The sequence below is a fragment of the Pelmatolapia mariae genome, linkage group LG22, assembly GCF_036321145.2.
Source record: "Pelmatolapia mariae isolate MD_Pm_ZW linkage group LG22, Pm_UMD_F_2, whole genome shotgun sequence".
In the NCBI taxonomy this organism is placed as follows: Eukaryota; Metazoa; Chordata; class Actinopteri; order Cichliformes; family Cichlidae; genus Pelmatolapia; species Pelmatolapia mariae.
In genome coordinates, this window is record NC_086245.2 from 4,875,711 (window position 1) to 5,145,786 (window position 270,076).

The following is a 270,076-nucleotide window of genomic DNA, read 5'->3' on the forward strand; positions in this document are numbered from 1 at the left end:
TGGTAAGACTTCAGTTTTCAATTTATGACATAACACCTCCCTGAACACTAACTAACTTCTAACTTCTTTAGATTTGTGAAGGTTTCTACCACCACAGTTCATTTTGATGTTGTCTCTCATGAAGTAATGATCTTTTAATTTTCATTATAGACTCTTTTTTTCATAATTAGCAAAAGAATGGTTAGACAATTATTTACTCCTTTAAAATATCACAGCCAGAGCTTTTTTTATCTCGAAGTCACTTCCAAGTATGTGTGTGTGGTGCTTAAAATCATATCATGTTATATGTTATATTATATGGGGAGTAACACGAAGAATGTTATCATTTTCATATTGAGCCAAGGTGTGTACATCTTAAAATTAATAATAGTAATAAAACAAAAAAACTAATCTCAATACCTTGCCATGTATGGTTAATTACATTTTTATGTAAGTAAGTGTTTGAAAAATAATCCTGAATTGATTTCTACATCAACAGGAACAAATGGATTAGGATCAGACCTGTAACATTTCTGGTCAACAGCCTGACATTATTAGCACTTTTCAAGTGTTAGACATGTATAATGAATATCATCTGCATAGCAGCAATTTGATTACTCTGTTGAAATGTAGACTAGTACCATGCATCCGGGAAGTATTGATGGCACTTCATTTGTTCTACATGTTGTCATGTTTCAGCCTTATTCCAAAATAGATTGAATTAAAAAAAAAATGCACCTCAAAATTCTACACACAATACCGTCTAATGACTAAGTAAAAACTGTTTGCTCAAATTCTCGTGAACTTGTTAAAACTATAACATAACAAGGTGTAGTAGGTGTAAGTAGACTGCGGAGTCCTGGCCTGACAAATTAGCTCTTCTGTGTTCTGCCATCTGCTTCGCCACAGGTTGTTTGGTTTCCTCGATATATAAACGACCATCCTCCTGGCACTTAACAGCGTACACTATATTATTCTGTTTGTGTCGGGGGACCTGATCCTTGGGGTGGACCAATTTTTTCCAAAAATTGTGTCTGCGTGGCTTTTAAACCCCAAAACACGCTGTGCCAAAAAATGGTCCACCCCAAGGATTAATGATCAAGGAACTGACCTCACAGCCCATTGTTCATATAGTGGGCTGGTTATTGTGCAAATGTACTGTTTATAAGGTTAGGGAAACCTGCAGTCAGCTGAGACTGAAGAAGTCACTTGGATGAGTGACAAAACGTTTCTCCCACTGTAAACGCTACGTCCAGATGAACAGAATCAACCTTTTTGGACCTAAATTACTAAACAATAGATATTTTAGATATGAGAATTGATTCATAAAAAATCTGGCATTGGAGAAGTCGATATTTCACTATCAGTCCGCACACCACTAATGCTTAGCAGAGTAGTCATTTGGATCCACACTGCACTGGTGCAGAGAGAAGTCAGCTTCTAAAAGATTAGAAGGGATTTCTTAGTTGTAGCTTTCTGTGCTAGAACTTACCCCCACATAGATAATGAGCAAATGTGATGGCTTATTAGCATATATGTGCATATTTATATGATATTTTTGACATTTCCAGACAAGAAAATAAATATGTAAATATAAATAAGTCCGCACCCCTTTAATCACACTTGGGATCTTGTTCTAATGTATGGCATAGAAACTGAACAATTAACAATAAAATAAAAACCCTTCAATGACATATTCCACTATAACAGGGGTCGGCAACCCTAGGCACGCGTGCCACAGTTGGCATGCGAAGGGTTAACTGATGGCACGACCATAGCTGGACTGACCATCGGGCATACCGGGCATTTGCTCAGTGGGTCGATGGTGATTTTTCATTTTTATGGGCCGATTTTCTTTTCTTTTTTTTTTAAACAGTATAAACAATGAAAGGTGGTGGATTGGCCAGATGCTGCCGGTGTGTAAAAATAACTCAGTTGTTTGGTTGTGGCTATGGCGGAGCTTCCACAGATTCAGTAACATTAGCAAGTGGTGGAGGCTGGCAGGTGGATGAGGGAAAGGGGAGGCAGGAGGAGGAGAGACCCGAGGCGGGGCCGGTCCGAGTGTCAGGTGAACTGAACTTCAGGTAAGAAGTTATGACCTGCAGTCTATCTGGGTCAGATATAAACCAAGTTTAGGTGGAGTTTATTTTCAGTGTGCTGACTTTTTACAATCAGATACAATAACTCGTACTAGTGGTGTGCGGATCGATATTGAAATATCGATTCTTCCGATACCAGTAATTTATGTTCGAGAATCAATTCTCATATTAAAATATCGATATTTTAGTACTTTGGGGTAAATTTGTAGTTTTTCATTAACAGGAACACAGTGGAAAGAAACTATCATTCGGATCGTCTAAATTGGAAGGAACTACTTCCATAGTCATATGCGAAATACGGCTGTATAAATGTGTCGCAGCCCCTGGCGTGCGCACTCACAACAATGGCTGAGCGTAAATGGCGTCATGTGTGGACGTATTTTACCTTCACAAACAGCCAAGACGTGGTTTGTGATACATGTGGCAAGACAGTGAGGTGTTGTGGCAACACCACTGACCTCGTCAAACACCTCAGAGTAAATCATATCACAGAATATGATGAGCTTATGTTGAGGCAAACTGAAGAGGAGGAGAGGGACAGGTGCTGCTAGGGCGAGACAGGCGTCTCTTGCGGAGTCCTTTAATGCTGCAGCCAGGCAACATGCTCAAATAGCGCACAACTTCAGGTTTTTTATTTCTATATGATAATTGTGCATCATTAAGCAATAAGAACAAGTAGTCTGATGTCCTGTAATCATTATGAAGCTATATTATTATATTATTATTACAACTACATAATGCAAATATATATTGTATTATGAAATACAATGAAATGTTAAGTTTTTGTACAGAGTATAGGTATCGGATCAGTATCGTCGATACCACCCTGAATTTTACTTGGTATCGGATTGGAAAGGAAATCAGTGGTATCGCACATCACTAACTCGTACTGTGTACTAGCTAGCATGACGGAGTTTCTATACAGTTGGGTGGGTGCTATGATGTTACTGATAGTGAACTTTATTTTATTCATAAGGTTAGTTTGTAGAGTTGCCAATTGTCCCGTATTAAGAGAAAATAATACGTGTTTGATATTAAGGAACACAGTTTGCCCCAGACTTCAGCTAGAATGAAAAAGACACAAAGCTAGAGTTTTCCTGCGTCTTTATGCTGTCAGCTGCCTCTTCTTCTCTCATTCTCTCCCCCTCCCTCTCCTGATGCTACTTCAATCATGAAACTGATCAATGATCAGCTGATCGGCTTCTCTCTTGTTTATCGCCCACTTTGCGCCAGAAAGAGGAAACCAGCGGATGTCGCGCTAAACAACAGCAACACGTTTAAGCTTGATCAGCTGTTGTTAGAATTTATTTAATATTAATTTCTAGTATCAGCTGATGTTTGCTGGAGCCACAGCTGTAAAGCTGCCGGTCATGATATCGGTTTGGATATGTGGTGAGAGGAAAACATGAAGATGAAACCAGGAGATGTCCTTACTGAATCATCAGAGCTGAACAGGTGATGGAGAAACAGGTTTTACCTTTTAGGTGACATGAATGAGTTGAATGGAAGTTATGAACTGTTTCTGAGAGACAAATAACACCAGGATCCTTTTCTATGTAGCTGACAGCTGGTAACTGTGCAGGGGCGGGTCTAGCAAAGTTTTGCCAGGGGGCCAGGTAGGGCATTAACAGGGAAAGGGGGGCACAAAGATATACTTTTCTTTCTTATTCTCATTTAAAATGTCTCGCTTTTAATAAATAATTATCTGAATCTTACAACCAAAGTTTTTCTGACGTAAAACGTATAGAAATCATACATATATCAACAAGACTGTACATCACTGTCACAGCAGCGTTTGTTTTCATTCAAAGGCTTTATGGCTTTAATACCTGGTGGGCTGGTCTCTAGTCAAAATGCCCGGGCCGATTTTTTTGTCCCAGTCCAGCCCTGGGCACAACACACAGTGAATTAATCTGAGAGGGTGCAATAAAAAAAAAAAAAAAAAAAAAAAAAAAAAAAAAAAAAAATGGCCGCACCAGCGGTGCACATCGCAAATTAGCTCGCATAGACACATTAGTTGTGCCGCTTCTTAATGATGGTATCTTAGCTAACAACCCCAACTATCAGATTCAACTTGTAATTGGCTAAAAATAACTTAGCCTACTGGTGAGAGGGACGTTGTTAGCTTTCCACATTCCAACACTTCAAAAGCTTCAGGGGCTTTCTGCTCAGCACAGCATCAGCACCACGGAAATACACGGCTACATCTGTAGACTCAAGACAGAATTCACAATGCGTTTTTGGGACTTTCAGGTGTATGGACCAATGTTCTCTGACAAGAAAGCTTTAATGAGCAGCTAGATTTGTCTCGCATTAACTGGCTGAGTTAATGCAACATCGAAGCAGCTGGAATCCACAGCTGTGCGTGTTCATGGAGCTTGCATTTTCACCTGCTGGACATCACTACCTGACAAGTTTAACTGTCGTCAGAGCATTGCAGAGGCCTTATTGACAGTATTTGTGTCACGTGTTGCCGGGGCAAGCCGTGTAGAATTTAACAAAGGACCCAAGATGCGGATATGCAGTGAAGTGAGAGGGTTTTATTGACACAGAACCCGAGTGATAACAAACAAAAGGTGAGTGAGGCGAAAAACAGAACTAGAAATAAACTACACTGGGACAACAACAAACCTGAACACGAGAGAAAGCAACTTGCAGGGAGAATTCACAGGATGACGGCGGGAGAGTCACGGACAAGAAAACACCAAATAATACAGACGAACCAGCAACAGGCAGGAGAACACACAGGGCTTAAATACACACAGCAGTAATCAGGGGATGGGAGACAGGAGGGAAGCACACCTGGGTGAAATCACAACTGACGAGGCAGGGGAAACGTAAACTGAACACACTCACATAAGACAAGGACCTTCAGAATAAAACAGGAAACTAACAGACACAGAGAACCAGACAAGACACTGAACTAACAGAGACTCACAAGCAGACACAGTGACACCATGGACAGACAGAGGGAACACAGAGAAGTGGGAGCAGGCAGGCACAAAACAAAACCCTAACGAATGGCAAACCGAACCCAAAGACATAACAGAATAAACAAGAACACAGAATAATATAAAGAAACACAAAACACAATTTGGCTCTACATATCTGTGTGAGCAGATTTTCTCTCACATGAAGAGTGTCCTCGGGTAGCCGTCTGAATGCTGGACACTCGGGGACCTGTGTCTCTGAGTGGGAGACCAGAGATCACATTAACATGTGTATTAACAAATATGCCATATTGGCTCAGTTTATTTTTCTTATCATTGTTGTGAGGAGACCATAAATAGCATTTGCATTTTCTGTTGTACAGTTCATTTGCTGTTATGGAGTTCTTGTTATGGATAAAAAGTGTCTTTTTTTTGTTTCAAAATAGCTGACAACTATTCACTGATAGCTGCCAACAACTGCAAACAAATATAATTCTGTAAAGTGCTTCTATGTAGTGTGTAACTGTTAATATAGAGCGTTATTAAATTTATTGCTAATGCAATCATATGGCAGATTGACTTCTGAGGAAATTTTAGATGGCACTCGTCATCAGAAAGGTTGCCGACCCCTGTACTATAATATAGCACAGGTACCTAAGCTTACCCACAAAGACCACTTATTAATAATGTTGAATCATGACATCACTGGATAGTGTGTCTTCTCTAAAAAAGGACAGTCTCAGATAAACAGATAAGCTGGAAAGGAAATGATGTGTCACTAATTTAGAAGAACGTCATTTAACCTGGAACAAGACTATTTAAAAAAGCCCTCTCTAACAGGATGTATTACTCATCATCAATTAAAGAAAATAAGAACAACCTTAGGTTTCTTTTCAATGCTGTAGCCAGGCTGACACAGAGTCAGAGCTCTGCTGAGCCATCAGAGCTCAACTGTAACTACTAATAACTTCATGATTTCCATCACAAAAAACTCACTGGAGAAAAAAAATAGTTGTAAAAAAACTAATTGAGGGGTCTTTGATGATAATACTGGCTTTCTGCTGAAGTCTGCCAGTAAAAATGTCTCTGAGGTGGGTTGGTGAAATGCCAGTTGCCTGCTCTGCTGCCCTACCACCCACTACAGTTTCCTTTTGTCCTCCACAGTACAGCAGTTGAACCAGAGAGTGCACCAGTAGGCTAGAAGGCTCTCAATGGTGGAGCCGTAGAAGTTAATTAGCAGTTTCTGGGGTAATTGGGCTTGGCGCAGCTTCCTGAGGGAGTACATCCTTTATTGTGCTTTTCCTACCTTGTGAGAAATGTTTGTGGACCAGGTAAGGCTGGTCGAGATGTGGAGGCCGAGGAACTTAAAGCTTTCTACGCTTTCTACTTCCTCTCCATCAATGTAGAAGGTGGAGTGCTCCCATTGCTTTGTTCTCCTGAAGTCATTTATCATCTCCTTGGTCTTGGCGGTGTTCAGATGCAGGTTGTTGTCGTCACACCATTGCTTCAGATGCTGAACCTCCTCTCTGTAGGCTGAATCATTCATGTTGTCGATCAGTCCTATGATGGTGGTGTTGTAAGCAAACATTATAATAGTGTTACTAGTGCGGATTACACAACAGTCATGGGTGAAAAGTGAGTATAAAAAGGGCTGAGGACACACCCCTGTGGGACGTTCAGAAAGAGGGTGGAAGAAGTGTGCTCTCCCATCCTGACGTTCTGGGTCTGTTGCTCAGGAAGTCCAATATCCAGGTGCACAGTGAGCTGCTAAGTCCTAAGTTGTTTACTGCCAAATGACAACAACTGCCAACAAGGGAATTTATATGTAAGGTGATGAACCTACAATAATACAGAGAAAACCAAAAAATCTGATGGAACAGTGGAAAGAAAAAACTCCCTTTTAACAGGAAGAAACCTACAGCAGCACCAGGCTCATGGACGGGAGTCAGTCCTGACAAACTGGGATTGAGGGAAGGATTGTAGGACAAAAGAAATATTATGAGAGAGACAGAGATGGAAAATAACAAATAATTGAATGCAAAGTGGTGCATAAACACACTGACTGAACAAAAAATGGGTGAAGAAGAAACATTTCACATTTATCCATGTTTTATGGTGAACAGTGTGAGGAGGACCCAAATGCACAACATAAAGGCAGCTGATGTGAGGCAAAAATCCTTTATTCTGACTTACAACATAAATTCATAACAACTTCTGATTGTACAAATTGTATTTGGGATTCCCTAAAATTATCTCTGTAAAAAGAATCTTCTGCTTTGTTTACCTGCAGTTTTCCCCTTCTTTTAGGTTTTAGACAATTTCATTTTAAAATAGTGTTAGGGAGTATGATAACGTAGAGCAACATGTGATATAATCTTACATTTTCTTACTCACAGTCTGTTAGGTTAGGAGTTACACGATAGCGTAAAATTCTTCTGTTCTCTCTTTCCCAGACAAAAAATGTTTCCCAATGCCTCTCTGCTCACCCTGGGACTCAAGCCTTCTGAGGAGGCCCAGGCAACTGCGGTGGATATTGATGCCATGATGAAAAAATTCAGCATCATCCTCTACACACTGACCGTTGTACTCGGCATCACGGGGAACTCTGTGGTGATCTGGGTGGCTGGATTTAAACTTAAGGTAGATATGCTGCATAATCAGTTTCAAATACCTTCTGAGTCTGAAATGTTTCTGTACCATGTTTTATAACGCCCTAAAAGGCAGCTTCCTTGAACAGGAAATATACTTTCACAATATCTACCCAGGAAAGCCACAATCGGTTAAAAAAAAAAATCTAAAATCAATGGCTACATAACTTGTAAGGCTTGAATGTTTATCAAATGTCACTGAGCTTAAAATAAAAAAAATAATTTCTAAACTTTTCAGCAGACAAGGAAATCAAACTCTTGACAGACTTCTTGGATGGTATAGTAAGATTTGACAATAGCTTTGGGAAAGAGTAAATTAATTAGTTACAAGATTGATGAATGAAAACTGATAGAATGTTATCAGCCAATTGAAATCTGTGTTAAATATATGATATTATACTACCTCCAGACTTATTCATGTACTTCTGATTACCTCACAAGTATAGTTAGCAGATTAATTAGCAGATAACAAGACTGCCTATAGGGATAAAGTGCACAACTGACTTCATCTAACACTAAATATCAAGAAGACAAAAAAACTTATCATAGATTTCAGACATCATCAGAGGAAGCCCCAGCCACTAAAAGTAGCAGGAGAGGAAGTGATGGGAGTTTACAGCTTTAGGTTTCTAAATGTATCTGGGTCAGTGATCATCTTAAATAGACTGTTAACTGAGTGGCACTAGTAAAAAAAGATTCAACTGAGACTTTACTTTCTCGGATCACTAAGAAAAGTGTGCCTTTTTCCAAAACTAAGTCTTTTAAGCACTCTTCATTAGCAAACATTCGATTATACTGGACAAGAGCTTGATATGGAAACTATACAACAGCAGACAAAACAGCCTTCAAAGAGAAAAACAAAAAAACTGCAAAAAAAAAAAAGAAAGAAATCATTGGATTACTTTACAGCAGGGCCTGCAGCAAGATTACCTATCACATTCATCATCTGTTCTCCGTATTGCCACCTGGAAGTCATTATAGGACTTTAAAGACCTGCAAATCCTTATTTAAAAAAATTATTTTTTTATTCAACGGCCATAACTGAACTTAATTTTCTCTTTATAGTAGCATTTCAATATTGCTCAATCACAATTCGTATTTTGTATATATTTGACAATGTAACAGGTTTGCTAGCTTACAATGAAATTTGCCACCTAATTAATGTCTTTCACTTTCTTCCTCTTTTTTTCCATCTTGTTTTATTTTCGTCCTCCTTAGGTGACAGTCACCAGAGTGTGGCTGGTGAATCTGGCGATAGCAGACCTGATCTTCTGCTTCACACGGGTTTTCTCCCTCATTCAGATGCTCTTCTTTGACCACTGGCCTTTTGGCCTCTTCATCTGCAAGTTCTATGGCTTCTTCAAATATGCCAACAAGTTCTGCTCTGTCTTCCTGCTGGCTGTGATCAGTCTGGATCGAGTGCTCTGCATCTGGCAGCCCGTCCTCACAAAGCGGCGACGCACCCTGTGGGCGGCGAGGGTGGTGGCAGTCTGCATCTGGATCGTGGCGATCCTTTTCAGCATTCCCTATGTCACTAATTGTCAAATGTACATGGACAACAAAAACTTGAGTTGGTGTTCTGTGGACCCAATAGAGAATCCAGAGGGGTACAACAGCACCAAAGTAGCTCTCTACTCCATCCGCTTCCTGTGCGGCTTCATATTACCCTTCATAGTGATTCTCGTCTGTTACATCCTGGCTGGAGTAGGCATCCGACGCACCCGCCTGTCAGGGAAGTCCCGCCCCTTGCGTATCATAGCATGTTTGGTCATTGCCTTTTTCCTGTGCTGGGCGCCATACCACTGCCTCTTACTGGTGAAGCTGGTGGACAATGAAAATGCAGTGGTGAAAATCTGGTACCCTGTAGTAAAGGGTGTTGCCTACTTTAACAGCTGTATGAACCCACTGTTGTATTTTTGCATAGGACTAAAAATGAATGAGGGGTTTAAACAGAGTGTGACAAGAGTTTATAGAAGAGCTTTGGCAGATGAAATGGAAGTCCAGACTACTCAGTTCACTGATCGCTCTTAGGATTTAAGCTGTAAGTTGGAACACATTAATGTTGTGGGGGCAAAAAAGAGAGAGTGGGTGTTGGAGTTTCTGCCAGTGATCCTGATGCTCAGAAAATACATTATTTGATAGTATTTATTCAAGCTCAACAAAACAGGCATGTGAGGTTCCACCTAACCTTCCTTATCTGTGCTTTTAGTTAGCCAAGGGTGACATTAATAAATTCTGACATCCCTACAGTAAATCAAGATGTATTTCATCATGATATATATGGTACATAGTATGTGCAGTCTTCACTACTCAAACATTAAAGGAAAACTTTAATCATAGCTAGCATCGGGTCAGTTTAGGGATATTGATCTGTTCAGTTAAGTAGCAGAAGTGATTGTTAATCAGTTTCAGCTGCTTTGGTGAAAATAAAATTAACAGCAGGTGCACTACAGTGGCATTAATTAGACAACTTCCAAAACAGGAATGATTTTGCAGGTGGGGGCCACTGACACTTTTCACTTCTTAATCTTTTTCTCACAGTTTTTTACTAGTTTTGCACTTGGCTAGTGTCTGTGTCACTAATGGTAGCACCAGGGGTTGATACCAGAATTGATGGGTCCACCAACTGGCTCCCTGTCCTTTTCATGGATGAAAGCAGGTTTACCCTGAGCAGATACAACAGACATGAAAGGTTTGGAGAAGCTATGGAGAACATTCAGTATGATTGGTTTGGTGGTGGGTCAATGATGGTTTGGGGAGGCATATCCATAGAGGAATGCACAGCACTCTACAGGGTAGGCAGGAACACCCTGACTGTCATTAGGTATCGGGCTGAAATCCATGGACCCTTTGTCAGACCCTACACAGATGCAGTAGGTCCTGGATTCCTCCCAGTGAACAAGGCCCCTCATGTTGCGAGAGTATCCAGGGAGTTCCTGAAGAATATAGGAATTGATACCGTTGAGATGTTTTGAAACTGTTCCTTTAAATGTTTTGAAGAGCATATGTCATGATACTCTTGGCCAAACTACCCATGGACTGACATATCAAATTTAACTGGACAGGTTAATGTCAAAAAGTAACAAAATCATAAACATGGTTTAGAAATCCAGATAACTGAGAAAAATGACTCAGTGGTCACAGTTGGCTATGTCAGCTTCTGCCTGTCATTTGGCACGCCCCTAAATGTAAGTGTCAGTGTAGTTTAGATGAGTGAGTTATAGGGAAACCAATCCACTTTTTACAGTTATTATGATCATTAAAAATGTCTTAAGTAAACAAAATGTTTTTTATATACCAGGCTGTAAATATGTTTCATTAAAAGCAAACAAGCTAATGATCAGCAGCCTGACAGGAAATAGTAGGTTTTACTCTGTTAAGGAGGGTTTTTTTTTCTTTCTATAGCTTTATATTTATATCAGTAGGACGATAAGATCTGAGATCTAATTCTGCCAACCACTAGATGTTTTAAATTTAATTATAATCAAACGGAAGGCTGTCATAAAACTTGCTGTTGCAACCTTTCGATCCAATAAATAACAACATACTGTGAACATATATACATTATTTTCCATGGTGTCATCTAGACACAATTTTCATATAGAAATTAACTCTTTATAATAATTTTCATCAGGAAACTGCTGTAGTTGTTTGCATCAAATAATTATGAAAATGTCTTTGCCTACAACTTAATTACTGGATATTAAATATGTACTGAATGAATAAATAAACAAAGATGGTGAGTTTGTATATACTTTGTGGATATTTGCACCAGTTCCTCCTTTGGGTGGCGCTCTCACTTGGTGTTGGCTCTCTCTGCAGTATAGTATCCTGTTACAACCAATGACTGCAGAAAACATGGACCACCTGACAGCTCCCCAAAAATGAAGCCAAAACGTCTCTGACGCCCCCTGGTGTCTGGCTGCAGTATAGGTCATAAACCCTGTCTCCTCCATGTTAGCACATTTTTTTTCTTTTTAAATTAACTTTATTTGTCAACAATAATATAAAAATGTGAGACCATATTAGTTATCCATGCATATAAATATATACGGTTGAGCATTACAACAACAGAAAAAGAGAGATTTAAAAAAGCAAGAGGAATAACAAAAGAAAGAAAGGAAAAAAAAGTCTTAGGAATTCATTAGTTGGCTAAATCTTAACCTCCATGGCCTCAAATTCTTTTAGAGTATAATTTCTTTTAACTGGGTTGGGACAGATTTCGTTTATCAAAATATTTCTGATCGCCTTGTTTGTAAACCTGCTGTCACAAGTCAAAGTCTCCGGCTATGCAGAGCTGTCTCAATCTAGGAGAAATTTTTAGAGTGTACAATGTCTTCTTTAATCATTGATCTCAAAGTGACTGGGATGGCTTTTGTTAGTGTTTTATAACTCTTAGCAGTGCATCTTACGTCAAACTTCTCACAGAACATCTGTTTTAATAAGACCCCATTCTCATCCATAAAATCAGCTACAGCCCAAATCCCTTTGGATCTTCAGTCATCCATGTACACTGATTTTTTACGAATACACCTATTTTTCCATACAGGGGTATTCCGAGGCGTAAAGTTATGTTTATAAATTAACTTTCAACAGAGAAGGACCTGCTGTTGGAAAGCTGAGTTTTTAACAGGTAACGAACTGCAATCAAAGTCACAACTTAAAATTCTGTTCCAGCCATTTTACCAAACATCACATTGGGATTAACATTTCAAAAGGAATGTTTGTTCTTAAGGATCTTAACCATTTCAATTTTAACACACCATTCATAACAGCTCCGCGTGGCTTGGAAAAAATTATAAGTATTTAACTGAAGTTTATTTGTATTTGTGTTAGTTCTTTTTTTCTTTAACTTGTAGTTCTAAATTGGAAGATTATTGTGATCTTGAAATATAGAAATAAAATTATATTTTACTATCTTTTGTCGCTCAAAATAAACGTCACACTCGTGGAAGCCGGTATACCCACCAAAACGTGTGCATTTATTGAGACTTTTGGGGGGTGGTGCAAGACGGCAAGTTGAGCAGTCACACGAATTAGGAGCTCGATAAATTTGTTCCAGAATTTAGATTGTGTTCTTAATTGTTTCCACTCGAGAATAGTGAAATGAATGCCCCAAGTATAGTTAAACCTGCTAAACTCAAAGTCGACCTCAAAAAACAAGAAACCAACATCGCCATGTGGTGAAAGAAAGACTGCAAACAGGGAATGGAATATGACTACGCAGCAATGGACGTAGCAGTGGTGAGCAATAGGGAACATGGCAACGACTTGGTTCTCTCTACACCTAAAAGAAGCCTGCAAAAAATAAAGTTAAATCAGCAGAGATGAGTGAAGGTGATGAAGTCTCTAATGCCACTATAATGAAAGCGATTCTAAACCTTGAAAAAAGAGTGGACGAGCAGCTAGTTGACCTTAGTGTACAATGCACGCAAGCTAGTACAATGCTAGCCAGCCTAGCGAAAGCGGTTCAGTTCAATTCGGAGGAGGTGAAAGAATGTAAACAAAAGGTTAAAGAGTTGGAGAGACGAAATGAGCAGCTGACCAAAGATAACTACGATCTTAATGAGAGAGTGAGAGAGGAAGAAAGGTTTAAAATGAGGTGGTGCCTCCAGATTAAAGGATTAGAAGAGAAAAAAAAGACGAAGATGTCACATCGCTGGTTATTGGAATCCTTGGCAAGATCGCACCTGATATGATATCAAAGGTTGAGGAATCTGTAGATGTGGTGCATAGAGCTGGGAAGAAGATTGAGAACAAGGTTAGAAATGTCATCATTGCTTGCTCTGAGACGTAAAGGAAGAGCGTCGAAGCAAAGGTTTGGCGGTCTGTAAGGACGGCGGTTTCCACTTCGCTGAGGTACTGCCACGAGAGAAGTGGGAAGAGGAGGCGGCTGTAGCCCCAAATTGAACAAGCAAGACGGGCTTGAAAACGGGCCTTTTTCTGGGGTCCTCATGGATAGACGAAGGACGGAGGATTGGTGACGTTGAATGAAAGACTTCATGTAAGACTATGTACAGTGGAATATTATTAATGGGACAACAGAGCTCTACTGAAAGTTACAGGTTATTAGTCATTGAGTGGGTGACAAGTGTTATGATTTAAACTCATACTTTTTTTTTTTCTTATAGTATGCTCTCTTACTTGTTATGGTTCACCGAAAAATTTGTTAAGAGAAAGGCACTTTTTTTATTTTGCAAGAGGCAAAAATGTCACTGTCTGTTTCTACAAGAAACTCACACGGTGGATGCTGATGTTACCTTTTGGGCTAATCAGTGGGGAGACCAGATTCTTTTCAGCCATGGTTCTAACAGATCTGGAGGTGTGGCGATTTGTTTTAATAAATTCCCAGAGGAGATTATAACCTACAAAGCTGACAGAGGGGCCCATTGGTAAACTGTAGTTTTGAAGAGCGAAGGTATATTTCTAATTGTCACAAATCTTTATAGACATAATAATGCGAATCAAAATAAAGTCTATTGGAAAATTTAAGAAATGTTATTTTAGAGTTTAAAGTTATGTACCCCACAGATTACATCCTAGTAGGGGGAGATTGGAACATGACACTAGATGAATGGATGGACAGATGGCCTCCTCGCTTAGGAAGGAGGCAACAAAATAATATCATTGAGAACTTTGCTAGTGATAATAATTTTACTAATATTTGGAGAAGTATGAATCCTAGAGTTAAGAATTATTCGTGGTTTAAACCTAATATTTCTCTAAAATAACATTTCTTAAATTTTCCAATAGACTTTATCTATCAAAAGATCATGATTTATCGAATCAAATGCAGCACTAAAGTCCAAGAATACCACCCCGACCAAATTCCCATCATCTAGATGTTTATACCAGTTATCTGTCATATGAATGAGAGCTGAGCTGGTGGAGTGACCCGGTTTGTAAGCATGTTGAAACTGAGTGAGTAGATGATTTTCTGTTAAGTAATGTTGAATTTGTTCATCGACAATCCTTTCCATAATTCTACTTAGTCAGTACAAATACAGCTGCTCTGTGACGTCCTCAGAGGTTGTCTAAGGTGGTCTAAACTCACAGGCCGAACAAGGAGAGCGCTGATCAGAAATACAGCCAAGAGGCCCATGGTGACTCTGGACGAGCTGCAGAGATCTACAGCTCAGGTGGGGGAATCTGTCCATAGGACAACTATTAGTCGTGCACTGCACAAAGTTGGCCAGTATGGAAGAGTGGCAAGAAGAAAGCCATTGTTAACACAAAACCATAAGAAATCCCATTTGCAGTTTGCCACAAGCCATGTGGGGGACACAGCAAACATGTGGAAGAAGGTGCTCTGGTCAGATGAGACCAAAATGAAACTTTTTGGCCAAAATGCAAAACGCTATGTGTGGCGGAAAACTAACACTGCACATCACTCTGAACACACCATCCCCACTGTCAAATATGGTGGTGGCAGCATCATGCTCTGGGGGTGCTTGAAAGCCAGGGCAACAATGGAATGGTTTAAAACAAAACATATCCATGTGTTAGAATGGCCCAGTACAGCCATGATTAATTGGACAAATGTCTTAATGTTATCTTGCTGTTGGTGAATCAGATCTTTGTAAAACTCCCGTTGCTGTTCTAGCATAGCGTTCAGCATGCTAACACTGACATAGCTTGCATTTTGCTATTTATCGTACTGTTTATTTTAATCTTTGTGTACAGCGCTTTGTGACTACCTGTCTATGAAAAGCGCTTAATAAATAAACTTTACTTACTCACTATAGCTATCATCCTCTGCTGGTAGAGCCTTAACGGCCTTCGGGGGCATATTTACCAGATCGTTTTGTTTCGTTTTCGTTCCTACCCGTGAAGATCGCTGTTTTCAATTCCGCAATTTTCAAAATAGCACAAGTGATAGTGATTAGCTGCATTTGAGCTGAAGGTTTCTGAAGGTTTATGTGCCGATGCTTCCTTAGAGTCTGGAGTTTGGGTTGACACCTGAAGCTTGTGCTTCACGTGTGCTTGTTGTTGCTGGGACTGTTTTTAATCAGAATGGATAACAGCTCAGCAACCATGATAAACAGAAGTGGTGAGGTGCTGCTGCTGTGCCGTATTCCTCTATTAGCCTCGGTTAATATTGGTTGAAGCTGTCTTCAGCTTACCGCACCTTATATCAGTTGCACGGAAGTAGCTGTAAGTAATCTGGGCGCTACAGCTTTAAGCGTTCCCGCAGACGGCAATCACTTTATGGCACAACACCTGGAGCGAGAGAGAGAGAGAGAGAGAGAGCAGAAAAAGAGAGCGAGCGAGTTTTGAGATGTGAGAGATTTGTGACGTTTAGCGTGTTTGGAGTGTGTAGTTAATGTGTTGTCTTGTGTAGTTAGTGTGTAGTGTTGTGGATAGTATTGTTGTGTGCCAGAACAATGAGGTGACTGCTGAATGAAAACAGGAGGAGTGATACACCTGCTGCTGTCAGACGTGCAGGCATCAGGCTGTGATGTTCTCCTTTATAGTGGACAGAAATTATTTTTGGAGTGGCACAAATAATTTGTGTAGCATCCTATTGAATGCAGAACACCTGATTGCTATGTGAATAGTTTGAAAAGGGGTAAAAGGTAAATGGCTGCAAATACCTTTGTTGTTTGCAAAAGTTGTGCATATGATTTTAAAATTGACAATTTATATTTGCATTTAAAGTTATGAAATATGATTCAATAAGCATGTTTGTGGTTGTTACAGTGAAAAATATAACTTTCTACTTGGATTTTATGTTTTTTGTCTGATTTTAGATCAGTTGTGTTAAGACAGTATGTCAAAATGAAAACATAACTGTAAATTCAGACACATGAGGTTGTGCTGAAAAGAATGATACCAAACATTTACGGTAGTGTCCTGTTATATTTTAGATAGCAAGGAGCAGACGGCTGAGTTTATTAAACTCCACCGACACAGCGGTGACGCAAATCTGAAGGCTAGGCCGTCCCATTTCACAGCCTCGCACATCTGGCCTTCTCGGGGGATGTATGTACCCGGACCCGGCCCACGTAAACCGCGAAGGCCGGGTCCTCCAAAGGATGCAGCCTACGTTTTGGGACACAGTTCAAGTGACAGCTCCACTGGAAGGAAGGAGTCAAGCACTCAACACTTACCCACCAGTCTACCATTAGGTACAGCGCTGTCGGCCGCCGCTTTTTGTTTGTTTTTGTTTTTTTTTTTGGGGGGGGGGGGGGGGGGGGTTATTAACTGACTTTTTAAAATTTAACTGACTTCCGACAAGAAAGTCTCATTTCTGTTGTTCAATACTGAAGACATTTAAACTTTTTAAATTATCACAAATTACAATACGCTTAGTTGTCACTCTAATTAAACCTCTGTAACTTTGCTCTGCTTCACTTCAGCAGCATCAGGTAATGTTTATATGTTGATTCATGGTTTTCTTTAGGTTTTGTTCTACTGCAGAATATTTTAAGGTGGTTATCTGCTGTAAAAATTCCGGCCAGGAAATTCTCCATGTTTTTCTGTGTTTTATGCTCAGTTACTTTGACACAAAGGCATCTGCTGTGATGGTTACACCTCTGATGAAGTCTCACAAGTGTCAGCTTTCTTTTTATAGAAAATATGGATACATGTTGATAAATTATCAGAATTATAATATTTCTGACTGTCTGAGGCAAAATTTCCGCTATTCAAATCGAATCGAGCAGGACATTGTGAATTGGAATCGAATAGATTCTAGAAATCAGTGATGATACTCAGCCCTACTTGTTGATAGGGGGTCACCTGATTGTTGGGGGTTTTCACAGTCTACCTTACAATATACAGACCCTTGAGGCAACTGTTGTTGTGATTTGGTGGTGATTGAATTCAAATTGAATTGAATTGAAAGAAATTTACTTTTAAGAAAGTTACACTGATGATGAAAAAGTCTCAAAAACTCACCAAAAAAAACTATGCGTTTCAAATCAGAAACCCTATCAGGGGGATAAAACAACTAATTTGGGTTTCATGTGTTGTTCAGTAGAGGGAGCTAAAGAAACAGGTTAGAAATATGCCAGCATTGCTGTGGGTAACCCTGAACAGTTGCCTATCAAGGTCTGAGAAAAGCTTGCTGATTTTATTAAATGTTTTCATTTAGTTAGAGATTGTTTTCGCCCTCTTGTGGTCATACCTGAAAACATTTACTAAAACCCTTCTTCTCAGCAACGTAACTTTTAACCACCACTGAAGTACAGTTTTGTTACATTTGTGTTGTCCTCGGGATTCCCTTCTGCCGAGGACAACACAAGGGTTACAGAAGTGAAATCAAAACTCATTAGCCTTTACTGGGGACTTTCAGAAAAGCTGCTGGTGTTTTTTATTATTATTATTATTTCAGTATAAAATGGTTGGGGTAGGAATGTTAAAACAACTTTTAGTTTTAATAGACAACTGTCAGGTTAGATTCTTATCCTTTTTCCTGTTTGAGTAAACATGATGCCATTTTAACAGTATATGCCTATTATGAGCCACAGATGACCAGTTTATGGCAGAAAAAGACATTGCAGTGCACTCTACATCAGTTCTACTCAAAATTTGAGCTACTCAGTTTTTTTTGGTGGAAATCAGCAAAAGTCGAAAAGTGGTGAGACTGCTGGAACATGTACCACTTCACATGAGGCTTCTGCTTGGGACGTCATGCTACTTCATGATGAATCTGATTGGCAGACAAGCCTGAGGAGAAAGGCAACCAGTCTGAAGTATGATTAACATTTTCATCTTCTGTCTATAATTATTTATCTGTATGTTTGACAAACAGCGAGGCAACATTAGTGTGACTGTGCGAGAAAAAGAGCAACAACTATATGCAGAAAAAACAAAGCCAGACACATGGCATGAAGAAAGACAGGAAGTCTGTGCGTGTGTGTGTGTGTGTGTGTGTGTGTGTGATTGAGAGATAGACAGACATGACACAAACTAAATAATCAAGTGTAACAGTAACAAAGATAAACATCAGTAGATGCATTTTCACTTCTGCCTCTGACTACGAAGACTAAAGCAGTCCTCATCAGCTCTGCTGAAACTCTGCAAGTAAGAAATCTGAACTTTTTTTTAGTTTTGGTTCCTCAAATAAGATTGTTACTTAATATTTCCCACTTATGACTAAAAGAGTTACAGTTGTGTACATTTTACACAGTTTGTGTCTTTCAGGATTGCCCATCTGTTTAACAATAATTTTACATAATACTCCATGTAATATGGGTAGCATGATTCTCATTGACTTTTCCTCACAAGTTTTTCTGATTGATGTAAGTGTATAAGCTGGTTATAGAGTTTGGTAGTGTTCACTGAAGTCATATTACAGAGATAGTGTTGATAAAATGCATAACTAAGTTAGGCTAAAAAAACCTAACAAAAAAAGATCTGATCATTCATTAGATGCTACAAAAGGATTTTGATGTTTTTGAAAATTTCATTAATACATTTCATCGTAAATACTGTGACTTTAACAAGAGACATGTATTACTATGGTTTTTATAAATTTACTTTTTGGATATTATCGTTATCTTGTACAACATGCACATATTTGAGGGAAAGAGGATGACTGTGTGGCATCACTTGCACAATTGTGGTACAAAACGTCTAATGTACGTGAACTATGCCCAGTATAGAAAATATTAAGCAGAGATACAAATAGTAAGTATCAAAAGTGTTCAATTTCTTTCTTTATATAATTTGACTGTATAATGAAAGAAGAGCACATTTAATGCGGAGTCAATTCTTTGTGGTGACTGTGTCCAACACTTAACCACCAACTTAAATAAGGCCATTTTACACTACTTTTACCATAATAATGGAGGTTCAGAATGTGTCTTTTCTCAAAGGATCACACAGTTTAATTCTAACGTGTCTGTATAGTTTTATCTCTGTTTCAAATTCATTCTTTTATTGTCTGCACCTTTAAATGCAAATGAGCTTCAACCAGTTTCACAATGAAGGGTGCTTTCCTAAAGTCCCTCCTATCTCCTTTTCCTACCTCCTTTTCATGACCTCGATTATGTTTTCAGTAATAAATGGCAATGTAATGTAATGCACTGCATTAATCTTCTTAAAAGTACGCTTGTATGTTCCAGTATGTTACTTTATTACTCACCAGAGAAAATAATTAATTACATTATGTTCTCATTACTCAATAAAATGACCTGAAAAACACTGTCTCATAAGTTAACAATATAAACATGAGGCTACAGTCACGCACACCAACACAAATACTTATACTAATGAGGACACAAATAGGATCTTTCTTTTAGTGTTTACATATGAGCACAAAGCAAACAACACAAAGTAAAGATGACAGCTGGCCTAAAGACACTTAAAAGTGATTTTCACAGTGATTCTACTTTAAAAACAAGAACATACATGGAGGCTGCAGCCCGACTGCTCATCACTGCGTTATCATCACTCTTGGTTCTTGGCTAGCTTTGCGTTAGTATGCTGTCTGTAAAGATCCTGGCAAAGAGCTGAGGTTGTGTTAGCAGTATAATGTGGTTGTTTCTGTACTGGATGCTGTTTGCACTTTACCATTGCATTTTTATCCTTTAGTGCATTAAAAATGAAAGTACTATTCATATCTCCACTCCTGAAAAGCTGTATTACTATACCACTGCAACATTTTCCTTTTCTCAAACACATACTGAAATTTCCTGATTGTTCTCCTAGTGCACAGGAAGAAAAGAGTTTGATGGGGTTTTTTTTCTTTTTATGGCATACAGATAACTGAAGTACCTTTAATTCTGGCATCATGGCATATGTGTTTGCAAGAGTTTCCCTTTGACAAGGATAAAATCTGAATGTATCATGCATGGGTGATTTACTAATACTTGTGGCATGCAATTTAGTACAAATAAATGTAATGCTGAAAAAAGCACATTATATTTATCTGTAAACTTAATCCCAGAGGAAATTATGTGGTCATAATTTCTCCAAGAGGTAGAAAAAATCAGGAGAATGCTCACTAAATATTAATTCTCTTTCCCTTAGCCGTTGTCTGAGTAACTTCCCTTATGTGTTTCAGGTTGTGTACGCCTGTGCGCCTTTGCCTGATTTTGACATTTTGTACATCAGTGTTCACTCCATCTGGCTCCTGTGTATCTGTACTTAGGTCTTAATTGCATGCTTTGTGACACATTTTGTCTGTTTGCTGATTTTTGTTGTGCTAATGGAAATGTTGCATTAGAAAATGTCAGGTAGGCTCCCTTCTCTTCTGTAGTGCTAGCTAGATGTTGCTAGAACTGCACCCAAAATGCTTCACCAGATGGTTTTCAGGCATTTTACCCCTGAGTACCTGAGTGTAGTGCTATATATAAATTATAGATTTTTGCCTCTATTAAGTTGTCATGTTCAATAACAACTGATGACTGATACACCAAAGGGATTGTGCTTTTGTGTTAGTGTGCCCTCAATTTAGGTTCAAATTGGTTTGATGTCAGGAAGGCAATAAGTGAACCAAATCACCTCAAATGTGAAATGAGAATTATCATACTCTTTCACAGAAGTTAAAATGAGAAAATGATGGATTGTTATGGTCCTGGATCATCTTGATGCAGCGTTCTCAGTTTTCTTGTGATTCTGTATGGTTCCTAGGTTGTTCTGTTTAGTTTAGTTTATTAGATTCCCCCTTTCATCTTTGCCCTCTGTCTCCTCTGTGTGTCTGTTTATTTAATTGTGAGTTCTTATGCCTTCTTTCCCCTCCTTGTGTTTCCCCAGCCCGTCAGGTCTGTGCTCTCCCCGTGTTCTCTCTCCACCTCGTGTCTGCGTCTCTGTCATGCTGTTTTACTTTGATAGTCTCCCATCAGTCTACGTCACGTTGTGTTTGCTCCTGCTCTGTCTTGTTACCATTATCAGTGTCACCTGGGTTCCCTGTGTGCTCCCACGTCCCTCGTTTCCTTGAGTGTATTTATGACCGGGTCTCCCTCAGTTCTGTGTCGCGTCCTCCCTCTTGGCTGTGTTTCCTGGTGTGTCTCTTCGCATTATTAGATATTAATTTTCGAGTTTAGTTTTGTACCACCTTTTTTCCCATTCAGCGAATTTAGCTGCATTTTGGGTCGAACTCCAGTTTTCCGCCTGCACACAGCCAATTTATGAAAGGAATGGTAGCATTTTATAAACTTCAAGACAGATGTCAACTTCACTGTGGTGTCAAAATGTTCTGCAAAAACCCAAATTTCTTAAGAACAGAAAGAGCAGTTGTGTCCTTTTGTGACACAGATACTGAAATCCTTCAAAGTCTTCGGTTTAAATTATATTTGTTTTTGTCTGTGGACAGACATGGATGCAAGCTCTAATTTGACTGGTTGGTAGACAAACATCCATGAGTGGTTTTTTTTGTGTTTGTTTTTTTCTTCCTTTGTTTCTATATGTGGTTGAAGAACATTCTATGGTCACTGTCATGCCATGTTTATTTCCCCTTTCACTGCAGCAGCTTTGCTTCTCTAAACTGAAGAAACCACCTTTGTGCAGAACAGCTTTTTCCTTTGAGGAGTTGTTGTTGTCTTTTTTTCATTTGCACTATAGATTCTTTTTACATCATTAATGATAGGGCATGGTTGGAACATTATTTGCTTAACATGAGCAGTATAATTTTAATCTCTTGTAACGGGTTTTCATGGTTAAATCCTATAGTTTATGTCAAACAATAACAACAATAATGGGCGGTGCTACCAATCGCAGGAGCATCTTCATGTAGGTTTCTGTGGATTTCTAAAGTTCTGAATTGATTTTTAGATTTAATGGATCAGGCCAGTGACGTAACCTTTTTAACACTTTTTTAACCAAATATAATCTCCATAGCGGCGACTAGACTACTGTTTACCTAATTATAGATAAACTGGAATAATTACATTGTTAACCCTTGGTAAGTTGTTGCCAGAGCAGAAGTCAAATTTCTTCAAAGGTTTAGGTCTGAGGAATAAATCTCACCATAAACGCCACCTGGTACCATTTCTGGAGTTTTAGACTTTGCTGATGGTATTTGCCAAATGTCACTGAATTGTGGGTTGTTTTTTTTTGTTTGGTTTTTTTTTTCATAGTTATATTACATTGACCTTTGCCACTGTTTAAACTTAACTATTCCTCAGATGCCTTAAAATATAATTCAACAATGCAGAAAAGTAGTTAAATGTAAAAATAAAAATAGATAAACATGTAAGTTCCAGGTGGAGGCTGGTGGAAGACTGAGTGAGGCTGGCTATGAATTGGGACCTGTCCAGACCTGTCCTAGTTCCTGCTTCCAATGAGCTGTGCATTTAGCCCTGGGCCTTCCGGTGTGCTGTGTGGACGTGTTTCTAGGCTGAGAAGAGCTTGGCTGCATTGTATATATTGTAAATAGCTTAAATAGACCTTTTTTTGTTGATCTGGTAGCTGTAGGGGTGGGAAGTCATTTTCTTTTAGTACATTTGGGGATTCTCATTATAGGTAAGGCAATTCTGTTTCATTTCTAGAGTGTTTTGTTTGTTGTTTTTGCTATGCCCACCCTGATGCTTGCTACCGTTTAATAAAAACCTGGTTGTTGTAAACCGTAATCCTGTGGCAGCGTTCGTTTTTCCATGGGAGCAGGGAGTGTGGGCATTTTCACTTTCCTTTTTTGTGTGTGTATTGTGCTCCGGTATCCCACACAGCTCAGACCTGTAGATACAGGTCTGCGTCAAGGGCCAGTATAATCATGCACAGCTACTCTTACAGAGTTCAAAAATAAAAAGTATTTTATTATAACAGTATCACCAGGCTAATGTATCCCTTGAGATTGGGAGCATTAGCTTATAGATTTTGGCAAAATAAGTTCATGAAAACGTTTGCTTATATAAACTGATTTGGCCTTGCCTGAAATTATTTCTAAGATAATAATCTATTAAGATGACCCCCAGATTTACCTCTTCTGTTAGGCTTCAGTAAATTATCTGTTTGTTTGTTTGTTAGATAGGAAGTATGATACTATAGAATGACATATGAGGAAATCCTATGATTTTGTACTCAGTGTCAGATCAGGAGTTACATGGTTATTAATATTTTGAATTTTCTTTTCAGTTCTCTTTTTTCCAGCCACATAATGTCTTCCAATGCATCTCTGTCCACCAAGGACAATGATGACATCATCATTAGCAAGATCAACTTTGTCCTCTACACAGTGACCGTTGTGCTCGGCCTCACAGGAAACGCTGTGGTGATCTGGATGGCTGGAATCAAACTTAAGGTGAATATAGAGTGTTTTAAATATCTAATTTTGTTTGTCAGTAATATCTTCTGTGTCTCAGTGAAAAATATAATTTATTACATACCATAGCTTTTAACTGCTTAATTACACAGGAAAGGCAGAAGTAGTTAATGAATAAAACAAAATAAAATAAATTATTTAATTTTATTGTCATTTATAATCAATGCAGGAAATTATACACATAGCATACACAAAGATATAAACAGGATACAGATACAAGATTTATTTCATGTTGTGTTATATGTAGTGTTGTCAGCGTTAATCTTGTTAATACGACGGTAACGCCATAACCGCTTTAACGCGGCAAATCCCCGTTAGCGAGTTAACGTGGATCGGCCGTGGAAGGGCTGCATGGCGTCAATGCGTTAGCGCGGTTAGCTCGTTAATGCGTTAGCAACCTCGCATGGACTGATCCACGTTAACTTGCTAACGGGGATTTGCTGCATTAAAGCGGTTATGATGTTAACGTTGTATTAAGGAGATTAACGCTGACAGCACTAGTTACATGTAAATGCAGAAGCAAGAATATGTCAAACACTATACTCATGGAAACACACTCAGTGACAAGTTTATCAAACACTTAATAGAGTTGAAACCATCGTATTTTTATGCTTAAAAAATGCTGTACAAAAAGTTTTAAAACTCTGTTAAAAAAAAAGCAAGTAATAAGATTCCTGTAAGTCTTCACTGTGAATATCATGGCTAAGTACACTACATCACATCTAAGTTAAAACCCAGAATAAAGCCATATGTTCTTGAAAAAACAATATCATTAACACAAGTGGTTGCTAGTAACTAAGACTTATGAATAGTATTGTGCAAAAGTCTTGAGTCAAACTTCATTTCTTTATGTACAGTATACAATACATCTGGAAAGTTTTTACAGCCCTTCACTTGTTCCCTAATTCCCCATGTTTCAGCCTAATTACACAGTAGATTAAAGTAATTTTTCATGTCAAAATTCTAAACAAAAAACCCCATAATGACAAAAAGTGTGCTTGAAATTGCCAGGATCCTGGCACAAGCATTTATTTGGTTTAGCAGGCAAATTCCAGGCTTATAGATGTCAGTGACTTTGTTTCTCATCTGTTCTTGAGTTCCTTTAGATCAGGGGTGTCCAACTCCCGGCCTCAAGTGCCAGTGTCCTGCATCTTTTAGATATTACCCTGGGTCCACACACATGAATCAAATGATTAGTTCCTTACCAGGCCTCTGGAGAACTTCAAGACATGTTGAGGAGGTAATTTAGCCAATTAAATCAGCTGTGTTGGATCAAGGACACATCTAAAACCTGCAGCACACCTGCCCCTGAGGCCTGGAGTTGGACACCCCTGCTTTTGATAATGGCATGTCTGACATCTTTTAGGCTACTTAACTTTGTCAGGTAGGTTCTATTTAAGTGCATGTTTTGCATGTCATTACCCTGCATGGATGTCTAAAAATAACACATGAGTTAGAGTAAGTTTTTTATTGTGCTATGAAGTTCCTTTTATATCAGCAAGAGCAACCTAAGTTTATGTGCTCTAGGAACTGTGTTTGGGCTAAAACACACCGTTTTATAAAGTGACATAATTGCTAATTAACAATATTAGTTGACACCAGATTTTACATCCACTTATTCACATGATCACTAGATGTGTGCATAATGCATGCTGCTCTGTTTATTGACTGATAATGACTGTTTGGGGGGATAATAATATCAAAGTCTGGTTACTTGCTTCATGTAAATAATATATTATTTTACTTTGTCTCTTCTTCCTCTTCAGCCAGCAGTCAACAATGTGTGGCTGGTGAATCTGGCAATAGCAGATCTGATTTTCTGTTTCACACGAATCTTCTCCATCATCCAGATGAAGTTAGGACGGTGGCCTTTTGGTCTCTTTCTCTGCCAGTTTCATGGTTTCTTCAAACACACCAACATGTTCTGCTCTGTCTTCCTGCTGGCTGTGATCAGTCTGGATCGAGTGCTTTGTGTCCGTCAGCCCATCCTCACGAAGCGTCGACGCACCCTGTTCGCAGCGAGGGTGGTGGCAGTCTGTGTCTGGATTATAGCGCTCCTCTTCAGCATTCCCTACTTCACCTTCCGCAAAACCTACATGGACAACAAGAACCAAACTAAGTGTAAAATGGTGTGGGTGGAGAAGCCAAAGGAAAACAAAAACACCAAAGTTGCTCTCTACTCCATGCAATTCATATTCAGCTTCATATTTCCCTTTATGGTCATTCTCATCTGTTACATCCTGGTTGGCCTGGGCCTCCGACGCACTCGCCTGTCAGGGAAATCTCGGCCCCTTCGTATATTAGTATGTTTGGTCATTGCCTTCTTCCTGTGCTGGGCACCTTATCAGTGCCTTCTATTAGTAGACATTGTGTATAATGAAAACAAAGTGGTGAAAAAGTGGTACTCTATAACAAAGAGCATTGCTTACTTTAACAGCTGCGTGAACCCGTTGTTATATTTCTGTATGGGACTAAAAGTCAAGGAGGGGTTTAGACAGAAACTCATGAGAGTTTATAACAGGGCTCTGGGAGATGATATGGATGGCCAGATGGCTCAGTCAACTGATCCCTCTTTGGATTAAAGCTCTGGGTTAAAACAGAGAGTTGGCGGGAAAGGAGTGGATGTAAGTAAATTTTACCTTTCCCCAGAAAAATACATATCCTTATACATAACCATTAATATAATATTGAAATGCCGAAATAATTTTTTGCTTCCATTATATGATCAAAATCAGTATTTCACAGTGAAACATAAAAGGTGGGAAGACTATAGTAATGATAATCGATCAAATTTATCAACAAAGGCTCAACAAAACAGGTGTGTGAACTCCTACCTTCCGCTAAACCTGTTTCACCATCACTATATTTAAAGTCAAGTCTTAAGAACAGTGATAATTTGTTTGTTGTTTATTTATTTATAATTTCTAGAAAAGTTTATATTGACACCAGAAAATTCACCCTCAACCATTACATCATATTTTACATATTATATATTATATTTTTTCCTTTTTCTTTTGCTTGTTCATTGTTCTTTAATCTGTCTGTACTATATACTGTAACAACCACCACTTTTTCTTTTCTCTGTGAGCCATTTTTGTTCCAACAAAGTTTGCTGAAAAAAAAACTGTGAATGATCAATTTCACATCTTTTACCCGTGTGTTGATTCAATGATCCACCACAAGATGGTGATAACTGGTTTACAACTGTTTCAGTCCTCTCTTTAATGTCTTGATGCATGCTCAATCATCCAGGTAAGTAAATCCAAAAAGGTTGATTCTGTTCACCTGGACGTAGCGTTTTCAGTGGGAGAAATGTTTCGTCACTCATCCAAGTGACTTCTTAAGTCTCAGCTGACTGCAGGTTTCCCCAACCTCATAAAACGTACATTTGCACAATAACTGAAACAAGCCAACTGAATGAACAATAGGCTGTGAGGTCATTTTCTTGATCATGATCAAAGCCCATCAGTGGTTGTTGGTCAACAATCATGACAAATTGGACATTAATGGTCAAGGATAAATTTGGGACACTTGGTAAATGGTAAATGGATTGATTCTTATATAGCGCTTTTCTACTCTCCCGGAGTACTCAAAGCGCTCTATACAACGCTGTATACACTTAACTGTATTTTCATAAGTTTTACAGCTTTTCCTACAGATGAAAACCTCAATTTTGGTCAATAATACCACTCAAAGTTTCTACTTTAGAATTTTCAGGAGTCTTTTTAAGACTAATGTTAAAAAAAAAGAAATCAAAAAAAGAAATCTTGACAGTCTGGGCAATGAGGTACCAGATTTTTTTTTTTTTTAATTGTACAAGTTTATTTCTTAGAAAGGTCATGCTGACAGATTTATTTTTTTATCACCTAGAAAAACAGGTAAAAATGTAACACTGACAAAAAGAGGAGTTTCACTGGCCCAGCCCACTTAAGGTCAAAGTGCTGTGTGTGGCCCGTGATGTAAAAGTTTGACACCCCTGGCTTGCAAGGTCAAAACAGTGGGAAGGTAAAACTCTCACTAATTACTCCCTGTAAAGTAATTAGTGTACAACTTGTACAGGGGCGTACATTTTGTGTTCCCCTTAAAACAACTTAACATATAACCAATGTCTAAACTGCTGGTAACAAAAGTAAATATTTTGTCTGGCCACCATTATTTTCCAGCACTGCCTTAAATTTCTTTAGCATGGAGTTCACTAGAGCTTTACGGGTTGCCAGGGGAATCCTCTTCATCCTCTTCATCACGAAGCTTGTGGATGTTAGAGACCTTGCGGTTCTCCACCTTCCGTTTTATAATGCCCCACAGGTGCTCAATAGGGTCTTGATCTGGAGACATGTTTGGCCAGTCCAGCACCTTTACCCACAGTTTCTTTAGCAAGGCAGTGGTTGTCTTGGAGGTGTGTTTGGGGTCATATTCGTGTTGGAATACTGCTCTGTGGTCCAGAGGTAGGGGGGCATGCTCTGCTTCAGTATGTCACAGTACATGTTGACATTCATATTTCCCTCAATTAACTGTAGTTCCCCACATGCCGGCAGCACTCATGCAGCCCCAAAACATGACACTCCCACCACCATGCTTGACGGTAGGTAAGACACATCTGTCTTTGTACTCCTCACCTGGTTGCCGCCACACACACGCCTGACACCATCTGAACCAAATAAGTTTATTTTGGTCTCATCAGACCACAGGATGTGACGTAGTTCCAGTATTACATGTCCTTAGTCTTCTTGTCTCCAGCAAACTGTTTGCGGGCTTCCTTGTGCACTATCTTTAGAAGTGGCTTTCTTCTTGCCCTTAGAGGTTGTGGAAAATAATAGATTGCTCAAGATGCATTAAACTTAAAGAGGATATAGTTTGTTATCACCTGTCATATTACGGTACTGTTGTTTATAGGATGTAGCATACGAATAGAAAATATTCCTGGAATATAAACAAGGAACTGGGGTGCAGTGCAGGAAAACAATTAACCCCCACCCCCATGAGAGGAAGCAAGAGTCACTGAGGGTGAGGGGTAGACAAATAACTACAGTGGCTTGCAAAACTATTTGGCCCCCTTGAACTTTTCCACATTTTGTCACATTACAGCCACAAACATGAAGCAATTTTATTGGAATTCCACGTGAAAGACCAATACAAAGTGGTGTACACGTGAGAAGTGGAACGAAAATCATACATGATTCCAAACATTTTTTACAAATAAATGACTGAAAAGTGGGGTGTGCATAATTATTCAGCCCCCTGAGTCAATACTTTGTAGAACCACCTTTTGCTGCAATTACAGCTGCCAGTCTTTTAGGGTATGTCTCTACCAGCTTTGCACATCTAGAGACTGAAATCCTTGCCCATTCTTCTTTGCAAAACAGCTCCAGCTCAGTCAGATTAGATGGACAGCGTTTGTGAACAGCAGTTTTCAGATCTTGCCACAGATTCTCGATTGGATTTAGATCTGGACTTTGACTGGGCCATTCTAACACATGGATATGTTTTGATTTAAACCATTCCATTGTTGCCCTGGCTTTATGTTTAGGGTCGTTGTCCTGCTGGAAGGTGAACCTCCGCCCCAGTCTCAAGTCTTTTGCAGACTCCAAGAGGTTTTCTTCCAAGATTGCCCTGTATTTGGCTCCATCCATCTTCCCATCAACTCTGACCAGCTTCCCAGTCCCTGCTGAAGAGAAGCACCCCCAGAGCATGATGCTGCCACCACCATATTTGACAGTGGGGATGGTGTGTTCAGAGTGATGTGCAGTGTTAGTTTTCCGTCACACATAGCGTTTTGCATTTTGGCCAAAAAGTTCCATTTTGGTCTCATCTGACCAGAGCACCTTCTTCCACATGTTTGCTGTGTCCCCCACATGGCTTGTGGCAAACTGCAAACGGGACTTCTTATGGTTTTGTGTTAACAATGGCTTTCTTCTTGCCACTCTTCCATAAAGGCCAACTTTGTGCAGTGCACGACTAATAGTTGTCCTATGGACAGATTCCCCCACCTGAGCTGTAGATCTCTGCAGCTCGTCCAGAGTCACCATGGGCCTCTTGGCTGCATTTCTGATCAGCACGCTCCTTGTTGGGCCTGTGAGTTTAGGTGTCTTGGTAGGTTTACAGTTGTGCCATACTCCTTCCATTTCTGAATGATCGCTTGAACAGTGCTCCGTGGGATGTTCAAGGCTTGGGAAATCTTTTTGTAGCCTAAGCCTGCTTTAAATTTCTCAATAACTTTATCCCTGACCTGTCTGGTGTGTTCTTTGGACTTCATGGTGTTGTTGCTCCCGATATTCTCTTAGACGACCTCTGAGGCCGTCACAGAGCAGCTGTATTTGTACTGACATTAGATTACACACAGGTGCTCTCTATTTAGTCATTAGCACTCATCAGGCAATGTCTATGGGCAACTGACTGCACTCAGACCAAAGGGAGCTGAATAATTACGCACACCCCACTTTGCAGTTATTTATTTATAAAAAATGTTTGGAATCATGTCTGATTTTCGTTCCACTTCTCACATGTACGCCACTTTGTATTGGTCTTTCACGTGGAATTGCAATAAAATTGATTCATGTTTGTGGCTGTAATGTGACAAAATGTGGAAAAGTTCAAGGGGGCCGAATACTTTTGCAAGCCACTGTAACTGACATTATCATAAAAGGAGATGAGAGTCAGGCTGTCAGCAGCCCTGGTCACTTTACCTGTACATTTCCACTGTGGGGCAATGTCCACTCCCGGATGGGAGGAGACAATAGAATATGAATGTAACTGCTGTGCAAAAATACTTCATATCAGCCTTTAGAATAAGACTGCACAGGATGTAGTGTGCTGATCTCCAGATGCATTTGTAAGGGAAATTAGAAATAAAAGGATTGTGGCATCCTCTGGGTGCCCGGACAACCTCATCTGGCTTCTTTCGATGTGGAGGGGCAGCAACTCTACTCTAAGCCTCTCCCGGATGGCCGAACTTCTCACCCTATCTCTAAGTGAGGCCAGCCACACTTCGGAGGAAGCTCATTACCACCGCTCGTATCTGCAATTTTGTTCTTTCAGTCACTAACAAAAGCTTGTGACCATAGGGTGAGGGTAAGGACGTAGATCGACCAGTAAATTGAAAGCTTCACTTTTACACTCAGCTCTCTGTTCACCACGACGGACCGATACAGTGTCCGCATCACTGCAGCCACAGAACCAATCGATCTCCTGCTCCCTTCTCCCATCGCCAGTCTGTCTGTCGATTTCCGGCTCCCTTCTCCCATCATTCGTGAACAAGACCCAGATACTTAAACTCCTCCACTTGGGGCAGGAACAGCCCTACAACATCCAGAGCCTTCAGGAACTCAGGGTGGACCTCATCCACACCAGGTGCTCTGCCACCAAGGAGTTGTTTAACTGCCTCAGTGACCTCAACCCTTGCGATTGTCATCCCCCTCATCCCCAGACTTTGCTTCCTCTACGGAAGACATGCCAGTGGGATTAAAGAGGTCCTCGAAATATTTCAACAATTTTCTCAGTCGAAGTCAGCAGCGCTCGACCCGCACTATGCACAGTGTAGGTAGAGCACCCCCATATGGAAAAGAAATAGAAAAAAACTTATAAAAGACTTGTATAAGATGTGGCCTACTTCATATAGTGAATCATATAAGGCTTATATGATTTACTCATGAAAGTGGCCACTTTCTCATTATTTTCATATATTGTTTTAGTAAGTATCCAAAACAAACAAGTTTAATTTATATAATTTTTCAAGGGATCTTATATCTGTTTTCACTCTTGTATGCTTTTCATACAAGTTTCACACAAGACAGATAAAAACTTTATAAAATTTATATTAGAGATGGACCGATCAGATATTACTTGTCGGTATTGGTCCGATACTGACCTAAATTACAGGATCGGATATCGGAGAGAAATAAAAAATGTAATCAGATCCATTAAATATCAAAAAAAAAACACCTCACAAAACTTGGGACATGGCATAACTCGGCTCATAACCGTAGCACAACGGAGCAGTATGCATCACGTGATAGAGCGGCTGTGGCGTGCAAGACCTGTTGACGGTCTGGTTGAGCATTTGGAGCCTCGCTACCAAACCGGTATTTCATCTCCGAGAAAGTTATTCCAGAGAGAAGTAAAGCAAGTGTGTAAGTTCATCTCTGAACGTTTGTAAAGCATTCCCGCGTTAAGCTTAACAACCGATATATGGAGCGACTGCCTCTTCTTTCTCCCTCCCTCTCCTGCTGCTACTTCAATCGTGAAACTGATTAATGATCAGCTGATCGGCTTTTCTGTCGCGAGCCCGTCTCTCTTGTTTGTTTATCGCCCACAAAGATCTCAACTATCATTCTCTCACAAAAGGGAGTCTATGTATACATCTGACAAGATGATACTGCTAATCTGCTTGCAGAGATTTATCTCCAGTGGAGGACATATAAGGAAGTACATCCCTTCCTATCTCTGTCCAGGTGTTCCACGGGTTTCACAAAACTTTTGTCGAGTCAGGTCAAAGTAAAATTTTATAACATATAACATGTTAACATTTAACATGATGTATCTGTAATCTCTTTTTTTTCTAAGTTTTACATCAACTGTTGTATAGTTCCCAATACATACATTTTTTATGCACACAAAATAAAGACAATTTATAAAAATTCAAGATATTTAAATATTTTGTTAAACATTGATCAACACTGCAACATATATTTGCCATTATAGTAAAAAGGAAATTCCTTTCTGATTGTAATAATCCATTGTGATTGTAATAACTTGGAAAAACCCTGGAAACTGTGGCGAACCGAGCTCAGTCGATCCAAGTTGGTACTATATTTTTCGGACTATAAGGTGCACTTAAAATCCTTTAATTTTCTCAAATTGACAGTGCGCCTTATGTATGAATTCTGGTTGTGCTTACTGACCTCGAACCGATTTTGTGTGGTACACGGCGCTCAAAAAATCAAAAATCTGTCAAAAAACATTTTAGTATGAATCTGGTAAAGTGCAAAGCCGCACTGCTTGATGGATTGTTGGAGTATTACCACTGTCGTAGTCAGGAGTTAGCTCGCTAGTTTCCACCTAAACATGATATACAGTGGTCCCTCGCTATAACGCGGTTCAATTTTCTGCATGGAACCCAATATAAAAAGAAAATTATATTGTGATCAAGTCATATTTTGAAGAAATTGAATCAAAAAAATATCCAAGAATTCTTTGTAAAAAAAAAAATGAAAACAAAGAGTATGAAAACGCTCTGTAATGGAAGACTAGATCAGGTTATCATACATCAAAAGAATATGAGAAACTTGATTGAAATTTTCTCTGATTTACTATTACCAAACATCAGTCATTCAATCTGATATTAAGGTAAAAGCAGCAACCTCATTGTCATCAAGATTTATAGTATAAACAATACTTCAGATTCTTCAGATAAAATAATAAATGACTGACCTTATTCATTTCCAATTAATATGATTTCTATAGTGCCAATTTACAACAACCTCCAGGCGCTAAGGTACAAACCCTAACAATAAACTGACTCCCTATGAGCAAACACTTAAGACCAGTGAGTCCTCTTTTCCTTTTAGCAGGAGATCTCCAACAGAACCACAATCAGGGAAGGTCTGCCATCTGCTGTGACCAGCAGGGGGTGAGGGCAAAGAGGAGAGAGCAAATCGAGTAATATTTTAGCTAACAAACAATTTCTTTTTTTTTCTTTCTTTTTTGTTATTCTTTTTATTTGCTTATTTTGATATATTGACACTGGAACTGAGGTTTTTCTTATCTAAATAAATTATACTTGAATCAATGTAAATAAAAAATAAGTAGTAAATGCACTGCAGTTTGGTAAAAATCTCAGATATATTTTAAAGTCTTATACAGTCACAGCGGATGTTTATACTGCATCTTCTTCATGAGCCTTTCTGGTGACCTCTGACTCAACATCGCTGTCCTCAGTCTCAAAGTCCTTCATGGAGCTGTAGCTTGAGTCTGCATTAGAGCTGGAGCTATGCTGGAAGGCAATTGAACAAACATTAGCACAAAAAATTATTTCTGTACCGTTAAAAGAATACAAGAAATCTGTCTATGCACTATAGTTGCAAATACCCTTTTGCCTTGCAGGTATGACTTCTGTTTTTCAAGTTTCTTCATCGCTTTGGGTTCTGTGTCCACAATAGCTACATAATGGATGAGGGTGTGAATCCTGAACACAATGAACACAAAATAAGAATGTTAGATTCTCTTGGTGAGTATCAAAACACTGCGATTTGAAGTAAGAGGTCACCTGTGGTATAGCATCGCAAGGAACTGGATCACAACTGAAACTGCAAATCCCAAAATAAACATGAAGGCAATTGGATCAATTTGGATATCATCTCCTGTTTTCTGGAACTGAATGTTTAACTTTGGGATCTTGATAGATAATGTGTCACTGAAGAGCTGGAGGATGAAGGTTGCCACCAGCCAAAAGGCATTTAACATGAAGAAGACAAAGTTGACCTGTGTTTAATGAGAAAGATGAGACTAGTCTAAGATTAACTGCACATTTTTCCAGATGGAAAAGTACCAAAGCTCATGTTATACAAATATACAAAGTAACAGTGCTTTCAACCTGGAATCATAGGACATAAATGGTGCTCATTCTTGATAACACATCTTCCCACACTTACTTTGTTTCTCAGGTCTCGCAGCTCATTGGCCATCTTTTTCTGGTTTTCTTTGTCATCAGGCAGAGGTTCAAGATACTTCTTTTGAAGTTCTTCCCAGAATTTCTTTTCCTCCTGGAAAAGACAGAAATATTTTTAAGGTGTTTAAAACTAAATAAATAGCAACAAAAGCTTTAGAGGAAAATAATATGTTCATTAAAGGAACATATCTATAGCTTGTAAAGTGTCATGAAATAAAGACATTTTTTGGGCAAGGTAAGCATTTCTGCATGTTAATGAACAGTAATTATTACCCAAATACATAAATATCATACTACACATAAGACCACCATCATTTTTGGGAGTATGGGAGTAATGATAAATTCTAGACAGAGGTCATTTATGCACACCTGGTCGAGTGAGTCCTCTTCAAATGTCAGGTCACTGGACAAACTCTGGAGCTTTTCAATCCAGCCTGCTGAAAACAGCAAGGCAAAAATTATTTAATTGCATTATATTTGTCTGATTTTAAAAACAAGCAAAATAACTTTGCCAGGGTGTGGTTTGTGGCTCAGCTTCAATCTCATAGAGATTTTGAGACATGCCCAGGCATGAACTTGTGTTTAACGGCCCTACAGGTTCCCTAAACATAAAAGGCAAATTGTTCAAAGAAAATTGGCTGAAATTTTAAAGCTGGGAGTAATAGAAGAGTCACACATTAGCTATGTCCCAATTCCTAGGCCGCATCCTTTGAAGGACCAGGCTTTCGTGGTCTATGGGGGCCGGGTCCTCCGAAGACCAAGAAGGCTGGAAGTGCAAGGCTGTGAAATGGGACGATCTAGCCTTCAGATTTGCATCACCAGCTGTCTCAGTAGAGTTTAATAAACTCAGCTGTCTGCTCCTCGCTCACTAAAATATAAGAGGACATTGGAGTAAATTCTCTACCATCTCACACTTCTGTTTAATCAGCTTGACATTTATTCAGCTGTGTGAACTTTAATCTCTGCCAAACCGATTTACTCAGGAACAAATAAAACCCTGAAAAAAGACTAACAATAATATTTTTCAGCTATCTAAGTGACTTATATATCATGTTTAACCTGAGTAGCAAAGGATTGCGGGGAGTTTGAAAACGATGTGCCGGGAGTTTGCTGTTCTCACCGGCTCTAGTGAGCCTTGAACCCCCTGCTAGCTATGGAGCTGGTGGGTAACAGATGTTTCCGAAAACGTTGGAGCACTTTTGCAAAAATGTGATGTCTTGATAAATTGAGCAGATATATGAAGTTTACACAGCTACATTCTTGCCTGAAAATATCTTAAAAATTTATTTTGTGACTCAGAAAGAGTAATATTAAAACTAAGTAGCTACCACCATTGTTGGAAACTGGAATTGGCTGGGCCGCGCAATTAATTTTGGGATGGGATGGGGCACAAAGGATACACCTGAGCCATCCTTCAAATCCGGGGAAATGAAGGACGTATTTGTCGGCCCCATTTGGAGCAACCTTTGAATTGGGACAGCCTTCATGGCCTGGCTGTGACATTATTGGCCTTCAAATGTGGCCTCTGAAGGATGCGGCCTAGGAATTGAGATATAGCTAGTGTGTGGTGTAGCACCATAGTTCTTGTGGTGAAGAAAGATGGGTCTATACAGTTCTTTGTAGACTACAGCAAGAATGAGGTGTCACAATTTGATGCCTATCCCATGCCCCGTATTGAGAGCTCCTGAACCCGTCAAGCACAACTCATTTTTCAGAACACTGAATTTAACCAAGGGCTACTGGCAGATTGCCTTATCTGCAGATTCCAAGGTAAAAATGGCCTCCTCCACTCTACTTTGTAAGAGCTTGTCACACTCAGATTACGATTCAGATTGCGCCCCTCTGCAATGGCTCCATTGCATGAAGGATGCACACTCAGATCAACTGTGTATCTGGCTCTCCAGCCTCCAGCTGCACCAGTGGCTCTCCATCCACAGGTGCAACTTAAACATTGTAAATAAAAACATTTAAACTGCAATGATTTTGTTGTCAAGTCTTACATTGTTACATAAACAAAAACATAGTTAATTTAATGCACTTACATTGAATGTTGCGTTTTAATTGCCTGAAAGAAAATAAGAAAAAAATAACATTGCACTACATAGGATAGGGTAGTATACATAGTAGATATATTCTACATAGGACTGATATATTGAAATTTATTTTCCAGCTTCAGAACATACCCCTGTTCTGCTTCTGTGATGGTTATGTTTTCCACAATAGTGTTTTCAGCTTCAAGCTGCTCAGGCTCTTGGGCTGTGTTGTCCTGGCTCCCACTGAGCTGGTCAACTTGAATTCCCTGGCTGACTTTTTTGCAGCATTTGACCCATGAGAAGAGCTGTTGGAAAATGCCTTTGGCTGCAAACATAAATTATATAAATTTCATGAAACAGAATAAACAATAAGATGTGAGTGTAATGGCAAAAAGGCTGATATCTCTTACCTTTTTGTGTTTTCATTTGTGGTGTGAGAGCTGGAGGTGGGGCTGTGCCAGCAGCTGGTTTTGTCTCCCTGGTGCCCCAAGACACATTGTTCATATTGGCCATGGAATAGATGGTGAGCAGAAGGTAGGCGCTGGGGATGCAGATTATGTAGGGAAAGCTATAGAACAGCAGATGAAATTCCTGAGGATGGATTGCTGCAGTGATTATGTAAATGATGGACATGGAGATGATGAGAATGCTGCTGGGTGTCAGGATGGTTTTCGCTTTAACCATTGATCCTGAATTAAGGAGGAATAGATTTAGGGTTGAAGCAGGTTTCAGTATTTCTTGTCAAAGCATTAAACAAAAAAAATATTAAAATGACTGCATAATTACACTTTCAAGGTGTTTAAACATAACGTACCAATAATAGAAATTGTCACTAGCAACATAAGGAATGCATAACAGACACCCAAGATTGCGGCAATGGTAATTTGAGTGTCTGACTTGAGCTTGAAGCAAAGACCCAGGTAGATGGCTGGAGGTATCACAGATATGACAAGAGCAGCAGCAGAATTGATGTTCAAAACGAAGGATAAACTACCTGAAAGATATTTGTCATGTTTTAAAGTTGTATCTATTTAAGTGCTGTCAGCGTTAATCTTGTTAAAATGACATTAACGCCATAACCGCATTAACGCACCAAATCTCCATTAGCGAGTTAATGCGGATCGCCCCGTGCGTGTGGCTGGACGGCGCTAATGCGTTGACGCCATGCAGCCCCATGCACAGGGTGATCTGTGGGGCTGACGTTAATGTTATGGCATTAACGTCATTTTAACGAGGTTAACGCTGACAGCACTAATCTATTTTTACCTCAAATAACATTTCAGTGGACACAAATTCACATGTGAACAGGTGATTTTGTAAAACACAAAGGTGATACTAACCTGCAATCAAAAGACAGATGGTGGCAGGTGCAAGGATGGCTGAAATCATACCAAAAAACTGATAAAACATGAAGGGTTTTGATATGGATGGATTCCTCTTGGAAATAATTTTTGTGGAACCCAGCAGATCCACCATGTTGGCCATTGTTGAAGCCCCCCATCGCCGGCGCTATAGATGACAAATAAACACTAACATAACCAATGGCATGAGCAACATATGGATAGGTGACTATATGAAATTCTACTTGGAGTAAAAACAAAGACTGACGCTGATTACAATATTTATTACTTTTTGAATAATGACCGAACACTGATTGCAGTATTATTGAAAAGATTTTCACCTGATGGTAGAGTTCCTTGAAGTCCATTGGTGCATTGGTATGGGCATCAGAAGCTGCATTGTACTCGACTCTCCATCCCTGCTTTAGTAGCAGAGTACATAACCAGCGGTCCTCACCTGTGGGTAAAAAATATATATCAAATGAAAAATTTCCCTCTTGCAGCAGTGGGTGGTCTATCCTTTAATCCGGGGTGGCTGTGGCTCAGGTGGTAGAGCAGATCAGCTACTGATTGGAAGGTTGGTGGTTCGATTCTTGGCTCCCCCAGTCTGCATGCCAAATATCCTTGGGCAAGATATTAACCCCAAATTGCCCTCTGATGCATTCATCGGAGTGTGACTGTGTGTGAATGCTTATTAGTTGCACTTGGTTTTAGAAGTGCTTGTATAAGTGGGTGTGAATGTGGCATGTTGTATAGAGCGCTTTGAGTACTCCGGGAGAGTAGAAAAGCGCTATATAAGAATCAGTCCATTTACCATAATCTTGGGTCCTTGACCAGAGACCTGGGAGCTTGAGGGCCCTGCACAGTATCTTAGTTGTTCCTAGGACTGCACTGCTCTGGACAGAATTCTCTGATAGTATTCCTGGGATCTGCTGGAAGCCACTCACCTAGCTTGGTGTCACTGCACCGAGCGCTCCAATTATCACTGGGACCACTGTTACCTTCACCCTCCACATCTTCTCGAATCTTTCTCTGAGCCCTTGGCACTTGTCCAGCTTCTCCTGTTCCTTCTTCCTGATGTTGCTGTCATTTGGTATCACCACATCTATCACTATGGCTGTCTTCCTCTGCTTGTCCACCACTAGTATTTCCGGTTGATTAGTCATCACCATTTTGTCCATCTGTAAATCCCACAGGATCTTAGCTCGGTCATTCTCGGCCACCATAGGGTGCGTCTCCCATTATGACCTTTGGACTTCCAGGCCGTATTTGGCACAGATGTTTCTGTATACTATGCTGGCCACTTGGTTATTGTGTTCCATGTATGCCCTCCCTGCTAGCATCTTGCACACTGCTGTTATGTACTGGATTGTCTTGGGGGCATCTTTAAACAGCCTGCACCTGGGGTCTTGACTGGTTTGGTAGACCCAAGTCTCTATGGATCTTGTACTTAGAGGAATTGCCTGACATCCAGAAATCCTACCAGTGGCTGGACAAAGCTGGACTGAAGGACAGCACAGAGACACTAATCATGGGAGTATAGGAACAAGCTCTATCTGCCAGTGGTACATACCGTGCAGGTGCCTGTCCTTCCATGAGTTCTCCTCCTCTTGCTCCTCTTTCTTTGGTTTCTGCTGCCTGAGGTATTCACGAAGGACTCGTTTGGCTGTGGCCATCTTGTGGATGTTCGAAGTCTCATCCTGGACTGACACTTACTAGACTCTAACCTCCTTCCTTCCACTTAGCATGCAGTCTTGGGGTGTTGGGTTTGAAGTGAAATCCTCCATGCATGAGGAGGGAGCTTCTTTGTCTTGATTTTAGTTATTTTCTCAGCTCTTCAGAGGAGACTGTGTGAATCAGGCCTTTATGGTCAAATAGCTGCTAAGAAATCCCTACTAAGAAAAGGCAACAAGCAAAAGAGATTGTTTGTGCCAAGAATGTACATTAGACCACTGGAAATCTGTGCTTTGGTTTCATGAGTTTAAATTTGAGATCTTTGGTTCCACCTGCACTACCTTTGTGCGACACAGAAAAGGTGAACGGATGGTCTCTACATGCATGGTTCCGACCATGAAGCATGGAAGAGGAGGTGTGATGGTGTCGGGATGCTTTCAGATTACGGCATGGCTAGCACAGCATACATCTGGTTTGCGTTTAGTTGGACCATCATTTATTTTTTAACAGAACAATGACCTCAAACACCCTTCCAGGCTGTGTAAGGGCTATTTGACCAAGAAGCGGAGTGATGGAGTGCTGTACCAAATGGCCTGATCTCCACAGTCACCTGCCCTAAACCCAATCAAGATGGCTTGGGATGAGATGGACTGCAGAGTGAAAGCAAAAGGGCCAACAAGTGCTCAGCATCTCTGGGAACTACGTCAAAACGGCTGGAAAACCATTTCATGAAGCTCATAGAGAGTCAAAGAGTGTGCAAAGCAGTAATCAAAGCAACGGGCGGCTATTTTGAAGTATGTTACAAATTTGCATTTTATGTGTTTGTTTTGTACAGTCAATGCATCTGTTTATGTTAATTCAGCTGTGCCAGGGCCCTGCTGTGATTGGTGCATGGATATACAGCTCCGACATCACTGGTTCCAGCTTGAGGACCTGCCCATTAAAAGGAGGCTGGAGTGCCGCGGCGGGAGAGGTTCTCACGTTTTTCCTCACGACCCAGGAGTATACCTGTGACAGCCGATGGCTGCAGTGCTGTTTTGACAATTGTGGAAGTGGAGTGGGTAGGGATGAGCTGCCATTTCTTTTGATCACCAGTTTTCTCCTGTTTTGAATTAGTTAAGGAGGTCAGACTCTGTCGTTCTTTTTGGCTTTGTTTTAGGTCAGGGGTGTGGGAATCAGTTTAGATTTGTTTTGTTAATTATTCTGGCCTTGGCTCACCCTGAAGTGTTGACAATCCCGTTTTGTTGTCCCTCTTTTTAGCACATTGTAAATAAATCGCATCATAGCGAGTGCCTTACTCATATTGCCTGGCCCTAGACGGGTCATAACAAGTATAAAACACGTTTTGGGTTATTTCACACTTTTTTGTTTATTACATAATTCCATATGTGGTCATTCATCGTTTTGATCCCTTCAACAAGAATCTATAATGTAAATATTCATGAAAATAAAGAAAAATAAATGAGAGGGTGTGTATAAACTTTTGACTGGTAATGTATATCAGAGGAATGTAGAAAAAGTGAGCGTGGACTGGTAACGTTTTTACTTGTGTGATTTTATTTCCATTACCTTGGTCATACTGGATGTAGTGCCTTGCCTCTGTGGACTTGGTAGAATACGTCTTCATCACATTGTCATCCATTAGGGCCTCTGCTCTGAACAGACTGAAGCAGCCAGGGCTACACAGAACGCAGCCAATGACGTGCTCTGCTGTCTTCTGCAGCCAGTGACTGAGAGCATACTCAAACTTTTGGAACCAGACAGCAGGACCTGCAAAGAAAATACAAAGGTATGTACAGATACAGCTACTATAAAATGGCTGTCTTATTCCTGACATAACCATAACAGACACCTGGTGGATTTCCTAGCTGATTACCAACTGATCCGTGACTTTAATGATATCCCCTGCCTCTCACGTGTACAATGTGAACAGGAACGTTAACACCTGAGAGCAGCATTTATGAAAACCAGTTAGGGGCACCGCAGGGGGGCATTGCTAATGAAAGTTTATTCACTTTCTGCATATATATCCATTCATGTTTTTGCATTGATCAGTGGTTTTATAACTATAACGACAGAAGTTGTGCACAATGTACAAGCAAGATACAGCAGAAAACTATAAGTGATGCTTTCATACCGTACTATGATTATTGCTAAATAATGTTTCTGAAGCACAGCACTACAATGTTTTTATTTTAATTTAGAAATGAAAATCATTGTTTTGTCCTTTAAGAGAAGAGTTTATTTTAGATGTGATACAAAAGGGCAAGTCTGACAGAAAAAGGGAACCAAAGCTTTGATACTACCCTTGCATCTGCTGTACTTGCATGGGCAATCCATGCATGCCAATTACTGTATGCGTTGACTTTGCAAATAAACGAACAGTCATAGCGGCAATGATCACAGTCATACATGTTTACTTTCAGCATGTTGCCTTCCACTAATATATGTACATTAAATTTGTCTGACTCCTTTTATAATATTGTGCTATGAAACTCCAAATGCAACAACAAATACAGTGTTTCTCCTGCAAAAAATGTTACTAAATCAATGCAGTAGTTCATTTTAAATTTAAATCACTCTGATTGTACAACGTTTCTGATGATTAATAAGGTCAGTGAAACACTGCTGTAGTTAAAGTGGAAGCTATGGCACTGTGCTTAAAACTATTGGAAATTCACCCCATTTAGGCTTTCAAAAAATGTACAGTTGTAGCAGTAACAATTACAGTCACGCCTGCTTGCTCAAGTTTTCTGCCACTAATCTTAGTCTATCACCTTTGCAATTAATTTTATTACTCTTGCTCAAAAAAATTCCGCTGTGAAAGCGACTCTCTAAATCGAGGTACATGTCCCACAAAGTGTCCAAATTGCAGCATTTTTTTAAATTTAGTAATAGGTGGAAAAACTACTATACAAACAGCACTCCCCTGCCACCATAGAGTAGGATTTTTTTCAACTAATCGGGAGATTATTAACGGTTCATAGATAATTTATACATTTTGTATATCATTTCTTATGATTGTGCAATGAATGCTTCATCATCATTATAAGACCCCTCAGACTGAATGTAGGAAATAAACCACACAAGTTTTGGGAAACTGCAGGAACTGTCTGAATCCTGATGATGAATAAGTAAAAATACACTTTAATAAAGTAATTTGTTAAATATTTAATGCAGATGTCTTTACAGTTATGTTACTAATATTGTGTGGATCGTAGTATTTTAAAATGCAGTGAATTGCCTGCTGTGGACCACCTCTACTTTTTTAAACTCTCCTTCCTCGGAGAGGACGCAGAGTTGCAAGTAAGAATAAGATTTCTGAATCATCTCTGAATCAAGACTTCCAGAAGAAAGTAATTTTAAGCAAAAGGCGAGACGTTTATTTGAGGCTGGATCACATTACAAAATAAAAGGCAAAACGAGAACCAAGACTTGACTAAATTAACGAAATTGAGCCCACTAAACTTAAAACTAGCACACAGAACACAGGGAATACAGAAACATGAGACCTGACAAGCCTCAGTTCCACCCTGGCTGAAATCCTCCATCATAGTTCCCTTACCAAAAAATTACTCACATCCTGCCTGAATGACTAACGGCCAGTGGCATACATCCTGCTGCTGATGAAGTGCTTCAAGAGACTGTTTCAGAGTCATATCATGTCCTTCATTCACCCAACCTTTGTGTGGCGGGGGCGTGGTTTGCTGGCCTGCTGCAGAGGAGGGGTGACACAGTGAGCTCTCTGGGTGGCACGGAGGCGGGGAGGCAACAGGTGTACGGGACTGTTTTAAAGAGGGAGATGTGTTTTTGTGTGCCCACACTGAGATGGAGCAGATGATGCTGGCAGAGAGACGGAGTGGCTGCGTCCGTGGCGGGTGCTAAAAAAAAAACGCAGATTATTTCCCCAATAAAAGACACTAAGCATAACCCATGTGTGTGTGGGTCCTGTGTCACACTTTGATGCTCACCAATTTGTTTACAGAGCTAAAAGGTATTGATGTACAATGCCACTGATTTCCTTTCTGAAGCAAGAAAAGCTCAGGGTGATATCAACGATACTGATCCAATATCGATACTTTGGACAAAAACTTAATGTTTTATTGTATTTCAAATTATAACTTCATAATAATTACAGGACATCAGACTACTTGTTCTTATTTTTTTTTTTATAATGCAGAATTATCATATAGAAATAAAAAACCTGAGGTGATGCTTTTGCCACCAAACCAGTGGATCCTTATTTCTCGGAATCAGAGTGTTACTGGCGTATTTCAATGAGTACATCACTGGAAGCTGACCTGTGATTTTGGCCTGACAAAACCTGCAAAATCTGTCCATATCCCGCCTTTTGCTGCAGCTGAACCTCAGGGTGCAGGACTGTGGCTAGACCTTGAGGTAGAAGGCCCTGAGGCAGAGCTAACAGTAGGTGTTGAGCTTAGAGTTAGATTTGGAGCAGACTGTCCTGTTTGATAGACTTCTTGCATTTTAGTGTGGAGATGTTTTTTTAATATGTCAACACTGTCTTTGTCTCGAAAACCAAGGTGTTTAAACTTAACATCCAGAAATGTACTTGCAGCTAGACAGTGAATGCTCTCAATAACGCTAAATCTGTGTTGGCACTGCTGTGCTAGTTGTGTGGCAAGACAGCTGCCCTGACAATCACACCCTGCTACAGCCCTGACACAAGTGGAATCACTTTGGAGACTGAAACATGTTTTTCAGATGAAAGTTCCTGTGTTACTCCTTCAAACAGCCATAGTGCATCAACTGTTTGCTTGATCAGGGATAATTCTCCCACATTTAACCTAAAAAGAAAGAACTCAAGACATAGAACTATCTGAAGCCTAGACTAAATGACTATTTAAGCTAGAACATAATAGAAAAGTCACATTACTCAGAAACTGGGTCAAACAACCCATAACCATGACATACGGTATGATCTACAGTGTGAAATGGTTTTGACATATCTATAAAAATTGCCACACAGTAGTCCTTGGAAACCAAAACTTCCACAAAGTCATTTGAAACTTCAGTTGAAGCTGTAACATTGCTATGTTGTTTTCTGAAACGAGATCTATTGAGGGAGAGAATAATATTGGAGTCCAAGTATTTCTTCAATTGGCCATTCGCCAACTTCTCGAGCACTTTGGCTAGAATGCAAAGTTTAGAAATGGATCGGGAATTGTATAATATATAATAAAGTGGGATCAACACCTTTTAGTAAAGATAGTACTCTTTATCAAAAAGCAGGAACGGGGGGGGGGGCTCCCCCGTTGTCTGAGCCCTGGATCTCCTCCATGCCTGCTATGACTCCCCACATCTACCATTAGATAGTTACATGGAGAAACCTTTTGAACACAAGCACACTCATGCACACAGGTGTGAACACACGTGTTTACAGACAAACGCTGCCTCTAAGCTTACCATGCGTTGTCAATCTTGTGTGCTGCTCAGTAACATTGAAGTTTTCAGTCTGGCTTTTCTTTGAGAAAAGAAAAACAGATACGTTCCGAGCTCCTTTACATGTTGATATTATGCAAGCAATTTACTCACTTAGTTCACCCAGACGTCATGTGTTAAAAAGTTGAGCTTAACGGTATGATGCTCCATACCACCTTTTTACACTTTGCCATAGCTTTAAGAGAATGGAAAAATAAGGTTAATAGTAAATAAAAACAAAATTGTTAATTGAATCATTTGATTTTTTTATATAGTCGAAAATTATTTTCTGTCCTTCATTTTTGTGACTATACCCGCAGACACACAATCTCATGATTATCTAAGACCTGTCATCAAATAGCCATTGCTCCTTGTAATTCACAATAATTTGTGTCTGCTGCTCTCCTTAGGTGTGCTGGATGAGATCCAAAAGCAGTCTTCTGTAATGGGAGGTAAAAATGGTTCTTTGTCAGTTCCTCAAAAAATATCTCAAAGAGTGATGTTTCAAATTTAAAAAAAAAAACTTGAATGCAGTGGCCACGCAAGAGGACCAGCAACACTGATCTTTGGTGGTCCAAAGTGATGCTGTAAAACAGTTGCAAAGCAGCTGGTCAGGATTTGTGTTTTTCTAGAGTCTGCAAAGCTGCATTGGTTGACTTCAAAAAATCTGCACAAGGATGTAAAATTGGTTATAGTTCTCATTAGCCAAAGCTACAGCCTCCCTCTTGAAATTTGCTTTATTATAACGGCCTCTCGGGTGATCTCGCAGATGCCCTGTAGCTTGTAACGGTTGTCTGGCTGAGAAAGGAAAAGTTGGAGGATTTCATAGTCATCTTGACAAAAGTTCAAAAAACACCAAACACCTGTGTTTTTTACATGGCTCAGGTTAAAGCCGGCCTCCTTCGATCTCTGATAGATCTACATATGACCCTCATCATATTCATGTAAACACAACAGTGCCCTATTTTCATCTCTTGCCCAGTTATGCCGTACAAGATCAAAAAGACCCTAAAAGCCCTCATCCGGAACTCAACGGGAATGTGGCAAATAACACTAAAGGGCCAACTTCAAGCCCATAGCACAACTCAAGTGCGGGATCTACCAAGGAAATGTACTGTCCCACTGCTGTTCTGTATAGGCCTGAACCCCCTCAGTGAGATTTTATGGTAATGGCTAACCAACCAGACATAATAGTGGTGGGCAAGCAGCAGAAGACGGCCGTAGTGATAGACTTAGCAATTCTGACTGACGTCAACATCAGGAAGAAGGAAGACGAGAAGCTGGGCAAGTACCAAGGGCTCAAAGAAGGGCTTAAGAAGATGTGTAGGGTGAAGGTAACAGTGGTCCCAATTGTAGCGCTTGGTACAGTGCGCCCCCCAGCTAGGCGAATGGCTCCAGCTGATCCCAAGGACAACAATCGAGATCTCTGTCCAGAAGAAAATACTTTGCAGTAAAAATACTGCACAGCAAAGATACTGGCAGGACCTTCAAGCTCCCAGGCCCCTGGTAGAGGACCTGAGCTTGAAGGACAGACCTCCCACAGGGATGAGAGAGGATTTTCCTTTCGTATATACATATATCTATAGATATATAGATATCTATATATATCTATATAGATATATATAGATATCTATATATAGATATACATATAGAGAGAGAGAGATAGATAGTAGGGGTGCAACGATACACAAAATTCACGGTTCGGTTCGGTTCGATACTTTGGTGTCACGGTTCGATATTTTTTCGATACAAAAAAATGTTCATGCCTTTTTAATTTGTTATTTATTAAAATTATAAATATATATTTTACCTCAAAAGTACAGTTTTTAAATGTAATGTTGCTGACACAAAAAAAATAATAAAAAAAATAAATATATCTGATCAAGAAATCACTCATCTTTGGAAAAGAGAGTTTATTACAGAGAAATGGCTCTTTCCAAAATAAAAGCTATACTACACGCTTCTTCTGGGGTAGTATACTCTCAGCAGCATATTAAACATATCAGGTCCCCATAAGGAGAATCATGTGCTAACGGCTGTCTAAATGACTCGGGTAAAGTTTGTAGCATGCGTGCTTGTTGTTTTTGTCTGCTTCCACTTGTCTTTGCACTAGGATGATGTCGGCGTAAATTTGCAGTCATATTTGTTGTGTTCCCACTAGTGCTGTCAGCGTTAATCTCGTTAAAATGACATTAACGCCATAACGCGGCAAATCTCCGTTAACAAGTTACCGCGGATCGCCCCGAGCGTGGTGCTGGACGGCGTCAACACGTTAACAAGTTAACAAACTGTGCTAACGCACTAGTTCCCACCAGTTGAGCATTGCGTGGCACATCCGACATACTGTTTTACTTTTGTCCATTAGGGCCATACTTCACATAAAAACCAAAATAGCTCCAAACGCCAGATCTGAATGAGGGTGGGGGAGGTTCAATTTCGGGTAGCGTTGAGGCAGTTGCCATGTTGCAACGAGCTTAGCTTCTGACTCACTAGCTTGCGCTGCGCTCAGTGGATCTGCGCTCGACAGTGCAGCCTAGGCGGAGTAGTCGAACGCAGATCCACTGAGCTCTCAACACAGACAGCATCGTCAGAAGAAAAGATGATAAAATAAATTTAAAATTTTGTATTGTTCGATACATATGGGTTTTTTTTTGTTTGTTTGTTTAAGTAATTTCAACCATCATCAGTGATTGATCTCTTATTGATATTCTCCTGCAATGCTGAGTGTTACCATAAGTGTGGCACTTTGATCCTTCCTTTTGGTTGTGTTGAACAAGAGCTTGGGGCGTATACAGACATCAGTATACTGGTTCGAGAAGAATTTTCGTCAGTATAAAGTCTCTGTGACATCTTGCCCATATGTTTTTATTTTATTTTGTTACTATGTGCAAACCTGATCCAGTGGGATGTATCCTACCACATGCTGCCCCAACGCAAGGGTATATTCTGAGACGGTCAATAAGCAACATCAAGGAAGCAGGCTGGAAGTCAGTGTCCCCATCCAAAGCCAAGATGTAGGTGTTGTGCTTCTCTTTCTAAAGAAACAAATGCAATTTGCTTTGTTTTACAATAACACGTTGGTCATCTTTTGTGTACCATAAGAGTTGTTTGCAAGCATGTTTGAGCGAATCAGAAACTTTCTCTTGAATCTTACCTGAGCTTGTTTTTTTAGCCCCTGCTCATCCTCTCCCCGCTGCCAACGAATGTAATATTTGGTCATGAGTTTCCAGCCCAGGAGATAGTAAAGATACATTATCTGTAAAAAAAAATAAATAACAATTAATAAATAATGATTTTTAACTTTCAAGAGTTCAGATGATAAACATTGCAATAATAAACATAGTGCAGTTAATTATTTTACTACCTGAGACCATCTCTTTTTGTGACGGATGCGTTCTTTATCCTTGAAGTGAACCACAATGTTGTTTCCTTGAGGCATGTTGACAATAAGACGACCTCCATATGGCGTCTGTATAATTTTCTGATCAGGAACTTGCTGCTTCTTTCTGAAGAACTTTTGTTCAGCGTTCTTGAAGATGCTGATGACAGGCAGTTAGAAAAAATGCTGTCACTAAATTCATAAAGTCCAGGATAGTCAAATAAATCCTGGTCTTAAATGCATTAATAGTAGAGAGTATGTAAACATACCCATAAACCTCTTGAATAACTTGTACGAGATTCTTTGCGTATTCATTCAGATGGCAACTCTCCTCAACATGTTCAAACGCATCATCAAAGTAGATTTGCGCTTCAAAGGTGAAATCGTTGATCTTTGGGTCTTCTTTTGGTCTGTACTTGTCCAGTCTGTAAGGAAAAGCATGAACAGGAAGTGAGAGGAAATCCATGCATTCTTTTACACTTATCCTTTTAAGGGTCGTGGGTGGTGGGGGTGGGGGGTCTGGATCCTATCCCAGCTAATGTAAGGTGAGAGGCAGGGTACACCCTGGACTGGTCGTCAGTCTATCACAGGGCTAACACATAGAGATGTACAACCATTTAACCTAAGCCCACTACCTGCAGAGTACCCGGAGAAATCTCACGCAAACATGAAGAGAAGATACAAATTCCACACAGAAAGGCCCTGGCCAGGTTGTGGAATTGAACTCAGGACATTCTTGCTGTCTCACCTCAATGCACGGCTAGGGTATGGAAGCAGTCTCCTGGAGAGAGGCTGGACCCCTTTCTTAGTCTGGAGTTGCCGAACGATTGTTTAGAGTACTCAGCCTTTATGGAGTCAGGGCGTGGTGTTTGAGAGTGCTCTACCTGGGGTCGTCCTACTGGGAGGTCTCACTGTCGTCCTACTGGGAGCTTCCGGTCTCACTGCCGTTGCCCACTTATGTGGGCAATGAAAGTGGGGCATGATTGGGAGGAACGGCTTCCCACCCTACTGGTATTCAGTTATTGGACTTCTCTGCAAACCCCATGTTCAAGCAAAAGGGTGTCCATAATTGCACATGGCACCGGAAGAACTTTGGCACCAGGTCAATGATCGATCAAGTCGAACCTCAGATACAGGAGGAACAATGCATTTTTCATTCTGTTCATAAAGCACTGGACTACCTCTTTACCCTCTCAGGGATACTTGAAGGTGCATGGGAGTTTGCCCAACCAGTCTACATATTTTTTGTGAACTTGGGGAAGGCATTTGACTGTGTCCTTCAGAGTGTCCTGTGGGAGGTGCTTTGGGAGAATAGGGTGTCTGGCCCATTGCTACAGGCCATTTGATATTTATACAATCTTTGTAAGAGTTTAGTTCACATATGAATCACTTGGGTGGTCTCAGAATCTCATGTCTGAATCTCATCATTTTCACAGATGATGTGGTTCTGTTGGTTTCATCAGATGACAGCCTCAAATTCACACTGGAACATTTCACAGCGAGTGTGAAGTAGTGGGAATGAGAATCAAGAGTGATGGGAGAAGGGAGCAGGAGATCCATTGGTTCTGTGGCTGCAGTGATGCGGATGCATGTGGTAAACAGAGAGCTGAGTGTAAAAACTACGCTCTTAATTTACCGGTCGATCTACGTTCCTATCCTCACCTATGGTCACGAGCTTTTGGTAGTGACCGAAAGAACGAGATTGCAGATTCAAGGGGCAGAAGTGAGCTTCCTCCGAAGGGTGGCTGGCCTCTCCCTTAGAGATAGGGTGAGAAGTTTGGCCATCCGGGAGAGAGTAGAGCCGCAGATCCTACACATCATTGAGCAAATTGAGGTGGTTTGGGCATCTGACAAGAATTCCTCCTGTGTGAGGTGTTCCAAGCATGTCCCATCCTGGCACACCCATGGCACACTGGAGAGATTATATCTCTCAGCTGGCCTGGAAACGCCTTGTTTTTCCTGCGGACAAGCTGGAGAAGCTGGCCAGGAAGATGGAGGTCTGGGCTTCTCAGCTTATTCTGCTGCCCCTGCTACCCGGCCCCAAATAAGCTGAAGAAAATGGATGGATGCTTTAAGTAATAACTGAATTTATGTTTAAGTTTCACTGTGAAGAAGGGAAGTCGAGGAGATAGTAGTAACACATGAGAAATTGAAGTTAGAGGAATAGCAAGATAAAATATTTTTTTGACAGAATCACTGAGACTCACCTGAATATTGATATTATAATGTTCATCATCTCCTCGTAGGTCTCGTGCCACATGGTCGCACACAGATACACCATAACCGGTTCAAAATACCTAAGTCTTGACAGAAAAATATTTGAGATAGTATCATCAAAATTGCCTAAACCTAGTCACAACTTAGAGAAACCCCATTTAGAAAAACACGTTAATGAACCACAGGAGCACATTGAAAAAACAGTGGTACACACGCTTACTTTCTTATTGTTTCCTTAGTGTGGATGTCAAATCTGGTGTTAAGGAGAAGGGACTGTTCAATAAAGGCTCCCTCATACAACCTCCTGATGAACAAGTCTTGAGTCCGCTGTATTCGGTGCACATTGAGCTTCCAGAGATGTAGGGTTACCAACACAAGACCAATCCACCAGAACAGTGCCGTACCTGAACGAAGAGAAAAAAAAATCATGTTCATCTTGAGAACTCTACCTTTATTTCCACCATGTCGCATGCAAGTTTAACTTTGAATTAAACTTTACTAACTAGGAGTTGAGTCTGTATGCACACAAACTCGAAGTTCACTCGTCAGGTGACTTTAAATAACAAGTAAATATAATTGTTTGATCCTATGAACAGCTCTATTTTACTACCTGTGAGTATGCCAATGTCAGCTATCTTGGACATGTCAAGGAAACACAGAGTGTATGTAACATCCAGCACCATACATGGAAGCACACTGTCTTTCAGGTTTTGGTTTCTTCCATCAACAGCCACCTTACAGTAGTCTGTGAAGTTGATGTTTGCTGTTCCATTCAGGCTTGCTCTGTAGTCCTGATAGTAAACAATAACTGGAATGACCAGCAGAGCCAAAACAGCCAGAGAGGCCAGGTATAGAGGAAGGATGAAGCATCGCCGCAGAGCATGCATCTTGCAGGCTACCAAGGCAAACCAGTGGCAGACTGCTGAGGAGACCAGCTGGACCCCAATGATGATGGCTATAATGCTTGTCTCACGGCTTGGGATGGAGGTCAGAATGCTCCAGTCCATTTTGGCTAGAGGGACATAGGCCCCAATTACACAGGCAGTCACAACAATCCTGATGAAGCTGGAGAAGATTTGCAGTATGTTCTGGCACTTTGTTATGTCTTTGCAAAGGTTCCCGAGGAAAGTGGAGCTGCTGTTGTCTGAGATTATTTGAAAGTAGTTTTCCCACCAGTTGAAAGACACCAAAATGGACCCTCCAACAGCTAGCCCCACCCAGATGATCATCTTGTTATCAGAAGAATCCTTCATGATATATAGAAGAACAAACAGGACATAACCAATCAAAATAAAGATTAAACCAAAGATGCAAGGCATCAGGAAGTGTTTCGTTTGTTTGGCAGAACACTGAGCGACCAGCTGTAGGATTGCAGAGATGACAGCTACTCCGTTGAATATTGTCACATTGGTCACAATGTCCAAGTGTGGCATCGCCATGATGGTGAGAATTGATGCACCTGCAGAAACCAGAAACTCAAAGAAAAGAACCTAAAGAAGAAGCAGAAGATAATGACATTATAAAACACAATGACAAAAAAAGGCTAAAAAATCTGCAGACTTTCTGTTTTTAGCATCAGAGTTTTCTTACTAGGGCTGCAGTTGTTTTTCTGGGCAGCTTTGATGTTTTATAACATGATTTCCAGATGCTTTTGAGGAATAGAAATACACTGGAGGCGATGAGAGAGCAGCCGATACACAGCAGTGCAACAGGTTTCTGTTCAGGAGGGAGAGTCTTTGTGCCTTCATTGGACAACGTGATTAGGAGGAGGAAAGACGTCTATAAGAGAGGAAAAGAAATCTCTGAATATGTCAGTTATTAGTGCAGTGTTTTGGCAAGGTAAAATCAACAGTTGCGCTGTGTGATTAATTCCTTAGTGTCAGTAAAAATGATAATATGTGTATTTTTAGCTGCAGTCATACGTGCAGAATAAATATCCCATATGTTGTCAAATGTCCTAAAAAGAACAAACCTTGCTACATAACGCTGATCCAAACACAATAAAAGCTACAGCAAACAAAGAGATCATCTTCAGCAGTTTGATCATTTTCCACGGTGTCTGTTCATCTTCAATGATTGGGACTTCTTGACAGGTGTCCCATGGCCTCCTGAATGAAGAGAGAAAGCATGGAAAGAGCACAGTGCAAGTTAAAATTTTGCAAAAAATGATTTAACTTGTTATATGTGCTAAACAATGTGAAAATCTGAAAGTTAAAATATAAAAATTACATTTCTTTACAGATCACACTTACTTTGGTAAATCTCTTTGCTCCTCCATGATGAATACAGTAAATGAATATCTCTGTTTGGAATCACTATATAGCGGTTTAGGTATGAGTCATCATGTAGTCACTCCCACTGCGAGAAAGACCTGAATATCTGCACCAGGTTAAGAAAAATATGAGTAAACAGGATCTTCGAAGTCTGAAATGTACCTAAATTTAGATATAAAATATTTTACTGCATAGTTTGCTATTTACTGCATAATATTTAGTATGATATTGAGAGAGAAAGCTAGCAAAAGCGACATTAGTGAGAGACAAAAGTATGGCCTCCCGTTAGAGCAGTTCAATATAAATACCTATATGGCACCTCAATTTATGTGGAGTCTTTAGCTATCTATACATCTCTACATTATGTATGGGACATGGAGGAAACACCTATAGATTTTTTTGTGTCTTCTGTTCTGAGGGGTTCTGTTCAACAAAAAATAAGGTTCCATCCTCTAAGGAATATATATGTTCATTAAATTTTCTTCCAGTCTCCAAACACTTAATTCATGTATTCTTTCTTCTGCTCTTTATTTATGGTTCAGAGATATCTTAGCTTAGATCTTTGTAGCTTTAAGTGTTGCTGCGCCAAAAATGAGTGAACCCTTTGGAAAGCATGTTCTGCACATGCAGAGTTACATTTATATGGATTTATGTGTGATCTTGGTTTAAAACTGAATAATAATTAACAATAGGTACAAAGTCAAGTTGTTAATATTTTGTGCTAACAACAGCTCAAGAAGAAGCACATCATAATGTTTCTTCCCTTTTTGTTTCGTAAACAACTGTCAAAGTATTTTTGCTCCACAAAAAGCACAAAACAAGAGGCCACATTGGGATCCATATAGATGCTACGCATTACTACATTTATGCATAAATAGATTTTCATGATCTGTGTGGAACGCTTGGCACATGTAATGGTGCTGAAACTATGAGCGCTGAAATGCACTCATGCAGGGACAATCCTTTTTTAGAATGCAGGTGTGAGTGGTGACACAAGGAAAGATAAAGGTCAACATGCAAATTTGAAAGTACACTTAGAACAATGCAAGTTGTTGCGTAAGTATCATTCAAAGAAGGACATTTATGTCCTTTAAAGATTAGATTCAGTTTATACCAAGTTCAACACTAAGGTCATAAAAGTGTTGCTGACTGAAACAGATATTTAGTGAATTTTAACGGGGAATTTTAATCTCTTTGCAGAGTGATCGTATTTTTGTCTTTTTACCTGTCGTGTTGACATATGTCATCAATATTCTCTCATCTATGTAAGATTTAGTCATTAAATGTTAAAAGGGTTTTAGTTGACAACAAAATAAAGGGCAAGTGTGATATGTTCAAGTTGCTGTGTGGTTAGAATCAGATTAAATATCAATGATGATTATGGGTTTTTTTTTTAAATCAAGTTCCATTTAGCATTAAGTTAACATACAAAAATAAAGTAAACCGCATGACTGTGCCTAAGTAAAACACTACTTATCCTTAAATAGTGTTTTACTGATTTCTGGTTTAGGTTTTGGTGGTTTGGGAGCAGAACAGTCTCATGGGATGTGGTTTTGAGGGGAGGACAGAGGAAATAAACTGCAGAGAGGTGTGTAAGACTGCAACTCTGCATCATGGTCCAAACTCTTTTTTATCCATAGTCCCCCACTTTCAGAGGCTTAAAAGTAAATCGGCAACCTAATATAATTTTAAATATGGTTTGTTTGGTTTTTTTTAGATATTTGGGTGAAGATCCTTTTTAGAAAAAAAGAAGAGGTTTTGTACAGAAAACAGGTAGAATGACCTGATGCAGTTTCATTTCTATGAGACTGATTTCAGGCAGAGATATTTTGTTCATATTTTCCAATTGAATTCTTCCATCTTTATACTTCCTACATTTTCTGTTTTTGCCATGTTTACTTCTTCCATGCATTCATACTCCATCTCTTTCCCCCATTCCATCTCTTCAGTTCTTCCCTCAGTGTCTCTCCTCCAGAAGACTCCCTACTCTCCAGTCAGTTGCCACGCTACAGGTTTCTATCCTGACAGAGCCAAGATGTTCTGAAAAAATGATGGAAAAGAGCCTCATTAAGGCGTGGAACCTGAAGAAATCCTTCCCAACAATGATGAGACTTTTCAGATTATTGTTGATCTGAATGTTTCATCAGTCAAACCTGAAGACATATGACTTTGTGTGTCAGCTCTCTGATGGTAAGGACATAATCACTAGATTTAATAAACAGTGATAAGAACCAAATGGGGACAAAACAATACGAAAGGTGAGGTTAAATCATTTTATTTACTTTGTTTGCTTTAACTATGGATTCCTGATAATGTGGTGTTTGAAATGTCTTATCCTGTTTTTGTTTGGGTCTCAAGCAGAATCTGGAAAAAAAAGGACTTCAGTAGTGTCTGTAATTATTTGTTTTTCAGTCTGGGAACACACAAAGCTCCTGTATAGGGCTAAATGTCAGCAAGAAAATGTTAGTGTGTCTGCTCTGCTTAGCTTAAATATGTCATAGCATTTGAGACTGAGAAATTATGCTGTATTTACTTCCCCTCACCATTATGGGATTTATATTATAGCTAGGAGAATACTACAGGATGGATGGATGTTCTTCTATTCTGCTTCATATTCACATTTTATCTGGCTTGTTTTGACTGAGCAGAGAGGCCCTTGGGCATGATGATCATTGCTGCTGTGGTTACTGATGTTATTTCTTCCTCCTTTGATTTTGTGTTTGCAAAGAAGAAAGGTGAAATTTTCAGACGAGCTAAGCTAATAAGCTAATACTTGTTATTAGCTTATAAACTTAAATATTTCTTCTGTTTTTATTTCTAGAAAGAAAAACTGAACAAAGTAAGTAAACAATTTATCTTATTTCTTCTGTATTATTGACATTGCATTCAAAAGCAAGTTCAACAGCAGTCTGAATAAAAGTATGTTGTGGACTTAACAGCTTCTTGCAACATCTATGAAACCTCTGAGAGAGACTAGAACTAGAGACCCCATCAATAAATACAGCACCCTATGGACAAATATGCACACCTTGCAAACGCACTGTGGATCATTTCATTATTTTTTATTGATAATGGTTCTTTATTTTCTGATATTTCTCTCCAGCATGTGGGTATTTAGTTTAGTTTTTTCATTCAGTAACAGCAAACCTGAATCTGCTCTTACTGAATGATTTCTAAACATTTGCTGAACTGTAGTTTTTATAGAGCTCCTTAATGAAATTATTTCAGTTGAATGCATTTATTTTATGAATAATAACTAATAGAATATTTGACTAGACTTCAGTCTGGGCTTTAGAGTTTCAGCCTTCCTGAAGATTTTCAATAGTATCCATTAACACTATCTGATCTCCTGTATTATCTAGAAATCCTGGCTGGTATTACAGGATCTGCTCTACATGTTCGTACCTGTCAAACAGGAACCTCATGCACTGCCTTCAGCAAGGTCATTCAAAATACAGTGTATCTGACTAATGACACGTCAACTTTTGCTCTCGGCAGAGGCGGATGCCTCTTTCACCCTCTCATCCCTTATCTTTCCTGCTTGGCTTGTATGTCCTTGTTAAGTCTCTTCTAACTTTAACCCTCAGACAGTCTCTCAGCCTTGTTCTCTAAAACCTAAAGAATTATGGATTTGATCAACTGGTCCATCAACGAAATTGACACCCTACTGAGAAGCCTGGGCTTGGGAGAGTCCGACTATCCTGCAGAGAAGTTTGCTGCCGGATACTTGATGTTTGGTTGCATCGTGTGCCTGGCGACACTCTCGATGGAGGGCATTGAACAACATCTAGCTATTCGGAACCATGATAACAGAGTTTTGGCTGATCGGAGCTGGCTTGGACCAGGCTAATCAAAAACAAAGAAAGCGGGTACAGCTGTTCAAAACCCAAGAGGGCTGGCCGACATGATTGACTGTGGGCAAGCTATGGGTACTCAGACTGTGTTTCTTGAACACAATATGGATAAGATCTTGGAGAAGCTCACGGCTCTGCAACGGGAAATTGATTGACCTGGTGACCAGTTATGGACAGTAGACCAACTGCAAAATTGTTTACAGTGGTTCGCATTAACCCAAACAACCATCTGCCCCACTTATTAAACAATATGGTAGAAAGGTGACTGTCAAAAAAATGTTGCTTTCATGTTTCATTAAAAAACACATATTTCAAATTTCTGTCTGTTATGCTATAAATAACTTAATTTGGCTTCACCCATACACCTACAGACTCAGCTTCTTCCTAAATATTACAAAGTAGTGAGAAATTTAAACATCTTTCTCCAGTAGCTGTTGAACAACACTGGTTACAAGTTAACATTTGTACTGATTTTTAGCATGCCGCGGTCATTTCAAGGTCTTTTCTTGCTGGCCAGAAGAGATGGGCTATTTACCAAAAACACTCCCAAAATGATGAAACTAATTCAGATCAGACTGGCACTATGAATCATGTTTCATAAATCTCTTTATATTTTTTTTTTTTTAAAAATTAGTTTCTTGGAATGTATTTTTTTTTTGTTCTGTAAAATCTTCAGTTCATCCAAACTCGTCTCATTCATAGCCGTTCGTCTGGTGGACACCTGAGAGAGAGAGAGACCAGATATGCAGATCAACCATAGTTGTGGATGGTTAAACAAAAACATGTGAATCCAGCTGCAATTCCCTCCCTAAATATTTACTATAAAAATAATCCTCACGTTATAAAAATAAGGGGAAATTGCCCTTATTATTCTTCCATGTGTCTATGGACCATATCCATTATGCTGCCAGCTACTGTGTAAAAGTTATGCAACCTTGCATATGTTGGCATTATTTTCTTATACTTCAGGTATGTGCTTTTAAAGGAGGATGGTCCATCTGTTGACTAAATAAACAACTAAAGTAAAAGTGAAAGCGAGCTCATTCCTAACACCTTAAAGAGCATTCTTTCCCACTAGTTTGTGTCATTGTCTGGTTTTTTTTTTTAACCTTCAAAACGCAGTTGACCCTAAGGACAAAAAAATTCAATTCAATTCAATTTCATTTATATAGTGCCAAATCACAACAACCGTTGCCTCAAGGCGCTTTATATTGTACAGTAGATCGTACAATAATAGATACAGAGAAAAACCCAACAATCATATGACCCCCTATGAGCAAGCACTTTGGCGACAGTGGGAAGGAAAAACTCCCTTTTAACAGGAAGAAACCTCCGGCAGAACCAGGCTCAGGGAGGGGCGGGGCTATCTGCTGCGACCGGTTGGGGTGAGAGAAGGAAAACAGGATAAAGACATGCTGTGGAAGAGAGACAGAGATTAATAACAGATATGATTCTATGCAGAGAGGTCTATATTTCTAATTTTACAGATGTTGCGCAAATGGAAGAAAGCAGTCTTACATATTTGTTTAATAAGTGCATTGAAGGACATGTCCTGGTCAAAAATGATTCCAAGGTTCCTCACAGCATTACTGGAGGCCAAGGTAATGCCATCCAGAGTAAGAATCTGGTTAGATACCATATTTCTAAGATTTTCAGGGCCGAGTAAAATAACCTCAGTTTTTTTCTGAATTAAGACGCAGAAAGTTAGCGGCCATCCAGCTCTTTATGTCTTTAAGACATTCCTGCAGTTTAACTAGTTGGTGTGTGTTATCTGGCTTCATAGATAGATAGAGCTGGGTGTCATCTGCATAGCAGTGAAAATGTATGCTATGTTTTCTGATGATACTGCCTAAGGGAAGCATGTATAATGTAAACAGAATTGGTCCTAGCACTGAACCCTGTGGAACTCCATAATTGACCTTAGTGGGTGAAGAGGACTCTCCATTTACATGCACAAATTGGAGTCTATTAGATAGATATGATACAAACCACTGCAGTACAGTACCTGTAATACCTACAGCATGTTCTAATCGCTCTAATAGGATATTATGGTCAACAGTATCAAACGCTACACTAAAGTCTAGCAGGACAAGCACAGAGATGAGTCCACTGTCAGAGGCCATAAGAAGATCATTTGTAACCTTCACTAAAGCTGTTTCTGTGCTGTGATGAGCTCTGAAACCTGACTGAAACTCTTCAAATAAGCCATTCCTCTGCAGATGATCTGTTAGCTGTTTGACAACTACTCTTTCAAGGATTTTTGATATGAAAGGAAGGTTGGATATTGGCCTATAATTAGCTAAGACAGCTGGGTCTAGGGATGGCTTTTTAAGTAAAGGTTTAACTACTGCCAGCTTGAAGGCCTGTGGTACATAGCCAATTATTAGAGATAGGTTGATCATATTTAAGATTGAAGCATTAATTAATGGCAGGACTTCTTTGAGCAGTTTTGTAGGAATGGGGTCTAAAAGACACGTTGATGGTTTGGAGGAAGTAAATATTGAAGTTAACTCAGAAAGATCAATTGGAGAAAAAGAGTCTAACTTAACATTGATGGTTCTAAAAGTAGCTGTAGATAATATTACATCTGTGGGATGATTATTGGTAATTTTTTCTCTAATGATTAAAATTTTATTTGTGAAGAAGTTCATGAAGTCATTACTAGTTAACGTTAAAGGCTAAATGATGATCCTCTAAATTTGTGACACGCCATTTCCTCTCCAGCTTACGCGTTATCTGCTTTAGGCTACGTGTTTGAGAATTATACCACGGAGTCAAGTACTTTTGGTTTGAGGCCTTATTCTTCACAGGAGCTACAGTATCCAGAGTCGTACGCAGTGAGGAGGTATAATTATTAACAAGATAATCGACCTCTGTTGGAGTAGCGTTCAGGTAGCTGCTCTGCTCTATGTTGGTACAGGGCATTGAAGATGATAACAGTGGGTGGATTATATTCTTAAACTTAGTTACAGCACTTTCAGAAAGACATCTGCTTTGATAAAGTCTACTCTCCATTGCTGTGTAATCAATCATTGTAAATGTAAATGTTATCAGGAAATGATCAGACAGCAGAGGGTTTTCAGGAAACACTGTTAAATGTTCCGTTTCTATGCCATATGTTAAAACAAGATCTAGAGTGTGATTAAAGTGGTGGGTGGGTTCTTTTACATTTTGAGAGAAGCCAATTGAGTCTAATAACAGATTAAATGCCATGTTGAGGCTGTCATTTTTAGCATCTACATGAATGTTAAACTCACCCACAATAATTATTTTATCTGAGCTGAGCACTAAATCAGATAAAAAGTCTGAGAAATCACACAGAAACTCTGTGTAAGGCCCAGGTGGACGACAGATGATAACAAATAAGACTGGTTTCTGAGTTTCACAGCTGGGGTGGACGAGGCTAAGCATCAAGCTTTCAGTGAATTAAAAGTCTGTCTTGGTCTTTCATTGATTAATAGGCTGGTGTGAAAAATTGCTGCCACACCGCCCCCTCAGCCTGTGCTTCGAGATTTCTGGTAGTTAGAATGACTCGGGGGTGTTGATTAATTTAAACTAACATAATCATCCTGCTGCAACCAGGTTTCTGTAAGGCAGAGTAAATTGATTTGTTGATCAATTATTAAGTCATGTACTAACAGAGACTTGGAGGAGAGAGACCTAATATTTAATAACGCACATTTCATTGTTTTACTCAGTTCAGATGTGGATACTGTATTGTTCTTTCTTTGTGATTTCTTATGTTTAAGTTGTTTATTGCTGGTTTTTAGTTTGTTTTTTGTCTGTTTGGGAGCTGACACAGTCTCAATGGAGATGGGTTTTTGGGGGGGTAGCAGGAGGAGAGAAGCTGCAGAGAGGCGTGTAAGACTGCAACTCTGCTTCCTGGTCCCAACTCTGGATAGTCATGTTTTGGGGGTTTTAATAAATTTGTCCGTATTCCTAGAAATGAGAGCTGCTCCATCCAAAGTGGGATGGATGCCGTCTCTCCTAACAAGACCAGGTTTCCTCCAGAAGGTTTGCCAATAATCTATGAAGCCCACATCGTTTTTTGGACACCACTCAGACAGCCAGCAATTTAAGGAGAACATGCGGCTAAACATGTCACTCCTGGTCTGATTGGGGAGGGGACCAGAGAAAACTACAGAGTCCGACATTGTTTTGGCAAAGTTACACACTGATTCAATATTGATTTTAGTGACCTCCGATTGGCGTAACCGGGTGTCATTACTGCCGACGTGAATCATGATTTTACTGTATTTACGTTTACCCTTAGCCAGCAGTTTTAAATTTCCCTCAATGTCGCCTGCTCTGGCCCCTGGAAGACAATTGACTATGGTTGCCGGTGTCTCTAGCTTCACGTCTAAGAACAGAATCACCAATTACCAGAGTTTGACCCCCGGCGGGTGTGTCGCCAAGTGGGCGAAAACGGTTAGACACATGAACAGGTTGGTGGTGTACCTGGGGCTTCTGTTTAAGACTATGCTTCCTCCTGACCTTCACCCAGCCGCCCTCTTTCCCCAGCTGCTTGGGGTGTGCCGGGTAACAGCTAGCGGAGCCTATGCTATCTTCGGCTGCACCAGCTACAGGGGCCTGGCTAGCTACGGGTGAATGAAGGGTGCGAAGCCAAGTCTCCAATTCAGTAATCCTGGCCTCCAGAGCTGCAAATATGCTACATTTGTTACAAGTATCACTACTGCTAAAGGAGGCCGAGGAGTAACTAAACGTCTGACACAGTGAGCAGGAAAGTGCAGAAGGAACAGGTGAAGAGGCCATGCTGCTAGCGAGTTGGCTATGAGCAAAGCTAAGCTAGCAAAACAGTAGTTCGGCGGGTATACCGGCTTCCGTGAGTGTGACGCTTATTTTGAGCGATGAAAAAATAATAGAATGTAATTTTATTTTTATATTTCAATATCACAATAATCTTCCAATTTAGAACTACAAGTTAAAAAAGAACTAACATAAATAAAATACACTTCAGCTAAACACTTCTAATTTATTTTCCCAAACCACGCGGAGCCGCACTTTAAGGACTAAAGAGCCACATGCGGCTCTGGAGCCGCAGGTTGCCGACCCCTGCTATAGTGGTTTTTCTTCTTCTAGTGCATTGCTTAGGGCCCACTCACAAATGCACAATCCATAAATGACAAGGAGAACCATTTCATCCCTTTAGCCCTGTAAGGTCATTCAGCCTTCAACTACACCAGTCAGCGTAACTCCCTGGTTAAGCAATGCTGGACAACTCATCTGAAACATATACAAATACAAACTTTGGAAATACACAAATATTAAATTTCGTAATATTGCAGTGTGATTATTTCTGTTTTACTTTACTAGGTAAGCGTTAACAATTAGTGTAATCCTTATGAACTAAATTTTCATTTTCATTTTTTTGTTAAACAATGAAACAAAGGATCCAGGATTTGAATAAAATAATGGGATTATAGTGTATCTTTTTTTTTTTGATTGACCCTCCTTATCCTTCAAAGCTTGATAGTCCTTTGTTGTTCATATATACATATATATATATATATATATATATATATATATATATATATATATATATATATATATATATACACACACACACACATATATACACACACACACACATATATACACACACACACAAACACACACACACTGCTCAAAAAATTAAAGGGAGCACTTAAAAAACACAATGTAACTCCAAGTCAATCACACATCTGTGAAATCAAACTGTCTACTTAGGAAGCAACACTGATTGACAATCAATTTTACATGCTGTTGTGCAAATTGAATAGAAAACAGGTGGAAATTATAGGGAATTAGCAAGACATCCCCAATAAAGGAGTGGTTCTGCAGGTGGTGACCACAGGCAACTTCTCAGTACCTGTGCTTTCTGGCTAATGTTTTGGTCACTTTTGAGTGCTGGCGGTGATTTCACTTTAGTGGTAGCATGAGACGCAGTCTACAACCCACACAAGTGGCTCAAGTAGTGCAGCTCAACCAGGATGGCACATTAATGCGAGCCGTGGCAAGGTTTGCTGTGTCTGTCAGTGTAGTGTCCAGAGCATGGAGACACCAGGAGACAGGCCAGTACATCAGGAGACATGGAGGAGGCAGTAGAGGGCAACAACCCAGCAGCAGGACCGCTACCTCCGCCTTTGTGCAAGGAACAGGAGGAGCACCGCCAGAGCCCTGCTCAAACGGTCAGAAACCGACTCCATGAGGGTACCATGACGTTCAAAGGTGGGGGTTGTGCTTACAGCCCAAAACTGTGCAGGACGTTTGGCATTTACCAGAGAACACCAAGATTGGCAACTTTACCACTGGCACCCTGTGCTCTTCACAGATGAAAGCAGGTTCACACTGAGCACATGTGACAGACGTGGCAGAGTCTGGAGACGCTGTGGAGAACATTCTGCTGCCTGCAACATCCAATCGAGCACATCTGGGACATGATGTCTCGCTCCATCCACCAACGCCACATTGCACCACAGACTGTCCAGGAGTTGGCGGATGCTTTAGTCTAGGTCTGGGAGCAGATCCCTCAGGAGACCATCCACCACTTCATCAGGAGCATGTCCAGGCATTGTAGGGAGGTCATACAGGCACTTGGAGGCTACACATACTATTGAGCCTCATTTTGATTTGTTTTAAGGACATTACATCATAGCTGAATCAGCCTTTGCTAAATTTGATTTCCATTGATAATTTTTGTGTGATTTTGTTATCAGCACATTCAACTATGTAAAGAACAAAACACAAAGTATTTAAGTATAGTAAAGTATAGGCAATTTCAAGCATAGCCCACCAAACACACTGGAACTCAAACAACAACAAATCGCACATTTTCAGAGTCACTTACACAGTACGTATCAACAAGATGAAACAGTACCCTGGAGATGATCAAGCGTGTTCTAAGAAATCAAGAACCACTGAGAGATGCACTGGCACTACATCCAACCAATGTCACAATGCCAACAACAGCTGAACTGGAGAAACTGAAGAAGCTGCAGACTGTGCTGGAACACTGCAGGTAATTTATTAATATTTACACTCCTATGTCAGAAGTGGTGTGTGTGTGTGTGTGTGTGTGTGTGTGTGTGTGTGTGTGTGTGTGTGTGTGTGTGTGTGTGTGTGTGTGTGTGTGTGTGTGTGTTTCTATATTACTGCAGGGTATATAACTGTAATTTTTTGGAGGGGAGAAGTTTCTTTCCTGCTCAGTGATGCTGCAAGCTTTGTGTCACCTGTTGCAAGTGATGAAGGTCTCTGAGGATGACCCAGCTTACATAGTTAAATTCAAGGAGACATTTTCGAAGCAGAAATGGAGGAGCGCAAGGAAAAAACTAATATCATGTGGCTCAGGGTTGCGATACCACTGGGTCCTACGTTTAAGGATCTTAAGTGTCTGAGCAGACCTGACAGGGCTGAGGTGTGGCGCTTGATCAGTGCATTGCCGAAGGAGAGGAAGAGGCAGAGGTCTGCACAGCCTGAACAACCAGCAACATATGAGCCATCTAAGAAAAGATCAGCTCTCGTGCTTGCCTCAGAGTCTTCATCTGATGAAGAGGAGGACTGTATTGAGGAATGTGTGGAGCGATACAGGACAGAGCCAAATGACATAGAGTACTGTCCCCAGAAGTGGTGGTCCAAGCACGAAGGGGCACACAGTGAGATGGCCTACCTTGCACACAAGTATTTGGCAACATCTGCCACATCCATACCATGTGAGAGGTTATTTTCACTTTCTGAGCATGTTGTTCAGAATAAGCGAGCTGCCCTGTCATCGGAAAATGTCAAAATGCTTGTCTGTTTGAGCAACTGGTTCAGTGCAAAGAGACAAAAGTAATAGGGACAACCCATGTACTCTATGTTTTAGTTTTACGGTTTAGGTTTGGATTTTTTTTTGTTTGTTTGTTTGAGGTTTTTTTTTTTTTTTGGGGGGGGGGGAGAGAGAGAGATTCTCCTTTGTGTTGTTTCCATGTTCATGTTTTATTTGTTTTTTTTTTTGGAAAAAAGAAAAAGGAAGAAGCTTGGGTTGCTCAGCCTCTGCTAAATACAATTGGAGAGCAACAAGAAGTTTAGCCAAACTTTTTTATTCAAAGACACTGGAAGTATAAGCTATAGCCTAACTGCAATTTATAGGCTTATGTATTACACTCCCCACTGTTATATATGCATTTTATTTATTGTATTTTTATTTATAATGTGTCTAATGGTGAATTAAACAGTTACATTGTGTGGGAGTATATGCTTAAGTTCCCTTTCAGCATATTTGTGAGCATTCAGTACCTTTGAGGTTTTTCTGAAGAATATTCTGGACTTTCCATTGTATTTTTTATTGTTTTCAATTGTTACAATAAAAATAAACATATTTGCTTAAAGCAAGTGTATTTGTCCACTCCCATACTGTTAGAAACATGAAAAGTATCCTGTGAAAGTTCCTTTGGAACAGATTAAAAAAATCAGTGAACAATTTGGAATTGATCATGAGTTAACTATTGTGTTAACTTAACTATGAGATTAATCGCCAGTAAACATCTTAGTCAACTGACAGCCCTAATAACACATCTACAACACACACCCACTACTGAGAAGAGATTTACTGTAGTTTAAGATATAACTGCTTCTTGTGGATCACCCACTGTGTAGCGATTATATTGTGTCACATACACTACATTTTTTGTTTTTACAAAGTTTTTCATCTATCTCCCTCTCTTTCCCACCTTCTTTCTCTCCAGTTCCTCCATTGGTGTCTCTCCTCCAGAGGTTTCCCTCTTCAGTCAGCTGCCACGCTACAGGTTTCTATCCTGACAGATGTTCTGGAAGAAAGACGGATTCATGATGGTGTGGACCACAGAGAGATGCTCCCCAACAATGATGAGGCGTTTCAAATTAGTGTTGATCTGAATGTTTCATCAGTTACACCTGAAGACTGGAGAAGATACGCCTGTGTGTTTCAGCTCTCTGATGGTGATGACATCATCACCAAACAGAATAAAACAGTGATCAGAACCAACTGTGGAAAAAATACTGTGAAATGATGGAGATGAGACAAACATTTTGTTAGCTGATACTGTCTCTAATGTATTGCTTGAGTTTTATTTATTTATTTTGTCCTATATTGAATCACAAGAGGAAAAGCTGTCACTGTGAACAAAGAAGAGAAAAATGTGATGAAACGTTACAGTGATATATAAACGTGTGGCGAGTTGAGAGTGAAGAAGAAATGCTCAGAGCATCACAGTGTATCATGTCCTGGAACATTCTCAACCCTCAGCAGCATAACTAAAGCCTTAACCATAATCTCTCTCAAAAGAAGTTTTAAATTTAATCTTAAAGGTGGAGAGGGTGTCTGTCTCCCATTATACTTTTAAATAATCTAGGAACCACAAGTAACCCCATAGTCCAGTGGTTCCCAAACTTTTTTTGCTAGGCGCCCCTTTGTTTTACAAGAAAACTGTTCGTTGTTAGTCTTGAAAACGCAGGTGTTTCTATTCGTTTGGGCATTTCATCCACACGTAAACGGTGTTTCGAATCACCGAAAATGGAGATTTTTTAAAACTCCTTTTTTGCGTTTACGTGTGGACGTCAAAGGTATGTGCTTTTTTTTTTTTTTACGTCACGCTGTGCACCACATTATTGTTTGCATGAGATGAATTGCAGAATGGCAGATAGAGACAAAATAATGTTACTGTTAATCTTACTATCTTCAGGTTTTACACGCTTACATATACACAGGCAGTTACTGTCCCTCCATTTAGAAAGGCAGAGGCGTCACGGTGTAATTATTTTACGTGTAGTTGTTTGTTTTTTTTCCCTGTGTATTAATATTCAACATTGCTTTTCAAAAAGTGCCTCTCTGTGCAAAATGGGTTTAAAAACATAAACAGCTGTGGGATACTGTTTGTCCGTGATTTGAACCAGGGGAACAAATCGTGGCAGGATCAGCCTGATATTATTTGTGTCCCACTGTAACTTTACTGTATAAAGAGCTAACATCTCCAAAATGTCAGGAGTAGTTAGTTATTACAATAAGTGTTTGTTAACTAAAAATCAAGAATGTGGGATACTGTTTGCCCGTGATTTGGAGAGCCCAGCACGTGCTTCCAACGCAGGGAAAACCAATTCTGCCTTGGCACTTGTGCAAGTGAAGCCAAAGGGAAGATATTCTTCACCATATTTTCTTGTCTTTGGCTTGGAAGGAAGTTGGTTTGATAAGATAAGATAAGATAACCTTTATTAGTCCCACACGTGGGAAATTTGTTTTGTCACAGCAGGAAGTGGACAGTGCAAAAGTTATGAAGCAAAAATTAGAATAAAATAAAATAAGAATAAATACAGTACACAACTGTACAGAATAGAATAAAATAGAATACTATATACAGTAGAATAAAATAGAATACTATATACAATAAGATAAAAATAGAATACAAATGCTATATACAACTATATACAATGCTATATACAATGTTTGGAAACATATTTGGCGATGCTTCATCTCCTGCTTTGCGTTTTTGTGGGAGCCCCGTCAAAAACCTGCCCATTATGCTAGCAGTGACCAAGCATTCTTTTTTTTTTTTTTCTTTTCATACCACGCGCCCCCTGCAATGGCTCTGCGCACACTTTGGGAACCTTTGCCATAGTCTGAGGGTGAAGTTTTACGGTGTGGTCTGCTGGGGCGGCAGCGTCTCTGCTGGGGACAGGAAGAGACTGAACAGGCTGATCAGAAGGGCCAGCTCTGTTCTAGGATGCCCTCTGGACCCAGTGGAGGTGGTGAGTGACAGGAGAATGGTGGCTAAGCTGTCATCCCTGTTGGACATCATCTCCCACCCCATGCATGAGACTGTGACAGCACTGAGCAGCTCCTTCAGTGGCAGGCTGCGGCACCCAGGATGTGGGACGGAGAGATTTCGCAGGTCTTTCCTCCCCACTGCTGTCAGACTCCACAACAAAGACTTTAACTGATCAAACACACACATCCACACATGTGCAATAGTAATAACACTAAGTGCAATACTCTTTTCTGGCATCATTGTATTATATTCAATTGTATATAGTATTTATATTCTATTTTATTCAATTGTATATAGTATTTTATTTTATTCTATTCTATTGTGTACAGTTGTGTACAGTATCTATTGATATCTTATTCCAGTGTTTTTCTTTTTTCTAATTTTCCATGTAACTTTGCACTGTCCACTGCTGTAACAAAACAAATTTCCCACGTGTGGACTAATAAAGGTTATCTTATCTTAAGTGCTCTAATGAGGGGATATTTAAGATCATGATTCTTAAATATGATTCCAGATTTAACAAGCAGCCAATGAAGAGAAGTCAGTTTAGGAGAAATATTATCTCTCTTTCTCATCCCTGTTAGTATTCTCACTGTAGCAAAAAAACTGAAGCAGCATTCAAATCTCCAGTTAAATGAGAACATAGGTGTTTCCCTGTGAGTTTCACATTCCCGTGGCAGCATGCTAGGTATTTGCTCAGAAGTTTAGGGTGTTTTTTTTTTTCGCTGTAAAAAGAAGTTTTCTTCCCATGCAGAGTGTTCAGCTGTCGCTAATGTTTTTGTCACTTTTTAGGGAATCAAACTCAAAGTAAGGTCAGTACTTCCACACTTTAAATGCTGCACAGTCATACTCTCTCTTGCACTCTATGTATTATCCACTGTTGATCTGCACACGTCTGTTACCACGAACATTGCACACGCTTACGTCATTGCCATGAGACACACTCGCAAACAAAATAATGCAGCGTGCTTACGGGAAAGTAACAGTAATCTGATTACTTTTTTGCAATAGTAATCCCTTTACTCGTTACTTGAAAAAAGTAATCTGATGCCCATCTCTGATTGTGAGTGAAATAAAGTAAGATTTGGTTCTATTCAGGGGCGATTCTAGGATCAGAGCTTTGGGGATGCTGAGCACCCAGAGAGCTGCCCAGCCAGGCAAGATAAACTTTACTCGTCACGATGAGACGTCTTCCCTGTCTCTGTCAGTCCCTGCATCCTTAAATGTCTCCAGTTGTCCCGAGTTCTCTCTGACTGTCTCCTTGGTGCATTTAAGCCCCTGCTCCTCCCTGTCTTCGTCGTCTGTTGTCTTCATCTCCGTTATCAGTCATCATAATTTTACCATCATTGTGCAAGTCTGCAAATTTCTTTATTAAATCATAAGATTCTTAAATTCATCAAGTCTCTCTGTGCCTGGGTCCTCTTCACAAACATGACATCACTGTTTTGTACATTTTAACACAATTTAATCCCCACATTTGTGAAAGAAAAGCAAAACGCTTTTTTGAAAAGTCTGTAACAAAACCATCAAATCGGATAAAGGTTATTTAAATGCTGCAAAAGAAGAATGGACTGAAATAAAAAAAAATACATATCCTAACCTTAATTACTGGGGGAGAATAATGAATGATGCTCATAGTGAGTAAAAAGTAAACTGAGTGCATTTTTTGGACAGAGATTCACTTTTAATGTGTATGTATAATATAATACAGATACATAAAAAATACACTCCAAAGAAAGAAGATTCCTTGAAATGTACAAATTATTAATAAAAAAAATGATAAAAATGGCGGTAGGGCACTCTTTGGCACTTTCTGATAGTGCGCAAATGTGGTGCATGTACTGCAGCAGTCATACAGACAACTAGATGGTCCAAAAGTTGGCCTACCTATTATTAGCTGAGGTTTTAGTAGAGTTGTGGCTGAACCACATATAAATATATAATTAATTTTAATCTCCCCAATCAATGATAATGTTATGTTGGAATGTTGTTAAAGGAGACCAAAAAATGTTTCAACCCAGTTTGTTTTGCAGATTCCTTATAGCAGCTTTAATATAGGGAGGACACAACTTCCAGATTGTATGAGTAAAATTAGTTTTTTTTCTTTGTCAGTTTAACAGTTTCTGTTTTGCCTGTCACTATTCTGTCTGTTTTCTTACCTGCTTCTTCCTGACCTTGTACTTTCTCTTCCCTCTTTCCTCTCTCCCTCTTTGGACTAACAATCATACACAAATAGATTGTATTCAATTAGATGAAAAAATTACATTAATATGAAAAAAAATACTATTAAGATCACTAATAAAAAAGTCCTCTCTCAGTGTACTTTAAACCAAAAGGCAAATAACCAAACCACATATACATCTAATAAAAGATATAAATATTGAAACACTGATCCAACATTATCCTTTATTGACGGATCATTTGATTTTACACTTTTACCTGAATGTGGCTCCTTTAAAACAAAAAAACTTCCTTATATCCATTATGAACCTGACTGTCTCTCTATACACAAACACACACAAACACACACACACACACACACACACACACACACACACACACACACACACACACACACACACACACAAACAGGATTTATAAGGTAATTGGGCATCCAGCCAGTTAGCTAGTTTGTATCTTGGGTTTAATATTGGCACATACACATATGACAAAAATAAGCAGCTTCTCTCGTTCCATTTCAAACAGGACAGTGGTAACAACAGTAGGCTACGGAAAATTTTAAGTTTTAGATTTTAAATAAGCAATATAAATTTCAATGGGAGCAACAGGTCGGTCAAATGTCGCTGATTTTACTACAGAATAGGACAGATTGTAGGGTAGACAACACGTTTTCAACACTGCAGGTTACCTGGGGGTAATGTTTTTCAGCTAAAAAAAAACATGGTCTGACTCCTACCTAACTATATAAAGAGTAACTGAAGGTTAAATGCAGCTAACATGCCCTGTTTTAAGCCAGGCACTCACACCTCCGCTCAACTGCATCTCAGCCACCATCGCTCTGGCAGAAAGGGCGCTAGAGCCAGAGTAGGGGAGAGGCGAGCTGGAACAAACCATTTGGGGGGGGTGGGATATTTATACTTTTGTTGTTAAAATATTATGTCTCAACCAAGTACTGTATGGTTTTTATATTAGTAGTAGTGTGTCACACAGACAGCCCACTCCCCCAAAATGGGCTAAAAACACCCCTGGTTCTATTTATAATATTTAACTCTATTTAGAGTAACATTCAGTTCAAATTCAGTTCTACTAGAATAGAGTTGTGCTTATTTTATACTAAAGAGAGTAAATTATCATCATGCAGAATAATGCATTTACACTAAATGGAATAAATTCTCTTATCTCTTACAATTTACTCTATTTACATTGGGATGTTGTCTTTTTAGAGTTAAATTTGATTTAATTTAAGTAAAATGGAGGACCACAAGAGTCACATGCATCAAAATAAAGAATTCTGTGCTTAAATAATGAATTTATTTATTTATGTATTTATTTAAACTTTACTAAAGTAACTCATTATTTAATAATTTCAATTTAAAAGAAAAATACAAATTTTAAATCGACATTTCAAGCTTAATTATTAATCTATTGATAAATACTTAAATTTATTTAATGTATTTATTTAAATGCTGTTTGTGCTCGTGGCAAAGATGCTAAGCTGTGTGTGTGCTTCTACAAAGACCGCTCAGCCTCGGGATTTACACTCTGCCCAACACGGATATAAGAAGAATATGATAGGACTCTGCAGTGAAACTAAAGGGTGAACCTCCAAGTGTCCCCCTGTGGACTAAGCCTAACCACCAGTTGAAGGTAAGATGCTAATGTTAGCATTACAGCATGTAGCACCACTCTTTTATGATCATCTTAGCTTATGAAAATATTACTTCCCAGCACTAGAAGTTAGCTACATTTTTGTTAGCTAATGTGCTCTTCACAAATAAAGCTTGAAGCAGCTCAGGCTATTAGAACCAGCACTTAGCCCTGTTACATCTGTACTCTGTGATAGAGCAATGGCTGCAGCCTACAGCCTTTTAAACACATCTGTCCAGATGTTACCACATTACTCTCTGATGCTTTGAGTTAAAAGAACTAACTCAGGGTGATTAAAAGAACAGCTGTCAGTTCTCTGATTCTTTATATCAATGCCCTCTGCTAAGACTGGAGATGACAGTACTGATTTGAGTTCATGGGATGGGAAAAGTCAAGTACACCCAGTGAAGATTAACATATCGACAATATTTCAAATCACAACAAAGTAAAAACCTCATTCGGTTATAACATGATGGAAACTGAAGCTGCAATTGAGATTTTGCTTTTTTGATATTTATTTTTTAATTTTACCTGGGGGAGATTAGTGAACAATCACTGAATGTACCTCTACTGAGACCCAAAGATAATTAGAGCATAAATATAAGCTAATGATGAACAGACTAATTAAGTATATTTACAGACTCTAACTTTCAGACTATAACAGCTGTTCCATGATGTCCCAAACAAACATAGCTGACTTTTGCTCCACATTTAGTTTTTTCAGGACATACGCCAGGACATGCATGCTTTATTTGTACTAGCTGGCTTGAAAACACCTAATGTGATGGCTGAAAATTAGATCTTTAAAACGTTAAACTGAACACATTTAAACATTAAAAGACGACTATCCCATATTCGCTGGATTAATACATGTAAATTTCAGTGACAATGCATACACAATTTGTACTTCTGTAACTACAGCTAGGCTTCATTCCAGATGTTAGTAAGGTATGGTTTAACAAGTTGCTCATATTAAACACATACCCCCAGCAGAGAATCTAAACTTAGCACAAAAAGTAGGGAAATTTGTGTTTGGTCAAATATTTCTTTCTAAATAGGTTAGCATTACATGGAGACAAACAAAGTGCTTACTTTGTTATAACGAAGGCTGAACTATAGCCCAATAGACACACTGATTAACTCAGGATTATAGATTATGAACCAGTAGTTATACTTTCCACAGTATGCAGTGTTGCAGAGGTCAGAGTGATTTTACAAACTGAAATACCCAACTGTTGGTGCACCCATGAAAAACTTGCCAAATGCAAAAGAACTTTTTCTGCTATTGACGCTTGTTTGGTGCTGTTTGCTGGATCAGATGACTGAAGTCTGGATGTAATGTAATGTAAAATTTTAATAATTTAACAAAAAGGGGCCTAACTGGCATGTGCAATGGGAAGCCATCTGCGGCCAAGTATTTTATTTTATTTTATAGTCATTTTATTTATTTAATTTATTTATGTTAGAGTGGATTGTTAAATGTTTGTCATTTTTATGCTTGCCAACTTTGATGAAAGGGATTCCACTGTCCTTCCCCCCAGATTCTCGGGGTTCTGGGTAGGGGGCTGTAGGTTTGCTTACAGACACATCCTATCTGGAAGGTCTGTTTGATGTAAGCTTCCTGCCCAGCAGGAGGTCTCACACACACACATACACACACACACATATACACACACACACACACACACACACACACACACACAGTGCCTCGTCTTTGTAACCAAGGGGGGTTAAGAGGGGAGGTACGTGTTGTAAACTATTGTGTGAACTGTAACAGTTTGTCAATAAATAGCTGCGAGGGAAGCTGCTCTTTGAAGGACTTTGGGCTGGAGACAGGTTAGGAGCGTGAGCTCCAAGAGCTGGTTCTTGACCAAAGGCCTCCCTTGCGCAAGTAATCGATCGAACGCTGTTGCCTTGTCTTCTTTCATGATAAATAAGTCTCTAGAACTAGCGGGGTTTGTGGGAACAGACCCAACAATTTATTATTTATTTGTATATTCGCTGTACAAAGGATCAATCATGATGACATAAATATTAATCACAAATGAGCGATTTAACTTCTTTTCCCTGTGTGCTGATTCAATGACCCACCAAAAGATGGTGACAACTGGTTTAACACTGTTTCACTGCTGTCTTTACTGCTGTGTGTTACAGAATAGTAGAGCCAGTGAGTATTCACAGACACACATCCACTGACAGACATGCCCCAGACATTTAACTGAATTCTAAAAACTAGATGTGTGTATTTATTTCAAGTTTTGTTGTCATGGCTTTTCAAATGTATGCACACTTAATCAGCTTAATTAATTTGCAAATTTAAGCAGAGATGAAAACTGCATCTAAATAAACTGGACATCTAAATAGACTCCTGGTTATAGGAAAAAGGGGATTGTTTATGCCATCATCCCCTTGTCTGCCACAGACTGTCTCAGTTTTAGACTTAAAAAAACCCTCAGATTGTAAGAACTGAGATGATTTTGGAGGTCTTGTTGTTTTACTGACATAGAAAATGGAAGCAAAAACAGAAAATGTCTATAGTAGTACATAGTACGTAAACACAGCATTTGTTCAGCATGCTACCCAAAGAGCATAAAGCTGATATATGACCTAATAATCTGCTGATATTGGATTTTAGTACCTTTGGTATTAATTAACAGTATAAATTGCAGGTCTGTGGGTTAATATGTTTCTGATTTGCTCTTTGTAAGCAAACATTTGTGTAACTACTTCTCTACTAACATTAACTTTCTACAACACATAAGATTAACATTTTCTCTTTATGTACTACATCAAATATTAAGTTTTACATTAATTGTTGCACTTTTCCCAAAACAAAGACATTTTGTGCACAAAATAAAGACAAGTCATATAAAAATATTTAAAGATTTTGTTACACAAATCAACACTACAACATATATTTGCCATTACTGCAACAGGGAAAAAATAAAATAAAGGTCATATATGGTGATATTCAATAGATTTTTGTGCTTCCTCTGATACACACAATATCCCCAAAACTTCACCATATCAGTTAAAGGAAATCTGTTTTAACCTGTTTCTGCCGTATTTCTCCCTACTTCCTTTAAATACTCTTTAAATACTTTTAACTTTTTAGCTTAAACACAGAAGAAAGAAACTTTATAGTAGCTAAAAAAACTGCTAAAAAATAATTTAACACAAATAAATAACACATTTTCCATATGGAACCCAATGTAAGGGGAAATTATATTAGATTAATTTTATATTTTGAAGAACTGAATTGGAAAATATTTTCACGATTTCTTTAAAACAAAGTGTAAACAAATGGAAAAGTAGATCACATGTTTTTATACATTAAAACAATATGGGACACTTTATTGTTTTTTTCCTGATTTTTCCTTACAGATGTAGAGTTTCTTGACGTTTTCTAAACTTCTTCGATAATAGATGTTGTCTAATTCTTTTGTAGACAACTGTGCTATTACCACACTCATTCATTCAATTTGACATTAAAGTAGAAGCAGCAAACTCAATGTCACCAAAACTTATAGTGTAAAAAAATACTTTAGATTTTTCAGTTAAAATGATGAATGACTGATCTGATTTGATTCAAATCAATGTCATTCCTATAATGCCAATTTATAACAATGTCAAGGTGCTTTATATTTTAAGGTAAAAACCCTAACAATAAACTGACCCCTATGATCAGCTGGGGGCGAGGGGAAAGAGGAGAGACCAAATCCTCTAACATTTTCACCGACATACACTTTCTCTTCTTTCTTTTTTTATAGCCTTATTGGCTTATTTTGATGTCTTCCGACTGAAAGATAATTTTTCCTTATATAAATAAATTGCAATTGAATCAATTTAAGCAAAAAATAAGTAGTACATATATTGACATTTTTGGTAAAATCTCACACAGCAGATATTTTAAAGTGCTGAACAGTCACACCGGTTGTTTATACCAAATCCTCTTCATGAGGTCCTCTGGTGACCTCTGACTCAATATCATTGTCCTCAGTCTCAAGGTCCTCCATGGAGCTGTAGCTTGAGTCTGCATAAGAATTGGACTCCTTAAAGGCAATTGAAAAACCATTAGCACAAAAATGGATTTCTGTACTATTTAAAGAATACAATTAATCTATCTATGCCAGGGGTGGGCAATCTCAGTCCACGAGGCCCGTTGTCCCTGCAGGTTTTAGATCTCACCTTGGGTCAACACACCTGAATCACATGATTAGTTCGTTTCCAGCCTCTGGAGAACTTCAGGACATGTTGAGGAGCTAATTTAGCCATTTAAATCAGCTGTGTTGGTTCGAGGACACATCTAAAACCTGCAGGGACACCGGCCCTCGTGGACTGAGATTGCCCACCCCTGATCTATGCAGTATAGTTGCAAATACCCTTTTCCCTTGCAGGTATGACTTCTGGCTTCCAATTTTCTTCCTCTCTTTGGGTTCCGTGTCCACAAAAGCTACATAATGGATGAGGGTGTGGATTCTGGATGAATGCAAAATAAGAATGTTAGACTGTCTCATTGACTACTAAAAGACTGGGATTTGATCCAAGAGGTCACCTGTGGTATAGCATCGCAAGGAACTGGATAACAACCGTAACAGCAAATCCCATAATGAACATGAAGGGAACTGGATCAATTTGGATAATATCTCCTGTTTTCTGTAACTGAAGGTTTAACTTTGGGATGCAGATGGCAAAGGTGCTATTGAAGATCTGGAGGATGAAGGTTGCTACCAGCCAGAAGGCATTCAAGATGAAGAAGGAAAAGTTGATCTGTGTGTAATGAGAAAAAGAAAGAGTAATTTAAGATTAACTGCACTTGTTTTCCTGTAGGAGAAGTACCAAAGTTCATGTTGATAATAATGATACAAAGTAACAGTGCTTTCACCCTGGAATCCTAAAGATGTACAGTATGCCCCTTCTTGATAACACATCTTCCCACACTTACTTTATTTCTCAGCTCTCGCAGCTCATTGGCCATCTTTTTCTGTTTTTCTTTGTCATCAGGTAGAGGTTTAAGATACTCCTTTTGAAGCTCTTCCCAGAATTCCTTTTCCTCCTGGAAAAGACAGAAACATTTTCAATAGTTAAAGCCATTTGAAACTAAAGAAATGGCAAAAAATAGCTTTAAAGGAAAATAACCCACAAACATTTCTATTGCATGTGAAATTTAATTGGCAAGGTAAGCATTTGTGTTTGTTAAAGCACAGTAATTACAGTAAGTTCATCATCAGATGTGAGAAGTAACAAATACTATGTACAAGGTCTAACTGCTGTAAACAAAGACAGCTAACTTCACTCAGAGATGGAGAAAGATAAGAAAGACAGGACAGGAGAGGAAGAAGAGAGGTTAGATTTAAAGGTAAGGTCAGTGGCATTTGATAAAATAGAAGTTCAAAGCTTATATATAAGTCCTCATGTTTTTAAATTAGATATTGGGTGTGTACATGTTTTTTTGTATTGTGAAACATGAAACAACAAACTGAGGAAGACTAACTTTCATTTAAAGACTGGATGAAAATCTTCTACAGGTTAGTGCAGGATAAACAGGTAAGTTGTCTGTACTGTGATGGATTTAAAGTAAAGAACAGTGTGTGACTGGTGCACAGTGGCGGTGGTTTCATGGTCAGAGTTGGGTTAGATCATTTGTAGCAGAGATTCATATAGAGTTTTAGTTAATAAGGCTGAGATCCACTGACTGAATTTCACGTTCATAGCAACTTTATACCGTCTAGAAAACAGACAGCATAGACAGTGTACTGTCAGTGTAGAGGATGGAAATCAGCCAGGACAACTCATGAAACATCTGCTCACACCTGGTTGATTTCAGGTTTGTACAACCACAAAGAGCAGCAGGTCAGCTGATCAGAGACCTGTACACTAAAAAAATCTACCAGAGCTCTCAATTCTTTTCCCCACACTGAGTCATCACAATTAATTTTAGGGTTCCTCCACCTGCTGAATCCAGGTGGAGGAACCCTAAAACACCTGTTTAGAGGCAAAGTCACCCTCTACAATGTAGGGATCAGAAGATAAATATAACAATATAAATTTTGTTCTTTTTCTTCAGATTTAAGCTGAGTATAATTAGAATGAAAAAGTCAGATTAAAGTTTGCATTCCTACCTATTGATATTATTTTATCATTATGTTGATGTAGCACAAGGACCAGTTAGCCTTGCACAAAAATAGAAATGTCCTCTAAAGAGCTACTTTTTTCTTTCTTACTTTGAGTACATTTCAGACCTGGAACTATTTTTTACTGTAACTTGAGTAAAAAAGTTGAATCCGTACTTCAACTTTTACTAGAGCATTTTTTTTTAACAGTTTCAGTATTTGTACATACTGGTCATCGTCCTTTTTATAGATGGGAGTAAAGATAAATTCTGGACAGAGATCATGTAAACAAGGCAAATGAGATAATTGACAACACGTACACACCTGGTCCAGTGAGTCCTCTTGCAATTTCATGTCACTGGACAAACTCTGTAGCATCTCAATCCAGCCTGCTAATAAAAGGATGGCAAAAATTATTAAATCACAGCTGTATGTTTATTTGAATTAAAAAATAAACAAAAAAATCCCAGAATGAATTTCATGGACTTACTTTGAATGTTGCTGTCTAATTGCCTGAAAGAAAATTTTGGGAAAAAATAAAACTAAATAAATAATATCAGTACATAGGATTGATGTGCTGAAATTATTTTTCCAGCTTCAGAACATACCCCTGTTCTTCTTCTGTAATGGTTATATCCTCCACAATAGTATTTTGGGGTTCAGGTTCAAGCTGCTCAGGCTCTTGGGCTGTGTTGTCCTGACTCCTACTGAGCTGTTCACCTTGAAATCTCTGGCTGGATTTTTTGCAGCATTTGACCCATGAGATAAGCCATTGGCAGATACTTTTGGCTGCAAACAAAATCATACACGTTTCATAAAACAGAAAAACAATAACATCTGTGAGTGTCATAGAAAAAAGTCTAATATCTATTACCTTTCTGTGCTCTCGTTTGTGGCATGAGAGCTGGAGGTGGGGCTTCACCAGCAGCAGGTTTTGTCTCCCTGGTGCCCCAAGACACATTGTTCATGTTAACCATGGAGTAGATGGTGAGCAGAAGGTAGGCGCTGGGGATGCAGATGATGTAGAGAAAGCCATAGAACACCAGATTAAATTCCTGAGGATGCATTGCTGCAGTGATTAGGTAAATGATGGCCATGAAGATGATGAAAATGCTGCTGGGTGTCAGGATGGTTTTCTCTTTCAACATTGATCCTGAATAAACAGGACATGTGTTGAAGCAGGTTTAAGTATTTCTTGTCAAAACATTAAACAAAATCTGAATAACATAATGCAAAATTTAAATTTAAATCTGTTTAAACATAGCATACCAATAATAGATATTGTCACTGTCAACATAAGGAATGCATAACAGAGACTCAAGATTGCTGCAATGGTAATTTGAGTGTCTGACTTGAGCTTGAAACAAAGACCCAGGTAGATGGCTGGAGGTATCACAGATATGACAAGAGCAGCAGCAGAATTGATGTTCAAAACGAAGGTTAAACTACCTGAAAGATATTTGTCATGTTTTAAAGTTGTATCCATTTTTACCTCAAATAACATTTCAGTGGACACAAATTCACATGTGCACAGGTGATTTTGTAAAACACAAAGGTGATACTAACCTGCAACCAAAAGACAGATGGTGGCAGGTCCCAGAATGGATGAAATCATACCAAACAGCTGGTAAAACATGAATGGTTTGGAAATGGATTTATTCCTCTTGGTAATAATTTTGGTGGAACCCAGCAGATCCACCACATTGGCCATTGTTGAAGGCCCCCATCGCCGGCGCTGAACATAGTTATGTTAGTGCTTATTTGTTAATAGCACAAGCAATGTATGGATAGGTGAATAAATTCTATTAAACTTGGAGTAAAAAAGGAGACTGATGCGTTATAATTTTTTATAAAAACACAACACCGAATGCAGTATCATCAGAAAGGTTTTCACCTGGTTGTAGAGTTCCTTGAAGTCCATCGGTGCATTGGTGTAGGCATCAGACGCTGCATTGTACTCCACTCTCCATCCCTGCTTTAGTAGCAGAGTACATAACCAGCGGTCTTCACCTGTGGTTACAAAATATATATGAATATATATATATATGTGTGTGTGTGTGTGTGTGTGTGTGTGTGTGTGTGTGTGTGTGTGTGTGTAAATAAAGGGCCACTGGAACAAGAAGGCATCGGTGGGCAATAGACAAAAATAGGGCGCTGTCGGAATGCTACTATGCAAGTAACCCCGGCGGGAGGGCTAACATGAATGGGATGAGAGACCTATGGAATCTTTGAGCTACTAGATTGTTTGCCGTCAGTGTGGATGTTGGGTATCAGTGTTCCAACATTCTGAAGAAGGGACTGCTCTCACAGGTAGAGATTGACGAGGTACAACACACATACTACGGCAAGGGGGAGTCAGGATGACAGGTCAGGGGGGAGATATCATCACTCTCACCCGAGATGGGTACCAAGACCCAAGTGCGATAGAAGAAGGATCGCTGATTGCGAGAGGAACTGATCAGAAAGACAGAATCAGAAGTGTTCCTTCTTCCTGATGTTGCCAACATTTGATATCACTACGTATATCACTACAGCTGTCTTTTCTGCTAATCTACCACCACTATGTCCAGTTGGTTAGCCACCACCATTTTGTCGGTCTGTATCTGGAAGTCCTGCAGGATCTTAGCTCGGTCATAGGGCTCTCATCCTATTAATGTACCCTTTCCTCTTGGGTTACTTGCATAGTAGCATTCCAACAGTGCCCTGTTTTTGTCTCTTGCACACCAATGCAGTCTTATTCTAATAGCCCACTTCTCATCAAGGTGGCAAGCTTGAAGGACAGACTGTCCACAGTGGCGAGAGGGGAATAAAAAATATATACAAAAATATTAGAGTGGTCTTTAAACTGTTTGATTATTTACCTTGGTCATACTGGATGTAGTGACTGGCCTCTGTGGACCTGGTAGAATATGTCTTCATCACATTGTCATCCATTAGGGCCTCTGCTCTGAATAGACTGAAGCAGCCGGGGCTGCACAGCACGCAGCCAATCACGTGCTCCGCTGTCTTCTGCAGCCAGTGACTAACAGCATACTCAAACTTTTGGAACCAAACAACAGGACCTGCAAAGGAAATACAAAGTTGCGTTTAACTCTCTACAATATCTACTGCTTTCAGCTGGGTATTTTTGTTCTTCTAGTTCTGTGTGCCTGCTGATTGAGTCCATTGTTTTGGGATTTTTTTGGGCTCTAAAAAGCCAACTCTGAAAATATGTAACCTGTAAAGTGGAGTTGAAAGCATGCAATAAATTAAATTGATGGAGTTGGGCCATGGATGGGTTTTTCTTTTTGTTTGTTTTGTTTCTTCAACTAATTTCCACCTTTCAGTGACTAAAGTAAATGAATAAATGTGTCATTAGTGACTGCTGTGAGATTAGTATTCCTCTGTAATAATGAGTGCTACCATTAGGTGGTGTTGTGATCCATCCTTTTTGTTGCATTGAACATGAGCTGTGGTGTGTATACAGACATCACTAAACTGATGAGACAAGAATTTTTGTCATTGTCACTACTGAATGTAGTTCCATGGAAACATGGCGCTGTATGCTCAGTATTAAGCACTGCAGATTAAAGCATCAATGTGCATTTTGCATCCAAGAATTCTCTATGCTAAGAAACTATCTTGGGGCCCAGACGACAGAAGCCAGTTGTATGCATGATATTGTGCACAATTACATTTTATCTCCACCTTTTGCTTTTTTATAAAAACAAGATGTACCTCATCTAACTGCTGGCCCAAATGGGTGATTTTGCATTCATTTTCTCAATGAACATGTCACTTACGATATCGATAATTATTAGTTGTTGGAATGATGGCAGCGATTCAGAAATTATTAACATGTCTTCCAATCCAAATCTTTATAAAGTCTCAATGACATCTTACTCATATGTTTTTATTTTATTTTGTTACTATGTGCAAACCTGATCCAGTGGGGTGAATCCTGCCACATGCTGCCCCAACGCGAGGGTACATTCTGAGACGGTCGATGAGCAACACCACAGAAGCAGGCTGGAAGTCAGTGTCCCCATCCAAAGCCAGGATGTAGGTGTCATGCTTCTCTTTCTGGAGAAACAGATACAATTTGGTTTGTTTTACCCTGAAGCTTTGGTCATCTTTTATGTACCATGAGAGTTGTTAGCAAGCACGTTTGAGCAAATCGGAAACTTTCTCTTTCATCTTACCTGAGCTTGTTTTTTTAGCTTCTCCTCATCCTCTCCCCTCTGCCAACGAGTGTAATATTTGGTCATGAGTTTCCAGCCCAGGAGATAGTAAAGATACATGATCTACAAAAAACATAAATAACAATTAAAAACCCTATCTTTTTTACAACTCAAGACTTCAGATGATCTACATTACATGCTGCAGTTAATCATTTTCCCACCTGAGACCATCTCTTTTTGTGACGAATGTGTTCTTTATCCTTGAAGTGAACCACAATGTTGTTCCCTTGAGGCATGTTGATAAAAAGACGACCTCCATATGGCGTCTGTATGATTTTCTGATCAGGGTCTCGTTGCTGCTTTCTGAAGAACTTTTGCTCAATGTTCTTGAAGATGCTGATGATAGTCAGTAAGAAAAAGATGTCTCTGAATTCAAAAAAAGTCCAGGATGGTAAAATCAGTCCTGGACCTAAATGCATTAATAGCAGACTGCATGTAAACATACCCATAAACCTCTTTAATAACTTCTACAAGGTTCTTGGCATATTCATTCAGATGGCGACTCCCCTCAACATGTTCAAATGCATCATCAAAGTAGATATGAGCTTCAAAGGTGAAATCATTGAACTTTAGGTCCTCCTTTGGTCTGTACTTGTCCAGTCTGTAAGGAAAATCATGAACAGGAAGTGTGGGGAATTCCACAGCAAGAAAGTAAATTTGGAAGATGTTATGATTTTAATACTGTAAATTGGCTGGGCCAAAGATACATATTTTTCACATTGTTTCTGAGTGTAACATTGGTACTTTTCACTATTGCTGGTTTTTCTTTAACTAAATTAAACCCTAATTAAATTTCAGATGCTCTTAATGATAAACCTTTAGATTTTTTTACATTTTATTTGCAGTGCTTTAAGGAATAACTGAATTTACGTTTAAGTTTCCATGTGGAGAGGGGAAGTCCAGAACATAGTAGTAACTCATAAGAGATTGAAGTTACAGGAATAGCAAGATGATTTTTTTTTTTTCACAGAATCAGTTAGACTCACCTGAATATTGATATTATAATGTTCCTCATCTCCTCGTAGGTCTCGTGCCACATGGTCGCACACAGATACACCATCACTGGTTCAGAATACCTAAGTCTTCACATAAAATATTTCTATATGTATATTTAAAATGCATTACATATTTGTAGTTTGAATAATTGACAGTATCATAAAATATTGCCTAAACCTAGTCACAACTTATAGAAACACCATGTCCAAACACACCTAAATGAACCACAGAAGCACAATGAAAGAACAATGGTACACACACTTACTTTTTTGTCCTTTCTTTGGTCTGGATGTCAAATCGTGTGTTGAGGAGGAGGGACTGCTCGATAAAGGCTCCCTCATACAACCTCCTGATGAACAGGTCTTGAGTCCTCTGTATTCGGTGCACATTGAGCTTCCAGAGATGTAGGGTTACCAACACAAAGCCAATCCACCAGGACACTGCTGAACCTGAAGGAAGATAAGGAAAATATTATTCATTGAACACTTTTTTTTTAAAAAATCAATAAATATGCTAATAATTTATAACGGCTCTATTTTATTACCTGTGAGTATGCCAATGTCAGCTATCTTGGACATGTCAAGGAAGCACAGAGTGTGTGTAACATCCAGCACCAGATGTAGAAATACACTGTCATTCAGGCTTTGATTCCTTCCATCAACAGCCACCTTACAGTAGTCTGTGAAGTTGATGTTTGCTGTTCCATTCAGGCTTGTTCTGTAGTCCTGATAGTAAACAATAACTGGAATGACCAGCAGAGCCAAAACAGCCAGAGAAGCCAGGTATAGAGGAAGGATGAAGCATCGCCGCAAAGCATGCATCTTGCAGGCTGCCAAGGCAAACCAGTGGCAGAGTGCTGAGGAGATCAGCTGGACCCCAATGATGATGGCTATAATCTTTGTCTCGCGGCTTGGGATGGAGGTCAGAATGCTCCAGTCCATTTTGGCTAGAGGGACATAGGCCCCAATTACACAGGCAGTCACAACGATCCTGAGGAGGCTGGAGAGGATGTGCAGTATGTTCTGGCACTCTTTTATGTCATTGCAAAGGTTCCCGAGGAAGGTGGGGCTGCTCTTGTCTGAGATTATTTGAAAGTAGTTTTCCCACCAGTTGAAAGACACCAAAATGGACCCTCCAACAGCTAGCCCCACCCAGATGGTCATCTTGTGATCAGAAGGATCCTTCATGATATATAGAAGAACAAACAGGACATAACCAATCAAAATAAAAATGAAAGCAAAGATGCAAGGCAGCAGGAAGTGTTTCGTTTGTTTGGCAGAACACTGAGCGACCAGTTGTAGGATTGCAGAGATGACAGCTACTCCATTGAATATTGTCACATTGGTCACAATGTCCAAGTGTGGCATCGCCACGATGGTGAGAATTGATGCACCTGCAGAAACCAGAAACTCAAAGAAAAGAACCTAAAGAAGAAGCAGAAGATAATGACATTATAAAACACAATGACAAAAAAAGGTTATAAATCTGCAGACTTTCTGTTTTTAGCATCAGAGTTTTCTTACTAGGGCTGCAGTTGTTTTTCTGGGCAGCTTTGATGTTTTATAGCATGATTTCCAGATGCTTTTGAGGAATAGAAATACACTGGAGGCGATGAGAGAGCAGCCGATACACAGCAGTGCAACAGGTTTCTGTTCAGGAGGGAGAGTCTTTGTGCCTTCATTGGACAACGTGATTAGGAGGAGAAAAGACGTCTGTAAGAGAGGAAAAGAAATCTCTGAATATCATGAGTTTCCCTGGCCGCTGTGTCTGTGGTCTGCAGCCAGGGAAGCAGAAGAACATCACATCATGAAGACCCTGAATTAATGTGGTTATCCCAGCTGGACATTTGTCAAAGCTGGGAAGGTGCCAAAAGAAAGTCTGTAGCGATCCCATATGTGTCAGGAGTATTAGAACAGTTGAGACGCATTTTTTCTAAACACCGGGTCTCTGTGGCTTTTAAACCCCAAAACACGCTGCGCCAAAAACTGGTCCACCCCAAGGATCGGGTCCCCCGACACAAACAGAGTAACATAGTGTATGCTGTTAAGTGCCAGGTGGATTGCCAGGATTTATACATCGGGGAAACCAAACAACCTCTGGTGAAGCGGATGGCACAACACAGAAGAGCTACCTCGTCAGGCCAGGACTCCGCAGTCTATTTACACCTACAGGCCAGTGGACACTCTTTCAATGATGAGGATGTACACATCCTGGACAGGGAGGAACGCTGGTTTGAGTGCGGAGTCAAGGAGGCCATTTACGTGAAAAGGGAAAGACCAGCTCTGAATCGAGGAGGGGGCCTAAGGGTACATCTTTCGCCATCTTACAATGCTGTGATTGCAGCCATTCCCCAACTCTCTGTGAATTGTACTCATGGCCATTGATCAGTGGTCTTTGATCAGTGGGTTTTGGTCAGTGGTTGTTGATCAATGGTCATGAGAATTTGCATAATTATGATGAAGGAACTGGCCGCCCAGCCCATTGTTCCTTCAATGGTGCTAGTTTCCGTCATTATGCAAATGCACTGTTTATAAGATTGAGGAAACCTGCAGCTGAGACTGAAGAAGTCACTTGGATGAGTGACGAAACATTTCTCCCACTGAAAACGCTACGTCCAGATGAACAGAATCAACTTTTGGAGATTTACTTATCTGGATGATTGAGCATGCATCAAGACAGTACTTTAGAAGTTTTCCAATCTGGTTTTAAAGCTTTACATAGTACCGAATCTGCCCTTTTAAGAGTTTTTAATGATGCATCAAGACTCTGAATATGTCAGTTATAAGTGCAGTGATTTGGCAAGGTAAAATCAACAGCTGCTCTGTGTGATTGAGTCATTAGTATAAGTATAAATATTAATATCTATCTTTTTAGCTGCAGTAATATGTACAGAATAAATATCACATACGTTAACAAAGGTCTGAAAAACAACAAACCTTGCTACATAATGCTGATCCAAACACAATAACAGCAACAGCAGACAGACAAATGATCTTCAGCAATTTGATCATTTTCCATGGTGTCTGTTCATCTTCAATGATTGGGACTTCTTGACAGGTGTCCCATGGCCTCCTGAATGAAGAGACAAAATGTCAAAGTCTGACGTAGAAAGGCATGTAAAGAGCATAGTTAAGTGCAAATTATTGAGCCTGATAAAATGTATTAAACGTGTTAAATGTGCTGAATAACGTCAAATGAGAAAACTAAAATTTCCTAAATGGCACACATATTTCTTACTATTTCTGTCTTATGGCTAATGGGTTTTACTAGTTTTTCCAGTAAAACATGGAAATTAATATATAAAAATTACATTTCTTTACAGATCATACTTACTTTGGTAAATCTCTTTGCTCCCCCATGATTAATATAGCAAATGAATGTCTCTGTTTGGAAGCACTATATAGCGGTTTAGGTATGAGTCATCATGTAGCCACTCCCACATGTACGGGAAATACCTGATTATCTGCACCAGGTGAAGAGAAATATGAACAAACAGGATCCAGAAAAACTGAAACTAACTGCATATTTTCATGTTTAGTGCATAATATTTGGTAGGATATTAAGAGTCTTTAACTATCTGTACAATATGTATGGGACATGCAGGAAACATCTATAGGTTTTTTCTTCTGTTCTTAGGAGTTCTGTCCCACAAAAACAAAGGTTCCATCCTCTAAGAAATATATGTTGATTCAATTTTCTGCCAGTCTCCAAACATTTAATTTATGAATTCTTTTTTTAACTCTTTAATTCTTTAATTCTTTATTTTATTTATGGTTTAGAGCAGGGGTGGAGGAACTCCAGGTCTCAAGGGCCAGCATCCTGCAGGTTTTAGATATCACCCTGGCTCAACATACAAATGGGTCAAACATCAAATGATTAGTTCATTACCAGGCCTCTGGAGAACTTCAAGACATGTTGAGGGCTGAGGAGATAATTTAGCCATTTAAATCAGCTGTGTTGGATCAAGGACATATCTAAAACGTGCAAGACACCGGCCCTTGAGGCCTGGAGTTCCCCAGCTTAATCTTTGTAGCTTTAAGTGTTGCTGTGCATTTACTGTACATGCAGAGTTACATTTATGTGGATAGTAAATGTGGATAAGTACATATCTTAGTAAGCTTACCAAGCTGTTTGTCAAATAGCCATTTCACCTTGGATTAAACTGAATAATAAGTAACAACAGTAACAACATCCTGTTGTTGATACTTTGTGCTAAACAACACCTCAAGAAGGAGCACATCATAACGTTTTTTACTTTTTGTTTTGTGAACAATTGCCTCAGTATTTTTGCTCCACTCTATAGCACAAAAAGCACAAATGTCCATTATTATAATTAATTTTTTATTTTTTTTTTAAATTTATCTTCATAGTGTTATACATTTTTTCCCCTCATCTGTATTTATGAGTCATTGATGTCGGACCCAAACTCCAGAGAATTATGCGTCAATGCATTTATGTACAAATAGTTTTTCATCTGTGTGGAACTCTTGGCAAATGTAACTAACTATGGCACATGCTCAAACTATGAGTGCTGAAATGCACACCCAGTACAAAGAACAATATCTTTTCAGAATGCAGGTGTGAGTGGTTTTACCAGGAAAGATAAAGATCAACACGCAAATTTGAAAATACACTTGAAAGAACACTAGTTGTCCAGTAAGTTAGTAAGTTATTCAGATACTGTTAAACTTGCCATAAACTAAGCTCATAAAGTATTACTGACTGAAAGAGAAAATTAACTATATTATAAATAACTGAGATTATATTTTTAAAAAAAGCTTTATTGCTGACAGAGCAAACTGTGATTTGTGTGTACGTGTGTTTGCCTACCATAGTAGGAACCGTAAAAGGGATTTAAAGTGTTTTGCTGGGTGTAGCATAAGTCAGTGTCCCCCATCCAAAGCCAGGATGTAGGTGTTGTGCTTCTCTTTCTGAAGTATGCTTGTTTTTTTTTGTCTTTCATGTTGACAGATGTTATCAATATTCTGTCATCAATGTAAGATTTATTCATGAAATGTTTATAGGTTTATAGTTGGCAACAAAATGAAGGCCAAGTTTAAAATGGTCCTGTTGCTATGTGGTCATAATCAGAGAAAATATCTATATGAGTTTTCTTTTTTTTTCTCAAGTTCCATTTAGCATTAAGTGATCCAAAGTGATGCAAAAAAAGTGTTTTAATTAAAAGTGAGACATCAACATAACAACAATAATGTAAAACCTATGACTGTAACAGACATGTCCGTCCACATGCGTGCATTTCTTCCTGCTGCTGTAAGGTTTCAGGGAGCAGACACAGTCTCATGGGAGACTGGGGTTTGGGGGCGATGCCAAGAGGAAACTATAACTAGTAGTTCTAGTATTTTAACTAGTAGTAGTAAAACTAACTAGAGTCAGACATTTTTTGGCAAAATTACACACCAATATAATATTAACTGACCTGTGATTGACACAACCAGGTATCAGTATCATACCGAATCTATGCTTACTTTTAGCCATTCGTTTCAAATTTGCTTTCAGTATTACCAGCTTTGGACCTAGGAATACAATCAACTATGGTCACTGGGGTCTTTAGTTTCAGATTTCTTTTCTTTGGCAGGTGAGTTGTCAAGTGGGGAAAATTAATTTGATACATTAACAGGTTGGTAGTGTACTGGAAGTTTCTATTCGTTCACATAACCATAGATGAAAAGTTTGAGCAACAATAAGTAAAACCTGATAGACCTGCTAATTATGTATGCCTGCAACACTGTGCTTTGTCATTTAGACCAGTACTTGGATCCCAAAAGCAATTACTTTAAACAAACCACTGGGCGGTGTGTTTGTGTTGTGGACCCAAAGGCAGACCCGGAGAGAGAAAACTAAGGTGTAACAAAAAGAGAGCTGTTTATTTTATTAGGCTGATAGCAAAACAAAAAACAAGGCAAGGCGAACTGGGGGGAAAGCTAAACTAAAACCTAAACTGGGAAAAACTAAAACATTAAAACTATGATATGAACATGAACATGAGGAAACCCAGAGACCTGAAGAGAAGAGTTTCAAAGAACATGTGCCAAGACCAACAGATGACCCAACAATGAACAGAGGGAGACAGAGTAATTAAATACACCGAAGGGCAATGAGGGAAGTGGAAAAACTTGGGGAAACACAGCTGACACAAATGAATATGACGCCACAGGCAGTAGCGGTTTTTGATACGGGCGAATCTCTGACCGGCTGGAGCAGCATCTAATAACAGACTCGCAAAATAAAACAAAATAAAAACAAAACAACAAACACGAAACACCAGACATCATGATACAGACTTATTATTTGCACCGATGTTTTTTCAAAATTCTATACTCGAAAAGTGAGCGCGAGAGCCCTCGGTGCGCCTGCTCGCTGCTGAAGTCAAAGTAAACTTTATTGTCATCTCCGCTACATACAGTCCAGTATATAGAGAGACGAGACGACGAGGCTTCTGTTACAGCAGTGCAAGTAAACAAACAATAAATATAAGAAGAGTAAGAAAATAAATATACACTTTAGGACTCGGGATAAAGGGATCAATAACAATTTAAAATTTATAATTTACAGTTTGATGATTTAAAGTCTCACACACAACCCGTCGAATGGGGAGGGGCCAGCTGCTTCCAAATAGAGCACATTTCATTCAAAATGTTGTAAATCCAAGCCCATTATGTATTCATGATTTGAATCCTGCGTGTAATCCTAGAAATACACCCTAAACAAAGTAAATCTGTGAACTAAGGTATAGGTCTCTTAGGTTATGTTGTGGTGATCCTCGGGTTGGGGGATGGGTGTTTATACTGGAGTGCAAAATTCTAACCAAGATGGACAAGAAAGGTTCAAAGCCATCAGGTCCTCAGTTTAGAAAAAAGAGAAAAGAAGAGGAGGAGAAACGAGCGAAAGATACAGGTAAGCAGATGTGTCATTGGATAATGGCAGGTCATCCTGAAACAACCAGAATCAGAATCAGAATACTTTATTAATCCGTAAAGAAATAATGTGGGTTACAGTTGCTCCAAGAAGAAATGGTAAAGATAGTAACAGTAACAGACTAAACTCCAAACAATATATTATGTTACAGATTTTAATATTAATTATTCATTGTCAATTGTTGATTTGTCCTGTTCTCATTGTATGACGAATTATGATGGCTGTTTGGTAGCTGTTTGTATACAATGCATACTCTCTCGCTCTCTTCATATGTGTGTGTGTGTGTGTTTCTCTGGTCAAATTCAGTATGGTTCCGACAACAAATTTTTGGATTAATGTACAATCCTTAATATGTTTTGTGTGTGTGTGTGTGGGGGGGGGGGGCGCCAGAGGGAGTGTTCGCCCAGGGCGCCAAACAGGCTAGGACCGCCACTGGCCACAGGGGAAGCAAAATTATTATTATTATTATTTTTTTTTTTTTTTTTTGCCCGTCCCATTTGGTTCTTTAGCCGTCAGAATTGTTGTCTGAAGACCAACAAGGATACCCAATGGATTTACTTTGCCAAGTGGATCATCACGGCCTTGCCGTATTGGTCCATTTGTTCAACCTTTGTTGTTATTATTTATTTTATTTTATTTTCAGTTGTTACAGACGGGACAGACATGACTGAGGGATAGGAAAGGGAGAAAGAAAGATGAAGGAAAAGAAAAACAGAAGGGAAGAGGGACAGTGAGAAAGGGCACTTAAAAAGAGAAAGAAGAGAGAAAAAAAAATCTCCTGGATCACCTGTTGAGACAAAAAGAAGAGAAAACAAGCAAAAACAAAACAAAACAGAGCAACATACTAAACACAACACCATCACGTTAATCTAGCTAAGTGTAAACAGCAGTAAATACTAAATATTGAATGTTGTTGTGTAGCAAGCAGGACCGACAGCGCACAATGTGCTTGGAAATAGCAGCCAATAAAGGTGTAGTTTATGTCTATGAACAGTGAACACCCGTGTGCACACCTGTGTGGATCAGCGCGCTTGTATTCAAAAGGTTTCCCCTTGTAATGGTCTGCTAGAGGATGTAGAGAGCCATAGCCCCGTCCCCCAGGGCATGAACCAGGCTCCAGACATCCAGAGGCCCCAGAGTGCGAGAGCCCAGACCACCGGAGGGGCATCCGTCCCACCCTCCTGGAAAGAGCTGAGGAGAGCCCCAGATCAGGGGTCACCCAGTAGCCACGGAGCAGAAGCCAGAGGGGGCTGCAGTGGCGTGCCCGCCGGCTCTGCCGGTAGCCAGCTGTGCCAGAGTGAACCGAGCCGCAGGCCCAGAGGCCGGAGGGGAAGCAAAATTAAACACAATGAACATGGAGACATAAGATTTTCAAAATAAAACGGGAAACATGGAGCGACATGAACTGTGACACGCAAGTTTGACAAGAGAGACAGAGAGGAGGGAGACACAAGGGGAAGCTGCCTAGACAAAGAGATAACACATGACAAACAAAAAAAGACTCATAAACAAGGAGACATGGATGATACCATAAACTAGACTAAAATTCAACTAAGATGAAATAATAATAAGTAATCAAAAATACAAAATAACTCAAAATGCTGTGTCACAGACTCAGCCCCCTGATACTATTGCAGGTCTAATACAGAGATACATAGTGCCCAGAGCAAATCTAGACAGGAAAGTTCCACACTGCAATAGCCAGTATATATATATAAAAACACCCACCTCGCCCCTGCGGGCGGTTTATCCTTCAAGCTCGGGTCCTCTACCAGAGGCCTGGGAGCTTGAGGGTCCTGCGCAGTATCTTAGCTGTTCCCAGGACTGCGCTCTTCTGGACAGAGATCTCCGATGTTGTTCCCGGGATCTGCTGGAGCCACTCGCCTAGTTTGGGAGTCACCGCACCTAGTGCTCCGATTACCACGGGGACCACCGTTACCTTCACCCTCCACATCCTCTCGAGCTCTTCTCTGAGCCCTTGGTATTTCTCCAGCTTCTCGTGTTCCTTCTTTCTGATGTTGCTGTCATTCGGAACCGCTACATCGATCACTACAGCCGTCTTCTTCTGTTTGTCTACCACCACTATGTCCGGTTGGTTAGCCACCACCATTTTGTCCATCTGTATCTGGAAGTCCCACAGGATCTTAGCTCGGTCATTCTCCATCACCCTTGGGGGCATCTCCCATTTTGACCTCGGGACTTCCAGGTTATACTCGGCACAGATGTTCCTGTACACTATGCCGGCCACTTGGTTATGGCGTTCCATGTATGCCTTGCCTGCTAGCATCTTGCACCCTGCTGTTATGTGCTGGATTGTCTCTGGGGCATCTTTACACAGCCTGCACCTGGGGTCTTGCCTGGTGTGATAGACCCCAGCCTCTATGGATCTTGTACTCAGAGCTTGTTCTTGTGCTGCCATGATTAGTGCCTCTGTGCTGTCTTTCAGTCCAGCTTTGTCCAGCCACTGGTAGGATTTCTGGATATCAGCCACCTCCTCTATCTGCCGGTGGTACATACCGTGCAGGGGCCTGTCCTTCCATGATGGTTCCTCGCCTTCCTCCTCTTTCTTGCGTTTCTGCTGCCTGAGGTATTTACTGAGCACGCTGTCAGTTGGGGCCATCTTCGTGATGTATTCGTGGATGTTTCTTGTCTCATCCTGGACTGTGGTGCTGACACTCACCAGTCCCCGTCCCCCTTCCTTCCGCTTAGCGTACAGCCTCAGGGTGCTGGACTTGGGGTGAAACCCTCCATGCATGGTCAGGAGCTTTCTTGTCTTTATGTCAGTGGCTTCTATCTCCTCCTTTGGCCAGCCTATTACCCCAGCAGGGTACCTGATCACGGGCAGGGCGTAGGTGTTGATGGCCCGGATCTTGTTCTTACCGTTCAGCTGACTCCTCATGACTTGCCTGACCCTCTGCAGGTACTTGGTGGTTGCAGCTTTCCTAGCGGCCTCTTCATGGTTCCCATTTGCCTGCGGGATCCCCAGGTACTTGTAACTGTCCTCTATGTCTGCAATGTTGCCTTCTGGTAGTTCAATCCCCTCAGTTCTGACTGCCTTCCCTCTCTTTGTTACCATCCGACTACACTTCTCCAGTCCGAACGACATTCCAATGTCATTGCTGTATAGCCTGGTAGTGTGGATCAGTGAATCGATGTCTCGTTCACTCTTGGCATACAGCTTGATGTCATCCATGTACAGGAGGTGGCTGACAACCGCTCCGTTTCGTAGTCGGTATCCGTAGCCAGTCTTGTTAATGATCTCACTGAGGGGGTTCAGGCCTATGCAGAACAGCAGTGGGGACAGAGCATCTCCTTGGTAGATCCCACACTTGATGGTGACTTGTGCTATGGGCTTGGAGTTGGCCTCTAGTGTTGTACACCACATTCCCATTGAGTTCCTGATGAAGGCTCTTAGGGTCCTGTTGATCTTGTACAATTCTAGGCATTCCAGTATCCAGCTGTGGGGCATTGAGTCGTAGGCCTTCTTGTAATCAATCCAGGCTGTGCACAGGTTGGTCAGTCTGGTCTTGCAGTCTCGGCTGACTGTTCTGTCTACCAGTAGCTGGTGTTTTGCGCCTCTGGTATTCTTGCCAATCCCTTTCTGTGCCCCGCTCATGTATTGACCCATGTGCCTGTTCATCTTAGCCGACATGATGCCTGACAGGAGCTTCCATGTAGTACTGAGGCAGGTTATTGGTCGGTAGTTGGATGGGACCGGTCCCTTCTTGGGGTCCTTGGGGATCAGGACCATCCGACCTTCGGTTAGCCATTCCGGGTGTCTCTCGTTAACTAGCAGCTGGTTCATTTGTGCTGCCAGACGCTCGTGGAGTGCAGTCAGCTTCTTCAGCCAGTAGGCGTGAACCATGTCGGGCCCTGGTGCTGTCCAACTCTTCATACTGGAGACCCTTTCTTGGATGTCTGCCACTGTGATGGTTACTGGACCCTGTTCAGGGAGGTCGCTATGGTCCGCCCTCAGATCCACTAGCCACTGAGCATTGCCGTTATGGGTTGCATCCTTCTCCCATATGCTCTTCCAGTATTGCTCCGTCTCCAGCCTTGGTGGTGCTGTTCTCTCATTGTTCCCTTGCCACTGAGAGTACACCTTGGCTGGTTCTGTGGAGAACAGCTGGTTTATTCTCCTGCCTTCTATCTCTCTGGTGTACCTCCTCAAGCGGCTGGCCAAGGCTGTGAGTCTTTGCTTGGCAGTTTCCAAGGCCTCAGGTATGGACAGCTTGCTGTATTTCTTATGCACCTTCTTTGTCGCGCCTTTCTGCAACTTCGTTAGTTGGCTAACCTCCCTTCGTGCTACTTTGATCTTGCCCTCTAGCCTCCTTCTCCATGGAGGGTACTGCCCCTTGTGGCTGTTCAACTTGTAGCCAAGCATCTCACTGATCACTGCTGCCGTAGTGTAGATCAGCTTGTTAGTGTCGGTAATCGTGGTTGTAGGTATCATCCGTAGTGCTGCATTAACATCATCTAGCAGACCTTCTGAGGGTACTTCACGTAATCTTGGTAACCGGCTACGGGGGATCCAGGTTTCAAGCTTGGCCATGATCCTATTTTTCAGGTCAGTTCCTCTCGCACTCAACGATCCTTCTTCTATCGCACTTGGGGCTATGTACCCAATCTCGGGTGGGAAGCACAACATGGAAGCTCCTGTAAGGCACCATAGCAGCTAAAATGAACAGACATATGGCTCAGTACATTAGCGACCACAGAACGGAATTGGCAGGAACACCAGAGGGGCAAAACACTAGCTACTGGTAGACAGAGCAGTCTCTAGAGACTGCAAGACCGGACTGACCAACCTTCCTGAATTGACAACAAGAAAGCTATGACTCAGTGCCTCAAACATGGCTCCTGGAATAAAAGATTGACAGGACCTTAAGAGCCTTCATTAGGAATTCAGTGGGGATGTGGAACAACACTAGAGTCCAACTTCAAGCCAATAGCACAAGTTGCCATCAAGTGGAGGCTCTACCAAGGAGATGCTCTGTCCCCACAACAATGACAGTGGGTTGTGGAAAAAGACTGAGCATTGAGCAAAAAGTAACTTGATGTATGAAGGTCTGCGTGTGTGCATGTATGAGAGCGACCGTGGCTCAGGGGGGTTGGGAAGGGCACCTGTAACCGGAAGGTCGCCGGTTCGATCCCCGGCCTCTCTGTCCTGGTCGTTGTGTCCTTGGGCAAGACACTTTACCCTACCGCCTACTGGTGTTGGCCAGAGGGGCCGATGGCGCGATATGGCAGCCTCGCTTCTGTCAGTCTGCCCCAGGGCAGCTGTGGCTACAACCGTAGCTTGCCTCCACCAGTGTGTGAATGTGAGTGTGAATGAATAATGTCATTGTAAAGCGCGTGCCTTGAAAAGCGCTATATAATTCCAATGCATTATTATTATTATTATTATTATGCAGATAAGTGCTATACGCTAAGCACTTATCTGCGCTATATATACGCTAAGCAGAAGGCAGGTGGCTGAGGACTAGTGAGTATCAGAACCACTATCCATGATGACACAATGAACATCCTGGAGCACATCAGGAAGATGGCCACAACTGATAGTGGGCTCAGTAAGTGGCTCAGGCAGCAGAAACCCAATAAAGAAGGAACTATCATGCAAAGACTGGAGATGGAAGAAGTGGCTGATATCGAGAAATCCTACCAGTGGTTTGCCAAAGCTGGACTAAAAGACAGCACAGAGACACTAATCATGGCAGCACAGGAACACACTATCAGCACATGATCGATAGAGGCTGGGGTCTACTACACCAGGCAAGACCCCAGGTGCAATCTGTGGCTGCCCTAATGCCACTGAGGCAATCTACCACATAACAGCAGGGTACAAGATGCTAGCAGGCAAGGAATACATGGAACTCCATTACCAAGTGGCTGGGGTACCATACAGGAAGGTCAAAATGGGAGACACCCCCAGGGTGATTGAGAATGACCAAGTTAAGTTCTTGTGGAGCTTCCAGATGCAGACTGACAAACTGATGATGGCTAACCAACCAGACATAGTAGTGGTAGACAAGCAGAGGAAGACAGCGGTAGTGATAGATGTAGCCATACCAAGTGATAGCAACATCAGGAAGCAAGAACATGAGAAATTGTTCAAATTTATTCCTGAAGCATTCATTAATGTCAAGACTTCTTGGAACAGTCTTGTAGGGTTAGGATAAGTGCCAATATATCCATTGTTGATTTGGAGGAAGTAGTTATTAATGTTACCTCTGAAAGATAATAATGTGTAGTAATTTTAGATTCATTGTGCATTTGTTAATCATAAATCTTTTCCAGGAACTGGTAAGGCATTTTAAACAGTTTGAACTCACTAGAAAAACTGTGTTGAGTGAACTTGCACCCTGGTAACCAAGAAAACAGAAGAGATGGTTGTTGAATATAAGACGTAATTATTATTTTTTTTATAACTCTAAGCTCTCCGAGAGTACAGCATTTATACTGTATATACAGCTCAGTCTATTATGTGTTGGACAAAGGCACAGTTTTTGTGGTTTGGGATATGTACACCATCAAATTTTAAATCAAACAATATGTAATTACTTGCAGTTTCAGCTTTAATTGAAAGGCTTAACAACAATTACAAACATTTTTATACAGAGTCCCCTATTTTCAGAAGTTTAAAAGAAAGTGGACAACCTAATATAATTTTAAACATGATGATTATTTTTGGATTAAGATCCTTTCAGTCAGTGCCTGGTTGCCTCTTTTTTTGATCTTTCGTATCAGGCAAAAGATACAAACTAATATAATTTTATTGTTTTTCTTTTGGTTTTTTTTTGTGTATAAGAGAGATTGCACACTAAATTTTGTTGTACTTGTATAACAACAATAAAGAATATTCTGTTCTGTTTTATTCCCATGTTTGCTCCTTGGAGATTCCCTAATTGTGCTTGTGTGTGGGTCTTCCTGGATTGTTTAGGATTTAATAACTGAAAGGTATACTCAGTTGGGTTGAGATCAAGTGACTCACTTGACCATTGAAGCATATCCCATTTCTTTGTCTTAAGAAACTCGAGTTGTTTTTGCAGTATGCATTGGGTCGTTGTCCATTTGCATGCGAAGCACTGTCTAATCAGTTTGGCAGCATTTGGCTGATTCTGAACAGATAGTATAGTCCCATGCAATTCATCAACTTCTTTCAGTAGCCACATCATCAGTAAACTCGAGTAATCTGGTTCTACTGGATGCCACATTGACCTTCACAATGGTTGACAGATGACGTTTTGTGCTATGGAGTTGACCAAGGTAATCTTGGTGTCATCTGTCCAAAGAATTATTTCCAGATCTGTGCAGGCTTTTTTAGATGTTTTCTGGCAAAGTATATATATATATATATATATATATATATATATATATATATATATATATATATATATATATATATATGTATATAGATAGATAGATAGATAGATAGATAGATAGATAGATAGATAGATAGATAGATAGATAGATAGATAGATAGATGGATGTAGTATTTGCTCCGATCCTAGGAGCAACATCCGAGATCTCTGTGCAGAAAAGTGCAGTCCTAGGAACAGCAAAGGTACTGCACGGGACCCTCAGGCTCCCAGGCCTCTGATAGAGGACCCGATCTTGATGGACTGAGTCAGGGGCAAGAGGAGATTCCCGAACAAACAAAGGGGGATCTGAGTCCCTGGATGCAGTAGGCATTCTAGATACATTATCAGAAAGCAAGGTTGTGTGTGTTACTTGTCTTCATAATGTCTAGCTTAAACTGTGGTGGCTCACCAGAAAAAAAGAAAAAACACTTTATCAACACAGAAGTATGGTTGCCAGGAAGATGAGGGAAGTTTGTGACTCATGATTGATTGCCAAGAAGCATTTCGTAACATTTGGTAAACATTCTGGAAGGCTTGTAACCCTAAACCTTTTCTTTAAACTAACAAAACAGCCCTTTAAATAAATTGATAATTGAAATAAAAGTCAACAAAGTCTTAAAATAATATTTTGAAAACTTGAGATATAATTTGAGTCATCTGAGTGAAGGTCTTGTGTTGGACATGCTGACAATGAAAGTTGACTGCACAGAATTTGTATTCCTCATCACCCTGACCATGTCCCACATTTTGACTGGATCTAGTTTTTAAATGTCATCAATGTAAGACAAGACACTTTAATAACATCTGCTTTTCTGGTGGCTTTGAAGAAAAACGGGCAAGGCTGTTCTTATAAATTAAGTGCAGGTTAACATGTGACTGTCTTTTGCTGCTTATATTCGAGCAGATATATTTAAATTTATATCAAATTATGGTACAAGCACCAGATTTAGCAAATTTGTATACTACATAGATAGACAGATAGATATCTATATAGACTTTTCAGGGCTAAAGAGAGAGCTGGCCTATGTGACCGGCCTGAGTGAATATTTAACCCCACAGGTGTTTAAAGATGCAGCTCAACTACCAGTGTCTCACAATAGGGAGCAGCTGCCTGCCTCCAGAGATTTATTCATCTACCATGTTAACTTTCTCTCTGCACAGTGGAGGAAGTAGAAGGAGATACATCCCTTCCTATCCGCCTCCGGATGAACCGCAGATTTCACACAAGTTTAGTCAGGTTTTTCTATAACACATTTTTTTAATAACGTATAACAACTTTCAGTTACAAAATTGCTGCACGTGCTATTAAAAATATGCATAGCTATCAATTACTAAATAAACAATAAATATGCATAAAAATGCACAATAAAGCATAAAATCCAATTAAAATAGCGTATAATTAAGCGAAACAATAATAGATTAAAGATTATACAGTGCTTGCACAAGAAAAGCTAGGTGATCACGCTCATATAGAAGTGTAAGCAATGAAAAAAAATAGGTATCTCACTCATTAAGTGTTTGGGCAGCTGTAAAACGGCAGGGTGTTCTAAAGATTAGGGACAATCACCAAAAAGCTCTATCACTTTCATTTTTGAGCCTCAGGTTTGACCTCAGGGTTCTGGCAGGAGTGCAGGGCTGTAAAAGTTTATTTAACTAGGGAGGTGCCAGACCACTGAAACTCTTGAAAACAGGAATAGAAGTTTAACCTTGATTCTGAAATGCACTTTTAGCCAGTGTAGAGAGGTCAATACGGGTGTGATCACACCATTTCTTGTGAGCTGCTCCTCCCCACGTATCAGCTTAAAAACATTACAAAGGACCAAGGATAAAGGAGGACTAGATCTGCCTAACTTCAATCACTGCTTTTTAGTCAACAGGCTTCAGTTCATCTCTAGATGGTTAAAACACACCTTCTTAGATGAACCCTGGATATATGTAGAACAGGCACTATGTAATAATCTAGAAATTTCAGACCTACCATTTATCAGCTCAAACATCAAACGACATGAATGCTTTAAAAGCATCAACATCAGCTCTTCTCTAACAGCATGGTGGGAGTTTCTAAAAATAACAGAGTCTCCATTAATCCCATGCAAACGTACACCTATCTGGAACAATCCGGACATTTTACAAAACAATAATATGATCAACTTTCCAGACTGGAGTTATAAAGGAATGAAATACTTAGAACATATATTGGAAGGAACAGACTTTATTTCGTTTGACAGACTAGTTACACAATATGGGATCAACAAGAAAAGATTTTTGGAATATCAACAAATTAAATCCATAGTAAAAAAGAAATTTAATCCCAGTGAAGCTGAATTACAAACACCACCAAGTGTGGTACAATTTTTTAATCTAAAACCCCCAAATTATTGTCTAAAATATACAGAACACTTTCTAAAATAGATGAATCAATATCCCTTCCTATTGCAAAATGGGAAGTGGATTTATCAACCAGCTTAGACCAAAACCTTCGGTCTCAGATATGCTTAAAAACCTTTCAATGGATCAGAAATCCCAGTTTGCAATTAATTCAATACAAAATATTACATAGAGTGCACTATACTGGTCATAGGATGTTAAAGATGGGCTATACGTCTTCCAACAACTGCTCACACTGTCAAGCAAATACACCGGACAATTATATCCACGCTCGTTGGTTCTGTCCACCAGTTCAGAAGTTTTGGCGCGAGATATGTGAAGACTTATCAAAGTGTCTGAAATGTAACATTCCAGCCTCCCCTTTACTGTGCTTGCTGGGAAATTTGGATGAGGTCACTACAGAAATAACCACAGCCCACATTGTCCCCACGGTCCTCATTAACTGGGAAAATAAAAATAATCTTAATTCTAACCAATATAAAAACCATCTAATAGATCACATTAGTCTCGATACAGCTTCTGCCATCACATTTGATCAATCCCTCTGGGCTCCTTTGATCGGCTTCATCACCTAGTGGGGGTGGGGGGTCATAGTTTGGTCTTGCCTTCGCTATTGTGGTTGGTATGGGGGTAGGGACGGCCTTAGGGCATCTGGGGATTCCCTAGGGACGTTTTCCCTCGAGGTCCTAACGCGGGGGTTGTAGCCATGACCTAGTTAGGGGCTCTGGTGGCTCTTAGATGGTGTTTTCCTTGTGGCTGCGTACAGCGGAGATGGGGGGGGTCTGTGCTGGTGGACGTTGGTTACTGGCCTGGTAGCCTGGCTGCCTCTGGGTGGGTCCGGGACAGGCATGGAGGCTTGAGGGTCTGGGGGAGGCTGTTACATCTATGCAGGAGGTCTCCTCTCTACAGGAGCTCACTCTGCAGGTGGGAGAGAGATATTGGAGAGGTGGAGAATGACTCAACCTGGGGGTCTATTGTCTTGTGTAGTCTGGGATAAGATAAGATAAGATAAGATAAGATAAGATAAGATAACCTTTATTAGTCCCACATGTGGGAAATTTGTTTTGTCACAGCAGGAAGTGGACAGTGCAAAGGTTATGTAGCAAAAATTAGAATATAATAAGAATAAATACAGTACACAACTGTACAGAATAGAATAAAATAAAATACTATATACAGTAGAATAAAATAGAAAAAAATATACAATAGGATAAAAATAGAATACAAATTCTATATACAACTGAGTAAAAATACAACGATGCCAGAAAAGAGTATTGCACTTAGTGTTATTGCACATGTGTGGATGTGTGTGTTTGATCAGTTGGAGTCTTTGTTGTGGAGTCTGACAGCAGTGGGGAGGAAAGACCTGCGAAATCTCTCCGTCCCACACCCTGGGTGCCGCAGCCTGCCACTGAAGGAGCTGCTCAGTGCTGTCAGAGTCTCCTGCATGGGGTGGGAGATGTTGTCCAACAGGGATGACAGCTTAGCCACCATTCTCCTGTCACTCACCACCTCCACTGGGTCCAGAGGGCATCCTAGAACGGAGCTGGTCCTTCTGATCAGCCTGTTCAGTCTCTTCCTGTCCCCAGCAGAGATGCTGCCACCCCAGCAGAGCACACCGTAAAAGATGGCTGAGGCCACCACAGAGTCATAGAAGGTCTTCAGGAGTGGGCCCTTCACTCCAAAAGACCTGAGTCTCCGCAGCAGGTACAGCCTGCTCTGCCCTTTCCTGTAGAGGGCGTCTGAATTATGAGTCCAGTCCAGTTTGTTGTTCAGATGAACACCAAGGTACCTGTAGCTGTCCACAGTCTCAATGTCCATACCTTGGATGTTCAGTGGTTGCAGTGGAGGATGTTTGTGCCTGCGGAATTCTACCACCAGCTCCTTGGTTTTACTAGTGTTGATCTGGAGGTAGTTCAGCTGACACCAGTCCACAAAGTCTTGGGTCAGTCCTCTGTACTCCTTGTCGTCCCCATCCATGACGAGGCCGACTATTGCAGAGTCATCAGAGAACTTCTGCAGGAAGCACTGGGTGGAGTTGTGGGAGAAGTCTGCAGTGTAGATGGTGAAGAGGAACGGAGCCAGAACCGTTCCCTGTGGGGCCCCCGGATGATGGGGTGGGTGCCGTTTTCTCTGTGGTGGGGTCGGGTGGGATGCCCCAGACTCTGTGGGTGGGGTGGTGCTGCTGCTGTGGGCTCCTGTCCGGATGGGCCTGGGCCCCCTTGCCCTGGCGGGTTCCAGAGTGTGGGGGTGCCTACTGGGGAGGCACTCCCCCTCTGTCCCCTTCTGGCCATCTGTGCCTCAATTTTATTCCGCAACCTAGGCATCCACATTGCTCATACTCTCATAACCAGTGTAGGGACTAACACGTTATTAAGTAACGCGTTACAGTAACTACATTATTATTGGGGTAACGAGCACGGTAACTAGTTATTATGACAAAATCAGGAACGCGTTAATTGTTACTGGGATTTAGATAGGGTCGTTATTCGTTACTTCGTGTGGTGACTATCGCTTCCACAAATTCAGTAACATTAGCAAGTGGTGGAGGCCAGCAGGTGGATGCGGAGAGACGGGAGAACTGAACTTCAGGTAAGAAGTTATGACCTGCAGTCTATCTGGGTCAGATATAAACCAAGTTTAGGTATAGTTTATTTTCGTTATGCTAACTTTTTCGTACTGTGTACTAACTAGCATGACGGAGTTTCTATACAGCTGGGTGGGTGCTATGATGTTACTGATGTTGAACTTTATTTAGTTCATAAGGTTAATTATTAGAGTTGCCAACCATCCCCTAAAAAACGGAATCGTCTCGTATTCAGAGAAAATATTATGCATTTTGTATTGAGGTGAAAAGAAATGCAGTTTGTCCCGTACTTCAGCTACAATGAAAAAGAAACAAAGCTGGAGTTATTCTGTGTCTTTGCTGCACAGCTGCCTCTTCTTCTCCCATTCTCTCCCCCTCCCTCTCCTGTTGCTACTTCAATCATGAAACTGATCAATGATCAGCTGATCGGCTTACCTGTCGCGAGTCCCGTCTCTGTTGTTTGTTTATTGCCCACTTTGCGCCAGAAAGAGGAAACCAGCAGATGTCGCGTTAAACAACAGCAGCACGTTTAAGCTTGATCAGCTGTTGTTAGAATTTATTTAATATTTATTTTCTAGTATCAGCTGATGTTTGCTGGAGCCACAGCTGTAAAAGCTGCTGGTCATGATATCGGTTTGGATATGTGGTGAGAGGGAAACATGAAGATGAAACCAGGAGATGTTCTTACTGAATCATCAGAGCTGAACAGGTGATGGAGAAACAGGTTTACCTTTTAGGTGACATGAATGAGTTGAAGGGAAGTTATGAACTGTTTCTGAGAGACAAATAACACCAGGATCCTTTTCTAAGTAGCTGACAGCTGGTAACTGTGCAGGGGCGGGTCTAGCAAAGTTTTGCCAGGGGGGCAGGTAGAGCATTAACAGGGAAAGGGGGGCACAAAGAAATACTTTTCTTTCTTATTCTCATTTAAAATATCTAGCTTTTAAAAAATAATTATTTGAATCTTACAACAAACGATTGATAGATGGATGCATATATACCATCAAAACAGTGTACATCACTGTCACAACAGCGTTTGTTTTCATTCAAAGACTTTATGATTTTTTCTATAATGGCGGGCAGGTCTCTAGTCAAAACGCCCAGGCTGATTTTTTGTCCCAGTCCAGCCCTGTATGCAGCTCATCTGCAGTCTGGTGTTACCTACATCTTCCTGTTCGGAAGGCAGAGTTTCCGAGTTCTGAGTACAATCGAAAGCACCACGACTGCAGTGACGCTGTGACGTAGGCTAGAACCATGGCGGCGGTCAACGACGGTCCAGGCGTGGGATTTCTCTCGTGGAAATATGCACATTATTTTTTCCTTCTGTTGGTAGGTGGCACACTGCACTTGTGGCAAATAAGCAAACTAGAAGACTGGCAATCTTGCTGGGTATCCAGTTATGGAAGCAACAAGAGAATTCTGAGTAAAACCAAAGTTACTTTCCCTAGTAACTAGTTACTTTGAAAGTAACGAGTAACTTGAAGTAACTAAGTTACTTTTGATAGAAGTAACTAGTAATGTGACTAAGTTACTAATTTAAAGTAACTTACCCAACACTGGTCTGTGTATTCAAACCCACCTCTGGTGCTGGTGACCTACCCTCAATTTTAAATGCATATAGACACTGAGGGTTTTCGGGAGAAGCCGTGCTGCTCTCTGGCAGGAAGCACCATGCCCTCCTGTGTTTAAATGCACTTTAGAACAGCACGCAGCAACACTACATATGAGCGGGCGGAGGGAGGTTTGGGGTCTTCACTCACCCCCGTTCTGTTAACCGTCGGGGCTGGGGGGCTGGGGGGCTGGGAGGAGGTGCTGGCCATCGGATTGGGGTCTGAGATGCGGGGCCTCCCTGCTATGCAGATAGGGAGACGGTCTGCTTTACTTCACCCCAGAGAGAAGGGTTACATCTCCTGGGTCCAAGTACAGTTTGCCCCTCTGGGGGCGGGGGTACCTGGACCTGCGATATAGAGTATGTTTGGGGAGTGTGAATGTGTGTACAGTGTCTATTTGTGTCTGTCTCCACATCGGGTGAGTGCCAAGTGTTTGTTTGTATATAATGGGGTGGGAAAGCACGTTTGTGTCTGCGTGCGCCTGTTCGTCTCTGTCTATATGTCAGCTTGGGTCTTAGACTCCACCTCTCTGGGAACATCTCAGGCTCTCTGAGGTATGGAGACCCATCTCCCCTCACCACACTCCCTGCCAGTGGCTGATTGCCTCAGACATTGGTGTGTTGGTGGTTCTTGGTGTCTCGGGCTGAGCGCTCATGCATGTACCAACTCACTCCTAGTGGCCGATTGGCGGGGCCTGGCGCCTGTGGCTTGGCTGGGCCCCTTCCGGGGGTTGGGGTGCCCTCAGGCCTCTGGCCTCTGGGCCTGAGGGCCATCCTCTCTGGCACAGCTGGCTGCCGGCAGAGCCCGCGGACACGTCACTGCAACTCCCTCTGGCCTCTGCTCCGTGGCTGCTGAGTGACCTCTCGTTTGGGGCTCTCCTCAGCTCTTCCCAGGAGGGTGGCACGGTTGCCCCCCTGGTGGTCCTCCTTGGGTCCTCGTATTCTGGGGCCTCTGGATGTCTGGGGCCTGGATCTCCTCCATACCTGCTTCATGCCCTGGGAGACAGGGCTATTGCTCCCCACACTCCCTAGCAGATCGTTACATGGAGAAACCTTTTGAATACAGCATGCTGATCCACACAGGTGTACACAGACACAAACTACATCTTTTTTGGCTGCTACCTCAAAGCACATTGTGCGCTGTCGATCTTGCTTACTGCAAAATAACATGTAATGTTTAGTATCTACTGTTATCTACTGTTATCTATTTTATTGTGTTGGTGTTGTATTTATTATGTTGCTCTTTTTTGTTTGTTTTCTCTTCTGTTTTTTTTCTCCATACAGGTGATCCAGGTGTTTTGCTTGTTTTTCTTTTTTTTCTTCCCCCCTTTCTCACCATCTCTTCTCCCCTCTATTTTTCTTTCTCTCCCTCTCTTTCTTTCATTCTTTCTCCCTGTCCTATCCCCCAGTCATGTTTGTCCCGTCTGTAACAACCGAAAATCAAATAACATAAATACATAATTATAATAAAGGCCAATCAAATGGACCAATATGACAAGGCCATGATGATCCAATTGATAAAGTAAAGCCACTTGGCATCTTTCTTGGCAAAAAAAAAGAGTAGCAGGTGAGCTGCACAGCTGTACAGCGTTTTTTTTTGTTTTTTTTTTACAACCGGTAGGCGACGAAGTAACAGCTGATTAAGGTCAACATCCAATTACAACAGTAAATGAAAGGAAATAAAGTTTTATGGGTACGTTAAAGGTATGTCAGTCTTTTGCTTGCATGATGGTTAGTGTAAATAATATCTGCAGAATGTAGGTTAGATATTTTCTTTAAAAAAAAAAAAGGGTTAGATATTTTCCAGAGAAACAAATTTATGCCACTCCTTTGATGAATCAGTCAGTGAACAGTCAGTGAATGTATTCCTAATCTAAAACTGCAGTTGGAGACAATGGATTTCGATAGTGGTTATCAGTTTTGACTGTTTAGCCCGGCTATCTGCTTCAGGCTCACATGTCACGTGACACCAAGGCACATGCACAAACGGATCCCTGTGAGTGCCTCCCACACCAATCTGTGATGTTATTCGATGATAAAATGGTCATAAACATCTTACACATAAAAATCTATAAGAATATGAAATTCAACACACTCTGTGTGTCTGTTTATTTACAGTGTGATGCCAACAGATTAGAATTTTGAAACTTTAAACTGGAAATATTTATACATTAAAGATTGCTGTCCTACAGCCTAACAAAGGAATCACTTTATTAGGCTCGAAATCACTTCAGAGCAAAGTGATTTTAATTTTACTGATTGAACAGGTATTCTCTGTGTCTTCTGTGTTCTACAAGCTGCAATACCAGCATTGTAAAAGAGACTTGGCACCAGATTAGAATCAAGTATATAAAAAATAAATAGACATTTTCTGCATCACCAAATTAATACATACAAATTCTAGCAATGCAGGCACAGTTTGGATTGCTGTAAAATTGCAGCTGGGCTTCATTCTTTATGTTAGTTACATCTTAACAATGTGCACATATAAAACATATAGCCCCAGCAGATAATCCACATTTATATCACACTTAATATATGCCATAAATTTAAAAAATGGTGAAAACGTGGCACTTCTAGATGAGCCAAAACTCAGAACATAACCTTATTCTGACCAAGTTATGTGTTCAGCATAAGTTACCATCGTGATTTATCCAGGTAAAAAGAAAATGTTTGTAACACAGCAAATTCTTGACTTTAAGATCAACACCTTGCTTTGTAGCAGAGCCCTCACACCAAATGACAGCCTGTGCAGAGTAGGATGACTGAATTAATCAGCAAAGAGCTAAATGTCATGTCACATTGTGCCATGACAGTGTGACATTATTGTTGTTTAAAGCTACCAGGTGTATAAAGATCATTAATTTTTTCTCAGATTTCGTTTGTGTGCATCAACAGACTCAGTTTGTTTTTGTTTCAAGCTTTTCCTCGTTTTAAAACTGCATTTTATGAAAAGTTGTTTGAAGGTTGTGGAGCAGGAAACACCAGATTAGGTCAGCTAAGTAGGTCAGGTGGGAGTGACCTGTTTGATTGGTAGGGTTTGGCTAAACAACAGAGTTGATCAAATCTAGTGGCAAACCACAGAGTAGCCATATGTAAATGTTTATTTTGCCAAACAACTTGCCTTCTGAGTCTATAGTGAATTTTAAAATAACTAAATAAATAATTGCGATTAGCCATTTTGCCTAAACATGGTTAAATCTGGAGATTATGGTCTAAGGAGCTTGGAAAGAAAGTGATTGAACTCTCATCCAGGATTCTTTTCTTATAAAACCAATTGGCCTATTGGCCGTGCACCTCACCACATACACCAAGGTGTGGAAAAAGGCGTGGGTCATTCTCAGCAGAGGTTTTGGTTGAAACCATTGTGAAACCTTGGAGGTTCTCAGTCATCTAGGTCAGATTGTTCTGCCACTATCTACAACTCTTGTGAAATAAAAACATAAATAAATAAACCCACAAACACACACGAGTGTTGCTTCACAAGTCTAGCAAATGTCCTTTAAGATGCTTTTAACATGATTTGAGGACGTGAGATCTGTCAAGCACAACAAATGCTGCACAATACATCTCTTACTCCCTCTTGTGGTCTTTTTGGAAAATAGTCACAAAAAACATCTTGATGCATGCTCAATCATCCAGGTAAGTAAATCTCCAAAAGTTGATTCTGTTCATCTGGACGTTTTCTCCCACTGAAAACGCTACGTCCAGATGAACAGAATCAACTTTTGGAGAGTCACAAAAAACATTTCTGTGTTTGGTAACATCACTTCTAACAACTTAAACCATTTCATTATAATCTTGTTATGGTCAATTACAGAGCATACAGAAAAATCATCAACACTTTGAAAATAATTACCCTTTATTGAGGATTTCAGAACAGCTGCAAATGTTTTATTCATTCTTTGTCATCATCAGCTGAAAAAAATAGTTTGGTTAGGAATGTGAAACTGCTTCTACTTTAACAAACAACCAGGTGAGAGTTTAATCATTTCAGAGTAATTATGTTGCCATTTGTAGCACATGCGTAAAAGCCACATTTACTTTTATTGTGTGGAATGTAAAAATATTGAGATTTGGTACATTCAAACTAAACTGAGCAGGTCACTTCAGTGAGAGCCACACCAGCACTTTCTCCACTCTTTCACTCACCAAACCCTGAAATTAACTGAAGACCTGTTACATCTTAAACTGATATGGATTCAGATGGAAAATGTTTCTGACTTAGAGGGAAGTTACTTGTCAGCTCAGCATGTAGTTAGATGGCGGCCGGATGGTCGATGTAGTGAAGATGTTAAGTTGATACAGAATGAGTCCACATCCACTTCGTTCCCTTTCTCAAAAATCTTTGCACTCATGTTATTTCTTCCAGCTGTCAGTTTCTTTAGCAGAGCAGTGTTAACACTCCAGAAGTTAACACTACTCCTCTCAAAAACCACAAAGTACTAACACAAATCAGGGATGTGCGCATGAACTGCTAAGAAAAACAGACACTACACAACAAAAACATCAGTTTTTCCACTTTCCATCAAGTAGTGGCATTTGTGCCAAAAGACAACTCAATTTAAAAAACAAAAAAAAGAAACAAACAAGGAAACACACCTTTGACAAAAATAATCCACAAGATCTCTATGTGAAAAGGCTTTTTAACCGTTTGACCTCTTCTCTCTCTGTCTTTCCATCCCCTGTGCTGTAAGAAGTCTGTGCGCTCTGCAGCGCCTCACTCGTACTCCGCGATCAGCACCATCATGCCGACTCCGAACAGCAGGGCAAGAATTTCCATTAGAGACTGGCCGAAACTGGAGCGGCCCGCCAGCAGCTCTGGGAGCACCGTCACTGTGGCGATGTAAACGAACCCGCCAGCCGTGAAGGGCAGGATCCAGGCGGTGGCAGCGGCACCCACGCCTTCAGCCAACAGCGAGCAAGCCGTCCCAGCCAGAGCTCCCAGAGCGGTCAGCAGCTGTAGACACATGGCCTGCAGGCAAAGAGGGAGAAGATAACGCTTCATTAATTTTCTATAGTTTTATATATATTTTTAATTTTTTAATTAATTAATTTTTGCTGCTGATACAACCAAATTTACCCTTGTGCGACAATTGAAGGATTAGTCTATTCTCTCCATTTTCAGCACCACTATGGAGTTTTACAGTTTCACTCAGTTAAAAGCGCGCTGAGAACTGTACACAGAAATCCAAGGACTTTTTGGCCTCTATACCAAAATTCAAGAGTTTCACGGTTCAAAAGCACAGTTGCCAGCCAGACCACAGCAGGTTTTCCACTGTGTTTTATGGGGTAGGTGGAGCAGTGGCTTTACATATTTAATGACTGTGGATGCTGTTTGGGTTGTCATTTAGAGACTAAACTGACCACGAGACAAGATGTGTCAGTATGTGGGTGGATAACCATTTCCTGATGGACATGCTTTACAGTGTAAATTAGAAAACTTAGCCTGTATGTAGACAGGCTGTCTTTGTTTGAATAGTTCTTATTAATTCCTCCTTGTATGTAGTTGTTGTTTTCTGCTTGTTTATACTTTGTTAAGTATACTGACAAGTGTGTGTACACTGTGTCAACGACTTTGAGACTTTTTGCAGCTTTTTCATATTTGGTGGTTACCTTCCTCTTGGAGCAGCCAGACTGGACGAGGATGGCAAAGTCTCCGATCTCATGTGGGACCTCATGAAGCAGGATGGTGATGGTGGTGACGGTGCCCACAGCTGGACCAACCAGGAATGAAGCTCCAATTGCCAAACCATCAGTGAAATTATGTGTGAAGTCAGCTGCCAGGTTCAGGTAACCAGACACCTTGATATCTGCATTAGTGGAAGGAACAGTAAAGACCCGAAGAATATGTAAAGTGTTTAGTGGCTCATGGAGTGATTCAAACAATGAGCTCTTTATGTTTCAAGATTCCCACAATAAAAAAAAAAAAAAAAAAAAAAGAACAACCCAAGAAAAATGTGAACATTCTTTCCCCTGACACGCACATTAAAAACTTGACTCCAAACAGATTTTGAAAGATCAAGAAAACATGTTTGCAGCTTGGTTCTGTTTTCTGTTACACACAGCTGATCTCAGAAGCTGAGCAGGGTCGGTTAGTACTTGGATGATATACTGCCTGGTACCAATCTGTTCACCATCTCACATGTGAACATGTTCTGTTTTATCCTCAACTGCACATTTTTGCAGATTCCAGACAATTAAGAATCCAACCTCCGTGCCATGTTAATTCTATCCCAGTTCCATCTAAAGTGGGAATTTGGAAATTCAGAGTTCGCCAAAGGGGATTTTCCCCTTAAAAAGTCAGAGCAGCCATACCACAACCCAACTTTACAATCCAAGATGGCAGCAATGTGAATAAACAGTAGAAAATGTCATTTTTACTACCACTATTGTGTAGTTATGACTCATAAAAATAAGCCACACACAGGCTGACGCACACAGTAACCAGGCTCTATCAGTGAACGTCCTGCAGCAGCATTTTTAAGAAGCCCAAAGAAGTGTGGGTGTGTGCAGGTTCAAATTCTGTTTGAAATCAGTTGCTTCAGCACAGTAACTACACTTCAGTGCTTCACCTGTACTCTTTTTCTCCTCTTTCTTTGATGGTTTCTGATCTTTGCTTTCTTTCTTCTCCTTCTTCTTCTTTTCCTTTTCCTCCTCTCCATCACTGTCCTTCTCTTTGGCAGCAACTGAAAAAGCCAGACAGAACAAAGTTCAAAACACTTACAGAGAATAAAGCTGGGAAATCTAGTGAACATGCAGTTTTACAAAAGAATTCTGAAATGAAAACAGCAACAAAATAACATTTACTACATGCAGAAATCTGGTTTTGTACACAACTGATCTTCTTTTCAATTTAAAAGAGTTTGATCAAAAGAAGAGTTTCCTCCAGCGTACCGTGAGAGTGTCCATGGGAGTGTCCGTGGCCATGTCCTCCCTTCAGCAGACGCACAAATTTTTCCACCACTAGGAAAGCGATGATCCCACCGAGAACCCAAAGACCCACAGACATCATATGACCGTGGGCAGCTCCTATACAGGTAGGGAATAGGGAGCACTGCTTCATGAGCTCTGCCTGGCTTCAGAAACTCTGTTTTTTGTTTTTTTTAATCACCCGCAAATAACCAGACAACACACAGGCAACATTAAAAAAAGGAAATCCCATTAATGCATACCGTGAGAGTGGCCGTGGTCATGTGACTCTTCAGTTGCATGTGAGTGTCCATGATCCCCATCTCCGTGATGTGAGTGGGGCTCTGTGCAAAACAAATATGACACGAGGAGACGTTAGAAACACAAACTGAGGATCGTGCTGCTCTGTTTTTCTCTCTCAGCTGTTTAACAAATCTAAAAGTTAAAACCAACAAAGACACCGAGCTGGTTCTTTTACCATCACAGGCAATTATGGCTTTGACAAGAGTGCCAAAGCTGTAAAGGCACCAGTATACCCTCCGCATGGGTCGCGTAGCACGCCGCCGCAACATCATCAAGCAGTCACTTCTATTTAGCCGCTGCAGTATTCTCCTGAACGACAGGTGTCGCCAGTTGGACGATACCACCACATAAGTGCTGATATAGGAAGAGAAGAAGTCAAAACCAGACGCAAAGACTTTGCCCAACTACAACCTTACTTTTTTCCACAAAGTGTCATTTTTTCTAACCGTTGCAACATCTCTCGCTGTATATATGCGTTTACTTTTTCAGTGCCCGACGTGCAAAATTACTGGACTGAATATCACTGTAATCAATTAAAAACTATTTTCTCTGTCATACGATCTTTGTGATTAATGTGAGCATATCTGAAACACTTTATAAATACTTAAAACCTTCACTTACATAAACTTACAGTAAAAAAAAGAAAAAGGAAATGAGAGTGGAACTCGTACTCACCCAAAGCATGTGGTATGAGGTGGAGGAAGGCGTCACCCAGCAATCCACCAGACGCGAAGCTCAGCAGCACTTTGAGCAGATTCTGGTGCTGGTCGCTGTTGGACTGAACTGGGATCAGAAACAGGATGAGGAAGGGAGCTGCACTGATCAGCAGGGTGGCTCCGACAGCCTGCAGACAAAGATGAAGGAGGGAGTTTACATTTCAAATGCTTTGTATTCATGTGAAAGATAATCCTTAACTCACTAAAGAAACATGAAGGAAAATATATAAACTAGGAGAGGAAAAAAAAGGAAAGGATACAAATATAATATAAAATATAAGGATAAAATATAATATTCTGAGGTTTTCGGACCTGTCAGCACAGAGCTGATGACTGGAAACGAAACTAAAGAGCTTCTGGCTCAGACAGATACAGCACCAAGGAGCCATTTGGATGCCGACTGCAACTCCAACTTTGTTCTTCAGTAGTAACAATGCACCACTGCAAGGCTGTGAGTCATTCAGGGAACAGACACAGCATTCAAGTTCCTCACAATAAGAAACAAACGAGAGCCAGGGAAACTCTTTAGGGAAGAGAAAGATAAAGGCCTGCAATAAGTTGCATACAGATATCACCCAGTTGTGCAAAACTCCACAATTCTCCTGTGAGATCATAACGAGTCTGATTTTGTCTCAAGAATCCTGCTGCTTTGCTGCACAACTATAATTTCAAAACAATGTAAAACATGATCAACAGCTTAATAACAGACCTCACACTACAAACTAAGGCTTTAAATAGTAATTTCATTTATGAAGCCTTTGCTGCTTGGTTGGGATTGACACTTGTAAGTAAGGTTGTAGTTGGGCAAAGTCTTTGCGTCTGGTTTTGACTTCTTCTCTTCCTATATCAGCACTTATGTGGTGGTATCGTCCAACTGGCGACACCTGTCGTTCAGGAGAATACTGCAGCGGCTAAATAGAAGTGACTGCTTGATGATGTTGCGGCGGCGTGCTACGCGACCCATGCGGAGGGTATACTGGTGCCTTTACAGCTTTGGCACTCTTGTCAAAGCCATAATTGCCTGTGATGGTAAAAGAAGCAGCTCGGTGTCTCTGTTGGTTTTAACTTTTAGATTTGTTAAACAGCTGAGAGAGAAAAACAGAGCAGCACGATCCTCAGTTTGTGTTTCTAACGTCTCCTCGTGTCATATTTGTTTTGCACAGAGCCCCACTCACATCACGGAGATGGGGACCACAAAGCTAGTAGTGAGATACTACTGTGTATCTCACTACTAGCTTTGTGGTAGTATCATAGAAAGGTTAGCATGTTGTTTTGAAGAGCTTTGATGTTGTGCTGGGAGCGGTGGATTGCCATTTGTGGAATGAGTGCAGTTTGCTTTTTATTATCACATTCTTGTCTGTTCATGCAACACATCTGAAGTAATGCCAATAAAAGTGTAGAGCGCTCTGACAGACCTACCTGCAGTCTAGGAACAGCTGCACAGTTTTGTGTAAAATGGCAAACGTTTTTCTTTTCAAGCATCAAGGAGATAATCAGAGAAAATAATTAATGACATATTTTGTTTGATTTGTAAACATATTGTGATGACTGAATTTAAAATGCAGTAAAAGGTTGATGTTTCTTCTTTACAGACAAAATGTAATCTGATTAAATACATGTGATTACTGGCGATGATAAATGGTAAAATTAACATTTGTTAATTATCTAAAAAATATATGTATTTTCATATTGTTTTCCAAATTGCTTTTTTTTTACTAAAATAAACTGCATTTAACAAAAGTACTTATAAGAGTATAATAATATAGTTTTTCTTAGGCTGTGGCTATGACGCATTTATTGTTATTATTCACAGAAAATTTTGAATCTGACATTTGAAAGCTGTGGTTTACTGGAGGCTTATGAGACAGACGTTTCTTGTCTTCATGCTTTATAGAGTTTTACTGAGACGTGAACATTGTATCAACGTACTCAAATCATCAGCAGGAAAAAAAAGGTTTATGCCACTGTGATTCATTTGTCTTCAAACCCAACTGCTGAACCTAAACATGCAGTCACTCACCTGTGTCCAGAGCTCCACCATGTTCCTCTTCTCTTGACCCGCCTCCCTCTTCGTCCTCTCCCCTCCGTGCGAGTGCCCATGTCCACCTCCCTCCTTGTGTACTCGAACAACATTCTCATGATGAGCATGCTCATGTCCGTGATCGTGTCCATGATCGTGTCCATGATCGTGTCCGTGATCATGAGAGTGGCCGTGTCCGTGATCGTGTCCATGATCATGAGAGTGGCCGTGTCCGTGATCGTGTCCGTGATCGTGCTCCTCTTCCTGCAGGTTGGCCTCAGCGCTCCACTTGCTTGCTCCGTGGAACATCTTCACCTGAGAGCCATGGGAGTGCCCATGGTGATCATCCTCACCGTGTGAGTGGCCGTGGTGGTGGTGATGATGGCCGTGGGAGTGGGTATGTCCATGGTCACCATGGGAATGGCTGTGAGCAGTGGCTAAATGGGATGCTAACAACAGTACTGCAGATGTTGCCAGTGTCAATGCCAGCAGACGTACACAGCCCATATTAAAACCCTGGGATGTAGAGAAAAGAGAAGAAGACATCTAATAAATAAAAACCCAGCAGCATGAAAACTGAAGCCAAAGTGGAAGTGAAGAGACAGACTCTCAGTTTAAACTCTCCAACCAAATGACATTAAGAAAATCGTTAAAGGTTTGATTCAAAATTAACTATGAAATTCCCCTCTGTGGATAGTTTCCACATCCTTAACAACAGAGGGTCAATCTGCAGTTTAATTTTCTTCAGGCTTAAGATTAAGGCTGCTGACAGACAGGGAAATGCAGCTGATCAGGGTCAGGTGGACCACACTTTGAGTCACTGAACTGGACCTCATGACTCCGTTTGTGTTGTTATTGCCTTATTGAACAATTGTCAATGAAATTGTAATACTTTACTAGTCTCATCTATATTAAGCAGTTTAAAAATGCAGCTTGGTAATAGGGCTGGGCTATATCATACCGTTCACGGTAATACCGGTGTAATGTTGGGCAACGATAGGAAAATGAAATATGGCGATAGAATACGGGTAAAATGCGCATGCGCAGTGCCTTTGTTTTCATACGCACATGGCGGCGACGCAGAATGAGAAGAGCGAAAGCAGATCGCTGAATGAAATGGATGAACCAGAGTTGGTTTGTAAAAATGCTGCAACTTCAGTGGTGTGGAACTGGTTTGGCTTTCATCCGTCAGATACACAACAAAGCACTATTTTTGGCAGAGCATGCCAGCGGGCTGTCGTTATTACCGTGTTTTTTGGAAAATACGACACACTTAAAATCAATCCTTTGATTTTTCTGAAAATCGACAGTGCCCCTTATAATCCCGCGGGCCTTATGTATGAATTCTGGTTGTGTTTACTGACCTCGAAACGATTTTATGTGGTACACGGCGCTCGAAAATCTGTCAAATGTTTCAGTACGACTTCGCTAAGCTACGAACCCGCACCGCTTGATGGATTATCGGAGCATTACGGCTATCGTAGGCAGGAGCCTCGCGGAGTGATACGTACTGTGCTTCAACATAATATTACCGTATTGTGTGTGTATAACCTCTTTTTAAGTTTTGCGGATATTATACATGGTTATGCTGAGGATATGTCGGCCAATTTCCACTGGAAATGCCTTTTGGTTAAACTGTCAGCAAGGAATTTGCATTTGCACTGTTAATTTTTTATATAACTTTAATGCACTTAAAAAACCTGCTTGTTTAAGTGAAAATACATTGATGGTTTTTTTGGGGGTTTTTTTTGCACTAATAAAGTTGAGGAGTTGTAAAGTATTTTGTCTAGTGTCAATTATATCGTCAGTTATATCGTTATCGCAAATTTTCAAATGTATATCGTGATAAATATTTTTGGTCATATCGCCCTGCTCTACTTGGTAACCAAGCTAGCATCAGCTGATAACTACCACCTTCTAGTCCAAATATGGTAACTTCCTGCTCCAAAAAAAACTAACATGACAGAAGTCAAATACAGAACACTGAAACTTTAACAAGAAGAATCCAAGACCAATGGGTGATGCAATAATGGTTATGTTCCTCATTTATATACAGTTTATGGCTGTAACTCAGAGGGCATGTTTACATCTACACTCAAAGCTTCTCAGTTAGTCTCAGGCCGTCTTTGTAGAGCCTACGACGTAACCTGTGTAAGTTGCTGAACTCTACTGGCATTTATGCTTGTGCCTGGTGCATTATGTGTTCATTTCTGTGTGGTCATGTCCTGATGTTTTATATATGGTGGTTTGTTAGAACCAAATACAATGTTGGGACTTCTTTCCCTCCTGGGTGCCCACCCTTTGTTTTGGTCATTTCTTGCAAGCATATTTGTGTTAAACTTTTTTCACTTCTTTATACATTCCCTTTTGTTTCACCAGTCTCTCCCCAGGAATTTGCTTACATTTGTGAGTCTTTATATTGATGCTATGATTAATACTATTCCTTATAGTGAGATGATGATTGTTATTCTCTTACTGACAAATTCAAAAACTGAGGTGAAAAATTAGACGAAGGAATCAACTGTACTCAACAGGACAGTTAAAACAGTTGTGCGCTGAGTAGAGCCGATGTGTAGTTAGGTGCTGTTTGGTTATGTTGTAGGTTATACCAAAGGGTTCAGAGGGGTTTGTGTTTATGACGTAGGTTTCCTGTTGAAGCACAAATCCCCAGTCACTCTTTGTTCTGTGCGGGACATAATGCTGCAACTCATGACCTTCATCTATCTCTGTCTCTGTCTGCACTTGTAGCAACATTGAGCATAGTCCTCGATGTTATCTTTATTTAATCAGTAAACATCTAGCCATATTTTAGGATCACGTTCTGTTCAAGGTGGGTTTAAAAATCACAAGAAGAACAGAGTGTGAGTCAGAATCAATCTTTGGCCCTAACAGTGTGTGATATCCATGTGCATTTATAAGGTATTTCAAGAAGAAATTAGAAACTACGCATGTACAGACAAGTTACTGCAGAAACGAGCACTTTCTTTAAATGCAGGATCCGAGTTATTCTCCAAGATCTGAGACGTCAAAAAATAAGCCTCAGTAAGCCTAACCTATTAATATATGACTACGTATGCCATTCCGTGCACCTTAGGACGCATTTCCAGTAAGAAATGGGATCCGCACCAAATGTGGCGATTGATCGGTGAACTGATCAAGATAACAGCGAATTTTCCTTAATTCATCAGGAGTTTGCATGAAGCCGTTGCAACTGTCCACTGCTGTGACTCCAGACTGAAGCTCTTCAAATCAAAAAACTAACTTTGTAGCTTGTGTTTTTTGTGCTTTTAGCTGGTTTGCTTTGATATAATACTGTAATACATCGCTGCATGTGTATGTATGTGCACCAGCATCTGCTAATGTGTGCTTGCAGTCGTATCATTTTAGCTGTGACGATACAATGAAGTGAAGGTAATCTGACTTTGATTGAGCTAGCTTTGTCTTCTCTTGTGATTGTTTACTTGCTTACTGTTTGGTGGGTGAAAGTGGATAATCCCTGTGGAGAGCATCAACTTTAATCTCAAAGTAAACAGCAAAAGCCGCTCAAAGAGGACCACTGACCGCAGGTTTCAATTAGCTGTTAGGAAAGTCTGCTAGCTGGCTAGCTAGCTAGTTACTAACTTGCTAGCATGTTGCTGAAGCAGAAGCAACATGTCTGAATGCAACATGATGACAGAAAAAAATAAAGATTAAAATCTTACCAGATCGTGTCAGATATCACCGAGTGTCGGCCACTTGATAACCGTCTGTCCTGCGCTCAGAACTACCAATATTTCTGCCTACGTTGATGATGCTGGTGGCTGAGAATAAGACGTGGCATTTACTCAACTAAACTAAACGAAACCTCGCGGGAACGCGTTCCATTCAAAGTCTACCTCCTCCTTTCGTGGTGCTCTTGAGACACCCTTTTACTCACTACTTAGATTAAATTATATTTTTATTGCTTTTTTGAAGCATTATAGTGGCATATTAAAACTTTTACCTCAAAATAAAAAGAGTACCATTTCTTCTAATTTAAAGGAGATAACCAAATTATCGCGAGATATGTGATACCGACAGCACCAACCCGGAGACAAGGAGGATATAAACATCCTGCCTCGATTAACTGAAGGTTTGTTTATTTATGTAAAGGAAGGAGAATTTTTTATGATAGAGAGGGAGTCTATCATGACATAAATAAACAACAACAACAACAATAATAATAATACAGATTATACACATTTATATTTTATTAATTGTCAGATAACTTTTATTTAAAAGCGGAACATAAAAAGCTTTAAATCCAATGATAATAATCGTTTGATGAAGCAGTCATTACTGCATTATAAATCGCATTTTTTTTAAAAAGTAATTAATTGAAAATAAATTTTAAAAAATCTACATTTTTAATCAGGAGGACAAAGCTTTTGTCTTTTAGGTCCTAAAAGTTACTTACAGTAAGACACATCCCTGACATATGCTGACCTATTTTAACAAGTTTTTGAAATAAAAGGCAAATGTGGTAAAATTGGCAGAAAAGCTCAACTGCTGGATCCTAAAAAAAAAACAAAAAAACAAAAAACAAAACAAAACAAAACAAAACAAAAAAACAACTTATTATGCAGTGCTTCACTTTCGCACTCAGCACGATAGGTTATGACAGGTCATATAGCCGGCCGGTGTGTTCTGCCAGTATCTAAATGTGACGCTATTGGTCAGAGACATCCCCAGCTTGTCTCTTCACATTTCTTATCAGCGGCCTATTTTAGCTCTATAGGACCATCTTATTTATACAAACAGGATGGACAGCCTGTGTCTTTTTCTCCTCTTCTGTCACGTTTCATCTGCAGGTAAAATTATACCTTTTTATTTCTGCAAAGCACGTCTGTGCTGCAACAGCTGTTATTGTCCTTCCTTCCTGTATAACGGGACTCTGATGCTGCGTTTTTAGTTTTACTTTCGTCTTTAATTTTATGATCTCCTAAATTACAATTATTTACACGTAGGAGGAAGTTAGGAATAGCTCATAAATGCACTCCTGAAACATCTCCTCCTAATTCAGTTAATATTATTGATGTTTAATCCGCAGTTATCACGAGGAAGAACTGCTGACATTGTCAACCCGTTGATATCGTCACACGCATTTCCCATTAATGTAACTAAATTAGTTGTATGTCAGCAACAAATAGTACTACTACTCCTTCTGGTGCTACGGCTGCTACTACTATTGAGTTTAAAAGAGAATATTAGTACAAGATCATTTGTTATTATACCATATTTAAACACTGGGGGGCAGTGTAGCCAACAAAGCGACAATCTGCTATTTTAACCTGAGACAGTCCTAAATAAAAGGAGATAGAAGTATATAATACAGATATGATAGATTTGACTTAAGATGAAATTAGCTTAAAATTCACGAGAAGGAATTTTTTAAGAGCAATAAATACTGAATTATTAGTAAAATTCCATTATAAATGAATTCATTCTTCCATTTGTGTTCTAATGGCTGACATGTTTTCCTCAACAGTGAAACACTCCCTGAAATATTTCATCACTGCTTCCTCTGGGATCTCAGACTTCCCAGAATTTGTTGGTGCGGCTTTAGTTGATGGGGTTTTAGTGGGCTACTGCGACAGCAGCATCAGGAGAGCTGAACCCAAACTGGACTGGATGAAGGAGTTAATAAAAAAAGATCCTCAGCACTTGGAGTGGTACACGCAGAAGTGCTCTGGGAATCAACAGGTCTTCAGAGCCAATATTAATAGTTTGAAGAAGCGCTTAAACCAAACTGAAGGTACATTAATATCACCCTTTACCTAAAATGCTGCTCTTTTCATTCACACACACAGCAAGACTTACACCCTCCCATCATAATTTTTTTCATTTTATTTGGAGGTTTTCATTTACACACCTAAAACACTCAGTCTACCACATAAGTAAAATTGCAAGTAAGATATTTACTCTGTTCTAGTGACCAGAATAAATTACTGACCTAGTTTAATTTGCTCTGTTAGAGGGATGGCAAGAAAAATCCCTGCTATATACAAGGTCACTGTCACTGTGTACATCAACAGTAGCTGAAGTAAATGGTTACTTCCAAGGACAAGAATAATAAAGAGGAGAATTTCTTTTCCTCTTATGATGCAGGTGTTGTTTTGATGGTAAATATTGACGACTCGCAGCAGGATTTACCTTTCTGATCATCTTTAACCATCCACAACTTTACTGGCTCTGCATTCTCTCTCTCCCTGTCAGGTGTTCACATTTTTCAGAGGATGAATGGCTGTGAATGGGACGATGAGACTGATACAATCACAGGTTTTAATCAGTATGGTTATGATGGGGAAGACTTCATAGCATTGGACCTGCAGACACTAACATGGATTGCTCCTAAGCCACAGGCTGTCGTCACGAAACTGCAGTGGGATACTGAAAAACCCAGATTAGAGCACAACAAGAACTACTACATCAACAGGTGCCCCGACTGGCTGAAGAAGTATGTGAAATATGGGAGGAGCTTTCTGCAGAGAACAGGTAGAATTACATATGCTATTATATATGGTTGCAAAAGCTTCCCTTTCTCTTTCTATTCTACAGCACCATTTCAGTAAAAATGAACCAGTGCATAGACAAACACTTCATCAATGATTATCAGCTGTCCCAGATAAACCCTCTCTCCCTATTTTGTTTTTATCTTTTCCCAGTTCTTCCCTCAGTTTCTTTCCTGCAGAGGACTCCCTCCTCTCTAGTCAGCTGCCATGCTACAGGTTTCTACCCAGAGAGAGCCATGATGTTCTGGAGGAGAGACGAAGAGGAAATTCATGAGGGTGTGGAGCATGGAGAGATCCTCCCCAACCACGACGGGAGCTTCCAGATGAGCGTTGAGCTGAATGTTTCATCAATCAAGCCAGAGGACTGGAGGAGGTACGACTGTGTGTTTCAGCTCTCTGATGTTAAGGAAGACATCATCACCAAACTGGACAAAACAGCGATCCGGACAAACTGGGGTGAGAAAGGCTCAGGAATGAAGTTCTGTATCTCAAAGTTTACAACACCATCATATTTAAAAAACTCTGAAACAAATGTTTGCATGAAATTCTTGAGTTAACAGAAATGTATTAGTGATGTCATTTTAATGTCAATAAATTACAACTATATGTAATGTAAAATATTTTGCACAGTGTCAGAGGAAACAATGGAGACATTAGTTAGGATGAATTTGAGTTTAATCTGCTAAAGTTTCTCAAATGTGCCAAATCTGGTCGTAGGCATGAACCAATATATTAAACACCAAATATTGTACAACCTCATCCTATAACCATGTATAGAAAAATGGTGCTAACATTTGCACTAAGGAGAAGTTTGATAACAAAAAAGCCAAAAATGCATAATTAAATTAGGCTGAAGCAGTATTTACAGTTTTTGCTTTTACATTGCAAACCATCCTAAACACAAACACTATTTTTCTTCTTTATGATCCAAGCAAACTGAGATCTGTCCACTACAGATCTCATGAACCACACCATTGAAGAAGAAAATGAGAAAATGTTCCTCTTAACCACATACAATGTTCATAAGTGATGCATTAACAGTGGAAACAGCAGCTTGGTTTGGCAGCAGTGTGAATGATCCAACATTTTGGACCTTTTCAGTTTCTCCCTCAATGTTTCCTGTTGGTCCTGCTGTTGGAGGTGTTGGAGGAGTTTTACTCCTCCTGGCAGTCTTTGGATTCTTTATCTGGAGAAGAAACAACAATGGTGAGATTACAGCAGATTTTACTCCAATAATGAATTTGGAATTTATGCACGTTGTAGTTATATGTACTTACATGATATTTTTGGTGATATTTTTAGTGAGTTATTTGATAATTTGGCTCTGCTAAACTCTGTCATGTTAATCATTTTGTTTTTCATTATTCTGCCTGTATTTCAGGGTTCCAGCTTACAAACAGTGAGTGCAGCAACTTGTTTTTACTTTGTTAGGAACTGATACTCTGTTTACTGTAACAGGAGACATTTCATTTTCTGTTTTCTGTTTGTCTTAGCAGGGAAGCAGTGATGGTGAGAAGAAGCTGAGTGAACACCGAGTTTCATCACATTTTCCCAGAAAGGGAAATATTTTCATTTGGAGAGTGCTGATGACCCACCAGCTTTCATTAGCTGAACATACAGTGTATGCATAGAAAGATGCAGCTTTCAGGTTTGAAGAACAATGCAAATGCAAAGCGTTAAACCAGTGCAAAGCGGGAGAGTTATCTGACCGTATGGATGAGAGCCAAACAGCTGCTTTACATTTTGATCTCAGTAAACAGTTTCCTGATGAGTTTATAATCTCAGTCACTAATTTCAAGTGTTACAACATGATGCTCGTTCAGAAACTAGGGTATGATTTAGGATGGGCCTAAATTGTGTAGTTAGCATAAAGTGCCTCATTTCTCTGTCCACTCCTCAATCAGCAATGGCCAAAATGCTCAGTTTGAAGCTGCAAGGATGTGACTTCACTAACATCTGGGTGATGATATTGTTAATGATATTTTTTAAAAATTATTTAATAAGCGTATTAAGTGTGTGAGAAGAGTTAAAATCCATTTTTGTTTTCTGTGTTTTTTGGTACATGTTCAGATTTTTTACAAGGTCTGTTTCCTTCTAACCAGCTATTTATTCAATATGATGTAAACATATACGGTACTGTGCCCTGCATAGAGAGTTGCACATGATTGTTTAAATATTTTTGAACCTTTATTTCTATAAGAACTTAATTATTATACACAGAGATAACATGCACAACAAAATAAAAGAAGCAGACTTTTATCCGTTGCTCTGTTGCTGATTGTGTTTGTCTCTGTTCTAAACCTCTGTTGTGTGAGTTTAGGCTCATTTGAAAACAACAAACATCAATCCTGAAAATAGGTTCTGTCTAAATTGTGGCTAATGCAAAACATTAAAAACAAAAATTGAATAATAAAACAAAAATGAAATTATGTGGATGCATAAATATCTGATTAAATCTTCATAATTGCTCTGTCTCGCCCATACACTGTTTATCAGAAAGTATACATTATATGTACACTACAATGCTGATAGCTGAAACTGTTTTGGCTGAATACTCTTTTGTTTCAACAGTTTGTGATTAGATATTTCTATTTAAATGCATGGGAACTTTGGTTGTGATAGTTGATGTAGTGGTAGCTTCCTCATGAGGACAGTGAGACTTCAGTCTGACACGCCCACATTCCACAGGTTGAAGACGAAGCTTGTTTCAAATCTGCTGACAAAGGTTTGAGCTCCAGGATTTCCAGAACAAAATGAAATTGCTTGCACTGCTCCTCTTCTGTAACACTGCGTCTTCAGGCAAGATCACATCCTAACTCTTACTGTTACTTTCTGCAGGGATTGTTGGAAGGGTTGTTTGATTTGATTACATTGTCTGTATTTGGTTACTATCCTGTGTAGCAACAAGCTGTGGAAGTTTTACTTTCACTTTTAAAGTGAGCGTTTTAAAGTTACTTTGCTTTAAAAATGTTGTGTTTGTCGTAGAGGCAAATCAGATCAATTGAATTAAATTAAAAAAAATCTTTCCCCCCTTTTTTTAGCCTGTCTTGTGTGCTGCTTTTGCAGAATTATCATCTGAATGCACTGTTGTGCCAAACATAGCTCTATAGACTTCTCTTGTTTGTGTGTGTTCATTTGTTTATTTATTTCTATTATTTATTTATTTATTAAATACTATTTTTATATCTATTATCTATTATTTTCAGTGTACACGTGAAATATGGCAATGACAGAGCTGAAATTCGAAATTAATCTAATAAAACAGAAAATACACAAGATTAACCAAATTACAAGACAAGATTATCAATAAATCCACTGACCAGTCACTCCTTGTTGTTCCCATGTTGAGACTGAAACGCCAGGGGGACCGAGCTTTTGCTGTTGTGGCTTGCAAATGATGGAATAAGTTGCCCCTCCATATTAGGCTGGCCCCAACACCTGAAATTTTTAAATCACTTTTAAAAACAAACTCTTTTGCCAAGGCGTTCTAGGAGCAATACCAGAGTTAGCTTGTAGTCTTAGTCAGTTTTTGGTTACTTTTAATCTACTTTACTTTGTTAATTTTATTTATTTTATATTTTATTATCTATTTATTTATTCATGTTTTACAAGTTATTTATTCATTTTTTAAATCTTTTTTTTCCATTTCACCCTTTATTTTATTGTTATTTAATTTTCTTTGTGTGTTTAATGTATGGGGTTTTTTTTTTAACTTTTATCACTGTTTTTCACTGGAAAGTACTTTGGTCAGCCATGTTGTTTTTAAAGTGGTCTAAAAATAATGTTGGATTGGAGTAAATAAGAAGAATAACTGAAAAGAAATAAAGGGTGAAATGAACATACAGGTCCTCACTGAGAGAGTGAAATGGGTAGTTTCAGCACTCATGGAAAAATACTGTAACTGTGCATAAGTATGGTATGCAACTAATGAACAATTTTTGCTGTCTCATAAAACATAGTCTAAATGGAAAATGGTGTAAATAACGAATACTATTTTTCTCTTTCATTTGATTCTGTTTGTTAATGTACAATCTTTATTTTACATGAGTAAAACTGACAAAAATATTAGGTTTATAACATGTTCTTTAGTAACCCACTGTGATAAAACAGCTTTAAAAACACTTCTAAAATGTATATCGAAACCTAAAAATTTCTCTCCTCACAGTGAAATACTCCCTGAAATATTTCCTCACTGCCACGTCTGGACTCCCAGACTTCCCGGAGTTTGTGGCTTCTGCTTCGGTTAATGGAGTTCAGGTGGGTTACTGTGACAGCAACATCAGGACAGCCGAACCCACACAGGACTGGATGAAAAAACTAGTAAAAGACGACCCTCAGCACCTGGACTGGTATTCTGAGAAGTGTTTCGGAAATCAGCAGGTCTTCAGAGCCAATATTGATAGCTTGAAGCAATGCTTAAATCAGACTAGAGGTAAAAAGATAATTATATATATACATTCTATGTGTACATCCATGTTTAACTTTGTCTTGCTGAGGTGTGATCATTTTATGACTTAGCAGATATGTTTCTCTCAGGTATTTTGTCACTTTGGTGTAGTACAATGTAGCAGTCAGTGTAACCACATGCGAACACATGCATGCATTCATTAATGCATTTTTTAAGAAAAATAAAATAAATCACAGGAGATATCTGACTTTTTTTTGTTATGTTTTGTTTATCTCAAATCTGTCCAAGTCCAAATAACAAAACATCTTTTTTGTTTAGATATTCATGGAGAAGTTCTGGTAGTTTTATTAAATTATTTACTGCTGTATGGATTTACATTATGCAATGCTATTCTTGCCCAACAGTGGCTCTGATTATGTTTATACCTTTGGCATTAACTAAAATCTCCATCTAAGTGTCCGTGACAACCTCGCAGTGTCCCATGTAGTCTAGGACTGCTCAGCATTTTCTTTATTGTTCTCCTGCCCGATATATGTATATTGTAATGATTATATTAGTCAAAAACTAATTTCATCCACCTCTGATAATCAACTTATGACATCTGGCTCTGCTTCAATCTCTCCTTACAGGTCCTTACATCTTACAGAGGATGAATGGCTGTGAATGGGATGATGAGACAGAAGAAATTAAAGGTTTTAATCAGTACGGTTACAACGGTGAGGACTTCATAGCACTGGACCTGAAAACACTAACATGGATTGCTCCCAAACCACAGGCTGTCATTACAAAACTGAAATGGGATGCTGAAAAAGCTCGATTAGAACACAACAAGAACTACTACATCAACAGGTGCCCCGACTGGCTGAAGAAGTATGTGAAATATGGGAGAAGCTTTCTGCAGAGATCAGGTAGGATTATATTTCTTAGTCTGCGCAGATATGTTATGTACCCATTGTATCTCTAATCCACAATAAGATTCCAGTGAAAATGAAAAAATGATCCCATGACATCTGTTCAAAACATCTGCCTCAGTTAAGACTCACTTGCTTTACAGTTCTTCCCTCAGTTTCTCTCCTCCAGAGGAGTCCTTCATCTGTAGTCAGCTGCCACGCTACAGGTTTCTATCCTAACAGAGCTGAGATGATCTGGAGGAAAGATGAAGAGGAGTTTCATGATGGTGTGGACAAAGGACAGATCCTCCCCAACCATGACGGGAGCTTCCAGATGAGTGTTCAGCTGAATGTTTCATCAATCAAGCCAGACGATTGGAGCAGGTACGACTGTGTGTTTCAGCTCGCCGGTGCAGAGACAGACATCATAACCAAACTGGACAAAAAAGTGATCCACACCAACAGTGGTAAGACAGGCTCAGAAGTGATGTTATTGCAGTTAAAATACTGTAGCTATGGTGTCTTTGTCTTCTTTATATGTCACGTAGCCGGATATGTCAAAGTTGAACTCTTGTACTCATTTCCAGCTGGATTTTGTTTTATTCTGCAAGCCTGCTAGAGTAGCTTTACATGATGATTCATAGTTCAAGACAACTCCTATTTAATTTATATATCCTACAAATACTGCTGGATTATCACAGATGAAAGTTACAACAATAAAATGATGTCTGGTTTAGGCTTTAGGGAGAATGAGGAACAGGAGTGTGGAGCTGTGTGGCTGTTTACAAAGTCTGATTTTTTTTTTTCTTTTACCCCCTGAGTTGTCAAAGTACATTTTTAGACTCATTCTTTCCTGGATTCACATTACACCATCTCATTTGCACCCTATGAATAACAAACCAATCAACTAACAGAAGAAAAAAAAGACTGACAGTACTTATCCAATAAGAACTCTCAGAACTGAGGCATTGAGATTGGAAGCTCCTTTGTTAATTGTGTGAATGAAGCCACATTGTGGGACTTTTCAGTTTCTCTCTCAGAGTTTCCTGTGGGTCCTGTTGTTGGTGCTGCTGTTGGAGTTTTACTCCTCCTGGCAGTCTTTGGATTCTTTATCTGGAGAAGAAACAGTCATGGTGAGATACAGCTGATTTTTCCACTTAACTTCATAATTGTATGTACTTGTACAACATGAGAGTCCTAGAAAATATTTTTATTTTCATTATTCCGAATCTCTCATCTATATTTCAGGGTTCCAGCTTGCTGACAGTGAGGAAACAACAAATTGATCTTGTTTTTTCATTTAGGGAAACCACACAGTGACGACATTTATCTCAACAGGTGAACAGTGACGGGCTCAGTTTAGAACAGCAATGCATCCATGAAATGCTTCAACAAGATAACAGAGACTTTGTGTGTGTGTGTGTGTGTGTGTGTGTGTGTGTGTGTGTGTGTGTGTGTGCGTGTTTGTGTGTGTGTGTGTGTGTGTGTGTGTGTGTGTGTGTGTGTGTGTGTGTGTGTACGGGTTCGTACTATCCTGGTGGGGACCAAAATCTGACTTTTACTATCCTGGTGGGGACTTTCTGCACCGTGGGGACCAAAATCCAGGTCCCCTCGGGGTTGAAAGCAATTTTCACACTCAAAATGCGGTTTTACTGTCAGGGTTACAATTAGGTTATGGTTAGGTTTATGGTAAGGGTTAGGGTTAGGCATTCATTTTTAATGGTTAGGGTTAGGGTAAGGGGTTAGGGAAAGCATTATGTCAATGGGATGTCCCCACGAGGATAGCAAACCAGACATGTGTGTGTGTGTGTGTGTGTGTGTGTGTTTACATTTGTGTTGAAATGATGCATTAAGCTTGAATAGATCCTCTAAGTTATCTACAGGTCTTTATGAAGCATTGGTATTGCTGTGCAGTCCATATTCTTGCATGTATTTGTACCTTCTGTTGTTATGCATATATTTCTCCTGCATGTTATTTTGTAAGACAGGAGATTTAAGACCGTATTGTGAGAAACTTTAAGCTAAACGTAACCATAAACATACAGTGATATGTTTACTGAGCACTGAATAAAATGGAATTTTGAACTTAAGAAGAGATTAATATGAAAAGGTGATGATCGAGGTGCCATTTTTTTAAGAAATGGAAAGGAGGACAAAAAGCTCAAGTACAACAATTTTTTTTCTTTTACTTTTTTTATTTTAGGTGCTCTTGTTTGTTTTCTTAACTTGTCATTTTCTTAACTGTTTAGATTTTATTTAGAGTTGTTCAATGGTATTTTATGTTTTAGTCCTTGTTATAACTTTTTGTTAAGGTTTTATTTGCGCTTCCCTTCATCTCCTCGTCTTGCGTCCGTCTTGTGCTTATATGCTTTTTGTCCTTGTTACAGTGTGGTTGTTACTGATTTCCTGTCATACTTTGTTAGTTATGTATAGCTCAGGGCTTTTTTCTCCCTCGCGCTGTTGTTCTTTTTATTTTTATATTTCTTTCACTTTTATATTTCTTGTCAGAGACACAATAAATCTTATCACTTTGTTTAAGCAGTCTGTTTACACCATCAGGGTCATCTTACTCACTCACAGCACTCTGCAAATGTGACACCTATTACTTACTCAAGTGCAAGTAAAATGAAACTAGAAATTTAGTCCATACAAAGTAGGCCAGTTAAATGTATTCTGAATAACTGTTACAGTTAAATTTTAAGGTCAAGGGGGAAAAAGTCTAAAGATGAATAGTTATTTGTTGATCTTCTTTCTCTTTAGGATCACTACAGCAGATCATCTGTTTCCATCTCATGTTGTTGCTAGCATCCTCTAATGTTACATTAAGCTTCTTTCACTTTACTAAATGGTAAATGGCCTGTATTTATATAGCGCCTTACTAGTCCCTAAGGACCCCAAAGCGCTTTACATATCCAGACATCCACCCATTCACACACTGGTGATGGCAAGCTACGTTGTAGCCACAGCCACCCTGGGGCGCACTGACAGAGGCGAGGCTGCCGAACACTGGCGCCACCGGGCCCTCTGACCACCACCAGTAGGCAACGGGTGAAGTGTCTTGCCCAAGGACACAACGACCGAGACTGCCCAAGCTGGGGCTCGAACCGGCAACCTTCCGATTACAAGGCGAACTCCCAACTCTTGAGCCACGATCGCCCCGATACTACATCCATGAACCTTCTCTCTGGTCTTCCTTTTTTCCTCCTACATATGCAACATCCTTATTCCTATATATCCACCATATATCCAGTCTAAAACATCTCATCCTCGCCTCTCTAACTTTGCCTCCAAACAGCACAACCTGATTTTGTCATGAGGTGCTGTGTGCCGGCCAGGTTTAGGCCACAATATGAAGGACTTCAGAGACAGAAGGCAAACTTAGAGGGCAGCTTTATTACTGGAACACACAGGAAAACAAAGAATACAATCACAAGCTAGGCTGAACTGGAGCCAGGAATACAAATACTAAAGTAGACGAAGGAAAAACACAACACAAGAGAGAAGATGAGAGTTCAGAGACGGCATAATAACAGGATGCAGTGACAATGTATGCTCACAGGATAATGAGAGAACAGGCAAGAGATGGGACACATGACTGGAAACTACTGATGAGACCAGGAAAATAAACAATGCATGTCACAGTAAGCCCCAGTTACCACAATAAAACAGGAGGACACAACTGAATGTAGGGAACAAGAGTTAACGTAACATGGAAGAACAGGAATACTACTCGGGCGAGCATGGGAAGACAAAGGACCAATGCAGGTGAGACTGGGACACCAAGGAACACAAAGAGAACAAATCCAGGATGATGAGATGAAGAGTTTTAAACTAAATATGAAAACACAAAGGACAAAATAATAATAAAGAAAGAAAGAAAGACAGTCTTCCCCTTTCCGAATGACCGAAGGTATTTAGATAATCAGTCCAAAGCTCAAATCTTTGTGAAATGTCTGACAGACTAAATCTGACAAGAGACTCAGAACAATTAGGTGTGCAGTCTTTATACCAAACAAAACCTTTATAACTGCAACACCCTCAGCAGAGAAGCAGAGTGACGGTGTCAAAACCACTGCTTTGATGTACCACAATAGATAAAACACAGATTTGCTTCTGTCGTTTTATATCCATTCTTAGAAAAAAGCTATTAACCAGTTCATACATTTATAAATATACATGATTGAGGGTAAAAAAAAAGTACCTATTAAAGTAAAATGAAGTAAAAAATGTGCTCAAGATCAGATCAAACTACATTGATCCTGTTTTCTTACACGGAAATAAAAAATGATATAAATCAATTTATCATCTATTTATCTTTTAAACTTTCAGACCAAGAAAATTATATCAATATCCTGTCGTCTGTCCAAAGTTTCAGTCCTCTGAAAGACTGAAATATAATTTTAACAGCTTAATAAAAATATTAATAAAGAATGAAGTATAATCATAGATCCCTCAGTGAGACTGTTCACTACATGAGGACCTACTGAGAGTTGTGTTTTTTCTGGGTCTTGGGTAACCAAACAAATGTGCTTCAGTGATGTACAGAACTAAACCCTGAACTCTTTTTTTAAATGAATATTAATTAAATTGTTACAGACGGGAAAGACATGACTGGGGGATAGGAAAGGGAGAAAGAAAGAAAGAAAGAAAGAGAGGGAGGGAAAGAAAAACAGAGGGAAAGAGGGACAGTGAGCGAGGACATTTAAAAAGAATCCCCTGGATCGCCTGTTGAGAGAGGAAAAAGAAAGAGAAAACAACCGAAAATAGAGCAACATAATACACACAATATTGTTGCAATAACCTAAATAAATGTAAGTAACAGTAAATACTTAAATATTGAATATTATTGTGCAGCATGCAGGACAGACAGCGCACAATGTGCTTTGAGAAAGTGGCAAAGAAAGGTGTAGTTTTTGTCTATGAGCTCCCGTGTGTACACCTGTGTGGATCAGCGCGCTTGTATTCAAAAGGTTTCCCCATGTAACGATCTGCTAGAGGGTGTGGGGAGCCATAGCCCCGTTCCCCAGGGCATGAAGCAGGCATGGAGGAGATTCAGGCCCCAGACATCCAGAGGCCCCCACAGCACGAGTGCCCAAGGAGGACCACTGTGCCACCCTCCTGGAAAGAACTGAGGAGAGCCCCAGACGTGGGGTCACAGAGCAGCCACGGAGCTGAAGCCAGAGGGGGCTGCAGCGACGTGCCCGTGGGCTCTGCCGGTAGCCCTGAACTCTTTCCGTACATTTAACTTTCAGCTCTATCAAACAAAGGCAACAAGTTTTTTCATTTATTTTTTTATTCAATGTATAATTTATGTAATAATTATTAATCATGTTCCAGCCAACTGGATTATAATTTTTGTCTTTGAAAAATTATTGGCATAATGAGTAACTGATATTCTAATATTGTGTGTCCTTGTAAATATAGTATTTTGTTTTCTATTAATTGATTTTATTTTTCACTTTTCTTCCTAAATATTACCCCAGTATGCACATTAGGGACCAACAGAATGAATGACAAACTGCAGTCTCCATAATTTACAGATGTTATTCCAGCTTCTTGAGAAATTTGAGAAAATAAATCATCTATAATTGTAAGAATGGCACATTCTTCCCTCTGTTGGACTTTACTTATTTCGATGTTATTTTGACATCAATAATTATAACATGTAAGATGCATCCTGTTTATGTAGCTGAGAAAATCACTTCCAAAAAATCTAAATAAAATATGAGATTCTTTGTTTCTTTTTTTCCCATGAAACACAAACAAACATTCAAACAAACAAAAGTAAAGTTAAACAGACTGAAGCTTAAACAGATAACTTTAATATGAAAAAACATATTTAATAACAAAACTTAAATCAAATATAATAATAACAGAGGGCAACATATGAAACTACACACGAAAATCTCTTTTTGTGGATTTTTTTCAATGACTGCACTCAAACATACAGAGCAGCTTTAACAGTTTTGATAAATCAAAATGTTCTGAGAAACATATCACTGGTATCACATGACACAGAATCTCACAGTGCATAAACGAGCTCACCTTGCTCTTTAGTGCAATAAGATTTAAAACACAACAATCAATAGAAAACGAAGCGGATAGGTTCTAAAGAAACAGAAACAGAAAGACAGCACCACTCAACAAATTTGTTGTCCCTACAAAAGTTTAGAATAGAACAAAACAGTTTTAGCTGTAATGATACAGAGACTCATTTAACTGGAGAGTGCAGAGTCCTGTGTTTGTCTATTTAACCTGATTCAGTTGAATCTGTTCAGCATTGATGTCAGGAGCTGTTAAAGCCAACGAAAAAACATATTAGTTACACGAATAATGTTTTAAATCCAAACTGTCAGACCAAAGCGGTAAATACAAATAAAAAACAATAAAGTCGTACTTACATGATGTAGGTCGCCTCTCTGAAACTTAAAAAAACAATCCCCCTTGAAATGCCTGACAATCCCACTCTTTTACATAAATTCAGGATAACCATGTTTAATACATACAGTAATACAGAAATAATGTAACTGAGGCTTGCACGGTTGCTTCTGAATCTCTCACCTTTCTTCTTTTTGTAAACAGCAAATCCAGCAGCAGCAACGATGATGAGAACAAGAACAACTACTGCAGAAATGATGGTAACTGTCATATCAGAAGGTTTCTCTGCTCATAAAAAACAAAAACAAAAAAAATCAAATAAACAGGATAAAATGAAAGATGTTAGAATAGAAGTGCATCCACTCATCCTGCGGTATTGATCTGGTTAATCTATAATTCACAGGCTCAATTGTTGAAGGGAAGTGAATGAAAACTAATCTCCAGGTGAGACTGAACATTTTTTAATCAGAGCATCAAGTCAGTTAAACTTCTGAGATATTGATGTAAATGGTAAATAGCCTGTATTTGTATAGCGCTTAGTCCCTAAGGAACCCAAAGCGCTTTACACTACATTCAGTCGTCCACCCATTCACACACACATTCACACACTGGTGATGGTAAGCTACATTGTAGCCACAGCTGCCCTGGGGCGCACTGACAGGGGCGAGGCTGCCGGACACCGGCGCCACCGGGCCCTCTGACCCTCATCAGGAGTGTTTCCTCTCCTTATCCTTTGTAAGTTTTTGCATTCAGCTAAGGTCAGCCTCACTGCTGGCAGAATGAGGTGTTGTATTTTCTAATTAATTTCTATTTTTATTTATTTATTAACTCTGTTCAGTTTCATTAAGTTTGCAGAGTTTATTTTTTTATTTCAGTTTACTTTTTATTGTTTGAAAATGTTGTGTTTCAGTTTCAGTCTTTTTAATTATTATTGTAAGGAGGGCAGGCCAGAGGCAGAACTTAGGAAAATCAGTAGTGATATTACATAAAAACACAGAACCTTTTGAAAGTTAACTCACAGCTTTTTAAAGTTGCATGCACATCAATGTCCTAACAGCCAAGCTGGAACATTTTTACCAGTCTGCTAGGCACTTACTCTAGGAGAGCTCTACAGGGATATAGAAGGTTTGTAAACATGTAAATCCTGATCCATTAACTGGAGTGTTTATTGAACCTTCTGACAGATTAAAAAAAACCCAAAAACACACTGCATATACATTTGCATGTTTTCGTTTTTGCATCCTTAGCTTTGTACAAAGAGAAGCAGGATGAGCCCTTTCAGAGACCTACAAAATGACCTCCAGCAGGTCACTGGTGTGAATGTGTGTGACTAAGCATCACAAAGAGAATTCATATGGTGGCCTAAAGGCCTAACATCCTCTCATGGGTCCTGTGCTCACTGTGTGGCACTGTAGAACCTGAATGGCATTTACCAGAATACCAGAATCAGTAGGTCCACCCTGTGATTTTGACAGATGAGAGCAGGCTGACTCTGAGCAAATGTGACAGACATGAAAGGGTCTGGAGAAGCTGTGGAGAACATTATGCTGTCTGTAATACTGTCCTCATGACCAGTTTGTTGGTGGATATGTGAAGGTCTAGGGAGGCATATCCATGCTGTTTGTCTTCCTGTTTGTCAGACCCTACACTAGTGCAGTGAACCCTGGGTTCCTCTTGGTGTCTGACAATGCCTGGCCTCATGTGGTGAGAATATGCAGGCAGTTCCTGTAGGATGAAGGAACTAATACAACTGACTGGCTCCATGCTCACCTGGAGCCAGTCATTTGAGACATTATGTCTCGGAGACATTATTGTTATCCAGCGTCTCATTAGCAGCATGCCCTGTGTACAACAGTCGGGGCCATACATAAGGGCCCAGCTCTGAAGTTTGCCAAACTGACTGTCATCATTTTTTCGAGGTGTTTCTGAATTCAGAGTCAGCAATGTTGCATATCTTTGTTGTACCTTTGTTTCTAACACATTACCCAGTCAGTAAAGGTATACCCAAAGTAAATCCATATTTGTGGATTATAGATATTTTTTTTATTATAGATTATAATAAAAAATAGACATTTTGGAAAAAAAATAGAAATATAAAAGTTCCAAAATCCCTGTCAGTTACATGGTCTAAACAACACATTTTGAAAAAGATTTTCTTAAGAAGGTTAAGAGCAGTAATGGATTGCATTTAACCAGTGAAAAAATATTAAAATAACTTTTTTCCTTCTGTGATGACCTCCATTAGTTAATCCCATAGTAAGTTATTCTTCAGGACAAAACATTCAAGCATCACATTAGCCAATCCACAATATCAGCAAACGAATCAAATGAGCTTCTCTCACCTCTGCCAGTCCTAAGTATGTTTTCTCTCCAGTTGGTTCTGATCATTGTTTCATTCAGTTTAGTGATGATGATGTTCTCACCACTCAAGAGCTGAAACACACACTTGTATCTCCACCAGTCTTCAGGTTTGACTGATGAAACATTCAGATAAACATTAATCTGGAAGGTGCCATCATCGTTTGGGAGGATATCTCCTTTTTCCACACCATCATGAATCTCATCTCCATCTTTTCTCCAGAACATCACGGCTCTGTCGGGGTAGAAACCTGCAGCGTGGCAGCTGACTGGAGAGGAGGGAGTTTTCTGGAGGAGTGACACTGAGGGAAGAACTGGACAGAGGGATGGTGGGAAAGAGAGAGATTGAGAATGGATGAAAGAAGTAAAGTCAGTAAAGCAGAGAAGGAAATGAAACAGGAAAAGAAAATTAAATAGGAACATTTTGGAACATATAAGGCGAGCCATTCGAGCCAGTCTCCAGCTTTCTAGCAGCTGCATTATGACATACCTTTAAGACAAATGTAACCAAACACAGTGATATATGATCACTGGGTACCACATAAAGCTAAATGTTCAACTAAAGAAAGTACTAAATAAAAAGAATCATTAGTTCAGTTCATGTAAATCATTTTCTTTCAACCAAAACAATTCATATAAAGTTCTCACCAGCACGTGAAGCTAAAAAAAAGGGTTGGTAAATGAGCAACAACAATTAGAACTGTCTGGAAAACACAGATAAGCTATGGAACCACTCCATGAAAGATGTTATTATATTTTGCAAAATCACCTGTTGACTGTAATTTTTACTCACTTAAGAGTAAAAAGTAATCATTTAAAAAAATGTAAATTAGGTCACAGAAATGGTCTCTGGTTCTGTGTTTCTTTGGTTTACAAAAGCAAGGGCAAAGAAGCCTAAAACGCAGTTGTTAAAATTGTTGTTATTATGCAAGTTAAAAAAAAATACTTACAAAATAAATAGAATGCAAAATGAAATAGCTATCTATTTGTATATATCCACAGTATTTGTTATAGCTGCAGTTTGTCTATGTGCTGGCATCCTTGTATTCCTTGTTTTCACTTCCTGTTTTATTTTGAAAACTACTGTTCTTGAGGGTTTGTTCATTTCTCTAACTTGTGTCTCTTGGTCTCCTTTGTCCTCCTGCCTGCGAACTAGAAATCAGTCTCAGTACAAGGATGTCTAACTTCAAAGCAAAGAGGAGAGGGGGAGGAGAGACGAGACAGGTCTCTTCTACTACTGTCTCTTCCTCTGAAAATTGTCACTTTCTTTCACCTTTGATCGTTTTTCATCCTTTTTTTGCAGCACCTGTGTGGACTTTGCTAAGTTACTCTGCTTGTTCTTATCAATTTTCAAAGCTCGTGTTTTATTAATTCACTTCTCTTTGGTGTTTGGATTTTAGTCCTGTCTGCTTTGAATCTCTGCTCATGCAAATAACCAATTATCTATTATGAATGTAGAACTATGTAGAAAAAAGGATAAAGCTGCTATAGCAGGTGTCCATGGATTTAATGTATAACTATAAAGGTGCATGACATTATATTTTTTAATTTTTGAGCAAAAAGTGAACTTTTCAACTTTGCACTCAAATTTACATAAATTAAATTGTAAATTTTTGCGTTCCTCTGTATTGAAGGCAGTTGGAAACACTGGCGAGCTCATGTTTCTCTTCTTATTCCCAGTGCAGAAGGCGATCATCTGGACTTGTTTGCTTATTTTTCATTACTTTGCTAGCAGGACTGATTAGGAAATTTAGATTTTTTTCTGTCATTTATAAATTTTGTTTGAAGATGTTACTGATGAAAATGTTAAACTGCAATTATCAATAAAATGTTGCTGCAGCTTAGCTTTGTGTGATTCCAGCCTTTAGAGGTACCTTCTCAATCAGTAAATAAATATCAGCTTAAATGTTCTGCTTTACATAATAATAATAATAATAATAATAATAATAATAATAATAATAATAATAATAAACAAAGTGATTCTATGGAACTGTGACTTGTGCGATTCTACCTGTCCTGTGCAGGGATCTTTTCCCATTGTCCACATACATCTTCAGCCACTCTGCACAGATCTGAGTGAGAAAGTCTTTGTTCTTTATTGTTCTGATCCGATCAGCATCCCATTTCTGTTTGATCACGTCAGCCTCTGGTTTCAGTGCGATCCACGAAAGTGTCTTCATGTCGAATTCAAGAAAGTCTTCTCCGTTATAGCCATACTGCAACACTCCAGTCACACTGTCAGTGTTTTCATCCCATTCACATCCACTTATCCTCTGTATGACGTGGACACCTGAGAGAAAAATAACAGAGATGGCAAAGAACGATGAGGAGTGTAAACTGTGTGTGGTTATTTTTGGAGATTAATGTAATGTTCTTGATTCAGGTTGTGAACGTAACTCTGAGTCTGTCATTTTTTTTTTTTTACATTAATAGGCCTTTTATATTTTTTAAGTGTCACAAACTGATGCAAGCGTCATGTGATAAATATTTCATCACTTGTAAACACATCTGAGTTTTTAAAGCAAAAAACAAACCTAGCTATTTTCCAATGAAAGAAGAATTGGAAAATGCACATTTTAAACCACTCAGTTTTGATCAAGTATATGATTTATCAGGATTTGAGGTCAGGCGTAACAGAAAATACTGCACCTCCACTTTGGTTGAAACGCTGCTTCCATCTAAAAATGTGGCCTCTGAAGACATTTGGCTGATCCTCAAAACACTTCTGAGTGTACCACTCCAGCTGCTCAGGATTAGTTTGTAATATTTTCTTTGCCCAGTCCAGTTGTGGTTTTAATGTCTTATTGCTGCTGTCACAATAACCCGTCTGAATGCCGTCAACCACCATTACACCAGAAAACTCTGGAACATTTGGGACTCCAGAAGATCCACTGATGAAATACTTCAGTGAGTGTTTCACTGCAGGACAAACGGTGTTTATATTATTAGGAAATCAAGCAAATAAAATATATAAAAACATCAGCAATATGATGCATTATGTGTTATGACCCAGTTATAGGCCTTTTCTCATTTACAGCAGTACTGTGTAACTTTTATTTCGATAAAAAACATGTACAGGACCAACCGTGCTGATCTGCTTTGCATGTGTCAATAATCAACATCTATCCAAAGTAAGTGTGTCAATGAATTAAAAGCTTTGTTGTAAAGCTTCTTTAATAGGCTACTTCTGACATGAAACTTTCAAGAATACATTTTAAATATGTAATTTTAAAAACTGTGTACGCCAAAACGTTTTTAAAGAGCTATGGAAAACTGGAACTAAAATTTGGTTCTGCTATTGTGCTAAAAATCGCCTGATCGCCTGCCAAAAACTGATTTCCAATGTTTCTGTGTGTTTTTTAATGTGTAATATCTTTACGTATGTTGGTAAATATACTTCGGTGAACCGGGTTTACAAAGGGGTTACATATAAAATATATGAAATGACCTGTTTTTCAACTATCTGTATAACTCTGTGTTATTACATTATAACCATCCTGTCCTTTTTGTTCACTTAAAACATGTTTACAGAATTATTGTTATATAACAGCTTACTCTTAAAAAAATAATTTTTTTTAATGTCAACGAGATTTTTTTTTTAAGTGGATAAATAAAGGATATATAAAGGTCACTGCCAAAAACTGATTGCGGCTTCTACCTTCTTACAGGACTGGTGTTTGTGCGTCAAGATGACCTGATGTCATTTAGGGATACATTTGTTAAAATGTGTTTCACATATCATAGAGCAACAACTTATTTATATGAGTTGGCCAACACCGGAAATCAGTTTTTGGCAGGCGATCACTTTTTGGCACAACGCCGGGTAAATACTTCAGGTTTGTCCGAGGGGCGTACTCCGCGAGCTCACTAAAGTAGCTCTCTTTTTACCTGGCTAAATCCCCATGGTAACTTGGAGCAGGCTATGGTCAGAGTTTCAGAAGCGCCATGTGTTTACAAAATATGAAGCAAGTTTTAAACGCAAGATCCTCTGCTGGGGAAATACGCGATTTTGTTCGAATCTTACCTGCCAGTAAATCACAACATAAGTGAAGCAACAAAAACAACAACAAAAGTATTTCCATCTTTTCTTTATCCTTAATTTTGGAACGATCATTGCTCTTGTTGCAGAAGTATACTTCGGAAATTAGTCCTTATTTAATCTTCCGCATAGTTTATGCAAGCGGCCGATGTCGTTGCCAGCGATTACCTTTACCAGCGTGTACCAAGACCGCCCCCAAAACACGAGCAGGTAGTCTTATTCAGGCGAAGGGAGTGGTAGAAGACGAAGAAGACAGAAACGCATAACAAGACACAACAGGCCTTTTATGCAACTTACTATACTACTACTACTACTACTACTGCTAATAATAATAATTTCTTTATTTCATTTATTCATTGCTACGCTGTATTTTCCTCCTTGTAGTAGTGTTACCTGTGCGCTCAGTCTTTTCTGCCCTTCAGTATCTTTTTTATTGCTTGATGTATCAGTGGCCAGTTTTTAGTTGATAACTAAAGATTTAGTTTTTAAAAAGTACTCAGCACTCAATCACTGTCGCTGTGAGCATATCTTTTTTTTTTTTTAAATTAAACTCTCTTGATGACAAGAGCCTTAACATAGGAGCATATAAACACATTCATGATACAAAAAATAGAAAATAAATTCTCAGAGAGTTAAAGAGTGAAATAAAAAAAACATTTTAACATTACAGCTTGCCAGCCTCAAGTAAGAAGATAAAGGAAATATGTTGTGACATTATTTTAATCGAGAATGTTATGTCTCGAATGCTATCTGGGCGTTTGGTGCTTTCCTATATTTTATTTTAGTCCTTTATTTATCCAGGTAAAGAATCTCATTGAGATAAAAAATCTAATTTCCTGGCATCATGGCAACAAAAGTCAAAATACACGTACCACATAAGTATATAACATTTAAAACAAATACAATATCCTGTACAAACATGTGAAAAATATACAATAACAGATCAAATTAAGAGCGACATTAAAAACAATCACAATGAGTAAAAGAGTTATTCTCTCGTTCCTTTAAGACAGACTTAAGCTCCCCCAAGGTAACCAATTCTGATCATTTCAGTTCCTTCCAGAGGTGGGACTAAATCATTCTTTTGCAAGCCTCAAGTAAGTCTCAAGTCTTTATGCTCAAGTCATGAGTCAAGTCGAAAGTAATGTCAGGCAAGTCTGAGTCGAGTCAAGTCACTGGTGTAAAAGTCCAAGTAAAGTCACAAGTATGAAACTTTGAATTTCAAGGCCTTTCGAGTCCTAAAAGAATGAAAAAAAGAATGTTGCAATTATATGCTAAATGTAAATATTAGACCATGTGTTTATCTCAACACATGAGGAAACAAGAGAACTTAGAAAATATACACAAAGTAATTCTGAAATTGCACCTCTATATAATACAGCTCAATTAAACTTAACTACAAGAATAATTTTCCTCTAAACTATAAATTCACAGAATAAACATTCAATGAAAAATGCAAAAGTAGAACTACCTGTTCAGACAAAAAGTGCTGAGATGTCCACAGTACAAAACAAAGAAGCATTGCAAAGAACAATTTAGTGCAGTGTGATTAGCATGTCCTCTCTCTCTCACCTAGTCTGTTTGTGCACATATGTTTCTGTCATTGTCTGAGTGACAGAGAAACGATGTGTGTTGAGTGTTCCCCGAGTTAATGGAACAGAACCCATTTTCTGAAACGGACCCTGCTCACAATCCACCGACAATTCTGAGATAAGCTGCATGTTATTCTTGGATGCGCTTGTAGGACCGGATTTAAAATAGCATGACAAAAATATCATACACATTAAAGCCAAACAGTATCATCAACGTAGCCTGGACAACATTTGCTAATAAGATTAAGTTACCCAAGTCAGCTATCTCATCGTATAGCAAACGAGAAGCACCACCTACCGTTCTATATGCAACTTAAACTGTCGGACAAAGTTGGAAGTTGTTCCATCTCTGTCTGTGATTCTCTTCTTGCGTGTTTTGCATATTGCATTTCATTTATTTGTTGACTACTTCATAGTTTATGTACCTGAAAGAAATAACTCCTTGCAGCATTTTTGGCTTAAACGTTTTTGTTTGTTTGTTTGTTTGTTTGTTTGTTTGTTTGTTTGTTTGTTTGTTTGTTTGTTTGTTTGTTTGTTTGTTTGTTTGTTTGTTTGTTTGTTTGTTTGTTTGGGAGATTATGTATTTGAATTTCAGGAGCGGGACCACACCTCCAAACACGCTCCTTCCGGTTGCCATAGGTTCCCCCAGTTCTGCAAGCTGTTCATTCTTGTTTACGTGCCCCACCCTCCCTTCCTCCTTCTTCTCAATTCTTTCACTTCTTCACTTCATGGGGATTTGCCAGGCCTGGGAGCCGTCGCCAGTACCCTTCGAGGCCTTCCCCAAACCGCAGCTCAATTCATGTCCAAGCATTCACCTTTACCCACAAAAACGCTGTCAAACCTAAAATGAGGACGTGGGCCCAGCTAGTGAATTTTTAATCTGGTTAATTTGATTGGCAGTGCTACATCTCTCACACACACATACATACGGAGTGTTGTTTGAATGAACTGAATTACTGGTGCATACTTTTTTCATATAATATGTGTGTTAAATTTTAGATTTGGGGTGAAATATCAAGTCTTTTCAAGTAAACCGGTTCAAGTCCAATTCAAGTCCTAAGTCACTGGCGTAAAAGTCCAAGTCAAGTCACAAGTCGTGGAACATTTTTTCAAGTCAAGTCTAAAGTCATAAAATTAATGACTCGAGTCTGACTCAAGTCCAAGTTATGTAACTTGAGTCCACACCTTTGGTTCCTTCTGCAGATTATTCCAGGAAGCAGGGGCAGCATATTTAAAAGCCCCTTTCTCCAATTCTGTTCTGATTTTTAGGACAATCAATTGTATGATATTGTGAGAACGAAGGCTGTAGTGGTTGTGGTTTTTACACATTTAAACACATAAATAATATGGAACCAGCCCAAGGACAGATTTATAAATAAAGTTCAACTAATGGGAGTGCGAATGCAGAGCAGCAGCATAAAAAGAACAATGATGTACACGATTTCCATAGCCAGTATGAAACGTAAAGCACAATGGTACACAGTATCCAACCTCTTTAGGTAGTGGGCAGGTGCATTCATAAAAAGCAGGTCACAATAATCCAATAAAGGTAAAAAAGTTGCATGGAATAAGTGTTTTCTCACTTGGAGGGAGAAACAGGATTGATTTCTTAAAAAAATAACTTCGTTTTAGTTTTAACTTTGACACAAGCCTTTGAATGTGAGTTTTAAATGACAAATTCTAATCTATAATGATCCCTTATTATATTATATCTTTTATTTTGAAGTGTTCTTTGCTTCAAAATAGTGAATTGAGTGAATTATGGTGTCTTATTCTCACTGGGTCAGAATACGCATCCATTGCTGAAATAGTATTATGTTTACTCAAAAAAAAAAAACAAAGATTACAAAAATATTACACAAAAGTTGTGTTCAGAAAAGCAAGAAGCACGTAGTAGCTCAGTACAAAGTCAGTGCTTTTGTACGGCTTTTACTTCAGGTGCTTTAAGTAAAAGCCATACAGAGAAAACCAACAGTCAGACATCCGCAAGCACTTGGTGACAGAAGAAAAAACTGAAGGAAACCTTGAAATTATTTTACACTTTACAGCAGGAACAGCCATAACAACCAATATGGAAAAAAAAAATCTCAGCACAATAATAAACAATAATAATGACAAAAAACAATTTTCAGTAAGTGTTTTCAGACATGACCACACAAAGGAGAAAGAGATCATTCATTTGGCATTTGATGTGCATTAAAGTGGACATGAAACACAACATAGCCTAATTTACACCACGGAGCCTTCTCCCCCAAAAAATGTCACAAATTTAATACTTTCTGTGAGGCTGTGATTTAAATACCGCTTTTAAAGCATGGGCAGTGCCATCTTGTTAGAAAACAGAATATGACATTACTAGGTTGGCTGGTTGCTGATAGTAGTCCTACATTAGTCCAATAACTCTGTTGTTTACTGCCCTGTAGACCTCAATCAGGTTGAAATCTGGATTTTGAACACTGTAGTTCATTTCTGTTTCAGGTATTCTTTTGTAGATTTTTTGTAGTTTTTCTGAACTTCAGGATCATTGGAAGAAACTTAAATTTTAGTCAGTGCTGTCTGACTCTTTCCTACCACTACAAGAGTGCTGTGTTTCAACCCTGAGCTTTAATCCAAAGAACGATCAGTGGAGTGAGTCATCTGGCCGTCTATGTCATCTGCCAGGCCTCTTTTATAAACTCTTATCAGACTCTGTCTAAATCCCTCACTGACTTTTAGCCCCATGCAGAAGTATAACAGTGGGTTCACACAGCTGTTGAAGCAGGCAATACCCTCTGCTACAGGGTACCAGATTTTCAACAGTGCCTTTTTACTGTCCACCATCTTCACCAGTAAGAGGCAGTGGTAAGGCGCCCAGCACAGGAAGAAGGCAATGACCAAACATGCTAGTATACGCAGAGGGCGGGACTTCCCTGACAGGCGAGTGCGTTGGATTCCCACAGCGGCCAGGATGTAACAGACCAGAATCACCATGAAGGGAAATATGAAGCCGCACAGGAAGCGGATGGAGTAGAGAGCAACTATGGTGTTGTTGTACCCCTTCTCCTTTGGATGCAGCAAGCACGTACTCAGGTTATTCTTGCCCAGGTAGACTTGGTGATGGATGAAGTAGGGAATGCTGAAGAGCATTGCTGCGATCCAGATACAGACTGCCACCACCCTCGCTGCCCACAGGGTGCGACGACGCTTTGTGAGGACAGGTTGCCAGACACAAAGCACTCGATCCAGACTGATCACAGCCAGCAGAAAGACAGAGCAGAACATGTTGGTGTATTTGAAGAAGGTCTTGAACTTGCAGACGAAGAGGCCGAAAGAAAAGTGCTGAAAGAAGAGCTTCTTAGTAACAGTCAAAACTTGTGTGAAGCAGAAGATCAGGTCTGCTATCGCCAGATTCACCAGCCACACGTTGGTGACCTTTGGCTGTGGATGAAGAAGAAAATAAAACAAGATGGAAAAGTGAAGAAATGAAAAACAAAAATGAAAGGTAATATTTACATGAAACAGTAGCCAGAACGGGATGTTATTAGTCTACAAATAGCCATTATGAGTTCCTATATATATAAATGTTAAGCATTATTTCAGGCTCAGTCATCTTAAACTAGCACAAACTCATTCTTAATCCTAAATTATGTACAAAAGGCAAATCCAAGTGCCTTTTGTACATAAACTTAACTTAACTTGATTAACTTAATCACATCGTCCTTGAAAGCGCCCTTCAACCCAATTTCCCTCGTGATGAATAAAGTATAATCAATCAATCAATCAATCAAATAGAAACATCATAACAGAAATTAAGTTCAAAATACTCTTCTAATTTATGTGTCACACTTCAGAGTGTGGGGATTTTTGTTGGTATTTCACCTTGGAAACAGCTTCCATTACTAACACTGTTCAGCTGTGTGAAATGAATGAGGTGATAACCACGTCCCAGTAGGTGAAAGAGGTTTATATTTATATGAATTGCTCACTCAACACACACACCATAGCTATGACATCCCACGCATGTGCTGTGAAACCACCTACACCTGTCTCCTACACCAGTAAAGGTCACAGTTTCTTAACCCCAAGTGTATTTACTGCCGTTAAAGTAGAAAATAAATATGACCCCACAGACTTCACTAAACAGATTACTAACAAGCTCAGAAGGTATTTAAAAGGTATTATCCACCGAAGTATTCACCTTAAATTTGAATCCAGCCACCCAGATGACCACAGAGTTTCCTGTGATGCCGAGCACAGTAGTCAGTGTAAAGAGAATGGTTCTGACATTGTCCATAATGGCACTGATGCCCAGCATAGTTTCCTGGTCATCTTTAGAAAGCTTGACTGTGTTGTTGGGCAGAGAGTCATTGGGAAACATGGCATGGCTGAGAAAGAGCACAGGAAAAAGGGCAACATAGCTAAGAAATGCACTAGGAAGTAAAAACTCAAAGAACCATGCACCAAACATGACTCTGCAGATTACATTTTTGAACATTTAAAAAAGTATATACGTGGACTTCTTTTGACTTTAATTGAAATAAGTTTAAAATATATTAATATATTAATAAAATTGAGTCCTAAATATTTAAAGTCAACTAAGCTATTCAACAATTTCTATTAAATGTTTAATATATATCATATCCCAAAAGGGGTTTCAAAGAAAGCTTGTAGAATTTCCCTCTTCACTTTTTTAGCACAGACAGGTACAATTGAAAATGGCCTGTCTATTTCAGAAGCTTTTCGTACCTGCAGTAATGCAGTGGGTTTACAACTCTTCATCCGATGCTTTGCATTGCACTTGGTGATATAACATTTGGATCGAGCAGTTTGACCTTGGAAACACTTTCCATGCTATCACAGCAGGAAGGAATTCACTCCTGAGATTGATGGATTCTCTAACAATTGTTTGTAGATGCAGTCTGCAAGCCTAGGTGCTTGATTATATACACTTGTGGCCCTGGATGCCATTGGCACATCTTAATTCAATGATTTAGATGGTTAAGTGAATACATTTTGCAGTATAGTGTATATAAGATCCTACATATCATCCTACTTTGGACTTCTGACCTCTTCTTTAAGGTTAAATAAAGTCCAACTTTATTAACAATGTTTAAGAATTAAACGTTATATGGGGATTGTAAATATCACATCATAGTTTGCTTTATAATATTTTGTCACTTTTGACCTCTGATTTTAATTTTACATTTCACATCTGCTTTTCATTCAAGTTAATCCCAAAATGCATCGTTTTTACTGCACTGCAAACTCCTTGATGTACATTTAAAAAGAACAAAGAAAACAAAATTAATATATACACAGTATAATACTATTCCCCTCAAAGTAAACACTGCCTGCCTTCCTTTGAGGTTGCTTCAGGAAAGGTATCTGAGTCAAAACTCAAAACATTGGGTAAACTGACCCATGACCATGAAACCTAAATTCTATCATTAATGATGAAGAATACATAAAGATAAAAGATCATAACTTCATGACATAAATATATATTAATTATACATGGATTTATGATTTTGAGCACATGAAACCATCAAACTGTGGTGACCAAAACCTTCATGAAGCTACAGGAAACCGAGTCAAGATGTTAGCAAAACGTGATATAAAACAAGGTATGTTCAGGAAAGTGTTATGCCATGAACTGAAAATTATTAGTCTTACCAGTGGAAACAAAACCAGCAGCTATTCAAAGGAAAATATCCGAGCTGGTGAACACAAAGGTGGTTTCTGCTGTTCAGAGATGTAAAGCTGCAGCAGTCAAAGGAGAAATAAATATGGCACTGCAGGGACTGCACAGTTTTCTTCAACCACACACAGGAAAAGGAAGAAGAAAACCACCACTGTATTGTGGTTCTATGTTCAGCCACTCAAATTAAAGCTTACATTCACATCTGTCCACCAAACATGACTCTGCAGATTACATCCAAGGTATATATGGCCTTGTGTTGTTTTTGGTATATATTCACCATTCATTAGAAATTCTTGCGCAGATGAGCTGAATTTAGATAACCAGTTACTCATTTCCATTATATGCAGGAAAAGGGTTTCAAAGAAAGCTTGTGGAATTTCCCTCTTCTCTTTTTTAACACAGAAAGGTGCAACTAAAAATGGTCTGTCTATTTCAGAGGTTTGGTTATACTTGCACTAATGCAGTGCAGGTTTGGGGAACTACTCTTTTGTTGCTAAAAATATTGCAGCCAGACACAGGGCCATAAATGAATACACTTTTTTGATCAAGCCTTAACCTTTATAAAATGGTAAGGAAACCGAATCAGGAGCGTGTATAAAGGAACACGAGTTCTGAACAAACTGTAAGCATTACGTGCAGAATATAGGAGTTTAATCACTTGCTATGTGTGCATCTGTGTGTGTGTGTGTTTTATAACACAATATATAAAAGATATTTTATAAATAAATAGTTTGTGGTGTAATTAATGGTTGACCAGCAGCTAAAGAAAGCAAATGACACCACCCATCCATCTTCTTCCACATCCATCTTCAGAGTTGTGGGAAGCTGCAGCTTGTCCCCACTGCGTTAGAACGAGAGGCAGGGTACACCCTGGACAGGTGGCCAGTGTGTTTCAGGGCTAACAACAATCATTCACACCAACATTGCTATAGGCAATTTAGAATCACCATAAACTTTGGGAAAAAGGCAGATTATGCAGTCACAGGGACAAGAGTGCTAACAACCACACCGCTGTACTACAACTTAATTATTTGCTGTTTGAAAATCTAACTCTTACAAACTCTAATTCTTACAACTTGATCTCTATTGTCAACATACAAAAAGTACTGTTTAACAATTTAATGTATGATAGTATATTTGACCTCTGACCTCTCCTTTAAAGTCAGTAGAATGATTTGAAGGCCAAAGTGATAATGTATATAGGGAAAGATACACTATATCGTTCATCTGCCTTCAAACAAATAAAATATTATAACCATTTTTCCAGAAGCACATTTGTGAGGTCAGACCAGAAGGCCTGGCTCTCAGTCTGCACTCTAATTTAACCCGAAGGTGCTCTGTTGGGTTGAGACAGGACTCTGTGCATCTCACTCAAGTTCTTCCACACCAGATCTTGCTTAGTGCACTGGTGTGCAGTTATGTTGGAACAGGAAAGAGTCATTCCCAAACACTTATAATTCCCAAAGTGGAATTATTTTTTCCAAGCAACTAATTGATTATGGAGAGAAGAAATGAATTCACTGGTTAAACACTCACTGACAAGTGCAGTTCATTTCTAGGTTTTCTAGGTTTACAGTGTTTCAGGAGAGTTTGTGGTTACAGTGTTGTGTGTTTAACTTATGTGGTAGCACATCTCAGATCACTTTCACTTGAATATCTTCTGATCTGCCTGCACTTCTCTGCCTGTGGGGGCATGTCAGTAATAAATAACAGAATAAAAGAATGTTAACAATTTGGGGCATTTCAGAAAATCTAAATACCTGAATGACAATGAAGTGGAAAGTTAAGAGACAAGATCTTAATAAGGTCAGAGTGCTTCTCCGCTCACAAGTAAACAAACAAATAAATAAATAAAATCTACAGATGAAGGAGCTTGAATATGTACACATGCATCAATTCTTCCATTTATCACACCAGGTAAATATTGTGTAATCCACTTATACGCACTGATGCGGATATGAGCAATGGTAATTACAATACTTGAATAATAAAGCATACTTTAGTAAAACAGCTCCAGCTCAGTTATGTGGTTTCCTGGACACTTATTCTTTTGGGAGACAATTTATGCTATTATTAGAGTTGGTTTTATGTTAAATAACTATTGACTAATTTAAAAGACTGTGCAACTAATTCATCCACCACAAGTAGGCGCCAAAGCCCTATTTACCATGATAGTGCTGAAGTGTTAGCAAGGTGCTGTGCATCGTTAAAGAGGAGTCATTACTGAATGAATGATTTTGATACTACTGCTTCTAGTTATTACAAATGGGCAAACCCAAATGTAGGCTGCGAAAGAAAATAATACCTGATCTCTTATTATTATTAACTTAAATGAGATCCAACATTTAAATAAATACTGGCTTTTTTGAATTATTTCTTATAGATGAGAGAGAGAGAGTGAGATAAAGAAAGAGACTGCTCTGTGAGCTCGATTGACTCCAATGATCTCATTAGAAACTGCAGTGACTTTCAAAGAGAAAATGAAACAGGCAGAAATTTTTGGCTCCAACTCCCATCGGTTCTCTATCATTTCTACTTTCAACAGAAAATGTATTTGCTCTATCATGTGACTTCATCCTCAGCATCCTTACAGATTCCTGAATTATAGGTGACATATTTATTAACAATTCTGATGACAAAAGATTTTTCCCTTATTTTTTTATTTTCATAGACACTTCTGGTCTAAATATGTCATAAACAACAGGAGAAAGGCTCGTAGGTTCACATGGCTAAAACTCCAGACAGAGTCAAACATCATGCTCATGACATCCACTGCAGTAGAAGTTTCACATGAAGTTTTTTCATCCTCTGAAGCATTATGTGTTTGTTCAAATTTAAAAGTTATTGGTCAATGTGAAACAGACTTATGATAACTTTACAAATGTTCAATTTTAGTTCTTTTAGATTGAAAACACATTTAGCCTTTTATTTACTTAATTATTATTTTTTAATTTATTAAAAATAACACCTAAAACCTGTTTGACAGTGTGTAGAACCAATCTGATGACTCAAAGCTTAAAGTGAACCACACACATCTATGGACAATGGGTTGATTATGAGCAGATGATTTAATACCAACCCATGTTTCTAGATAATGCACAATGTTGTTAACAGATAGTGTTGAAGACTTTAATCTTTGTGAAGAAGCCCAGGCTATTCATTTTCAATGAAATATTATTATTATTATTATTCATTAAAAAATTAAAGAAAGTAAACAAACTGAAAATCAACTTGCTTACAAAACTGGCTTTTATAAAGAACATTAATAAAACACATTTTTTAAAAAAGTTCTAGGACTTGGATATGGTCTGGGGCCTTTCTGGGCGTAGTTTGGGCATTTTCATCATGACCAGTTTTCTCTGGGTACTCCAGCTTCCTCCCACATTCCTCATACATCCATAAGGTTAACTGGTGATTCTAAATTGACCATAAGTGTGAGTTCAGGTATGAGTGGTTGTCTGTCTGTGTGTGTTAGCTCTGTGACAGACTGGTCTGTTCAGTACTTCCTCTTGTAGCATTATGACTCATGGAATAGGCTCCAGCGTCCTGTCCCCCTGAAGTGGATAATCAGAAGAAAATAGATGATGGATGTATATGGATGGATGTATATTACAAGGTAGTGTGTTTCTGAAATAAAAATGATTTCAAAATGGTAGAAGACTTTAGTTTTACAGTCTGTATCAGAGCGTCAGCTCAGCTCATCCAAATGGTTTACCTTTCTTCTTTTTGTAAACAGCAAATCCAACAGCAGCCACGAGGATGAGAACAACCACTGCAGCAACCACTATGGGAATGACTGGGATCATCATGTCAGGGAGCGTCTCTACTAAGTAAAATAAATAAATAAATAAAAGAGTGAGAAAGAATAGTACATCACAATAGTACACAAAAGTACAGCCATCCTATAAAAATCATATACACCACATATATTTTAATTAAGCAGAATTGCAAGTGCAAATGCTCTAGTTTTCACTCCTAAATACATTCGGTAACATCTCCCCAGTTGTAAGACTGTAAAATAACAAGGATTTTATCGATTAGTGACACTGTTGAATTTAAAAAAAAAAATCCAGTATCACTGTCAGAGTTATATGGTGAAGCCTGAAGTTTAAATGTTCTTTTTTAAGAATATAAACTGCAGTAGCAGATCACATACTTGGAGTTAAAGAAATGTTTTTTACTACAAATAAGCATTGAATACATTTTTCTTCTCTGTCCATAAATTATTCCCACAGTAGCAGCTATTCTTCCTAATCCTACATCGGCTTGTTCTCAGGTTATTATCCTGTTCACAGAACACCAGCCCAGTGCCTTATCCTCTCAAGGATATTTAAGGAAAGATGGATGAATGCACTTTCAAACACCACATTAAATCCACAGCATTAACAAACAAAAAGAATTAAATGATTTGCTCACACCTTGATCATTACTGATTTTGTTTTTACCCCTGTTGGTTCTAATCACGGGTTTATCCAGTTTGGTGAAAATGATGTCCTCAACATTGGAGAACTGAAACATACAGTTGTATCTTCTCCAGTCTTCAGGTTTGACTGATGAAACATTCAGATCAACACTCATCTGGAAGGTCCCATCATGGTTGGGGAGGATCTCTCCAGGATCCACAACTTCATGGATCGCCTCTCCATCTTTCCTCCAGAACATCATACCTCTGTTAGGATAGAAACCTGTAGCGTGGCAGCTGACTGGAGAGGAGGAAGACTTCTGGAGGAGAGACACTGAGGGAAGAACTAGAGGGAGGGAAGGTGGAAAGAGAAGGATGAAGACCATGGAGGCAGAGGGAAGGAAGAGGTAATGATTAGAAAAGAAACCAGTTGAGGATATAAAAAAGAATAAATTCAATAGGAGGAAATGCACAACATACATGTCAGATGAAAACCATCATAGTAGCAGCAGAAAATAATTGTGACTGAATGTTTGTGTAGGTTGTCAGTCTTCCAGGTCATGGTAGTCTATGAAGCTTGGAAAGACAGCAACTGGACTTCAACTTTCTTGAAGACGTCTTATCTCTCATCTGAAAAGCTTCTTTAGTCCTAAGACCAAATGGTGGAGAGTCCCAGGCATTTTAAAACACTAGTAGGGCTTGTCCCTTAAGAGGGTCGTAAACCCACTATTAACCATGGTAATAGTGGGTCAACTCCCACTAGGGTTTAAATACCTGGGATTCTCCACCATTTGGTTTTAGAGCTAAAGGAGATTCTCGGATGAGAGGTGAAATGTCTTTAAAAAACTTAAAGAAGTCCAGTCGCTTTTCTTCCCAAGCTCCGAGGACAATTGTGACCGAACCTCAAGTGTGAAAAAGCTATTCAAGCTATTCAAGCTATTCAAAGGAGTTTGCAAAGAAAAGCGTCTGGACTTCTTTAAGTTGCTTGAAGACGTTTCACCTCTCATCCGAGAAGCTTCTTCAGTTCTAAGTTCAAATGGCCGAGAGTCCCAGATTTAAACCCAGTGGGAGTATCCCCCCAAAGAGGGACAAAGGACCCCCTGGTGATCCTCTAATCACATGAGGCAAGGTGTGAAAGCGGGTGTGGGACCTAATCAGCCAGGGTTTCGGGTGAGCTCATTGTGAAACCTGGCCCCACCTTGTCATGTGAATTCCTGAGGTCAGATGGCCCAGGATGTGAGTGGGCATTAAGGCGTCTGGGGAGGGAACTCAAAACTGGATTATAGATGGCAGACAATTGGTGTCGTAAACCACCGCCTCTGTTCAAAGATGGTCGCTCACAGTGGACATAGATGGCCTCTTTCACTCCTCTTTCAAACCATCTGTCCTCTCTGTCCAAAATGTGAACGTTGGCATCCTCAAAAGAGTGACCTTTATCCTTAAGATGCAGATGAACTGCTGAGTCTTGACCTGTGGAGGTGGCTGTTCTATGTTGTGCCATGTGCTTGTGAAGTGGCTGTTTGGTCTCTCCAATGTAGAGGTCTGGGCATTCCTCGCTGCACTGTACAGCATACACCACGTTGTTAAGTCTGTGTTTTGGAGTTTTGTCTTTCGGGTGAACCAGTTTCTGTCTGAGTGTGCTGCTGGGTCTGAAGTACACTGGGATGTCGTGCTTGGAGAAAACTCTCCTGAGTTTCTCTGATACACCGGCTACATAGGGGATGACAACGTTGTTGCGTCTGTCTTTCTTATCCTCCCTCGCTGGTGTCTGATCCTCTTTTCTGTGCCTCTTTGCTGACTTTATGAACGCCCAGTTAGGATAACCGCATGTTTTGAGTGCTTCCTTTATGTGTGTGTGTGTTCCTTCTTTTTCCCTTCAGGCTTAGAGGGAACATGTTCTGCCCGGTGGTGTAGGGTCCTGATTACTCCAAGTTTGTGTTCCAGAGGGTGATGGGAGTCAAAGAGGAGGTACTGGTCCGTGTGTGTGGGCTTCCGGTAAACTTCGATGTTGAGGTTGCCATTCTCTTCAATGTGCACAGCGCAGTCCAGGAAAGGCAAACAGTTATCCTTTGTGTCTTCCCTGGTGAACTTGATGTTTTTATCCACAGCGTTAATGTGCGCAGTGAAGGATTCCACTTCTTGTGTTTTGATTTTGACCCAGGTGTCGTCTACATATCTGTACCAGTGGCTGGGTACTCTTCCTTTGAAAGAGCCAAGAGCCTTCCTTTCCACTTCCTCCATGTAAAGGTTGGCTACAACAGGTGACACGGGGGAGCCCATGGCACAGCCATGTTTTTGTCTGACAACCCCCTCTCTCTGCGGCCAAGGGTTCACTAACGACACCTTTTTGTTTTAGAGGCCAGGTGTTGTGCCAAAAAGTGATTGTCTGCCAAAAACTGATTTCCGGTATTTGACAAAAAGTTTTCAGTTTTTGGCAGTGACTTATTTATGCAGTTAAAAAAATCTCATTAACATTAAAAATGTCTTTTATAAGAGTAAGCTGGCCAAGAGGACAGCAGAAATGGCAGCAAATATTACAATAGTTCTGTAAAAATATTTTAAGTGGGGATAAAGGACCGGATTGGTTATAATGTAAGTACAATATTTTACTCTGTTATATAACAGAGTTGTAAAGATACTTGAAAAAACAGATAATTTCTTAATTCTATATATAACCCCTTTGTAAACGCTGTTCACCGAAGTCTATTTACCAACATACGTAAAGATATTAGACATAAAAAATACAGGGAAACATTGGAAATCAGTTTTTGGCAGGCAATCACTTTTTGGCACAACACCTGTCTTCCTCCCGCTCCCAGCTTTTAACACCTGGGCTGATTGCCTCACCTGTAGGTTAATCTGTAATCAGCTGTTTCTTACGCTGGAGGGGGACGTCCTTTCGGATAACTAACAGTTAACTAAGAACTGTTAGGGAAATTGGCGCTCCAGTAATGTAAACAGTTACCTACTTTGACGAAGAAAAATCGCAACCGATAGGCTGTCCCCTTCTGCACAGGATATCTGGATCCTGGTGTGTGTAGCTATGGGTTAAAGCGAGGCTTCGTGAAACACTGAAAATGTTGAAGCGTTTGTGAAGGAGACTCATCTTCCCAGTGACACATGCTGCCCAATTTGGTTATCGTCACATCTTGATGAAGCAGACAAACTCTGCATAATTCTAAACAAAGCTACTTATTATGCCAGACAGTTAATAATTGTGATCAACACGCGTTTTGAGAAATACTCTTACGAATAAGGCAATAACTGCATGAAGCATTTGTGATAACAATGAGTCTTTTACAGCACTGCGGAGGGATTCTGGCCCACTCATCTTTGCAGAATTGTTAATCAGCCACATTGGAGGATTTTTGAGCATGAACCTTTTTAAGGTTTTTCAGGTCAGGACTTTGACGAGGCCACTCCAAGGTCTTCATTTTGTTTTTCTTATGCTATATCATAAGCACACGTGATGTGTGAAAAAAAGAATTGGAAAGAGGAAAAAAATTAACAACGAGGAAGAAGTCATATTGCACTGTTTATTTCATTATCATTCTGTGAAAGACAGCTGAACACACCTGACTTGAAGCTTTAGGTAGCACACAGTGTTTGACATTTGATATTCATTTCCTAATAAAATGTAGTAAATAACCTTTAAAAGGTGCTGCTACTAAGTGAAAATTCAAGATATTTCAGAGCTAAGTCCCCACTGTTTCAAAATTCTAGCAATGTCCTGCTCGTAAGCCATCTCTGTGGAGTCGTTTCTCTCTGTTACTGATGATGCTAATAGCAATATTTAACACTTTTTTTCTCTCCAAAGAATTTCATCATAGATAAATGTGGCTACACTGTTTATCTGTACATGACAATAAAACTTGAAAGAATAGCAATCATCAATTTCATAATAAGGAATATTCAGGCAAAGTCTGTAAGACCCTACTGTTTTCCAGTCTCAACAGTCAATTATGAAACATATCCTTTCTCTTAATGTTTCATTTAAGGTAAATTAAAATGATGAAGTATAATGAATATAAACTTATTATATTCTTGCATAGAAAACACTTTCAATATAAAACGGGAAAAAGTTTTCCTATGAAAGGTCAGATCCATATAATACAAAACAAACAAGCGTATTGATCAGCATCCATATATCAGATGGCATTCCAGCTTTAATAATACTAAAGACATAGAAAATGAGGATGTTTATTATTTACAAATATAAAGATTATTGTATTAATTTTAAAAAAAGATTCAAAAAAGATTTTTTTGTATTTGTGCCTTATTTACCTTGTTTTAATAAGGTCTCTCAGATTAAGTATAAAATATAAAATATTCAAGGATTCTCTATAACTCCTAATTAACACTTCATAAAATACTTCATAGACAGAAACAGAAAAAAAAACCCACAAAACAGATAAAAAATATTCTTAAGAAAAGTTTCAGAACATCAGCTAGGACTGATGAACTGAAGACAGACAGACGGCTGCTATAACTGGTGTCACATACAATCTTGGCAACATTTTTGGAGCGTCACAGTTATAATAAACAACTGAAGAACACACATTTACTTTGATAGCAGAGAAGGTTCCTGTGTCACAGGTAAGAATGTAAAGAAGCAGAGCAGATAGCTTAGTGTTAGTGGATAGTGCTGAAGATCTTCAGGCCTCTGTCTTTGTGAAAATTAGTAAAATATTTTTAGCATTTATAAGAGAAATTATTCAGCCAAGCCACACTCCCCTAATCACCTAGATATAATAAAAACTCCAGTTTAGAAATTATTTAGTATTTCCTGAGTAAGAGCAGACTGAGGTTTCTCTTTTTCAGAAAAAACTGAATGACATGTGACCAAAAAAAAACAAAAAACAATCTTGATTCTGTTCATCTGGACGTAGAAATGTTTCATCACTCATCAAAGCGACTTCTTCGGTCTCAGCCAACTGCACGTTTCCCAAATCTTCTTATAAACAGTACATTTGCACAATTACATGAATCCAGCCCACTGATGAACAATGGGCTGTGAGGTCAGTGTCTAGATCATAATTATGCAAATAGTCATGATTGACGAAACGTTTCTCCCACTGAAAACGCTACGTCCAGATAAACAGAATCAACTTTTTGGGATTTCCTTTCCTGGATGATTGAGCATGCATCAAGACAGAACAATCTTCTTTACTCTTCACTTGTTTAACTGGATGTGTGTAGACTTATGTACTTATGTACACACTGTGCTTGTTTATGTGGTGTCTCCATTCTTTCCCTCAGAGAGTTCACAGATGTTTACAGCAGCTGTAAGGTACAAAATGCACTGTTAGTCCTGGACTAACTTTTATATACAATATGCATAAAAACTTAAATGTACAGATCTGAGTTAAAAAAATAATGTTTACTTACAAGGTGTAAAGTGTTTTTCTGAAATAAAAAGGAAACAACATAATTTCAAAATCCCAGATGAGTTCAGTTTCAGTCTGTATTAGAGGATCAGGTGGGGTATAGTATAAAGTTCAACACAGCCAGGCTTTATTTGTATTAGCTGGCTTGAAAAAACTCTCTCTGTTCAGCTGAGCTTTCTGTTTCAACAACATTTATACATTTTCTGCATCACTAATAAAATAGATTTTAATTCCACTGATAATGCAATGCACAGTTTGTGCAGCTGTAATGTTACAGTTTAAATTATTTTATGATTTTGTGTGCACATCTAAAACACGCGCAGTAAATAAAAGACTTAATGAGGCACCTCCAGCTGATTTTAAACCTAACTCTGATCATAACCTGTTCCTCTTCAGTAATGTGTTCAGCATAACTGACCATGGTGATTTAGAAAGGTAAAAACAGAACCACTTTCTGTCTTAAAGCCTAATAGAGCTCACTAAACCATTTTACAAGATACTCCTTGGGTCATTTGAGTCTCTCACCTTTCTTCTTTTTGTAAAAAGCAAATCCAGCGACAGCAACGAGGATGAAAACAAGAAGAACAACAGTGAGGGTGACGGCCTTGTTGGAGGAGTTCTCTGCACAGTAAAACAAACAAACAAAATTAGCAGATGAATAAGGTTATAACATAAATACATCAGTCCTATAGCGTTCAACTGTACTATGTATTGCAGTTAAGCAGAACAGATGCGCTAAAATTACACTACTGACTTTTAAATGCTTTTTTAGGAGCCTCGGCAACATTTCCCAAAATCTAAGGCCAAAAAGAGATAAACAAGGGTTTTTTTGTTTGAAGCCATCTGGGGAATTATATAGGAATTCTGGTCATTCCTGTCAGGCTTGGAATGTCTAAACTAGAATCCTAAAATTTAAACTAGATTAACTTTAAGAAAATTAATAGCAGTAACATCTTACATATATTTTTATTATATAAAAGCACAGAATTTGTTTGTTCTTCTCTTTTAGGATCTCTGTAAGTTATTCCTGCAGGAAGCTCCACTTCTTGGATTCCAAACAAAAACAGTAAAAAACTTTCAGACATCACATTACAGACAACCCACAGAATCAACAAACCAAACAAACAAGCTTTTCTCACCTTTTGTCATTTTTTCCTTCCAGTTTGTTCTGATCAGTGTTTTATTCAGTTTTGTGACAATGATCGTCTCCACATCAGAGAACTGAAACACACACTCGTATCGTCCCCAGTCTTCAGGTGTGACTGAAACGTTCAGATCAGCACTCATCTGGGAGGTCCCATCATCGTTGGGGAGGATCTCTCTGTGGGGCACAACTTCATCGACCTCCTTTCCATCTTTCCTCCAGAACATCACGGCTCTGTCTGGGTAGAAACCTGTAGCGTGGCAGCTGACTGGCGAGGAAGGAGTCTTCTGGAGGAGAGACACTGAGGGAGGAACTGGAGAGAGGGAAGGTGGGAAGAGAGAGAATGAGAATGGATGGAAGATAAAATAAAGATAAACAAAAAACAGATAAGGAAAGAAGACAAGAACAAACAATAAGAAATTCAATAAGAAGAAAAAGAAACATCGACAGTAAAGCAAGTGTCGTCTACATGTTGGATGAAAAACATCGCTTGTGACATAAGATCAACTCAAAGATGCGAAAATCAAAGCAAAAATTGATCCGTAATTCAGAACAGAGTGAGCCATTTGAGCCAAAAAGTCACCAGCTTTATTGCGGCTGTATTATGACATACTGTATAAATTTAATGTAAATCCAGCCATCAGTTTTAACACCACCAGCAGGTGGCGCTAAAAGACAAGTTGGAGATGACACTTTTTGAAAAACACTAATGAACTATGGCACTTTCTCTTTGCTGTTTTGTCACCACAGCAGATCATCTGCTCACCCTTCTGTCACATCAACTGCATGTCCTCCTTCACTACATCCATGAGCCTCCTCTGTGGTCTTCCTCTTCCCTCCTGCCTGGCAGGTCCATATTCAGGATCATACATCCAGTATATCCACTTCCCTGCTCCGCACATGTCCAAACCATCTCAGCCTCAGCAGGTTCTAATCAGCTTTCATCAAAGTTCACATTTTCTTATTTCATATCTACATTTGGACTCTTTTTTTCTGAAACTTTTGCTTCTAATCCAAATGACTGATTATCAGTTATAAATAAGTAACTGTTTTCAGAGTAGCTCTAACAGAGTTAACTACAAAAAAGGATAAAACCACGCCCATCCATAGACTTCATGTAGAACTATGAATAATTTATGGGGTAAATAAAGTATTTCTTGTCTTTGTCTTAAAACACATAACAAGACACTTTTTACAATGAATGCAACAAAAAAATGCTACCTGTTCTCTGCAGGGAGCTGTTCCCACGGTCCAAGAACGATTTCAGCCGCTCTGGACAGACGTCAGTGAGGAAGACTTTATTTAGTTTTGTTCTGTTCCTGTCAGCATCCCAGCTCTGTTTGGTAGCCTCAGCCTCTGGTTTCAGTGAAGCCCACGACAGTGTGTTCAGATCCAGTTCAATAAAGTCTTCTCCATTATAGCCATACTTCAAAAAGCCAGACTTCTCTCCAGTGCTTTCCTCCCATTTGCAGCCACTTCTAGTCTGTAAGATGTGAAAACCTGGAGAGAGAGAGAGAAAACACAGTGAGCTGTGATACATAGGATAAAAGTTTAGAAGAATCAGAATCATCGTTATTTGGCCAAGTTTGCACACTGAAGTGAAATGACTTGTTTGTACAAGTCATTTCACTTCAGTTCACTTTGCTCTTCTGCATGCAAAAACTAAATAAATAAATAAAAATGCAAATGCATTGTTTTATTATGATTTTAAGGGATGTTCACATTAGTAAAGTCTGATGATTCCTGGGCTCAACTGAGAAGTACAAAAATGTAACTTTAAATCTTTAACTTAAGATTGCTAAAATTTACATCAGTCAGTTTAGCTTATATGATCTGATACACTGTATATTATATGTAAAAATAAATTTAAAAAAATACCACACCTTCACTTTGGTTGAACTGCTGTTTCAAACTAATAATCCGCGCTCTGAAGGCGCTTGGCTGAATGTTAAAGCACTCATGTTTGTACCACTCCAACAGCTGAGAGTCATTATCAAATACTTTCTTCACCCAGTCCTGTCTTGGTTCCAGTATCTTGTTGCTGCTGTCACAGTAAACTGCCTCAACGCCATCAACCACAGCAACACCCAGAAACTGTGTGACATTTGGGGCTCCAGCAGATCCAGTGAAGTAATTTATCAGCGAGTGTCTCACTGTGAAACAACATTTAGTAAACACAAATAAGATTAGATCAATAAAATACCAAATATTATGACAAATATTATTCGTTGTATGATTTGGTTAATGCTGCAGAAAAGTGTGAGCAATGACCAAATGTGGCAAAAGGAAATCAATGCAAACTACGTTTAACTCTTTCAAAAGATAATTTGGTTTTTGCCATATTTTTATCATTCCTCAAAATGAGTGTTGAAATTTAGTTTAAAAACTTCAGGCTACAACAACTTTAAAGTAAACTCTCGGCTCGGTCAGGTTAGAAAGAGCTCAAAGATACAAGCGGTTTTCTTACCTGCAGATGAAACAGAACAAAAAAGAAGCAGCAAGAATAAAGTCATCCTGTCCTCATCCTGTTACAATAACTATCTTGTTTACGCTCGCTGTACCGTTACCGGAAACCAGTTTCGTTCAGCACGTTTTCGATAAGGGCGTCTTCCTGTTTCGTTCTTTCATAATAAAAGTCATTATGTATGTCGCTTGTTTTCTCTCTTTTATACTGTCCCTGTCATAAAACCTGACTGTTGTGCATAAAAATTTAGAAAGGTGTGGCTAGTATTAAAATAAAGCTTTATCTGTAATTTTCCATTGTAACTGAGCCTTTTTTGTTTATTAATTGTCTTTAAGATTGAAAAACTTATCTTTAACAGTTAGATGAATGAAAAAAAGATAAGATAAGATGGGATACGATAAGATAAGATAACCTTTATTAGTCCCAGGCGTGGGAAATTTGTTAAAAACCAAAACCCACTCGAAATCACTGATATCAGCACTAACATGAACACTTTACAACAGTGATATCGATGTGAACATAATGTTGGTTTTCTGTGTGACAACACCATTGTTTTACTTCCATTTAAATGAAATTCAACTGATGCTTGGTCAGAGATGTGTCTTCTATAACAGGGTGCTACTTATGAAAAGTGGTTCCCATTTTTAAGGATGGAGACTGGAGTGTTTGCTCACACTACTCAGCTACATGTGTACATCTATGCCAGGGAACTGGAGAGGAGAGACTGTCCTCTGGGTGAACTTTGGATTCATGAAGAAAAATACACCTTTTGTCCTAGCTGTGTAACACTAGAACAGCTCTTAGACGTCTTGAGGAAATCTAGTGTTTTTGCAGGAGCTGCCTAACCAGTCTGCATGTGTTTTGTGGACTTGGAGAAGGCTTTTGAATTCATTTCTTTTGGAATTCCGTGGGAAGTGCTTCGGGAGTATAGTGTATCTTGCAGCTTGCTGCATGCCATTCGGGACACGTGCATCTGCAGTGAGAGGTAGGTCTGCATTGCCAGCAATGAGTCAGACATGTTTCAAGTGTCACAGATTCCTGATTTTTATGGACAGAATTCTATGCAGTTCCGTTGGCTTCATCAGGTTGTGGTCAAAGTCAAAGTCAGCTTTATTGTCAAAAACCATATGTAGAGATCATACATAGGAATTAGAAATTACAATGCTCCTTTGGCCCTCGGTGTACACTAAAGTACTTAAAGATAAAAAGATAAAAATAAAATAAAAGTCTTATATACAACACAGTACAGTACAATCCCATGTAAATAACAGCGTCCAACACAATCCGAGTTCATGTGCAAGCTAGATGGTAGTCAGTGAAAGGGTGACAATGGAGTATCAGAGTTTTGTATGTTTTGGGGGGTGGAATGAATGAGGGGTTCAGAAGGAAGAGGTGAATGCAGGTGTGGAGTTTGTGAGAGTCGAGAGGGACCGAGCAGGGATAGAGTTCAGCATCCTGACAGCCTGATGGATGAAGGTGTCTCTCAGTCTGCTGGTTCTAGTTCGGAGGCTCTAGGGTCTCCTCCCCGATGGCAGCAAACTGAAAAAGCTGCTGGACAGATGAGTGGAGTAATTTCCCCTTAGAATAACCTTTGACCACACATGTATTATTGTAGGTTCTTTACCTTACAATATAAAGTCACTTGAGGCGACTGTTGTTTTGATTTGGTGTTGTATAAATAAATTGAAAATTGAATTTGCCGCCTTATTTATATTCAAAGTGCAGTTCTTCTACCTCCATTTGAAGAGCAGAAACCAGACTGCCCTAACACAGGAATAAATAAGATCCAGCTCTGACAATGCAGATTTGGCTGCTTACCCAAAACACTCAAAATCTCATCTTGACCCGATTAAGAAAACAAATATATGTTGTACGTCACCTAACCCCACATCTCTGCCCTGGTCTGCAGATTGCACAGACTATGTGGTTTGTTAGTGGAGAACCCAAAGCAGAGGTAGACTGGATTGGACTGAAAGTGAGCAGTTTAGTTGTCTATTGGCACGTCATCCACAAAGGCAAAAACATAAAGCCCAAAAGGAAACTGAAAACAACAACTATTGAAACATGGAAATACACTAGGACAAGGGAAACAACCAGCGTGCATAAAGGACCACACTTGGAGAGTGAACACATGTTCTGATGAAGACGAAGGGGAAGAAAGCACTATATATACACCCAGAAGGCCAGTCAGGGGAATGCTTGGGAAAATGAGACATGGCTGAACAGAATCAGACAATGAGACAAGGGAATAAACTTTGAAGCAAAGTACAAGGGTTTGAATAATTATCAAAACAAAGCAGGAAGTGAAACATCATACCTAAATAGGAAAATGCACAAACTGGGCAACTGACACAAACAAGAATCACAAAACTAAATAACACAAAACTCTAGTACAACTAAGAACTAGAGACTAAATGCACTAAAGAAATACAGACAGGAAATATAAGCAAAACTAACTCCAGGAACTAAGGACCTTCTGGGATTTTCTTACCCGGATGAGGCATCAAGACATTAAAACACTGCGTTAGACTTTTTTATGTTTACTATGCTGCAGAGTTTACAGCTCACTCCTGTTCCCTACTTTTCCACTTAAGGAAATGCAGAAAGGAAATAATTACCTGTACACATAATTTCATCCTCTAATTTCCCTCTCTCATGGGAATATCATTGCAAACAGACTTCCCCATGTCTACTGGAATACTTTGAAACAGAGCATGTAAAATAATCACCCTTCCCAGAGGTATACTTTTTTAAATTGAGAGAGAGGGAGTTTTTCTACATAAAAAAACAAAAAAACAAAAAAAAAACAAAAACAGCTGAGTGGTCTGCTGGGGAGGCAGCATCTCTGCTGGGGACAGGAAGAGACTGAACGGGCTGATCTGAAGGGCCAGCTCTGTCCTAGGATGCCCTCTGGACCCAGTGGAGGTTTTGAGTGACAGGAGAATGGTGGCTAAGCTGTCATCACTGTTGGACAACATCTCCCACCCCATGCATGAGACTGTGACAGCACTGAGCAGCTCCTTCAGTGGGAGACTGCGGCACCCACGGTGTGGGACGGAGAGATTTCGCAGGTCTTTCCTCCCCACTGCTGTCAGACTCTACAATAAAGACTTTTGCAGCTGATCAAACACCGAACCCACACATGTGCAATAAGACTGCTTTATGTGTAATTCTTCTTCTGACGAAGTTGTGTTTTTGTATTTTCCTACTCAGTTGTATATAGTATTTGTATTTCTATTTTATTCTATTGTATATATTATTCTATTCTATTTTATTCTATTGTATATAGTATTTTATTTTATTGTATTTTATTGCATTCCAGTGTTTTCTAATTTCTGCTACATAACGTTTGCTGTAACAAAACAAATTTCCCAAATCTTATCTTATCTTATTTCCTTATTTCATCCTCCATGATGTGAAACCCAAGCTGATAGGCTGCTATCAAAGCCTTTTTTCTTTCCAATAACTTTCAAACATCAGAAGTGGGTACAACGGGCCTATAGTTACCCAGCTTGTTGGGACGTTCTCCTGGAATTGTGACATCAAAATCCATCCACCTTTTTTGTTTTTATAAAACTATCAGACATCAGAAACTTATCTAAGACCTCTTCATTTATATCTTCTATCATAATAAAACATATTCAGTGTTTACCCTTTTAGCGTTTTCTTCTTTTAGGTAAACCCCTCTTTAGTGCTTCAGTAGTAACACGACCATCTTTCATCACTACTTTCTCCTCACAGCCTGCTTTTGTTTTGTTTTCGCTGCCTCCCTTCCCTTCATCAGTTAAACTATTGGAACAATCCACAGCAGCAAAACTATGTCATTCTCTCCTTACACCACATCCTCCCCACTACTGAAAACAGGATCCATTCAACACGTACCAGACTTCCTCTTTCCCTTTCCTGTACTTTTAGAAATGGAGCTTTCTGTTGACATGCTGAATTATTTTCCTGTTAAACGTTTCTGTGACAATAATGTCACTAAAATCAAAGTTATTTAGCACTTTCTTATTAATCTTTCCCCAGTGTGGTTTATCAAAAATTAACTTTCCTGCTGAACCTCTCAGGCCTGAGAGGTTATGTTCTTGTATATTGTGTAATCATCACTGACTGTAGTACTTTTCTATGATCATACCAGTCACACAGAGGTGCCAGGAAGCTGCACACAAACATAAGATCCGATGTGGATTCTTTGCTGGTATTTATATCTGTTAATCAGTTACATTTATCTTGTATTCCTGCCATTATTAATAAAAACACGGTGACTCCCATCCATTAACTCTTCCAACACCTGGGCTTTGAATTCGCTTTTGCATTTCCCCTTAATGTGCTTTGTGCACTGAAGTCTCCACACAACAGAGAGATCCTTTTGTTTACACCTATTTCCTCAAGCCAATTGGGCTCTAGTTTTCTGCATGTATTAAGACTTTTTCCTGCACATACTTTCACAACTACTAACTCCAGTTATGATCCAGTGCCTATTACCCTAAAACGGACCCCTCTTTAAAAAAGCTGACACAACCTTCCTTGTCCTGCCTCATACTGACTGCCTCATACCCATTTTTATTGAAAAGGCTTAAACCGTGACTCTTGGATTCAAAATGAGAAACATGGCTTCCAAGAATCCTATTTTCTCATTCTGACTGTAAATGAACTCCTTTTAAATCTGGACCATTGACAATCAAGCTTATAGAAATCTACTGAAATTTAACAATATTGTTATTAGTATCACTAAATCTTTGTCTTTCAGCAACTTTGCTGAAATAGAGCATAAATAGTGCAAGTAAAGTAAATCAGGCAATGACACAAACTTATGGAACAGAATGCTCCCTGAGTTTATAGGAAAGAGATCACTTTCACTTTGATTTTACCTTTTGTCCATTTATATAACAGACAGATCATTTTCCTTTAAGATCAAAGACTTGTGTGAGAGGAGTAACAGGAAAATAACATCACCATATACAAGGTAACTGGCTATGACTTGTACACACCAACAGTAACTGGCAGTGGATACAGTACACAAAGACCTGGAGCAAGGAGGATGATGGGGGAGTTTTCCCTCTTTTCATAACATGGGCATTGTTCACATAGTAAATATTTAAGGTTTGCAGCAGGATTTACCCGTTTTTTGTTTATCCATCTACAACTGTGCTGGTTCTGCATATTTTGTGATTCTCTCTCAGGTGTCTAACAGCTGTGAACGGGACAATGAGTGTGGAAACCTAAAAAACGGAAGGTTTTCCCAGAACAAATGAAAAATAATCCAAATAAACAAAAAACATAAAAAACTAAACAGATGGAAAAAATAGAGCTTTGTGAAACACTAATGATGAAGTCAGTCGGGTCTGAATCAGCGAGGCTTTGTGTTTTACTAAGAAAAAGATCATCTGTGTGTCCTCATTAGGATAGGGATCTGTATTGGTGTGCAGGATTGTAGCCTGTAGGTTATATTGTTAAATGGTATTTATGCATTTGCAGGGCTCTAGAGTGCGACCAATTTGGTCGCAAATGCGACCAAATTTTTCCGTGGTGCGACTAAAAAAAAACATTTGGTCGCACCTGTTTGGGTAACAAAAAAAAAATCTCTGCAACTCTCCGTGTGGTCAACAACAGACACACATTATGCCCCTATCGTGAACTAAACCAATCAGAGATAGTCAGGGGCGGGACCTCTCTGATTGGCCGTGGTCCAGTGGAAAGTGCAGGTAGAAGAGGGAGGTGAGTAGCTTTAATAAGGCGATATCAATTCATTAACGGATTCCACACAAAGACGTAAACACAGAGCGACCCGACGCATCAGAATCAGCTTTGTCTTTCTCGGCTTTCTCACCGGACGGCCCGCAGACGGACACGCTGTCGGAGCTTAGCGATTCTGATGCGTCGGGTCCGCGCTGTGTTTCCGTCTTTTTGCGCTGATTCTGAGCTGCAGGTTTTGTCTCTCCAACCAAAATTCGCCGAGCCAAAAAGAAGCAGCAAACTGCGCTTCACATTTGATCAATGTCGTCATGAATTCCCTCTGACTTTTGCTGTTTTGCTTCCACCACGATAAAAATTACACTTCCTACACAGCTCCCTGTGTGTACTTCAAGAACAGTTTCCCGTCTCAAATCTCTGTTTTCTGGATTATTCATTCGCTTATTACCCACCAGTCTACCGTTGTTTACAGCGCTGTCTTTTTCTTTTTTCATGTAAATGACCTCGGACAAGAAAGCCTAATTTCTGCTGTTTAATACTGAAGAAATTTAAACTCCTTAAAATTATGCAAAATTGCAGAATATTTTTAAGGTTATCTGCTATAAAAAGCTAGACCAGGAAAATCTCCTTCATGTTTTTCTGTGTTTTATTCTCAGTTACTATGACACAAAGGCATCTGCTGTGATGTTCACAATTCTGATGAAGTCTCACAAGTGTCAGTACTGATAAATGATCAGAATTATAATATTTCTGACTGTCTGAGGCTAAACTGAATCGAATCAGGACTTTGAGAACCGGAATCGAATGGATTATAGAAATCAGTGATGATATCCAGCCCTAGTGAGCAGCCTAGGCCTGAGAGAAGTGGATGTAGGTCTGGGTAATAAGAAAAGATGAAAAGAACTGTTGATAACTTTTGTGTTAAGGCCTGATCCGTCTGAAATTCATAGCCAGCTCTGACATGGTGCCATCAATCTTTGAATGCTGAAAAAGCAGCAGTGTATCCAGAAAACACACTTTATGCTGCAATAAATGCACTGCCCAAGTGTCCCCTCTCCCCACTGCCTTTCAGCAGCATGCAACAGCAAACAGGTCGTCAGAGGAGCCGAGATGATGATTAAGTTTAACATTTTCTACAATATTGACAAAGCACTTTAAGCACACGATTGTTAGTTAATAATTTAGAAATGAATATTGTCTGTATGGACTTCCCCCCAAAGAAGGTGCACATGTAAAACTGCGGTGTTAAGCGATGCAGTTGAAAAATTTGAGTGCGCCTAACTTTTGTGCCGGTACGCCTAACTTTTGTGCCGGTACGCCTAAATTTTTTAAGTTAGGCGTACTGGTGCGCCCATGTCAAAAAGTTAGTCTAGAGCCCTGATTTGAGTAATTATCCCAACACTGATCGCAAAAGAGGGGAAATACGTCCAATAAGCACAAACATTTGACTAAATAACATGCAATTAATTTCAGCTGAATCTCTCACCTTTCTTCTTCTTGTAAACAGCAGCAAAAACAGCAGCAACAAGGACGAGAGCAACAGAAACAACCACTGCAGCAGTGATGGTGATCATCATGTCCGAGGGTTCCTCTGATCAGTCAGAAATCATGTAGTTAAAATGTAAATCACATATTGGTGAGGAGAAGACGGCATAATTTCTATGTCAAGATCTATTGATGTGATCATACATGTAACACTATACAACACTCAGATACCATGATATATTGCAGTTAAGCAGAGCAGGCACACTAAAATTAGGTGGCTGACTTTTTAACCCTTTGACAGGAGTTCTGTGTATTCAGCTCCTCAATTATAAGGCCAAAAATGAAAAAAAAAAAGAAACACTCGCATTTTGAAATGTAAGTTCCAGTATCTTCGAAACAGTTTTCTCATAAGAATATTAACAACAGCCATTCACACTCACATTCACATCTATGGGCAAGTTAGAATCATCAATGAACCTGACCCCACTAACTGCATGTCTTTGGACTGTAACAGCCTGATAAGGAGGAGGAGAAGTAAATGGATGAATGGATGGATGTTATCAGCACCAACACTGGGCATATTTTAAATCAAAGAGACACAGTTATTATATACAAGTGCTGATTTTTTTTCTCCAACCCTAACAGGATCTCCATGAGTTATTCCTACAGGACAAAATACTGAATTACAGACAATCCACAGAAACAGGAAAAACAATAGATTAAATGAGCTTTTCTCACCATTTGTATTTTTTCCCTCCCCTGTTGGTTCTGATCACTGTTTCATTCAGCCTGGTGAGGATGACATCCTCACCCTCAGAGAGCTGAAACACACAGTCATATCTTCTCCAGTCTTCAGTTGTGACTGATGAAACATTCAGATTAACACTCATCTGGAAGGTCTCATCATTGTTGGGAGGATCTCTCCAGGATCTACGCCTTCATGAAGCTCCTCTCCATCTTTCCTCCAGAACATCATGGCTCTTTGAGGATAGCAACCTGTAACGTGGCAGGAGATATCAAGAAAATATCTCGAACTCCTTTTTTCTCTGTCCTGCCTGTGACCCTGAAAATCATGTCATCATGTCCCTGACATCACTTTAAAATGAGGCTACAAGTCCTGTCTGTGTGCAATCAGCTCCTTGTGTGCATTTATATTTGTCTCTTAGTGTAATGGTTGCCAGACTTATTCTGCAGCAGAGTGTAGCTTCTCTGCTGTTTATTCTGAGGAAAGTGATAATAACCAAAACTCTGTGTTAGTTTTGCTGTGTGTTAAAAGATATTTCTGCCTGAAGATGTTCCTGATCACAAACACTGTGGCAGCACAGCAGTGTGTGGACCCAGCTTCTTTCAGAGTTACTAAATAATGCATCCATCCATCCATCCATCCATCTTCTCCCCCTTTCCGGGGCCGGGTCGTGGGGGCAGTAGCCTAAGCAGAGAAGCCCAGACCTCCCTCACCCCAGCCAACTCCTCTACCTTGTCAGATGCCCGAACCACCTCAACTGGCTCCTTTCGATGTGGAGGAGCAGCAGCTCTACTCTGAGCCCCTCCCGGGGCATCATTAAATACAAAATCAGCCTAAATGTTTAGCAATTTTCTTTTTAAAAGATAACTGTTGTTAGGAATATAATGCAACATTAAATAAACATTTTGCATTCATGAAACTGCATCAGGTCATGTGATTCTACCTGTTCTCTGCAGGGAACTTTCCCCATTGTCCACACACATCTTCAGCCACTTTGGACAAATCTGAGTAAGGAAGATTGCTTTGTCTTTAATTCAAACTTTGTCAGCATCCCATCTCAGTTTGCTAATGTCAACCTCTGGTTTCAGTGCGATCCACGTCTGTGCCTTCAGATCAAATTCAAGAAAGTCCTCTCCGTTATAACCGTACTGTGTCAAGCCGGTCACTTCTCCTGTGTTTTCATCCCGTTCACAGCCAGATATTCTCTGTAAAATGTGGACACCTGAAGAGAGAAAGAAAAACAGAGACTGCAGTGAACTATATTAATATTGTGTGAGCCACTGGTATTATAACAAACGTGTGTGCTATGCTCATGATTCAAGTCCAATAATCAGATCATCATCATAATTTTTACTAGTATAAACTAAGTGGAACACTGCAGCTTTAAAGGTAGGTCTGATGTGAAGATCATAGGACAACGAGAACAAGATAACGGAGGACAAGATACAGAAACCGATTCAAACCAGGAGTCAAGTGATAGAACTTCAGATATAGGCAAGATGTCCAAAAAGCTGAAAGATGGCTAAATCTAAAATTCTAATACAAGGAGCACAAAATAGAGAATTGTACATCACTCAGTTTCGTTTAGCATATCCTATGATTTAAAATGATTTGAGCTAAGACATAACAGAAAATACTTCACCTTCAATTTGACTGAATTGTTGTTTCAACATAGAAATCTTTTCTCTGAAGAAGTTTGGCTGATCATTGAAACACATGTTAGTGTGCCACTCCTTCTGATCAGGGTTGGTTTCTAATATTTTCTTCGCCCAGTCCTGTTTTGGTTTTAATGTCTTGTTGTTGCTGTCACAGTATCCCACCTGGATGCCATTAAACACCACTACACCCATGAACTCTGGGATGTTTGGGACTCCAGAGGATCCAGTGACAAAATACTTCACTGACTGTTTATCTGTGTGATAAAATGTTTATGATATTAATAAATTAAAAAAATAAAAACATTATCAGATGTATGATTCATTCAGTATAATTCAGGTCACATGTTCTCATTTACTTTGAAGTAACAGTAACATTAGGACTGAGTGACGTTTTCATTTTTATATATCTCATCTGCTTTGAGTGTGTTTCTCACAGCAAAACTAAAAATTATAAAGAATAACAGACATATACTGAAAATGAACAAATCTTTTTTTTTTCCTTAATCATCGATGAGAATCAAATAGAGTTATACTGCAGAAATATTCCCTCCAGTTTTATATCCATATATTTCTATAACGTAAGAATTAAAATTCATTTAGTAAAGTTCAGGCCAAAACAGCTTTCAAGTACAACGAAGCCAAACACACTGCTCAAGGTCAGGTGAGAAATATTTTTCTTACCTGCAAGTAAATTACGACAGAAGAGAAGCAACAAACACAACTTCATCTTTTCTTTGTCTTTAATGTCACAATTATTATTATTTTTTGTAGCAAAAAAAATGAATCCCAAGTAAAAAAAAAAAAAAAAAAAAAGCGGCCGTCCATTACGTTTCCATACGTGTGAGCTGTGCGCCCTCTTTGCTCTGGAACTGCCACATTACACTGTAAAATCTAATTAGTTCCCAGAACTCAAAAAAATTATGGAAACTCGTTGCCTCAAAAAAATTGAGTAAAGCTTAGCTAAAAATGACCAAGTTAGGATAACTTATTTATTTTGAGTACTCTGTACAAGCTCATTTGTTCCCAGAACTCAAAAAAATTGGATCAAGTTTACGTAAGATGACCAAGTTAGGGCAACTTACTCATTTTGAGTACACTGTACAGCCTTGTTAGTTCCCAGAACTCAAAAAAATTATGGAAACTCATTGCCTCAAAAAAACTAAGTAAAGCTTACTTAAGATGACTGTTAGGACAACTTATACATTGCAAGTCTGCAGTATTAAGAATAACTTGATATTTCTGACTTTCTGACAATATTAATTGTTTACCTGCTGACAAACATTTCAAGTTCAACTAAATGAAAAAACAATTTGTGGTAACCTGAATATGATTAAAAATAATTAACAACAATTTTTGTAATGATGTTAAAATGAGCCCAACTTTTATTTTCAAACACAACAAAGTACAACAGCCAACATACTGGACACTGTTCTGCTGAACAACAAACAATTATATTGCCACCACTGTTATAATCTTACAATGAAACAAAGTCTCAGATGTAATTATTCTGAAAATAAGTTTAGGCCTACCACAAGTTTGTTTTGTGCTTACGTTACTTAAACAACACATTTGTTTTCCATTCCAACACAGGAGCTGGAATGTTGTAATATTTTAAGGATGGCTTGTTTCCAGTCCAGGCATTACTGCCTGAATGACTGTCATGGATCGAGGTGATTCAAATGTAGGTGCAGAAGAAAGTCTTTAACTTCCCTTAAGTACAGTGGCAGTGGATGTGGGTTGGAGATGCAATGAGCTTGAACCTGCAGGCGACCATCTTCACTGACCATCTGTGATGGAGGACTCATCTCTCCTGTTGTCCTGCAAGCAAACAATCATATTTTTGGAACATGAACTTAATTGCTTTCTTAAAACATTTTTTTCTGCATTTGGTATAAAACAGACTCCAATTTAGACAATCTCAGGCTCCCTCCCCACCGGAGAGGTGACATTCAATGTCCCAATTGTCAGTCTGGATAGCCCTGACCACCACCCAACATACAGTAATGTCATGAAAGCATCATTTTAAAAAGGGCTATGCAAACATGGCCAATAACTTTCATTCTAATGATGTGCAAAATGATTTTGGGCACAAAACAAATTTTGCTGTTCGAAAACTTGCAGACTTCACTATATACAGTGTAGACCCTCTAAACTAAGTTTGAAGAAATGCAGACCAAACTGTTGTTGTTTGTTTACTTACACAGCATGTCTTGTAGAATTAACTGGAGTCACAGCAACAGCATAGTGCAGTCATATCTCAAGTCTAATAACAGAAGACAGGAAAAGATCAGTAAAGAAACAACTTCCGCAAACCAAAGCACAAACAAAACAATAAGTAAAACAGGCTGATCTAAAGTATGATTAAAGTTCAGCCTGATTAATATAAATGTCACTGACAGTTGCTAATATATTGGAAAACCAAAAATACTTACCACTGAGTTGATGTCTTTCTGTCCAACAGCAGGAGTGCTGGTCCCTCAAAGACAGTAAGAAGCAAGCAGAGGGAGAAAAAACAGAACATATTTCAGAAACTGATTTGATCCTTAATGGCTGTGCAATCATTGTAACATACAGTTTGCTTATGTTGTTAAATAAAGGCTAGATTTGGCATTAATAGATGCCACAGATGTTCTAAAGCTGCCACAAAGCATAAAAAAATGGACGTCTCCGAAAACGTCGGAGCATTTTTGCAAATATGTGATGTCTTGATAAATCGAGCAGATATTTGAACTTTAAACAGCTACATTCTCGCCTGAAAATATCTTAAAAGTTTATTTTGTGACCCAGAAAAAGTAATAAGTTTTTCAGCGGCGCTCCTCCGCCACTGCCGCGCTTAAGTACGCACAGGCTCCGACAACCGTGGCCGACAAATGCGATCCTCCTTTTCCCCAGACTACCCTTTCTGGATCACAAAATAACCTTTTAAGATATTTTCAGGCGAGAATGTAGCTATGTAATGCTCAAATATCTACTTAATTTATCAAAATATCACATATTTGCAAAAGTGCTTCCACGTTTTCGGAGAGCTGTTATCCACCCCCCACACCTATCCCACCCCTAACGGCTGCACCTCCCAAAGAATTTTGTCTGGGCTCTTATCTCACTTATTTATTTCAAACGATCAACAGAAAATTTCACCGACATAGTTTTATGTAAGGTTTTTAAGGCTGTGGTGTTAATTTTTAAGTAACATGAGCCCAGCGGCAGCAGCAATGCTAGGCTAACACTAACTAGCTAGCAAGATTTTAAACCTGGTGCTAAACTAAGAGAAGCTACAAAATCAGTTTGAATAAGAGTAAACATTTACTCACCAAGTCAGTGTATCAGGTAAAGATCCACAGTAATGACAACAATAATATCTTGAGCTGAAGCTTCTCCAGGTTTGCTCAACATATTCCATAACAAATGCACCGTGAACATGCGGACTGATCCGCGAGGGAGGGGGACGGTAGTCACGTGGCATTTTCAAAACACATCTTTCATCCTTCCGCCCAGAGAAGCAAAACTTCCAGCTTACTTAGTTTTTGTAACCTCCAAAAGTTGAATCTGTTCATCTGGACGTAGCGTTTTGTGGGAGAAACGTTTCGTCACTCATCCAAGTGACTTCTGAGTGACGAAACGTTTCTCCCACAAAACGCTACGTCCAGATGAACAGATTCAACTTTTGTTGATTTACTTTCCTGGATGATTGAGAATGCATCAATTAGTTTTTCTAAGTTAAGACAACTCAAATTAATCGAGTTTATCAGCGTTTTTGCATAAAAAGTACTGGTAACTTATTTAAATTGAGTTCTAATAACAAATTGATAAAAATTGAGTTCAGCCTATTTAATATTTTTAATTAAACACAATATTACATTTTACAGTGAATAAGGTGTAAGTGGAAGAGCCAATCTTTCAGTACAGATCGCAGTAGGTGGATAACTCCGGACGCTGAACCGACCAATCATAGTCGAAGTGACGTGTAGTTGAATTTCGAGCAGGTGAACGTCAGGTTACGGCGTAGATCTAGGAAGTCAAAAACTTTGAAATATGTTTGTTATTTCCACTATTATAAATATTTTTTTAAAGTTTCTGTGTGTTTAACTTAAGTGGCTCTAACATCGTTCCTGATTTTTTCCACTTGAATATTTTCTGATCACCCAAAGGGCAAGTGTGGGAACGTCTTTTGGGAAGAGTCTTTTAGTAGAATTAGAGAATCGCAAATGCAATTAAAACAAAAACCTTCCTGGCTGAGGTAAAAATTTTCCACATGTAATGTAGATGTGGTCTTAACACACAAAATAAAAAAACAAAACAAAACAACTCATCAAGACAGTTTATAAAATAAAATTGTTTTCTGTAAACTCTTTGAAAAACTGTAGTTTGATTGCTGCCATGCAACATAAATTATTGTTATTTATTTTGAAATTATGGACCAAATCAAGTGTTAAGTGTTAAATCTTTTACATATTTTTTGCAAATTAATTAATAGGCTACTTCTTTCCAAAATATGTGACCGGCGTTGAGTAAAGTGTGATGTTATTCTAACTTATTTGCCACTGACATGTCACAGATTTTGCATAAAAAATATATTTATCTCTTTGCTTTAAATTATTGTCAAATTTTCAGCAGTTTTCAGAGTTTTTAAGTATTTTTCTCTTTTTGTTTGCTATTTTGACACAATGTGACACCTGACTCCACAGTGACACCTGCTGGCCACTGTTTTCACTGTCACATCTTGATGATATTCTATGAAACGATGCAAAAATCACGGCCGCTTATGATACTAGACCATCAAATATTAAAATTAAAGCATGTTTTGGAAAAATTCCCATACAAGGAAAGCAAAACTATTAAGACTGTTAAAGACAATGACTGTGAAAGAACGTTGCACTTTGTTAACATATGTGAGGCAGTTTCAGTTACTTAGTATTTCAATGCAGTAAATAATACACCAATTTATAAAATAAAATATAGAAATAAAATTCTGTTATGTTTATTGTGACAACCACACAGGTTTACAGCTGTTTTGCGGATGAGTTGGCTTGCTTTTAGCCAACCTTGCCCCCAGCCACACAGTAAAATTGCCTGTGTACATTTTACTCAAAAGAAATAAACTGTAACTCTAAAGAAGACAACGCTTGATCCCAGTCTAACTAGAGTAACGCTTACTAAGAGTTCAACTTTGAGACTTATTTAAGTTTTTATTTAGTATAAAATAAAAACAACTCTACCCTAGTTTTAATGTCTAGAACTGAATTTTATTTTTTACAGAACTGAATCTTACTCTATGCAGAATTATATAGAACTGGATTTTACTTTACTTCACTCACTATGTAACTGTATTACACTCATTACCTAGGAGTAGATGTCGTCCAGTTTGTTCTTCACACTGCCAAACAAAGCTATGCCATGTCTATAGGTTTTATTTTCAAAAGCATGTTTCTCTGATGGATAATGGATGGACCTCAGTGTCTCTTTAGAGTTTCTTTAGAAAACCTAACAATTCTTTGCCTTTTCCACAGCAAACAATGGTCAACAGAAAAGAGCAGTGTACAAATTCTAAAGAAACAGAAATATAACACCTCTTACTACATTCGTTCTACCATTAAAAAGGGATTATTTAGCCTGCAATATAAGTCCATCAGGAAATCATTTTATGAATCTTTCTAATAAATAGCAGAGTCAAAGAAACTATTAAGGGCTAAGTATTGTATTTTATTTTATTTTATTACTTTTTGTTGTTGCTGTTATTATAAGCCGTGTCTCCAGTCATGAAAAATATAGGAAAGAAACTATTGTGATGAAGGAGGTTATGTTTTTGACCTTCTCTGCTAAATATACAATTAAGAATATAAAGAAGCATGATTTTTTTTTTTTACTTGAATGACTGAACAACCCTTTGGATTATAAAACAAACAAAAACAAAACATAATATTGAAAATTACTTTCCATGCTCGTGTTTAAATGAATATCTGAATACTGTTTTCTGGGTCCTGTGTTTGTATATGTAGATTTGTTTCAGTTTCTTAAACAGTTCAGTAATGTTGTCAGTAACTGTCCAAAAGAATAAAACTTATTATTATTCGTTATACATTTTAAAAAACTACATAAAGAATACATAAAATTTCAACTTCTGTACTGAGAGTGTAACAACAACAAAGACTGTTAAAGTGTTCCCGAACCAGAAGCCATGGCTCAACACTGAGGTGAGAGCCCTACTAAGAGCACATGACAGCGCCTTAAAATCAGGAGACCAACAAGTCTACACAGAGGCACGCCAATCTCTGCTTAAAGGAATAAAAGAAGCCAAGCGCAAATACAAACAGCCCATCGAGGACACTTTAACACAAAGAACTCCAGAAATATGTGGCAGGGGATCAAGACACTCACTGGCTACAAAGACAGTCGCACACAAACAAACTCCCCGGACATCACCTTACCTGACACCCTAAACCAGTTCTTCGCTTGCTTCGACCAACAAAACAGGGACACCATCACCCATCCTCCCATTACAGAGAGGGATGATGCCCCCATCCAGCTGGAGCAGCATCCAGCTGGTAGAGTGCTCAAAGCATGTGCAGACCAACTAGCAGAGGTTTTCACCACCATCTTCAACCTCTCACTGCTACAGTCTGTAGTACCATCCTGCTTTAAGTCAACCACCATCGTTCCAGTGCCCAAGAAGAACAGTGAGCTGCTTGAATGACTACCATCCAGTTGCTTTAACACCCGTAAGTGCCAAATGTTTTGAGCATGTCACACATTAAAGCTGCCATCCCCGCAAACCTCGATCCATACCAGTCTGCATACAGGTTAAACAGGTCAACAGAGGACGCCATAATAACAGCTCTTCACACAACCCTCACACACCTGGACATTAGTAACACCTATGTAAGAATGCTGTTTGTGGACTTCAGCTCTGCCTTCAATACAGTTCAACCCCACAAACTGGTTAATGAACTAAGCAACTTGGGACTCAGCAGCTCACTGTGCACCTGGATATTGGACTTCCTGAGCAACAGACCCCAGAACGTCAGAATGGGACTGATCAGAATAAGACTGATCGACAACAATGATGATTCAGCCTACAGAGAGGAGGTTCAGCATCTGAAGCAATGGTGTGACGACAACAAACTACATTTGAACACAGCCAAGACCAAGGAGATGGTAATCGACTTCAGAAGAACAAAGCGATCTGAGCACTCTACCCTCTACATTGATGGGGAGGAGGTAGAAAGGGTAGAAAGCTTTAAGTTCCTCAGAGTCCACATCTCGGCTGACCTTACCTGGTCCACAAACATTTCCCACCAGGTAGGGAAAGCACAACAAAGGCTGTACTACTGTACTACTGTTAAAAATACTTTAGTAAAAGCTGACGTACTGATTTAACTTCTTTACTCAAGTACAAGTAAAAAAGTACCGTCTCTGAAATGTAATCAAAGTAAGAAAGCAAAAGCTCTTTGGAAGAGATTTCTATTTTTGTGCAAAGCTAACTGAGCATTGTGCTAATATTTACATTAAAATAATATCAGTAGATGGGAATACAGACTTTTTTTCATTCTAATTTTATTCAGCTTGGAAAAAGAAGCGAAATAAAAAATAATCTCTAGTTTCTGCCTATATTGTACAGGGTGACATTGCCTCTAAATGGGAGAATGAACAAAGAAGAAATTCAAGTGAGATTTAGCAGGTGGGGAATCCCTAAAATTGGTTGTAATGGCTCAGTGTGGGGAAAAGAATCACAACTCACAATAATTTCTATTGAGCGGGCCAGTAGATTTTCTTAATGTACAGGTGGTGATCAGCTGATCTGGCCTACTGCAGCTCTGAGGTTTACTGCTCTTTTTGGATCTGCACAACTTAATTAAATCATTACTTGCTATTCATCTCTCGCTCTCTTCCACAGCATGTCTTTTATCCCATCTTCCTCCCATCATACAACCCGTGGTCACGGCAGATGGCCGCCTGGTTCTGCTGGAGGTTGCTTCCTGTTAAAAGGGGAGCTTGTGCTTGCTCATAGGGGGTCGTATGATTGTTGGGTTTCTCTCTGTATTATTGTAGGGTTTACCTTACAATATAAAGCGCATTGAGGTGACTGTTGTTGTGATTTGGAGCTGTATAAATGAAATTGAATTGAATTGACTTCCTCTGGTGATTAATAACAAAATAGGATTGCCTTTTCATGTGTTATAAATAAATAAATAACTAATCACTCCCCTCAAATGTGTTAAAGCAAAAGTAACGAGACAGCTGTGATAGGCTCCATCTCCTTCTGACCCTGCTGGATAAACCGTTAAGAACATGGATGAATAGGTAATGAATATTTTTAAATCTGTGACAGACAGAAATGATCAATTTTCAGCAATTCCTGTAGTTGAATAAAACACATGTGACTACAGGTCAGTATCCAAAACAAGTCAGATTTTTGCCAGATTGTTTAATGTCTTTGGTCACTGAAGCAAACTTAATTTGATTTCTAAGACCAATGACTAAAACATCTGGCTTATCATTACTGAACCTTTAAACAGCCAACATTTGACATTAAAAACATGACCAAAAATATTGTCAAGGCAGCTGGGACTGATGAACTGAGTAGAGATATGTACCTGTGATGTATACAGAGGTCATACAATCATTGCAATTTTTGGGAGGTAAAACAAACTTTGTGTGGGGGTGGGGGGGGGGGGGGTGGGGGGGTTGTTTATTTTATTATTTTTTTTACATGTTTTAACATGATATAGAAAAGAACAATCAAGTTCCTTAGCACTGAAGACAGAAACTTGAGGAAAACAAGTTAAAATAGGCACCTGAAGAATATGCATATACTATGACAACACAGAAAGCTGCCATAGCAAATGCATGTTTGATAGGTGAAACATAATAAATTTGACCCACAATTGTTTGCTCTTAACTTGTTTAAATGGAGATGTGTACACATACTCTGTGGCGCTGTGCTCATTTATGTGGTCTGTCCATTTAGTCTCTCAGAGACTTCAGAGCTGTTGCCAGAAGCTGTAAAATCCAAAACATCCTGTTGTTAATCCTCACTGCACAAGTTTTTGCACAACTGTAAATACAAAACAACTGTAAATACTAGATGATTGTCTTAACATCTCTTAATATTTAATACTTTAGTATTTGTTATTTATTATTATTATTGTTGTTGTTATTCAATGATGGGGATGGCAATGTTAGAAGACATCTCTTTTCAGTAAAAAAACAAACAAATTTTCCACATAAGTTATCAGAGCATCCATTCTATATGTTTATCTATGGTAAGTATTTCAGTTAAAGAGTGCAGACACACTAAATTGATATTACTTTTTAACCCACTTAAAGAAGCTCTATCTTCCACTAAAGAACACCACTAAATGCATTACATACAAGGACTAAATTTGCTTTATTTTCTCTATCAGAATCTACATTAGCTATTTCAACAGTAAGTTATTTTTCTTGGAACCCGAACAAAAAACAAACAAACAAAACATACAAATCTCACATTAAAGACAATCGACATGATCATGATATGAAATTAATTACATGTGTTTCTCTCACCTTTCTTGTTGGTTCTGATCACTGCTGTATGAAGTTGGGTGACAATGCTGTCCTCAACACCAAAGAGCTGAAACACACAGTCACATCTTCTCCAGACCTCAGGTGTGACTGATGAAACATTCAGATCAACACTAATCTGGAAGGTCCATCATGGTTGGGAAAGATCTCTCTGTGGTCCACACCTCTATGGATCTCCTCTCCGTTTTTCCTCCAGAACATCGCGGCTCTGTCAGGGTAAAAACCTGTCGCGTGGCATCTGACTGGGGAGGAGGGAGTCTTCTGGAGAAGAGACACTGAGGGAAGTTCTGGGGAAAGGTGGGAAAGAGAGGGATGGAACAAATGCAGGTAGAGGGAATGAGAATGGATTGAAGAAGTAAAGATTCATTTCAATAGGGAGAAAAATAAACAATGAGAGTGAAACTAGTTTGTGTAACTGTTAGATGAAAATCATCACAGTAGCAATAGAAAACAGTTGTGGCTGGACCTGAAGCAAGTTCAAGTAAATCATTTCAACCACAGTTATTCATTTAAATGTAATGTGAATTTATCCAGTAGTTTTAAAACCACCAGCAGCCAACCTCACCAGCAGGTTGCATTAAAAGAAAAGTTGTAGAATTACCAAAAATCTTTGGTGTACACTGTCTAGAAGTACTACTAACTATGGTAATGCTAACTGTGGAACAATAGTACTACTAAATTATATTATATTAAAATTGGAAAGATTTTAAAAATTTCACTAAATAATTTGATCTAAGCTGAAATATATAACATACAAACGGTGGGAGGAGAACTATTTGAACAACTTGTCCTTGTTGAGGTTTAAGTTATTTAAGGCGATCAGGTTTTCAGCTTTTCTCTTTCCCTGTGTCTGATAAAAGAAAAAAAAAAGATTTGATATCTTGTCACAATGAGATAGTTCCCCAAAATATAAAATAAGTCTTAAGTTATGTTATTCATGTGATCATAAAATACAGCTGTAGTCAGGACATAACAAACCAATTTGTGATGCATTTTGGCCACCTGGGTGTGGAGCCCATGTACACAAGATGCCATAGGAGTCGAGTTTGACATGTACTGGGCGATGGTCAAGGCCAGAGACCCTAGTAGTCTTATCCTTATCCTGTCTACTTAGGCATGCTATTGGAACATGAAATGTTACCTCTCTGGTGGGGAATGATCCCAGGTTAGAGCATGAGGGTAAGAGATACCAGCAAGAAATAGCTGGGTTCACCTCAACTTACCTATATCACACATCTTGGGTGCTGGAACTAGCCTTCAAGAAAGGGGTAAAACTCTGTTCCAGTGTTGTTTCCCTGGGTGACAGGAGGGCATGGGTGGGTATTGTTGTATCCCCTTGGTATGTGAATATGCAGAATATGCAGGCAGTTCCTGGAGGATGAAGGAACTGATACAACTGACTGGCTCCATGCTCACCTGAAGCCAGTCATTTGAGACATTATGTCTCTGAGACATTATTGTTATCCAGCGTCTCATTAGCAGCATGCCCTGTGTTCCAAAGTCGGGGCCATAGATTAGGGCCCAGCTCTGAAGTTTGCCAAACTGACTGTCATCATTTTTCCGAGGTGTTTCTGAATTCAGAGTCAGCAATGTTGCATACCTTTATTGTACCTTTGTTTCTAACACAATACCCGGTCAGTAAAGGTATACCCAAAGTAAATCCATATTTGTGGATTATAGACATTTTTTTAAATTATAGATTATAATGAAAAATAGACATTTTGAAAAAAATAGAAATATAAAAGTTACAAAATTCACTGTCAGTTACATGGCCTAAACAACAAATTTAAAAAAAAGATTTTCTTAAGAAGGTTAAGAGCAGTAATGGATTAAATTTAACCAGTGAAAAAAATATTAAAATAACTGTGATGACCTCCATTAGTTATTGCCATAGTAAGAGTTATTCTTCAGGACAAAACATTCAAGCATCACATTAGCCAATCCACAATATCAGTAAATGAATCAAATGAGCTTCTCTCACCTCTGCCAGTCCTAAGTATGTTTTCTCTCCAGTTGGTTCTGATCTTTGTTTCATTCAGTTTGGTGACGATGACGTTCTCACCACTCAAGAAACACACACTCGTATCTCCAGCAGTCTTCAGGTCTGACTGATGAAACATTCAGATAAACATTCATTTGGAAGGTGCCATCATCGTTTGGGAGGATATCTCCTTTTTCCACACCATCATGAATCTCATCTCCATCTTTTCTCCAGAACATCACGCAGTGGCGGTCCTAGCCTGTTTGGCGCCCCGGGTGAACACGCCCTCTGGCGCCCCCCCCCCCCACACACACACACGCGCGCACGCACACACGCACACACACATATATGACCCTATATATGAAGAGAGAGAGAGTATGCATATTATGCAAACGGCTACCAAACAGACATCATAATTCGTCATACAATGAGAACAGGACAAATCAACAATTGACACTGACTAATTAATATTATATTATTGTATTTATTGTTTGGAGTTTAGTCTGTTACTGTTACTATTTTTACCATTTCTTCTTGGAGGAACTGTAACCCACATAATTTCCTTAGGGATTAAGAAAGTGTTCTGATTCTTAATGTTTTAGGATACATGACCTGCCATTATCCAATGACACATCTGCTTACCTGTATCTTTTGCTCGTTTCTCCTTGTAGGAGCCATAATTAAATGTATTGAATTTTAATGATCACTGGGTTTTCATTTGTTTGGTTGCTATGGTGATGTGTAACGGGAGTCACGTGGGTGCTAGCGGTGACATTAAGAGGGCGTTGTCAGTCTGTCTTTCACTGGTTTGATTTTGACAGAGAGGAGGGCTGGGTAGCCGTAGTTTTTGTTGACCGCAGCACAACGAGTTTCCCCTTGTTGCATTAGAGCCTGTGATGTTTTAAGAGTTTGAATCGCGAGCCGATCACATTGCTCTGTAAACTTTTCAAGCACTTTAATAAACAAGCAAGCAATTCCACCTCTCGCATTATTGCGTACAGTTGACAGCGCGTCAGGCAAATAGGCAGGCTCCATCCCCGGCCTCTAGCGACTGTGGAAGTCGCTACACTCCTCTTCTTTTCTCTTTTTTTAAACTTTAAAAACGGGTTGTGTGTGAGACTTTAAATCAACAAAATATAAAATATACATTTTAAATTGTTATTGATCCCTTTACCCCTGGTCCTAAAGTGTATATTTATTTTCTTACTCTTCTTATGTTTATTGTTTGTTTCCTTGCACTGCTGTAACTGAAGCCTCGTCGTCTCGTCTCTCTATATACTGGACTGTATGTAGCGGAGATGACAATAAAGTTTACTTTGACTTCAGCAGCGAGCCTGCATCGGTGCATCGACTGTATGACCTCGGTGCATCGGTGCAAATTATAAGTCTGTATCATAATGTCTGCTGTTTTCGTGTTGTTGGTTTGTTTTTATTTTGTTTTATTTTGCAAGTTGGTTATTAGATGCTGCTCCAGCCACCCAGAGAATCCCCCGCCGCCCCGCCCTCTCCTCCCTGTGCCGCAAGCAGCAGGCGCACCTCGCAAACGGAGGGCGCCCTTACTCCCAGCAAATGGGCGATAGAAAACCGATCGGTGCCTATGCCATTCCCAGTATGCGCTGGCATGATGTCGGGGCAGCATGAGTAGGAGCATTTTTTTTTTTTGCCGATGCCCGTGATGCCGCCCCCCACCACGATGCCGCCCCGGGCAACCGCCCGTGTCGCCCGTATCTAAAACCGCTACTGACATAACGGCTCTGTCAGGATAGAAACCTGCAGCGTGGCAGCTGACTGGAGAGGAGGGAGTTTTCTGGAGGAGCGATACTGAGGGAAGAACTGGACAGAGGGATGATGGGAAAGAGAGGGATTGAGAATGGATGAAAGAAATAAAGTCAATAAAGCAGAGAAGGAAATGAAACAAGAACAGAAAATTAAATAAGAACATATTGGGACATATAAGGCGAGCCATTCGAGCCAGTGTCCAGCTTTCTAGCAGCTGCATTATGACATACTTTTAAGCCAAATGTCACCAAACACAGTGATATATGGTCACTGGGTACCACATAAAGCTAAATGTTCAACTAAAGAAAGTACTAAATAAAAAGAATCATTAGTTCAGTTCATGTAAATGTTTTATTTCAACCAAAACAATTCATATAAAGTTCTCACCAGCACGTGAAGCTAAAAAAAAAAAAGGTTGGTAAATGAGCAACAACCATTAGAACTGCCTGGAAAACAATCATTTAAAAAAGTATAAATTAGGTCACAGAAATGCTCTTTGATTCTGTGTTTCTTTGGTTTACAAAAGCAAGGGCAAAGAAGTCTAAAACGCAGTTGTTAAAAATTGTTGTTATTATGCAAGTTTAAAAAAAATACTTACAAAATAAATAGAATGCAAAATGAAATAGCTATCTATTTGTATATATCCACAGCATTTGTTATAGCTGCAGTTTGTCTATGTGCTGGCATCCTTGTATTCCTTGTTTTCACTTCCTGTTTTATTTTGAAAATTACTGTTCTTGAGGGTTTGTTCATTTCTCTAACTTGTGCCTCTTGGTCTCCTTTGTCCTCCTGCCTGCGAACTAGAAATCAGTCTCAGTACAAGGAAGTTTAAGTTCAAAGCAAAGAGGAGAGGGGGAGGAGAGACGAGACAGGTCTCTTCTACTACTGTCTCTTCCTCTGAAAATTGTCACTTTCTTTCACCTTTGGTCCTTTTCCATCCTTTTTTGCAGCACCTGTGTGGACTTTGCTAAGTTACTCTGCTTGTTCTTATCAATTTTCAAAGCTCATGTTTTATTAATTCACTTCTCTTTGGTGTTTGGATTTTAGTCCTGTCTACTTTGAATCTCTGCTCATGCAAATAACCAATTATCTATTATGAATGTAGAACTGTGTAGAAAAAAGGATAAAGCTGCTATAGCAGGTGTCCATGGATTTAATGTATAACTATAAAGGTGCATGACATTATATTTTTTAATTTTTGAGCAAAAAGTGAACTTTTCAACTTTGCACTGAAATTTACACAAATTAAATTGTAAATTTTTGCGTTCCTCTGTATTGAAGGCAGCTGGAAGCACTGGCGAGCTCATGTTTCTCTTCTTATTCCCAGTGCAGAAGGCGATCACCTGGACTTGTTTGCTTATTTTTCATTACTTTGCTCCCAGGACTGATTAGGAAATTTAGATTTTTTTCTGTCATTTATAAATTTTGTTTGAAGATGTTACTGATGAAAATGTTAAACTGCAATTATCAATAAAATGTTGTTGCAGCTTAGCTTTGTGTGATTCCAGCCTTTAGAGCTACCTTCTGAATCAGTAAATAAAAATCAGCTTAAATGTTCTGTTATTTTAAATGCAATATAAAATAAACAAAGTGATTCTATGGAACTGTGACTTGTGCGATTCTACCTGTCCTGTGCAGGGATCTTTTCCCATTGTCCACATACATCTTCAGCCACTCTGCACAGATCTGAGTGAGAAAGTCTTTGTTCTTTATTGTTCTGATCCAATCAGCATCCCATTTCTGTTTGATCACGTCAGCCTCTGGTTTCAGTGCGATCAACATCAGTGTCTTCATGTCAAATTCAAGAAAGCCTTCTCCATTATAGCCATACTGCAACACTCTGGTCACACTGTCAGTGTTTTCATCTCATTCACATCCACTTATCCTCTGTTTGACGTGGACACCTGAGAGAAAAATAACAGAGATGGCAAAGAACGATGAAGAGTGTAAACTGCGTGCGGTTATTTTCAGAGGTTTATGTAATGTTCCTGATTCATGTCTTCAGGAACATAACTCTGAGTCTGTCAGTGTTTTAATAATAATAACATAATGCGTTTTATATTATTCAAGTGTCACAAACTGATTCAATGCAGGAGTCATCTGATAAATATTTCATCTCTTGCAAACACTGAAAAGCAGAAAAACTTAGTATATCCAAGTTTTTAAAGCAAAAAACAAACCTAGTTATTTTTAATAGATGAAGTATTGCAAAATGCACATTTTAAACCACTCAGTTTTGATCAAGTATATGATTTTTCAGGATTTGAGGTCAGGCGTAACAGAAAATACTGCACCTCCACTTTGGTTGAAACGCTGCTTCCATCTAAAAATCTGGCCTCTGAAGACATTTGGCTGATCCTCAAAACACTTCTGAGTGTACCACTCCAGCTGCTCAGGATTAGTTTGTAATATTTTCTTTGCGCAGTCCAGTTGTGGTTTTAATGTCTTATTGCTGCTGTCACAATAACCTGTCTGAATGCCGTCAACCACCATTACACCAATAAACTCCAGAACATTTGGGACTCCAGATGATCCACTGACGAAATATTTCAGTGAGTGTTTCACTGCAAGACAAAACAGTGTTTATAATATTAAGAACTCAGGCACAAAATATACAAACATTATCAGAAATATGATGCATTCATTATGACCCAGCTATAGGAGTATTCTCATTTACAGCAACTTTTATTTTAATAAAAACATGTAGGAACAGGACCAATCTCGCTAATCTGCTTTGCATGTGTCAAAAATCAACATCTATCCAAAGTAAGTGTGTCAATGAATTAAAAACTTTGTTTTAAAGCTGCTTTAACAGGTTACTTCTGACATGAAACTTTCAAGAATATATTCTAAATATGTACTTTTAAAGCTGTGTACGCCAAAACGTTTTTAAACACTTATGGAAAACTGGAACTGAAACTCAGTTCTGGTGTTGTGCCAAAAATGGCCTGATGCAAAAAACTGATTTCCAATGTTTCCGTGTGCTTTTTTTATGTGTAATATCTTTACGTTTGTTGGTAAATAGACTTCTGTGAACAGGGTTTACAAAGGGGTTACATATAAAATATATGAAATGACCTGTGTTTTAAGTACCTTAATAACTCTGTACAATTGTACTTACATTATAACCAATCCGGTCCTTTTTGTCCACTTAAAATATGTTTACGGAATTATTGTTATATTTGCTGCAATTTCTGCTGTCCTCTTCGTCAGGTTACTGTTAAAAAGACATTTTTTAATGTCAACGAGATTTTTTTTTTAACTGGATAAATAAAGTCTATATAAAAGTCACTGCCAAAAACTGATTGCGGCTTCTACTTATTCTTACAGGAATGTTGTCTGTGCCTCAAGATGACTTGACATCATTCATGAGGGATACATTTGTTTCACATATTATAGAGCAACAAGATATTTATAGTTTAAATACAAGCAATCAGTTTTTGGCAAATACCCAAAATCAGTTTTTGGCAATCACTTTTTGGCACAACACCGGGATAAAAACTTCAGGTTTGTCCGAGGGGCGAGTTCACTAAAGTGGCCCTCTTTTTACCTGGATAAATCTTTAACTTGGAGCTGGTTATGGTCAGAATTTCAGAAGCGCCATGTGTTTACAGAATTTGCAGCAAGTTTTAAACGCAAGATCCTCTGCAGGGGAAATATGTGATTTTGTTAAAATCACAGTTTCTTACCTGCCAATAAATCACAGCATAAGTGAAGCAACAAAAGTATCTTCATCTTTCCTTTATCCTTAATTTTAGAACGATCATTGCTCATGTTGCAGAAGTATAAACCGGAAATAAGTCCTTATTTAAACTTCTGCAGAGCTTATGAAAACGGCAGATGCCGTCGCCAGCGTTTACCTGTACCAGCCTGTCTGCCGAAACCACTCCCAAAACACGAGCAGGTAGTCTTATCCAGGCGAAGGGAGAAATGGTAGAGACAAGGAAGCCGGAAATGCATAAAAGGACACAATAGGCCTCTTATGCAACTTACTATGATTCCTATAACAATATAATAATAATAATTAAAAGGATTTCTTTATATCATTTATTCATTGCTACTCTGTTTTCCTCCTTGTAGTAGTGTTATCTGTGCGCTCAGTCTTTTCAGCCCCTTTTATCGCTATTTAATAAAGGTTTAATTTTTTTTAAGTAGTCAGGACTCAATCACAGCCACTGTGAGCATTTCCTATTTTTTTTAAAAAATAATTAAACTCCCTTGATGACAAGAGCCTTAACGTAAGAGCATATGAACACATTTATGGTACAAAAAATAGAAAATAAAGTCTCAGAGAGTTAAAGAGTTAATAAAAAAAACATTTGGAAAATTACAGCAGACAAAGAAGATAAAGGAAATATGCTGCAAAAGAATTTTAAAATTAATATTAATCGAGAATGTTATGTCTTGAATGTTGTCTGGGTGTTTGGTGCTTTCCTATAGATTTTATCTAAGTATTCTTTGCTATTTGAGTGAATTAAAGTGTCTTTTTCTCACTGGATCAGAATACGCATCCATCGTTGAAACAGTATTATCTTTACTCAAAAAAAAAAGATTACAAAATATTACACAAAAGTTGTGTTCCGAAAAGCAAGAAGCACGTAGTAGCTCAGTGCAAAATCAGAGCACCTGAAGGTGCTTTAGGTAAAGGCTCTACAATACTACAGAGAAAACCAACAGTCAGACATCCCCCTATGACCAAGCACTTGGTGACAGTAGGATAAAATGAAGGAAAACTTGAATTCACTTTACACTTTACAGCAGGAACAGTCATAACAACCGATATGGAAAAAAAATCTCAGCACAACAATAAACAATAATAATAACAAAAAACAAATTTCAGTGATTGTTTTCAGACATGATCACCCAAAGGAAAAAGAGATCATTCACTTGGCATTTGATGTGCATTAAAGTGGACATGAAACACTACACAGCCTAATTTACACCACGGAGCCTTCTCGCCCCAAAAATGTCACAAATTTAATACTTTCTGTGAGGCTGTGATTTAAGTTACAGTTTTTAGAGCATGGGCAGTGCCATCTTGTTAGAAAACAGAATATGACATTACTAGGTTCGCTGGTTGCTGATAGTAGTCCTACATTAGTCCAATAACTCTATGTTGTTTACTGCCCTGTAGACATCAATCGGGTTGAGATCTGGATTTTGAACACTGTAGTACTTTTGTGTTTCAGGTATTCTTTTGTTGATTTGTTGTAGCTCTTCTAAACTTCAGGATCATTGGAAGAAACTTAAATTTTAGTCAGTGCTGTCTGACTCTTTCCTACCACTACAAGAGTGCTGTGTTTCAACCCTGAGCTTTAATCCAAAGAACGATCAGTGGAGTGAGTCATCTGGCCGTCTATGTCATCTGCCAGGCCTCTTTTATAAACTCTTATCAGACTCTGTCTAAATCCCTCACTGACTTTTAGCCCCATGCAGAAGTATAACAGTGGGTTCACACAGCTGTTGAAGTAGGCAATACTCTTTGCTACAGGGTACCAGATTTTCAACAGTGCCTTTTTACTGTCCACCATCTTCACCAGTAAGAGGCAGTGGTATGGCGCCCAGCACAGGAAGAAGGCAATGACCAAACTTGCTAGTATACGTAGAGGGCGGGACTTCCCTGACAGGCGGGTGCGTCGGATTCCCACAGCGGCCAGGATGTAACAGACCACAATCACCATGAAGGGAATTATGAAGCCGCACAGGAAGCGGATGGAGTAGAGAGCAACTATGGTGCTGTTGTACCCTTCTGCCTTCTCTTTTGGATGCAGCAAGCACTTACTCAGGTTCTTCTTGCCCAGATAGACTTGGCGATGGATGAAGTAGGGAATGCTGAAGAGGATCGCTGCGATCCAGATACAGACTGCCACCACCCTTGCTGCCCACAGGGTGCGACGACGCTTTGTGAGGACAGGTTGCCAGACACAAAGCACTCGATCCAGACTGATCACAGCCAGCAGAAAGACAGAGCAGAACATGTTGGTGTATTTGAAGAAACCATTGAACTTGCAGACGAAGAGCCCAAAAGGCCAGTGGTCAAAGAAGAGCTTCTTAGTGAGAGAGAAAACTCGTGTGAAGCAGAAGATCAGGTCTGCTATCGCCAGATTCACCAGCCACACGTTGGTGACCTTTGGCTGTGGATGAAGAAGAAAATAAAACAAGATGGAAAAGTGAAGAAAGGAAAAACAAAAATGAAAGGTAATATTTACATGAAACAGTAACCAGAATGGGATTTTATCAGCCATTATGAGGTCCTATTTATATAAATGTTACTACTAAGCATAATCCTCTACCTTATTTCAGGCTCAGTCGTCTTAAACTACACTGTAAAATGTAATTCTAGATGTTTGTTATTTCAACATATTATTCTATATCAGTTTGACGATAGATGACTGAAGTTGTTGTTATAACATAGAATTACAAGTTAAAAACGTCCCAATTACAACAAAAAAAGCTATCTTGAAAACTCATGTCCAGCTAAATCAGCAACTTATGTGAACTTGACAATGTGGGGAAGTTGAGCACAGCAGGATTCAAAACTGCCTCACGTGACTGCTACCGAGGTGCATCATGGGGAATTGGCGGTTAACGACATGCTCGCTTTACTTGGACGTTTTCTAATCGTCTTGTTTGGAATATGCTTTCAAGGTGAGTAACACTATAAGGAAAGAGAGCTACAAAAGTTGGAACATGTTTTGAATTTATGGCATGACGTGTGTTTTTCTCTTTTACCGAAATGTTTGCTTTAGCTAATGTAACTTTAGCCGACAAGGTCCAGCTTGTGTGTCATGACCAAACTTGACCTAATAAACTGACATATGGCCTTTTTTATGGGTTTAATGTAGCGCTGACCAAATCACAAGTATTGTGCCGCTAGCTTTAAGGTTGTACACTCAACCACTGTTGCGATATTAGCAAGCTAACTCAGCTAATTAATAAAGCTTATTTCATATTGTCTCTGTACTTGTAAATTTCTTTCAAGTTCACAGGCTGTTGTATTTTGGTGGAAGTTCATTTTGGCAATATTTCCAATAACTGGCTGGGTTCAAAAAGAACTTTTTGGCAGGACTCCGATGCTTGTTGTCATCTGTTTACCCCTATGTAATCACTTAAGTTTTTATTAACTGCTGCATGCTAAGCTGCAAGAGTGCACTGAGGACTGAGACAAAATATGGTCTACAAACCAGCATTATATTAGTTTTTATCAGATAGTCCTCCAGTGTGTTTATCTTTTGCTTTAATTATATTGTGCAGTTATTTGTTACCCTGAAATGCTTTATGCTTAACAACAGCTCACCATTTTAACTTATTTTTGAACTCTTGTGATCAGTATGACTAGATTGTGTGAGTTTCCATACTAAACGAGCTGTAGTGATAAAATAATTGGCACCAGAGACACTGATTTTTGGCATGGTATACTGCAGAAGTTTTTTTTTTTTTTTTTGCATAATTGACCTTTTAATTAAACTGCATTCTCTGTATTGTAACAAAACTAACGTTGTTTATATGTCAGGAAATTAGCAAACATGAATAAATGGCGAAAACAATATAATTATAACATATATTTTTATTTTACTTATTTTAGGTCTGTGAAGCCAAACTTGATGCTGGGGATTTATTTTTGTCAGTGGAGTCAAATGGTAAGTTACAATTTGTGCATTTTGTCATACTGGAAACACCTCAGATTATATTGTAATTTAATAGCTCTGTAGAACAAATGATATAAAGATTGTAGTGTCAGGGTACTTCTTAAGAAGTAATATGGCACTATTGATGATCGCATGCAGGTGGCATAAACTAAATATTCAGAAGTGCTACCAACAAATGATTCATTAACAAAAGCAATGGAGCAGACTGTTTAGGCTCTTGTGGTTGTAATAACATCCATAACTGCAAGTTTGTCATTAATTTATTTTCACAGGTCTAGATGATCACATCTGACTTTGTCATTTAAATGAGGTGGACTTGCAAACTTTGCGCTCTTTTGGGTAAATTGCTGTCCACTACATATACACAGAATGTGCACAGTATTTCAGATCTAAAAAGGGAGTATGTAATGGACTTGCTGGCTTTAATGTAAAAAGCCTGTTGTGTAACTTTAATGAGGCAGTTGGACTAAAACCGTATTGCTCATCAAGGTAAACATCTGAGGAATAAGGAAACTGTTACTTGTCCTTTTACTCAGTGTTCTTTTAATCGCACGTTTACTAAAGTTTTACATCACATAAGTCATTTTCACAATCATTCTACTTTAAAAGATTTCAAGACAGAGCTTATTGTTCTCTGAACTTCTTGTTTGCTGAACGGCAGGTAAAGTGCATCTTTTTATTTGTTTGCTTTTGTGTGTTTGTGTTTTCTCTAATGGGCCTCAGATGACCGTTTGCTTAAATTTGAGTCTCAAAGAATCTTTTTTTATTCTGCCCGTACTCTCCACCCCTCTTCTTCTATTGCTCAGGTTGAAGCAGAATTTGCCCGTTTTACATCTGTTGACCTGAAAGGGTTCCTTTTTGCTGTGCTTGACCATTATGGAGAGGTTCGTGGAGCTGTACAAAATCAAGAGCGGCATAGAAAGGCTAACTAGGCTCATAAGATGCTTCGGAGATGATGTAAGTGTTCAACTGCGAAATCTAATCCTTTGTTTAAGTTTTAGGTTATCCAGTTCAACTGATGAACTCATTGAAAGAAAGCTGATAAGTAAAGTCTGTGATCATATTTCACAACCGGACATTTAGTGTGGTAACTTTTACAGAATCTGTGTATATTGGTGGTAGGTTGGATATCATATTCTACTTGAATGTCCTGATAAGCCTGATTCAAAATCTCCAATGATAATCATATATTGATGGAATTATGTATCAAAAAGCTGTGAATTTGGAGCTGTCTACATGCTTCATGAACACTGTTTAAAAAGTGTTTTTGTTTTCTTTTTGACTTCTTTGACCAGAGCCCTACACAAAGGAAGAGGACAGAGGACCTCATTTTCTAAAGGAAGATCCCTCACACACTTTTAAGACTGTGAAGGTTAGCATTGTTTCTTTTAGTAAATTTAATAATGACAGCACCACAGTGGATTTTAAATTAAACATGTGGCATCTATGAAACAATAGATGCCACATGATAACATGTGTACTTTTTCCTCACCAAATGTATTATTACAAGATCTTTGACACTGGATTTGGTCTGGGTTTCAGAGAAACTAACTGGCAAGCTAGCATTGATATTATTAGTGTCTTGTGTAGGGATGGGTATCGTTTAGGTTTTATCCGATACCGGTGCCAAACCGGTACTTTTGAAACGGTGCCGGTGCTTAAACGGTGCTCGAACCGGTGCTTAAAGAATGGAGAACACAAAATTGGTCCAAAAACCTCTCATGTTCAGCTGTTTTTTGTAAAAAGATAACAATGTTAGCCTTTTCTGCAGCTATAGGGCATATATGGTATCACTCTTGGCTGGAAGCAGTGCTTAAACAATGGGAAAAAAAACACAAACTTTGTCCAAAAACCTCTCATGTTAAACTTTTTTCCACTTTTTCTTTGGTCATTTTAGCCTTTTTGGCCAGGGTGAAGGGAGTATCTGCCATCAAACAAGAAGACAGCCGCATGTAACTACGACGGTGTTTGCTAGTTCACCTTACATGCATTAATTTAATAACATGGTTAGCTTACTCAACATAAATTGCACACGAACAACATTAAGCTACTCACGCAGAGAAGAACGGCTGCTGCTGCCATCATCATCCGTCATCATTTCTGCTACACTGGCAGGGCTAGGGGCCAGGACTCTACTCTTCGAGTTTTTGGGGGATGTTGCTAACTCCAGGTCCGATAACAGGCACCACACCCGCAGTAGATGTGCTCGGTGTGAGGTCTCGCAGCAAGCTATCAAACACGGCGCATTTCTCGGCTTTAAAAAAACGCTATGCGTCGCCAGGTGTTTCATCGGATTCGAGGTGTTACCTCCTTTGACAGCATCACAGTATCACCTTAAAGCACTTGTTGCAGGCTGCTGAGTTTGCATCTTTTGCTGCGAAGTACAGCCAGACTTTTGACCGCTTCGCCTTGCGCATTTTTAATCTGTAGCTCTGCTCTAAAAGAACGTACGTACCTGGACCCGCCTACTATCCTCGGAAACGTAAAATGATTGGCTAGAATTGGCTCAGGAAAATAAAAAAAACCCCCGAAACAAAGCACCGAAATGTGCGCTGCTTTTCGGTCTGGTTACTACCGTTTATGTCAGAACCGGTGCCATCATGGCACCGGACACCGGTACCCATCCCTAGTCTTGTGTTTATTCATGTCTTCACCAGGGTCTTTGACATTTCGCTGCTGTACTGTTCACTTCAGCTTTACGTTTGATTTCTCACATTGTATATTGTAATGGCAGAGATATTAGGATATTTAAGGGGCTGCAGTGGCTGCTACAGCTGTGGGGGGCAATACTTTGGTGAAATGTCCTGGACCCTGGAAAAGAGACTGTGTAGACTGGGTAAGCAATTAAAGGTTACTGGCAGAGAGTCATTGGGCAGCTGGGTGAAGGTGGATGTTGATATTCAGTGCCAATTATGCAACCTGTTCCGCCATGTCTATATGCTCTTTTTTCATGCTGTTAATATAGGGGGAAAAAAATAAACTTTAATCAATAAACTGATTAAAGAAGCATTGACTATGGAGCCACAATCTGATCCTGTAGTGTAGCTGCAGTTTGCACATTTCATGTATTCTCAGCCAGATTTGGTTTAGAGCACAGCCAATATTTAGCATAAGTAGATTTAAATTCACACACACTGATGATGGCAAGCTACATTGTAGCCACAGCCGCCCTGGGGCGCACTGACAGAGGCGAGGCTGCCGGACACTGGCACCACCGGGCCCTCTGACCACCACCAGTAGGCAACAGGTGAAGTGTCTTGCCCAAGGACACAACGACTGAAACTGTCGGAGCCGGGGCTCGAACCGGCAACCTTCCGATTATAAGACGAACTGTCAACTCTTGAGTCACGATTCAGTCATCCACCCATGTGTGTGAATGACTGAATGTGTAAAGCACTTTGGAGTCCTTAGGGGACTAGTAAAGCACTATACAAATACAGGCCATTTACCATTTAAATTGAAAATTTTGTTTGAATTCTGCAATTGAAGACATGCTCAGTTATTTATGAACATGGTCTTTGTTTAAAGCAAGAAATGGATTTGTAACATGGGGGTGCATATCTCATTCTGAAAAAACTTTAACAACTAATAAGTGTTACCCAAAGCCAATCACCATCATCCAAAGCATCAGTATGGCTCTTCTTTGGAAAGACATGAATTGTTAAGCACACGGGATATTGTGTAATTGTAATTGTGTAATTTTTTTTTTTTTTTTTTTGTCTTTGAACCCTTTTATAGCCGACAGGTATTGAAGACACGTTTTCTAAGAGGATGAAAGTTGGCATTGTGATGGTGAAAGAAGAAGACATCATCGATGTGTTGGTTGTCCTTGAGGCAGCAGTAATCCTGTCTAATCTGAGGGATGTCTCAAGTGCCATTTCCATGCTGATGGGCCTTCTTTTTGCCCTCAACATAGACTATCCAAAGGAACTTAAGGACATCTTTGAAGTCATTCAGAACATCCTAATGAACATTGGTGGAAGTCAGTGCATCTCACTAGTGCATGGTCTAAGAAACAGACTCTTGCAGAAAGCCATGCAGAACTGTAATTGTATGCTCACAGCATACAATTGCCTTAGTGTTAAGGACAGTTTTTATTTTACTGTTTGTTTTTTTTATTCTTGCAAGTTCTCATTCTCACTTTTGTATGTCACTAAATGACTACACTTTACATTCCAGATTAGACAATTACTCATTTGTTCATGGTTTAAGAAACTTATGTGAACAACAATATAATGGAGGACTCTGCAGATGCTTATCTCATGCAAGTCAGTAGTTTTTCCTTTGTTTTGCAATTGAGCAGACTCAAACTGATGTTTCTGAAATATCCATATTATCAAATGTTTCAGAAGCATGCAGTCATTTTCAGAGATATTGGTTCTGTGGAATTTGTTGCAATTGTAAACGAAGACAAATACAAGAGTTTGATGTCTTAGTTGTTATAAACTGATCTTTACTGTCACTTATCAAAGGTTTTGCACTATTTTAATATTTCACGTTTTATGCTAACAGGTGTGACTGAGCACAATGAAGTTTAAAAATTTTGCAAGTGTCTAAAATAGCAAGTGTCCTGTTGATACATTACATTAATGCAGACTTTATGTTGTTACTTCACAAGAATCACTACTGCTTCTAGAGTATTGGTCAGAATTTAATCTTCACCCAAACTGGGCTCAAGACCAAGTTTAAATTTATTGTTTCACAGGGAGCAGCCTTTGAGTTTTGATGGATTGTGAGAAAGATGAGCTACGTCACTGATTTTTCTGTTTCTCAGATGACTAAGATGGCACAATAAATGGTGAATGTTGGGTGCTCATTAGTAATTGTCTTGTCATGTTCCTAAAACAAACTTTCTGTATGAAATGATCAGATACACTTTAATGGAATCTTTGGGCTTTTTTTCTGTAAACAACAGAAAATTAATTTAAAGGAATGTAGATATTTAAACCTGAGATCTAAGATAAACCTAACAGGTAGTTTTGCTGAAATGGATGTTAGAAAGCTAGAAAAAAAAAAAAAAAACTTAAGATGTTTAATACACATTTTTCTTTACATCCAGTCAATCAAATCTGATAATTAAAATGAAACTGATTTACAAGTTCACTCAGCTACCTTAAGGAGCTCAGTTAATTAATAAACTTAAATCAACTTAGCTAACAGATTATGTTAGTTAAGCTAAAATAGATTCCTAAGTTTAAAGAACTACTAAAGTATTTGAATTAACTAAAAAACCCAAGTCAACTGAACTAGGACAAGAGTTTAAACAATAGATTATTTTAATTTAGCTGAAAGGGTTTTCCCAAGTAAAGATGACAATTAAAGGAGTTGAACTGACTAACAAATCTCAGCCAACTAAACTAAGACAAAAGTTTAGACAACATGTGATTTTTCATTAAGATAACAATTGGTTGTGTTATAAGAACAAACTCTATTTCTTGACTTAACTTAAAATTTTAAGGCAGCCCTGTACCTGATATTTTTAAGTTGAAACAACAAGTTATATTTTACAGTGTAGTCCAAACGCTAAACAAGTGTCTTTTGTACATAAACTTAACTTAACTTGATAAACTTAATCACATCGCTCTTGAAATAGAAACATCATAACAGAAATTAAGTTCAAAATACTCTTCTAATTTATGTGTCACACTTCAGAGTGTGGGGATTTTTGTTGGTATTTCACCTTGGAAACAGCTTCCATTACTAACTCTGTTCAGCTGTGTGAAATGAATGAGGTGATAACCACGTCCCAGTAGGTGAAAGAGGTTTATATTTATATGCACTGCTCACTCAACACACACACCATAGCTATGACATCCCACGCATGTGCTGTGAAACCACCTACACCTGTCTCCTACACCAGTAAAGGTCACAGTTTCTTAACCCCAAGTGTATTTACTGTCGTTAAAGTAGAAAATAAATATGACCCCACAGCCTTCACTAAACAGATTACTAACAAGCTCAGAAGGTATTTGAAAGGTATTATCCACTGAAGTATTCACCTTAAATTTGAATCCAGCCACCCAGATGACCACAGAGTTTCCTGTGATGCCGAGCACAACAGTCAGTGCATAGAGAATGATACTGACATTGTCCATAATGGCACTGATGCCCACCATAGTTTCCTGGTCATCTTTAGAAGGCTTGACTGTGTTGGTGGGCAGAGAGTCATTAGGAAACATGGCGTGGCTGAGAAAGAGAGAACAGGAAAAATGACAAAATGTTACTCATCCATGTATTTCCTCAATTAACTGACAGAGAGGAAGAAAAGATAATATTACTTTACTTGACTTTATTCTTGGACTCTGCTAGAGTAGCTGTGCATGATTCACAGTTTTTAAAAAGTCCTTGCTCATGATGATAGTTGCCCTCCTCCTTGAGTTCTTCCTCCGTATGGAATAAGTACATTTACCTTTTAGCCTTTCCTCTGATTGACTGTTCCACACAAAAAGAAGGTTTGGACAAGTGGGTGGGACTCAAGTACTTCTATTCAGAGCTGCATGCATGAGGTGAACACATTGTTTTATCCAGTCTCACTGATATCATACAAAGACATGAATAGATAGGCTGTCTGAAATAGAGTTTCCAGAATATCATATTGTGTTTGACATTTGTCATGTTTTAGTGTCTTCCTTTATCAGAGTAAGCTGCTTGTTCACTTCCTGTGTGATGGCTTTTCTTATGCATTGTTTTCTTTGTGACTTTCTATCCTCAGTTTATCCAATTCACAAAGTATAAAAGAAAGGTACAATTGGATATCATCTGCAGACAGGTGATAGGAAATCATTTTAAAACTACTAATAATAAGGTCTAATGGCAGGACATATAATGAGAATAACAAGGGGCTTAAAACTAATCCTTGTGGAACACTGCATGAAAATTCAGCTACATCTGACCAAAAGTTTACCACTGAAACCAAAAGTGTTTTATCTTAAGCCACTACAGAAATATATATATTTATTAATATAATAAGTAGATTTTGTAGTGTGACAATCTTAATTGGATGTGGACATACATGAATAAATACACAAGTTGAATAAAAGCTAAGAAATGCACTAGGAAGTAAAAACCCAAAGAACTGTGCACCAAACATGACTCTGCAGATTACATTTTTGAAGGAATGAAGGAATGAAGGATATATGTGGACTTCTGTTGACTTTGATATATATTCAACATTCAATAGAAATTGTTGAATAGCTTCACTGACTTTAAATATTTACTAACTCATTTCAATTATATCCAAGAAGGGGTTTCAAAGAAAGCTTGTGGAATTTCCCTCTTCACTTTTTTAGCACAGACAACTGAAAATGGCCTGGCTATTTCAGAAGCTTGTCATATCTGCAGTAATGCAGTGGGGTTTACATCACTGCATCTGATGCTTTGCATTGCACTTGGTGATGTAAAATTTGGATGGCGCAGTTCGACCTTGGAAACACTTTCCATCCTATCACAGTAGCAGGCAGGAATTCACTCCTGAGAGTGACACATTCTCTAACAATTGTTTGTAGATGCAGTCTGCAAGCCTAGGTGCTTGATTATATACACCTGTGGCCCTGGATGTCATTGTCACATCTTAATTCAACAATTTAGATGGTTGAGTGAATACTTTTTGCAGTATAGTGTATATAGGATCCTACATATCATCCTACTTTGGACTTCTGACCTCTTCTGGAAGGTTAAATGAAGTCCAACTTTATTAACAATTTTTAAGAAATAAAACTGTTATATGGGGATTCCAAATATCACATCATAGTTTGCTTCATAATATTTTGTCATTTTTGACCTCACATCTGACATTTCACATCTGCTTTTCATTTAAGTTAATCCCAAAAGGCATAGTTTTTACTGGACTGCAAACTTATTGATGTGCGTTTAAAAAGAAAAAAGAAAACAAAATTAATATATACACAGTATAATACTATTCCCCTCAAAGTAAACACTGCCTGCCTTCCTTTGAGGTTGCTTCAGGAAAGGTATCTGAGTCAAAACTCAAAACATTGGGTAAACTCACCCATGACCATGAAACCTAAACTCTATCATTAATGATGAAGAGTATATAAAGATAAAAGATCATAACTGCATGAGATAAATATATATTAATTATACATGGATTTATGATTTTGAGCACATTAAACCATCAAACTGTGGTGACCAAAACCTTCATGAAGCTACAGGAAACCGAGTCAAGATGTTAGCAAAACGTGATATAAAACAAGGTATGTTCAGGAAAGTGTTATGCCATGAACTGAAAATTATTAGTCTTACCAGTGGAAACAAAAACAGCAGCTATTCAAAGGAAAATATCCGAGCTGGTGAACACAAAGGTGGTTTCTGCTGTTCAGAGATGTGAAGCTGCAGCAGTCAAAGGAGAAATAAATATAGCACTGCAGGGACTGCACAGTTTTCTTCAACCACACACAGGAAAAGGAAAAAGAAAACCACCACTGTATTGTGGTTCTATGTTCAGCCACTCAAATTAAAGCTTACATTCACATCTGTCCACCAAACATGACTCTGCAGATTACGTCTTTGACCCTTAGAAGAAAAAAAAGATATATATTCACCATTCATTAGAAATTCTTGCGTAGATGAGCTGAATTTAGATAACCAGTTACTCATTTCCATTATATGCAGGAAAAGGGTTTCAAAGAAAGCTTGTGGAATTTCCCTCTTCTCTTTTTTAACACAGAAAGGTGCAACTAAAAATGGTCTGTCTATTTCAGAGGTTTGGTTATACTTGCACTAATGCAGTGCAGGTTTGGGGAACTACTCTTTTGTTGCTAAAAATATTGCAGCCAGACACAGGGGCATAAATGAGTACACTTTTTTGATCAAGCCTTAACCTTTATGAAATGGTAAGGAAACCGAATCAGGAGCATGTATAAAGGAACACGAGTTCTGAACAAACTGTAAGTATTACGTGCAGAATATAGGAGTTTAATCACTTGCTGTGCGTACGTGTGTGTGTGTGTGTTATAACACAATATATAAAATAAATAGTTTGTGGTGTAATTAATGGTTGACCAGCAGCTAAAGAAAGCAAATGACACCAACCATCCATCTTCTTCCACTTGTGCAATTCAGAGTTGTGGGAAGCTGCAGCTTGTCCCCACTGTGTTAGGATGAGAGGCAGGGTACACCCTGGACAGGTGGCTGGTCTGTTGTGGGGCAACAATCCTTTGCACCAACATACATGGCTATAGGTAATTTAGAATCACCATAACTTTTGGGAGTAAGACAGAATATGCAGTGACAGGGACAACGTGGAAACTCCACACAGAAAAACCTGGATTTGAACCTTGGACCTTCTTCCTGTGATTCAAGAGTGCTAACAACCACACCACTGTAGTGCAACTTAATGATTTGCTGTTTGGAAATTGACAAAAAGTTCTATTGTCAACACACAGAAAGTACTGTTTAACAATTTAAAATATCGTATTATATTTGACCTCTGACCTCTCCTTTAAGGTCAGTAGAATGATGTGAAGGCCAAAGTGATAATGACCCTATAAAAAGCTATTTAAAGCTGTTTCTTACTGCCATTGTTGTATTAAACAAATATGCATATAGGGAAAGATACACTATATCATTCATCTGCCTTCAAACAAATGAAATTTTTTGACTATTTTTCCAGAAGCACATTTGTGAGGTCAGACCAGAAGGCCTGGCTCTCAGTCTGCACTCCAATTCATCCCAAAGGTGCTCTGTTGGGTTGAGACAGGACTTTGTGCATTTCAGTCAAGTACTTCCACACCAGACCTTGCTTAGTGCACTGGTGCACAGTTATGTTGGAACAGGAAAGAGTCATCCCCAAACACTTCCCAGAAGTGAAATTATTTTTTCTAAGCAACTAATTGATTATGGAGAGAAGAAATTAATTCACTGGTTAAACACTCACTGACAAGTGCAGTTCATTTCTAGGTTTTCTAGGTTTACAGTGTTTCAGGCGGGTTTGTGGTTAGTGTTGTGTGTATAACGTATGTGGTTAGCACATCTCAGATCACTTTTACTTGAATATCTTCTGATCTGCCTGCACTTCTCTGCCTGTGGGGGCATGTCAGTAATAAATAACAGAATAAAAGAATGTTAACAATTTGAGGCATTTCAGAAAATCTAAATACCTGAATGACAATGAAGTGGAAAGTTAAGAGACAAGATCTTAATAAGGTCAGAGTGCTTCTCCACTCACAAGTAAACAAACAAATAAATAAATAAAATCTACAGATGAAGGATGTGTACACATGCATCAATTCTTCCATTTATCACACCAGGTAAATATTGTCTAATCCACTTATACGCACTGATGCGTGTATGAGCAATGATAACTACAATACTTGAATAATAAAGCATACTTCAGTAAAACAGCTCCAGCTCAGTTATGTGGTTTCCTGGACACTTATTCTTTTGGGAGACAATGTACGCTATTATTAGAGTTGGTTCTATGTAAAATAACTTGACTAATTTAAAAGACTGTGCAACTAATTCATCCTCCACAAGTAGGTGCCAAAGCCCTATTTACCATGATAGTGCTGAAGTGTTAGCAAGGTGCTGTGCATCATTAAAGAGGAGTCATTACTGAATGAATGATTTTGATACTAATGCTTCTATTTATTACAAATGGGCAAACCCAAATGTAGGCTGCGAAAGAAAATAATACCTGATCTCTTATTATTATTAACTTAAATGAGATCCAACATTTAAATAAATACTGGCTTTTTTGAATTATTTCTAATAGATGAGAGAGAGAGAGAGTGAGATAAAGAAAGAGACTGCTCTGTGAGCTCGATTGACTCCAATGATCTCATTAGAAACTGCAGTGACTTTCAAAGAGAAAATGAAACAGGCAGAAATTTTTGGCTCCAACTCCCATCGGTTCTCTATCATTTCTACTTTCAACAGAAAATGTATTTACTCTATCATGTGACTTCATCCTCAGCATCCTTACAGATTCCTGAATTGGTGACATATTTATTAACAATTCTGATGACAAAAAATTTTTCCCTTCTTTTTTTAAAATTTTTTAGACACTTCTGGTGTAAATATGTCATAAACAACAGGAGAAAGGCTTGTAGGTTCACATGGCTAAAACTCCAGACTTAGAGTCAAACATCATGCTCAAGTAACAACATATGACATCCACTGCGGTAATAAGTATGAAGTTGAGGAAAGTTTATTCATTCTCGGAAGCATGATGTGTTTGTTCAAATTTAAAAGTTATTGGTCAGTGTGAAACAGACTTATGATAAATTCACAAATGTTAAATTTTACTTCTTTTAAATGGAAAACACATTTAGCCTTTTCTTTTGTAAATATTTATTTTTTTTAATTAATTAAAAATAACACCTAAAACCTGTTTGACAGTGTGTAGAACCAATCTGATGACTCAAAGCTTAAAGTGAACCACACACATCTATGCACAATGGGTTGATTATGAGCAGATGATTTAATACCAACCCATGTTTCTAGATAATGCACAATGTTGTTAACAGATAGTGTTGAAGACTTTAATCTTTGTGAAGAAGCCCAGACTATTCATTTTCAATGAAATAGTATTATTTTTCATTTTAAAAAAACTTAAAGAAAGTAAATAAACTGAAAAGCAACTGGCTTATAAAACTGGCTTTTATAAAAAAAATATTAATAAACACATTTTTTAAAAAAGGTCTAGGACTTGGATATGGTCTGGGGCCTTTCTGGGCATTTTCATCGTGTCCAGTTTTCTCTGGGTACTCCAGCTTCCTCCCACATTCCTCATACATCCATAAGGTTAACTGGTGATTCTAAATTGACCATAAGTGTGAGGTCAGGTATGAGTGGTTGTCTGTCTGTGTGTGTTAGCTCTGTGACAGACTGGTCTGTTCAGTACTTCCTCTTGTAGCATTATGACTCATGGAATAGGCTCCAGCGTCCTGTCCCCCTGAAGTGGATAATCAGAAGAAAATAGATGATGGATGTATATGGATGGATGTATATTACAAGGTAGTGTGTTTCTGAAATAAAAATGATTTCAAAATGGTAGAAGACTTTAGTTTTACAGTCTGTATCAGAGCATCAGCTCAGCTCATCCAAATGGTTTACCTTTCTTCTTTTTGTAAACAGCAAATCCAACAGCAGCCACGAGGATGAGAACAACCACTGCAGCAACCACTATGGCAATGACGGGGATCATCATGTCAGGGAGCGTCTCTACTAAGTAAAATAAATAAATAAATAAAAGAGTGAGAAAGAATAGTACATCACAATAGTACACAATAGTACATCCATCCTATAAAATTCACACCACATATTTCAATTAAGCAGAGCAAATGGATGAAAATTCTTATTTACTTTTTAACTCATTAACAGGAGTTCTAGTTTTCACTCCTAAATGCATTGGGTAACATCTCCCGAGGTGTAAGACCGTAAATAACCAAGGATTTTATCAATTAGAGACAGTGTTGAATTTTAAAATATAGAAAATCCAATATCACTGTCAGAGTTATATGGTGAAGCCTGAAGTTTGAAAGGGTTTTTTTTAAGAATATTAACTGCAGTAGCAGATCACATACTTGGAGTTAATGAAATTGTTTTTATTATAAATAAGCATAAAATAAATTTTTCTTCTCTGTCCTTAAATTATCCCCACAGTAGCAGCTATTCTTCCTAAAATCCTACATTGGTTTGTTCTCAAGTTATCGTCCTGATCACGGAACACTAGACCAGTGCCTTATCCTGTCAAGGATATTTAAGGATGGATGGATGGATGGATGGATGGATGGATGGATATTCAAACACCACATTAAATTAAATGAGTTGCTCTCACCATCATCCTTACTTGTTCTATTTTTGCCCCTGTTGGTTCTAATCACAGGTTTGTCCAGTTTGGTGACTATGCTGTCCTCACCATCAGAGAACTGAAACACACACTCGTATCTTCTCCAGTCTTCAGATTTGACTGATGAAACCTTTAGATCAACACTTATCAGGAAAGTCCCATCAATGTTGGGGAGGATCTCTCCAGGATCTGCACCTTCATGGATGTCCTCTCCATCTTTCCTCCAGAACATCAAACCCCTGTTAGGATAGAAACCTGTAACATGGCAGCTGACTGGAGAGGAGGAAGCCTTCTAGAGGAGAGACACTGAGGGAAGAACTGGAGAGAGGGAGGGTGGGAAAGAGAGGGATGGAGACAATGGAGGCAGAGGAAAGGAATAGGTAATGATTAGAAAAGAAAAACAGATAAGGAAACGAAGACAAAATTAAATAAGAAGAAATGTTCATTGTATATGTTAGATGAAAAATATCACAACAACAGTAGAAAGTAATTGTGACCAAAACGCAAGCAAAGATGTAAAAATCAAATCTGTTAAGAGTTAAAAGCCTCCTAGTAGCTGTGCAAGAATGTGTTATGGAAAACTTTAGGCTTAATTAAACCCTAAACACATTCAGACATGGTAACTTTTTTTAAATTTTATACTAAAGAACCTCTGACTCCCTGACTGTCTTCACTTCTGTCTGGTTTCTCTCTTTTGAAGTGGTCTGTCCCAACCTCTGGTTTCTCTTCTGTCCAATCAGCTGTGTGTGTGCATACAGTTTGACTGTTTCCCCTTCAGCATGTTCTAATAGTGCTCCACATATTCTTTCTTCTTTGCTAGATTATACTGTAGTTGTTCTAATCAGCTTTCATCGAAGTTCAATGTTGTATATTTTTGAGCTAGTATAAAATCTGCTGAGATTCTTACATTTAATTTAATCTGTAAACTAAAGGAAAGAAAACGGTCTTGAGATATATTGTCTTACAACTAAAAAAGACTGTACATTGTTGTTAAGATGTATGTATGTTTATATTTCTGAATCATTCACAATGAAGCTGCTGAAAGAGAAGCATCGTGTCTGAGCGTCGTCATTGACTTATCCCCTTTTCTGGGTGTAACATCTGCACTAGTGGTGTGCAGATCGATATTGAAATATTGATTCTTCTGATACCAGTAATTTATATTCTAGAATCGAGTCTCATATTAAAATATCAATATTTTAGTACTTTGGGGTAAATGCACATAGGCTGCAGAAAAAACAAACAAACAAGCTGATCTCTCATAATTATAATTGTGGTGAATTGTCAAGACGAATATGAACTATCCATTCACTTAAACCAGATCCAACATGTAATTAAATAAATATTGGTCTCTTTTAATTATATCATATTGATGATAGAGTGAGAAAAGGGACTCCTGGGTAATCGCCATTGACTCAGTGTGAAATGTACTGTTGAATTGAAATGGACAATTGATGAGAATTCGCTTATGATAACTTAATAAATGTCCAATTTTGGTTCTTTTAGAATGAAAACACATTTAGCCTTTTATTTATTTAAATTTTTATTTTTGAATTCATTGAAAACAAAATCTAAATCCTGTTTGGCAGTGTGTAAAACAAGACTGATGACACAAACTCCCAGAAAGCATCGACATGTAACAGGCTGATATAACTGATAACTTGTAGACTGACAAAGCAGTGTCTCTTCAGCCATCATTGGTGAGATATTCATTCAAGGCAACATTTGAGTGTGGCACAAATTTTGTGTTTTATACAGTGTGCAGCATCAGTTTTTTTGGACTTTTTCAAACATGTTTTGACATGACATACAGGAACAATCATGAGCATTTCATACATTTCAAAGAGTTCTTTTTGTGAATAAAATTATATTTATGCAAAGAATTACACTGCCAAAGCATTTGGCCATAAATTGTGCTATGTTTAGAAAAAACTGGCTTAAAGGAAACATAGTGAAAAAAAGTAGAGGACTGAGTAAAACTTGAATAAAATCACATTTATAACTGGTAATGGAAGTGCAGATCCTTTAACACCAAGCTGGGGTTCTAGATAATGCAGGATAATGGATAGTGTAAACGGAAGACTTTTAGAAGGGCTCTATGTTTGCAAAGTCCAAGACCCATCCTGAAAACGATTAAAATGTTGTTGGACATTTAAGAAATTGTATTAATAAAAAGAATAAAGAGACCAGTAATGTTCTTTGCTCATAACTTCTTTAACTGAACGTCTCTATACTTATGTATACTCTGTGGTGTTGTGTCCTTTGTTCGTGTGGCATCTTGATTCAGCCTCAGAGTTCAAAGATGTTGAGAGAAATTGTAGGTCAACAACACACTTTTAGACTCACTGATACAGAAATGACTTTTCTATACAATATCAATAAAACACATTTTTAAAGGTCTTGGACTTGAATCCACTCTGGGGCCTTTCTGTGTGGAGTTTCATCATGTACACCTGCGTTCTCCGGGTACACCAATTTCATCCCACATTCCATTCCAAAGACATCCATGGGTTTAATTGGCATGAATGGTTTTTCATCTCTGTGTGTTATCTCTGTGATGGACTGGTGTGTTCAGTATTGTGTCTTGCCCCTTGCCCTCGTCCCCCTGAAGTGGATAAGCAGGAGAAAATGGATGCATAGAAGTTTATTTCAAAGGTACAGCGTGTTTCTGAAATAAAAAGGATTTAAAAATGCCAGATGAGTTCAGTTTTACAGTCTGTATCAGAGCGCCAACGCAGCTCATTTGAATCTCTCACCTTTTCTGTAAACAAATCCAACAGCAGCCACAAAGATGAGAACCACTGCAGCAATGATGAGGGTCATCATGGCAGGAGGCATCTCTACTCAGTAAAAGACAAAATACATGAACAGATTAAGTATGTTATAAGTACATTCATTTCAGTTCGATTTTATTTATACAGTGCCAAATCACAACATAGGCCTCAAAGTGGTGTTTATTGTAAAGTACAACATAGCGAAGAAAACAGAGAAAACAACAATCAGATGACCCCTGGGAAAGACGCACGACAGGCCTGTCCACATTTTCATGCTTTTCAGCATCGTTCTTTATTCACACACAGTTGCTGTGTGTGAATAAACAGTCCGCACCAACTGCCCGCGCATGCAGTGGCGCCAATGACAAGGTGGGTCTGGGGGCCGCCTGCATTTCAATCAGCAGCCCTAGAGTTGGGTGGCCACCGGGCCACCACTGGTGAACAGGCACAGAGCTGCAAGCTGGGCTCAGGTAGAAGTGAGGCCAGTCCAGACAGCACACCGACCTTGGGCTGTGCATGTCCCTCGCGCACCTCGGCAGATGAAGAATGATTCACTTGACCCCTGTGGAAAGAATAAAATCAAGGGACCAGTATACCAGATGAGCCCATTCTCACTCCCGGGGCGTAGCATACCGACGTTTTGTCACGTCCCACGGCGTTCGTGAAGAATGGGAAAGGTCACCTTCCGCATTCTTATGGTATGCGCCGGGTTATGGATGAATTGCAGTGCAATGATGGTCCCATGGTAATAGACATTCCAGCCATGTATTCCAGCCCTAAACCTAACGTTATCCATAACCATAACCATAACCCTATTCCTAACCTTAACCAGCACTGAAATGAGGTAAAATAGTGTTTTCCAAAGCGATTTGAAGAAAATGAAGGAAAATGTGTAGATTTATGGAACGCCAGGACTGAAGGAATTAATTAAATACACCATTAAATAATTAATTAAATGTGGCAATAATTAATTAAAATTGGAAATAATTAATTGCAGAAATTTTTACGACACATGCAATTAATTAATTATTGACACATTTAATTAATTATTGACATATTTAATTAATTATTGACAAATTTAATTAATTATTTAATGATTTAATTAATTAATAACACATTTAAATAATTATTGACAGTTTTAATTAATTATTTAATGATTTATTTATTTAATTCATTTTGGCACTTTTGTCCCCTTCATCTCTCTCCTTGAAATAATTTTATCTGTCAGCCTCACCCATCAAACTAAGTGGGCGGGGTTAACGCTGCCCATGCAGCTTCTCTAACATTTGATTGGTTGCCGTGCAAAGTAAGTTAAGACAGGTCGATCCTAGATAATCGATTGCTTGTGTAGTCTTGGGGCAGCCAGGTATCTCAGAATGCATTTCAAATCACAGGTGGCAATGGTGGTGGTGTAGTTTTAAAATACCCCGTTTTTCTGTCACCAACTACACTTTTAACAACACTTTTGTCAACATAGAACATGTTTGCAAAAGTGCTCAGATGTTTTCAGAGATGTCACTAGCTCTGCTAACAGTCAGCTGACAGAGTGCACCGAGCTCACTGCCCCAGTGTTCCAGCTTAACTGGTTTTTTTTTTGTTTTTTTAGTTTGTTTGTTAGTTTTTGGGGGGGTTTTTTTGGGGGGGGGGGTTACGTTAACCGGTTTGTTTACATATTCCACTCTCCGTGTTCCACATGTTGCATTCCCATATTCTCATTTTCACCGAACGATCGTCTCTTTCCGCCTGGTCTTGTGTCTCTGTCTTCTGTAACATAAAGAACGAGCTGACATTTTTCTCACGACACCAGCGATCAGCTCAACAGACCCTCAGTTTACCTGCGTGCATCCTCCTCCTCCTCACCTGTCAGCGGTTGTTTAATACCTGCTGCTAATTCAAGAAACACGCCCACGTTACCTGGTGATAGTCGCAGTTTAACTGGGCAGCCGGTGCTCGATATAACGCAATGTCAGCGCATTTTTCTGCACAACATAAGTAAATATAGTTTTTTTTCCCGAGCGCAGAGCTGCTGGAGCTTGTTTCCCAACAGAGCATTTTATAGGCGAACCCACTTTATCAGCGGCTGATGTCCAATCACCGGCACACAGCTTTGAAACCTCACCTGAGTTTTAGCTCTCAGTGGTTAAACGCTGGACTTAATTCACTCAGGTTTTGTCTGTCGGGTCACAATTACTTCGCTGTTTTATTTACAACTGAGCAAATCGGTTTGGCTGAGGTTAAAGTTACGTTTCATAACTGCATAGTTTTACAGATGTTTAATGGTTCACTGGCACATGTGTTAGACTGAACTATTCGCTTTTCTTTATCTGGTGTGTTTTGGATTTAACAGTGAATTTTGAGATTAAACTGACTTTTAAAATGTTTTATACAAAGAGGAAAGAGAAGGCGCATTTCCACCGAGAGGAGCAGAGTTTGCAACAGCATGTTCATCATGAAGACTGCAACCTGGACAGAAATATTATATCATCTGTTTTTTAATAGTTATTCAACTGTATTCTAAGCACCAGCGAGCTGTTAGAATTTTTAGAGTTTACTTAACTAAAAATAAATGAGGTTAACATATAATTTGTGTGATTTTTTTTCTCTCTTTTTTTTTCTTTTTTTTTTTTTTTCTTTTTTTGCTTTTTCGGTCATGTTATGTTTAACTGTCAAAGGCTTGTTACAAATTATGAAACACATCGTGCAGTCTTCTGGATGTTAGAAGAAAACTAATACTGCTCATGAATGAGACGAAAGGCAGGAAGGTGTCCTTTAAAACTAAACTTATTAATAGGACCTCCCTATTTATATCATAGTTTATGATATAGCACGTGTATTTCAGTAATAGCCTACTGATTTCAGTGTAGTGGTGAACAGTCACACAGCTCACGTGGGCGTTATCTGTGATACTCCTTAACTATAATTTATCCAAGTTAACTTCAGTTAACCATTCAGACAGTTCTTTTGCAATGAAAAACAAACACCCATGCTGCCGGTAGGTTTCCGCTGTGCCAGCTGTTTACATTATAGCTGCTTATGCAGTAACCATGGTAACCACGGACTCTGAGCGGCTGGATCGACGGAGGTCAGACAACAATTTTACATATATGATCTTAAAACAGGACACAGCCACTATCCGTCCTGCCCTCATATCAAATGTGAACGCTGACTGAGTCTACGTTTGACGTTTGCTTTATATCTAATCTTCCTCTCAAACATTTAAACAGCAGCAAGTCTGCAGCTGAGGGAATACAAACTCAAATTGTCGGAACAGGTTTGCTCATTTCTTGCGTGTATTCATTTGGTGATTTATTAAATATATAACTGTTATTCTAATCTGCTGCTGAGTCTCTTACACTGATGAAAATGCAGATAACACAGATCATGAACACCTGTTCAACCAATCACTTTCATTCCACTTTGATCTGCGACAAACTGACGGTTCATCTCTGTTACAGTGTTGCGTTAGACTGCTATATTTTTTTGTTCTTTATGCTGTAGATTTTCACGTCTCTGGAATAGTTGGCAGTAATAAGGATGATTTTCTGTAAAATCATATTGATATGACCCGTGACATACTCGTAGATGACAGATTAGTCAGCTGGGAAACTCAGTGTTAACTCAGAAAGCTGAAGATATCGTGGATATGCTGATCTTGCTCCGTGGTGTACAGGGCCGTTTACCCTCATGATTAATATTCACAATAAAAATATTAGCCGAACATCATGAAGTCTGTATGTGTTTCATAGTGTCGAACAACCTTTGTACAGTTAAAGCCAGCAGTTACTACATGACGGAAACACCAACGTTATCTCTTTTATGCGTTTATATGCAGGTCACGCTGATTACTGAACAAAAACCCAAAGATCAGCTGTTAATCGAATTTATTTGCTCTCTCTCCTCCTTAAACATGTTTTTAATGTTAGTCATAATTCAGAATTGGCGACTGAAACACGTAGGACACATAAGAACATCAGGAAATAAAACCCCGATAAATATAACCTCAGTAAAAGAAGTCAGTGTCAGCGGGGGTTATTACAGCTGTGTACCGGGGCCTGCACTTTGTCGGTGGTAATAACAGCTCGATTGCTTGGGAAGCGAGCGGGTCTATCCCACGCTTTGCCGTGAGACTGGGCAGACATCTCCGAAATCATCGAAGCACTTTTGCAAAGAGGCTATATGACAAACCGACCAGACATATGAAGATTAAACCACTACATTCTCGGCTAAAAAAAATATTAAAACGGTATTTGGTGACACACAAACAGGGTTTTTCAAAGTTCAGTTCTGTTAGTTTCCACATGCCGGTTGTTGTGTGCTAAAAACAATGGGCACCAGGCCAAAGCAATGGTATTGACTCGATCAGCGTTAACCCCGCCCCCTGAGTTTGATGGGTGAGGTTGACAGATAAAATTATTTCATGGTGAGACCTGAAGGAGTCAACTGTGCCAAAATGAATTAATTAAATACACCATTAAATAATTATTTAAATGTGGCAATAATTAATTAAAATGTGAAATAAATAAATTAATTAAATGTGTCAATAATAGGGATGGGTACCGGTATCTGGTGCCATTATGGCACCGGTTCTGACATAAACAGTAGTAACCAGACTGAAAAGCAGCGCACATTTCGGTGCTTTATTTCGGTGCTTTTTTTTCCCTGAAATGTCATACACTTTGGATTCTAGCCAATCATTTTACCTTTGCAAGCGTAGTAGGCGGGCCCAGGTACGTACGTTCTTTTAGAGCAGAGCTACAGATTAAAAATGCCCAAGGCGAGGCGGTCAAAGTCTGGCTGTACTTCACAGCAAAAGATGCAAACTCAGCAGCCTGCAACAAGTGCTTTAAGCTGATACTGTGATACTGTCAAAGGAGGTAACACCTCGAATCTGATGAAACACCTAGCACGTATAGCATTTTGTTAAAAGCCGAGAAATGCGCCGTATTTGATAGCTTGCTGCGAGACCTCACACCAGAACATCTACTGCGGGTGTGGTGCCTGTTATCGGCCCCGGAGTTAGCAACATCCCCCCAAAACCTGAAGAGGAGACTCCTGGCCCCTAGCCCTGCCAGTGTAGCAGAAATGATGAGGATGATGATGGCAGCAGCAGCCGTTCTTCTCTGCGTGATTAGCTTAATGTAGTTCGTGTGTAATTTACGTTGAGTAGGCTAAGCACGTTATTAAATTAATGCATGTAAGGTGAACTAGCAAACACCGTCGTAGTTACATGCGGCTGTCTTCTTGTTTGATGGCAGATACTCCCTTCACCCTGGCCAAAAAGGCTAAAATGACCAAAGAAAAAGTGGAAAACAGCTAAACATGAGAGGTTTTTGGACAAAGTTTGTGTTTTTTCCATTGATTAAGCACTGCTTCCAGCCAAGAGTGATACCATATATGCCCTATAGCTGCAGAAAAGGCTAACATTGTTATCTTTTTACAAAAAAAACAGCTGAACATGAGAGGTTTTTGGACCAATTTTGTGTTCTCCATTCTTTAAGCACCGGTTCGAGCACCGGTTCGAGCACCGTTTAAGCACCGGCACCGTTTCAAAAGTACCGGTTTGGTACTGGTATCGGATAAAACCTAAACGATACCCATCCCTAGTCAGTAATTAATTAAATGTGTCATTAATTAATTAAATATGTCAATAATTAATTTAATGTGTCAATAATTAATTAATTACATGTGTCGTAAATATTTCTGTAATTAATTATTTCTGATTTTAATTAATTATTGCCACATTTAATTAATTATTTAATGGTGTATTTAATTAATTCATTATGGCAGTCCTGGAGTTCCATATAGATTGAGTCCAAACGGTTCTCATATTTTCTAATTTTTCCGATCTCGTTATTTAGGAAATGTTGACGATTTGTCACCTAGTGTAAAATATTACGCTTAGGGAGTGAGAACATGTTCCGGATGATAAGGCGCACTGTCGATGAACGGGTCTGTTTTCATACATAAGGCGCACCAGATTATAATTAAGCGAAATGAAACCATCAGATAAGTCAAACTTTATTAAACTCATTCTTCTTGCTTCCTCCACTTCTGTACCATTGATTCATTAATATTGAATTCTCTCGTAGTTGCTCTATTCCCATGTTGTTGTAGTATATTAATAACTAACCTCGTATTGTGGATGGGTTATCTCAGTTGTTCTCCTGACTGAAGTTTGGTCAGTTTACAGCATCCTGCCATGCGACTGCATTTGTCGCTAACCATAGGGAACCCTCACGTTAACTTCTAGAACTTTGTTCCATCAGAAACTGAATTTGAATGAGTTAAATTCAAATTTGAATTGCTCAGACTGAATCTGAATTGTAACTTGAATAAATGCTTTTTAAAACTGAATTTGAATTAGCCTAATTTGAAATTCAATGTGTTGGTTTGAAAATGATCGTCACTAAATTGAAATTGAATTTTATATTTTGAAAATGAATTCATTTGCTTTGAAACTGTATTTTATCCTTTAAAAATGTAGCTCTCGAATAATTTCAGTTTCACTTCTCACCATTCAGTTTCAGTTATACAATTCAATTTCAGTTCCAAAATTCAGTTTTTGGGGACTTACATCCGGTTCTGGTTCCATTTAATCAAATGCAGATTAATAGAACTATGTTTTACCAGCGAACAGAAAGTGTTACTGATGGGAATCTACAGCATCTTGAGCTGGAGCTGGATTAAGACTTCAGAAGTCATTTGTCATTCCGAATGACCAGCAGATAAACTCTCAGGTTGGTAATAAATGTATTACATGTGTAAGAACAAGGGTCATGTAAAAGATAGTTGATTTAGGAGGTGCCTTGGTGACCTGCCAACTTTAGTCTGTTAAACATAACAATGGAGCAGTATGTTTACAAAAAAAAATAAAAAATAAGCATGCACTCAGTAATCTAAGCATTATTATGTTAGTTATACGAAGTGACAGTCATATATCACATCACTTCAAACAGAGGTGATCAAGTAATGCTGCACTAATGAATTAAACCATTCACTTTAACTAAAGTTATTAAGTTGGCTAAAGATTTGGTATGCTGTAAGACAGTAAGACAGAGAACCTTCACAGACATGTGTAAGACATAAATAAACCTAAAATACAGTGGTTTGGACATTCATTTGCATGTTTCCCTATAGTAGGGGTCTCTGCAAGCATACAGGACTCTGAGAGGGTACAAGATAACAACTTTGGAATTCTACAAGAAACAGTCAATCATATTTGTTTGTCAAAGCTGAAACCAGGGCAAACTACGCTAAATTTGTGTCTTTAGCTAACAGCTACAATAAGCATAAAAGTTATTGTACGGCTATCATTTGTTAACATGACGCTTGTTCTTATACATGTAATACATTTATTACCAACCTGAGAGTTTATCCGCTGTTGACCATAATATCCTATGAGAGCGATTAGAACATGCTGTAGGTATTACAGGTACTGTGCTGTAGTGGTTTGTATCATATCTATCTAATAGACTCCAATTTGTGCATGTAAATGGAGAGTCCTCTTCACACACTAAGGTCAATTATGGTGTTCCACAGGGTTCAGTGCTAGGACCAATTCTGTTTACATTACACATGCTTCCCCTAGGCAGCATCATTAGAAGACATAGCATACATTTTCACTGCTATGCAGATGACACCCAGCTCTATCTATCCATGAAGCCAGATAACACACACCAATTAGTTAAACTGCAGGAATGTCTTAAAGACAAAGACCTGGATGGCTGCTAACTTTCTGCTTCTTAATTCAGATAAAACTGAGGTTATTGTACTCAGCCCTGAAAATCGTAGAAATATGGTATCTAACCAGATTCTTACTCTGGATGGCATTACCTTGGCCTCCAGTAACACTGTGAGGAACCTTGGAGTTATTTTTGACCAGGATATGTCCTTCAACGCACATATTAAACAAATATGTAAGACTGCTTTCTTCCAACATCTCTAAAGTTAGAAATATCCTATCGCTTAGTGACGCTGAAAAACTAGTTCATGTATTTATTACTTCCAGGCTGGACTACTGTAACTCTTTATTATCAGGATGTCCTAAAAACTGCCAGAAAAGCCTTCAGCTAATCCAAAATGCTGCAGCAAGAGTACTGACAGGGACTAGAAAGAGAGAGCATATTTCTCCTGTTTTGGCTTCCCTTCACTGGCTTCCTGTTAAATCCAGAATTGAATTCAAAATCCTGCTCCTCACATACAAGGTCTTAAATAATCAGGCCCCATCTTATCTTAACGACCTTGTAGTACCATATCACCCTATTAGAGCATTTCGCTCTCACTGCAGGCCTACTTGTTGTTCCTAGAGTATTTAAAAGTAGAATGGGAGGGAGAGCCTTCAGTTTTCAGGCCCCTCTTCTGTGGAACCAGCTTCCAGTTTGGATTCGGGAGACAGACACTATCTCTACTTTCAAGATTAGGCTTAAAACTTTCCTTTTTGCTAAAGCATATAGTTAGGGCTGGACCAGGTGACCCTGAATCCTCCCTTAGTTATGCTGCAATAGACGTAGGCTGCCGGGGGATTCCCATGATGAGTTTTTCCTTTCCAGTCACCTTTCTCACTCACTATGTGTTAATAGACCTCTCTGCATAGAATCATATCTGTTATTAATCTCTGTCTCTCTTCCACAGCATGTCTTTATCCTGTTTTCCTTCTCTCACCCCAACCGGTCGCAGCAGATGGCCCCGCCCCTCCCTGAGCCTGGTTCTGCCGGAGGTTTCTTCCTGTTAAAAGGGAGTTTTTCCTTCCCACTGTCGCCAAAGTGCTTGCTCATAGGGGGTCATATGATTGTTGGGTTTTTCTCTGTATCTACTGTACAATATAAAGCGCCTTGAGGTGACTTTTGTTGTGATTTGGCGCTATATAAGCAAAATTGAATTGAATAGAATTCATTCGACATGACAAATGAGCTACATTTTTAAAGGATAAAATACAGTTTCAAAGCAAATAAATTCATTTTCAAAATATAAAATGTAAAACTAAATTTCAATTTAGTGACGATCATTTTCAAACCAGTACATTGAATTTCAAATTAGGCTAATTCAAATTCAGTTTTAAAAAGCATTTATTCAAGTTACAATTCAGAATCAGTCTGAGCAATTCAAATTTGAATTGAACGTATTCAAATTCAGTTTCTGATGGTACACAGTTCTGCACATACACGTAGCACATCTTTATATATGAGCTAGCCCAACTTCAGTAACCCTAAAAAAGTCACTGCTGTTTAGTTTTCTGTCTTCATTTATGTTGGAAGTGATAGCAGAGCTGTACGTTTAAATTTTTTCAGAAAACTCTCCTCAGTCAGAACTAGTGATGGAAATAACGGCATTACAAATAACGGCATTACGAATAACGGCGTTATTTGTAACGCCGTTACTTTTTTCAGTAACGCGTAATCTAACTAATTACTATTCCTATCGCTACAATGCCGTTACCATTACTAACAAGAAAATGTGGTGTGCCCGTGTTACTATTTTTCAACAAACAGACGGTTGAAGTGGTGTTCAGCTTACCGCATCTTATATCAGTTGCATGGAAGTAGCTGTCTATGTACGTAATCTGGACGCTACAGCTTTAAGGAGCTGTGCACGCTCCCACGGGCGGCAATCACGATCACTTTTTGGCACAACACCTGGAGCTAGGTGGCAAAACAATCACATGAGTGCTGCTGTTTGACTGAGGAAGAATAAAGTAGTCGTGGTAAGCCAATCACATGACCACTTCAAGATTACAAAGCAACAAGGTGATATATACCAGTTTTTAAATTGTGTTGATAGGCCACGTAAAACCAGAGTCATGATAAACAATATATACGTGTGATTTTTCCTCAATAGTTTCATCACGTTTACTTTCTATGGACAGCGCTAGCAAGCACTCTCTGCTTATGAGCAAAAAAATAAAACAAAACAAAAACAGCCCTTTCCTGTTGGTGTACCATGCTGACCAATCAAAAAATGATATGGCAACATGACATTTGGTTGTTTAGGTAGAGGGGGAAGTTTTAGGAGTGACGGTGTGAGAGAGAGAGAGAAAGACAGCAGAAAGAGAGAGAGAGTGAGTTTTGAGATGTGAGAGATTCGTGACGTTTAGCATGTTTGTAGTGTGTAATTAATGCGTTGTCTTGTGTAGCTAGTGTGTAGTGTTGTGGATAGTTTTGTGCTGTCTGTCAGAACAATGAGGTGACTGCTGTCTCCAGGTAAAAAACAGGAGTGATACACCTGCTGCTGTCATACCTGCAGGTATCAGGCTGTGATGTTCTCCTTTATAGTCGACAGAAATTATTTTTTGGGAGTGGCACAAATAATTTGTGTGGCATCTTATTGAATGCAGAACACCCGATTGTTATGTAAATAGTTTAAAATGTTTTTTTTAAAGGGTAAAAGGTAAATGGCTGCAAATAACTGTTTACAAAACTTGTGCATATGATTTTAAAATTAACAATTTATATTTGCATTTAAAGTTATGAAATATGATTCAATAAACATGTGTGTGGTTGTTACAGTAAAAAAGACTTTATGTTCTTTGTCTGATTTTAGATCAATTGTGTTAATACAGTATGTCAGATTGGAAACTTAACTGTAAATTCAGACATTTGAGGTTGTGCTGAATAAAATGATACCAAACAAGGCAAAGTAAATAGTTTTTAAAGGTGAAATGTAGAGGGAAAATCAAAAGTAGTTAAAAATGGCCAATCATAGCCTAAGCCCCAGAGGGTTAAACTTTTTTTTTTTTTAAGTAACGCAATAGTTACTTTTCAAGTAATTAATTACTTTTAGAATATTGTAGCTCAGTTACTAACTCAGTTACTTTTTTGAAGAAGTAACTAGTAACTATAATTAATTACTTTTTCAAAGTAACTTGCCCAACACTGGTCCGAACATGGTATATCATGTTGAGGTGAAAACTAGCGGGCCAACTTCCTGCTAACTTCTAACTCTGTTAAACTTAATAAATTAGGTTTTAATGGATGCCTGGATGTTAAACTTAATTGTTACACTTGAGAAAGTGTAACAATTTTTAAAGATGAAAGAATTTAGTTTTTAACTCTCAGTGATTCCACATTGTTCGTTTGACTTTGGGACCTGAAGCGGAGTTTGGACCCAGATAATTCTGCGAGGCTCCTGACTACGGTAGCCGTAATCCTCCAACAATCCATCAAGCAGCTCGGCTTTGTAGCTTATAAAATCCTGTACTAAAACATTTGACATATTTTTGAGCGCCGTGTACGACATAAAATCGCTTTGAGGTCAGTAAGCACAACCAGAATTCATACATAATGCGCACTGGATTTTAAAGTGCAGTGTTGATTTTTGAGAAAATTAAAGGATTTTAAGTGTGCCTTATAGTCTGAAAAATACAGTACCCTACCTGGGACAAAGTTTCTGGGCCCCACCTTGGAGCCAGGCCTGGGGAGGGAGCTCAAGGGTTAGCATCTGGTGGCGAGGCCTTAGCTCATGGGTTTAAAGTCTGTCAGGGTATTGCGGCGTCTGCACTGATGCAGCTGCTACTCATCCACATTGAAAGGACCCAGGTGAGGTAGTTTGGGCAACTGATTAGGATGCTTCTTAGGCACCTCCTGAGTGAGCTGTTCCAGGCATGTCTCACCAGATGGAGGCCCTAAGGCAGACCCAGGACACGCTGGAGAGATTACATCTCTTGGCTGGCCTGGGAATGCCTCGATCTTCTCCTAGATAAGCTGGAGCAGGTGGCTGGCAAGAGGGAGGTCTGGCTTCTCTGATAGGCTGCTGCCCCCCCACATCTTGGCCCCAGATTACGTGAAGAAAATGGATGGACATTCACACACACATTATAGACAATCCACAGCATTAACAAACAAAAGGAATTAAATGATTTGCTCACACCTTGATCATTACTGAGTTTGTTGTTGCCCCTGTTGGTTCTAATCACAGCTTTATCCAGTTCGGTGAAAGTGTTGTTCTCGACATCGGAGAACTGAAACACACATTCATATCTTCTCCAGTCTTCAGATTTGACTGATGAAACATTCAGATCAACACTTATCTGGAAGGTCCCATCATGGTTGGGGAGGATCGCTCCAGGATCCACACCTTCATGAAGCTCCTCTCCATCTTTCCTCCAGAACATCATGGCTCTGTCAGGATAGAAACCTGTAGCATAGCAGCTGACTGGAGAGGAGGGAGTCTTCTGGAGGAGAGACACTGAAGGAGGAACTAGAGAGAGGGAAAGTGGGAAAGAGAGGGATGGAGACAATGGAGGCAGAGGGAAGGAAGAGGTAATGATTAGAAAAGAAATCAGTTGAGGATATAAAGAAGAATAAATTCAATAGGATGAAATGTACAACATACATGTCAGATAAAAAAACATCATAGTAGCAGCAGAAAATAATTGTGACTGAATGTTTGTGTAGGTTTCTCAGTCTTCCAAGTCATGGTAGTCTATGAAGCTTGGAAAGAAAGCAACTGGACTTCAAGTTTCTTGAAGATGTCTTACCTCTCATCTGAAAAGCGTCCTTACTCCTAAGACCAAATGGTGGAGAGTCCCAGGAATTTCAAACACTAGTGGGGCATATCCCTTAAGAGAGTAGTTGACCCACTATTAACCATTGTAATAGTGGTTCAACTCCTACTAGGGTTTAACTACCTAGCACACGCCACCATTTGGTTTTAGAGCTAAAGGAGATTCTCGGATGAGAGGTGAAATGTCTTCAACAAACTTAAAGAAGTCCAGTCGCTTTTCTTCCCTAGCTCTGTAGACAATTGGGACTGAAACTCAAGCAAAGGTGTGAAAATCAAAACAAAAATCAATTTGCAATTTAAAACAGAGCAAGCTATTCAAGCCAAAGAGTTACCAGCTTTCTAGCAGTTGAGCGAGGATATATGATTGTACTCTTTAAGTTAAAAGTAACCCTAAAGAAATGTAGATATGGTCACTATTTTTGTTTTTACATCTTGAACTAATGATTACAATAAATCCCTAATAAATCTGGGAAATGATAAAATGTGTGTTTCGCCTGTGGCTTTACTTCCCATCTTTGTCTCCATTTGTGTCTGGTTTGTCTACTCTGAGATTGCCTGTTACAACCTTTCTGGTTTCTCTTCTGTCCAGTCAGCTGTGTGTGTGCATACAATTGTTAGTTACTCTATTTTCCATTCAGGTTGACCTAATAATGCTCCACATATTCTTTGTGCTTCGCTAGATTCTGGTTGTTCTAATCAGCTTTCATCAAAGTTTACTGCTGTTTATTTTTGGGCTAGCATGAGAGCCATTGAATTGTGGGTAAACTCATGACCCCCAAAGTGAGTTTTTTGTTATGCATGTATATATGGTATGAAATTTGGTTCTGATAATAAACAGTTAACCTTTAAGTAATTGTGTTCATTTCTGGTCGGTGACAACTTGTACTTTTCGACTCTCCTGTTTCTCCCTGCCTCACACTCACACATAACGTAAGGGGCAGTCCCACGCTTTCTCTCCCTGCAGCACGGACTACACTGCCCATTAGGCTACATTCTTTAGGGCTATGCCTGTAACACTCTGCTCAAATTGCGTTCATTTTAAATCATTTTTAAAATAATAATTAAAAAATTATATTTCTTCAAGTCATTATGCCGCAAATAGAGGTGACATGGGCCTTGAGATTGAGACACAGGCATTAGAGGCTCTCAGTGCGTGTTTTGTTTGGGTTTCCACTGGCATGGAATTACCAAAAATAGAGAGGGGACAGCCTAACATATGAAACAGGAAAAGACCGCCGTGCAATCCCTTTAATTCAACAAAGTAAATGTATTCTGATTATCACCTTTTTAAATGGTAACTGTAACGGAATATAGTTACTCATATTTTGTATTTAAAATACGTAACACCGGTACAAGTATCCGTTACTCTCCAACACTGTCTAGGGAACAGCAGGGTAGACATTCACATTAAGGTAGTTAGTTGCTGGGCAAATCCCCGCCACCATCAGCTTAAATTAGGATCTTTGAATGGAGAGCCGGTCCAGGATTTCTGTACAGAGATAACTGGGATCTGAAGACACATCACTGTACATGTTTACATTAGCTGTACCTCTTGTTCATACTAAACTTGGGAAAATACTTTATATGGTCTATAAACGGAATGAGCAACAAAAAATATGAAACTGATTTCATTACAATATTTTAAAATGTTATATTATCTACAACTACCCTTGCACATGGTTTTCTTAATTATTGTATAATGTGTCCTTGCATTAGCTATCAGTTTTTTTGCAAACAACCCTCCCTTAGTTGAAGACCTCATCTCAATGAATACTTAATATTTTTTTCTACCAGCACCATCATTATAAATTTTGGGATTTTTTTCTTTGTGGCTGAAAATCTTATTGACAAAAAAATTTAAACTGAAATGATCAATAACAGATTGTAGCAGACGTGTGTGGACCTAGCCTCTTTCAGAGTTACCTTCTAAAAAATGACTACAATAAATAAAAAAAAAGCCAAAAACTTTTGCCATAAAACTGTTTTTTCGAAGACTATGCAACACAAAATAAACACTACTGCATCCATGGAACCATATCAGGTTGTGTGACTGTACCTGTTCTCTGCAGGGAGCTTTTCCCATAGGACAAAAACTTCTTTATCAACTCTGGATAAATGTTAGTGAGGAGGTTTTTGTTGAACTTTGTTCTAACACTGTCAGCATCCCATCTCTGTTTAGTAAAGGCAGCTTCTGGTTTCAGTGCGACCCACGTCAGTGTCTTCAGATCAAACTCAACAAAGTCTTCTCCGTTGTAACCGTACTGCAAAAATCCAGTCTCCTCTCCAGTTTTTTCATTCCATTCACAGCCTTCTCTCATCTGTAAAATGTGAACACCTGAAGAGAGAAACAAAGAAAAAAACATTCCGTAATATATTATTTTAATATTGCACGTTGTCATGGATGCATGGATTTTATGCATGGGAGGTAGGATGTGGACCCACAAGCAGGACATACAGTGGCTTGCAAAAGTATTCGGCCCCCTTGAACTTTTCCACATTTTGTCACATTACAGCCACAAACATGAATCAATTTTACTGGAATTCCATGTGAAAGACCAATACAAAGTGGTGTACACGTGAGAAGTGGAACGAAAATCATACATGATTCCAAACATTTTTTACAAATAAATAACTGAAAAGTGGGGTGTGCGTAATTATCCAGCCCCTGAGTCAATACTTTGTAGAACCAATTTTGCTGCAATTACAGCTGCCAGTCTTTTAGGGTATGTCTCTACCAGCTTTGCACATCTAGAGACTGAAATCCTTGCCCATTCTTCTTTGTAAAACAGCTCCACAACTGCCCTGTGACAGCCTCAGAGGTTGTCTAAGAGAATATTGGGAGCAACAACACCATGAAGTCCAAAGAACACACCAGACAGGTCAGGGATAAAGTTATTGAGAAATTTAAAGCAGGCTTAGGCTACAAAAAGATTTCCCAAGCCTTGAACATCCCACGGAGCACTGTTCAAGCCATCATTCAGAAATGGAAGGAATATGGCACAACTGTAAACCTACCAAGACAAGGCTGTCCACCTAAACTCACAGGCCGAACAAGGAGAGCGCTGATCAGAAATGCAGCCAAGAGGCCCATGGTGACTCTGGACAAGCTGCAGAGATCTACAGCTCAGGTGGGGGAATCTGTCCATAGGACAACTATTAGTCGTGCACTGCACAAAGTTGGCCTTTATGGAAGAGTGGCAAGAAGAAAGCCATTGTTAACAGAAAACCATAAGAAGTCCCGTTTGCAGTTTGCCACAAGCCATGTGGGGGACACAGCAAACATGTGGAAGAAGGTGCTCTGGTCAGATGAGACCAAAATGGAACTTTTTGGCCAAAATGCAAAACGCTATGTGTGGCGGAAAACTAATACTGCACATCACTCTGAACACACCATCCCCACTGTCAAATATGGTGGTGGCAGCATCATGCTCTGGGGGTGCTTCTCTTCAGCAGGGACAGGGAAGCTGGTCAGAGTTGATGGGAAGATGGATGGAGCCAAATACAGGGCCATCTTGGAAGAAAACCTCTTGGAGTCTGCAAAAGACTTGAGACTGGGGCGGAGGTTCACCTTCCAGCAGGACAACGACCCTAAACATAAAGCCAGGGCAACAATGGAATGGTTTAAAACAAAACATATCCATGTGTTAGAATGGCCCAGTCAAAGTCCAGATCTAAATCCAATCCAGAATCTGTGGCAAGATCTGAAAACTGCTGTTCACAAACGCTGTCCATCTAATCTGACTGAGCTGGAGCTGTTTTACAAAGAAGAATGGGCAAGGATTTCAGTCTGTAGATGTGCAAAGCTGGTAGAGACATACCCTAAAAGACTGGCAGCTGGAATTGCAGCAAAAGGTGGTTCTACAAAGTATTGACTCAGGGGGCTGAATAATTACGCACACCCCACTTTGCAGTTATTTATTTGTAAAACATGTTTGGAATCATGTATGATTTTCGTTCCACTTCTCACGTGTACACCACTTTGTATTGGTCTTTCACGTGGAATTCCAATAACATTGATTCATGTTTGTGGCTGTAATGTGACAAAATGTGGAAAAGTTCAAGGGGGCCGAATATTTTTGCAAGCCACTGTAGAATATGAACTCAAATGCAGTTCAAATACACTCATAGGATAATGAGGGGAGAGTGCAGGTAGGACACATGGCTGAAAAGTATAAATTATGAGGCAGAGGATGTAAATATAAGACAAGACATTGAGAACAACAGTTACCAAAATAAAATAGGAATCTATAACTGAATGGGAAACGTGTTAAATTGACATAGAGGACAGAAGGGCTAGAAAGGTGAACATGGAAGGAGAAATGCAGACGAGGCTGAGACACAAAAGTGAACTAAGTAGAAGCAACTTGTACATAACTAACAATAACTGAAACTCAGATTAATATAATATCCCACAAAGAACCACATGTAAAAGACAAGAGTTCTAAACTTCTACTAAATTAAAGCAACCACTCAACAAACTAAATATTAACTACAACAGTGAACTAAATATACACAAAGCCACAAAGGAGGTAAAAAGAATAACTTATACAATCAATTTTTGCCATGTCCCTGTTTCCCTGGCAAGCTCACTCAGGATCATGTGTTATTTATTATTATTTTTTAAGTGTTGCCCTGGCTCTAATCTGCTCTTGTGTTTGTTGTGATCTTGTGTGTTTTTTAATCGCCTGTTTTCTTGTATCTAGATTTGCCTGAACCTGTCCCCGTTTCCTTCTCTGGATTCCTGAGCATAAGTTTAGAACTTTGTGTATGTTGTACCAGTATGACATGGAGAGGAGTGCAGCGTGTCTTTCCCTCCTCCCTAAGGATTCATTTTGTAAATATCACTTGGTGTTTAGTGTAAATAATTCTGAACACCGAGTCTGCACTTGAATCCATTCAGTCACTGACAATTTTACAAAACTCAAACATAGATAAATCTCAAAAGAAATGTTAACTCCCTTGCACCATAACACCATATGTGAAGCACTGTCGTTTACGATGTGCTCATGTTCTGAATCTGACTCTCTGCCAACCTTCTGTTAATATGAAGGTGATGGAATTCTGCAATGTGTAAATGTAGGCCTGATGTCATTATTCCAGGTTAAAAACAAAAATAAGAGAAATTGATTCAACCCAGGAATTATCTGAAAGTCATCTAGGCTCTAAACTCTTAGAAGCAGAAAAAATGTTAACATACACTGCCAGTTAAATGTTTGGACACACCTTCTAATTTGATGATTTTTCTTTATTTTTACTGCTTTCTACATTGTAGATACAAACTGAAGACATTAAATATATAAAGCAAGACACACAGAACTATGTAGCAAAAAATGATAATAAATAAGTATGTTTTGGATTCCTTTACTTTGACAGTCCTGCAAACTCTTGACCTTCTCTCAATGAGCTTCATGATGCAATCACCTGAAATAGTTATCACTTTACAGGTGTACCTTATCAGGGTTCATTTGTGGAATTTGCCGCCTTAATGAGGTTGGGACCATCAGTTGTGTTGTGCAGAAGTCAGGTTGGTACACAGTTGACAGCCCTATTTGAATATTGTTAAAATTCATATTATGGCAAGAACCAATCAGCTAAGTAAAGAGAAACAGCAGTCCATCATTACTTTAAGAATTGAAGGTCAATCAGTCTGGAAATTGTTAAAATTCAATGCATGGAGCATTAAGGAGGTGGTGTGGGGGTGCTTTGCTGGTGACACTGTTGGGGATTCATTCAAAACTGAAGGCACACTGAATCAGCATGGCTAACACAGCATTCTGCAGCAATATGCCATCACATCCAGTTTGCGTTTAGTTGTACCATCAGATATTTTTCAATAGGTCAATGGCCCCAAACAGACTTCCAGGCTGTGTAAGGGCTTTGTGAACAAGAAGGAGAGTGATGGAGTACTGCACTACATGACCTGCCCTCTACAGTCACCTGACCTAAACCTAATCTAGATTGTTTAGGATGTGATGGAACGCAGAGCGAAGACAAAAGGGCTGACAAGTGCTCAGTATCTCTGGGAATTCCTTCAATGTGGTTCGAAAATCATTTCAGGTGACTTCCTCATGAAGCTCATCGATTGAATGCCAAGAGTGTGCAAAGCAGTGATCAAAACAAAGGGTGGCTATTTGGAAAAATCTAAAACATGTTTTGAGTCATTTCACACTTTATTTGGTTTACTAAATAATTCCATATGACTTCAGTGAAAATCTAAAATATAAATAGTCATGAAAATAAAAAAAAGAACATTAATTGAGAAGGGGACGAAAATTTTGACTGGTAATGCTTTTAAAGGCAAAATCTAATCTAATTTTCTTTTTTAATTTTATGCAAGACTAAAACTAAGAGACATTGTATTGCTTTATCATTTCATTTATTTATTCTATTTCACACTACATTCAACAGTTTCAACAGTTTTGTCCTTTCATACGCACAGACCATGCTTTTTAACGGTATAACCCTGCAACCAAGCGTGAAAAGGAGCAGGAAGAAGAAAATATTCTTATTAAACCCTGCCCCCTATCTGTGATCCAACTAATATTACAAGTGGGCTGGGCACCATAAACCAAGGAACACACTAACGTTCATCACCAGATCCTAACGCAGACCAATCATCAAATTTACAATCAGCCATATATCACTTCACATAATAACAAGGAGAAAAAATAAGTAAATAGAATAAAATAAGGCGAGAGAAATCGCGAGAGAGGGAAAAAAAATTACTCCTTCAATTAACTCCAATTCCGTTCATATTCCTCATATTGAATTATAGTTTTAGTAACACTTTTTAAAACAATGTAAATTTGTACAATTCTTTAGATTATAATGAAGAGAGTTCCACAGTCGTATACCCCTAACTGTTGGACTCATTAATCTTCGTGTAGTCCTAGCTAGTTGATGCTTAAAATGAAATTTCCTTCTGCTTTCTTCAACACCCCCCCCCCTCCCCAACACATAAAAAAATTAACTTTGTAACTTGAAAGGCAAAGTATTATTTTTAGCCTTAAACATAATTAACAGTGTACATAGTTTCACTAAGTCGTCTAATTTCAATAGTTTCGATTTTATGAACAATTTACTTGTATGTTCTCTATATTTAATGTTATGAATCATATGTATCGCTTTCTTTTGTAATAAATTTAGAGGGTTTATGGTATTCACATATGTATTCCCCCAAACTTCCACACAAAAACTAAGGTATGAGAAAAACAATGAAAAGTATAAGATGCTACATTACACTGACTTGTAGTCTAATAAATCTCTTACATTTCCCCAAATATAAATGTTTTTAACAATCTTCTTTCTAATATACTCAATATGTGATTTCCATGTCAAATTTTCGTCTACTATTACACCCAAAAATCAATTCTCCATTGATGGACATAATAACTTCTTCCTCATTTACACGATTGCGAAATATCATGAATTTCATTTTTTTTTAGATTAAAAGATAATTTATTTACATCAAACCCTTTTTTTTTTAATATTAACATCTCAGAAACCATAATTTCAAACAAATCTTTCAAATTCTCTTTCAAACCTTTTTGATACGTCACAGATATCATTGATAAATTAAAAATTTTAGGTCCCAAAATAGAACCTTAAAGAACGCCACATACAATCTTCAATCTTTCAGAGGTGATACCAAAATAATGTACATATTGCGTAAAGACATGTCTTTGCGCAAAAAGCTTTTCAAGCACTTTTGAGAACTGTGACAAAAAAGACACTGGCCTATAGTTCTTAAAACTATGCTTACCAATTCAATTCAATTTTATTTATATAGCGCCAAAGCACAACAACATTCGCCTCAAGGCGCTTTATATTGCACAGTATATCGTACAATAATAGATACAGAGAAAAGCCCAACAATCATATCACCCCCTATGAGCAAGCACTTTGGCGTCAGTGGGAAGGAAAAACTCCCTTTTAACAGGAAGAAACCTCTGGCAGAACCAGGCTCAGGGAGGGGCGGGGCCATGTGCTGCGACCAGTTGGGGTGAGAGAAGGAAAACAGGATAAACACATGCTGTGGAAGAGAGACAGAGGTTAATAACAGATATGATTCAATGCAGAGAGGTCTATTAACACATAGTGAGTGAGAAAGGTGACTGGAAAGGAAAAACTCAATGCATCATGGGAATCTCCTGGCAGCCTACGTCTATTGCAGCATAACTAAGGGAGGATTCAGGGTCACCTGGTCCAGCCCTAACTATATGCTTTAGCAAAAAGGAAAGTTTTAAGCCTAATCTTGAAAGTAGAGATAGTGTCTGTCTCCCGAATCCAAACTGGAAGCTGGTTCCACAGAAGAGGGGCCTGAAAACTGAAGGCTCTGCCTCCCATTCTACCTTTAAATACTCTAGGAACAACAAGTAGGCCTGCAGTGTGAGAGCAAAGTGCTCTAATAGGGTGATATGGTACTACAAGGTCATTAAGATAAGATGGGGCCTGATTATTTAAGACCTTGTATGTGAGGAGCAGGATTTTGAATTCAATTCTGGATTTAACAGGAAGCCAATGAAGGGAAGCCAAAACAGGAGAAATATGCTCTCTCTTTCTAGTCCCTGTCAGTACTCTTGCTGCAGCATTTTGGATCAGCTGAAGACTTTTCAGCGAGTTTTTAGGACATCCTGATAATAATGAATTACAGTAGTCCAGCCTGGAAGTAATAAATGCATGAACTAGTTTTTCAGCATCACTAAGCGACAGGATATTTCTAATTTTACAGATGTTACGCAAGTGGAAGAAAGCAGTCTTACATATTTGTTTAATATGTGCGTTGAAGGACATATCCTGGTCAAAAATGACTCCAAGGTTCCTCACAGCATTACTGGAGGCCAAGGTAATGCCATCCAGAGTAAGAATCTGGTTAGATACCATATTTCTACGATTTTCAGGGCCGAGTACAATAACCTCAGTTTTATCTGAATTAAGAAGCAGAAAGTTAGCGGCCATCCAGGTCTTTATGTCTTTAAGACATTCCTGCAGTTTAACTAATTGGTGTGTGTTACCTGGCTTCATGGATAGATAGAGCTGGGTGTCATCTGCATAGCAGTGAAAATTTATGCTATGTCTTCTAATGATGCTGCCTAGGGGAAGCATGTGTAATGTAAACAAAATTGGTCCTAGCACCGAACCCTGTGGAACACCATAATTGACCTTAGTGTGTGAAGAGGACTCTCCATTTACATGTACAAATTGGAGTCTATTAGATAGATATCATACAAACCACTGGAGCGCAGTACCTGTAATACCTACAGCAGGCGTGTCGAACTCCAGGCCTCAAGGGCCAGTGTCCTGCAGGTTTTAGATCTCACCCTGGGTCAGCACACCTGAATCACATGATTAGTTCATTACCAGGCCTCTGGAGCACTTCAAGACATGTTGAGGAGGTAATTTAGCCTCTATATCAGCTGTCTTGTATCAAGGTTACATCTAAAACCTGCAGGACACCGGCCCTCGAGGCCTGGAGTTCGACACCTGTGACCTACAGCATGTTCTAATCGCTCTAATAGGATATTATGGTCAACAGTATTGAACGCTGCACTAAGGTCTAGCAGGACAAGCACAGAGTCCACTGTCAGAGGCCATAAGAAGATCATTTGTAACCTTCACTAAAGCTGTTTCTGTGCTGTGATGAGCTCTGAAACCTGAATGAAACTCTTCAAATAAGCCATTCCTCTGCAGATGATCTGTTAGCTGTTTGACAACTACTCTTTCAAGGATTTTTTAAATGAAAGGAAGGTTGGAGATTGGCCTATAATTAGCTAAGACAGCTGGATCTAGAGATGGCTTTTTAAGTAAAAGTTTTACTACTGCCACCTTGAAGGCTTGTGGTACATAGCCGATTATTAAAGATTGAAGCATTAATTAATGGCAGGACTTCTTTAAGCAGTTTTGTAGGAATGAAGTGAGACAAGTGAGACGGAAGGGAGAGGTAAGTGACGGAAGTGACGGACAAGGTAAGCGACTCATGTTGTAACTGACGTCAGACGCCGGAGATTTTGGCGGAAAATTAAAGCGAATGGTAGTTTAGATTTGAATAAATTCCTTTAAGCTTCAGTATAACCAAATACACTTATCAATTGTCTTATAACTAACAACATTTGTCTAAATCATCTCCAACACCCTGGAGAACAACGGGGAGAGTTTAGAGGCTCTCCAAGATTACATTGATCAGTACTTCCAGGATCTCGTGATGAAGAAGGCTCAGAGTGCAGCTTCCCCGGCCAAACCTGACACGCCGTCGTCGAAAAGACTTCGCCCGGCAGATTCCCCCGGCACAACATCGCCAGCCGGCAAAGATATTGTCGACATACTGGAGTCAATCGACCAACGACTGTCCAGTTTCGATGCAAGGCTGTCCTTGGTGGAGATTCTTCACCGGGAATTTAAATCCTTGCGAGAGTCCCTGGAGTTCAGCCAGCAGCAGGTGGAAACGCTCGCTGCTGAAAATGCCACGCTAAGGGAGTCGGTGAAATGTCTCACAGACAATGTTACTCAGCTAAATAGAGAAAATAAAAAAATAAAAGAAACAGTTATAGATCTACAAGCTCGTAGCATGCGTGATAATCTGGTATTTTCTGGTATTCCAGAAGTCGCTGGAGAGGACGCGGAGACCACGGTAAAAAGCTTCATCAAAACCCACCTGAAGCTGCCCGAGGACACGGTGAGGAACATCGTCTTTGATAGGGTGCATCGCCTCGGCCCCATTCGGGCTGCGGCCGGGAGACCACGTCCTATCGTGGCCAAATTCGGCCACTACAAACAAAAGGAACAGGTGAAAAGCCGCGGCAGGGAATTAAAAGGAACGGACTTCAGCGTGAACGACCAGTTCCCCAAAGAGATCCTGGAACGACGCAGGGTCCTCTTCCCAATCCGACGCAGCTTTATCCAGAAGGGCTCCCGCGCTGTCATCGCTGTGGACCGGCTGTACGTGGACGGACAGCTCCACCGCGACCCCGACATCACTCCGTGGCTGTATTAACTTCACACCAGATAAGAATCCGCTACACCCTTTCCCCACCCACTCACACTAACTTGCATTAACATCTGTTTAACTTACTAGTATCAAATCACATCTTAGGTGTGATTTCATAGCAGAATTAACACCGTCACTCTCCGTCAATGGTTTGATCGGAATGTTTCCGGATTTTTTTTTTCTTCTCGTTTTTTGTTCTCTTTTTTCCCCCTCTTGTTTTTATGCTGCTCACCCTTGTCCTTGGTTTCTTTCTTTCTTTTTTCTTTCTTTCACTGCTTCGATCACCTGCTTCCACACTCATCCACAAACAACATCCTTTATTTGGACACATACGCACAGCACGATCACGCACAGCCATGCGCTCAACGGCAGCACATTTACATCAGACAGCGCACACAGTCGTATAGGATACACACACTTAAACCAAGCGTACTCATATTAGTAAATATGCACACACATAGTCAGACTCAGGGAGCATCTCACCACACATTTTTTCTCTCTCCCCCTCTTTTTATTTACGAACAAGTGATGTATTCTCTCCACCTGTCTAAGCGACACACACAGCGCACACCCCTAGTTATACACAGACATCTATGGGTGCACTAAGATTCGTTACATGGAATGTAAATGGAGCTGGCTCCAGAGAAAAGAGGTTAAAAATATTTAACCAACTCAAAAAACTACAGGCAGATGTTGTCCTTTTACAAGAGACCCACAGACCTCTTAGAGGTTCGAATGAACTTAAAACACCTGAGTTTCCTAATGTGTTCTCAGCTTGTTATAATTCTAGACAAAGGGGAGTAGCAATTTTAATCCATAAAAAAATTAATTTCACAGTACTCGATACAGTTATAGATCCAGAGGGCAGATTCTTAATCATTAAACTATCTATACTTGATAAAAAGCTATGTATTGTAAGTGTATATGGTCCAAATGTTGATGATCCCTCATTCTTTCACGGTTTTTTCAGTGCACTCTCTGAACACTTAGATGGCACACTTGTTCTTGGAGGCGACCTCAACCTTGGACTAAATGAAGAAATGGATAGGCTCAATACAGCAGGAACTCAGCGTAATTGGCAGTCCATAAATATAATCAAACAGTATATGAGCGACTTTGGTCTTTGCGATGCATGGCGCTCCCTTCACCCCACCAGTAAGGAATATACTTTTTTCTCACATGTCCATCACTCCTACTCTCGTCTGGATTATTTTTTGGTCAGCAGCTCACTGCTGAGGGACATTTCAGACACTGAGATTCACCCTATAGCTGTCAGCGATCATGCTCCTGTATCTTTAACACTAATGCACAAGAATAATACTACGCCTAGTAAAAACTGGAGATTTAATACATCACTGCTTAAAGATGAAGACGTTATTAAATATTTTAAAAAAGAGTGGACTTCATATTTAGACTTTAATGACACTCCCGGAACATCAGCTTCTGTTCTATGGGAAGCAGGGAAAGCTGTGATGAGAGGTAAAATAATTTCTTTCTCATCACATAAAAAGAAAAAAGAAAACAAAAATATCCAGGAATTAGAAAAAACCATCAAATCACTAGAAGAAGCCTATGCGTCCGACCAAGATCAGGAAACATTGAACAAAATACGCAAAACAAAACTAGAATTAAATGAGATAATTGATAAAAAAACAAAATTCTTAGTACAAAGACTACGCTTACAAAATTATGAACATGGTAATAAATCCGGTCAATTTCTAGCAAACCAGCTAAAAATAAATAAAGAAAAAACAACTCTATGTGCTGTTCAAGACTCATCTGGGAATACAGTATATGACCCGAAACAAATAAACAACATCTTCAGGGATTTCTATAAAACATTGTATTCACCACAAATAAACCCATCTAAAAAGGAAATTGATCAGTTTTTAGACAACATAACTCTCCCAAAATTATTAGACTCTCAAGCAATGGCATTGGATTCGCCACTGACACCAGGTGAACTCCAGGAAGCCCTGATAAGTATGCCCAATAATAAGGCTCCAGGTCCAGACGGCTTTCCTGCAGAATTCTACAAAGAATTCTGGACGATTTTAGCCCCAATTTTTTACAGAACGCTGTTGGAAATCAAAGAAAATGGCAGACTCCCATCAAATATGAATTCTGCAAACATTAATCTCCTGCTAAAACCAGGCAAAGACCCTGTATATCCCTCATGCTATCGTCCAATATCCCTTATAAATGTAGACCTTAAAATAATCTGCAAAGCTCTCTCGAAGAGACTAGAGAAAATAACCCCCCTCTTAATTCATCCTGACCAAACTGGTTTCATAAAAGGTAGGCACTCATCAACAAATACACGTAGATTACTTAATTTGATAGACTACTCATACAGTAAAAACCTTGAAACTACAATATTTTCTTTAGATGCAGAAAAAGCGTTTGACAGAGTTAACTGGAAATTTCTATTTGCAACTTTACACAAATTTGGTTTTGGATCTTCTTTCATCAGCTGGTTAAAAATATTATATAATTCCCCAACAGCTTGTGTCAGAACAAATGACCAGACATCCTCCAGCTTCTGTCTCCTGAGGGGCACCAGGCAGGGATGCCCACTCTCCCCTTCACTGTTTGCAATTTTTATTGAACCACTAGCAGCAGCAATTAGACAGAATTCAGTAATTAAGGGCATAAAATGCAAGAACGTGGAACATAAAATCAGCCTTTATGCGGATGATGTGCTACTCTTTCTCCAAAATTCACAAACCAATATCTCTGGGGTGATTGAATTGATAAACTCTTTTGCAAGAATATCAGATTACTCAATTAACTGGTCAAAATCTACAGTCCTTCCGATTAATTGCTCCTTTCATAATTCCTCTTCTACTCCACTGCAATCGGGAAATATAAAATATTTAGGTATTAATGTTTCTCCCAAGCTTGCAGATCTAACTAAATTAAACTATATCCCACTTTTAAAGAAAGTAGAAGGCGATCTGGCTAGGTGGAAATGTCTACCCATATCACTCATGGGAAGGGTTGCCGCTATAAAAATGATGGTCTTACCAAAAATAAATTATTTATTCTCAATGATCCCAACTAAACCGCCACAAGATTGGTTCAGATCTCTAGATTCATATATGTCCAAATTCCTTTGGAAAAATAAGCCCCCACGTATAAGCTTAAAAACACTACAAAAGACCAAGGATAAAGGAGGATTAGAACTACCTAACTTTCAGCACTACTTCTTAGCCAACAGGCTCCAATTTATCTCAGGATGGCTAAAACATACCCTCTTAGATGAACCTTGGCTAGATGTAGAACAAGCACTTTGCAATAATCTAGAGATTTCAGATCTACCATTTATCAGCTCAAACATTCAACGACATGAATGCTTCAAAAGCGTCAACATTAGCTCCTCTCTGACAGCATGGTGGGAGTTTCTGAAGTTGACAGAGTCTTCATTAATCCCATGCAAATGTACACCTATCTGGAACAACCCTGACATATTACAAAACAATAATATGATAAACTTTTCAGATTGGAGTGGTAAAGGAATCAAATATTTAGAACATATACTAGAAGGAACAGAATTTATTTCATTTGACAGACTAGTTACACAATATGGGATCAACAAGAAAAGATTTTTAGAATATCAACAAATTAAATCCATAGTAAAAAAGAAATTTAAACCGGGTCAAGTTGAACTACAAACACCACCAAGTGTGGTTCAATTTCTTACTCTTAAAACCCCCAAATTACTATCCAAAATATACAGAATGCTTTCTAAAATAGATGAATCAATATCACTTCCTATTGCAAAATGGGAAGTGGATTTATCAGTTAACTTAGACCAAAACTTTTGGTCTCAGATTTGCTTAAAAACCTTTCATCTAATTAGAAATCCCAGTCTTCAATTAATTCAATACAAAATACTACATAGAGTGCACTATACAGGTCATCGGATGTTCAAGATGGGCTTTACGTCTACCAACAACTGCTCACACTGCCAAACCAATTCACCGGACAATTATATCCACGCTCTTTGGTTCTGTCCACCAGTTCAGAAGTTTTGGCGTGAGATATGTGAAGACTTATCGAAGTGTCTGAAATGTAACATTCCAACTTCCCCTTTAGTGTGTTTGTTGGGCAGCTTAGATAATGTCACTTCAGAAAAGAATATAGCCCACATGGTTTTCACTGCCCTATGCATAGCCAAGAAAACAGTCCTCATGAACTGGAAAAATAAAAATAATCTTAATTCTAACCAGTATAGAAATTATACTGGCGGGTGGGTATATGGGGGCCCAGTGCTGGCGCAGGGCGCCGCCGGTGCATCGAGCCACCTGGGGGACTCTTCAACTGGTGGGGGAGGTTGTCACATCTTGCAGGAGCTTTCCTCTCCTCAGGAATTCTCTCTGCAGGAGGGGGAGATATAGGAGAGGTGGAGGAAGATCTCAGCCTGGGCGTCTATTGTCTTGTGTAGTCTGGAAGATGAGTGGATGATGGGGTGGGTGCAGTTTTCTCTGTAGTGGGGTCGGGTGGGCTGTCCCGGGCTCTGTGGGGCCGGGCGGCGCTGCTGCACTGGGCCCTTGTCCGGATGGGCCTGGGCCCCCTTTCCCTGGCGGGTTGCAGAGCATGGGGGTGCCTACTGGGGTCAGCGGGGGAGCTGGCCCCAGGGAGGGGTCACTTGCCCCTCCCTTTCTTCCCTCCCCATCTCCAGCTGCCTCCCTCTTCCCGCTCCACCACAATCACCCACACATGCAGGGCCTTGGGGTAGGGGTGTGTCACCAGGGTGCAGAGGAGGCATCCCCCCCCTCTGTCCCCTTCTGGCTGCCTCTGCCTCAATTTTATCTCACAACTTAGACATTCACATTACTCACACTCTCATAACACATACATATAGGATCTTGGGGGTGGGCTCACAACACGGACTCCAAATTACCATCAGGGTGTACACCGCACCCCTGGCGTCGTTGCCCACCTCTCAATTTTAAATACACGTAGACATTGAGGGCTATCAGGAGGGGCTATGCGCTTACCTGCTGCTCTCTGGCAGGTAGCTCCATGCCCTCCTGGGTTTTAATTGCACCTTAGAACACATATACATCAACACTACATATGAGCGGGTAGAGGGAGGTTTGGAGTCTTCTCACACCCCCGGTCTCTGCGGCCTGCTGGAGCGGGGGGGCTAGGAGGAGGAGTTGGCCGTCCGACTGGGGTCTGGTGTGTGGGGCCTCCCTGCTGCTGCGGAGTCGGGGCAGTCTGCTTCTCCCCACTGCAGGGAAAAGGGTAACACCACCTGGGTCTGGGTGCAGTTTCCCCCTCCAGGGGCAAGGGTACCTAGACCCGGTTCTTAGAGTACACTTGGGGAGTGTGATTGTGTGTACAGCGTCTCTTTATGTCTGTCTCCACGTTGGTTGAGTGTGGAGTAATTGCCTATGAGAGCATGAGGGTGGGAATGGATGTTTGTATTTGAGTGTGCCTGTATGTCTGTGTCTATATGTCAGGTTGGGTATCAGACGCCACCTCTCTGGGGACATCTCAGGCCCTCCAAGGTTTGGAGGCCTATCTCCCCCCACCACTTCCCCTGCCGGTGGCAGACGCCCCCAGACATCGGTGCGTTGGTGGTTCTTTGTGTCCGGGGGTGGGCGTCCGGGTACACACCGGCTCACTCCTTGGTGGCTGCTTATCCGGGCCTGGAACCTGGGGCTCGCTCGGGCCACTTCGGGGGTGGGGTGCCCTCGGCCTCTCGGCCTGGGGCTCGGTCACTCAGGCACAGCTGGCTGCCGGCGGAGCTCACGGGCACGTCACTGCAACCCCCCCTGGCTTCTGCTCCGCGGCTGCTGAGTGATCCCTCATCTGGGACTCTCCTCAGCTCTTTCTGGGACAGTGGCGCGGCTGCCCCTCTGTTGGTCTTCCTTGGTCTCTTGTGTTCTGGGGGCCTCTGGATGTCTGGAGTTTTGATCTCCTCCATACCTGCTTCATGCCCTGGAGGATGGGACTGTGGCCCCCCCACACCCTCTAGCAGATCATTACATGAAGGAACCTTTTAAATACAAGCGCGCTCATGCTCACAGGTGTACACACAGGTGATCACACACACAAACTACACCCTTTTTGGCTCCTACCTCAAAGCACACTGTGCGCTGTCGATCTTACGTGCTGCACAATAATGTTTAATATTAAGTATTTAGTGTTATATTCCCATATATCATTGTGATGTTGTTTATTCTATTACTCTCGTTTTCTTCTGCTTGTTTTCTTTTTTCTTTCTCAACAGGTGATCCAGGTGATCGATATATGTATTTTTTGTCTGCTTATTTTGTTGGTTTTTGTTTTTTGCCCTTTATCCCCGTCCCTCTTCTCCGCTGTTTTTTTTTGTTTTGTTTTGTTTTGTTTTTTCCCCCCTCTTTCTTTCTCCCTTTTCTTTTCCCCTGTCCCGTATCTAGCAAGTAAAAAAAATAAAATAAAATAAAATAAAATAAACAATAAAAGGTAAATCAAATGGACCATTACGGCAAGGCTGGGATGGTCCATTTGGTAAAGTAAATCCGTTGGGCATCTTTCTTCGCCTTTAGACAATAATTCTGATGGCAAAAGAACCAAACGGGACAGGGTTAAAAAAAAAAAAAAAAAAAAAAAAAAGGAATGGGGTCTAAAAGACACGTTGATGGTTTGGAGGAAGTTATTACTGAAGTTAACTCAGAAAGATCAATTGGAGAAAAAGAGTCTAACTTAACATCAATGGTACTAAGAGTAGCTGTAGATAATATTACATCTGTGGGACTATTACTGGTATTTTTTTCTCTAATAATTAAAATTTTATTTCTGAAGAAGTTCATGAAGTCATTACTAGTTAACGTTAAAGGGATGGTTGGCTCAGTAGAGCTCTGACTTTTTGTCAGCCTGGCTACAGTGCTGAAGAGAAACCTGGGGTTGTTCTTATTTTCTTCAATCAGTGACGAATAGTAAGATGTTTTGGCTTTGCGGAGGGCTTTCTTATAAAACAGCAAACTATTTCTCCAGGCTAAATGATGATCTTCTAAATTTGTGACACGCCATTTCCTCTCCAGCTTATGCGTTATCTGCTTTAGGCTACGTGTTTGAGAATTATACCACGGATTCAAGTACTTTTGGTTTGAGGCCTTATTCTTCACAGGAGCTACAGTATCCAGAGTCGTACGTAGTGAGGAGGTAAAATTATTAACAAGATAATCGACCTCTGTTGGGGTAGCGTTCAGGTAGCTGCTCTGCTCTATGTTGGTACAGGGCATTGAAGATGATAACAGTGGGTGGATTATATTCTTAAAATTAGTTACAGCACTTTCAGAAAGACATCTACTGTGATAAAGTCTACTCTCCACTGCTGTGTAATCAATTATTGTAAATGTAAATGTTATCAGGAAATGATCAGACAGCAGAGGGTTTTCAGGAAACACTGTTAAATGTTCAGTTTCAATGCCATATGTTAAAACAAGATCTAGAGTGTGATTAAAGTGGTGGGTGGGTTCTTTTACATTTTGAGGGAAGCCAATTGAGTCTAATAACAGATTAAATGATGTGTTGAGACTGTCCTTTTAGCATCTACATGAATGTTAAAATCACCTGATTTATATAAGGGTATCACTTTTGCAACTTTCATTCGATCGGGAAATACTCCTGAATATAACGAGAGATTAAAAATATAGCGAAGAGGATTAATTACACAATCTAATGTATTTTTAATTATGACCATGTCTATACCATCACAGTCAGTAGTTTTCTACAATTGCTACTATTTCTTTTATGGCAATTAACCACTCTGCTTTCTCCTTTCCAGACTTCCTTATATTCTGAATCATCATTTTTTTCTAATTCTATTTGCTAAAGTAGGTCCAACATTTACAAAAAAGGATTTCAGTTCATTTTCCACTTCAATCTTGTCATCAACTACTTCATTATTCTTAATAAAATAAATAAATAGGCAGATCTGAGGGTGTGTTCTTTTGTTACCCAATACTTAAACATCTCAGCACCACCATGATGAAGCCAATCCGGCTGTGATTACGCCATCCTATGCTGGAAGTGGCCTTTGCTCAGGTGGTAGAGCAGGTCATCTACCCACTGGAAGGTTGGTGGTTAGATCCCTGTCTGCTCCTCGCTACATTCCAACTATCCATGAGCAAGATGCTAACCCCATGTTTCTCTCCGATGCATCCATTAGAGTATGAATACATGTGAATGTTAGATGGAAAGCACTTAGAAACAACATAGAAAAAAAGTGCTTGTGTGAATGGGGAAAGTTGTGTAAAGCACTTTGAGCGTTCACATTGAGTAGAAAAGCCCTATATATGATCTAGTCCATTTGTCATCCTTTTTAAAGGGATGCTCACACTAGTAAGGTTTATGACTCATGATCTCAGTTGAAAAACACAAATTAATTTTGAAAATCTTACTAATTAAACTAATTTTATACCTTTTTTCTGGCTTAATTGATTTGGTATATCCCATAACTTATAATCATCTGACATTGTGTGTCAAGCTGTGTGTGTATGCTGGACCTTCACTCTGGAACTGCTCCTTCAGACTTGAAATGTGGTTTCCAAATGTTTTGGGCTGAACCACAAAGCACTGTCGAGTGTATATCTCCAACAGCCAAGTGTCGTTTGCTAACACTTTCTTCACCCAGTCCTGCCTTGGCTCCAGTATCTTGTTGTTGCTCTCACAGTAAGCCATTTGGATGCCGTCAAGCATCATAGCACCCGTAAACTCTGGGATGTTTGGGACTCCAGAGGCTGCAGTGACGAGATACTCCAGTGAGTGTTTCACTGTGGAATAAACAATAATTAAGTTTTTACATTACAGAAAATAGAAGGTTCATTTGATGTGGATTTCCTCCGCAGTTTTCACAAAATTCAGGCTGAAAAGAGCTGTAACTTAAAACGAAAGTTAACGCCTTCCTCTTGGCGACGCGTGGCAAGATAAGTCTGTATCATGATGTAGCGAGGCAGCTGTTAGAGGCAAGGATTCAAAAGGATTTCTTACCTGCGAATGACACAGAACAAAAAAGAAGCAATAAAAATACAGCCATCTTATCCTCATCCTGTAATCTATCCCGTAATTACGTTTAGAATAGTTATTGATGTTGTTTGCTCTCGCTGACCGCACTCATGTTGCTCTATGCGTGAAAACAGCCTCTTCCTGTTCCCTTCTTTCACAGTAAAAGTCCTAAAGTCTTAGGGTCCAGTGTCTGCAGACTCGGTCACTGACATATACAGTACGTGACTGCTGTAGATACAATTGTTTACAGAAGTGTGACAAGTTTTAAAATAATATTTTATCATTTTCTAAACGATCCCCCACTCCTCTTGGGTGTTCTTCCCCTTTCTCCCTCTCGCAACACTGCGGTGACCACACCTTTTGTTTCAGAGGCCGGGTGTTGTGCCAAGTGATTGTCTGCCAAAAACTGATTGCTTGTATTTAAACTGCTATAAATAACTTGTTGGTCTATAATATGTGAAGGATAATATGTGAAACATGTATCCGCAGTAGTTTTTGATACGGGCGACACGGGCGGTTACCCCGGGCGGCATCGTGGTGAGGGGCGGCATCACAGGCATCGGCAAAAAACAAACAAACATTTGTTTGAATTTTGAGAAAATATCGGTGCAAATGATAAGTCTGTATCATAATATCTGGTGTTTTCGTGTTTTTTGGTTTGTTTTTATTTTGTTTTATTTTGCGAGTTGGTTATTAGATGCTGCTCCAGCCAGCCAGAGAATCCCCCGCCGCCCCGCCCTCTCCTCACCTGCAGCACTAAAGGACTCCGTGAGAGACGTCTGTCTCACCCTAGCAGCACCTGTCCCTCTCCTCCTCTTCAGTTCGCCTCAACATACGCTCGTCATATTCTGTGATATGATTTACTCTGAGGTGTTTGACAAGGTTAGTGATGTTGCCACATGATATTCTATCAAACGAAGCAAAAATCACGGCCACTTATGATACGAGACCATCAATTATTAAAATTAAAGCATGTTTTGGAAAAATTACCTTACAAGGAAAGCAAAACTATTAAGACTGTTAAAGACAATGACTGTGAAAGAACGTTTTACTTAGCAAATATAAAATTCTTCCTTTGTCAACACATATGAGGCAGTTTCAGTTACTTAGTATTTAATTGCAATAAACAATACACCAATTTATAAACTAAAATATACAAATAAAAGTCTGTTATGTTTATTGTGACAACCACACAGGTTTACAGCTGTTTTGGGGATGAGTCGGCTTGTTTTTAGCCAACCTTGTCTCCAGCCACACAATAAAATTGTCTGTGTACATTTTACTCAAAACAAATAAAATGTAACTCTAAAAAAGACAACATCCGAGCCCAGTCTAACTACAGTAAAATTTACTGAAGGGGTTAAACTTTGAGATTTAAATTTACTCTGTTTAGTATAAAATAAAAACAAGTCTATCCTAGTTTTAATGTCTAGAACTGCATTTTACCCTGAATAGAAATTAATTTTATTCTTTACAGAACTGAATTTTACTATATAAATAGAATTAAAGAATATATAGAGAACTGAATTTTACTTTATTGAACTGACTGTGTAACTGTATTACACTCATTACCTGGGAGTAGGTGTCATCCAGTGTTTTCTTCACACTGTCAAACAAAGCTACACCATGTCAGTGGGTTTTATTTTCAACAGCATGTTTCTCTCATAGACAATGGATGGACCTCAGTGTCTCTTTATGTTAGAAAACCTAACAATTCTTTACATTTTCCACAGCAAACAATAGTCAACAGAAAACAGCAGTGTGTGTGTGATTCATAAAGAAATAGACGCATGGCACCTCTTACTATGTTTGTGATAATATTAAAAAGGCATGATTTTAATAAACCAAAAATCCAGGCTCGGAATAAGTTTGGCAGAGTCACAAAACACTGTACAGTCAAAGACTTCAGCTGCTGAGGGTTGTCATCTAATATTTTCTTTGCCCAGTCTTGTCTTGGTTCTAGTATTTTGTTCCTGCTGTCACAGTAACCCGCTTGAATGCCATCAAACACCATTTCACTCAAAAACTCTGATATGTTTGCGAATCCAGTGGCCACATGCTTCAGTGAGTGTTTTGCTGTGAGAAAAACAATATTTATTTATAGTTAAAAATGTGCAAACAATGTTAGCAGCCTAGCAGAGGTGTGGTCCACTTTGTTTGGACATGTGGGGATATAAAAATATTCATATTTAGGTTGATCATTTGAAATTCAGTTGTTACTTTAAGAACATTTGATGGATTAAATAAAGACAAAATCAGTTGTCAAAGCTGTGATGACAGCTAGTGTTCTAGTGAATTTAATACGGTCCAGTCAAAGCAAAAACTGCTGTTTGGTCTCATTAAAGAGATGCAGTGTCAGTTTTGTGACTGACAGGCCAAATTAGCATGATGATGCACTTGCATACATGCGCCTATGAGAGTGGAAAGTCTTTGAGTGCCCTACCAGCAGTATGCTAATATATATACACAGATTCAGTTAGTTTTTTTCAATGATTACATAAAAAAACAGCTCATATTAGTGACTTAAATATTGACCAGATGAGGTCACATGGCCAAACGAAATTAATACAGTGTAAGCGACAGTTGTACATGTTGTTCTCATTGAAAATGGAGTGGCAGGTAAGATGATTGAGAGAAGAAGAATGTTGCTGAAGAAAAATCAGCATGGTTTTTATACAGGTAAACTCATTTGTTAGAAATGTGTGAGGAAGGACTTATCCAGATGAGAGAGCTGTATTATTACAAAAATTGTTATAACTTTTCCACTGTTAAACATAAAGTGTATATGTGTAACAGCTGTGCTATAGAAGAACACAAGATATCAGATCTCTGTGTTAATGAAGATAATGTCTAATGTGTATAAATGGTTTTTTTTAGGCTATGGAACTTACTGAAGTCTATTTTACATATTTTAAGATTCAAACATTAAAATGAAACACAAACACAGTTAGTTGTTGTTGCTGTTGTTGTTGTTTTTTTTTTAAGAAAAGCGGCAAAACATAACTTTATTTCCTCGTTATCCTGAAAGCAGCATTGGTGACCGTGAATTTGTTGGACGTTGCTTGTGAAAGCCTGACAGAGTACAAGGTTCAGATTCCCCCCCCCTCTCCTTCTATGTTGCATGTCCACCGATATGGAATTAATAACCTGGCATAAATTGAAACTGAAAAAAGAAGCTTTGAAGATTTAAATAAGCCTAATTATTCATATAAAAATATGAATTGTAATATGGGAGAAATTTTATATTTCTCTATATAAATATTAGGGAACCAGAGTTCAGCAGCCTGTATATCTAGTATGTATTGTTTCTGTCAATGTAACATTTGGTGCAGTATTGTCAGCCTGCAGAAATGAGTGATCCAGTGAAAAGTCACAATACAAACCGTTAATACTATTCAGGCCAGAATCAAATTCCCCTCACTGACATCACCATTTTTCCATTTGTGCTACTTAATTTAATACGAATGCAAATGACGTCAATTTAAAAAAAAAGAAAAAAGAAGAAGTGTTTTTCCCAGTAGATTAATAAGAACACAGTCTGCTTTGATGGTGGACTTTTTCTGCTTTCCTGTGGAGGATTTAAAATGTCAGTTTTTGCATTCCTATGTATTATGACTTTATTCTGCACTACTTGCTTTCAAGTTTTATATTCATCCACCAGATGGCGCTACTTGTTTTTATTATTCATAGCATCTTGCACAACTCCACACTTTTTCACTGCATATCTTGCTACTGAAGAGAGAGAGAGAGTGTGTGTGTGTACATGTTTAGACATCTTTGTAACGACAGAAAATTTGCATGCTACTATACTTGTGGGGCCCAGCAGTCACTTATGGGGAAAAAATGCCTGTCCCCATAACTTTGAAGGCATGGTGGAGGAATAAAATATGGTTTGAGTGTCAGGATCACAGTTAGGTTATGGTTAGGTTTAGCATTAGGAATTTATTTTTGATTGTTAGGGTAAACTGCTAGGGAAAGCATTATGTCAGTGAGATGTCCTCACTATGAAAATGAGTGTGTGTTTGTGTGATGTCTAACTTATTTTCTATTAGAAAGCCACTCTCTGCATTATAAACTAGTTCAATATAATAAATGATGTTTTCGTTTTTCCTATTTGTTGTTCTTTTTTCCTATTTCCGTTGTGTTTTGTGTGCTTTTGCAGCGTTTTTCTTATTGCTGGTGTTTTCTGAAGTTGCCGTCCGTTTGGCCTCCCAGGGCCACCGTATATTCCTATGTATTAGGGACACTGACCTGTTAGCATACTTTGTTATGGTCCTATAATATTTTAATAATATTTAATATTTATAATATTTATGTCTTATTTTCTGGCTTTTATGTGAAGCACTTTGGTGTACCGTTGGTTTTTAAATGTGCTCTATAAATAAAGTTGTATTGTATTGTACTTTATGAATCTTATTATATATATTTTATAATTTATTAATAGTGATAATAATATAAGCGAAGAAACACACTCATTCACATAAAGAGAGAAAAAAGTGGCAAACAGAAAAGAAAAAGTATGCAAAATCACTGATATCAGCACTAACACGAACACTTTAAAACACTGATATCGATGTGAACACAATATCGGGTTTCTGTGTGACAACACATCCCACTGTTCAAAGTGAACCCAAATTTTCTTCCATTTAAATTAAATTCAAATAATGGTTGGTCAGAGATGTGTCTCCTATAACAGGGTGCTGCTTATAAAAAGTGGTTCCCATTTTTAAGGATGGAGACTGAACTGTCTGGAGTGAAAGTACTCAGCCTCCCTGGGTACATCTATGCCAGGGAACTGGAGAGAAGAGACTGTCCTCTGGGTGAAAATATGCTTTTTGTCCTACCTGTGTAACACTGGACCAGCTCGTTGTCCTCTCGAGGATATCTAAGTTGGGAGTCGAGAGGGACAGAGCAGGGATAGAATTCAGCATCCTGACAGCCTGATGGACGAAGCTCTCTCAGTCTGCTAGTTCTAGTCTCTTTCCCGATGGCAGCAAACTGAAAAAGCTGTTGGACGGATGAGTGGATGAGTGCAGTGAGTGGAGTCATTTCCCCTTAGAATAACCTATGACACACGTATTATTGTGGGGTCTTTACCTGTCCCTCCCGGTTAAACCCACTGATCTTGTCCTGCTAAACTCACCCACAATTCACTAGCTCACTTATGCAGCGTGATAGTCGACTCCAGGGCAGAGGCGGAGCCAGACATTTGAAACACCCGGGGCTTAGCCCTAAAGGGTATGCATGTGGGGTTTTGTTTTTTTGTTTTTGTTTTTTTTTTGGGGGGGGGGGGGGGGTTAGAAATGACTGAAAGATTAATTGGCTCTGTTTTGAGTTTTGTTCAAAAAAGAATGACTTCATATAGGGAAAAATATGTATCACATGTGCAGGACAGCTTAAGCTAGTTTTTTAATTAAGCAGCAAGGCAGAACAAAGTCGGGGCTGTATCAAGACACGAGGACTAAACCCCAATTCAACCAGACCCAGAACTGATCCAGAATTAAAACAGGACTACAACAGTTCAAAATCAGGACTACTGAGGACTTAACCAAGACAGAACCAGAATCAGAACTAGATGACAGTAGCACTAAAATCATCATAGACCTGCACTACACTTATTTTTTAATTCTACCAAAGTCCACTATTTAGATTCAGAAAAGTTTATATAATTATTTAGCCTTGTTGTGCAAACAAGCCTGCATAACTTAATAAATATAGAATTTGAAAAGTAACAAACCTAAAAAGAAACACTAGCTACGAGATACATGATTACCTATGATATGGTGATACTTTTGGTAAACAAATATTTGACTAACATGTGTGTCTCACCTGCTCTTGTTCCATCTCTGTTCTGTCCTCATTCTCCATCTCCCTCTCTGTTCCTCTCTCTCCCTCTCTGCTCCTCTCTCCCCCTCTCTGCTCCTCTCTCCCCCTCTCTGCTCCTCTCTCTCCCTCTCTGTTCCTCTCCCCCTCTCTGCTCCTCTCTCCCCCTCTCTGTTCCTCTCCCCCTCTCTGCTCCTCTCTCCCGCCTCTGCTCCTCTCTCCCCCTCTCTGCTCCTCTCTCCCCCTCTCTGCTCCTCTCTCTCCCTCTTTGTGCTGACAATCATCAAATATACAGTTGAAACCAGATATTTACATACTCTTCAGATAAAAACACAAACACTTTTTTAATTGTAACATCAAATCAGACTAAATGTTTATTTTTTTAGATTGATAAATATAAAAAACATATTTGTTAACTTTAAGAGTAAAGAGAGAAACTATCTGTATTTCTTAATTGTAAATGGCACCAAATTGTATTCAAACTGAGCCACACTTATGGATCTCCAAAATTCTTTTCCTGGTGTTTTGGTTGACATCTCTTGATTTTCCCATTTCAAAGAAACAGGCTCTGTGTTTTGCCTTATATGCATCCACAGGTGTGCCACCAATTTACTCACATGGACTCTACTAACCTATCAGAAGCTTCTTCAGCTCAGAATGGAATCGTCTGGAGTTTTCTTATTAATTAACAATAAACTTAGTGTATCTGTACTCCTAAATTTGATGAAAGTGATAAAAAATAGACAGCTCTGTCTCTCTTTATTCTGACATTTAACTAATTCAAAAGATATTTTCATATTTATTTATCCAAAACAAAACAAGTTTACTCTAAATTGATGTTGTACAGTAAAAAAATGTTCTTGTGTTTTCCATAAAGTGTATGTAAATATCTGGTTTAAACTGTGAATATACTGCTGTGTATTGAAGTTCCTCTTGTTTTGCATAGAAATATACTGAACAACATACAAAGCATAATATATAAAATAACATCTACCAGAGTTTTTTTCTTTGAGAGAAGCTCCTTATGTCCATTCTTGTATATCAGTACATTACTGAAAGAGATTTATTTAGCCGTGGAGGGAAACAACTGAAAATATGAAATAAACATGCATGTAAGCTAAGACTCTCTAAAAAAAAAAAAACAGCATTGTTGTTGTTCGGCTTTTCATTTTGCCATTTGTTGATTCACTTGAAGAGCAAGTAACGTAATATGGGTCAAGTGATCAGTTTGATATCAATCTTTCGTGATAAACCGTCATATTTACATTATTTGTACAGTACGAATGATTTGCTTTGGTACCTGGTCAAACTTCAGTTCTCCTCTGTCTGCCTGGCTCCGTTTCTCTCAGCGCACTCGCAGGCAGCAGCTGCCCCGCTCCCTCGCTCAGTCGCTTAGTGCCTGAGCTCGGATCATACCAATATTAGGGGGGGTTTACGCACAGTCGTAAATTCCCACAGTGTGCACTACGTGCTTCGAATATTGTGTGTAGTTTTTTGTTTTATACAGTTGTCAGCCAGGCATCTAACTATGAAAAAATTACACTCCAAAAGACCCCGGGCTTCTGAAAAAACAACCCGGGCTTAAGCCCAGTAAGCCACCCCCCGCTCCGCCCCTGCTCCAGGGTAGAACAGAGTTTTGTGTATGAGACGCTTGCTCAGAAGATGGATCTCCGGTTAGTTCCCCTTCCAGCAGTGTCTGCTTTGAATGGAACACGGCTAGTCAATGTTACCCATCGCACCCTGGAGATTCAGCTGACTCTTTCTGGCAATCATGTCTAAAAAATCAGTCTGTTTTTGCTAAATTCCACTCTCTCTTTTTTTTTCTACACTAGACAGAAGCTCAGACAACAAAGTTCTTTTAATTTTCCGGAGTAGTTACGGCTTCAGTGCCTGATATTAGTGCTGACAAACTTTTGTTTGTTTTTGCTTTAAAGATTTATCTTCTGATATCATGTGCTTAATAGTCACATCTCTAATAGTCATTTACAAGGTAATTGTATATATGATTTCTGCAAAGTTCCCAGCAATTCCATTATCAAAAGTAACTTGCTATTCTGCCCATTGGTGTAACAAACAGGATAGTTGACAGTGCATCATCTGACCTCAGAGTTCAAATATCACCTCCTCAAAATACCTGAAATCACACCAAGAATAACAACAGAGCTTACCATAATAGAAAAACTCCAGTACTTTATTCTATCTCTATATAAACCTTCATACAAGACATGTCAAGTGAACCAGCTTTGTTTTTATTACACAATGCTGCAACAGCACTTTGTGATTATTGCAAGTGCAAATGTCTAGTGGCTCTTGACTGATATTTACTATAATTTTCAAAACATAGTGGCTGTATTAATCCTTTTACGTGAATTTCACGAGTTGTGTTCTTTTCTTTGGTTTGGACTGTCAAAAATAATATCCCCCCATGGACAAAACTGAAAATTATTTAAACAAAAACAACAACAGAGAAAAACGAATAATTGAAGTCTAAATCATGTTTGTGTGATGATGGTTAGAAAGTGTATTCAATATAACTGAAACACACATAAGTATAACCACAGTTATGAAAAGTTGGAAGGTCCTGCAATGATATGAATGTTTCTATGAAATGTGAAAAAAAGTCTAAAAGTCTAAAAGTCTAAAGTCACGGGGAGTCACACGAGCAGATTGTGTCTTGCAACCCACGAGGAAGTTAAAAAAAAGGGAAAAAACACTCTGGAATACATAAAAAAAATCAACAAAAACAGAAAGATGTTTAGTTTGTGTGTATGTTTTTTTTTCTTAATTGTATTGATCTTTTTTTAAGTGATTTATATCTTTGTTATAAACAAAGTTGAAAAAGAGGTTTGGATTCAGCCTGAAATACATAAAGCACAATTATAATTAAAAAGCCCGACGTTTTTTTTTTTTTAAATTTCACTGTGCAAGCTGGATGATGAAACAGGCTGATGCTTTGGCACATCCAAGTGTATTGCACTCTTCATTCTAAAGACAATAAAACAAGCAAATCCTAACATTGTTTAAGCAGCATGTGTGAATTCAGAAACCACTTAAAAATCACGTTTTTAACATATAAGGCTCCACATGGACAGACCTAGCTTAAATATCAGAGCTTTGGGGACCTTATCACTGAAGCGGGCCTTTCAGGTCCTCTACCCAGAGTCTCCTAACTATCATTCACTCTAATTTTCAAACCAAAGGTGTGTTTGAGCCTCCCTCACCCTCTCAGGCCCATGTTTGTTTTAAACAACAGATGACTGCTTATAGGTTAGTCTTCCCTCAATCTTTTTTCCTTTCTTTTGGGCCATAGTTTACAACTGTTTACAGACTGTTTACATTACAAGTATATATGTTGGAATGAGTGCCTGATTATGTGACTGTTTATGTCTCTAGGTCTATGTTTGTACAGTTTTAATGTGTTCAAACTGTGAAGCACTTTGTAACTCTGTGCCTTGAAAAAAAGCTATACAAAGTTATTTTTATTATTATTAATTATAATAATAATAGTGATGGTGATAATAATGATCATAATAGTAAATTTTTCCACTAGCACACGCAGGACAATGAAAATAAGAAATACCCCTTAGTTCAGTGTTTCACCTTGATAGTTGTGAATCATGCACAGACCATTAAGTCCAGTAACACAAAGACATCCAGAGTGGAGTCTAGACTAGCCAACCAACAGCTTAATGCAGTCTCAAGACACTTACTATGAATTTATAACGTAGGTTTGCTTTACATATCAATACATATACAATACTTACTGATTCCTAACTTAATGTTAAACAGTGTTGAAACAACAAGTCTAAGAAGACCTTCTGTAATTACTGAGTTGTTAAGGTGTATTTAAAGACTACCAAAAACTCCTATTTTTCTCAACTTATTGCTGTTAATTCACATAACTCTCGTGTTTTGTATAATACCATAAATTCTGTACTGAATGCAGAGGATCATGTTCTTTTGCAGTCTTCTGAGGTTATGTGTAATAAGTTTCTTAATTTCTTTGTGGATAAGGTTGCCAGTTTGAGACCCTCCACTTTTGTGCATGTTGCCTGTTTAAACTTGCTTATTGCTTTCCAACCAATTGTTCTACCTGAACAGGAGAAGCTTGTGTTAACTGCTAAACCGTGTGGTTCTCCGAATGATGTTGCTCATCCCCGTTTTCTAAAAAAGGTGTTTCCTACTGTTGGACCACATATTCTGAACCTAATTAATACCATACTCTTGTCAGGTCAAGTACCAAGCGAGTTTAAGCATGCAGTTATTCATCCCCTACTTAAGAAGCCAGGCTCAGATATTTCAGTTATGTCAAACTTTAGCCCCATCTCTAAACTTCCTTTTCTGAGTAAGAAATGAATGATATTCTGGTAGCGACGGACTGTGGTGAACATGTAGTGCTTATACTACTAGATATGACTGCTGCATTCGACACAGTGGATCACGACCTGCTGATCTCTCGATTACAGCATTGTGTGGGCATTTCTGGCTTGGCACTCCTGTGGATAAAATCATATCTCTCAAACAGGAGCTTCTGTGTTAAGTTGGGTTCGTCATCGTCCTCTGTGGCCCCTCTGCCATGGGGTGTACCACAGGGATCTATTCTTGGGCCATTACTGTTTTGGTTGTATCTCCTCCTCACCTGAAGAGCTCGATTACCAATCTTGGGTAAAAAAATCGACTCTGCACTTACTTTTGATGGCCACGTGAATGGGGTGGTGAAATCATCATTCTGTCAACTCAGGCGTCTGTCGAAGGTTAAACCTTTTCTTTCAAGGCGTGATTTGGAGACTGTTATCCATGCCTTTATAACCTCATGCTTGGATTATTGCAACTCCCTTTTAATAGGGGTTGGACTGGGCACTCTGACACGCCTGCAACTAGTACAGAATGCTGCGGCACGGTTTTTATCTGGTAGAAGGAAATTTGAGCACATTACTCCGGTTCTGGCCTCCCTGCACTGGCTTCCAATTGAATTTAGGATTCATTTTAAAGTTCTTTTATTGGTTTTTAAATCCTTAAATGGTCTGGCACCTGCATATTTGTCTGATTTGCTGAAGCCCTATGTCCCCACTCGTTCACTCCAGTCAGCTGTTGCTCTCAGTCCCCAAATCATGGCTGAAACTGAGAGGAGACCGAGCGTTCTCTATCGTGGCTCCAAAGCTTGGGAATAATCTTCCTCTTCACATTAGGCAATCGACATCAGTGCTGGTTTTTAAATCCAGGTTGAAAACGCATTTTTATTCGCTGGCTTTTGACTCAGTGGTTAAATGACTTGTTTTTACTTATATTTTATTGTTTTTGCTATGTTTATTATTTTATCGTATTTATTATTCTTATTGTATCTCTTATATTTCTATTGTTCAACACTTTGGTCAGCCTTGTGTGTTTTTAAAGTGCTATATAAATAAACTATGATGATGATGATATTTACAAATACCGGTTGCCTGTGGTGTTCCAGTTGTATTCTTCTTTAAGGGGATTTTGTTAAATTAATGATACAATCAGATAACACATCAGGATTACTTAAAGAGCCGAATGATTGGAAGTGCAACAAGACAACAGAAGTAAAGTTTCACTGATGGAAATTTTTCACATATACACAGAAACAATTCATCCATTTTCTTAACTTCTCATAAAAGGGTCTATGAGGGCTTGTAGAATGGTTTGATTATGACTATTGTCAAGAGATTTATTCTTAGACACTTCTTCAGCTGAGAAATCAGAGAGGAGAAACACACACTGCAGTTATTTACTTGCAAGCAAGGGCAGTCACAGAGCACTCGCACGAGAGTGAGAGCTCCGGGACACGTGCTCTGCCACTGCCCTGGTCTTTATTTATACACAGAAAAGTAATACAACAGTGAATACATTTGTTCAGTGGAATGTTGATACGTGAGCGTATGTGAGTGTGTGTGTGTGTGTGTGTGTGTGTGTGTGTGAAGCGGCTCCTTTTCACAGTACAGTAAAACTGCTTGTTCAGCTCTATCGCTGTGAGAAAGAACTGATAAGATAGAGACAGAACAAGTCTTAAAGATGAACAATAGTCTAAGTCATCAAAAGGTTATTATGCAGTATTCTATCATATCTAAACTTATATCATTAAAAGCTTATACTGACTACTAAGTACAATTTTCTAATGACAACTATCATCTAGAGAACTAAAGGAGAAAAATCTTTTGAGAGAAATATATTTAGTAGAGCTGGAAAATCAATGCCAAGGTGCACTGAAGCTTTTCTTGCAGCACATAGTAAACCAACACCTTACTGAGGTACAGTGGGCATTTACTGTAGATTTTTTGAAGCATTAAAATCCATCCTACCTTTTAAAGGAATCTATTTTTAATATGGTCTGCCTATTGTAATACATAATCAAATACATAATTGGATACATACTTGAAATACGTTATCTGTTTTATGAACAGATTTTTTTTCTTTAACCTTCAGTTATAGTAGGCGCTCTGTCAATATCCACTTGGATTCAATTCAGTTCAGTTTTATTTGTATGGCACCAACAGTTTCCCCACGGTGCTTTATATTGCATGGTAAAGACCCCACAATAATACAGAAAAACCCCAACAATCAGATGACCTCAATGGTGTCCTTGGCAGCAGTGGGAAGGAAAAACTGCCTTTTAACAGGAAAACACCTCCAGCAGAACCATCTGCTCTGACCAGGTTGGGGTGAGGGGAGGTAAACAAGACAAAGAGATGTTGTGGAGGAGGGCAAGAGATGAATAATAAAAATGAATAATGCAGACACATACATATATTACATCTGATGAACCCCGGAGAGTCCTGTGATTGTCTATGTGTTCTCTGGATTCAGAGTTCCGACCTGGTGTCAGGAGCTGTAAGATCCAGAACATACTGTTAGTCAACTGATCTTGAGCTGGATTCTGTCTATAAAAATAACTGGTACAGTACAAAAGCACATTATATTAGAAGTAAATAGTTTTCCTTTTTTAAGGGTTTTTATACTTGGCTCTAAATTCATTTTAAGCAGCTGGTGACTGGACATCCACCTTGAAGGCAGTCACCTGCATGTGTTAACTGACTAACAGATTTCTCACCTTCATTTCTTAATTCAGTTTTCCTCCAGTTGGTTCTGATCACTGATTTATTCAGTCTGGTGATGATGTCATCCTCACTATCAGAGAGCTGGAACACACAGTCGTATCTACACCAGTCTTCAGGTGTGACTGATGAAATGTTCAGGTCAACTCTCATCTGGAAGGTCCCATCATGATTGGATAGGATCTCTTTGTGGTCCACATACTCATGGATCGCCTCTCCATCTTTCCTCCAGAACATCACGGCTCTGTTAGGATAGAAACCTGTTGCGTGGCAGCTGACTGGAGACGAGGGAGTCTTCTGGAGGAGAGACACTGAGGGAGGAACTGGACAAAGATGTATTTTAAATAATGAAATTATTTAATTATAATTAAAATATATATTTTTCAGATATATTTTCCTGTGGAAAATTAAAAAAGAATGTTAGTTTACCTTTTCTATTCAGAAAATGTTTTGCATAGTTCAAAGGTATCTTCATCCCATCAGGGCACATATTTTTTAAAAAGTACTTCAGTAAACTATTTTTGGCGATGTTTCCATTCCACTTTTGTTTGGTGATTTCAGCCTCCACATTTGAAGTGATCCATGTCCCAGTCTCAAGGTCAAAGGCAATGAAGTCTTCTCCATTATATCCAAATAGATTAAAACCATTAATCTTTTCGGTCTCATCGTCCCATTCACAGCCCAAAATCTGCTGGATAAGGTGGGCACCTGAAGGAGAAACAAGGTTGAACTAAACCAGAATGAGATTCAGGATCCCTCCTATTATAAGTGCTATTATAGCTTTCTTTTTTTCTTTTTTCTTTTGCCTGTCCCGTTTGGCTCTTTTGCCATCAGAATTATTGTCTAAAGGCGAAGAAAGATGCCCAACGGATTTACTTTACCAAATGGACCATCCCAGCCTTGCCGTAATGGTCTATTTGATTCACCTTTTATTGTTTATTTTATTTTCATTTGCTGAATACGGGACAGACTTGACTGGGAGAGAGAAAGAGGGAAAGAAAAACAGCTGAGAAGAGGGACGGGAGAAAAGGGCAAAAAACAAAAACCAACAGAATAAGTAGACAAAAAAATACATATATCGATCACCTGGATCACCTGTTGAGAAAGAAAAAAGAAAACAAGTAGAAGAAAACGAGAGTAATAGAATAAAGAACATCACGATGATATATGAGAATATGACAGTAAATACTAAATATTAAACATTGTTGTGCAGCACGTAAGATCGACAGCGCACAGTGTGCTTTGAGGTAGGAGCCAAAAAGGGTGTAGTTTGTGTGTGTGATCACCTGTGTGTACACCTGTGAGCATGAACGCGCTTGTTTTTAAAAGGTTCCTTCATGTAATGATCTGCTAGAGGGTGTGGGGGGCCACAGCCCCGTCCTCCAGGGCATGAAGCAGGCATGGAGGAGATCAAAACTCCAGACATCCAGAGGCCCCCAGAACACAAGAGACCAAGGAAGACCAACAGAGGGGCAGCCGCGCCACTATCCCAGAAAGAACTGAGGAGAGTCCCAGATGAGGGGGTCACTCAGCAGCCGCGGAGCAGAAGCCAGGGGGGGTTGCAGTGACGTGCCCGTGAGCGCCGCCGGCAGCCAGCTGTGCCTGAGTGACCGAGCCCCAGGCTGAGAGGCCGAGGGCACCCCATCCCCGAAGTGGCCCGAGCGAGCCCCATGCTCCAGGCCCTGATAAGCAGCCACCAAGGAGTGAGCAAGTGTGTACCTGGACGCCCATCCCCCGACACAAAGAACCACCAACGCACCGATGTCTGGGGGCGTCTGCCACTGGTAGGGGAAGTGGTGGGGGGAGATAGGCCTCCAAACCTTGGAGGGCCTGAGATGTCCCCAGAGAGGTGGCGTCTGATACCCAACCTGACATATAGACACAGACATACAGGCACACACACATCCATTCCCACCCTCATGCTCTCATAAGCAATTACTTTTATATTTTTTATACTATTATATCTTTCAAAGTTCTTCTCAACCTCTTCAATAAATGTACCCAGATATTGTCAAGTAAATAATAAAAATAACGTACCTTCAATTTCATTTGAGTGCTGCTTGAAAATTCTAGTTTCATCAATCAAGATCTGCTGATAATTCATGCAGTTCTTAGAGTATGTTTCCCATTCCCGAGGATCATCTTTTATGAACTCTCTTACCCAATCTTGTTGGGGTTCTAATGTTTTCATGTTTATGTTGTAGGAACCCATCATGACATCATCAATAGTTACCAGTGCTAAGTAATCAGGGGTATTCGGGAATTCAGAAGATATCATGAAATAAAACTTCCAGGAGTGTTTTGCTGTAAGAGAAACAGAATTTGTTAATTTTTTTCACTGGTTGTCATGTCAGCAAGTGAGAATGAGTTTGGCTCTGTTTCTACTTGCAGAGTGGTATTTAACTAGTCTGTATTTAGTTGTTGGTCCCCAGTTTTGTTTATTCAGTTGATTAGGTAGACCTTTAAGCTGACACATCTTTATCACACACTTTTGCTCCATGTTTTTCTCTTTAGGCTAATTTTAATTTCTAATTTTGTTGATAACAATAGTCGCGTTAAGCAAATTAGAAATTAACATATATCTTGATTGTTGATCGTGATCTTACCTGAAGATGCAGCATGACATAGGAAAAGGAGTATCGTTAGCTCCTTCATCATGTTTAGACAGCTGGATTCACACTGAACAACTGAGAGAAGTGTGAGATGGTTTTACAGGTTTGTTCAGTCTAAAAATGTTTCCTGGTTTCCTGGAGTCTTTTGAATGGCTCAACGTCAACTGACACCCTGCAGACTAACATGGACTTTGCTCCGACTAATACTATTTCAGTTTAACTGGTTCAGTAATGAAATAAAATAGGCTTCTTTGTTATGTTCAAAACTTTTTTTTTACATTTTTACTTTGATCCATTTGTTGCTGCTTGTATTGTGCAAAGTTTAAAATAAAGTAAATCATGCAAAACATAAACTGAAACTTTAAAGACGTGCACCTTAGCCATGACTGAGCCAACAAATATGTTGGTGTTCGCAAATAATTTCTATATAAAGCTTCATATAGGTACACAAATATTGTGGGTTTATTTTGGCTATAGTATATTGTTCTGTGTGTTCTGTTCACCTCTGCTTTTCTGCTGCCTAACTCCACAGCATACCTGGTTATGTTAAAGGCTGAGCATTTTTGAAAAAGTAAAAGGAACTTTTTAATTTTTTTAACGTTAACATTTTCAGCTACAAAGGAGTTTACCAGACAATTAATACAGTTTATTATGCACTTTGAATTATCAAGACTTGTGGTGGAGCCTCAGTGGGTTTCCAGTAGTGTACTAAGATAAAGATGTGTAAAAGAAAACCTCCTTTTAAACGTCTTTTAATCTCTAGCTGTCATCTGTAGCCGTTTCCCTTGTTTAAAAAAATTACTAAACCTGTTTCATCAGTTCCTGCTTCTATGCTCCACATGAATAACAAGAAAATGTTTCCAAATTCCTTTTTGTTAACCCAGGTGTTGGCTTATTTGTTGCCAACACTTGTTGCCAAGTGTTGGTAACAAATTAGCGTCTGACTTCCTTGTAAGTTTCTTAAAGATCTGCAGAGTAAACAGGAAGCGCTTGGCACAGTTCAAAAGTTCCATATGTAATGGAAATGCGGTTTTAACACACGAGATAACAAACAATTCATCCAGACAGCTTGCAAAGTAAGAAAACTGAAACTCCTAGAATTTTTTTTTACAGAAAATTGTATCAAGGTGCACAGACTGTATAAACAATTTCACAGTAAGGTACATAATTACAATGAATTGCAATTAAACTATGTAACAATAGGCATAATGTAATTTTTCACATAGAAATCAACTTTAAATATAATATCTTTATTGATTATGTATTTTTGTAAATAAAAATGTATTTACAAGAGGCAAAAAATGATAGTAATGAAGTAAACAAAAAAAATATTGTACTTATTTCTAAAATGTTATCTTAATAGTCCCATAACTGAGTTAAGAAGGTCTTTCATGCAGCCTTAGTGAGTTTGTGACAGCTTCAAAAGTTCTTTATTAATTTACTCCTCCCCAAAATATGTGGGTGGTGTTCAGTAAGGAGTGTTCTTATTCAAACTTTGTATTCTGCATTGATGGCCCACAGGTTTTACCTAAAATGTCTTTTCAGATGTTGTCAAATGATGTTTTCAGCAATTATCAGAGTTTTTCAGTGTCTCTTAATATGTAACATATGTAAATTGTTGTTAATAAAAGAACAGATTAAGATGAGCATTTTTGATAACTTCTGCCAAAAGCTTGTAAAACGTGTTGTTGTTGTTGTCTACTGTGGAAAGATGTTGAAAAAATCAAACTGCACAGAAGAGGCTGAAGCTGGTTAATATACTCTGAATGAAGAAGTCGTCCTAACTTAGTTATCTTAAAGCTTTACTTAGTTTTTTGAAGCAACAAGTTTGCATAATTTTTAAGTTCTGGGAACTAATTAAATTTACAGTTTCAGTTGTGCTTGTGCTAATGAGCTATACTTAAAGCACTTTCTTATTACAATCTGCATGCACCCATTCAAACACAAAACTAAATAACACATTATTCTGTGCCTTTTAGCATTTTAGAACACACACACACACACACACACACACACACACCTGTCCCTCAGGGGTTCAGTATCTTACCCAAGAACATAGGATGCAGACTGCAGAAGGAAGGGATCAAACCACCAACCTTCTGATTTTGGGATTGGACTGATACTCTACCTCAGCTTCTCCATTTTTTTGTATGCATTCCTGTTTCCAAAATTTTGAGTTAGTCAGTCAAAAAGATTTTGTTTGTTTGCTAATGACAGAAACAGGTTTCAGTGTGTTTTACAGTTGAAGTATATATTATTATTTTTTTTATTTAACAATAAAAGCCAAAACAAACAAACTTGATTGTAAATAATAGACAGTAAATAAACACTGATGTGTCCAAACTGTACAATCAATTGTGACTCAAGCACACACACAAATGTACATATCTGTTTATTTATTTGCACTGTATTTTTTTTATTAGAATTTTATTTTCAACTTTTGTATTTCTGTGAATAGTTAGATTGCTTTCTTTGCTTTCCATGCTTTTCTTTGCACTGAATGAGACAGCATGTAATTGCACTGTGCTTTTGACATAATGACAATGAAGGAGTCTGATTCTAAGCTCTTGATGTCACCGTATGTCCGGGAGCTGTGTTTGCTTATGTGGTCTCTGGATTCAGTCTCTCAGAGAGCTCAGAGATGGTGTCAGGTGCTGTAAGATCCATAACACATTGTAAGTCCACTGATCATTGATTGGATTTTATTTATAAAAAAAAGCAATAGCAATTGCAATATAAATAAAATGTTTATTTTCCCTACATGCTATACTTACACAAGTTGGTGCTTTTGCCTGAAACAAAATGGAAAAACAGATAATTTCAGTTCTTACATTTTTAAATATAAAAGTCTTCCTTTCTATACTAAACCATGATCTATGTAGCAAACTAAATCTTGTTTCTCAAAGAGAGAATAAAGAGAATAACTGTGCGTGGTACTGCTGCTGGTTTTTTTTAATTATCTTCAGTTTTGCACAGTGGTAAAAAACACCAGCTCAACTCTTTAACTGCTTACCTTTCTTTCTTTTGTAACCAGCAAATCCAACACCAACAGTGACGATGACAACAAGAACAACCATGGCAGTGATGATAGGAATGGATCTGTCTAAAATACAAATAAACCAACAAACATCTGCAGATGAAGCAATTTATAAGAAAACATTTTCCTCTAAACCAAAAACTGGCGTGAGGTAATAAATATAAAGTGGGATAGACCAGGGATTGGTTGTCACAATTCTTACTTTCGCATGAATTGCTGATCATTGAAACATCTTTCAATATCCATTCCTTTATCAAATCTAAGAATAAAGTGTTGGCTCAAAATGGGTATCAAGGAACAAGCAATGTGACAATCAACCCTGTTATTACAACTGAAATGAAGCACAACCATCTCACAGTACTGTTTTTCTCACCTTCATCATTTCCAGTTTCATCTTTGTCCCAGTTGGTTCTGGTGATTGATTCATTCAGTCTCGTGACAACATCGTCCTCAAAACCAGAGAGCTGAAACACACAGTCATACCTTCTCCAGTCTTCAGGTCCGATTGATGAAATATCCAGTTCAACACTCATCTGGAAGGTCCCATCGTGGTTAGGGAGGATCTCTTTGTGGTCCACATCCTCATGTATCTCCTCTCCATCTTTCCTCCAGAACATCATGGCTCTGCCAGGATAGAAACCTGTAGCGTGGCAGCTGACTGGAGAGGAGGAAGTCTTCTGTAGGAGAGACACTGAAGGAGGAACTGGAGAGACATTCTATGTTACAGCAACCGTTTTAGTGTCACATCCCATTGTTTGAGCTACTTGTAACTGAGTTGTACTGAAAACCTTAGAAAATGGTAATGATTATGTGGCAATGTTAAACATGTCTATTTGCATGTTATAATGACAGTAATCAGACATCAAAGTATTTTCTGTAATTATGTCATCATACACAAATGAAGCAACATTTTCATTTAATCAACTTTTTATTAACCCTAACATTTTTTTTGAAAATAAAATTCAGTATTCAAAGATTGATTGCACTTAAAAAACAGTAAAAAAAAAAAAAAGAGTAAATGACAGTACTTTACATATTTTATTCATTAAAATATGTAAAGTATTATAAGATGTATTTTTTAAAAGGTTCTGGCCTCTTTCTCTCTCTCTGTCTCTCTCTCCACACACACAAACACACACACATATATATATGTGTGTAGTGTGACTGTACCTTTTCTATGCACAAAACTTTCAGCATAATTCATGTACATGCTGGACCATGCCGGGAAAGTAGTTGCGAATACGTTCTTCCAAAACCCCTTATTGGTATGTGCGTTCCATATTTGTTTTGTGATTTCAGCTTGTGGGTTTGAAGAGATCCATGTCTCTGTTTCTATGTCCAGTGCAATGAAGTCTTCTCCATTATAACCAAACTGTTTAATCCCAGTGACCTTTGCAGTCTCATCATCCCACTCATAACCAGTCAACTCCTGGATTATGTGAACACCTGAGAAAGAGACAGAGAGACTGAACTATTATTCAGGGTCCAACACAATTTAAAGTAACTGATATTACACTTATAGTACATATTTTCATAACAGTAACTTATCATAGCCTAATGATCATCTCCCAATCCCAATTTCCAGACTATGTAGCAATCATAGCACTGTCACAAATGTGACAAGACTGCAAATAGTCAAGTAAATTGGACTCCACAGCCATGCTAGCAGTTGCACCCTGTTGTTACGCTAATATCAAGATGCTCATGTTAACATGTTTATGATTAGCTGACAATGCTCACAACATCACCTGAAAACTTGTTTTATTTGGTCTTATACACTATTGTTATCAGCTATATTTAACACTACAATACAGTATGGAAATTTAAGCAGTTTTGTACATTTTAAAAGATTTGGACAGAAGAATGTTTCTTTTCTTTTTTCAGGTCATAGGTATGCTTACAGGGAGCTATTATGCTTCCTCACTGCTCTTTGCATGTAGCACAGTAAGACTAAAAGTGCAAGTAATATATAACATTTTGCAACTTTGCCCTTTAGGATTGCAATGCAAGCTGAGGTGTGAACACGTGGTACTGTTGTTTTAGTGGTTTTATTCTCTTTGCACTAGTCATCCTTAGAATTGTTCTATCTAAAAAAATAAATAAATAAAAAAATCAAACAAAAAAAGGAATACAAGTAAACGTACCACAGAAACATGTAATTATTAACATACCTTTAGTTTGGTTTGTGTGCTGCTTGAAACTGGCAGTTGCAACTTCTAACATCTGCTGATAAAATATGATCATCTGACCATGCTCTGTGCATAGCTGGAGATCCTCTTTCTTCACTTCTTTTGCCCAGTCCTGTCTGGGTTCAGGTTTATTCATGTTGCTGTCATAGTAAGCAATCATAACATCCTCAACATTTACCGCTGCCAAATATTCGGGAACATTTGGGACTCCAGACGATATCATAAAATACATCTTAAAGGAGTTTATTGCTGTGGGACAAATAGAATTTAAGCCATTTAAACATCATTCAGAGTTGTGTCAAGTTGAAATGTCCTGACATTATACTCAGTATATTGTGAATTAAACATATTAAACCCTCTTGTACTGAATTCAGTATTATAACAAGCACTAAGCATACCTTTTGGTTAATGTCACAGTTGCCACATTATTACTGTTTACACATCATCTAATTTATGATTAGCTTTAAAAACCTCCAGCGTAATAGTTTAAGCAAATTCCAAACTAATATACTTGTTAAAATGGATCACGATCTTACCTGCAGATGTAGCATGGCAGAGGAGGAGGAGAACCATAAGTTTCTTCATCATGTTTAGAGAGCTGGCACAGAACTGAACAAGTGGGAGAAGAGTTAGAGAGTTTTACGTGTCTGTTCAGCCCAAAGACGTTTCCTGGTTGAGATTACATTCTGAGTATCTGAGGCATGTTCAACTTCAAATTCCCTACAGCTCTTGTTTTAACAAACACTACTTCAATTTGACTGCTGTATAGAGTTATTTTGGGTTGTGTGTTCAATAGGGACCTTTTCACAATTCAAGTGTATGCTCAGGGTATTTTTCTTTGAAGATGTTTACCTTTGCTTGTCTGCAGTTAAAAGCCAAAGAAGATCATTCATCTATCCAAGAATTCTCTTCTGCTTATCCAATCCAAATCACATCATTTACACAGAATGTGACACACTGGACTTACTCAATTTGACACCTGCAGAAGTCTTACTAATGACAAAAAGTAGAATATCTTTAATTAACAAACCCCATGATAAACTGTGAAATACAAATTGGTATACAAAAGAAAACAAATACTTGACGCAGTTTACCTACTTTTATTCAGTTTATAATTCCAGAATGAATGGGAAACAAACAAAATAACAATTAAAACTTAAATGATTATTTGTGTCCCACAGCTTTACTTGATAAACAGGTGGCTAGATAGAGGAATAGAGAGAGAAAAAAACCTGATTGACCCGATTGGTTGGATTCACATTCATAACAACAAGATGTCTGAAATGATTACAGATTTTGGCGAGACATTTAGATCTAACTTCCTTCTAAGTTTCATGTAGGTCTGAAAACATTGATGTGGTTGAGCAACATGTGAATAGTTGGAGCCACCTGGTGGATAAATAATGCAACTGTATTGTTAAGGTTCTCATCGCTGCATCCCAACTGAAGGTGGTTCACATGATCAATGTTATAATAATTTTCTTTAATAGTGAAAACATTCTCCCAGTAGTCGTTTTTAACATGCATTTTTATTATAAGCACTATTAGCATGTAGTCTGAAAGTTGAATTTTTACACCAAGGTAACACGAGTACCACTTTTGTCAGGATGCTAAGAGAATACCAGTTAACTAGTCAGGTGCCTTCTGGCTCTAATGTGTTATAGCTGTATGACATAACTGTTCTTTAGACCATAACACACTGCTCATGTTGACTGTGTGCTTGTTTTAATTGTTTTTCTGTGTGTATGTGTATGTTTGTTTATTGGTTTGCCTTTCAGTCCATTTTCCATGCAGAAATAGTCCCACTGTTAACTGATATAACTAGTATTTGACTGCTATTCTAATATTCTTTTTATCATTTTAACACTTCCCTTTAATTTTATTTTTAGTTAATATAGATAATGTGTCACAAATGGATATAAATCTCTCTGAAATGTGTTAGGTTTTATATTTTATTGGCTTGTATGGTTTCAGAGGTTTTTGATAACCCATAGGTGTCCCATACTAGCAAACTAGTGTCATTGTACCATCTTTGGGACAAATAAACCAAGCAAACCTTTATATCTGTTATTTCAGCTGGTTAAAACCCTGGTATAACACATTGTCTAAACCAAAGCAGTTTATATAATATATTCTCAGTTTCACCTGCAGAAAAATAATGTTGCTTCAACTTAAGATTAGATGAGATTAGATCAGTTTAAAAGCATTTCAGAAACAAAATAATTATTTCATTTTAGCTTAAAAACATGTTTAACAGCTTGAGCAGCATAGCCCTCCGGTCAAGTCTAGTCTGAGGCCTTTATGTACGGCACTTGCATGTTGTCCCTGCGTCTGACTGTATTCTCTCTGAGTACTCCTGCTTCCTCAGCAGTCCAAATACATGTGTGGGTTAAGGTTAATTAGTCATTCTAAGTTGGCTGCAGGTGTGAGTGAGAATCTCTCTTAGCCCTGTGACAGACATAAACGTACAGAACAAGCTCTAAAAAATAATAACATGGATAATGGTGTTTCACGAGGTAAACTGTAGGTTTTATTGTTAAATGGTATTTATGCATTTCAGGTCATTCTACAGAGAAATGTGAAAATGATATAATCAATAGTATAAATAATTAATTTCTTCTGGGAGTAATTAAGTAATTCTTATCAATTCCCATCCCTAGGTAGGAACATAATACATCTAGCACAGATTCTTTAATACCAACCCGGGATTGTAGACGATAAAGGAGATCAGATAGTGTTAATGGATAGTGATAAGTTGGTATTTATAAAATAAATAAATTAAGTTGAATAACTGTAATTTTAAGTTTAGAAGGTGGTTAGTGTTTTTTTGCATAAAAGTAGATCCAGGTTTGTCTTTTCCAAAAAAAAGAACAAAACAAAAAACCCAGAATAACCACATACTGGATACAAAAATACAAAAATGACCAAAAAAAAAAAAAAATCAACAATTGCCTTTGCTCTTTTTATTATGTAGGTGAAGATGTCTGTATTTGTCCATAATGTCCTGTGTTTGTCTATGCGGTCTCTGAATTCAGTCTTGTAGAGAGATCATAGGCGTTGTCTCGAGCTGTAGGGTGCAAAACAAACTGTTAGTCCTACTAATCTTGAACTGGCTTAGTATCAATGAAAATCAGAGTGACAATGAAAAACACTTTACTTACATTGTTCAGTATTTGTTTCTGAAATAATAGGAAAAATATAACAAATATTTAAGAATGCCAGAGACATTCAGCTTTGCAGTCTGTATCAGAGCATCAGCTCAGCTGAATCTCTCACCTTTCTTCTTCTTGTAAACAGCAGCAAAAACAGCAGCAACGAGGACGAGAGCAACAGAAACAACCACTGCAGCAGTGATGGTGATCATCATGTCCGAGGGTCCCTCTGATCAGTCAGAAATCATGTAGTTTAAATGTAAATCACATATTGGTGAGGAGAAGGCAGCATAATTTCTATGTCAAGATCTACTGATGTGATCATATATGTAACACTATACAACACTCAGATACCATGACATGTTGCAGTTAAGCAGAGCAGGCACACTAAAATTAGGTGGCTGACTTTTTAACCCTTTGACAGGAGTTCTGTGTATTCAGCTCCTCAATTATAAGGCCAGAAATAAAAACCAAGGGTTTTATTATTTAGAAACACTCGCATTTTGAAATGTAAGTTCCAGTATCTTGTCAGGATTATGGTCGAAACAGTTTTCTCTTAAGAATATTAATAACAGCCATTTACACTCACATTCACACCTATGGGCAAGTTAGAATCATCACTGAACCTGACCCACTAACTGCATGTCTTTAGACTGTAACACCCAGATAAGGAGAAGGAGAAGTAAATGGATGAATGGATGGATGTTAGCAGCACCAACACTGGGCATATTTTAAATCAAAGAGACACAGTTATTATATACAAGTACTGATTTTTTTCCTCCAACTCTAACAGGATCTCCATGAGTTATTCCTACAGTAGCAGCTATTCTGCCTGAGATCAAACAAAAACAGGACAAAACACTGGATTACAGACAATCCACAGTAACAGGAAACAAAATGAATTAAATTTGCTTTTCTCACCATTTGTATTTTTTCCTCCCCTGTTGGTTCTGATCACTGTTTTGTCCAGTTTGGTGATGACATGTTCACCATTGGAGAGCTGAAACACACAGTCATATCTTCTCCAGTCTTCAGGTTTGACTGATGAAACATTCAGATCAATATTCATCTGGAAGGTCTCATCATCGTTGGGGAGGACCTCTCCAGGATCCACACCTTCATGGATCTCTTCTCCATCTTTACTCCAAAACATTATGACTCTGTTAGGATAGAAACCTGTAGCGTGGCAGCTCACCGGAGAGGAGGGAGTCTTCTGGAGGAGAGACACTGAGGGAAGAACTGGAGAGACAGATGGAGGCAATGCAGGCAGAGGGAAGGAAGAAATAGCAATTAGAAAATACACCAGATAAGGATACAAAGAAAAACAAAGAAGAAATTCAATAGGAGGAAATGTACAGTGTATGTGTTAGATATAAAACATTATAGTACCAGCGGAAAATAATTGTGACTGATTTTCTGTGTAGGTTTTCAGGCTTCCAAGTTATGGTAGTCTATGAAGCTTGTAAAGAAAGCAACTGGACTTTAATTTTCTTGTAGACGTTTCAGCTCTCATCCGAGAAACCAAATGGTGGAGATGTCTTGATGCATGCTCAATCATCCAGGTAAAGTAATCCCCAAAAGTTTGTCTGTTCATCTGGACGTAGCCTTTTCAGTGGGAGAAATGTTTTGTCACTCATCCAAGTGACCTTCACAGTCTCAGCTGACTGCAGGCTTCCCCAACCTTAAAAATAAAAAGTACATTTGCATAATGACTGAAACTAGCACCACTGAATAACAATGGACCGTGAGGTCAGTTTCATGATCATTAATATGCAAATTGTCATGACCATGGGGCAAATAGTGGAGAGTCCCAGGTATCTAAACCCTGTCCCTTAAGACGGTCATTGACCCACTATTGATTATGTGCTTCGTCACTTGACCCAAAGTGTGAAAAAATAGGCATGGGCATAGTCATTATTACCAGAGGTTTCAGATGAAAAAAGGGGGTGGCTCAATGTTTTCTACAGTCAATGGGGTGGCTTATGACACCAACTGTCTGTCATCTACAATGTAGTTTGGAGATCCAGTCCCAGGTGCCTCAACCCCTACTCACATCTTGCGTCATGTGGCCTCAATAGGTCACATGATAGGTTGAGGAAAGGCGTTTATTGCATAAAAGCAAAAATGTGAATGGTGGCTTGGGCTACTCCAACACAAGTCAATAACTTGGTTAGTGATTTTACACTGTTAAGACACTGAAAATCTGCTGAAAAAAAAACAAGCAAAAAGAAAACAACACAGTAAGGAAACTACTGAAGCAACCAACATAAGCATCAGTAACAGTAAATAATAAATATTGAATGCTTGTTTTAGTCAATAATGCCTTTCTTGTCCTTACATAACCCCCACCTTTTTTCACAACTTGGGTCATGTGATGATTAATAGTGGGTCAACCCCCACTAAGGTTTAAATACTAATACCATTTCACTTTAGAACTAAAGGAGCTGTTTGGATGAGAGGGGAAACGTCTTCCCCTAGCTTAACCCTAGAACACTATTGCTGGGTGATTTTCACCCGAGAAAACACATTTACATGATTTCTCTCTCCTGCAGCTGTTAGTGTGTCGAGGAGATTGTGCCTTCACCAGGGAAGTCTCAAATGTCCCAGGAATGGGTGTATCAAAGACCAGCTTTCCAGCGTCATTTTTTGTTCTTGAATTCCAGATTTTTCTGTAATTTTGGAGCATCATTTTAGCATCCCCCCATGATACTTTTTTTTTCCATTTTGTTAGACATGGCACAGTTGAAAGTAAAAGCTGACCACTCTGATTTGTCATGTGTTTGATATATTTTGATGACAAAATATAAAATATTGTTGGTCATATTATATCGGGTAAAAATCACCCGGCATTAGTGATTGTGTTACTATTTATAGCGATAGTGTTCTAGGGTTAGAGAAGTCCAGTCGCTTTCTTTACATGCCCCATAGACAACTGTGACTATAATTAAAGCAAACATCTGAAAATCAAAACAAAATTGAATTTAAAACAGAACAAGCTATTCAAGCCAAAGAGTTTTAGTTTATTTAGTTTTGGAAGACTCATTTGCCCCCAAGCTTCATCTTCCTGGCTGATGTCTTTAGATGTTGCTTCAATATGTCCAAATAATTTTCTTTTCTCAGGATGCCATCTACTTTGTGAAGTGCATGAGTTACTTTTGCAGCAAAACAGCTCCACAACATGATGCTACCACCCCTATACTTCACAGTTGGCATGGTGTTCTGATGCTTCAAAGCTTCCCCCTTTTTCCTCCAAATATACAGTTTATCATTGGCCAATAGTGCAAATTTTGTTTCGTCAGACCACAGGACATGTCTCAAGAAATTAAAATTTTTGTCTCCCTGTGCTGGGTTGATTCACACTTTTCACACCAAAAATCGTTCCTCTCTGGTACTCAGAATCTGTCTTCTTCCCAAGCAGTATGATGATTGTGCGTTCCCATATTTTTTAATACTTGCATATTATTGTCTGATTGGATGAACGTGGGACCTTCAGGCATCTGGAAATTGCACCTAAGGATGAGTCACACTTGTGGAGGTTGACAGTTCTTTTCTTGATGTCTTGGTTGATTTCTCTTGATTTTCACACGATGTCAAAGAAAGAGGCTCTGTGTTTGGGGTGTGCCTTTATTTTCATCCACAGGTGTGTCACCAATTAACTCAAATGGACTCAAACAATCAGAAGCTTCTTAAACTCAGTAATGAAGTAATGTAATGAAGCTTATGCGTAAATTCAAGAAGGAAGGTAGTCATCTATTTGCTTCCTGTGTGTTAGTGACTAATATAATCTTTACATAACTTCCACTTTCCTGCACTGTGAAGCTAATTGTGACATGGTGGGTCTAAACCAATGATTTTTCTCCAGGCCTTCGTCAGGCCAATCAGTCTTCACTCCTCGTACTTTAAATCTCAGTGCACATCTGTCAGTCTCCCGTACAGACAGCTTGGTGCAATCTACCTCCTCCCCATCTCTGTCTCTCTCTCATCACTCAGGCTCCATTCAAGCCTCCATCTTCATCTCTAGGCAAGGTAAGGCAAGTTTATTTATATAGCACAATTCAACAGCAAGGTGTATCTACCACTAGTATCTAGATTGGCTGTCGATTATACCTTACTCAGGGTTGCTAGTAGGGTGCGTCACCTAGGGGGCAGCAGGGTAGAAATTCAGATTGAGGTAGCTAGTTGCTAGGTGAATTCCCAACACCATTTGTTTAAACTAGTTTCTATTGTGGTACCTATAGTGGTAATACTCCTAGGATCAGAGACTCTGACCCCTTGAACGAGAGCCGATCCAGAGTTCTGTACAGAGATAACTGGGATCTGAAAACACATCACAGTATATTTTAACATTAGGTGTACCTCTTGTTTACGCTAAACTAAAATATTTTGCTGCCTTTAAATGGAATGAGCTACAAAAAAAATGTGAAACTGATTTCATTACAATATTTTAAAATGTTATATTATCTACAACTACCTTTGCACATGGTTTTCTTAATTTAGGAAAATGTATAATGTGTTCTTGTATTGTTTTTTTGTAAACAAAAATGATTAAATACAAAATTAATCCCAAAATGTTTTGTCATACAACTGTATTTCTTGGAAGACCATGCAACACAAAATAAACACTACTGCGTCCATGAAACCACATCAGGTTGTGTGACTCTACCTGTTCTCTGCAGGGAGCTGTTCCCATAGGACAAAGACTTCTTCATCCACTCTGGATAAATGTTAGTGAGGAAGTTTTCCTTGTATTTTGTTCTACCATTGTCATCATCCCATCTTTGTTTAGTAATGTTAGCGTCTGGTTTCAGTGCGATCCATGTCAGTCTCTTCAGATCAAACTCAACAAAGTCTTCTCCGTTATAACCGTACTTCGAAAATCCAGTCACCTCTCCAGTTTTTTCATCCCATTCACAGCCTTCTCTCTTCTGTAAAATATGGACACCTGAAGAGAGAAACAAAGAAAAGAGAGATAGCAATATATTATTTTAATATTGCACATTGTCATGGATGCACTGTGTCATGGATATGATGCATGGTAGGTAGGATGTGGACCCAAACGCACTCATGGGATAGTGAGGGGAGAGCACCCGTGGGATGCATGGTTGGAAAGTATAAATATTGGGGCAGAGGAAGTAAATGTAACACAAGAAACTGAGAATAACAGTTACCAAAATAAAACAGGAAGCCACAACTGATTAGGAAACGAGGGTTAAATTGACATAGAGGACTGAAGAACTAGAGAGGGGAACAAGGAAGGAGAAATGCAGACAACGCTGGGACACAAAGGTGAACTAAGCAGAAGCAACGTGTACATCACTAACCAGAACAGAAACTGAAATTAATATAATAAATTCACAAGAAACCACAGAAAAGAGTTCTAAACTTCAAATAAACTAAAGCAACCACGCAACAAAGTAAATATTAACTACAACAAGAATGAATCATGAGATACAAATGATAAACTAAATATACACAACGCCACAAAAGAGGTAAAAAGAATAAGTAATAAAATATGAATATGAAGGTGATGGAATTCTGCAACATGTAAAAGTAGGCTTGGCGTGTCAAGATTAAAAGAAAAACAAGAGATCGAAACTGACAACTGACAGAAACTGACGGCGCATTAAGCGAAACAAAACAGTCAGATAAGTCAAACTTTACTCAACTCATTCCTGCTTCCTCTACTTCCGTACCATTGATTCACTGATGTTGAATTCTCTCGCAGCTGCTCTATTCCCATGTTGTTGCAGTATATTAATGACTAACCTCGTACTGTGAAAGGATTATCTCACGTAGCACATCTTTATATACCAGCTAGTGCAACTTCAGTAACCCTACAAACATCACTGCTGTTTAGTTTTCTGTCTTAATTTATGTTGGAAGTGATAGCAGAGCTGTATGTTTTAATTTTTTCATAAATCTCTCAGTCAGAACATGGTATATCATGTTTAGGTGGAAACTAGCGAGCTAACTTCCTGTTAACTTCGAACTCCGTTAAATTTAATAAATTCTATTTTCATGGATGCCTGGATGTTAAACTTAATTGTTACACCTGGTAAAGCAGCAACACCGGGGCCGGCTATACGCTGGGGCAAGAGGGGGCAATGCCCCCTTAAACAAATGTCCTGCCCCCTTAAGTCCAACTTTTAAAAGTTGAGAAAGAAAATAATAGATTACCCACAAACTGAATATGGACAAGATTTATTATAGTAGCTGAAAAATCCGCTGGAAAAGGCACAAATGAGATGATATGTTTCAAGTCTCGTTCGCTCTATGCCTCCGTGCTCTGTTTTTGCGCAGGCTCACACAGCACTCAGCAGAGAACTCCCACTCTCCCCAGCTAAACATCCATGTGACGCATCTTGCCACTGCCTTCACGTTAGACTCAAGTTTATAAAGAACTCATGTCAAAGTATTGTGGTTAAGTTAAATCCAATTTATTAACCTACCTCTGAGATGAAGTGCAGCTGCGAAGAGCATACTTTCTCCCGTTTAGCTACGGCAGGCAATGATGTGGGTTTAACGTCTGTCTGTTAATTTGATTTTCCATGAAACCACGATAAACAGGTATTTATGTAGTTTTTTTTACTATGCCAACCCTTTTTAGTTTTGTAAGTATTGGCTATATTGAGAGGTCTTATTTTATTCTTACTTGATTTGGCAAGTTTATTTGAATTAGGCCATCCAATTAAGGTAAATGTTCTGTTTTAATTGTTAGAATCTGATGAGCAATATTTCATTTTATTTTTTGTTTTGTTTTTTTGCTTTTCTGTTTTCCCGAGGGATTGCCACCTTAACGCGGTCAGGGGGTTTACGTGCCTTAGTGACCATAAAAGCTAGACCAGCAGAAGCCTAGCCTTCAGGTGGGACACCCAAGTTGGTCAAGTCTTAGGGTAGAGGCCTGACAAAGTGCAGTCAGATGAAAAAATTACATTAATATGAAAAAAAAAAAAATACTATTAAGATCACCAATGAAAAGTCCTCTCTCAGTGTACTTTCAACAAAAAGGCAAATAACCAGACCACATGTACACTTAATAAAAGATATAAATGTTGAAACACTGATCCAACATTATCCTTTATTGATGGATCATTTGATCTTACACTTTTACCTGAATGTTGCTCCTTTGTTTGAAAAAAAACTTCCTTATAGCCATTATGAACCTGGCTGTCTCTGTACACAACACACACACACACACAACAGGAGTTACAAGGTTAATGGGCATCCAGCCAGTTAGCTAGTTAGTACCTTAGATTAAATATTGGCACATGCACATATGACAAAATAAGCAGCTTCTCTCATTCCATTTCAAACAGGACAGTGGTAACAACAGTAGGCTATGGACAATTTTAAGTTTTAGATTTTAAATAGGCTATATACATTTCAATGGGAGTAACAGGACAATGAAATGTCGCTGATTTTACTACAGAGCAGGACAGATTGTAGGGTAGCAAACATCGTCGGAAAACACGTTTTCAACACTGCAGGTTACCTGGGTGTAATATTTTTCAGCTAAAAAGAAACGTAATCTGGCTCCTACCTAACTATATAAAGAGTAACTAAGGGTTAAATGCAGCTAACATGTTCTGTTTTAAGCCAGGCACTCACACCTCCGCTCCGCTGCGTGTCAGCCACCAACGCTCTGGCAGAAAGGGCACTAGAGCCAGAACAGGGGAGAGGCAAGCTGGAACAAACGATTTCTTACTTTTTTTTGACAATATTTGCTGCTTGTGTGACACACTACTAAAAATATAAAAACCATACAGTACTTGGTTGAGACATAATATTTTAATAACAAAAGTATAGATACACCCCCCCCCCCAAAAAAAAAAAAAAAAATGGTTTGTTCCAGCTTGCCTCTCCCCTGTTCTGGCTTCAGCACCTCCAAAACTGGGCAAAAAAGGCCCCTGGACTAATTTAATAGTTGGCGCGTCATTTGAAGCTTTGTAAGATCTTGAAAGACGAGGAATAAGTATTAGGATTTAAGAGTGTAATAACGGACTAAAAAAAGATGGCAGCAATGCATGTACAAGGATGCCAGCTGCCGTTAAGCACCATAGAAGAAGAATAAGCAGTCTCCGGTATTGTAGCTGTGTCCAAATTTAGGGACTGCATCCTTGGGAGGCTGCATGTGTAGGCCTGTTACATCACAGCGATGCGACGAAGACTGTCCAAATTTGAAGACTCCCCGAAATGCGGCTGACAAATGCATCCTCCTTTTCCGCAGATTTGAAAGATTGGTCGGGTGTATTCTTCGTGGCCCAACCTATCCCAGAATTCATAGCGCGGCCCAGCAAATTCGCCATTGTTGGAAATTAGTTTTAATATTACTCTTTTTGGGTCGCAAAATAAACTTTTAAGATATTTTCAGGCGAGAAAGTAGCTGTGTAAACTTCAAATATCTGCTTGATTTATCAAATCATCACATATTTGCAAAACTGCTCCAACGTTTTCAGAGACGTCTGTTACCCACCAGCTCGATAGCTAGCGAGGGTTTAGGGCTCACTAGAGCCGGCGAGAACAGCGAACCCCTGGCACATCGTTTTCGGACCTCCGTGGTCCTTGGCTACTCAGGTTAAACATGATATATAAGTCACTGCATGACTTTTTAATTTTTGGGGAAAAAATTATTTCTCCCTATTTTGGGGGAGCTTTAGGGTCCCTAATAATATATCAATCATAAAATTTGACACCCTGCCCCCCCCCAAACAGATATTGGTTTGTTGCTTCAAGGCAACACTGTGCAACAAGGGTAGTAAAATGCCAAGTTATTCTATAATAAGTTGTATTAGTA

The 270,076-nt window shown here is 39.0% G+C and overlaps 15 protein-coding genes, 1 long non-coding RNA gene and 3 pseudogenes across 17 annotated transcripts; 4 read left to right on the forward strand and 15 right to left on the reverse strand.

Annotated features, from left to right (window-relative positions):
- Positions 1-7,250: 7,250 nt before the first annotated feature.
- Positions 7,251-9,687, forward strand: LOC135933500 (formyl peptide receptor 2-like). The gene is made up of 2 exons (XM_065471576.1): positions 7,251-7,648; positions 8,875-9,687. Exons 1-2 carry the CDS (start codon positions 7,469-7,471, stop codon positions 9,685-9,687), a joined length of 993 nt encoding a protein of 330 aa, XP_065327648.1. The 5' UTR covers positions 7,251-7,468.
- An 8,967-nt stretch (positions 9,688-18,654) lies between these two features.
- LOC135933502 (formyl peptide receptor 2-like) lies at positions 18,655-26,445 on the forward strand. Its single transcript, XM_065471585.1, has 3 exons — positions 18,655-18,684; positions 23,677-23,842; positions 25,630-26,445. The coding sequence occupies exons 2-3, from the start codon at positions 23,699-23,701 to the stop codon at positions 26,443-26,445; spliced, it is 960 nt and encodes a 319-aa protein (XP_065327657.1). The 5' UTR covers positions 18,655-18,684; positions 23,677-23,698.
- Positions 26,446-33,734: 7,289 nt separating this feature from the next.
- On the reverse strand, positions 33,735-52,889 carry LOC135932591 (chitin synthase chs-1-like). The gene is made up of 21 exons (XM_065470065.1): positions 52,864-52,889; positions 52,584-52,719; positions 52,280-52,390; positions 51,222-52,101; positions 50,832-51,015; positions 48,664-48,819; positions 48,380-48,554; positions 48,217-48,271; positions 47,909-48,046; positions 41,143-41,343; positions 38,241-38,356; positions 37,900-38,068; positions 37,374-37,553; positions 36,970-37,248; positions 36,710-36,884; positions 36,569-36,591; positions 34,896-34,963; positions 34,510-34,620; positions 34,125-34,339; positions 33,947-34,043; positions 33,735-33,851 (listed from the first exon to the last, which is right to left on the reverse strand). The coding sequence occupies exons 1-21, from the start codon at positions 52,887-52,889 to the stop codon at positions 33,735-33,737; spliced, it is 3,612 nt and encodes a 1,203-aa protein (XP_065326137.1).
- A 22,393-nt stretch (positions 52,890-75,282) lies between these two features.
- Positions 75,283-83,836, reverse strand: LOC135932593 (chitin synthase chs-2-like). Its single transcript, XM_065470067.1, has 19 exons — positions 83,218-83,836; positions 82,939-83,122; positions 82,664-82,753; positions 82,123-82,278; positions 81,839-82,013; positions 81,686-81,740; positions 81,378-81,515; positions 80,319-80,519; positions 79,352-79,467; positions 79,024-79,192; positions 78,727-78,906; positions 78,332-78,610; positions 78,066-78,246; positions 77,948-77,970; positions 77,782-77,846; positions 76,290-76,400; positions 76,020-76,114; positions 75,727-75,823; positions 75,283-75,396 (listed from the first exon to the last, which is right to left on the reverse strand). Exons 1-19 carry the CDS (start codon positions 83,834-83,836, stop codon positions 75,283-75,285), a joined length of 3,048 nt encoding a protein of 1,015 aa, XP_065326139.1.
- Positions 83,837-107,393: 23,557 nt separating this feature from the next.
- On the reverse strand, positions 107,394-117,347 carry slc39a7 (solute carrier family 39 member 7). The gene is made up of 8 exons (XM_065470290.1): positions 117,207-117,347; positions 113,506-114,021; positions 111,445-111,613; positions 110,730-110,810; positions 110,452-110,586; positions 110,130-110,243; positions 109,171-109,367; positions 107,394-108,529 (listed from the first exon to the last, which is right to left on the reverse strand). The coding sequence occupies exons 2-8, from the start codon at positions 114,010-114,012 to the stop codon at positions 108,275-108,277; spliced, it is 1,458 nt and encodes a 485-aa protein (XP_065326362.1). The 5' UTR covers positions 114,013-114,021; positions 117,207-117,347; the 3' UTR covers positions 107,394-108,274.
- Positions 117,348-118,285: 938 nt separating this feature from the next.
- Positions 118,286-122,169, forward strand: LOC135932705 (major histocompatibility complex class I-related gene protein-like). The gene is made up of 7 exons (XM_065470293.1): positions 118,286-118,334; positions 119,012-119,278; positions 119,740-120,018; positions 120,189-120,491; positions 121,137-121,241; positions 121,417-121,434; positions 121,532-122,169. Exons 1-7 carry the CDS (start codon positions 118,286-118,288, stop codon positions 121,540-121,542), a joined length of 1,032 nt encoding a protein of 343 aa, XP_065326365.1. The 3' UTR covers positions 121,543-122,169.
- A 619-nt stretch (positions 122,170-122,788) lies between these two features.
- LOC135932595 (major histocompatibility complex class I-related gene protein-like) lies at positions 122,789-126,619 on the forward strand. Its single transcript, XM_065470070.1, has 6 exons — positions 122,789-122,834; positions 124,201-124,467; positions 125,073-125,351; positions 125,498-125,800; positions 126,374-126,466; positions 126,582-126,619. Exons 1-6 carry the CDS (start codon positions 122,789-122,791, stop codon positions 126,617-126,619), a joined length of 1,026 nt encoding a protein of 341 aa, XP_065326142.1.
- A 4,796-nt stretch (positions 126,620-131,415) lies between these two features.
- On the reverse strand, positions 131,416-137,191 carry LOC135932597 (major histocompatibility complex class I-related gene protein-like). The gene is made up of 6 exons (XM_065470074.1): positions 137,155-137,191; positions 136,719-136,988; positions 136,081-136,359; positions 134,054-134,383; positions 131,895-131,996; positions 131,416-131,441 (listed from the first exon to the last, which is right to left on the reverse strand). The coding sequence occupies exons 1-6, from the start codon at positions 137,189-137,191 to the stop codon at positions 131,416-131,418; spliced, it is 1,044 nt and encodes a 347-aa protein (XP_065326146.1).
- Positions 137,192-142,304: 5,113 nt separating this feature from the next.
- LOC135932599 (fMet-Leu-Phe receptor-like) lies at positions 142,305-150,168 on the reverse strand. Its single transcript, XM_065470076.1, has 5 exons — positions 149,826-150,168; positions 149,096-149,206; positions 148,865-148,934; positions 143,878-144,064; positions 142,305-143,117 (listed from the first exon to the last, which is right to left on the reverse strand). Exons 1-5 carry the CDS (start codon positions 150,166-150,168, stop codon positions 142,305-142,307), a joined length of 1,524 nt encoding a protein of 507 aa, XP_065326148.1.
- Positions 150,169-153,317: 3,149 nt separating this feature from the next.
- On the reverse strand, positions 153,318-158,871 carry LOC135932706 (major histocompatibility complex class I-related gene protein-like). The gene is made up of 7 exons (XM_065470294.1): positions 158,781-158,871; positions 158,197-158,466; positions 157,535-157,813; positions 156,309-156,626; positions 155,695-155,790; positions 155,171-155,188; positions 153,318-155,065 (listed from the first exon to the last, which is right to left on the reverse strand). The coding sequence occupies exons 1-7, from the start codon at positions 158,824-158,826 to the stop codon at positions 155,013-155,015; spliced, it is 1,080 nt and encodes a 359-aa protein (XP_065326366.1). The 5' UTR covers positions 158,827-158,871; the 3' UTR covers positions 153,318-155,012.
- A 7,819-nt stretch (positions 158,872-166,690) lies between these two features.
- LOC135932601 (major histocompatibility complex class I-related gene protein-like) lies at positions 166,691-169,237 on the reverse strand (annotated as a pseudogene).
- Positions 169,238-170,138: 901 nt separating this feature from the next.
- LOC135933504 (uncharacterized) lies at positions 170,139-170,818 on the reverse strand. Its single transcript, XR_010573774.1, has 3 exons — positions 170,792-170,818; positions 170,560-170,622; positions 170,139-170,177 (listed from the first exon to the last, which is right to left on the reverse strand). It is a non-coding gene; the product is annotated as an uncharacterized LOC135933504 (long non-coding RNA).
- Positions 170,819-176,258: 5,440 nt separating this feature from the next.
- Positions 176,259-184,170, reverse strand: LOC135932602 (major histocompatibility complex class I-related gene protein-like; annotated as a pseudogene).
- Positions 184,171-186,992: 2,822 nt separating this feature from the next.
- LOC135932603 (fMet-Leu-Phe receptor-like) lies at positions 186,993-195,731 on the reverse strand. The gene is made up of 3 exons (XM_065470079.1): positions 195,610-195,731; positions 195,326-195,512; positions 186,993-187,811 (listed from the first exon to the last, which is right to left on the reverse strand). Exons 1-3 carry the CDS (start codon positions 195,729-195,731, stop codon positions 186,993-186,995), a joined length of 1,128 nt encoding a protein of 375 aa, XP_065326151.1.
- A 5,426-nt stretch (positions 195,732-201,157) lies between these two features.
- Positions 201,158-203,975, reverse strand: LOC135932605 (class I histocompatibility antigen, Gogo-OKO alpha chain-like). The gene is made up of 4 exons (XM_065470084.1): positions 203,949-203,975; positions 202,138-202,429; positions 201,402-201,512; positions 201,158-201,240 (listed from the first exon to the last, which is right to left on the reverse strand). The coding sequence occupies exons 1-4, from the start codon at positions 203,973-203,975 to the stop codon at positions 201,158-201,160; spliced, it is 513 nt and encodes a 170-aa protein (XP_065326156.1).
- LOC135932711 (major histocompatibility complex class I-related gene protein-like) lies at positions 203,719-237,481 on the reverse strand. Of its 2 annotated transcripts, XR_010573602.1 has the most exons (7): positions 237,382-237,481; positions 236,898-237,164; positions 219,466-219,744; positions 216,774-217,103; positions 216,280-216,670; positions 204,894-204,977; positions 204,721-204,742 (listed from the first exon to the last, which is right to left on the reverse strand). XR_010573602.1 is itself a non-coding variant. In XM_065470299.1 (6 exons), the coding sequence occupies exons 1-6, from the start codon at positions 237,425-237,427 to the stop codon at positions 204,684-204,686; spliced, it is 1,065 nt and encodes a 354-aa protein (XP_065326371.1). In that variant the 5' UTR covers positions 237,428-237,481; the 3' UTR covers positions 203,719-204,683. The 2 variants fall into 2 exon arrangements, 1 of the variants encoding a protein (XP_065326371.1); XM_065470299.1 differs by lacking the exon at positions 216,280-216,670 and having other exon boundaries at positions 203,719-204,742.
- Positions 237,482-250,208: 12,727 nt separating this feature from the next.
- Positions 250,209-252,504, reverse strand: LOC135932608 (major histocompatibility complex class I-related gene protein-like). The gene is made up of 3 exons (XM_065470087.1): positions 252,330-252,504; positions 250,722-251,000; positions 250,209-250,615 (listed from the first exon to the last, which is right to left on the reverse strand). Exons 1-3 carry the CDS (start codon positions 252,502-252,504, stop codon positions 250,209-250,211), a joined length of 861 nt encoding a protein of 286 aa, XP_065326159.1.
- A 2,993-nt stretch (positions 252,505-255,497) lies between these two features.
- On the reverse strand, positions 255,498-258,718 carry LOC135932609 (major histocompatibility complex class I-related gene protein-like). The gene is made up of 7 exons (XM_065470094.1): positions 258,667-258,718; positions 258,191-258,379; positions 257,112-257,387; positions 256,303-256,644; positions 255,918-256,007; positions 255,679-255,696; positions 255,498-255,558 (listed from the first exon to the last, which is right to left on the reverse strand). The coding sequence occupies exons 1-7, from the start codon at positions 258,716-258,718 to the stop codon at positions 255,506-255,508; spliced, it is 1,020 nt and encodes a 339-aa protein (XP_065326166.1). The 3' UTR covers positions 255,498-255,505.
- A 1,325-nt stretch (positions 258,719-260,043) lies between these two features.
- Positions 260,044-270,076, reverse strand: part of LOC135932708 (major histocompatibility complex class I-related gene protein-like) — a 24,343-nt pseudogene continuing 14,310 nt past the window's right edge.

Bases quoted from the DNA above. Each gene is read 5' to 3' on its own strand.
- LOC135933500 (XM_065471576.1), top strand. From the start codon at position 7,469: ATGTTTCCCAATGCCTCTCTGCTCACCCTGGGACTCAAGCCTTCTGAG. The intron at 7,649-8,874 runs GTAGATATGCTG...CGTCCTCCTTAG, and splicing joins TGGCTGGATTTAAACTTAAG to GTGACAGTCACCAGAGTGTG.
- LOC135933502 (XM_065471585.1), top strand. From the start codon at position 23,699: ATGTCTTCCAATGCATCTCTGTCCACCAAGGACAATGATGACATCATC. The intron at 23,843-25,629 runs GTGAATATAGAG...CTTCCTCTTCAG, and splicing joins TGGCTGGAATCAAACTTAAG to CCAGCAGTCAACAATGTGTG.
- LOC135932591 (XM_065470065.1), bottom strand. From the start codon at position 52,889: ATGGAGGAGCAAAGAGATTTACCAAA. The intron at 48,820-50,831 runs GTAAGCGTGTGT...TTTTCCTTACAG, and splicing joins ACTAAGGAAACAATAAGAAA to ACTGGACAAGTACAGACCAA. The intron at 34,044-34,124 runs GTGACCTCTTAC...CATTGTGTTCAG, and splicing joins CTTGCGATGCTATACCACAG to GATTCACACCCTCATCCATT.
- LOC135932593 (XM_065470067.1), bottom strand. From the start codon at position 83,836: ATGACCATCTGGGTGGGGCTAGCTGTTGGAGGGTCCATTTTGGTGTCT. The intron at 82,279-82,663 runs GTGAGTCTAACT...TTTTCCTTACAG, and splicing joins ATTATAATATCAATATTCAG to ACTGGACAAGTACAGACCAA. The intron at 79,468-80,318 runs GTAAATAATCAA...TTGTAACCACAG, and splicing joins CTACATCCAGTATGACCAAG to GTGAAGACCGCTGGTTATGT.
- slc39a7 (XM_065470290.1), bottom strand. From the start codon at position 114,012: ATGGGCTGTGTACGTCTGCTGGCATTGACACTGGCAACATCTGCAGTA. The intron at 111,614-113,505 runs GTGAGTGACTGC...CTTTGTCTGCAG, and splicing joins TGGTGGAGCTCTGGACACAG to GCTGTCGGAGCCACCCTGCT. The intron at 110,587-110,729 runs GTATGCATTAAT...CTACCTGTATAG, and splicing joins TGACCACGGCCACTCTCACG to GAGCTGCCCACGGTCATATG.
- LOC135932705 (XM_065470293.1), top strand. From the start codon at position 118,286: ATGGACAGCCTGTGTCTTTTTCTCCTCTTCTGTCACGTTTCATCTGCA. The intron at 118,335-119,011 runs GTAAAATTATAC...TTTCCTCAACAG, and splicing joins CTGTCACGTTTCATCTGCAG to TGAAACACTCCCTGAAATAT. The intron at 119,279-119,739 runs GTACATTAATAT...TCTCCCTGTCAG, and splicing joins GCGCTTAAACCAAACTGAAG to GTGTTCACATTTTTCAGAGG.
- LOC135932595 (XM_065470070.1), top strand. From the start codon at position 122,789: ATGAAATTGCTTGCACTGCTCCTCTTCTGTAACACTGCGTCTTCAG. The intron at 122,835-124,200 runs GCAAGATCACAT...CTCTCCTCACAG, and splicing joins CTGTAACACTGCGTCTTCAG to TGAAATACTCCCTGAAATAT. The intron at 124,468-125,072 runs GTAAAAAGATAA...CTCTCCTTACAG, and splicing joins ATGCTTAAATCAGACTAGAG to GTCCTTACATCTTACAGAGG.
- LOC135932597 (XM_065470074.1), bottom strand. From the start codon at position 137,191: ATGTTGATTATTGACACATGCAAAGCAGATCAGCACG. The intron at 136,360-136,718 runs GTGCAGTATTTT...TTTTTCTCTCAG, and splicing joins GCGTTTCAACCAAAGTGGAG to GTGTCCACGTCATACAGAGG. The intron at 131,997-134,053 runs GTGAGAGAAGCT...TTTTATGAGCAG, and splicing joins CATACTTAGGACTGGCAGAG to AGAAACCTTCTGATATGACA.
- LOC135932599 (XM_065470076.1), bottom strand. From the start codon at position 150,168: ATGGTCTTCATCCTTCTCTTTCCACCTTCCCTCCCTCTAGTTCTTCCC. The intron at 149,207-149,825 runs GTAAAAACAAAA...TATTTTACTTAG, and splicing joins CGTGATTAGAACCAACAGGG to TAGAGACGCTCCCTGACATG. The intron at 143,118-143,877 runs GTGAATACTTCG...CTTCATCCACAG, and splicing joins TGGCTGGATTCAAATTTAAG to CCAAAGGTCACCAACGTGTG.
- LOC135932706 (XM_065470294.1), bottom strand. From the start codon at position 158,826: ATGACTTTATTCTTGCTGCTTCTTTTTTGTTCTGTTTCATCTGCAG. The intron at 157,814-158,196 runs GTGTGGTATTTT...CTCTCTCTCCAG, and splicing joins GCAGTTCAACCAAAGTGAAG to GTTTTCACATCTTACAGACT. The intron at 156,627-157,534 runs GTAGCATTTTTT...CCCTCTCTCCAG, and splicing joins CAGCTCCCTGCAGAGAACAG to TTCCTCCCTCAGTGTCTCTC.
- LOC135932603 (XM_065470079.1), bottom strand. From the start codon at position 195,731: ATGTACTTATTCCATACGGAGGAAGAACTCAAGGAGGAGGGCAACTAT. The intron at 195,513-195,609 runs GTAAAGTAATAT...TCTCTTTCTCAG, and splicing joins GAGTCCAAGAATAAAGTCAA to CCACGCCATGTTTCCTAATG. The intron at 187,812-195,325 runs GTGAATACTTCA...CTTCATCCACAG, and splicing joins TGGCTGGATTCAAATTTAAG to CCAAAGGTCACCAACGTGTG.
- LOC135932605 (XM_065470084.1), bottom strand. From the start codon at position 203,975: ATGTATGAAATGCTCATGATTGTTCCT. The intron at 201,513-202,137 runs GTAAGGATGATG...TATTTTACTTAG, and splicing joins CAGGGGCAAAAATAGAACAA to TAGAGACGCTCCCTGACATG. The intron at 201,241-201,401 runs GTAAACCATTTG...TATCCACTTCAG, and splicing joins TGTTTACAAAAAGAAGAAAG to GGGGACAGGACGCTGGAGCC.
- LOC135932711 (XM_065470299.1), bottom strand. From the start codon at position 237,427: ATGGCTGTATTTTTATTGCTTCTTTTTTGTTCTGTGTCATTCGCAG. The intron at 237,165-237,381 runs GTAAGAAATCCT...TTTATTCCACAG, and splicing joins TTGTTCTGTGTCATTCGCAG to TGAAACACTCACTGGAGTAT. The intron at 219,745-236,897 runs GTCCAGCATACA...TTCTCTCTTCAG, and splicing joins GGAGCAGTTCCAGAGTGAAG to GTGTTCACATTTTACAGATG.
- LOC135932608 (XM_065470087.1), bottom strand. From the start codon at position 252,504: ATGGGTTCCTACAACATAAACATGAAAACATTAGAACCCCAACAAGAT. The intron at 251,001-252,329 runs GTACGTTATTTT...TTTCTCCTTCAG, and splicing joins GCACTCAAATGAAATTGAAG to GTGCCCACCTTATCCAGCAG. The intron at 250,616-250,721 runs GTAAACTAACAT...ATCTTTGTCCAG, and splicing joins ACATTTTCTGAATAGAAAAG to TTCCTCCCTCAGTGTCTCTC.
- LOC135932609 (XM_065470094.1), bottom strand. From the start codon at position 258,718: ATGATGAAGAAACTTATGGTTCTCCTCCTCCTCTGCCATGCTACATCT. The intron at 258,380-258,666 runs GTAAGATCGTGA...TTTGTCCCACAG, and splicing joins CTGCCATGCTACATCTGCAG to CAATAAACTCCTTTAAGATG. The intron at 257,388-258,190 runs GTCAGATGATCA...TCTCTTTCTCAG, and splicing joins CCAGCTATGCACAGAGCATG to GTGTTCACATAATCCAGGAG.